The 288,358-nt window shown below is 43.7% G+C and overlaps 3 protein-coding genes across 7 annotated transcripts; 1 reads left to right on the top strand and 2 right to left on the bottom strand.

Moving 5' to 3' along the window:
- Nucleotides 1-2,189: 2,189 nt before the first annotated feature.
- Nucleotides 2,190-36,361, bottom strand: LOC136612469 (protein FAM169B-like). The gene is made up of 8 exons (XM_066592840.1): nt 36,267-36,361; nt 21,918-22,054; nt 18,545-18,644; nt 18,104-18,189; nt 14,318-14,495; nt 8,264-8,443; nt 5,716-5,840; nt 2,190-3,147 (listed from the first exon to the last, which is right to left on the bottom strand). The coding sequence occupies exons 1-8, from the start codon at nt 36,310-36,312 to the stop codon at nt 2,944-2,946; spliced, it is 1,056 nt and encodes a 351-aa protein (XP_066448937.1). The 5' UTR covers nt 36,313-36,361; the 3' UTR covers nt 2,190-2,943.
- Nucleotides 27,022-46,041, top strand: PGPEP1L (pyroglutamyl-peptidase I like). Of its 4 annotated transcripts, none has more exons than XM_066592842.1 (6): nt 27,022-27,118; nt 39,849-39,936; nt 41,212-41,264; nt 42,702-42,818; nt 43,496-43,722; nt 45,651-46,041. In XM_066592842.1, the coding sequence occupies exons 2-6, from the start codon at nt 39,894-39,896 to the stop codon at nt 45,817-45,819; spliced, it is 609 nt and encodes a 202-aa protein (XP_066448939.1). In that variant the 5' UTR covers nt 27,022-27,118; nt 39,849-39,893; the 3' UTR covers nt 45,820-46,041. The 4 variants fall into 4 exon arrangements, with proteins under 4 accessions (XP_066448939.1, XP_066448940.1, XP_066448938.1 ...); XM_066592843.1 differs by lacking the exon at nt 27,022-27,118 and adding an exon at nt 36,351-36,536; XM_066592841.1 differs by lacking the exon at nt 27,022-27,118 and adding an exon at nt 36,351-36,532.
- Nucleotides 46,042-62,766: 16,725 nt separating this feature from the next.
- On the bottom strand, nt 62,767-218,504 carry IGF1R (insulin like growth factor 1 receptor). Of its 2 annotated transcripts, none has more exons than XM_066592847.1 (21): nt 217,808-218,504; nt 188,039-188,590; nt 113,475-113,778; nt 111,301-111,443; nt 108,173-108,317; nt 101,727-101,941; nt 100,482-100,608; nt 100,107-100,345; nt 99,432-99,599; nt 97,887-98,094; nt 89,390-89,676; nt 88,423-88,562; nt 87,857-88,019; nt 86,835-86,940; nt 84,596-84,666; nt 80,050-80,279; nt 79,827-79,937; nt 70,523-70,682; nt 69,697-69,826; nt 69,432-69,566; nt 62,767-64,388 (listed from the first exon to the last, which is right to left on the bottom strand). In XM_066592847.1, exons 1-21 carry the CDS (start codon nt 217,917-217,919, stop codon nt 64,022-64,024), a joined length of 4,113 nt encoding a protein of 1,370 aa, XP_066448944.1. In that variant the 5' UTR covers nt 217,920-218,504; the 3' UTR covers nt 62,767-64,021. The 2 variants fall into 2 exon arrangements, with proteins under 2 accessions (XP_066448944.1, XP_066448943.1); XM_066592846.1 differs by having other exon boundaries at nt 111,301-111,446.
- Between the last annotated feature and the right edge of the window lie 69,854 nt (nt 218,505-288,358).

Genomic DNA, 288,358 nt, shown 5'->3' on the forward strand with positions numbered 1-288,358 from the left:
GTGGGCATGGTGGCTCTAGTACCCTGTTGTACCGCCTCTAACTTGGATACAAGATGTGATACGGGTGGGCATGGAGGCTCTAGTACCCTGTTGTACCACCCTTAGCTTGGATACAAGATGTGATACAGGTGGTAATGGAGGCTGTAGTAACCTGTTGTACCGCCTCTAGCTTGGACATAAGATGTAATACAGGCGGGCATGGAAGCATACAGATTCCATGTTGTATCCTGTAGCATATCGCTCCACATTTGTTGTAAGTGATCCTCCAAATCGTGCAAACCCATAGGCTGTCGAGGTTGGGGGTCTTAGATGGCGATAAATCTGGTGACCGAGCAGGCCACAGAGGGGTGGCAATGTTGTGGAGACATTCCTATGACCCCCTTGTGTGTTCGCCCAAGCATCATCCTGCTGAAAAATGCCGCTTGGAAGCCACCATGAGAGGAACACATGTTGCTGCAGGATGTTTTAAACATATCACTGAGCTGTTATTGTTCCCTGTACCACTAGGGGTGACAGACTGCCATATGCGATAACCCCCCAGATCATTACAGCAGCAGTGGCAACACAGCAAAGGCAAGGCGGAGTTGGTCAGCCCTAGGTCTCCAGATACGATCACTGCCATCGTCAGTGCCTAAACTAAACCTTGATTTGTCACTGGAGACAACCCATTTCTACTCCATAATGGCCCAGTTTTGTTGTTCATGTCACCACTGCAAACAGAGGTGACGGTGGGTTTTATAGGCCATACACGTAATAGGCACTGTGAGACCAAATGTTTTTCAGTCAAGCACTTTGAAATGGTTCTGACAGACAGAAGGGCCTGTAACGACGGTGCCACCTGTCTCTGAAGGGCGGACAGTGAAACAGTTGGAGCTGCTTTTTAGATGATCCTCTGTACTGGTGATCTGTTGAAGGCATCCTGAGCCTGATTGCCTTGTGTATGTGCCTTCATGCATCCACTGGTCCAAACGCCTCCTAACAGTCTGGCCAAAATGGCCCAGTATTCATCACTATGGCCCAGGAGGCGCACAATTCGTGAGCATCTCACATTTCAATAATGCGTCCCCTCTCAAGCTCTGTTAACTGGGTAAAATCTCTTTATGTTATAGAGGCGTCTAGTGGTCAACAAGCTCTACACAAGTGGAAAAAGAGGTCACTACACACAAGTAGCCTCAGAGCCTTTTTATAGGCCAAGAGTAGAGCGGTATTATTGTATCTTGATGCCACCAGGATGTACTGGTGGAGACAGCAGTGACCGGGCCGGTGACACCCCCTGTATCTAATTGGCTGCAGAGATGGCTCCCCTGCGGGTCCTGGCAGGCTAGTATTGACCTCCTGTCCTGGCTCGTGTGGCCGTGATGGAAGCTCCCCGCTGCTGGTGTAACTCTCCCTGGCCCTTCTCCGCTGCTGCTGCTCCCGCTCTGCGTTCCTGGCACACCTCCGCTGGTGGTGTCAATGTCCCCTTCTGTCCCGGCTACCCGGCCCTGATGGAAGGTCCCCGCTGGTGGTGTCACTGTCCACCGCTGTCCCGGCTCCCGGCCCTGATGGAAGGTCCCCACTAGTGGTGTCACTGTCCACGGCCCTTCCTCGCTGCGGCAGCAGCTCCCAGTGTGTGTGTGTGCTCTCGGTCTCTTCCTCGGCTGTAAACTTTGGTCCCCGCTGCTGATGTCTCTTCCCTGGCCCTTCCACTGTGCTGCTGCTGATGGCCGCTGTCCGTCTCCCTTCTCTCCGTAGCAGCAGCGGTGGTGGTGACCTGAGATCCACAGTATGCCACCGACTGTGGTGGCAGCAGGCACACAGACAGAGCATGTTGCATTTTCTGTATAGATTTTTGCCTGGCCCAGAGGGTTAGGGTTAGGGATTTTTTTGCTGTTAGGCTTAAATTATTATCTGTCAAAGCTTCCATGTTACAGCTGTAACATGGAAGTATTTACAACTAATGATGTAAGGCTAACAGGAAAACAATCCCTAACCCTAAGCCTCCGGGCCAGGCAAAAATGTATACACACTGTGCTGCTAGGACCTTAGACGTGTCAGCCAATCGTGAGCTAGGGGGTGACAGAGGCGTTCCTGCATCCAAGCCCTGTCAAACCCCTTGCTTCAGGTGGCATCAAGATACAATAATACCGGGTGGAGCCACATTTGGAACCTCAGGTGGCATGACCATTTATCTAATCACACCATGACACTAATGTCCATTAGCACTTTATTAGCTTCATTTGCAGAAAAAAGGGCCTCTGGGAGCTGTTTGCAGTACACAGCAGGTGGTCTGAGCTCTGCAATCAGCTCCATTGTGCAGAACACAGTGTGCGGTTTCTGTTATCTACTCTCCGGCTGAATGATGGATCTTAAGCTCACCTTAAAATCAACGTTCAGCTGAAGAGTGAACGATGGTAGCATTTACACACAACGATTATCGCTAATATGCCATCATTTGAACAAATTTTGAGCGATAATCGTTGCGTGTAAATGAGGATTTGCACAGTTGATTTTATCCTGAACTCCGAGGTCTCGGCTCTAATTCCCATACAAGGAAACTCCAATCATGAAACGGCAGGTGTCTATAATAAAGTGACCATTCAGTGTAAATGTCTAACAACTTTTCCCAAGTCCTATAAATATATTAAAATGAAAAATAGTTAATGTAGCATTTCATTTCATTCGAATGATACAGGTCAGGACCTATTAGCCAACAGTCCACATTGGGAAAAACAAGGCTTCTAGTAACTCCCTGCAGTTACACAATGATAACAATAGAGGGCAGAATGAATTTAAGTTTTGTCTTCCATAAACTTTCTTGTCTCAGATTTCATGTAATTGTCCTTCGTATTGTAATCAAAGTAGTCCAAACCCCCAACACAGCAAGGTGTATTTCATTACATCTCGTAGAGCCCTCTGTATTCAGAATGGTTGGTTGTCATTCATGGTCCACCCACTCTCCTATCAACATATTTTTCTTTGCTTTATTGCATAGACTTTCTCTGCCTGATTTTTCCTCTTCTTGTCGGGCTGCCGGGTTGAGCATCCAGTATTGCGGTCATCTTCGGCTGACATTGTATCTCCTCTGTCAGTATCACCGTGGCTCTCTAACGTGGGAACCTCTTTTTCTGGGTGCTCAGATAAAGAATTGCTCTGCGGAGGGATTATCTACAAACGAAGCATAATACACCACAGTATTTACTTGCAGCTACCATTCATGGAGTCAACATTTAATTGGATTCAGCATATAGGAACAGCAGCCTGGGTGGATCTTGAGATCCTTAAAAGTGAAGAAACTTGCACTATCTGCGCCTGCTGACAAGTGTTTAGATTTCTAAGCCACTTTTAGCAGTTCTGGCGGAGGCGATTGAAGTAGTAATGCTACAATATGCAGATAATGCAGTTCCTTCGATATCAGTGCTAACTGCATAGATACGTGCCTTAATCTCTGAAGTACCAGAATGTTCCTGTCAGGTGGTGGTTTTATGGCCCAGATTTTTTTCTTGGGCTGCCAAACTTATTTTTACTATGTTTTTTTTTTTTGTTCGTGACGCATTAGACTATTTTATAATACCTTTTTTTCACTTAAGTTCTTTTTCCTTCTTTCTTTTTACTAGTGGTAATGTATACAAATGTTTTTACATTTATAGCTTTTTTTTTTTTAAATCAAAATACTAAAAACCACCTGTCTGTGACTGAGTTACACATGATGAACCCACCGTCATGTGATCAGTCACTGGGGCTCTGAGCTCCGTCCTTGATCACATGACGGTGGCATCATCACTGGTACTTCATCCATGTGCACTCAAAGAGGGATTACAGACGGACTACATCCCCCACAAACCTCTGCGGCCTCAGTTGCTATGGATAAAGTAGTACTTAGTCTGGCAGTTTGTCACAGATCCTAAAACATGCAGAGCCTGACAGCAGCTGTGTGCTTACAGGGTCTGTGATGATGTCACTGTCATGTGATCAGCCACCGGTGTGGGAGGAGTTTGGGGTCACATGAGAGCTTGTGTGTGACGGGCATGTAGCAGAGCATGTATGTGACGTGTATGTAATAAAGGTGTGTGTAATGTGCATGTAGCAGAGCTGTATGTGTGTGTGACATGCATGTAGCAGAGCTGTATGTGTATGTGACATGCATGTAGCAGAACGGTGTGGGTGTGTGTGATGTGCATATAGCAGAGCTATGTCTGTGTCACATGCATGTAGCAGAGCTGTGTGTGTGACATGCATGTAGCAGAGCTGTGTGTGTGTGACATGCAGGTAGCAGAGCTGTGTGTAATGTGCAAGATGCAGAGCTGTGTGTGATGTGCAAGATGCAGAGTTGTGTGTGTGATGTGCAAGTAGCAGAGCTGTGTGTGTGATGTTCATGTAGTAGAGCTGTGTGACGTGCGTGTAGCAGAGCTAGCTGTGTGTGTGCCGTGTATATAGTGAGCTGTGTGTGTGATGTGCATGTAGCAGAGTGAGCTCTGTGTGTGACGTGCATGTAGGGGAGCTGTGTGTGTGACGTGCATGCAGCATAGCTGTGTGCATGTGACGTGCATGTAGCATACCTGTGGGTGTGTGACATGCATATAGCAGAGATGTTTGTGTGTGGTGTGCATGTAGCAGAGCTGTGTGTGTGGCGTGCATGTAGCAAAACTGTGTATGGCGTGCATGTAGCAGAGTTGTGTGTGACACGCATGTAGCAGAGTTGTGTGTGACACGCATGTAGCAGAGCTGTGTGTGACACGCATGTAGCAGAGCTGTGTGTGACACGCATGTAGCAGAGCTGTGTGTGACATGCATGTAGCAGAGCTGTGTGTGACACGCATGTAGCAGAGCTGTGGGTGTGTGACATGCATGTAGCAGAGCTGTGTGTGACGTGCATGAACCAGAGCTGTGTGTATAGCGTGTATGTAGCAGAGCTGTGTATGGCGTGCATGTAGCAGAGCTGTGTGTGTCATGCATGTAGCAGAGGTGTGTGTGTGATGTGCATGTAGCAGCGCTGTGTGTGTGTGATGTGAATGTAGCAGAGCTGTGTGTTTGACGTACACGTAGCAGAGCATTGCGTGTGTGAGACATTAATGTAGCAAAGTTCTGTGTGTATGATGTGCATGTAGCAGAGATGTGTGTGTGTGAAGTTCATATAGCAGAGCTAGGTGTGTGTGTGACATACATGTAGCAGAGTAGCTGTGTGTGTGTGACGTACATGTAGCAGAGCTGTGTGTGTGATGTGCATGTACCAGAGTCTGTGTATGACATGCATGTAACAGAGCTGTGTGTGACATCAATGTAGCATAGCTGTGTGTATGTGACTTGCATGTTGCTTAGCTGTGTGACATGCATGTCGCAGAGCTGTGGGTGTGTGACGTGCATGTCGCAGAGCTGTGGATGTGTGACGTACAACTAACAGAGCTGTGGGTGTGTGACGTGCATGTAGCAAAGCTGTGGGTATGTGACGTGTATCCCTTTCACTATATAATATTAGTAAGTGGCGCAAGAAACACTGGTACTGTAATTTCTTAAAAATAGCTAATCATTTAAAGAGTAATCAGAGATTGCAGATGGGTGTGAGCTATCAAAGAAGGCTTACACTAGCCATGTGTGGAGTGGGCTCAGCTTCCGATCCCATTCCATACAAACTCTGTGAACCCAGAACCTGTGTGTATATAAAAAGATAGCTAGCTAATATATATTACTCTTTTTTACTTCTAGCTATCATTTGATTACATTGATCATAAAACTTACCACTGGGGTCTCACCAAGCAGAATTTGTAGCCAAATATTAGTGCGCTGGCTCCATTCACCAGGAGGATCCACTTCCCAAAGGCGATCTTGTTCCTTCCCATTGTCTGTTAGAAATCTGCCACAGACTAAGAGTATAACAATATTATGCTCAATCCATGAGGAAGTCCATTTGTGAGGAGTCATGCTGCCTTATAATGTCTTAAGATTAACTCACTTTCTGTTTGAAACCTTGCTTTTTCAATATTAAGAAGCCTTCACAGCTGTGATAAAAAAAAAAAAATCGCACAATTTTCATGCAATGCGAGAGTGAGTGAAAACGCAGAATTATGAAACCAAAGATTTTCAATGGTTTCTTTCCCATTTGCAATGTTTTCACTCATGCAATGTTGCATGGAAAAAAAATTGCAGCATGTCCTATGTTTCTGCGATATCACCCATTGTTTTCAATAGGGTTGGTGGCAGCAGTACCAGCCCCATTGAAAGCAATTGGAGGACTCCACGATCCTCTGCCGCAGCTGTGACAGCCGTGGAGGGAAAAACCATTCATTTCCGGTGGGGGAAAACGCTTCATCCCTGGCAAGGGGAATCCCTTCAGCCACGACGGGGGTATCCCTTCATTCCCGTGGGGATGAAGGGATTCCCCATGAAGATGCAAGACTATTAGAGATGAGCGAATATACTCGTTTCGAGTAATTACTCGATCGAGCACCGCGATTTTCGAGTACTTCCGTACTCGGGTGAAAAGATTCGGGGGGGGCGCCGGGGGGTGGGGGGAGGTGTGGCGGAGCGGGGGGTAGCAGCGGGGAACAGGGGGGAGCCCTCTCTCTCTCCCTCTCCCCCCCCACTCCCCGCTGCAACCCCCCACTCACCCACGGCGCCCCCGAATCTTTTCGCCCGAGTACGGACTATTTTTCAATGAAAATACCTCGCATTCACAGGGCTTTCACATGGATAGTGGAAAGTGCGATATCGGGCTGTGATTCACATCCTCTACATCTAGAAGAAAGCAGGTTTCATCACCAACATAGAAGATGGTTCTTTACTGTAAGAGCAGTGAGACTGTGGAACTCTCTGCCTGGAGAACTGGTGATGGCAAAATCTACGGAGGATTTAAGAGAGGACTAAACGTCTTTCTAGAGCGCTTTGATATTACAGGATATAGACATTAGGTGACCAGCGGGTTTGTTGTTCCGGATCTTACATTTAGGTAGGAAATATCAAAGGTTGATCCAGGGATTATTCCGATTTCCATTATGGAGTCGGGAAGGAATTTTCTCCCTGAATGGACTTACTGGCTTCTGCCTCTTGGGGTTTTTTGCCTTCCTCTGGATCAACTAGGGGTTGAAACAGGCTGACCTAGATGGACACTGTCTTCATTCAGCCTAACATACTATGTTATTATTTTAGTGCGTTTTAGCGCAGCTCATTACCCATTGTCATGATGGGGTGCGTAAGAAAAAGGGCTGCGTTTGACAGCATTTTTTGAAACGCAGCGTTTTAACAACGGTTTGTGTGAGAGTGGCCTAACAACTTTATGAGCCAAGTTATATTTATGTTAAGTCATTGAAAAGCTATTGAAAGGGCAAAAACTGTGGCACAGAATATTCTCTTAACATATTAGGTGTCAAATTAATATAGATCTGGCGTATGCACCAGCAAACATCCTAATACATACTGTATGCTGAATGTATTCTCGATAGAGCCTCATGCACTATAGAGTCCCAGACTATTGGAAAATGCTGGGTCAGTATATGTTGTGTGTCAAGATACTTGGTTTTTGGGGATTGTTTTTTTTAACATTTATTATTTCATAGGGTGTAGTTTAAAAAATTAAATAAAAAATAAATCATTCACTTGTCATTCATTGGCTCGTTCACTTATCGTTTGGTTTAAATATCGATCGTTGAGTCCTTGTACAGTCAATGTATAAACAGGCTAACTCTGACATTATTCGCTCATCCAAATGATATATCGTTCGGTGTAAACTGACCCTTAGTTCCCTTTACTTAACAGTGAGCTGTTAAAAGGGTTGTCGAGTTATAAACTAATGATGGCCTAGCCTCAGGCTAGGTTATTAATAGTCAATCAACAGGGGTCCACTACTAGAGGCCCCCCACTGGTCAGATGTTCTCTGGGCCCATGTGCTTGTGCACTGAGTTTATTTCTGCAGGAAGCACACAGCTCCATTCCCACTGCAGTGGTCAGGCTTGGTATTGCGGGCCAAGTTCTCATTGAAATGAATGGGAACTTGGCCTGCAATACCAAGAAGACCACTGCAGTGGGAACAGAGCTGTTTATTTCTGGCAGAAATCATTTTCGTGCACAAGTGCACCAGCCCAGAGAACAGCTGACCAGTAGGAGTCCTGAATCCCTGCTGATCTAGGCTTAATAACTTATCCTTTGGATAGGCCATCAATAGTTTACAAGTGGACAACCCCTTCAATTAATTAAGTTGCCATTATTTCGCCAAACAAATAATATTATTGCATAATGACTGTACCATATCCACCCATGGTAACACCATGTTGCTACATTAGGCTTTTCTTACCATGATACATTTCTGGAGAAATAGGGGAGCTGATACCCAGGGCAACTTCTTGTACAAAAGTCTGACAAAAGTCTTGCAGCATTGCAATCCCCAAACCATGCCTCCGCCATTTCTTCCTCACAAAGATGGTGTCCAGCACCGGTAGCAAATAACAGTGACTGCTCCTGTCACACAGGCTGCCTAGTTCACAAGCAAACCAGTAACAAAGTAAAGTTAATGTGTGAACGACATAACAAATCATACACACTTCACAGTACAGACAAAAATCAAAGGGCAGAGCCGTGGGCACAGAGCCCGTATGGAGACGCAGAGTCCTGTAGTACGGAACTTTGACCTTTGTCAGGTTCTTAGCTAATTGCAAAGATCAAGCAGAAGATTGTGTCCCGTAATGGTTGGACCATTTTTCATTAATAACCTGCCTTACTCCACCTGTAGTGTACAGTCATTCACATAGGCCTGACTCAACCGTTGACTAGATGAGGAGAGCCATTGAGAGGAGGGCGTTCTAATTTAAAGGGTCTTGTCCTGATGACCAATAAATAGCCACAGAGTTGTCCAAAATCCATAGGCTATTTTATAATATCACAGAAGGGCTATTACCTGATATGAGCAGTTCAGATGCTCAGAAGGTAACCCTACAGTCTTCAGCACTGGGGTCATGGGTTACACTTCCAAAAAAGGAGCAAAGTTTATTAGTTTCGACATGAGTTTGCATGTTCTCATTATGATTGTAGGCTTTGTCTCCTGGCATGACAGGTTCCTCCCAAAAGTACCCAATGTAGGGATGCACAATCTACAGCCAAGAGGCCACATGCAGCCCGTGATACCATATGGACACAGAAAGGCTGGTCTGCATGTGGCTTCTTATATGTAGTTTCCACATCAGGGAGAAGAGGAGCAGCACACACTCAGAGGCAGAGATGGGTAAGTACTAATGGGGCACTCTGTAGCATCTGAGTCACCCATATATCAAGAAAATGGGGTTCCTTTACACCGTTTGGCACTCCATGAAGAATTCTATATGTTAGAGGTGGCTGCCTATCCATATGTAGTTTATGGGAGTTGTGAAATGCTAGGCTGCTAGGATAACACCCGTAATCTACAACAGATTGGTGTCAAAAATGACATTAGCGGAAGTCATCTGACCGCTACACCAAACAGTGGCTGCAAAGTCTCTGTTCTAAACTCCTGGCATCATGGCACCCAGGATTTGAGCGCTGCTGCCGAGAGAGTGTGGTGATGCTGCAGCCTCTGATTGGCTGCAGCAGTCACCTGACTTCTGCTGATATCATTTTTCACAACGATCACCACGCAAGCGGCAGAACAGCATCACTAGATCACCAAGGATGGGTAAGTACGGCTCTGTTTGTTATTTTAAGACAGTTTGTGCTATTGCTGAAATGTTGTCCGGCAACAGCACAACCCCTTTAATAGATGATAGTCCGGGAAGTGTAAGCTGTTCCTATTCCCAATCATTGTTATAAAGACCCGTATAAAGGGTCTAACATTGATATGAAGGAATGCTGCTATCCAATAGGTGGCGCTGCAGAGGTAGTAATTCCATCTTGCTTATTTGCATAAATTACCCAGAGGAGCTTGCATGGCCTTATGTCTCCTTATTCACCTTCTAGATATCCTCACACCCCTTTTGGTTTCTCTCCTTGGGGAGAAACTATGCCATTTACCTACCCACTCATCCCCTAGCTGTTGCCACACACTTTTTGGGTGCTCTCCTTAAGGAGACACGTCACCCCTCCTGACCTTGTTCCTATCAGACATTTGTAAGCATATAATTTTGATATGCCTTAAATATGCCTAAAAAAAAAGTTATACACTTTAGGTTTCATAGCGGCCCTTGGAAGTATTTAACTATGTGACCCTCAGAAAATTGTGCACACCTGCCCTTGTGTGTGTATAACTAGTAGAGCTAATGCCCACGGACAGATTATCGCTGCGGAATTCACGGCCAGACGCCAGCCACAAATATTGCAACAGTGCCCGTCCATAGACATGCTGTGTTAAAGATTCACCCCTGCCCACGAACGGAAATCAACTGCGATTTTACGCTTGCAGTGGAGAATCGCAGCATGTTCTATTCTATACAGAAAAATCGCACAGACGGCTTCCATTGCAGTCAATGGAAGCCGTCCGTCCAGCAATATTCCACACAGTGAGCACAGCGGACGTATCGTGGGAATCCGCGTCACAGCCCAGCGCTGGTGTGTCATGCCCTGCACTGCCCATGTGCGGATACATACAAACAGGTGAGGATACATACAGACAGGTGAGTATGGGGTCTCTGGGGGGCATGAAGCCGCAAGACTAGACTGCAAGCTGAGGACAGGCACTACAACTGCAGAATAAGCTGGTGATATATAAATAATGGGACAAAAGAAAATGAAATGGAAACTCGAAGAAACTAAAAAGGAACTTCCCCTTATATCTAACCCTGATTAATACAAGTTTCCATCTACGATTCAGTTGCAAAAGTACAATTTTATTTCCCCCGAATTGGTTCTTTTCAGTACTATAGCAGCCTGTTCACACATCCTAGGACTGGGTATGTATTGTGTAAAAATTATGATGATTGTAGGGGAAAAAAAAGGAAGAGAAGGAACCGTAATTAATCTATTAACACGAAGGTCGCCTTAATAAAAAAGTCAAGGATAGGGTTAAATGGGATGGATCTGGCTAGCGGGTCATGTTCTGTACGGTTGAACAAGTCAGCAGACTGAGTATATTGTCAAAACACACAGTGGATATTGTCACTTCGGTCTGATGAGACAGTCAACAGGAGGTAATTATTTCTGCTGCTTTAATGCTGGCCTTGGCACAGGGGAGGCCAGAGGAGACCTCGCTGCCAAAAAATGACCCTGTTTGTTAAAAACACTGACACCACCAAGAAAGAATGCAGCACAGGCAGCTCACAAACAATGTTTTGCAAGCTGACATCTCACTACAGGCTCAGGGTAAACATGTCATTACTGGACAACAGGGGTCACTTAAACATCATTAAGTACTGGCAATGTTCAATCACTTCCATCAGCTAAAGGGAAAGACCAGCAGATTTTTTTCCTGCAGACTTTCTAATTTGCAGCAATGTATTAATCAGCATATGGAGGCAGTGAGTCCTACCCATGCCATGCCTGTGATGTACTTACCCCATAAGAAGTATAAACTGCTACTACAGGGGCTTTGTTCAAAAAGCAATTCAGTGCATGTTTCCTAGAAAATGCCGCTGACTGTACTATGCTTTTAAAGCGTTACCCACTTTAGACTATCCCTTTAAGTTAGTGTGGTCCCCTAACAATAATGTGTGTACTATTGCTATAGCCCCTAACAATCAACTGTAATTAGTGTGGGAATACAGCAGCAAGTGTTCAATATGCAGCTTCATCATAGGGACAAAGGACAAAAAAAAGGGTAGCCTTGTCAGGGCAGGCGGGATGACAAAATGTGAACCTCACATTTATATTATATTAAATATACAAGGGGAAAATAGTAATTACACAATTCTTATTGAAAACAATGAGTTATCCATGTAATGCATGGACCAGATAGATAGACAAACACTCTTTGTTAGCACTAACTGTAGTCCTTTACTTCCTCCCTGCTGATGCAGGAAGAGAGAGTGGGAGAGAAAGAGCGAGAGGGATAGCTGAAATAGCTTGAATATGTTAAGAAAAAAATAAATTACAAGCTGGTTGTCTGTAGAGGAAACTTTAAAGGAAAGTCCGTCACTTATATTTAGTATGTGAAACTAATCCTAACATATGATGTGCCAACTACAGGTGAAAGTAATGGTACCTTTATCTTCTTCCATGCTGCCAAATAGAAAAATGTAATTTTCTGCACTTCCCATGGGGTATAAAGATCACTATCAGACTGTCTGATGAACAGTTTCACTGTCAAAGTAGTCCGGGCTGTCTACCCCTCTATACTTGCAAGCATGCCCTTCACTCTGATGATTCTTCACTTCTGGCTTAGGTGCATGTGTGTGACATTATTGAGGCTACGGAGACACGACCAGACATCATTGTTCATGTGCAGAAGTCAGAAGTGTAGCACCGGCACAGACAACTGGCATCTCCAGCCAGAGCTGGAGACATCAGTGCAAAAAGGGGAGAACCCAGACAATTATGGCAGTAGAACTGCCCATCAGATGGTTCCAGAGTCATTTGCACATTGCACAGGAAGCACAAAAAAATGAATTTTTCAAATTTGAAAGCATGGAGGAAGACAAAAAAGGTACAATTACTTTCATTTGTCGTTAGCACATCATATGTTCTGATGTGCCAACGACGTCCTTAAATAAAGTACAAAGTCAAGCAGGATGTAGGGTGGGAGTGAAGGAATGGCGGATGGGTAAAAATGGCAAATACTACCCCTTTTCACAACAGTCTGGCTATCGTTTACATTTTTAGTGGCATGGTGTAAATGCCCTAAAAGGTGCAGTTTTAGCATGTATGTCAAAACTGTGACTTTCTGGGGTCCAAAGAACAATAAACAATCCCCAACGTGTGTGTATGTATATATGAAAATGAAATTTAGAAGGTAGCCAGACTATTATGAAAAGACATAGTATAATGTTTACTAGTACACTTCTAGTGATACAGTGACTGCTGACCGGGCTGCATCTTCTCTGTATCTAAGAAAATGAGAACTAGTCCTGTTAGTGAATTAGAAAAAGGTATGTAACAAATGCTTAAAACAAAGCCTCTATAAAAGGTAGGTACTATTGTATCTTGTCTCCACCACCAGAAGTACAGATGGAGACCTAGTGATTGGCTGTATCTGCCCACTGTATGCCCACAAGCAAGTGATTGGTTGCCTTTAGAAAGGTCCTAGCAGCGTGCGCATTTAGTTTTGCCTTGGATGGAGGGTTAGGGTTAGTTTCAGTCTTAGGCTTACATTATTAGCTATAAATGTTTCTCATGTTACAGTGGGAAGCAGTAACATAGAAGTATTATCAGCTAATAATGTAGGCCTAACACTGAAACTAACTCTAACCATCCATCCCAGCCATAGCTTATTCCCTATGCTGCTAGGAGCTTGCCGCAACTCCTGTCCAGCACCACAGGAGCCGTGAGCGGAGAAAACAGACCAGGGTGGTGAGCACAGGTGCGGAGAAGAGAGCCTGGGGTGGGCGTGAGGACAGCAGCAGCTAGCAGCGCAGGACAAGCAAGCATGGAAGGGAGGTGCAGGGGGGGAGGAGCGACAGTAGCGGATAAGGGAGACTGTGGGGGCGAGGGGTTTGGACAGGGGCAGCTAGCAGCGTGGGACGAGCGAGCACAGAAGGGAGACGCGGTGGAAGGAGGGGTGACAGGAGCCATGAGTGGAGAACGGAGGCGCGGTGGTGGTAGAGTGAGTGACAGGAGCAGAGAAGGGAGATCAGGAGGGGAGGGGGGGGAGTGGCACGATTCTAGAGGCCGTGCGGATGACGGGAGTGCCAGGACTTAGACAGGAGCCACCCCTACAGCCAATCAGGAACGGGGGGCGTCACCCGGCTGTCAAGCAGCTGTACTCTTGTCGACACCCATCACTTCCGGTGTCGACAAGCTACAATAGTAGCCAAAAGGTAATGCACATGAACTCTTAATCTTTTACTGGAGGTCCGCTTTAATAACTAAGCAATATTACAATTTAATAGGGATACTGATCCTCAAGTGAAGAAAACCCAACAAGTAAACGACTAATAAAGCAGTTGAAGGGATTTATGAAAGAAGATATATAGTTCATGTCATTGACAAATATTAATTCTCATTTCCTCGAGGCAATTAAAGCCATATGACAATTAGCAACCAGAATCTACATTGCAATGTCAGAGATTCATTGAAAACGTGGTTCCAATTTCATATCGTTATGACAAAACCTGAAAACCTCTCTTCCTTCCTGCTTATACTTGTTTGGTATTTTTTAACCCTTTGTTTTATGGAATGTTTAAAAAAACAATACGAAATTGTAACTGTATACGCACAACACTTCAATTCTTGTGTACCATATTGGAATGGAAGGGCAATAAAATTCTGATAAAGTGACATTTTGGGCATTCACCTTTGTTTTTGTACGTGTAAAATGCCACAGCCTCTCCGTGGTGCCAGAAGATCTTGGCCAGCTCCCCTGCAGAGTGTGGAAGGAAGCAAACCCCATTTTCTGAATCACCGCTCTCCGTAAAGCCACAAACTAGGCAGTTGAGAACAAAGAGGACAATCCTTTCACCACATGTCTGAACCTGGGGAATGACAAACTTGATTACTCAAGGGAAGTACCGCTTTTCAAAGAATCACAAACTGCTGACAAGATCAGTTCTCAGTTTAGCTACATGAGTAATAAAGAGATCGATCTGTTCTCCAGGTCCTCCAGAAAACTGTGACATGATGCGAGAAAAATAACATTAGGAAACCCTAATTTGTCACAGCGAGTCGCAGCTAATCTGAGAGCACAGTGATTGCAAGGCTTAGAACAAATATGTCTGACACTATTGGGATTCTCCTATAAGAAAGTAATAACCTACAGCAGGATTTAACGTAACCCATTATGGTGTCCATGCAGGAACATCTAAAATACTATATACTAAGCAGCGTGAGCAGCTAGGAACTAATCTCCCTCATTGCTATGTCTTATAGCATTCACAAGGGCGGATTATTCGCAGTGGAAAAATCCATACTGTTCTGTATTTTGAGGAGGATCTGCAAAAAAACTTCACACCTTTAATTGAAGGGTAAAATCTGCCGTGGATCTGCATCCAAACCCAAAAATATATTTTGCTGATTTTGGTGCAGATCCCTCCCAAAATCCGAATTTGTGTGAATGCTCCCTAACGGTTCTTTTTGGAAATTTTTGATGCTTATTTTTATTAACCAAAGCGAGGAGTGGATTCAAAAGGAACATGAAATATAAAGGAGCATTTAGCCCGCTTAACCCTTTGCAATCCAATTTTGAATTGGGGGTTTGCTAGGGGGCTCTCTCTTTCTGCCATTATACAATGGCGCCATCTGCCAACTAGAGCCAGTACTGCCATATGGGACATTCTGGAGAGGCCCCCGGCAACAGAGCGCCTAGCAATATACAGTAAGAATACCCTGCCAGACGTCTTCCGACATTGGAGCTGCACAGGCTTTAATCAGAACGTCTGAAGACGTCAGACAGTGGATTGGAAAAGGTTAACACGGGCAATTTTTTCAATGGGGCCAGCGGCAGTATCATGAGTGCCATGTGAGGTTTCACATTGAAAATAATGGGAAACACTCTGCAATCCTTCCCCAAAGTGATACAAAAACACCTCTCATCCGCGTGAAAAATCGCATGTTGGCAAGAGCAATATTGGGCCATGATTCACAGTCTGATATCGCCCGTGTGAAGTTAGCCTTCTACTACTTCTTCCTGCTGGATCCACTTCTGGCTTTGGCTCAAAAAACTGCATCAATAAATGACCCTAAGGCTAGGCTAGCTGTGTGCGAGTTGCACCCTAGAGGCACAGATACATGGACACCGCACAGCGACATACATCGGCATGTCCTATTTGTTGCTGTGAAATGGACAGGAATAGGACATGCCATGATTTTTTCGTAAGGACCATTGGGCTATGTGAAAAAATGTCCATGTTTGTAACTCTATAGATTAGAATAGGGCTGTGTCCTATCCGTGGAATGACACAGACAGCACATGACCACAGCATATGCCAGTGTGCCTGTGCCGGAGGCCTAAGGGTCGCTTTGCACGTAGGTTTCTTGTAATGGTTTTTGGTGCAGTTTTTTGAGCCAAAGCCAAGAGTGCATACGAAAGAGATCGGAAATATACAGGACTTCTGATTTTCCTCCCTGTGGGATGAACTTCTGTCTTGGCTCAAATAAATTCAATCAAAAATTGCCACAAAAAACACGTGCAAAACAACCCTAAGGGTCTGTTCACACATGGTGGATTTGCTGCGGATTTTCTGCAGCAGCAAATCTGCCCCAAATGGCACAGAATTCACTCAATGAAGAGATGAAATCCGCAACAATCATCCTTAGGAAAATCCATATGTTGCATGCAAATCTTGTTGTGGATCTGTACCAAAATCTGCACCATATTTTCCACTGCAGAAAATATGCTACGTGTTAACATAACCGAACTCTGGAACCTGTTTCTGTAGTGGTTCTCATAGCAGGTTCTTGAGCCAAGTGTAAGAGTGGATCCATATACCCTCCGTGACAATTATTTATGTGACAAGGAAGGGGTTAACTTAGTATTCACAAAAAGGCTCTTCATAGCCAAGATGGGAGACCACTGCTACAGTTACCAGCTACCCTGCAGGTAACTATGAAAACAGCAGAGCGCTTCAGACCCATGCCGTTTCCATAGATCCCATTCAAGTGAATGGGAACTACGGAAAGAACGAAGCACAGTGCGCTACACGGTTTCCATGGCTCTTATTCACTTCCATAACTGAATGGCAATACCTTTTTAAAGGAGTTGTGACAAGACAGAAATTTTCAGTCTTCCTTCTATATTTTCCCTCTGTTTGGATCCATTCCTGTGTTTGGCTCAAAAAAACTGTTACAAAATCTGCATGTATGATCCAACCTAATAGCGCCATAGATCCACTAAGAGTGGGAGGGGAAGAGTGTGTGAGATGTGCGCACCAGGACACAATGAATAAAGTGTAACACGTCTGCACAAAATAGCTACAAGTAAATGGGGATATTCAGAATAGAAATTAATTTGCGAAATCCGCAATTGTAACCACCTCGGACAATACGCGGTAATCCAAGCCTATTGAAAAGATAGAAGTTTCGCATGTCCGCTCAGATGAGCGGATAGTAATTGCGACTTCTGCGGAGGGATTTAAAATCGCAGTATATTCTATTTTTGTGTGGAATCCGCATGGACGACCTCTACTGAAGTCAATGGAAGCCATCTAACCAGCAGCCCATCCACAATTGACATTGCGGATAGGCTCCAAGTACACGGGCATTGCTTGGCGATGGCGAGCGTCCGCGGTCATCTGCATTACAGAAATTACAGATACGCTGAATCGCCAGCTGGGGTCAGAGCCAAATTCTACTGCAGACTCCCACATGCGGAATCCAACTCGTTCGTGTGCATCCAGCTTTAGTTATGTTTAAATCACAAAATCAAGTCCCTCTCTTGGTACATGAATGTCTGAGCATCTGTTAGGAAGGCTTAACGACAAAGGGGGGCATTTACTATGTATTCTAAGCCAGAATATTGGCATAGAAAAGTTGCAAAATCTTGCACAAGTCTCGCTTGCGCAAACATTTTGCAAGTTTTCTTCCTCCTGCGTCAGCCCTGTGACTTTTACGAAAAGTTGGCTGGGCTTTTTGGTAGGGGGTGTGGCCTCTGCAGACTGACAGATATATGTACAAGTAACGCCATGAACTGGTGTAAATTAGGTCAGAAATGTTTGCCTGGTTGGGATCAGGCATGCATTTCAGTGACAGAGCATGGTGCAGCCGGGATGCGCTCAATGTAGAGATGAGCGAGTATACTCGTTAAGGCACGTTACTCGAGCGAGTAGTGCCTTAGCTGAGTATCTCCCCGCTCGTCTCTAAAGATTCGGGGGCTGGCAGGGGGAGGGGAGTGGCGGGGGAGAGCGAAGAGGAACGAAGGGAAGATCTCTCTCTCCCCCCCCACTCCCCGCCACAACTCACCTGTCACCCGCTCCGGCTCCCGAATCTTTAGAGACGAGCGAGGAGATACTCGGCTAATCACTACTCGCTCGAGTAATGTGCCTTAGCGAGTATACTCGCTCATCTCTAGCTCAATGCATGAAGCGGAATGAGCCTGTTTATGTATGCAGCGCACCATGCGCTGGAAGAAATTTTATTAAGCACTTACCTGTTTCAGACCTTGTTGGACTGGAATGCATGATTGCAAGAGTTCATCTACACCCCACCACTTGTCCTTCAAATACACGGCCAAAACTAGGATTGCACACACAAAAAAATAACACATTGAAGATTAAAAAAAGAAAAACACAATGCCCAAAAAATTTTTTTAATGGAAATTGTGTTACTGGAAGCCTCTGCTCCTAGCAGCTTAGTGGTTTTGGTAAAGTAAGCACACCATCGGTGATGGCCTATTCTTCAGTAGCAGGTGGATCACAATGCAGAGTGCTGCCTCTATGACGCTGCATCTACTACTTTGACTGACTCCATTCACAATGATGCTAAGACTTATCTTCACTACATTCTTCTATGGGGTCTTCAATGATGCCTATTCTCTTATATGCATAAAAAGGGTAATTATCCATACTAAATCATCAGAACTATTCCACACCTGAGTCTCTTTTCTTTGGGTTTACTAAGAGCAGCATTTTCTGAGAGTCCTCATCACGGTACAAAGGTGCATGAAGGACAGAGTTTCCATCTACTTTTATCTGCAAAAGGAACAGTGTTTCAATGAGTCTAATAAAGTTTTAAATATTACAGGGTTAATTTCATCCAGACGCTCAGTTTTAGGTGTAATTGGCACCGATCTCTCACTACAAGATCAAGGGTAGGGTACCGGTACAGTAAGTTTCTTTGCCGTAAAATGCATGTGGAGTTCCACTGATTAATCAGAAGGCACATGGACTCGTCATACTGTGTTTTTTCCAAAAATAAGACCTACACCTATAATAAGCCCTACCCTCATTTGTGGGAGGGTGGGGCTTGAAATATAGGCTCTACCCTGAAAATAGGCTTCAGCTACACTAAATTTAAAAAAAGCAATACATTATTTAGTACGCGCCGTCCGGGTCCCTCCCACTTGTCTACGGAGATCCAGCAGGCTTGCTTGCAGTCCTCAGCCGCCGACAGGAGTTCACTTGCTGGTAACGGGGTTCGTAAACCCTGTCTCCAGCAAGTGGTGGCTCTGATTGGTTCTAGGGCGCTGCGGCTGAGCCAATCAATGCAGCACTCGATGAACCAATGCATTGGCTGTAATTGGTTCTTCGAGCCCTGCATTGATTGGTTCTCAAGCGCCATAGCTCAGCTAATCAGAGCCATCACTTCCTGGAGGCAGAGTTTATGAACTCTGTTACCAGGAAGCGATCGTCTGTCGGCGGCTAAGGACTGCAAGCAAGCCTGCCGGCACTCCGGAGACCAGCGGGAGGGACAGCGCCTGCTAGGTGAGTATAATAAGACATCCCCTGAAAATAAGACCCTGTGACTCTTTTAGGGCAAAAAATTATATAAGACAGGGTCCTATTTTCAGGGAAACATGGTATTGTTTGTATCAATGAGTCCAGGTGCCGTTTGGCAATTAGCAAAGCTCTGCTTGCTTTTCCTTATAGCCCTATTGGAAACTTGCTGAAATGCAATTATTTTAATACCTAAGCTATCATCCATAGATGCTGCATAGTTTATGAGCTCTCATAAGCAGCTGCAGAGGTAGCTATCACAACTGGGTCCTCAATGCTTGGAAGGTCCATGAACCACACGGATAAATAAAAACGGTGGCATTAAAAACTGAATGGCTACACTAAATAAAGACACCTGCCCTTTCATCTTCCTGTATGAAAATTAGACATGTGACCCCAGACTGCAGCATAAAACAAAGTGAACAAAGTGTTCCATGGATCAATTTCAGTGTAAAACCACATTAGAATGGGAAAATCAAGTGATCTGATCAAGTCTGAATGAGGCCTGGTCATTGATAGTAGACTAATTGGGGGCAGCATTTGAAAAACTGGCGATCTTGTTGGGTTTTTTCGTGCCACAATGTTGAGAATATACCAAAAATGAAGGGAAAATATCCAGCAAAATGGAAACAGGCGGACATAAATAACTTGCCAACAGAAGGAATCAGAGGAGGATGTCAAGAATAATTGTGAGGAACAGGCGGTACGAAGTCAAGCACCTGTACTGGAATACAAGGCTGGTGCTCCAACTAATGTATCCAAATACACAACTTGTCACTCCTTAGGAGTTATATCCAATCAGTTCAAGTGCGATTGCGGTGTTAAAAACAGAAATACAAGACTCCAGTGTGCAAAAGAGCACAAACATTGCCTCCATCTAATCTACACCAAGTGCAAGAACCTCTTCTCTGTCTGCATAGGCCAATATTCCTACAGAACCATTTCAATTTCAATGTGCTACTAGATGGGGGTCTCAAAGAAGGTGGCAATTCAATATAAGTTGGTAGAATAAAGTAATGGTGAAATCATGAGAAATGCCCAATTATAGGTGGGTCAGCTTCTGCACTGGAGTCGAGAAGCATCAATCTATAAACTCTGTGCTCAATAGCACAGGTAAAAGCGCAGAACCCCTATAGCAGGAGCGTCAAACTCATTTGCACCGAGAGCCACATCAGTATGATGGCTGCCTTCAAAGGGACGTTCATACTACTCCTTAACATATTGTTAAATAACCTGAGACACCGTATCACAGACATTCGTCATCCAGTTCTAGAAAAGTAGTATTACAGCAGCACTCCTTCTTTAAATTGTATATACATACACATATGCGATATATACTGCCCGCCCTGCAATGGACAGGATCCATTTGTTTTCTGGCCAGACATCAGACACCGTTTTCCGGTGATCAGTGTGCCCACTTTTATCTCTAGTGCTGTAGTGAGGGGGGGGGGGGGGGGGAGAGATCTCCCCCCCCGTTCCTCCCTGCTCTCCCCCGCCGGCACCCGAATCTTTAGAGACGAGCGGGCAGGTACTCGAATAAGGCACTACTCGCTCGAGTAGTTTGCCTTAGCGAGTATGCTCGCTCATCTCTAGTGTTCACACATATAGGGGCTCCCAAACAGCCCCTTTCCCCCCTGACCTTCCTACCTTAGAGAATGCCTGGGTAGGGCTGCTAGAGCTGTGCCTGCACTTGAGAGGTGCTGAACAGAACGGTGCGGAGGTGCACCGGAGCTCAGAGTTCAAGATGGCACCCGCTTACCGTGCTGGCCACTCTGCCAAGCATGGGCCGTGTATTCCGTGGAAAGTGGGCAGCCAGTTCTTCTGCATCTGGACCTTGAGAGCCACATAATATAACGTGACGGGCCGGATTTGGGTTGACAAATGTGCCCTATGGGAAAGCTGCAGATGTATGTGGATAAAATATAGACGGTCTTGAAATCACAGAGTCTTACTGTGTCTTTATTTTACAGAATGGAATTGAAACATTTTCTTTTCCCAAAAACATCTCTGGAATGACAACTCCTGCTATGTTCTTACAGTTGGAGTCAGTGGAGGGCGCTCAAAGGAAATGCAAGTATATCCTCGGCCCTTACTGCTGGAAGCATGCAAAACAGCTGAGGATTCATAAGAATTTCTGCTCAGTTTAGGAAGAGCCTCTCGGCTGAAGGAGGTGAATATAGTTGAGGCATTGAAAATATGTGAGGGACGTGGGGGGACTCTAAAACAGGGAAGCAAAGCAAAAAAAAAACTAGGTTCAAACGGGGTCTCTGCCTGGAGATGTCGAGAGCGGGACAGTTTGGGTGGGCCTTTTTACTGGCAAACATGTTATTTTAAGGTTGCACAACTGGAAATTAGGTACACAGATCAGTAAGAGAAACAACATAAAAATGCAGGGAAGAAAATTCAGGCTGGAAGCCATAGTTACGTCTGAGCAGACATTATGAAGACCACTGGATGGCAATACAGTCTTTACGTACGGGCTCAACTCAAGCGAGATAATAACCGCATGCACTTATTCTACACACATACCTTCTCTCCGTCTGGGCAGGAAAACAATTCAGCAGAGGATCCATGATGCTGTCTTATATGCAGGTAGTGCTCGGCTGAACTCTCTAAGATACCTCGCAAATCTGACGACGTTACATTGTCAACGGGGGAGCAAGGTTCTACAAAATGACATCCTGTGTTAGAGACTGTATACAATTCAACATGGGATTTCTGTAAGAAAGCAGTAATTCTGAGAAGTAAAGAATGAAGAACCCCTGAGAAGGTTAAACAATTGCTGATGGATATAAGAAGTGACTTCAAGATTATTTTAGGCAGGCAGTACATTATCAAAAGACAGACTGTAGTCTATGAAAAGGTTCAGACGGTCAACAGCTGAAATTCCCTACATGAGGACTAGATGACTTTTCTTCTGAAGCAATACACTCGAATAATCATGTTATACACTGACATGCCAAAAGTCATGGGATAGCAGAATGTAAATTGATTTTGAAGCAGCGTTACTTCAGGTGATGGCTTGGGTATGCTCAGACCTGTACAAGCTGTGAGGTGTTATCTTGTGAGGTTGAACACTGGCCAGCCAGCATGCAACACTGGCTTATGTCAAGGCAACGTGAATGACTGGAGTCCGAATGAGTCACGATAGTGGATGCCAAATGGATGGGATATTTGATTTTTCAAAATTGTATGGGCATTTAACATCCCTCAATGCACAGTGTCACATGTATGTACTCAGAATACATCAAATAAGTCATTACCACCCACAGTGGACAGCACCATGGCCGCCCATGGGTGCTTAATAATTGTGACCAGCAGCATCTGGCTAGAATTGTTCAGGCAAACAGATAATGGACTCATATCCACAGTGCAGTGCAGTGTTCTTTAGCTTCCATGGCATATGGGATCAGAAGACACACCAGAGTGCCACTGTTATAACAATGGTACCGGACACAGTGCCTCACCTGGGCTCATGAGGTTGCTGACTGGACCCTAAAGGGCTGGCAACATGTGGTGCGGCCTGATTAGTCATGGTACCAATTGTTTCAGGTTGCTAGTAGGGTTCGTGCATGGAACATACCCCATGAAGCCATGAACCCCAGTTGCCAATAATGCACCATAATGCATTCATGCCATCGGGCCCAAGTAGTCCAAAACTAGTTTAAGGAGCACTCTGAAGAGTTCCTACAAATGATGTGGCTGGCACATTTGCCCGACAAGCTCAATGGAGCATTTATGGTATGTGGTGGGGAGGTACATATGCACCAATTATCACTCAAAGTTTGTTCAAAAGCTGTCTTTTGAGCGATAATCGTTGCATCTAAATGCGCGGCCATTGTGCACTGTTCGCTCATCGCTCATTTCTAGCCAGCTAGAAATCAGCGATGAGCCTTATCAGCACCGCACGCTGATATCTCAGTGGATGGTGCTGATAGCATTCTTTCAGCAGGTATACTGCTGGCAGTTCTTAGCAGGACACCAGCTGAAAGTGCTGAGAACAATGCAGCTGTTTGCATATTCTAAACAGCTGCATTGTTCTCTGAGCTATCAAGGCGGTATCCTGCTCCGCCTGCATAACTCTTAAGTAGTTAATTAGCTACTTAGAGTTATACAAAGATGATCACTCAAAACTGTCACTCAAACCGTCATTTGAGCAATCATCGCTCCGTGAAAATGGGCCTTTAGTTGGATTCTTAATTCGACATGATATATCACGGTGTGCCATTCTATCAGGGTGGTTTGAATTACTTTACAATGGATTTTATTGTGTTAAGATAAGAGAACAATAGCTTTATAATGCGTCAAGTTAACTTTCTGTGCAGTGCCATCACAATCAAGGTAAAATATGTTCAATCTGTACAAATACCAGGAAGCTGTAGGTGTCTATCCAGACGGCATATCTCAACATCCCTACAGATGTACTCCATCTACTAGTGGTATCAATGCCATGTTGAGTTGTGACTTCGCTGAGCTAGAGGAGGTCCTAAATGATATTAGTTCCAATCCCATGATTTTTGGCATATCAGTGAATTAGAGAATTTTTAAGTAAGCAATTCCTTCATCTATTCTGCACATGAATGTATATGTAAAAGAGACATATTGATTATCACTTGATGAAACAGTGAGTTAAAAGAATTTATTATAGGTTAATAAAAATAAAAGTCAATCCTTTATTTACTAAATGATTGATTGCTACTGTCCTACTTGATGCATGAAGCATTGTGAGAAGGAACTGCTGCTCCTATAATACACAGTTCTCTAGCTCAGCCGTATTTATACCACCTGAACAGTAGGCGACTTTCCATCATTTCATTTTTTGTGAATCCTCATAACGCTATATGAGGCACGGCCTCTTGTTTAATGTGCCTTCTCTAGCAATAGGATCAAGATTCTGCTCCACTCAGGGCTTATTCACATGGGCGATTTTCATATTCGCGTTTGCAACGGACTACACATGGATAACAAACCGACCCATTACAGTTAAGGTGGCAATGCAGACTTTAACAGACTGATGGGCCATATAGATTAAAACGGCATTTTCAATTACTTGGACGCTAGTCAACCTATTCAAGTCAGTGGGCGTTTCCGCTCTATTTTTCAAATTGCTACGAAAACAATCTCTTTTTTTTTCACGCAGGAATAAAAACAAATGACAAACAGAATAAAAAATGGACGAGCGCAACGCATACAAGGATGCAACACAGAGATACACAGGAATTAAAATCGGTCAAGTACTAAATATGGTGCATTTTACTACTTGACAAATTCACGCCCCCTTTTCTAGAAACTTTTCAAAAGTGCCTAGAAAGGCGCAATTATCGATTCTTTTTGGTACAAACTATTAAGAAATGTGTTTAAAAGATTGGCACAACTTATGCTGGAATTCTGACACAACTGGAATATAAAAGGGGTTTTCCAGGAAAATACTAAAATAAATAAAAATAAATCTCATTTGTGTAGTGCCAACTTATTTCGCAGTGCTTTCAAGTAATTTATTTATTACCCCCCAGCAAGCTGGGTACTCATTTTACCAACCTTGGAAGGATGGAAGGCTGAGTCAACCTTAAGCCGCCTACCTGAACCATGTGGGGATTGAACAACCTTCAGGTCGTGAGCGAGAACTTAGGACTACATTGCTGCTGCCTTAGCACTCTGCACCTCATGGGACTCGCTGCTACTACTACTCGCTACTGATGACTTAACCTCACGATAGTTGATCAGCTGGGGTCTGCTGCTTGGCACCCTAGCCAATCAGCTGCCCACTTTCAGCGCCATGATAGACAGGGGTCATAGTGGAAGCTGCTGCTGCTCCAACCTTTGTCTAGTGGTTGGTGCTTGTAACTGCAGGTGAAGCTACCTTTGATTTTAAAGGAGATCCCAGCCTGCAGTTACAAGCGACGGCCACTACACAGAGGTTGGAGTAGCAGTTTCTGCTCTGATCTCTGTGTATCACAGCATTGACAGTTGGCACCAATAAACCAGGGGCCCAAGCAGCGTAACCCAGCTGATGACCTATCCTGAGCATATGTCAACAATAGCATTTTCCTGCAAAATCCCTTTAAATCTACCCCATTATGTTTAAGGCTGCATGCATGTAGAATCGCGCAACGGAATCCGACCTTCGCAGCGGCATCCACGTGTACCTACTTTCTTTTTCTCTTCTCTGTACTGCGAATGATCCACATGGCGAGCGGTCAGACATGTACAATATAGATTTTTTTTAAAACTCATGCTTTTCCCGTGTCATCGCATAGCGATATTGCGGAGTCCGCAATCTTTCCACAATGTCAATTGTGGAAGGGCTGCGCATCAGACAGCTTCCACTGACTTCGATGGAAGCCGTCCGCGCGAAATCCGTGCAAAAATGGGGCATGCTGTGATTTTTCATCACCGCAATTGGTTTCCATTAGAAGCATGCTATGGACAGTATTTGCTGTGGAATCTGGAGGCGGACGCCCGCCCCGGATTCCACAGTGGAAATCCTCCCGTGTGCATGCAAACTTAGGCTGCACACGACCGGATTTGTATTGCAGAATCCGTGATGGACGATTGGCGGTATTCCACATCCATTACAAAAATAGAACATTCGCATGTCTGGGGTTCTGCATGCAGAATCCGACCGTTCATGAGCAGCCGGCCTTAATCACATTTTTTACTGCAATTATCACAAAACAGAAATGTGGCAAAAATGCTACTCCTGTGAAACAGCAACATTCTTGCTACAGTTTGGAAAATATCAAGGCAAAAACAGATAAAATCTTTGCCTGGAGGCGACTGCAGTGCGTGATCATCTTTGGGAAGCATTAGGTCTGATTCAGGTTTAGGCTTCTTCACTAACAGCAAACAGAGATGAGAATATGCAAATGGTGAGAAGTACAAACTATATTAGAACGTTTTAGAACTTTTCATGATACGATGAAAGGGAGCAGCATGGAGCAGGAGGAGTTAAGCATACTGATATAGAACTTTGTAGGAAAGGTTTCAGTAGAACTTGTCATTTATTGATCTACATATCTGTTCATACTAAGCTTAGTAGTCCAGTGGGCGGTCCTACTCAGTGATTGACAGTCTTCCTTCTATAAGTGTCCCTACAGACATAGCTGTCAATCACCGCCTACTGGACTCCTAAGCCAATAATTAGTTGATACCACATATAGATTAATAAATGACATGTATACTGAATCCGTTCCTACAAAACTATATCTCCGTGTGCTCAGCTCCTCCTGATCTACATCATGCTGCTTTCAGATCAGACTGTATGTACAACGCGCTAGGGTCCCTTTATTATACTGGAAAGCCTTTTTAATAATTCTGGATTATTAATGTCTCTAAAAGTGCTTTGGGACACTGAAAGGGTCTCCTGGAAAGTATGTAGCATTTTGTCCCTCCCTAATAATACAATGTAGCAAAGGAAAAAAAACTGCACCATACATACATTCAGGTACACGAAGGGTTAAAAGTAAAATAATTAGTAATTGAATGTGAAATATGGATGCAAATTAAAGACTTATGGTAACGGCACAGCAGATACCGTCTAACCACAAGGAGGGTAAATTTAGAAGCACTGCCCTGTGCGGAGGGAATTCTGGGCATTACTGAGTCCATCTTAAACAGACAAGAACTGGTAAACAACCCCCTCCCTCTCCCCATCCAGCAGAGCGAAGTCTGGAGGGTCCCGCTTGGATATCAGCTTCCTTCCATTTGTTTCTGCAGAATTCAGCTCCACCGTAAGGAATGTATTTATATTAAGGGATAGAAAATAAGTGAACCTGGCGTTAGATGTGTCTTATAACACAAGAGGAGCGCTTCCTGCAGCACTACGTTACTCTCATTAACCCCGTCACAATGCGTCGTGTCAATGACGGAGGGTAACAAGCAGCAAACGTGGCTGGGATCAACGGAAAACAAAACCACTAACTAGAAGAGAAAAAAAAAAAAAAAAAACTTTCCCAGAATTTACCAGGGTTACTATAAGGGAAGGGTCGCCACAAGCGCTTATGGGAAAGTTACACATTTTCAAAAAGTTGCATGCCATTTTTAAAAACAGCTTGCAGCTTCATCAGCAATCCAAATTGTATATATATTAAAAGTCATAATAAAGTTACATGTGCCATATTTCCACACACAGATATACCTGTTCTCAGCATATGACGACACAACATAAGCCTCGTGTGTATCTGATACAAGTTGCGATCAATATTCCAGAGCGATTTTTTAAAAATTGTAGTTTATCCTATTTTAGCACTCTGTCTACATGCTGCAGCCAGCCGGTTTACGTATGGTCACAGAGACTCTGCAGCATGTAATCAGACCCATACCAGGCAGATATAGTATATTTACCTGTCTTAAGGCTGCAGCGTACCAAGACAGGTAAATACAGGTTTTTGGTTTTTTTTACATAGCCAGGTTATTAAAAAAAAAAAATTATCGGAAGCTGTAAGGGTGAGTTTGCAGACAACGGATTTGCTGTTAAAATTTTCTGAAGAAATTTGCAGAAATACCAGCATTCCAATATCTGCACCAAATTGTGCATTTTGGTTTGTGGATTTGACCTTGTGGATCCAAACAACTGATTGCTTAAAATAAAAAAAGGGAGTATATTCCTCTTACCTATCGCTTGCTTCTCCAATGTGACATTGCCTGGGTTAACAGGGTGACCAGAGGCTGGCAAGAGAGCTCAAAACCGTTAGCACAGGAGCAGCAGGAGATAGGTAAGCCAAGTATACTCCCATCATTGGAACAGGGTGACCAGAGACAGACAAGAGAGCTCAAAATCATCGGCACAGGAGCATCGGGAGATAGGTAAGCCAAGTATACTCCCATCATTAGAACAGGGTGACCAGAGACAGACAAGAGAGCTCAAAACCGTCGGCACAGGAGTAGCAGGAGATAGGTAAGCCAAGTATACTCCCATCATTAGAACAGGGTGACCAGACACAGGCAAGAGAGCTCAAAACCATCGGCACAGGAGCAGCAAGAGATAGGTAAGCCAACTATACTCCCATCATTAGAACAGGGTGACCAGACACAGGCAAGAGAGCTCAAAACCATCGGCACAGGAGCAGCAGCAGATAGGAAAGCCAAGTATACGACCATCATTGGAACAGGGTGACCAGAGACCGAAAAGAGAGCTCAAAACCGTCGGCACAGGAGCAGCAGGAGATAGGTTAGCCAAGTATACTCCCATCATTAGAACAGGGTGACCAGACACAGGCAAGAGAGCTCAAAACCATCGGCACAGGAGCAGCATGAGATGGGTAAGGTGAGTATATTCCCATCATTGGAACAGGGTGACCAGAGACAGGCAAGAGAGCTCAAAACCATCAGCACAGGAGCAGCAGAAGTTCGAAAAGCCAAGTATACTCCCATCATTGGAACAGGGTGACCAGAGACAGGCAGGAGAGCTCAAAACCGTCGGCACAGGAGCAGCAAGAAATAGGTAAGGCGAGTATACTCCCATCATTAGAAAAGGGTGACCAGACACAGGCAAGAGAGCTCAAAACCATCGGCACAGGAGCAGCAAGAGATAGGTAAGGCGAGTATACTCCCAACATTAGAAAAGGGTGACCAGACACAGGCAAGAGAGCTCAAAACCATCGGCACAGGAGCAGCAAGAGATAGGTAAGGCAAGTATACTCCCATCATTGGAACAGGGTGACCAGAGACAGGCAAGAGAGCTCAAAACCATTGGCACAGGAGCAGCAGGAGATGGGTAAGCCAAGTATACTCCTTTATTAAATGGGTTACCAAGTTGTACAATTTCTGTAAATCCAGTCCACCAAGCAGTAAAATAACAGTAAAATAGTCATAATACTCCCCACTAAATTCCACAGCGCTGCTCCGGGTCTCTCCCTTAACATTACGTTTATATGCTACCCCAATCTGGTTATGGGATGTCAGTGACGCAGCAGCCAAAAAAAAAGTTCAGCGCTCAATCGTAAACTGGGTGGGACTGCAGCCGGCACAAAGACAGCCACGGAGGGCCAAGCAGCATCATGGGGCACAACGGGAGCGGAGAGACGTAAGTATATGCTGATTTGTCATTTTGCTGCATGGGGGGGATGGATTTACAGAAATTGTACAACTCGGAAAACCCATTTATATGATTACCTGCACCTGCGGAATTTGCTGCAAATCCTCCAGAAATCTGCAATAATAGGGTGGTTTGTACTACAACAGCCGGTCGTTACATTGCACAAAAATTACAAATCCCCGTCAAACTGTGCGCAGATACTTTGTCTCTGCCTCTTCCTGCCCCATCACCCTTTACTGCTTGCTGCTGTATAAACAGCGGTGAGAGATGGGGAGGAGCACTAATATCATGTTGTATGTTCAACATGGTGTGTGACTCAGCTGCGCGCAGCAATATCTAGGGTTCATGGACACGGTTGTATCATGCTTTTGTGCATGAGTGGATATTTAGATCCTGTAGAAAAACATCAAATAATAACTTCAAGGTTTCCTTCACACTTCTTGTAGTATTTTTTCTGGCTTAAAAAATACCCAGAATTTCATGCATTTGTGGTCATACATTTTTTAAGTCTATAGAAAAAACTCCCAAAAGAAAAAAAAAGCACTGTACCATCATCATTGAAAAAAAAAAAAAAGGCTATAGACCCAAAAAGGCACAAAAACCTAATGGCAGTAGTGCCTTTTAGGTTTCCCTATTGGCTTACAGCTAAATTGTGGCCTCAGCAAACATCAGGAAAAATACCACTGAAATCTATGTGTGAAGAAACCCTTAGGCCGCATGCACACGGCCGGGGCAGAGTCTGGCTGCGAGATCTCGCAGCGAAATCCAACCGTGTGCCGGCCAGTGACCGCCGTGTACCTGACTTGGATACACTGAGGATGTGCTGGCTTGCGCGCCTCTGCACATGCACAGTGCAGAGAATGATGCGCCGTCGATGAAGCGGATCCACGGCAATCCCAAAATTGACGTTTCGAAATCACCGTAGGATAGACAGCTTCCGTTGACTGCACTGGAAGCCATCCATGCGAGTTTCACACAAAAGTAGAGATGCTGCGATTCTTCCTCTGCGAGCAGAAATTGCAAGTGATTTCCGCTCATGTACATAGAAGAATCATTTTACATTGCACACTATGGACAGACATTGCTGCGGAATTCGCGGCAGGCTTCTAGCGGATGCACTGTGAGTTATCATTAAATTGATTTTGGGAGACGCAGATTGCATTTTTTCCCACACAGATCCACTATGGATCATCCACGCAGAAAAAATCTTCGGAAGCATTACATCTCTATAGCATGCTATGGGCAGTATTTGCTGCGGAATCCGGAGGTGGACACCCACTCTGGAACCCGCAATGCAAATCCGCCCGTGTGCAGGCGGCCTAACCATTGGCTGCCACTGGTGCGACGCATGTGGTTTACCACAGTGTGGGACCTACCCTTACATTGGTTTAGGCTGGGCTCAAATAAGCGGGTCGGATTCAGTTTGCGGATATCCGCAGCAGAAGACCTGTGCATGGTCGCGCTCAGTTTTCCGTGCGTATGACAGCGTATCGTCTTTGGGAAAGAACAAACACAAGCAAGGAATGACATCAGAAAGTAGCCCAACCCCCTGGAAGCTCCCTTCTATCACTCAGGTGACATTCCCTTGTGCTGTCGTGGTGAGAGCTGTCCTGAGAGCCTTCAGAACAGAATGCTGCTCTCCAGGTTTGGCTGGCTTATACTATTTATTTCGGAAGTAGTATAAACTATTCAAAAAAAACCCCAAAAAACACTTGAGCCGACTTCACAAGGGCGGACCGGAATCACGGGAGTTCCACAGCGGATTCCGGCTGTAAAGCCGACTGCTGACCCCGCGTAACTGAATTTTTTGTATTGCGTATGACTATGGCGGCTCGCCGTCGGTCATGCGCAAGTTTTTTTTTACTGTATTTCCCAATGTTAATTGCGTACAGGGGCCGCCCGCAAGGAACCCGCAGCAAAAAAAGAGCATGCTGCGATTTTTCCTTCGCTCGCGGAATACGCAATTTATATCCGAGAGTGTGAGCAGAAAAGCGACTTTGCATGCTTTTCAATGCCTGCGTTTTGCAGTGGATTCCGCAATTTGAATCCACTTGTGTGAAACCGGCCTTGTGTGAAGTAGAGGTTGCAGACAGCAGGCTGGATGGTGTGTTGCCCCCCAGACTGTCCTGTATTGTCTGCCCACAGATTCCTGCTTTCTTTATACCATTTGTTATATGGTCTTCTAGCAACGTGCGTACAAATCCGTGTCCATACACAATGTAATTACGTATGCACTGCGGATCGAACGCAGCCATAGAAATCAATGGAGCTCATCCGCGATACAATGGAGTTGCAGTTTTGCTTTCGCTCGCAGAATCCGCAATTCCTACCCACAAGTGTGAGCGAAACTTCGAAAGGGAATGCCTGCTTATTACCGCGTATCATAGGTGTTGACAGTGATGGTGGAATCCGCAATTCAAATCCCCAAGTGTAAGATCGGCCTTATTCATGTCCAGGCGTCATTTACAATTGTGATTGCTGATTAAAAGGGAACCTGTCATCAACTATAGGCACCATAAACTAAGTTATGGTTTAGGTCATGAGGAATCTGGGGAGCCTCCTTTCATACTCACTGGGCCTGAGGTGCCCCCCAGCTATATCAGTGTGTGCCCACCAACTTGACTCTTTTCAGAAGGCTCCCATTCATCTCTATGGAAGTGCGTATGCACAGCCTTCTAAAAAGTCAAGCTTGTTGGGCGCGCCGACTTGTCGGGGAACACCACAGTAATGGGGGATCAGAAGAGTTTGAAAAGAGGCTACCTGGACTCCTTGTCGCCTAAAACTTTAACTAGTTTTTGGCGCTTATAGTTGATGACAGATTCCCTTCTAATTAACGTATATATTGATCATACGGGTATTTATTCCATGATTGGAGCGCCAGGGTCTAGAGTAGAGATGAGCGAGCGTACTCACTAAGGCAAACTACTCGAGCGAGTAGTGCCTTATGAAAGTACCTGCCCGCTCGTCTCTAAAGAGTCGGGTGCCGGTGGGGAGCGGCGGGGGAGAGCGGGGAGGAAGGGAGGGGAAAGCTCTCTCTCACTCACCCCCCCTTCCCCCCGCTCCCCCCTGCTCACTCCCGAAACTCACCGCTCTCCCTCGCCGGCACCCGAATCTTTTGAGACGAGCGGGCAGGTACTCGCATAAGGCACTACTCGCTCGAGTAGATCTTGTCACACAGGTGTGAATGGAGCCTCAGCGTCAGCCTGGTCGAGTAATTACTCCAAACTGATATTTGTATTTTATACACCATCGCAGGAAACCCCTGACACTAGTCTGGCAAGCGCTTACAACACTGTGTGGGGTAATAAACACAAGAATGTAACCGCTCACAATATTAGTACTAAGAGCCTCGTGTCTACTAAACATCGTAATTAGCTGCGTATTGTTATGAACTCGTCATCTAGTAGACGGCAGTGCTGGCTGTAAATATGCAGCAACGTCACACTCCGAGGTTGGAATTTGGGGATTATAACGAGAACGGACTATGCTCACTTCTTCCTGCAGACAAAGGTTCTGCAGCAGCTGAGGTGTACATTTTGAAAGGTCATCTAAAATTCCAAAACCTAGTGACGTGTCAGCCGAACAGGCACAGAGCTCAGATAATTACTTCAGCCCTTTCATTTTAGCCATTGGTAAGAGTCTCCGCACCCGAACCTCACTGATCACAACTTACGACGCGTCGATAGGAAGTCAGTTTTTTTCCCCTCTTTTTTAAGTTTGGATACACTATAACCCCCCAAGAGCCAAAACTGTAAAAACTCTCCTAAAAATATAACTTTTTTAAAAATTATAGATTCTGTAAAAATATTTGGCGCAGAACTCAGTCGCCTTTAGTTCATTTTTAAACCCTTAGTGAAAATGAATTTTAGCCTTAAGAACCTGTAAATCATTTCCTCTCTTGCGCTCCAGCAGCCATAACTTTTTTTATTTTTCCTCAGTGTAGGTCTATGGAACTTCGTATTTTGTCGGACAAGTTCTAGTTTTTATAGGGACCAGTTTCAGGGACATATAATATATGGAATAACATTCATTTTATATTTTAACATTTTTCACCATTTTTTTATTGATTTATTTTCACAGCGTTCACCGTGTGGTACATATGTTAAGGCTGGGGTTACATGGGCGGATTCGTATTGTGGAATCCACGGATGATTCGTGGTAAAATACAGACATTGAACGGCATGCATTTTTGCTTTTTTGTTACACTCGCAGACACGAATTGTGCATTCCGCGAGCTGAAGAAAAATGGCAGCATGCTCTATTTTGCCACGAACTGCCTCCAGTGATGTCAATGGAGGTCATCTGACCCACAGCCCATTTGCAATTAACAGTGTGTCTGGGCTGCAGGTACCATTGTTAAGCGATGGCACAGGAAATACAAATGGACAAAAAAAAAACTGTACTGCGCATGACCGTCTGCGAGTCTCCGCAGTACAGTAATAGGAGGGTAACTGGCTGGGCTCACAGACGCTCAGCCTTATTGTATTATACAGGTTATTACGATTTTTTTTTAAGTTTAACAAAAATATCTGTTTTGGCATTTTCCTTTTTTCACCAAGTTTACCATGTTGGCTAAATAAAGTTATAATTAATAGTACAGGTTGTTACAGATGTGGCAGCACCAGTTAAGTCCATAAGTGAGCACCGCTCTCACACGGATGGATCGGATTCTGCATGTAGGAGCCTGCTGCAGAATCCGGCCCTGCCCCTGGACAGCAACCCCGCATACCTGTTTTTTCTTTACTGCGGATGACCGCAGACACTCGCCGTTGGTCATGCACAGTAAAGATTTTTTTTTTATTGTATTTCCTGCGCTGTCGCTAGGCGATCACGCAGGTACCTGTGACCTATCTGCAATGTCGTGCGTCGGTCGGCTTCCATTGACTTCAACCACTATATTAAACTTTTAGAACCCACGTCACTGCTTTTAGTTCATATGAGAAAAAAATGGATATTCACACTTTGGTCTATCTTACAGCTCACACCGGACAATGTGCATAAACTCTGTGCAGTTGGGCAGGGAGTCCGTACAGCACTCCACGTTAAGCCATTTTCACGTCGGCGGAGGTTCTCTCACAGATTCAGCTCAAAGTACCAGAAAAAATGCAGCGCTCTTTCTTCCGTCCAAAAGCCGGGCAGCTGGGTGCAAAAGGGGTTTACTCCATTCTAGTCAATGGTGTCTGCCCGGCGCTGTTCAGTTCCCTCCAGAGACTGAATGGAGCAGGAAACTGGAATCCCCAACGCAGATTTGAAACCACCCTTAGTGCTCATTCAAATAACCGTGATTTTGGGCACGTACTACGGTCGCGTGACACGCGGTTAATGGAGTCAATGAAAGTAAAGGGGTTTGCCATTGGTACACAGTCATCTTTACCCCCCCCCCTCCCCCCCCCCCCGATTGATGGCGAATTTGCGCTGCGGAAATTCCTCAGGAAACTCCATCCTGTGTGTTCACATCCTTGGGCAAATTTCCCACGGGTGAGTGCGATATCTGGCCATGAAACTCCACCCCATATCGCGCTCCCCAACATGTGATGTTTTTTGTGTTAAAACTGCCTCGCATCACTTAGGGGGAAGTAGCAATCCTCCGCCGCCACTAAGAGGATCGCAGCGTGTTTCCCATTGTTGTTAAAGGGTAAACCTCGCATCATATCGCACTTGTGTGCACCGCAGGTGGTGCCATGCTTTGGAAACAATGGGCGATGTGATGTGAGGGCACACCTAAAGATGGGCGTAACTAAAAATAAATGGCTCATGTGTGTGACCTGATTCAAAAGAATGGGTTCATATTCATGCGAAACCGGCCTTCGGTACGTGCAGACTTTGCAATCTTCACAGGACTTTGTTGTAGATTTTGGCGCAGATTTCCACCTTGGAAATTAATGAAATCCGAAGTGAAAATCCGCCGCTTTTCCACGAGAAAACACGTGAATTCGAAAATCTCTGGAATAACGAGACCGCTGCAGATTTTTCCCGCTGTGAGTGAATGACGTTTCTGAAAACCGCATTGACACTCACCGCACCGAGCGTTGTGGCAGAATTTCATCGTTACGCAGATAAAGTTCCACGATTTGTGCAGACACCTTTAGAATAAAGACGTGCGATGTCGGGAATGCATCCGTGATCCACGTTAGGCTCTGGTTTGACTGAACGATTCTCGTTTACACCAGTGATGTCATCGCCAGTTCGTTCGCTCTCGTGCAGTCCGTTTAGACACGCAGATTCAACGAGAATTATTTAGTGTTTCACATAAGCGAACGTGGAATGCTAAACAATTAGCGTTTAAACAAAACGAGGATCGTTCCGTGTAAAATGACCCCAAGCTCTGTATGTTTTTTTCTGAAAGCTGAAAAAGAAATGTGATTGATAACATACATGTCTAAGAACGTACAACTCCTCAGCGCTGTGCGGCCTACTAGCAGGACTGGCTCTATGCCAATGAACGGAAACAATTGGGAAGACTTACTAGAAACCTTCTATCACATTACAGCCGTTATGAAACATCATATATACACTAGCAGTTGCCCATGGCAACCAAATTTTCTACAATGGTTGTATAATCTCAGTGGTTGCTATGGGCAACGACCACACTGAATGCCTCTCCAGGTGTTGGAAAGTACTACAACTCCCAGCGTGCATTGCCTCTATAGAGCAGTGCTGCATTCCAGGTGTTGCCAAAAACTACAACTCCCAGCATGCATTGTAAGCTTGTTATGACATGTGGGGATCTGACACAGGAGGCCCAGTGACTGGCCGGCCGGGGCCCTCCAGCTGTGGCAGTAACACAAGTCCCAGCAGGAGAGCCATAGGCAGTCCTATGTACACAGCCCCTCACACTGTACCTCCCGCCCGCACAGCTCTGGGGCTCGTTCCGCTCAGCTGCTCCATCACATCCTGTTGTAGCCGCCTCCTCCTGTGACCCTCCCCGCTCAGCCAGAGCGGCCATAGGCCGGGCTAATCCCTGTGCAATGCGGGGAATGTCCTGCTGAGAGGGAGGCGGGGAGCAATGTACAGGGAGCGTGGGACTACAACTCTCAGCATTCCCACACAGGCTGTGCTGGGAGCTGGAGATTCCCAGGCAGCCGCTGCACGGAGTAGCGTTATAGACGTGGGTAGATATCTATCTATCTATATATATATATAAAATCTATTAGTATATAGAGCCTCATGGACGGTCAGTCAGGCCAGCAGCCCAGAATGGCGGCCGCTGACCTGCTGCTTAGCAGTAGAGGAATATGGCGGCCACGGACCTGCTTAGCAGTAGAGCGGTATAGCGGCGGACCTGCTACTTAGCAGTAGAGCAATATGGTGGCCGTGGAACTGCTGCTTAGCAGTAGAGCAGTATGGCGGCCGCGGACCTCCTCCTTAGCAGTAGAGAAGTATGGCGGCTGCGGACCTGCTGCTTTGCAGTAGAGCAATATGATGGCCGCAGACCTGCTGCTTAGCAGTAGAGCGGTATGGCGGCCGCAGACCTACAGTTTAGCAATAGAGCAATATGGTGGACGGTGACCTGCTGCTTAGCAGTAGAGCAGTATGGTGGCCGCGGACCTGCTGCTTAGCAGTAGAGAAGTATGGCGCCTGTGGACCTGCCACTTAGGAGTAGGGCAATATGGTGGCCGCGGACCTGCTGCTTGGCAGTACAGCAAGTATGGCGGCCATGGACCTGCTGCTTAGCAATAGAGCAATATGGTGGCCGTGGACCTGCTTAGCAGTAGAGCGGTATGGCGGCCACGGATCTCCTGCTTAGCAGTAGAGCAGTATGGCGGCAACGGTTCTCCTGCTCAACAGTAGAAAAGTATGGCGGCTGCGCACCTGCTGCTTAGCAATAGAGCAGTATGGTGGCCGGTTACCTGCTGCTTAGCAGTAGAGCAGTATGGTGGCCGCGGACCTGCTGCTTAGCAGTAGAGAAGTATGGTGGCCACGGACCTGCTGCTTAGCAGTAGAGCAGTATGGCGGCTGCAGACCTCCTGCTTAGCAGTAGAGCAGTATGGCGGCTGCGGACCTGCTGCTTAGCAATAGAGCAATATGGTGGCCGTGGACCTGCTTAGCAGTAGAGCGGTATGGCGGCCACGGATCTCCTGCTTAGCAGTAGAGCAGTATGGGGGCCACGGATCTCCTGCTTAGCAGCAAAGAAGTATGGCGGCTGCGCACCTGCTGCTTAGCAGCAAAGAAGTATGGCGGCTGCGCACCTGCTGCTTAGCAGTAGAGAAATATTGTGGCCGTGGACCAGCTGCTTAGCAGTACAGCAAGTATGGCGGCCATGGACCTGCTGCTTAGCAATAGAGCAATATGGTGGCCGTGGACCTGCTTAGCAGTAGAGCGGTATGGCGGCCACGGATCTCCTGCTTAGCAGTAGAGCAGTATGGGGGCCACGGATCTCCTGCTTAGCAGCAAAGAAGTATGGCGGCTGCGCACCTGCTGCTTAGCAGTAGAGCAATATTGTGGCCGTGGACCAGCTGCTTAGCAGTAGAGCAGTATGGCGGCCGCGGACCTGCTGCTTAGCAATAGAGCAATATGGTGGCCGTGGACCTGCTGCTTAGCAATAGAGCAATATGGTGGCCGTGGACCTGCTTAGCAGTAGAGCGGTATGGCGGCCACGGATCTCCTGCTTAGCAGTAGAGCAGTATGGCGGCCGCGGACCTGCTGCTTAGCAGCAGAGCAGTTTTCTGCTACCCACCAGTTACTATCCAGAGTAACCGTTGTGTGCAGCACAGACAGACGTATCCGGGCTGGGACTGAGTACAGTGTCAATAGGCAGTCTCCGGTATCTGGTGCCATGCTGACTGCAGGCCATCCTACAGTTATTGGAGGGAGTGTGGGGAACGATTCATAGAGAGAACACCAGCGAGGTGATCCCACAATTGGGTTCAAGTCTGCGTAATTAGGGGGTCGGAAAGTAGTTGGAAGTCTTGTCGGCTCTTCCAGCCGCTGTCGGACATTTCTAGCCGTGTGACGTTGCATTGTCTTACTGGAAGATCCCATCTGCCCCATGAAGACAAGCCATTTATCCGGGGGACGTGATCCGTGAGGAGGGACTCATAACCAGATTGGTGCGGAGTGCCGCCACGTGGAGAACGGCCCAGAGAACGCCATGCAAAAAAAAGTCCCCAGCTCATAATGCTGCCGCCGCCAGTATGTGTTCTTCCAGCGATGGTCGCCGGGTGTTTGTTCTCTGCTGATTCTCGCCAACGTCCATCCTTTCAGTGAAGCAGAAAGCATGACTCATCGGAGAAGGCAACTCTTTGCCAAGCAGCAGTGGCCACTTCCGATACGGCCGCGCACACTGAAGCCTTTTTCTCAGCTGCACCTTTGTTAGCAGCGGCCGTCCGTCTGCTTCAGAGCCCCATATACAGAAGGCTGCGCTGAACTGTTGTTTTAGACCCCTCCGGTCGCCGCCTGGTGCTCATAGTAAGCTGCTCCACTGTAGCGCATCAGTCGGCCCTCGCGCACCATCATAGCCGATGTTCACCTCTCACATCATTGGCACGTGGTGCGCCACGGTTTCTGCGTTGGCTATTCCCAATGATGCCATTTGCCCGCTCACAATACTTTCACCACAGCAACATGTGAACCGGTCACAAACTGCGCTGTTGGAGAAATACCGCCACCCTTGTCCGAGAGCCAATCAGCATCCCTATTAGTAACTCTGATCGCCCCTTTCACCTGCAATAAGAATGAATGATGTGTGAGCTGACAGCCTATCGCACACCTTACAGTGGATATAAAAGTCTATAAACGCCGCATATACGCAATGTAATCGCGTATGCTCAGCGTTTCGTATGCACACAGAGAATAATAGGGCTCTATCGCAAGTAATAAAATAGAACATGCGTTATTTTAAGCGCGTTTTATACGCAATATATATACACAAGTGTGAATGGATCAGTGTACTTTAACTTTATAAACCGTGTGTAAGACGCAGTGAAATTACGCTCGTGTGAGCCTGGCCAAATATGAATCATTTCGCATTGATTTCCACCTTCTATGTGACCCGTTATCTGTACAAATCCACTGAAAAACATCTTTTTGGGCGGAAAAATAAAAATAGCAAAATTAAAATGTGGTTGCATAAGTGTGAAGCCCCTGGTTTCCTTCCCATTAGCGGCATGCTTTATCTTTCTGCGATATTTTATTTTGAATCTCCCATGTTTCCCTATGGAGCCTACCTGTTTATGGCGTCTCCTAGCACCAACGATTTTCTGTTGATGCGATAAATTTTTAATATTAAAAACTCCTATTAACTTTCTCGCAATAAAGTCGTGGCCAGCAGCGACCTGGTGACGCTACCAAATCGCAGGAACAATTTTGCGATATCGCTGTCGCCCGTGTGAGAGATGCCTTAATAATACAATTACATGTTGTGATATACGGACTCTTGTAATTTTCTGAGATCCCAATTACTAAATCTCACTTTTGCATTGCAGGGTCTACCAGTTGGTGAATCAATCCCAGCGCACTGGGAATAGCTCATGGCTTCCAGTTCAAGTAGTCCCAGTCTCATTGTTGTTACTGGTAAGTACCTGGTAAAAAAAAAAAAAAGATCTAGGCGATCAGTAAAGTTCAGGACACGCATTAGCACCCAACAGCCGTCCCACGGACTACTGCCCAACTATCACTCTAGTTTAAGGGCTCTTTCACACGAGAGTGTATTGGCTGCGTTTTCACGGCTGGCTGATATACGCTACGCATCTGATACATTGGTTTCCAATGCATCAGTTCAGATGGACGTATTCCCGATACGTAAAAATGGCCGGCCAAGATAGTGCATACAGTGTGCATTCCGGCCGGCCGTCTTTATGCTAGAAGATAGTTCAAGAACGGCCGGAAGTATCTCCGGACAGAATACAGTGGGCGCTGCCATAGACTCCTATGGAAGCCTATGACAGCTCCCGGATAACGGAGGGAGTTTAGCAGCCTGACTGCTATATTCCCTTTCCCTTCTCTCCCCCTGTCCACCCCTTGTCGGCTGTCTGCAATGAAAGGGAACAGGAGCTAGTGTGCTAAAGTCCCATCCCTCTCCCTTGTCGGCAGTATAGACTGGAGCGGAGAGGGGGGGAGGGACTAGCGCTGCTAAAGTCCCGCTCCCTCCCCTTGTCATAAGCTGGCAAGCGGCAGAGAGGAGGTGGGAGTTTAAACTCCCACCCCCCGCCAATGGTATCCCATGGCTGCGGCATATATGTGCCTCGGGCATTAAAACGGGAGCTGCAGCCGTGACTTGTTCACGGCTGCCTCTCGTTCATGCAATTTACGGCTGCACTGTGCTATGATACGGCCAGACCAAAATCGTTGCACCTCTAGGAATAAAGCCTAAAGTACCGAAATGACAGTTGTTTAAATAAATGGCGCCTGCCCGCCACCATTTCCAGTAAACAGGAGTTGCTCAACCATTGAGTGGCTCCTCCTTACACAACCTGACAGTCACTTGGCTTTTAGTTCTGCTATAAACCAAGTCCAACAGGTGAACGATTTCCCGTTCAGTCACCTGTTGGCGGCTGCACGCACCCAGGAAGATGATCGCCCGAATTTGCTGTTTCCAGCAAGAATTCATAGATAATCGCCCCATGTAAAGGAGCCTTAGGTAGTAATATTTCCACTTGTAGGTTTATGTCTTCATTTCTGTTAGTGGGCATCCTGTCCTCTACAGGAATTTAGTCCCACTACTCACTTTAGTATTTCTTAATTTTCCAACACCTTTAAGTCGTGGAAACACAAACTAGTACAACCTCTGCCTATATTAACTATTGAATTAGTTGAGCTGAACTTTTGTTTTTGTTTGTTTATTGGAAGGTTTTGGTCCATTTGGAAGTTATTTTGTAAACTCAAGTTGGGAAGCAGTGAAGGTAATCGGCTTCAGCCAGAAGTAGTTTTGCTGTGTTCCTGTTTGACATCTGTAGACTATATTCACAAGAGATGCATGGTGTGTCCCATTTATAGGTCTTCTCTTCCATAAATCATGGGCAAACCAAAAAGCCTCATGCACCAGGCTGTATCACAGCTCCATATTGTAGATGAGCAGTAATTTCTTACCCATAGGGTGGCACACAGGGGTGTTCCTATAGCTCCATATATTTCAGGTTTCGTATGGTGGTTTCTAATTGTCAAGCATCCGGCTAATGGAACCCCCCAATCAGTTCATCATTGGGGAACCTGCAAAGTAAAAAGTGGTTGTCCAACACCTTTAGGGCTATTTCAGACGACCGTATATCGGCTCGGTTTTCACGCCGAGCTGATATACGGTGTCCTTGTCTACAGGGGGGAAGGGGGGGAATATACGGTGTCCTTGTCTACAGGGGGGGGGGGGGGGGGGGGGATGGAAGAGCCAGGAGCAGGAACTGAGCTCCCACCCCTCGCCACTATTTGCAATAGGAGGGGGCGAGACGGCGGAACTAAGTACCTTAGCCCCGCCCCTGTCCCACCCCTCCCATTGCAAATAGCAAGGGGCAGGAGCTCAGTTCCTGCTCCTGGCTCCCCCCCCCGCCCCCGCCCCGCAGACAAGGACACCATATATTGGCTCGGCGTGAAAACCGAACAGATATACGGTCGTCTAAATAAGCCCTTACCCTGCAGCCAGGGCTCCTATGGTTACCTGAGAGGAATATATACATACACATATATATATTCTCTCACATTTGCTTTGTGGATTCATTTTTTTTGTTCTGCATCGGTGCAGAAAAACGGAATTCAAGCTCAGACAGATTCAAGGGCTAAAAGTTTATGGCAGGGCTTGCCTGAGGTCAGATGGTGCCCTGTGCGAATTTCTTTTTTTTTTGTAATAAAAAATGTGAAACTGAGTAAAACTGCCTTTTAAAGGGAACCTGACATCTGCTTTAAGCACCGTAAACTAACAGTGCTACTAGGCAATGGTTTTTTAAAATTTTTTTAATGCTCACCCGCTCTGTAAATCCCAGGGTGCCCACCGCTGAAGTCTGTGCAGTGCACCATAGTAAATCCTTTCAGAGTCCCATGCACACATTCTCCCGTAGAGATTGTGCACGAGACAATATGAAGAGTCGGATTTTCATACACTGCAAGAACCTCAGGGGTGGGATTCACAGAGCAGGCGAGTATAAACAATACCTCGTCTCGTAGCACCATAAGTTAGTCTACGGTGCTTAAAGCAGAAGACAGGTTCCCTACAAGTCACATAAGAGTTCTAGGACCAGAATAGCAGCTCTGCTTCTGACTTTGTGCTTTTAGATTACCAAAGGCGTTTTATACTAACACTATATACCAAGTCCCTCCATTGTGTAGTGTAGTTCACCATTACCTTGTTGCAGGAGCTGGCAAAACTTGGCCTTGGTGACGACGTTCAACTCAAGATCTTGGAGCTTCCAGTAAAATACAGCGAGGTGGAAAAGAAGATGAAATGGATCTGGACAGAGCTGCAGCCACAGGTTAGGACCATCACATGCACTATGTTAGCACTTCGTAGATGGGAAGATGCAACAATACTTCTGCAGCACCACCTATTGGAAGGCCGCATTCCTGCAAGTCAATGTCAGACTTTTTAAACAAGCTTTATAACAATGACTGGGAATTGTAAGCCAAAAGCAGAATAACCATGCACAGTCATCTGTCTCACATTGACTTGCAGGAATGCTGCCTTCCAATAGGTGGCGCTGCAAAGGTATTATTTCATCTTTCATTTGCATATTTCCCAGAGGAGCATGGATGGCCACACCTTGTAGATGCTCTCCTTAAGGAGAAACAATACCCTTCCTGAGCACTTAGTAGGGCACACTTATCTATACTGTGGGGGTAAGACCGATACTTTACAAGTAAGCATGCGCTACATACGGTGCGATTTAAGCCCAACATTTCTTACAGGACAGCATGCTGTGCTATTCTCCCCTGTAAAACAAAAGCTAGATTTTGAATCTAAATTTCCCTTCTATACAATTATATAAAAGGTGCCAATAGAACAATGCCAGTTTTTGACCATCCTCAAACATTTTAAGACCATTTTATGTTTTTGTTTCATTTTGTGCCCAAATGCAACTTCTAAACAACCCGCTTTCACTGTGTTCATTTCCTGTTATTCTTTGCTGGCAAAAATGGCAAAACACACTAGCTGTCTGTGCATGTTGGAATGATGTCTTCATCCAAAGCAATTGCCCTGGAGCAATGCGGAAGAAACAAAGGCTACATGGAGAAAGACCTCAGCGGCGCTCACCCACAAGGAGGCTGCTGTTTACTGGAAGGACCGGAAAGAATAGAGTCTGCCGTTAATATGAAAAGCGTCTGCAAAAACATATCATGGCCAGGGGTTCATGTTATCCATTCCAGAGATGCTGGGAGGTAAAAGAAGTTCACATCAGTACTTTGACTGTGCCTGGAAAGAATAGCATAGGGAGTTTACAGCTGGGGGTATGTGTTAGTTATTTGACATCTAAGCATATTTTAAAGGGGTTATCCAGGATTAGATAAAAAATGTCTGTGGTGTTCGCAGAAACAGTGCCGTGTCTGACCACAGGCTATGTCTGGTATTGCAAATTAGATTCATTCACTTGAATAGCAGCGAGATACAATACTAAACGCAGACCATGGTCAAACCTGATGAAGTTTCAAAAAAAACAAAAAAACGCAATCTTTGTTTGGTTTTGGACAGACCCCTTTAAGTATGGAACGGGCCATAAACTACAGATTTCAGCCCTGTTTTCTGTATGTCCTATTATTCACAGTTGGGTGTCTTAAGACTGTCATCTTGTCTGACACCAGATGCAAAAATTATACATCGCCAACAACGGACAGAGCAATCCCTTCCTTGTTCTATGGTTTGTGCAGGGTTCTATTGAAGATGATTTTGTAGACATATATGCTATGCCGCACATCTCACCCAGCACAGATGAAACCACCCAACAACCTGAAAAGTCCAACGTGGCATTTCCTCATACACTAGTCTACCAAAGTAATTAGACATCTGAACAAGAATTAAAAGGATTTATGTACATATGTTTTTACTTAGGGGGGCTCCTCTGGCCCTAATGACATCAGATACTCTCCATGCCATACTTTCTATTAACGTCTAATACACTTCAGCTGGTATTTCCCTTTATTCATCCTGCAAACACCTGGCAAATTCTCTCAAAGACGTTCCAGTTTGTCCCAAAGATGTTCAAGAGGGTTCAGGTCAGGACTTCGTGAAGGCCGGTCTAGTCGTGGAACACTCACTCATACCCTCAAATCAATGTAAAATAGCACAGAATTTAGGACAAGTGCATTGTCTTGTTCTAAGTATTGCTGACCATTACACTATTATCTAGAATGTCAAAGTACACCTCCGTGTTCATGGTTCTTGCCCCTACAACCAGGGGGCCGAGACCATGCCATGTAAAACACTCCCAGATCATAATTGAACCTCCGCCGTGCATAACTGGTGGTGCAACAAACACATGAAAAAGGTGTTCCTCAAGTACATCCATCTGATTTGAAGATGGAGTAGTAGGATTCATCACTCCATAGAATGTTCTTCCATCGCTAAACTGTCCAATGACAATGCTCCTTGCATCATTGTAGTCGGGCCCATACATCGTTTTTGAGAGAACTGGCCAGATGTTTGCAGGATGAACGGAAGGAAATGCCAACTGAAGTGTATCAGAAAAGTAGAACGTATGCCATGGAGAGTATCTGATGTCATTCATCCATCTGGATTTGAAGATGGAGTAGCATGGTTCATGATTCAACAGAACGTTCTTGCATTGCTCAACTGAACAATGATGATGCTTCTTGGCACCATTGTAAATGGGCCAATGCATCTTGTTTGAGAGAACTTGCCAGATGTTCGTAGGATGAATGGAGGGAAATACCAGCTGAAATATAACAGACTTTAGTGAATGTATGCCATGGAGAGTATCTGATGTCATTGGGGCCAAAGAAGACCCCATCAGGTATTAACATATAAAAATATATACTATGATTTTTTGCTCAGTTGCCCAATGTATGTTTACCATCACAGTTCTTGCCATTAAGAAGTGGCAACAGTCAACAGCAAATTTTGATAACTTTTCAGCCATCTTAAATGTATACTATATGGCTAACTGACACTTTTCTAAAGAAAAGTGACAGAGAGCAACACACATTAAGCCTGTCCTTCTGTAGTATTCATCATATTCCCCAACTTGCCTGTATTATAAAGTACACGCTAGATTCTAATAGAACATATCTGGCATCTTTTTACTCTAGTAGAGTCCGTTATAAGTAAGATTTGCTAACGTGTCTCTCTATAGGTACCTCTGTGAATATGCCTACTACATGTCCCTCTACTACGGCTCTGGTAAAGCTGTGTTTATCCATGTGCCAGCATTGGGCAGGATCATAACAGCAGGACTACTGGGACAATCCTTGCAAATCATCATACAAGAGGTGTTAAGACAGCTCAACCAGCTATGTGCCTGATGAGAAAAGCTAAATGTCTGGGATATAATCAGTGTAATTATACCATTGTAGTACAACTCCATTCAGAAGAGCCTGAAGAGAAACCGTATAATTTACGGTTATATCCCCCAAATAAAGTCTAATAGTAGATGCTTAAGTCTTACCTTGAAATGGAGGAGGCCGTATGGGCTTACTTATACATAAAAACTCTTGCAAATAAATTGGCGCCGACCAGTCAATCCAGCCAAATCCATCTTCTTAGTACCCGTACATCTGGATGTTTCTACATTTTCTTGAGCTTGCATGATGAACATAAACTACTCATGGATGTGCCAATATCTGCTACACAGAGAAAAACTGCAAGACCTAAAGGTCCATTTACATGGGACGGGTTTTTGGGTAATCGATGCTAGACAGCTCTACTGCTGAGCTGTTACACAGGAGTATCGCTGGCATCGCCCACAGCGCTGCCGGCAGGGAGACGGAGCGGGCCGCAAAGTGTTCTTCCCCTGCCAGTCTCTATTCCCAGTAAGAGCTAGTTGTTCACAAGTGAATGACTATTGTTTACACTGAATGGCAAGTCATTCACTTGTCAGTCATTCTGGTTTCACACACTGTTTTTGGAAGGAACAAAAACGTTTTGGATTCAGTTTTTGAAAGGGAACATATCACCCAAATTTTACTCAATGGCCAGGAGGGGACGCATTGACTTGTACATATAGGTGTGTACCTTTCAGTTTTAGGGTATTCTCGGGTGCATCTCTATTCAGACAGCATACGAACGTCCTATCTATGTGTGGAACACTGAAATACGTGCTGCATTTTTTTTTCTGCTCGGACTTTTCAACGGAATAGAAAAAGCCCATGTGACTGACACCCATTCAAATGAACCGGAGCTATTCTCGTCTAATTTTCGGTCCAAAAATTGGACACAAACAACATCTGTGTGCACGTATCCTAATCATGCCTGTGAGGTTAGTGGGATGGCTACTGCAAAGTTGAAAAATGCAGGATTTTAGTTTTTGTTTTTTCTTTTTATAAATACAGATTTTGATAAAAAATAAATAAAAAAATCTTTAAAAACCTGTTTAACACAAAAATGTGATTTATATAATAGGTCATTTTCTGATGACACATTCCCTTTAAGGCAAAGTCAGAGGTGGATTCAAAGGTAATCAGCAATATAAGGCTAGTTTCACATGAGCGTTTTATCATGACCATCTAAAGCATTGGATTCCAATGCATCCGTTCAGATTGGCGATTTTCCGGCCTGTAAAATCAGCCGACCGGGAAAGATAGCGCTTTTACTCGGGACTGGAAGAGATAGGTCTTGTCCTATCTTTTGCAGGAATACGCTGGCCACTCCCATAGACTCCTGTGGGAGCCTATTAGAGACATCAGAAAAGGGAAGGGGGAGGGAGTTTAGCAGCGGTTCATGTTGCTTAAGTCCCTCCACCTGCCAGCAGCTCCCATAGGCTGGGGGGAGTTTAGTGCACTAGCTCTGCTAAACTCCCGCCACCTTCCTTTGCCAGCAAGGGGTGGAGAGGAGGAGGGACTTTAGCAGAGCTGAACTTTCTCCCCCCTGCCAATGGGATTCCAGACTGTGGCATACATACGCCACAGCCCGGCCGTCTGAATGGGCAAGAGAAACAAGAGATACAACCACGACTTTGTCACGGCTGCCTCTCGTTCATGCGCTTTTCGGACGTGATGTGGGCGGCCGAAAATCACAGTGCCTGTGTGAAAGAGCCCTAATGGAAGGCTTCTTCCTGCTGGATCCACTTTTGGCTTTGGATCAAAAAACAGCATTACAAAATGCAGCAATGTTTTCTAAAAATCGCTGTCAGATGCGAATGCCAAATATTGTAACATCCAGTGTCAGAAACTGCCTAATCAGAACTTTACTGAAGTGAACATTTTAAAACCTTACTGGAATAGAAGAAAACCTTTGTGATTCAATAAAGAGGACAATAAACAAAAAGAAAAAAATTAAAAGCCAGAGTGCACTTAAACCACTAAAAAAAAAAAGGGAGCGAAGAATCACTAAAAGCCTATAAAATGCAAAAAAATGTGATAAGTAAATAACAGCAGCAAAGGTGAAGACAAAAAGACTCCTTTCCAAAGAGTAAAACTAACCCTAAACTGTTCAACTATATAAATAGTAAAAAGACTTATACTAAGTGGGCCCTTTAATAAATATGTAGGAAAAATAGAGGGCGAAGAGGAGAAAGCAAACCTATTAAATAGTTTTTTTGCCAGTGTATTCACTGAGGAAAATGAAATGTCAGGTGATATGCAGAGTTATAAACGCTTCATTAAATGGCACTAGGCTAACCCAGGAAGTGCATAGTCGCCATAAAATGGTTAAAATAAGCAAATACATTTTCCAGGATGGCATACACCCCCAGGTTCTGAGGGAATTAAATATTAGAAACAATAGTTTGCCTATCACAGAACCTGAAAACTACAGGCCGGTAAGTCTAACTTCTAGTGTGGGAAAATGTTTGAAGGGTTTGTAAGAGATGCTACCCTGGAGGATCTCAAGGAAAATAGCTGTATAATTCCGTATCAGCATGGGTTTATGAGTGGGTCATTCCTGTCAAACCAATCTGATCAGCTTCTACAAGGAGGTAAGTTCTAGACTGGAGCGGAAAGAGTCATTGGATTTTGCGCATGTAGGCACACACATGCGCAAAAAAAACAGCTCGTCTGACCGAGCCCTAAAAGTGTTACTATGTAAAAGGTGCACTACCAGGTCAGATTCTGAATGGAAAAACAATATACAGCACGAACCTGGCAAAATGGTAATCAGTGAAGGAGAATTCTAAATAAATCATATTTTTGTGTTAAACATTTTTTTTAAAGAATTTTTGGTGAAAAATTTTTGGTCACAAACTGAAATAAATAAAATTATATATCATACCCTCCATTTTTCACACTGATCACACAACCTAAAGATACCTTTACATGGGTATACTGTTGGGCACAGAAGTGCCCAACAGTTACCCAAACAACTATACCTCCTGTGCTTTCACGCAACAGCCCAATGAATGGAGGTGGTGCGGGCCAGAGATCTCTTCCAGCTGCACATCTCCATTCACTGCGAATAAGCAGTTCATAGATGAATGACTGCAAGCTTACATAGTTCGATAGTTGCTTGGATCTTAGATGAGCTAAAAACAAAGTGAATTCAACAAGTGAGCAATTTCTCGCTCAATGTTCTGTTGGCTGTGTGGACACAGGCCGACTATCACCCCCCCCCCCCCAAAAAAAAAACAAAAAAACCCCACTTTTTCCAGAAACTATTCAGACGATAATCACCCCGTGTAAAAGTAGCTTAATAACAGGCTGATACTTACTGACCTGTAGTGAAAACTTTGCAACAGTCACCTCATTATGATCACGGCTACTGAAAGGTAACCACTCACATGGATAACTCAAGATCCATCATTCATATTTGGTGATAAGCTGTGGTTATCTACTCCCCTCTCTATATAATGACCTCTACACAGGTCACACGGCAGTCTCCCATACAAGTCAATGCGTCCCCTCCTGCCCATTGTGTGAATAGCCCATGAAGCTGCTGAGAAACATCTCTCATGAGGCTGTATCCACACGGGCTACAAAACACCACTCACGTGAAAAAACCCATTGGAAACCATGGGCTTCAGAGTGTAGCGATGTTTTATAACGAGATTTTGTAGCCCGTGTGGATATAGCCGGCCTGTTTCACATGGGCTACAAAAAACCCCCCCAAAAAACCGCAAGAATTCTGTAGTGATGCGACCGCTACAAAACGCATGTATGTGAAGTTTATGGTCTCCAATGGGGTCTTTCACATGAGATGTTTTGTAGCCTGAAAGAACCCATTGGACACCATGCATTTTGTAGCGATGTGACATCGCTACAAAGTCGTGTGATTTTGTACTCCATGTGAAACAGGACTAAATGCTGTTAAATGTAGCTCAAGAAAAATGCCCCCACCCCTTCCCCATGGTCATGTATAGACAACAGAATGAAAAATTCTGCAATCAGAAAATAAAAACAGATTAGAAAAATGGAGTAGGCTTCTCTATCTGGTTTTATTTAGTTAAAAAAAAAGGAAATTGGTGATATAGTCCCTTTTAGCAGCTCAAATGTAAGCCAGAGGACATCAGCGATTGGCGTCACTAGTTCTAATACGCAAACAAGGTTATTATGCGTTCTAAGGCTGCTATTACATGAGAGTAGTTAATGCTTGTGTAATAGCGCAAATTGCCGGGCTGCACCCGCACTTGCAAGTTCAGCCTGGCAATTGTCAGCAAGACTTGAACATTTGCGCAGACCGCTAGCCTAATGCTACTAATGTATTTACTTAATATAAGCAATTATTCAATAGGTTTATTTTACTGTCCTGAAAGGAAAACCCTAGAAACAAAATCAGGATTATACCAGAATTATTACTGAATCAGAACACATACACAATCAACCTAAGGCAACTTGTAAGTTTTCAGGTTGTCCAAAGTCAGATGGTTAAGAATTCTATTAAAAAGGTTCTATTCATTAGGTGGGTCTCCCAACAATTGAGTCCCATCATGACCAACTATGAATGGAGGAATCTGACAAATGTTCAATTCACCTGCAATACTGCCACATTGAATCATTACGGAGCTCCTATCAAAATCAATGGACTGTCTGTGTAATGCAGAGATGTACTGAGAGCTCCAGCGTGAGATGCCCTTCTATCCACCCCTTGCTCCAACTTTAGGGCTTATTCAGACAACCGTATATCGGCCGGATATTCACTCCCGACCGATATACGGTGTCCCTCTCTGCAGGGGGGAGGCTGGAAGAGCCGGGAGCAGTGCGCTGAGCTCCTGCCCCCTCTCCGCCCATCGCCACTATGTGCAATTAGAGGGGGCGGAGCTACATCCCGAACTTAGCTCTGCCCTGTCCCGCCCCCTCCCATTGCAAATAGTGCCGAGGGGGCGGGAGCTCAGTGCACTGCTCCCGGCTCTTCCACCCTCCTCCACCTGCAAAGAGGGACACTGTATATCGGTCGGGAGTGAAAACCCGGCCGATATACGGTCGTCTGAATAAGCCCTTAAGATGAAGATCTGGACCTTACCTGTATTCACTCAGATTTCCCTAATAGGGTTATTGAGAATGACACTCTAACCTAGACAATTCTTTAAAGGCAATATCCCACAAAACTAATCCCCACTGGTCAGCTGATAGTCGTTTAGTGTAAACACAGCCATGTTGACCAATGATAAGTCACTAGTTGTTCCGTTTCAGCTTACAAAAACAAAGTCTCTGGTTAATCAAGTGTCATTTGGTTTAAAGTCAGTTGTTTGAATAACTTTCAAACAAATCTGCATGGAGATCCCCTCTATGAAGGATCTCTTGGTGAACAACTATTGATGATCATCGCTTGGTGTATAAGCAAAGGAATGACTGTCCATGCTTCAACGACTTTCTGAGTGACGATTAGAGATGAGCGAGCGTACTCGGAAAAGCACTACTCGCTCGAGTAATTTGCTTTCTCCGAGTATCGCTGTGCTCGTCCCTGAAGATTCGGGTGCCGGCACGGAGCGGGGAGCTGCAGGGGAGAGCGGGGAGGAACGGAGGGGAGATCTTTCTCTCCCTCTCTCCCCTGCTCCCCGCTGCGACTCACCTGTCAGCCGCAGCGGCACCCGAATCTTCAGGGACGAGCACAGCGATACTCGGATAAAGCAAATTACTCGAGCGAGTAGTGCTTTTCCGAGTACGCTCGCTCATCTCTAGTGACGATCTTTACGATTGCTGCTCTGTGTAAAGTGATTGATGGGGTATAACCACTGGGTCCCCCTATCCACCACTAATCAGGAGAACAGCTTCTAGGAGGACCCTGAATGAATGGTGGAACAATCCATGCATCAGGACTGATAAACTGCTTGAACCCAGCTATCTCCAGCAGTCCCTTTGAAATGAATCCAATGGCAGTGCACATGCCTGAACGCCACACTATTCATTCAGGGACCTTCGGGATGCCCATTCTTGACATCAATAACGGTCTTAGTGGTCAGACCCCCACTGATCAGTTAGCTATCCCTTACGATATGGATAGGGAATAACAGGTTTGTAGGACTACCCCTTCAAAGCAGTCTCATCCTTGCTTCTGACAGCTGGATGATAACCAAGTACTCACTACTACAAGCTCCCATAGGTGCCACTTGGCTTCTAAACAACAAGCCTGTCTAGTTAGACTGTGGCATATACATCACTGCTTAACTAGGCAGATCTGCAGTGCAGGACACACACCGGTGAGTCCATAGTGGTTGTCAAACTTTTCCAAAAGCAGATGGGCGAACAGAATTTACAAACAAGGTGACAGAAATGGACAACTGAATGCAGGTTTTGTTTTTTTTGTGTGTGAAAAGGTTCCTAAATGCAGACGTACAAAACCAAAGAAAAATCAGACCATAATGCATACAGATTTATTTTATTTAACTTAACTCTTGTAGTACTGGAACTACTAGAAAAAAAAGCAGAGTAAGAGAATCTAAACTGCCTTAGGTTCAGCCATTCAAAATAGACAAAAGTTTCTTTTTTTTCCAATAATGTAAAGAATTCAGATTATATAGCAAGAACAGGAATAAATTCTTACAACAGAATATACAAAAACATGTTGAAAATTTTTCTTATCTACTGATTCATTTAATATAAACACAGGAATATTTTAAGAATAATTTACACACAGCATGTAATTTTAATGTAACAAATTGACCATGTTTTTTGATTTTTTTTGTTTTGCTTTTTCTTAACAAGAAAAATTGGAAAAGTTTTTTTTTTTAATCCATTTATATTATTTTTTTATTAGCAATGCATCAATTCCATAGAGTTTTTTTTTTTTTTTAAATGACCCAGAGGTAGTGATCATCTCTGGTCAGTTACTTTTCTTTCTGAAGCCTTACTGGATTGGAAAAGCAGAAAAATGGAACACACCGTTAACATTGAGGAAATCCGCTGAGAGAGGTTTGCTCAAGTTTGTCCTTTCGCGCAGAACAAGTTGATGCGTAAGGTGGCATCAAATTCGCTGGATCTTTATTCCGCCATTTGTAATGGTTTATTCCAAGCGGTAAAAATAAAAAAAAAGCCTGTTCAAACTAGATTATAGGTTCCTAGATATTTGAGCAACCAAAATCTCCAATTCTGCTGCCATCCAGTGAAGGCTGTTTTATCCATTGCGTTAACTGTAGTATACAGTAAAAGTGAAATGACCAGTATAGCTCTTCCCAATGTATCCCAATGCAACTAGAGGGTTATGTTTAAAAGAAAGAAAAAAAGGACTCTCTCTCTATATATATATATCCATCTCAATACTAATAGGGAGCAGAGGATACAGAACTGTTCAGTTATCACAATCCGTATAAAAAAAAGGGTTAAGTGTCCTTTTGGCATTTCATAAAGCTCAGAAACCAAAGACATTGTAGTGTGTATATGTAGATATCTATTATGTACATATTAGGACAGAAGCTGTGTAAAAGCAGGCAGGGATAGACATTCGATAATCTTGTCACTGTAGTAATGCAGCGAGACAAAGAGGAGTGTTATCTGTAAACCAGAATTTTAAATATTCTACCCGTAATCTACTGGACCTGGCAGACCCATCGAAGAATGCTAGTCAATAAATAGTAAATAATGCGAGATCACTTGAGCAAGACAAATGATGGAATAAGGTGCGGAGACTTGGAGTTTGGCACTAGTATATGGGAGGTGGTGCTTAAATAAGCATGAGTTAACCCCAAAGTAAGGGGTGGGAGAGGAAGAGCAGTGCCAACTGCTCCGAGCTGTTTTTCTGTAGGGCCCAGACCAGTTTGCACTTCCTTTCGCCCACACAGAAGTGTAAGAGCTCTCTTTCCAAGGCTAACAGAGGAACCTTAACTGATACTATGTGAAGAACAAATATTAATGCCGGACTAATATAATACTTGGCGACTACATCCAGTTCTAACCATGTTTAGTAGGATAGAACTGCCCTTGCAGTTACTTGTATTTTTGATATGTGTTGTGCTCCTATTTAAAGGGGTTGTCCAGTTGGAAATTCTTGTTGGTCAGCAAATGATAGATTAGCAGGGTTCCATCGCTTGGGACCCACACTGAGCATCCGCTCACAGGCCCTTGCACTCTTGTACTGATTTGATTTATGAAGAAAGCAGACAGCTCCGTCCGTACTGCAGTGGTCAAGTTTAGTATTGCAGGCTGAGTTATCATTGAAATGAATGGGAACTTTGCCTGCAATACCATGCCTGACCACTGCAGTAAGAGCGGATCTGCCTGCTTCCTGCAGAAATTAGCCAGGAAAATTGACTTCCCTGCCAATCTACTATTTATGACCTATGCTGAGGGTAGGCCATCAATAGTTTACAAGTTGACAACCCCTTTAAGCAAAACCAGTGTTTATCGTTTCTTCTATGGTGACAAAAATTAAAGAAGCTCACATAATTTTGATTAATTCCCAATGCCGAGTGGAGAATCTTAGACAAATCCTTAAAGATATATTGGTAAAAAAGGCTCGTGTCTAGTTATATTATTAGTTCAACCTATGTCAGTTAGCCATTTGCCAAGACAAATCAAATTAAATGCACCATTTAATGCATTTTACAAAGTAATGAAAGCAATAATGTTATGAGGCTTCTATTACTATAGTAAGCTAGTAATTCCATACATTGCCCCATCCTCATTTCTGTGTGTTCAATGATGTTCCTAATTTGGGGAGGGTGGGTGTGTGAAGCATCTAAGTGCCTTTTAAATAGAACGCTGAACCAAAAAAAAAAAGCAGGAAGATTAGAAAATGATAAAATAAAAAGAAATTAAAGTTCTGTATCTTCTGCTCCGCAGTCACACAAACTTGTCACTTGAGCATAAAAGGTGGATCAGTTTTGAACAATCACAACAATAAATGGATGCTAGACCTTAAATTATACTTCATTGAATGGGATATGGTTTAAAATTTGCTTCCTTAAAAGGGATTTTCCACTTTGCAAAATCTCTACTTATCAGAAGCGTCTCATAATAAGTTGACCAGAAATTGTCTTGGGATATCTGCCAATAGGTGTTCAATCTCCTTGCAGTGCTACCACGGGAGATACTAAGCATTCCACAGGGTCCATTCAAATCAGTGATCTTCCTATGTAACACAGGAGACGATACATGGGCCCTTCACAGAGACTCTTTGTAACTGATCTACAATCTGGCCAAGAAATGAAGATCCTGAATAAAGGAACCTCCCCTCCCATTACATAACTCAGAATTCCCTAATAAGGTATACAAACATGGGATTTCTAAACCCTTTTGAGGACCAAAGGACATATTTGTCCCATAGTTTGAAACGGCCCACAAAGTCAACTGAATCATTTAAGGCCCTGAAAGGGTTAAGCTCTTTGCTTTAAACCTTAGGCCTATGGTACATGGATGACTTCTAGTAGTACAACCCTGCCAAGACCAATTGCCTTTCTTTGAAGCTTTATTACACCATGGCTGACCTGTGCTTATGGGCCATCAAGAAAGTATATTCTTACCAAGGCAGATTGGTCCTCATACTCTTAGTAATCTGATCTTGCTACTAGAAAGCACCCACATATCTTACAAATGATGTTCTGTTAATTTGTGCTACAAAAATAAATCACTTACAGATATACAAGTCAGCCAAACAAACTTTGTAGGCATTGATAGAACAGAAACAAACGAATGAAGCCTCTAAGTAAACGGAAACCATTGCTATAAATGGTCTATATCATTTGGTGGCAATATACAAGGCACATGTACTTTAGTTACTGTGGAGAATAAATTCTTTAGTGCCACCTGTCCTGTTAAGATACCACTAGTACTGCTCACCTTTGGGGGGTAGGGGGATAAGTAGAACAGGGAAATTCTATGCTAGGAGATCCTTGCTTCCCCTAGCAGCAGGCGCTAGACAAGGGTCTTTCAGACCATTTGGTACCACTGATTTTAATGGAATCTGGTCATTAATTAGACAATTAGTCCATAGAAATGTTTTCAGAGCAGACTGTTGGGTTTAAAGTGTTTTACCAACCACAGTAAGTGATGGTATATGGATAGGACATTGCTTTCTGCTCGGTGGGGTTATTAATCAGTGGGTGATGTAGTGAGACAAAGGTAAGCACTGCATCCCCTTCTTTCTAGCAATCCGAGGCAGTCCCCAACAATCAGACCCTTACTCATCACAAATAGTACTAAAGTAATAAATAGTGATAATACATTACCCTGCTGTGCACTCAATGGAAGAGGAACAGTTCACGGGAAGGTAAATATCACCCAAATAATTGGGACCAATGGCAGTAATTACGGAATAGGGCAAAATCTATTTGTTTAACTCTGCCTACAAAAACTGCATGTCCATTACCTACATGCCTGCAAGTGACTTGGTAGCAGTATAACATGGATACAAAGAGAGGACATGAAATATCCACCTGAAAGTAACAATAACGTATCACTCTCTGGGCAAAACTAGACCCTTAAAGGGGTTGTCTCGCGCCGAAACGTTTTTTTTTTTTTTTCAATAGGCCCCCCCGTTCGGCGCGAGACAAACCCAAAGGATGGGTTAAAAAATATATATATATATTACTTACCCGAATCCCCGCTCTGCGACGACTTCTTTCTTCCTTCTCCAAGATGGCCGCCGGGATCTTCACCCACGATGCACCGCAGGTCTTCTCCCATGGTGCACCGTGGGCTCTGTGCGGTCCATTGCAGATTCCAGCCTCCTGATTGGCTGGAATCGGCACACGTGACGGGGCAGAGCTACGATGACGACGCGGGACCAGCTCTCCGGCACGAGCGGCCCCATTCACAAGGCAGAAGACCGGACTGCGCAAGCGCGTCTAAAAATGCCAGAAGACAGCGAATTTAGACGGATCCATGGCGACGGGGACGCTAGCAACGGAGCAGGTAAGTGAATAACTTCTGTATGGCTCATATTTAATGCACGATGTACATTACAAAGTGCATTAATATGGCCATACAGAAGTGTATAACCCCACTTGCTGCCGCGAGACAACCCCTTTAAACATGCATCAGCTGAACACAAAAAATCCACTGCAGCCTCAAGGACAACTGTTGGGCGCATGAGCACCCGTCATTCTTCCCAGCGAACAACGTTCCTGTGCTTTTACACACAGAGATAGTCGTTCAGTGAATGGAGGCGCACTGGAAATCTCTTCCGGCTGCCTACCTCCCACCACATTGAACAGGCAGTTGCTCAAAGAGTTAATGATTCCTGTTTACATTAAGCAAGAAGTCGCTTGCTAGCCACTTCATTTCAATGCGCTGAAACAAAGCGACTAATGAGCGATTTTCTCGCTCAGCGTCCTGGCAGCTGTGTGTACGCTGTACAATTATTTGAGAAAATCGCTGTTTCAAATGATTATTCAGGCAATTCTTGCCTCATGTAAAAGATACCTTTAGGGGGGGGGGAAATCTACTTACGATGAAATGTACTAATGAAATAAGCATTTTCTTACTCATCTTCATTAGGGATCTCTATTTGTAATCAGTCTGTTCAATTTTTGGAGCAGGAAAAAAATGGAATTCAAACAGATTAAGGATTTTTTCCATTGATTTCAGTTTGAAACAGTTCCATTAGGATTCCGGTTTTTTTTTTTTGGTAACAGAACAAATAGCGCTATTTGTGCAATTAAAAACAAAAAAAACCATAATGGAGCAGAATCAAGCTGAAAGCATTCTTTATTTTTTATTTTTATTGAAATCCCATTAAAATCAATGGGGGGGGGGGGGGGGGGGCTTAATTCCATCTGAATTACATTTTTCTGCTCCAAAGAAACAGACCGAAATCCCTAAAAGGCAGGCGTGGATGAGCCCTTACTAAGTGTATTGATACATGATGGATTTTATCTATACAAACCAGAGGCAGCAACTTTGTAGCCTGGAATTTGACTTATAAATTCAGTATAGTGTAAGTGACATTTTGCTTAACGTATCAACAGGACTTGTTCTGTTAGCAGTAGGAGCAATCATAAAGTAATGCGGCCTGAGGCATTTCATGCTAGATTCTTATACAACCACAAGTAACCTGCTGATTGATTTGTAAGATAAAATCTCTCCAGCTGCCGGGCTTTACTTTTAGATCGCTCCTGTTGCAAAAGTAGCAATTCTGCTATTAACACTGTATAGGAAATAGCAGCTCTGCAAAGTGCCTCCGTAGGTGACGGACTTTTGTTGACTGTCACCTCAAAGCAATTCCTGTCCTACTATTGGGAAATAAAGATCCCTAGTGCCCATAAGGAGGCGCCGAGCACGGAACTGGAGGTGTACACCCCAGTCCCAATCATTCCAGCAGGATACATGGTAGCAATTACACAAAGTGCCTAATGACTCTAGTGTCTAAAATGCTCCTGCATTTGGAGCGAAGGATTCCTAGCGAGACCATTTAGTGAAAGTCATTTTTTTTTCCTACTATGCATCCAATAATAAAGACATTTTTTTCTTTTTTTTTTTTTAAACATAACCCTCATAGTTTATTGGGATCTGAGGAGTTTAGCAGTATGTGCGACAGAGAGAGAGGGGGGTGAGGCAATCACCATGTCAAGAGGTTATCACCGTGTCAAGGAGGTGCCATCATTCTGAAATAATTTAGATGCAAAACCTGTAACATTAAGGAAATCAACCAACATCAAAAACTTCAATAAGTAACATATTACCCCTTCATTACAAAAGAAACCTGGGCAATCCGCCCTTTACTGCTCATACAGTCACTGACCAAGACAATATTTATACAGAAACCAATTACATTCGAAGTATTGCTAAAAACTTGGGATGCAATTTTTTTTTTCTTCTGTGTCCTTACCAGCTGACAATATGAGTAACTTGCATAGAAGATTCCCAGCTGTAAGGCCTTACCTAGAAAAAAGCAGCATATGTTCTACCAGAATGCTGTAAAAAGCTAGAGTGTCAAAGGCTGTCACTTTCTGGGGCTGGTTAACAAGAAAAAGAAAAGCAAAAAAGTTAAAGTGATGTATTTTGCCTCCATTTCAATAGAACAATGGATTGTAAAACCTAAAAGTATATAAAAGGCTGGTTGCATAACTGGGGGGTTCAGTTGCCCTTTGCGATAGTAGGAACTGATTCCAAAGGGATGAGAATGGCAAAATAATGCACTGGTACCTCTTTGGCATCTGTCCCTGGTTCTTTCATTGACTGAACCACCACCAGCGTATGAGCCCAGCCTAATACTTCTAGACTATTCCAAACTTCTGCAATGAGGTTGGTTTCTAGTGAAGAAATGAGCAGCATGTTGGTTGAGCGCAGAATAAACCTGCTTCAACCATAAGAAACCCTTCTACATTATATAGTATCACTTGTATGCAGAAATGAATGAACTCTGCCTATAGTATATACTGATACTTACGGTAGGTGAACCTCACCGAGCGACGACCGCGAAGGTCTGTATTTTTTTTTCTTCAGTGTATTAAGTCTAGAACTTTCTTACAAAAAGTGAAAACCTTTGAAGCTCCAGTAATTGAGCATCATGGCCATGTAATTCAGCTACAGCTGGAGCTGTGAATTTTTCCATCACTGACTAAAGAGATGGCTTTTATTATTATTTTTTTGGCTAGGAAAGAAGCATCCCCATAAAAGACCGGACTTCATATACGGTGGTTCCATCATGTAACCTTAAACAAGACATCTCTCAAAAACACTTATAATACCCCATGCACCCCAACACACCCCGGTAAATTGGAATGGTAGATCACCTCTCCCTCCTCTCTTTAACAGCATTTTGTTGCTTGAGTAGTGTATGAGGTTACCGGTTTTATGGTTTATTGTCAACTGCTGAAAAATGTGAGATGTACTTTTTTTGTCATTTTTATATAATATGTTTATATATAGATATTTACACATATAAAAAATAAAGAGTGAGGTAGATAAATGTTTGGGAAAAAAATATTGAAAACTGTCCCCTGTCATTTACCAAAAGAAAAAAAAAAAGAAAAAAAAAACACTCTCAATACATAAGAATGTGTTGGGGCATTTTTACAGTGACCAAAACCGATGAGAACAATAAATTAGAAAATTAAAAGAAAAAAAAAAATCCTACATAGAATACCTTCTTAGGTTTAGGGGCTGCACGATAAGAACAATAGACAGGATGAGATCTGATTCCATATGCTAATGGGAAGACATTCATGTTTATGCAGACACAATAACCTGTGAGTAATAAAACGGTTAGAAAGTAGAAAAACTCCTTCACCCAAGGCAAATATCAGAGGGCTTCACTAAACATGATGGGTGACCACGAAATATGCTGCAAGCCATAGAAACTATCCATGCATTAAGTGTACCGCTTATTTATAGGGACCCTGATAGAAATATTAGCGTGTTGCAATATGAGTGACTACATATCAATCCAGCAATAGGAGTATATAGAAGAACCCTCCTCATGAATTCCTATTCCCCATGTATATTTTTACAGCCCATCGGCAAATTAGTCGCACAGAAGTTAACATTTTCCCAACTTACCAGCTCTACTATAGGAGTTTTTTGGCTAAAGACAAAACATTAGTGATTTGCTCGTGACGCAATTGCCTATAGACAGTCTACTGGCAGCTACCAAGATAAATGTGTAAAACTCTACTCTTGTAGACAATATATTTGGGAACTACTTAGGATATCCCCGTGTTCTTTAGTCACGGTTCCCCAAACTTTAAGACTAAAGATTAACCCTTCCAGTTTTTATACTTTATTATGGTGCAAGATGATTACTTAGAAGACAGCAGTGCTTCTAGGGTGTTCTTTCCTGGAGAAGCATACGCCTTCTCCTTCCACTTGGGTCAAGCATGCCTGTATATAAAAGACCAGGCCTGCAGTAAATTGCCCATATGTAATCACTGTCTGACCAAGAGAGTGATGACCGAACCCCTAGTGAACCCCAAAAGTGAAGGCCCTGTATAGTGCCATATCCCCTTCAAAGTTTTCTCTGCATAGGACGTCCAGCATTCGGACCCCATTGATTAGAAAGTGATGGGCTATCCCGCTAGCAATAAGTGCAACCAACAGTAGTAGATCTCTTAGATGACCGGATATCAGATTACTTCTTATGGATACAGCACATATTCGCACCCTATATCACGTTCTATTTGAAAGATTGGTATTTTGGTCTAAATACGGACTAACGTCACATCTTTAAGCACAGCAAATGGCAATGCAAATGAATATGGTTGCTTGATCCTTTAAAACACCAAAGCTGCTTGTAGTATACATTTACCTATGTTTACCTTCCAAATGCAATAATACATATCTACAAGTAGTATTGCAATGGAAGAAGCGTTACCAGTAGTATTGTATTCCACTTCATCTATGTTGCATAAGACCCCACTGAATGACATAACACATAAATGCATTCTGTGTCTCGAATAAGAGCCATCACACTGCTCGGTACCAAGGTAAAGCACCCAAAACTAAATTGCAAGTAGTCAGATTGTAGAAATAAGTGCCTGTTTTTTACCTTTCCACCTTGAAACCTAACCGGACATGGCACTGCACAATAATGAATGTGCCAGAATATTTCTGTGTGGTGCTTACTAGAGATGAGCGAGCACGCTCGGTAAAGGCAGTTACTCGAGCGAGCATCACTCTTCTTGAGTAACTGCATACTCGTCCGAGCAAATGCGGGGGGGGGGGGGGGATGAGATCTCTCTCACTCCCCCCCACCGCCGCCCCCTGCATTTGCTCGGACGAGTATGCAGTTACTCGAGAAGAGCGATGCTCGCTCTAGTAACTGCCTTTACTGAGCATGCTCGCTCATCTCTAAAGCTTACAGTACCGGCAGAAAATATTGTTTCACTCACTGCTCAGTCTGATTTCTTTGGTGCTCTGGAAATACATAAGTGAATGGCTCTAGACAGCTGCAAATAGTTTGTGTAGTAGGACTTGGTAATGTGAGAATTAAAGGCGATGGCTATCTGCAAACTCTGAGGATAGTGGAGTGTGAGAACTGTATTACATGTCCAGCCCTTTGCATATATATCGGACAACATATCACAGGTAAGAAAGCCATCATATAGGTCAAGCCATTATTTCAGATGCATTGCCTGCGTTTTCCCATCTTGCCTGTAGATGCAATAAGGCACCACAAGGTGACATACTGCGCTTGAAGACAGCGACAAGTTACTTGGAATCAATTTAGTTTTAAAGAATTTGGTCTGTGTATCACATACGCTTTGTCCTTGGGATTGAAGGGTTTTTCAAAATGCTCCAAAAATACAAGTTGAGACTGAACGCGCGGAGCTGCAATCTAATAATCCACACAAACAACACATACAGGCAACAGATCCGGAAAGATGTAAGCAGTCCTGTAGCCACCAGCCAGTGAAGTGCTCTGCCAACTGGAGGTACAGGAACAAAAACAGAGAATTTGGTAAAGATGAAACTGTATGATTATTCTTTTTTTGTTTTTGTTTTTTTAACCTGAGTTTTTGTTTGACGCATTGCATTACGACAGAATGGTCGCTGTGTGAGGAAATAAGAGAGACATAGGACAAAAAGTTATACACTGTATCATAAGACACTTTTCTCGGCCCCTCCACCCTTCCCTAGACACCTGTAGGAAACATCTAATAAAAAGAAGAAAAAAAAACAACAACGTACACACAAAAAAAGGCATTAAACAAACAAATGGATAATACTACATGTTCATTTGTGGGAGGTGCACAATGTGAGGGGGTGGGGTGGGGGCGTTATGTGTTGAAGTGGCGCAGAAAAATGCAATGATCCAAAATCATCCCATCCCAGTAGATGGAAATTTCTAGCAAAGTGTGTGTGTGTATGTATATATATATATATATATATATATATATATATATATATATATATATATATATATATATATATATATATATATATATATATATATATATATATATATATATATATATATATATATATATGTGTGTGTGTGTGTGTGTGTATATATGTGTGTGTCTGTGTGCCCTGTGAAAAGAGAAGCGGCTTTGATAGCAACATGAGGAGATGAAAGAGTAGACCTGAAGGTGCATTTTTTTTTGTAAGTTTTTTTTTTTCTATCATATATTAAATACACAAAAGATAAAGAAAAAATAGCAGCCTTTTTCTGTACAGACATAGATGAATATCTGAACCATAAAAAAGTTATAAAAGGGACACAAAATGTGTATGTAAATGACGCTATGACCTCACATTGAACTGTAAGGACCTGTTTTTTTTGTTTTTTTTTTATAAATTCATTGCAAGAAAGAAAAAGAAAAAAAAAATACCCCTTTTCGCCCCCAACCCAAAAAAAAATAAAAATTTGTATATACGTATGAGGTGCAAGAAAGTAAGTTAAGAGATGTGGAGATGGCTGGCTGGGGTTTGCAGGAAAGTCACGTTCTAAGATTTCCAACACAAACAGAAACTCAAAATTTCACTTAAGATAAGCCTCCCCATCTGTTGTTTACCTGGATACACACAGCCTTCTATCCAATTTCATCGCTGTAGCCTCTGAAAAGCAGAGTCTTGCACTTTACTGTAAACCCCTGCCTGCGTTTTCTTTGTGATGTGATATTTTGCCAGTTTTCTCCAGAATGTACATTACACATATTTATATATTTACAGGATTATTCCACTTCCTACCTCATCACACGCAAAAAGCAAAAAAAAAAAAACTAAGAAAATGCTTAATTTAGATAGCAAGTTCCCCATTAGACAAAAATAAAAGAAGAGCGCATGGGTTTGTGATATGAAAAGGGACTTCATCCATCCACACTGTCCATGCTGTAACAAACAAAATAATCTATTTGGCAAAGACTGTCAGAATTAAATAAATTTCTGGGTTGCATTATGCTTTCGATTTCCTAGTCTTTCATAGAATGGGCCGAACGTAAAAAGAAAAACAAAAAACAAAAAAGTAGGTTTGTTTGCCTTGCTCTGGCCCAAAACTTGGTAGGAAAGAAGAAGTGCTTTCATCCTTGTTGTGTGAGAGCAGGAACCGGCTTACTGTGACACACAGTTAAGAGGGGGCACTGGCCTGACGTACCATGTCCTCCAAGTACACCAGTGCCAACTTGGTAGGCCGCTGAAGCCCGACCAGAAGAAAAAGTGGATTAGCGTTTGCACGGATACGGAGGGAGCCTCCCGCGTGTTTAGTCTTAGATGCACACGAGGGGCCTAGAACTTTTAAAAGTTTTCGTCAGACCTCAAACCTTGATCAGCAGGCTGAGGACTGGGGGAGAGGTAGTGCCCTCTCGTTCTTGCGCCCCCCGTTCATGTGTGCATATGGTTGCCTCTCGTCAAAGCTGGCCCTTAAGACAACTACACCTGGGCCGTTCTCAGCCTTGTGTCCCACGAGATGCTCAGATGTCTGCAGGGTACATGATGGATCCAATGGAATGCTCTCCATGTTCTCTGCCTCCAGGTCCAATTCCTCTGTGTCTGGAGGTTTGTTCTCCTCGCTGTAAAAAAACGAAACTTCTCTGAACGCTGGATCGATCTCGTCTTTAATGCTGCTGATTATTTCCAGGAATGAGGGCCTCATTTTAGGGTTGTATTGCCAGCATAGGCGCATCAACTCAAACCTAGGAGAGAAGAAAGGGAAAAAAAAAGACAAGACAAGAGATTAAAGGACATTGCAATATGACACAAAATGGGATTTTTGTGCATTTTACTATCAAAACTGAGAAACAGAAATACTCCATTTTCCCAGGTTATCAGTCATGTTAACCATCTTGTGTCTGGAACTAAGAAAACTGACTGCAGCTAGACCGTCTTTTGCCCTGTCTACATTAAGAATCAGAGATTGTTAAGAGTGTTGTCCCACTTCTAGATGTTTTACTGCAGGAAGCAGACAGCTCCATACATTGCACAGTGGCCCAGGTTAGTATTGCAGGTAGAGTCATATTGAATTGAATGCGAGTCCCATTCAATTGTCTTGCAGTACCAACCCAGGCCTCTGCGCAATGTATGGAGCTGTCTGCTGCAGCAAAACATCTAGCAGTGGGACAACCCTTTAAACACAGATCTCAGCCATTCACCAACTGGAAATCGAACAAATCAATAGGAAACGAACGCCTGTATTCCCTGCAAGACTCTGGTTTCAGAATAATCATCAATCCTGTAAACTGACAAATAGTCGGGGCAAGATTATCTCCTGTTTACTTGCATTTATTTCTAAATTTAGTGAACTGTCTAATGCAGGAGTAGCCCTTTAAGGACACATCCACAAAGAGAAAATCCGCAGAATTTACCTTCCCTGGGAAGTCACTATTATGGCCCTCTCTGCCTCATAAATAGAGACAGATGAGTGTTGGCCATTTATTACTCATTCCCAAAGCTAGATTCATACACGCAGTTTCTGGTGCAGTTGTTGATGCAGTATTTTGAGCCAAAGTCAGGAGTCAATCGAAAAAAAGAATAAAGGTAGAACATATCCTGTCTTCCATCTACTTGTGTTGCCTAAGAAACTAATGTGTAAATCCAAGCCTAATACTTCTATCATTCACAATTCCTATTCTCACTGTAGCAGCCTGACTGCAATGTGGTACTACAGGTGCAGCAGAGTTTGCGATTGAGTTTTAACGCTTTGCGATATCGCGTTAACCTTTACAAAGGCTTTTCTTAGGTCAAGGTGAAAATTAGCTTTTTCACGGCTCACAATAAGAATTTTTTGAGACAAGTTATGGCAAACAAGTTAAACTCTGCTACATCTGTATTTATAGTAGCCTACAAAAATATAACTGACCCCTTTATGGAAGAAGTACATATATGTAACACTCAACAATGCAGCACATGTTCTGGTTCCTGATGCAGCACACCCAGTCTATTCCCACCAAGGGCGCCTCTTCCTGTAATAGTTGCTCTTAAGCACAGGATCTCTCCTCTACCCTTGCGGCCCCTTCACGTGGGGTCCGTGCTGGGGAATCAGGTCTGAGCTGGGAAGCCAGACGTCTGACGTGCACACAGAACTCTGTCACTTGACGCTCCCCGAGCCATTCCGGACTGACCATGCTTCCAGCTCTTGCCATAAATGGGATGCTTTTTAATCCCCCTCTTCCCCTCCCGTGTGGATTTAATACCTTGTTTACTGAATCTCAAGGAGGAGCTGCCTCGTGCACGGAGGGAAGGAATCATGTGCTCACCAGCACACCAGAGCCCCATTTGGAGGATGGATATCTTTCTACCTCCGATGTGTTTACAAAAAAGCAAAACAGAAAAAGCTTGTACACAGGAAATCCAACGAACGGCGACTGCACATGTGGTCCAGAAGTAGAACAAGCATCGTGGCAATTCACTTCGCAATAGCTATGTGGTTCCACCACAACGGTAACAGCAAGGATTTGCAATCACATAGGGTTCTTGTTGACTGGGAGGGGGTCTACTGCCACCTTATAAAATAATAGCCCCTTCTATAGTCTATTAGATATTTTAGACTGCCATGACTGAAGGTGCTCTATACTCCATGCCGTCGGAAAGAAAGAGGCTCATATGCTGTTTTTGCAAATAGACCCTGTGTCAGGAGTCACACGTCTCAATAATACTAAAGGGCCTTTTACCTGAGCAGCATATGGACAATGGACAAGTTTAGAGGAGCATCGTTTGTCACTAAATTGTTGAGGATGGGTCCAAAAGGTCTCGTGTTATATTGGTTGGTGCTTTTAATTGGACAGGGGATGCCCCTTCGGAGCAGGATGTGCACCTTCTTTGAGAGTGCAGACTGAAGGCCCGAAGAAAGAGCAAGTCCTGTATTGAAATGCGTCCAATGAAAGGCATCAACCATCTACCGATGCTGTGGTTGCTCTGCCAAGCAGCGCCATGAATTCCCCTGCTTTTCTTTTGTTGCGTTGGATCTACTAAGGCGGTTTTCTGCTCATCCGTCCCGAGAGGCTGCAGCAACTGATAGGTATTATTAACAGTGATGTGCTGCCAACAACAACAGAACTATATGTTTCCGAGCGATTCCACCAATGATCAATACAGTAACACTGATTGTTCCGTGTAAATGGAGCTGATGAGCACCAGTCGGCGCTCGTTACTGGCAGAAAGTTTGCCAGTGTAAAAAAGGGTCCTTAGAATTTAGCGCAATGGGGTCTATTTGTTTGGAGAACTAGAAACAGCTACGTTACATTCCGACTTAGTGATGCAGGTCCGGCTGCTATAGAACTCAACTACTAATCACCTACCCATCGCTAATGTATTCCGTATAGGAGTGTAATGCAGCAAGCAAATTACCCATCCCGGACGTAATGTAAGCGAAAAGAAACTTGTCGCAACTGTGATTCATGACAAGCGATTCTCCGGATTAAGGACAAAGCGATGACCCCAACCATAGAATAAAGCGTAGCGAGGTTTTATGGGAATCCCCTAAAGGACAAGTTAGAAAGGCCTCCCCCATGTCTGGCCTCTTTAGAAACGTCCCATGATACTCATCTTTCAATTGCAGCGAGCACAAAAACAAACAAACATGTTTTGCAGGCGGCTCACACCACATCTGATAGTGAGCGATCACTGGAGCTCGTAGCAAAAGAAAATGCCCCGTCAGTAGATGGGAGGATGAACTGAAACAGTCATTTACAGAGTGCACAGACTATGATATCAATTATAGCAAGACTTCCCAGACTGTATTGATCCAGCGAGGGGCCAGGGCTTCTAATGCAAATAATCCAGCCACATAAAAGGCGTTCCACCATAACCCTAAACAGCAGATGCACTTCAACAGACACACGTGTGGGTGCGCATAATGCAGTGTTAGCCTCATTCCACACAAGCGCATTTTAACATGTCTGTAATATGAACATTGGTTTGATTTTCTACTGGGGAAATACAGATCAGTGTTTGCCCAATAGAAGGCGATACCAATTAATGCTAATATGGAGGCAAAAATAGACAAAAGTGGCGCATGATACTTTTTGAAACACGGATGTGAAAAATACAGCCATGTAAATAGATACATGGATTTATATTAGCTCTGTATGACGGCCTGTATGAGCTAATAATGAGTGAAATATGGTCCTGTGAAAGCGGTCTTATAGCATTATCTGCCTTCTCTTAACTACAGCATAGCCCACCTCAGGCACCGAGCCCGGGGGCTGCAAATGAGGACGCCGTAAGTTTCTTCACAAAGGAGCGGAAAATATGCTCATGATAACGGCTGTATGATATTGATAGTTTGTCAATTCAGATCGTGAGCTCAATCAAACCTGATCAAGTATCAGAACAGCATATAAAGCCAATATTCTAACTCTTGTGGTGCATCAGAAGGATTTCCGATGTGTACCTGGTGTACAAATATTGATGGGTACCAATTTATAGGCACTGGGAAATCACATAATATACAAGGGATCCAAGAGAAGAAGTGAATAGTGGCAGCATACGGGGAGATTTCATAAAAATGAAAAAAACTTTATTGCTTCATAACCAATCCATATAAAGTGGGGAAGCTACGTTTCGGCCCACAAGAAGCCTTTTTCAAGCTACTTTCTTTCTTCTGGATAGAATATACAAGGGAGTCAATTAAGAAAAAAATTGCAATTCGCACCGTTTACATTTTTTCTATTGGATGGCTCTGTATAGGCTATGCTCCTTTATACAGAAATAACAGGAAACACATTACATATACACATGGTAAAAGGTCAAGTTCCCTGGTGCAAGTACCGAGTCATGACAAACCCCTTGGGTAATGTCACATCGTGGCATTTTCCAGGCAGACCGTTTTTGTGGGGGTGTTTTGCAATTGCCTTCCCCAGTCATCTCTTTACCCCCCAGTAAGCTGGGTATTCGTTTTACCAACCTCGGAAGGATGGAAGGCTGAGTCAACCTTGAGCCGGCTACCTAAACCTGCAACCTTCAGGTCGTGAGTGAGCGCTTAAGACCACATTTCTGCGCCACACAAGGCTCATAAATAGAGATGAGCGAGTATTCTCACTAAGGCACATTACTCGAGCGAGTAGTGCCTTAGCCGAGTATCTCCCCGCTTGTCTCTAAAGATTCGGGGGGAGGAACGGAGGGGAGATCTCTCTCTCCCTCCCTTGGGTTGCATTCACAGAGTGCGATTTTGTAATAGTTTTTACATGCAACTTTACAGCCAAACCTAATAGTAGATTCTTGTGTGAGGAGAGCCCAACGCAGCGCTGCATTCTTCCGTTTCTCCCATGCAAAATGCATTCAAAATCTGTAGTGTGTGGCCAGGTCTTACCAATGTACTGATATATTACTTATGTTTATATAATTTTGGCGGAGAATACCAGAAACACAGGTCATTTAAAGCATGTGCACTGTAAATACGAAGTACTATATGTATAGCTGCTGCCACGAGAGGGCAGACCGTTGTATCTAAAGAGCAGCTGTAGCGCCTGTTCTATTAGCTGCGCTAATTTGTGCCCCTCCCAGGTATCTGCTGCATAAGAAATTGCAGACAACAAGAAATCGTACTGACCACCTGAAAGTTGCATAACTTTTCAGGGTAGTCTAATTAGATTTCCATGAGAAAACCCTTTAATAGCTGTACATATAATGCAGCTGCAATACTGACTATATACGTTATAAATATATGCTGATCCCTGGATGCCATCTCCTCAGTGAACCCTTTCTAACACCTGGAAATAAAGAAAGAAGAAGCGACATACAGCATATCTGGGCAGTTATCTGGCTTCTCTAGGAGACCTCCTTCCATGACAAACCGAAGGACCTGCTCATTGGACATGCCGTGGTACGGCTGCTCAGCTAGTGTAGCTATCTCCCATAACACGACACCAAATGACCTGCAGAGATGAGAGTGGAAGAAAGTAGAGAAGTTAGAATTAAAATTTTAGTGTGAATTTTAATTCAGATTTTTTTATGATTTCACTTCCAAGTCAAGCTACCGGGAATGTATGCAATACTTCTAATTACCAGACATCAGAGTGAGTGGTGAAGACACCGTCCTTGAGAGATTCTGGGGACATCCAGCGCACTGGAAGGAGGCCTTTTCCTCCCTTTCGATAATAATCTGTCTCATAAATGTCTCGGGTCATTCCGAAGTCTGGGGGGGAAAGAAGCAAATACAAAATTATGATTAAAAGGAACAAACAAAACCAATGTTCCCTAAGTGTTGAGGCAGGGAAGATAATAGGCTAAGAAGAAACAAGGACATACAAGTAATTAGTAGTCATCATCTATGACCTTTCACACAGGCCAAATATTGGGACAATTTCCTTATTTCCAAACAATTTCTAACAATAACTGAAAGACCCTTTGGTTGTCTTGATCTTAATTGAGGGGTCTGTACACAAGGAGAGTCCATACACAATGAGCACAGAGCAACCCAAGCCCAACTCTAGAAACATTATTTCCAGTTTTTGTAGTTCTACTTCTACATGGGACAATGGATTTACTTCAGAAAACATGTACTTAGAAGAGTCTTCCGACCTTTAGACTTGTGGATATTCCCACCTATCTCCAGAATTGATGTCCCCAGGCAGAGAATGAAATTAGGAGAGGCCATACATGTCCACAGCTCTCTGCATTCACTTCTATGGGAGTTATGGGAATAGAGGAGCATGGCTTGTGAAGGCCACCTCCATAGGCCATGGTCGGCTTTTTCCGTAATGGACACATATGTATAAAAATATGAACACTACATATCCACACGTCTCTTATGCGACCACATACAGTACAAGCAAACTACCCTGGTCTACCATTGCATTTCTTTTAGTAAAGGAGATTTATATAGGTTTACCTCCGATTTTGACTGTGAAATCTTCAGACACCATGCAGTTTCGGGCTGCTAGATCTCTGTGAACAAATTTATTTGCATTGAGATATGCCATCCCATCTGCAATTTCCCCTGCCATCTGGATCATCTTCTTCAAGGAAGGAGGCGGCTGCCCAGGGTTAGTCTGAAATGGAATAGAAGAGATGGCCAGGTATAAATATGTGCACACATCTCTGCTTTCTGGCATCATAATGAGAGGGTCTACAACAGGTTACACAAATTACTGCTGCTTGGGAAATAAACATCAGTTTCCAAAAATGAACGCGGAGGTCAGATAGTCTATCAATAATTAGCAGAAGAAGAATAGAGATGTGACTGAAATACCCAAAACGATAACTAGACAAACTTCCAGCCTCTTGGAACCACTTTCAGATACCCGAAACCCATAGTGATGGACATCAAATTAACTCAGTGGGTAGCACTGTTGCCTTCCAGTGCTGGGATCCTGGGCTCAAATCCCACCAAGGACAATATCTGTATGAAGTTTGTATATACTCCCTGTGTTTGAGTGAGTTTGCTCCAGGTACTTCAGTTTCCTCCCATATTTCAAAAACATACAGATTGGGGATTATCATCTATATTCACCTAGGTGAACAGAACCCAATCTCAAGTGATATAAAGTGCTGCGTAATATGCATGCCCTATATAAAAGGTGATCATTATTACATATCGAATATAAAAAATACATGGATACAAGTGCCCATCCAATATAACAGATGGATCTTCCTCTATGCTTATGCAGCCTTACAGAGCGCTAAAACTTTCAAATTGGCCCAGATGAAACATTGCTAAACTATGAGCACCTAGGAACAATCTATCCCAATCGTTAGGGGTATGTACAGTATTTTACATCTACCGTAATAATAGGAGAGCACATAAATCCACATGAATATTTTTCAAGGTAAAAGTCAGGAACACAATGTTCTCTCCTGTCTGCTTCCACCAAGTATCACTGTGGAAACACAGTATGCTGGAAGCTAAGCTGAACAGATTTGCTTATTACATTTGAACTTCTCAATTTTAAAGTACAACTAACACCTTATATCGTATACATAAAAAAAAATAAAAAATGGTATGGACCTTAGACGGGAGTGCTTTCATATACTGTAAATTAAAGTGTTGTCCAGTTCCAAACTAGTCAACAATAGTAGATTGGCGGGAGTCTGTCACCTGAAATCCCCGCAGAAGAGAAGTTCTGAGCCAGTGCACATACCCACTGAGCTGAAGTTCTCATTTACTTCATGGCCTGTAATACCAAGCTTGGCCACTGCAGTAGAAACAGAGCTGTCTACTTCCTTCACGAGTGCTCCTGCCCAGCAAACAGCTGATCAGCGGGGAAATCCTTGGTGTCAGAACCCCACGATCTACTATTGAGAACCTATCCAGACAACAAGATGGTTGTGTACTATTGAAGACTGGCAATCAATCGTTCACAACTGGACAACCCTTTTAAAGCAAGCCATGGGCATGAAATGTAATAGAGTTGGTCCTCCAACAGGACCCATGATAGTTAATGTTATAAAAAAAAATAGGAATAGAGATCTAGCAACGTTTAACTTGACTTCAATAACATTCTATGACGTTCCCTCCTCTAAAGCCATTGAAAAGTTATTGTTGTATTAACACAGCAAACGTAATTGAAAAGCTATTGAACTTACTAATAAACTGTGGTACAGGAGGTTATCATAACACGGTAAGAGTCCAGTTAAACTGTGCTACATCTGTATAAGCACAGACAAGAAATCATCAAATGCAAAAACAAAGAACGCCTCCGTCTACTACCTTTGCCCTATTGCATGTTAACTAGTTGTGGTTGGTATGTTTGTGAAAGAGTTAGGCAAGGAAGTAACAGTCCTAAAGGGCTTGTCAGCTTAAGGCTGGACACCCACTGGCGTTTTATTCTCTTTTGCGCTGCGAGAGCAAGTGAAAACACTTGCAGCACAAGAAAGACACCGGGATGAGGCCGGGATATCGCCAGTCTTTTCAATGGGGCCAGTAGCAGCAGCGCTAGTCCCATTGAAAAGATAGGTAGAATACCGCGGACTTCTGCCATAGCTATCACAGCTGTGGCAGGAGTTTCCTTCATCCCCGTGGAGACCGCGGGGATGAAGGAATCCTCTGTCACAGCTGTGGCAGAAGTGCAGCATGCCTTCCCATTGCTTTCAATGGGATTGGCACTGCTGCCGGTCCACTGAAAATAGTGGTTTGTGGCAAACCCCGCAGTATGATTTTCAGGGAAGGGCTTGAAATATAAGCCCTTCCCTGAAAATCATCATTAACTGGTAAAAAAAAAAAAAAAATTACTCACCTCTCCGCCGCTCGGACGCATCCTCCGGCTGGCTCCCCGATTTAAAAATCCCCGCCTACTGAAAGGGCTGTGCTGATTGGCTGAGCGCTAAGCCAATTATAGCTAGAGCTTAGCTATTCATTCATGAATAGCTAAGCACTAGCTGTAATTGGCTGAGCGCTCAGCCAATAGCTAAGCACTAGCTGTAATTGGCTGAGCACTCAGCCAATCAGCACAGCCCTTTCAGGAGGCGGGGATTTTTTTAATACCCGCCTGCTGAAAGTGCTGGACAGCAGTGTCGGGGAGCCAGCCGGAGGACGCGTCTGAGCAGCGGAGAGGTGAGTAAATCTTTTTTTTTACTTTTTTTAACCAGCTTTTGATGATTTTCAGGGAAGGGCTTATATTTCAAGCCTTTCCTCGAAAATCATACTGCGGGGTTTGCCACAAACCACAGCACTTTTTCCACAGCTGTCACAGCTGTGGCAGAGGATTCCTTCAAGCCTGCGGTATTCTCGCTATCTTTTCAATGGGGCTAGTGCTGCTGCCGCTGGCCCCATTAAAAAGACTGGCGATATCCCGGCGTCATCCCGGCTTTTTTCTCACGCTGCGGGACAAGTGTTTTTACTTGCTCTCGTAGCGCAAGAGAAAAAAAAAACGCCAGTTAGACAACCACTATCCATATGTCCTACTGGAGCAGCTCTTCCTCACTGAAGGGACAGACCGCCGATTTCAGTGGGTGGCTTCGCCCTTCAATCAACAGCAAAAACCAAACATTAAATAGTTGTCTTATTGTCCTTGGATAAAGCCTGTGGTCTTCTCTCTTGGTAACACTATGTACCCAAAGATAAAATATTGACCTCCATCATGTGTGCGAATGCAGCAGATCAAGGAGAGTCCATGCACAATGAAGACCCTGACACAAGCACAATCCAGAGCACAGCTTTTAGTTGCAAAGAGTTTAGAAAAGTGTTTGTAACTATTAATAATCCTGTCCGTTAACAATACATGCACTAAATCTGACCAGAGATAATAACCAGCATACAGTTTGTTGACAGGGTGCAATAAAATAATCAATATGTCGCCACTCCCCGCGGCTCTGTGTTACCGCAGCCTGTTCTCTGAACATATAGCATAGGAATTTCGAGTCCTGGTGACGGTAGGGTCACAAACAAATTACAGCCCTTGGAATGTGGAAGGTACTCTCTTGGGCACTGGAATGCAGATAGGCAGACTTAGTTTAGCTAATATTGCCCCTTAACCTTCTCACAATGGTACCTGGCACAGGGATGATTTATTGTCTGGGAATAGGTGACACAGGAATGTGGAGAATGAGCTGTCGGATTAGCTTTCAATAATCACCCTCTTCTAAATGAGCAAAGTCCACAGTTGAAATGTGTACATAGGCAGGTTACAAGAACCAAGCAAGATGCTTGACGGGGTACCCAAACTCAACTGGTCTCTGGGGGTGTCAAATCAATATACGTCAGACGCTGAGTAGTTTAAGGCTATATGGACTCCTTTTTTTTTAGTTTCATGTAAGTATTTAGATTGAAGACAATTTTTGCAATAGGGTTTAATTAAAAATGTTGCACTATTTGGCTCCTGCAGCTTCTACATATCCTTGTATATAGCAAACCTTCAGATGCAGAAAGGATCTCCCTTCTGACCAGTGTACTGGACTGACAGCTGGGTCTTCAGTCCTTTTCTCTCCTCTCCTGAACCTTCTTATCAGTAGATTTATAACCGCAAAGAAGATAAACTTTGTTGTTAAATCAGTTGATAAGAAGATTCAGGGGAGGAGAGAAAATCTCGCCCGGCAGTCCAGCACCTGCCAAATAGTGCAACATTTTAGATTAAACCCTAATGCAAAAGGGATTTTCAACCCAAAATACAATCATTTAAGAAAAAAAAATTGCCATTAAAAGGTGTCCATAGCCTTTAACTAGTTTCTGACTACCCATAGACTACAAATGTAGTCAGGGTGTGGTTTAATCTGAGTATTGACAGATTTTGACAATTTAGTTCTTGTGCCATTTTCGTGCTTAAAGAGGTTTTCCAGGCAAATGCTATTGATGACCTATCCTCAGAATAGGTCATCAATAGTTGATCACCAGGCATCTGGAGCTCAGGATCCTCAGCGATCAGCAGATCATCTGGCCAGCTGTCTGTGCATTAGGGCTGCAGCAGAAGTCGCAGAGGTGGCTTCATTCCCTTTCAAATCAATGGGAGTGAGGCTGCCTTTGAGACTACCTGCTCTGACGCCAAATGCAAAGCTAGAAGTGTAATAAGCAGCTTCGCTGCCAACCGATTTCCATGGGAGTGAAGCCGTCCCTGAGACTTCCTGCTCCAATCCCAATGCACTGAAAGGTGGCCAGATGATCAGCTGATTGCCGAGGATCCGTGGCAGAAGATCCCTGGCAATCAATGATGACCTATCTTGATGATTTCATTAATGGTATTTAAAATTAAAATTTTCCCAACTCAAAAACAGACTGCGGACAATTTCATGGGAGGCCAATTAGCCTATCGGTAGGTTTTTGCAGTATGGAGTAAACCTGATCAAAGAGAAACACTGTACAGTAAACTAATTCTGATTTTATAAATAGGAGATCTTTATTCCGGTAGATGAAGTGAACACCAGTCTCCCAAAACATGTTGCAGTACTCCTAGCATCATTAACAAACTAACTGCTAACGGAATAACTTGATTCCCTCCTGTTAATAAGATCACTGTCATTCATCACCAACTGGAGATAACCCTGTGCCGGTTGATGGAAGCAGAACCAGATGGCTTCTAATGCCTTTATGTCGGTCCAAGGTATAAACTAGGAAAAAAAATAAAAAATCCAGACACACTTGTGCAATTCCAAAGTTCTAAGACATTTGGGACCCAGACTATAACTCCAAGGTATTCACCCACTGGTTTTCAGCTTTTTAGCATTCCTGCACTGAACTCTCCTCCTCTCAAATATATCCTGAATGAAGCAGCCAGGTTCATCTTTCTATCCAACCACTTACACTGATGCCTCCTCTCTGTACCAGTCACTACACCGATGCCTCCTCTCTGTACCAGTCACTACACCGATGCCTCCTCTCTGTACCAGTCACTACACCGATGCCTCCTCTCTGTACCAGTCACTACACCGATGCCTCCTCTCTGTACCAGTCACTACACCGATGCCTCCTCTCTGTACCAGTCACTACACCGATGCCTCCTCTCTGTACCAGTCACTACACCGATGCCTCCCCCCTGTACCAGTCACTACAGTGATGCCTCCTCCCTGTACCAGTCACTACACTGATGCCTCCTCCCTGTACCAGTCACTACAGTGATGCCTCCTCCTTGTACCAGTCACTACAGTGATGCCTCCTCCTTGTACCAGTCACTACAGTGATGCCTCCTCCTTGTACCAGTCACTACAGTGATGCCTCCTCCTTGTACCAGTCACTACACCGATGCCTCCTCCTTGTACCAGTCACTACACCGATGCCTCCTCCTTGTACCAGTCACTACACCGATGCCTCCTCCCTGTACCAGTCACTACACCGATGCCTCCTCCCTGTACCAGTCACTACACCGATGCCTCCTCCCTGTACCAGTCACTACACCGATGCCTCCTCCCTGCACCAGTCACTACAGTGATGCTTCCTCCCTGTACCAGTCACTACAGTGATGCCTCCTCCCTACACCAGTCACTGCAGTGATGCTTCCTCCCTGTACCAGTCACTGCAGTGATGCCTCCTCCCTGTACCAGTCACTACAGTGATGCCTCCTCCCTGTACCAGTCACTACAGTGATGCCTCCTCCCTGTACCAGTCACTACAGTGATGCCTCCTCCCTGTACCAGTCACTACAGTGATGCCTCCTCCCTGTACCAGTCACTACAGTGATGCCTCCTCCCTGTACCAGTCACTACAGTGATGCCTCCTCCCTGTACCAGTCACTACAGTGATGCCTCCTCCCTGTACCAGTCACTACAGTGATGCCTCCTCCCTGTACCAGTCACTACAGTGATGCCTCCTCCCTGTACCAGTCACTACAGTGATGCCTCCTCCCTGTACCAGTCACTACAGTGATGCCTCCTCCCTGTACCAGTCACTACAGTGATGCCTCCTCCCTGTACCAGTCACTACAGTGATGCCCCCTCCCTGTACCAGTCACTACAGTGATGCCCCCTCCCTGCACCAGTCACTACACAGATGCCCCCTCCCTGCACCAGTCACTGCAGTGATGCCTCCTCCCTGTACCAGTCACTGCAGTGATGCCTCCTCCCTGTACCAGGCACTACAGTGATGCCTCCTCCCTGTACCAGGCACTACAGTGATGCCTCCTCCCTGTACCAGGCACTACAGTGATGCCTCCTCCCTGTACCAGGCACTACAGTGATGCCTCCTCCCTGTACCAGGCACTACAGTGATGCCTCCTCCCTGTACCAGGCACTACATCGGTTGTCAGTCACAATAGAATACAATTTAAAACTCCTCACTGTCATTCATAGAGCTCTCTACAATGCTGCACCTCCCTCATATCTGTCTACCACTCTACCAGTTTTCTCCGTTCTGCTAATGCTCCTAGACTAACATCCTTCATAATCTGAATCTCCCATTTCTGTTTTCAAGACTTTTCTCGAGCTGCACCAGTTCTCTGGAATGCGCTACCCTGACAATAAGGTTAATTGTCCACAGTGTTAAGCATGCCCTAAAAACACATTTATTTTGGTAAGCCTACCACATTCCCCAATCTAACTTGTGTTTACCCTTTCTACATTCTCCTTCATCCTACTGTATCCCCCACACTCTAGTCACCCTATTGCATTTCAAATCTGAATATAAAGATACCAGCTTGGAACTGGTTCATAACAGCTTATACTACCCTATCCAGAAAAAAAAAGCCTGGTCCATTGTATAGAACAAGCATTGTTACATCCTCTGTCACCCCTATTTCTTCATAGATTGTAAGCTTGCAAACATGGCCTTCATGCCATTATTTATGGTTTCTTATTGTTTACAGTGTCTGGATTTTGTCCGTACATGTACCCTTCGAGTTTTAAAGTGCTGTGGAATAAACTGGTGCTATATAAAAAGTTATCACCCCCAATTTAATAAGATGCTTGTTTTTTTTCGGTTGCGATCTTTTCGGCCATTCGAGTACTCTGTGACAGTGACTGGGAGAATATGCATACGATTCCCTGAATCCATTTGGTTGCTCCTGTCTGCTCATCGTAAGTATAAACCAGCTCAAAAGAGGCACTGGAGGCCGTGTCGGGAGATCAGACGCTTTAGTCCACATGACAACATACAGAAAAGGATGTTTCTGGGCAGTGAATTTATATTTCTAAACAACTAAGATAAAAAGTAACATCTTCCTTCATAGATGACTCTTGATTTCATTTCCTTTCCCAAAGAACACAGAAGCCTGTGCAACTTATTCCTCATCGGCAGCTGCTCTTCCCCCTTTCCTGTTTACTTCCACCTGCATCACTTAAATGTCAGCAAATAGCTGTGTTCCAGATGTAACAGGCCTGTGACCCCATAAACATGCTTTCAATCAATCAAGAAAGATTCCTCAGGAATGGTAAAATATACTGGAAAATAGAATGGGTTCATCCAGAAGTATCCAGTTCTGGAGCAAAATGCCAAGCAGAACGTTTCTCATGTTCAGGCCTCTTGTGTATAGCCATGTTCATGTTCACTGTACCTCCGCATTTCTAGGATTCCAAGTGGGAATGAACATAGGCATTTTATGTCAGATTGCATTGCTTCTAGGGAAGAATACACTTTCCTAACCGAAAGTAATTGGACATTCGAGGAAGAATCAAAAGTAGTATTAATTTCCATGTTTACACATTGGCCCTAATGACATGGGATACTGTCCGTGGCATACCTTCTAATAATGTCCATTCATCCTGAAAACATCTGGCAAGGACTCTCAAAGATGATGCATCGGCCCGTCTACAATGCTGCAAGGAGCGTCATCACTGGACAGTTCGGCAATGGAGGAACGTTCTATGGACTGATGAATCACACTAGTCCATCTTCAAACCAGATGGACATACCTGGGTGTGGAGGAAGCCTGGGGAACGCCCTTTGCCAGAGTATATTGTGCCAAGTGTAACGTATGGTGGAATTTATGTAATGGTCTGGGGAGGTTTTACGTGATATGGTCTCTGTCCATTGGTTGAAGTGACAAGAGGTGTACCTTGTCATTCTACATAATGATGTGCTGCTGATAATGTGGGAATACTCTGGGAATGGTCAGCAATACTTCCAACAGGACAACGTGCCTCGTCACAAATCCAAGGCTGCTTTATATTGGTTTGAGGATATGGATGCAATTTGATTGGACTGGCTGCACAGCATCCCAACCTGCACCCTACTGAACATCTTTGGGACAAACTGGAACTTCGGATCAGGGTATATGAACAGCGTCCATCTTCTTTGAGGAACTCGCCAGATGTTTCCAGGATGAATGGAGTGAAATACCAGATGAAGTGTATCAGACTTTAGTAGAACGTATGCCATGTAGAGTATCCCATGTCACTAGGGCCAAAGAAGCCTCAAAGTATAAACATGTGTAAATAACTACTACTTTTGATTCTTGCTCAGGTGCTCAATTACTTTTGGTAGGATTGTGTATTATGCCATGCAGCGGCACACAGATCCTGCTGTTGCGCAGCACAGGGATTTCATGTGCTGCTATACAGCCCCTGCCGTGTGAATGAGCATTAAAACTTACAAAGAACATTAGTGTCAACAGGTTCTAGTTTCCCAACTGCAAACAGACAGTCGGCTATATTACTTCATTCTATAAAATTTGACCTATCTACATAGGACGATTAAAGATTGGGTAAATGTGTAGGAAGAGGTGTGGCTCACTGACGCTACCGACGCTATTTTACTGTTTACGATCATAAAAACACAGAATCAGGCAGGGACATTCTTGCTGAATACTGCACTATGGTAGCATAGTTTTTCTACTGACCTCTGCATCTGGTCTTAAAGATCTCAAATAGCTTTTGAGGTCTCCTCGAGTCATTAACTCCATGATGACAAGAGTTGGTTGGCCTTGAGAGACAACGCCTAACAAACGCACCTAAGAAAGAAGAGAGAAAAAAACATAGTAAAATATGAGAACTTATTGGGTTCCCTGTCACATATCACTTTGGCAAATGGCACAACATGCAACAATGGTGGCGTCCACCTACCACATGGTGACAGTTGAATTCCTTCATCACCGAAGCTTCGTTTAAGAACTCAATCCTTTCCCTCATGCTGGCTGCCTCGTTCACAGTTTTTATCGCCACTCTGGTTTCTGCTTCGTCTTTCACCACCCCTTTCGCGATCCCTTCATACACCATCCCAAATGATCCCTGGCCCAGCTCACGGTTCATGGTTATTTTCTCCCGAGGCACTTCCCACTCATCAGGCACATACACTGTGATAAAAGAAAAGGCAACAAGAAATCAAACTCCAGCTTCGAAAGTAGATGATCTCTTCTGATACATTTTGTATACAAGCCACAAGTAATAGCTATTGTTTTCCACATGAGTGATCCAAAAGTCACCAGCATTTACAGAAGGCCCTATACCACAACACTCCAATCAGGAGATTAACATTCATTGCTCAGATAAGATGTTGTGGGTTTGGGCTCATGTCCATAGGTGTTTTTTCACCACGTATTACATGTACATTGCACAGATGTGTGATACGTGGTGAATGGAGGCAATGAAAGTCAATGGACTTTCATTCTGCAATGCATGTGTGTGTATAGGAAAGAGAGATAAATCGCAGCATGCTCTATTTCTGTGCGTATGATATCGCTTCATGGAGGTGAGATTCAAGAACCCTGTAACCGGAAAGTGATGCCGTGATGTGTGGGCGGCCGAGGACAGTGGGAACTGCATCGGGGCTCTGGAGAGCAGCAGGAAGGACCCGGACTGAGCCAGCTGGGTTTACGTATTCCTATTTTTTTATGTAATGTAACTAAAGCTCATTTTCAGGGTAGGGCTTATATTTCAAGCCTTCCTGAAAATCCTGAAAAATCAGGATAGGGCTTATTTTGGGGTGGGGCTTATTTTCGGGGAAACCGTAACATTCTGTTCTCACTTTGTCATTATGGTGTATTGAGTGCAGACTGATGGGGAACAACTTGAAGCTTTTATTTAATTAGTACAAGGCCACGACATAACAAAATATAAAAAAGTGACAGGGTCTGAAGACTTTCCGGACCAACTGTAACTAAAAGTAATTATTATTATTGATTATCGTGTGTGTATTTGAGAGGGAGAGATTAGATGCTACACAATATATTGATGATATATAAGCAATAAAGAATAATCATCAGGTGACAGGTCTACTTTAAGAGTGAGCGCTGATGTAAAACGTACGGTTTTCGCCATAGACGACGGTCAGGAGTCACAAGGAAGCTGTGGCGAGAATACATTTGCTTTCTGGGAAAAAGGCGGAAGGATAGAAAATGCCAATTCTGACCCAGAAGATTTAAGGGGATATGACAGAGGGAGGAGAGTAAATTCTTCAACAGATTAAAGCTCCCTGAGGCTCAGAGAAACCAAAACCCAGGTGGAAAGTAATTACGGGATAAAGAGAAAAAAAAACATTTTTGGAATACATTTTATGGATAATTAATATACACGTGAAGTTTTAGTCATACAGCTCCAGGGTCCGGGTACATCTGCTATGTCTGGTTATAGATACGGGCGCAACCAGGACAGTGCATCTAAGAGAGAACTCCTATGTATTTGCTGCAGTGTAAAGTCACTACGTTGCATCTGGCTACAATAGGCTTGTATGGCTTCTCTTGATTTCCTTTATAACATGCAGATATGCCGGAGTTTACAATGTGCATGTTACAATAGTGCATTTCTATTACACGTTAGGTCAATTTCAGATGACGTTAATACAGCACCCACATTTGGGCCCATATTAGGCTCCGTTCAGAGGATCCATCAGAGGATTCCGTCATGAATGCTGGAAAGAGCAGTGCAACATGCAGTGCTATTTTTTCCAGTAAAATGATAAACACCATGACGAAAACCCGATGTAATCCATGACAGTCAATGGTGTCCGTCGGGCCCTGTTCATGTCCGTCAAAATTCCCTCAAAGCCGTCTTGTGAGGGATAACCGTTGAGTCTAAATCCACAGACATTGTGCAGCTTTCGTGCACAATTCATTCCTCGCTCAATTCTAGTTTTCTTGAATTGAGCGAGGAACTCTTATCAGTGGTGCAGGCTGTTAACACAGTCGGCAGCGCTGATAAGATTCTTTCAGCTCGTGTCCCGCTGGTAATTCACAGCGGGACGCAGGCTGTAAGCACAGAGAACAATACAGCTGTTCCGCATAAGCAAACAGATGTATTGTTCGCCGAGTGATAGCGGCGGTGTGCTGCTCCGCCTGCTACTTAGCTACGCCTGCTACTTTGCTATTATAGACTATGCAAAGATGATCTCTCAAAGCTGTCACTCAAACTATTGTTTGAGCAACTTTTGAGCAATCATCTGTCAGTGTAAATGGGGCTTAAAGAGTTTGGATGCATAAGACAGATTTTGGGAGGAGAGGTAAAACTAAAAAAACGGAAAAATACGGATCAGTTTTTTTCCCATTGATTTCAATGGGTAAAAGAAAAGCAAACGGAAAGACTTTCCTATGTTTCCATTTCTGCAGGTAAAAGTAACGAAAACTCCGCCATACCTAACTGTTGACACAATTCACTCAGGCAAAAGGTGTTTCCCAGGCATCCTCCTCACCCATCTGATGTGAAGGTGGAATAGCGTGATTTGACACTCCATAAAGTGCTATTCCATTATTTAACTACCCAATGACAATGCTCCTCGCACCACTGTAGATGGGGCAGTACATCATGTTTGAGAGAACTCACAAGACACTTGCAGAATGAATGAAGGCAAATAGCAGCTGAAGTACATCAGACATTAGAAGAAAGTATGCCACGGAGGGTATCCAATGCCATTAGGGCCAAAAACGGCCCCACAAAGTATTAACATATGTAAATAAACACTACTTTTGATTCTTGCTCAGGTATCCAACAACATTTGGTAGGATAGTGTATCTTGAAGCATGAGGAAAGGAGGTGAAGCAGTGATGTGCAGCACTGCTAACACTACAGCTTACTACTCACTCTTGCCACTTTTTGCATTATAGGGTTAACCACTGCAAATATGAGAACTAGGTCAACAACCCCCCAACCACTTCATTTAAGGGCCACTCCAGTAAAAAGCAGTTTCCCTGCCCCCTCATCCAATTGCCTGTCACATTATGTAAGTCTCTCTTGTGTATTACAGTCAATTCCATGAAGTGCAACCCCCTATCTGATGCTTATCAGGCACCATCTTGAGGCTGAGATTTTTAACTTTCATTTTCACATCTATCCCATGATACATGAGCACAGCATTAGTTAAGGATAAACCATTCTGATTGCTGGGGGGAAAAGGTTACTTTTCATTACCCTCTATATTCACCTAAATAAGCTACAGCCCATAAGTTTACAGTCAGAAGGTTAAAGGGGTTGTCCCGCAAAAGCAAGTGAAGTTAAACACTTCTGTATGGCCATATGCATGCGCAGACGACCTGTGCGGCGCGAGCACGCCGGAGCGGCCCCATTCAACAGGACAGAAGAGCAGACTGCGCAAGCGCGTCTAATTGAGGCAGAAGAAGGCTTCGGTCAGCGCCATGGAGACGGGGACGCCAACACCGGGGTGGGGGGGTGGGGTGTAAGTATATAACTTCTGTATGGCCAATATTTAATGCATGATGTATATTACAAAGTGCATTTATATGGCCATACAGAAGTGTTTAACTTCACTTGCTTTTGTGGGACAACCCCCTTTAAGCTGTGATCTCCTCTATTATAGCTGTGTGACAGGAGTTGTGTGATCATCATCAGTAACTGTGACAGGGAAGCCTGTATTCTCTTGTAGGCAGTTTCTGTGGTAGATCAATGTAACAGCATTACACAAACTGAAAATCTGCCTAGAAAATGAATCCATAACCCCAAGTAGATCTGACCAAATGGGAAAAGAGACTGCAAGTTTCATACAGAAAGAAATAACTAACCAAGGTACCACTAGCTCATATATAATACTACATGATAAATCAATAAAACAAACTAAAAATTACCATAGAAGCCATATAATATTTCTTATAAAATAATAACTAGTTGTACCCTACATCTACCGGTCGCGATGCGTCTTGCTGGCTTGTGTAGTGCAATATCCACTGAGGCAATAGCCTGTGGCCTACTGCAATGGATCTAAATGACATGTTATAGCTCACAAGGTTGTTTTAATTAAACCTTTTTTTTGTTGAGGGCGACATTGTAGGGATGTTCTTGTTGTGGCTCTATTATCTTCCAGCTCAGTGACGCTATGAATTGTAGTCATCACATCTGTAAACCGGCTAACACCTTCATAAAACTAGGACATGCTGTAGGAACGTCTTGCCGTCTACAACTGCAAAATATTTTGGGATTGGTTCATCTCCAAGGTGAGGAGAGCAGGGAGCTTCTCGCCAGAACTTGCTCAGTTAATAAAACAAAGTTTTGGAATTTCCTCTCCGGCATTAAAGAAAAACAAAAGAAGCGGAGTCAATGTATATTTTATATGTGCCTGATGATGTCAGTAGGCTGCGTACAAAGCACTGTGGAATATGTAGCTGAGGCTGGTGACTATATTCGCTGTATCTGTTCATGGTTAAAATAAGAGTCTGGCGCAACTTACTTTCTGCAGCACTGAAGTATTCCGGGTTGACAGAGGCGTATAACACTCCATTTCCCAGACGTTCATTGTTTCTGCAAGGATAAACAGGTTATGAACCCATGTGGTCTATAGATAGACTTCGAAGACAGAAAACAAGATGGTGATCATCGATATTAGACCTAAGAGTTATGTCCACCTTCACAATCAATTTTTTTTCATTACCTCAACGCAACTAAAAAATTCAGCAACTTTACCATCGGTCTTAATTAAAAATGGCCTACCGTTTTAGTTCTACAGCCGCTATGCAGAGTTATGTGTCTCGGTGGTAACCGATGGCAAATAATCTGTGTGATCCGATTCTGCATTTCTATTCCCTTCTATCTGTCCTCTGCTTTTGGCTAATGGTATCTTTACACTGGGCTAATATTGCACAAATAATCTCTGGAAACAGTGATTTTGGCGACAGTCGTCCACCAACGGGCACTGAGTGAATAATCACAAAGTACTTGTTTGGTTTCAGCTCACAGAAATTAGGTGAATGGTGAGCGCATTCTTAATCAGTGCAATGAGGAGTCGTTGAATCTTTGAAGAACTGCCCGTTCAATGTGAATGGAGGCGGGCAGCTGGAAGAGATCTCCTGTGCTCTATGCCGCCATTCTTCATTCATGCTTTCACACAGGAGTGATAGTCCCCGGGACAGCTGTTGAGCGCCTATGCACCCAATGACAGTTGTCCCGTGTAAAGGTACCTTAACCTAACAAATCTACATTAGCCCATTGTGAGGGACAAATAAAAAAAGTATGAGACTGCACGATTACACTACACAGAACTGGCTTGATGTCTGTTATGCTCAGTTTGAATAGGAGTTCTAGAAACAAAACGATACAAATTTTTTACTAAATTTTACCTATCAGTAATTTTTTAAGACTAGAAAGAAAACAAAAAAAAACATCCATCCAGTTCTGCCTACTATTCTACAAGCCAGAGGAAGGCAAACGAAAACATGAAGTAAAAGCCACTTTTCCTCATTTTAGGTATAAAAAAAAAATAAAAAAAATTCTTCTTAACAACCCTTCTGAAGTAGTCAGTGACTATAACATGTAACATTATTACACGCAAGAAAGGTGTTTAGGCCTCTCTAACTCTTAGCGAATTCACCATTACCACATCCTCAGGCAGAGAGTTCCATAGTCTCACTGCTCTTACAGTAAAGAACCCCGTCTAGGTCGGTGTAGAAACCTTTTTTTCCTCTAGACCTACAGGAAGCCTATTGCAAAGTTGCTATATATTTTTTCATTGTAGATTTATTGCAAAACTGAAAACAAAAAAATTTGGTTGTGAAGGAGGACATAGACTTTAAAGCAGTTTAGAAGATATTGAGGAACAAGAGATCAATGACTATAACAAAAAAACAGTCATTCACACAAATATGGATTCAAAAGGGGAAAAAAAAGGCAAAAAAGGAGACTCTTCTAACGAGCATCTTTCAAATCCTACAGATACAACAGATGCACTTTTTGCAAAAATAAATAAATAATGACGGCTATAAAGGCAGAACTGATTTTTGCTTTCGCACCTTGAAATTGACACAACAGAATCAACTCTAGGCAGGTCCGGACACGTGCGTACTCTACCCAACACAACAAAGGTGGCCTTAGAGGACATCCTTCTACAAACAGCACTCGTCACAAAACAAGCGCCTCCTCTCCCTCGGTAGGAGCAACGATCACAAGATGACAAAGACAGACACAAAGTAAAACATTGTAACGGCTGAACAACGAACAAGAACCGGGAGGTCGTCGTCAGCTCACTCGCTCGGACAAACGAGAATCGGCCCGTGTAAAAGGGGCACAATTCCCTAAACCTCATGACTCAAGTGACAATTACATAAGTAAACAAAAATGAAAATATGGGATGATTTGGCACCAGGCTGCATGACACAATGTGATCAGATAGGAAATCTACTATCTAGCCTGGACAACATCGGAAAGTGTTGCCCATAACCACCATTAATGACCTCTGCTATTAATTTTTCCAATGAAATGTGATCTGAGTGGTTGCATGTGCTAATTGTCATATATGAAGCCCCCTATATAATCACTCTAACGACAACTTTTCTATTTGAAGGAAGTCCTAGAAAACACGTAGAGCTAAATGGACGTGTATATAAAAGGTTATGCAATGAGTGAAGTGATGTCCCTAGGAACACCACCAGAATAGTTCCCTTCGCTCTTACAACTCATCCTCACACGAGTCTTACCTCTTTTTTGTAACGTAGCAGGCGATGAGAGAGACTATCACAAGCAAAAACACCGTGGTCACGGGTAGAATCACAGCCAGGTGCAAGAGATTGTCAATTTCAATAACTGCAAAGGGAAGGAGAGAAAACAAATGGTCATGCAAGGCCTGTTCACATTACGTCAAGCCCTACATTAGCAGATGCACTGGGAAAAGCACCCATGTACATGCTGAATGTATCTATAGGGCTTCATTCACCGAACACAGGCCAGAAGAGCGTTCTTTTGGACTCCAGTGAGTAAGTGAGTGAGTAATTATGTATGTATGTATGTATGTATGTATGTATGTATGTATGTATGTATGTATGTATGTATGTCACATGTAACATGTCAGAGCCTTCTATCGGAGGTATGGTAACTACTCACAATACACAGTATATTTTTGATGAAAGGCTCTAAGTGGATGTAAACCGAGCCTCACGGAAGAGACTGGAAAGGACCCAGGAGAACGGTTTACATAACACCAAGAATAGGCCCTTCCCGCAGAGGAGGATGTACGTAGATTTATGCACTTGTCACTTTAACATATAGACAATGTATATAATTGTTACTTAAAATCAACCTGAAGGGACACGGTCAACGAAAGGACACCAAGGCCACACACAGTGCAGTCACCGTATGCACATTTTAAGCCAAACCAGCAACTGTGCCCAAGTGAAGAGTAGTATGGCTTTCTTTGACACTTCTCCATGTAGGACTAATTCCCAAACATGAACGCAGCACGCTGTGTGTTCCCAACGGTATAGACGTACGAGTCTCTATACTTACATCAGTGCCTATTGCTGTGGCTTTTAAGGGGAAGAGATAATTACTTGTTGTAAGAGAGCTGGTGGAGCAGATATTGTTTTTGGCACATGAAGATGTAAAAGTGGTAAGGACCATGCCACAAGCCGTCTCGTAGAGCATGAGATGCCTTGCTTTATGCTACATGATGTATACAATACAATATCCGTACCCACAGCAGATCTTCCGAGATGCTACTTACCTTTCTCCTTCACATAGAAGGACACCATCTCTGTGTAGGACCCATTCCCGGAGAGCGATATAGCCCGCACCTGTGCAGTGTAGTTGCCTGGGTTTAGTCTAGTAAGTCTGGCACCTCCCATCTTAATGTAGTCATGTCTGGAGACACATTCACTGCTGAGAGGCTGTAATGGAGAATAGACACAAGATTAGCAGTGCTCATGTAAATCAGAACGAATTTTCAACTAATAATGTGTTTTGCTTCTCCTTTTCCTTCATTATCTGGCTACAGACAGACGAAAAAGACACAACTGCAACTTGGCCCACCAGACTGCGTATCACATAAATCAGACTGTACTACGCTAAAGGAAAACTGTGAGAGGTTGACTGAAGATGAAGCCGATTTATTCAAAATTGGTTGGTCATGGTAGTCACAGGGTAGGAATCCATTACAATCTGATTCAATCATTGATTACATGCTACATAGCTACAGGCATAGTAGAAGAGGGCCCTGGAGAAAATGACTTCAACTCAGGCTGGGAGGTCTCAGATGACATTATTTGGTCTTCCTCTATGGGGACATCTTACCTCCCCCTGCTGTTTGTACTCAATATCATACATAAGGATGAGTCCATTGGGATTGGTGGGTTCCGGCCACTTCAAGACGATGACTGCATTATCATCGGATTCCTCAACGGTGATGGTTCCAGGTATGTTATCGGCACCAACTGAAAACACAAAAGCAAAATCCGGTGAATGCATTATTTTTATTTATTAAAGTACCTACAGTCCTACTCAACCAAGTATGGATCAACAGGATCACAAGCCAGGGCAGAACAATATTGTTGGCTAACTCAGCAGCTGAATCCCCTGTGTCACTACTAGCAACTTTAAGAAAAGTCTGTCCATGGACTGGACGGGGGAGTTACGTTACCTGCTATTGGTCTCCTGTGTTGTGGTCCCTCCAATCTGCCAGGCACTGGTTTTGATCATCCAATCATACAGCTACCTAACCCACACAGTGTATTGGGTAGTGTTAGATTACCGATGCACTACACCTGCTCTCTGATTGGCCAACGTTGCTCATATGATCAAAACAGGCCAAGCAGAGAGTAGCACATTAGATAGTTAGAAAGCAAAGCTCGGAATTGGAGGGTCAGAAGGATCATGACACAGAGGACCAATTGCAAGTAATATAACCCCCTTCTGACCAGAGGGTTGCTTTAAGCACAAATTACAAATTGATCAAAAGGAGGGAGGAATAATAAAATAAAACCCCACAATTCTGCGTGGAGTTACTATGTTCAGTCCATGCTTGTGTGGGTTAATGCCATACTGCGAAATTAGATTGTAGGCCCATTGTAGACAAGGACTGCTATAAGAGTGACGACAATGTGAGTACAGCACTGCAGAATATGTTGGTGCAATACAAACAAAAGAAACAAAGACCAATACAAAAAAAGTAAGCACTACACAACTGTTTGCAGACATCTATATTAGTGTGAATAGCATTCTTCAATCACAGGTTACTAGACAGTATTTTCTAAGAGCTCACCTGCAGGCATGGTTCGGGCAAACACAAAGTTAGAAGCACTGCAACCGAGCCTTTCTGCTTCATGGTTACAGCTATGGATATCGATACGGTACAAAGTGAATGGCAGTAAGTTTGAGATAACAGTTCTCTGGTATTTATGGTCAATCTTTGTCTCGAAGAATGGATACTCCATCTCCTTTGGTTCAGAGTCGGATGTATTAGAGAGGTCTTGTGTTGTGCCATTTTTGCTATAGCCAGCCAAACTTGCATTGCCAACAGCGAACACGTCACGACGTCTGCGATCGGGCCTAGCAAGTTGAACAAAAGAAGATCAGTAGAGTAGACGGAGGCCAGTTGAATAAGAGGAGTCCAACCCCCACCACCGATAATGGAAATCTTCTTAACCTGTACTCTGGCTCATTGCTGCTACTTGAGGAAACCAACCAGGAAAGAAATAAACTGGAGTTTCAGGGTATTAAGGTGGCCATACACCTTAGGGCTCATGCAAACCGGTGTATGCAATTTTGAGGCGTGAAGACGGCACTATTTTCATTGCAAATGTGGGTGAATTCAGTGCATTTTTGGTGCATAAGTAGTTTTTTTTTTTACAAGTGTTGCATCCGTATTCACTGTGTTTTTCATCCACGCACAAAAACGGCAGGCAGCCCCATTGATGCCACTATTGTTTTTACCCTGGCAACAGGAGTAAAAACCCAGTAATTATGCATACAACGGCGTAATTGCTGCTTTTTACGTGATCCAAATCGACTTTTATGGGCGATTCATGTTCCTGATGACCCGTCGGGTGTGTGAAAAAAATGCTCACCTGCATATCCCAATGCAAATTCATGACGTTTATGTTGCCCGTAAAAAAATAGATGTAATACAGATAGAGGGCTCAGTCACACGGGCGCATCCAGGCGCCGATGCGCCCATGTTACTGCACGAAAAAGACAGCCGCACTGCAGGTGCAGACGACTCTTCACACCGTCGGAAGAAAGAACACATGACCGGCAATGGAGCCAGTCATGTGTTCTTTCTTCCGGCGGTGTGGAAAGTCGTCCGCACCTGCGGTGTGGCCGTCTTATAGTGCAGGAACAAGGGCGCCGATGCGCCCGTGTGACTGAGCCCAGAAAAGACGCTCCATGTGCACCAGCCCTTAGACAGTTGAGTGTTGGACCAAAAGGTATTATTCCCAACCCCTCCCAAACAAATGCCTGCTCGGCGGAGTGTGCGTGCACATGCTTTCAATAGGTATAAGAGAATAAGTCACCACCAGACATCTCTGCTGGCAGCTCATCTCCAATGAGAACAAGAGGAACAGGAATGTTAAAATCCAGAATGCCCAAACCTCTTTTCCCCTGATATCAGCTGTTGGGAGAGATTTGGGACACCTCCATACACATTAGATGGCTGATATCGGTGGGACTGACCAATGTGTATGGCCAACTTTAGAACATAGTATCACAGATTAAACTACATAGCATTAGTCACTGAAAGCAAGAAGGATGTATAAAATATCAGAGATAAAGGGATCAGTGGTGTGACCCATGGGCTAATTAATCAGCCAAGCGTCTGGTTGCATGATGGTCTCCGGTTTCCCCGCCCCAACCCAGGGCAAGTGAGTTGGATTATGAAATTAACCACTGTTGATCTAATAAAGTGGTTTGAGATTACTTTGGACATATCAGGGACACAACCACTTTGTGTGTACGTCAGGTACATGGAGAAACAGAGCCCCCAGTCAGGTATGGCTAGGAGGCACAGTCTGCTCCTCCACCGCTTATGAGGGCAAATGAGGATCACTTGTCTACTTATATTCACTTCCTCTGCGATAACAATTTTGCCTTCTAAATCCGCAGGCAAGCCAAGGCAGGATGAATTCATGACATCCACCGTGTACATTCATCACACTGTTGTGTATGTTTTACACACTCCTCAAATAGACAGAATAGTCAAGGACCCCTCCCAAAATTGGGCAGGAAACGTAATCTAGTATTAACAGAGAACGTGTTGAGTGATGGATTAATTTATGTCTCTGCTTCACTCACTGCTTACAAACACTTAGTATCTAGCTGCCATTTACACTGGATTCGGTCACCTACTTTTAGCCCTACGAGCTAAGCTTATGGGCTAAAACTAGGTGAGCCGTTGGATCCAGGAATGAAAGGGTTATGTTTACCTCCCTCATCGTTACCCGGCGTGGGTGCTGAAAGCCGCCGCTCAGTGAATTGAGCAGCCCTACAAAGTAGTTCGCCCATTATAAAATTAGAAGGCTTCCAGTACTGAAACACCAGCGGAATGATAGCGGAGGCAAGTATAAAGGCCCTTGTACACGCAACAATTATCGCTCAAAATTTATTCAAACGGCCGAAAATGAACAATAATCGTTACATGTAAACACGGGCATCATGTAGTTTTCGTTTGAACGATGATTTTAAGGTTAAGTTAAAATCCATGGTTCAGCCACTGAGAGATAAAAAAAACACAATTATTTCTCAATAGACCGCACACTGTTCTCTCTATGGCATGTTTACGCTAGCTGGGAGAGAACAATGCAATCTGCCGGCAGCTGCGAGGAGAACAATGAAGCTGTTTACACAGCTGGGCATGTATTTAAAAACAAGCTGGGCTCTGCAAACAACTCTTGCAGGCATTTTTATATGCAAATGAAGATGATAAAGTGTTAATGGCCACTTTATACAAATAGATCGCTAAATCTTTAAGTTGTTTGAAAGATTGTCTTTGCGTGTAAAAGCTCCTTTAGGCTGACATTCCTGGACTCAGCATGTCACCTCCTGTTAGCCCATTAACTTAGCTTATAGGGCTATAGTAGGTAACAGATTCCCTTTAAGGGTCAATCTGAACCTAACAAGGTATCACATTTAAAGCATTTAGAGAATGTGACCGACTTTCGAAAAAGAGTTTACCCCAACTTTTAAAATTTTTGATTTGTTAGGACCTAATTGTAATTGAACAACATATTCTGAAGATGCAAATGCCACACACAGTGCAAATCAATGCTTCGTTGTTCACTATAAGATACACTGGGGCGAGTTTCATTGTATAATAAGAAGTTACTCAACTTTCTAATATACTTTCTGTAGAAAATCCTCACCGTGCTCAGGATCTCTGCTTGCATTAACTCAATAGAAACCTTCAGCGTTTACTTCCAGGGACTAAAAAAAAAAAAAATCTGTCCTGGTCACGTGATGATCAAGCGCCTTACAAGACCGCGCTGATAGCTGTGGTGGAAGGAGACATGCATCCAAGCTTTTTGGTTTTTTTAGTCCACTTGAAAGTAAATAACAAAATTTACATTGCATTGCTAAAAGCAGAACGCCCTTTTAAGAGGATCAAGACGGCACATAACTGCAGAGGTCATATATGCAGGGCATACGTAATGGGAAACAATCGTGCAAAAGGGGTTAATATGGAAAGGGATGCATTTCAGGTTATACAATAGAAATCGGGCCCTTCCATTGTTTTTCATCAACCCCCCTTTGGACAAACTTTTCTTCTCTCTGGGCTGCCTGAACTTGTCAGGTAGGATTATAGACAATCCCGCTTCACATTCCTCCTACAGCGGTATCTCGCTTCTCCTGCCTCTTGTGGAACATTTTTAAGCCAGTTTTAGGCCATCACGTTTTATACATATATTTGTGTCTAAGGCCCACGGAGTTCTGCTTGTGTAATGTTGAAAACTTTTACAGTGCGCCTACTGGGATTGGCCGATGTATGAAAGGGTTCTGCAGCTACACAAGGCACAGTTACAACATGGCGATTATGTAGGGAAAAAGCATTAACCTTGTTTCCCTCAACCCCAACAGTGGCTTGCGCAGGGAAAACGTGAGGTTTTAGCCTTTTTATGTAAATAAGCAAACATTTCCATTAATAGACAGTAGAGATGAGCGAGCGTACTCGGATAAGCGGTACTCGCTCGAGTAATTGGCTTTATCCGAGTACCGCTGTGCTCGGGGCTAAAGATTCGGGTGCCGCTGCGGCTGACAGGTGAGTCGCAGCGGGGAGCAGGGGAGAGCGGGCGGGAGAGAGGGAGAGAAAGATCTCCCCTCTGTTCCTCCCCGCTCTCCCCTGCAGCTCCCCGCTCCGTGCCGGCACCCGAATCTTTAGCCCCGAGCACAGCGGTACTCGGATAAAGCCAATTACTCGAGCGAGTACCGCTTATCCGAGTACGCTCGCTCATCTCTAATAGACAGCAAATATCTTATAAGTAGTGAAGAATAAAGCAACAGGGACATTGTGTAAATTTTGTAGTGCTCAACTGGAATCCATTGGTGTATTGGAGTATAAAACAAACCAAAAAGCCCTCATTTTTAAATCCCCGGACAAACCTGAGTTAGCAGAGGTGAAAGTTGTCGTCTCATCTAGAGAACACAGTTCCATATGCCCTTTTTGAGTATATAGACATCACTGGGGGTCCTCTCCTGCTGAGTACCTGCCTCTATGAGCCAGAACCAAGAGCCAGTAACTAGCAGCAGTTCTAAGGCCCCCTGTCCACGTCCATTGCGATATTCCACCGCGGAGGACAAGGGGGAAGCGCTGCCAGGTCTCAGCGGTGAGCCTACCTGACAGATAGGCTCACCACGGAGAATCATGGCAAACCGCGGCATGCTGCGATTTAGATCCCGCGAGCGGAGAATCGCTATGATTCTCCAATCGTGGATGCCGCGGCTGCGCTTCACACAGCGTGATCCACCGTCAGATTCACGCCCGTGGACATGCAGCCTTACTCCGGTGGACCCAGCCCCTTCATCTATCACACTATTATTGTGCAATATATGAGAAATACTTAACAAAAGCAATTAAGCTGCTTTCCCCATTTCAGCCACCAAAGGGTAAGAGCTTGTTCACACTGGTGCTAGCTCTAGCTAAAGAGTACCTGCACTTTCACTTCACAGTGCTTCTGCTCTGTCGTCCGTCTCCTTCTGGCAGCTGAAAACGGCCACATTTAGCACTGATATAGACTATACGGGGCCTTCTTCAGCTACCAGAAGGAGACGAACACGGACGACAGGTGCTTCAAAGTGAAAGTGCAGGTACCCCATAACCATTCCAGTTTCTCTGTTCTGTTTGAGGAGAAGAAACGGAATTAAAAAAGGAATAACACCTTTCTGTTTTCCCCCATTGATTTCAATTAACTTTTTTTCATTTATATTCCGTTACATTTCTGTTTGAAAAATGTAAATGAAATGGAATTAAAAGGAAATAGTTGTTTTTTTTTAAACCCACTGAGATCAATGTGGAAAACAGCAGAAACATTTAATTCCATTTTTATTGCCATTTCTCTGCTCCTCAAACGGAACCGAGAGACAGAAATGGTTAACGGAGGCCAATGCCGGTGAGTGAGAGCGCCAATACATACAGATAGATTTCACTATGGATGTGCTGCCGATAACTTCTTCCAATTTATTCCAATCGCTGCATTATCACTACAATTCCCATGTAGCGGCCAACGAGGGGCACATAAGCAGCTGCTAGCCACTTGCCCTGGCTGGTAAGGCATTTTCTGCAGGTCTCCAAAAACACAAGTGCTCTTATACAGAGGTTGTCAGGGTTGCGACAAAAACCCCCTAATTTATTCCCCTAACATTGGGAAAATGCTGCCAGCCATGCCGCGCTTTTATTGTGGACTTTGAATTAATGTCTCAATTAACTAGAGCAGCCATAGCGGTCACTATTATATCCAATGTAGCTGGAGGATGTCATTTTACAAGCAGAATTCGTTTTCCTGTGAATCATTTTGGAGTACATATACTCGACGGAAGAAGTTTTCATTACATTTTACTGGGGCTGGGGGCTGAAAAGGTTTTAGAAAAAACTGCAATTTTGCAGTTTTATAAAAAAAAAAAAAACATCATATTTGCCGTTTTCCTGCAATATATTTTTTACATGCAGTGTAATTTTATGGGTTGCTATAGCTACTGTGATATTAAATGTATAAAGTTTTTATTATGTTTTACTACTTTTACACAAAAAGATTTGTTTTTCTACTACTGCATTCCAAGACTCCATCCTAGATTTCTGTCAATGTAACTGTATGATGATTGCTTTTTTTTTGCAAGAATACTTCTTTCCAGTCGTAGAATTTGGGGTACATATGCATTTTTGATTACTTTTAATTGGTTTTTTTAAGTGGGTGAGATGAACAGAAAACAGTAATAAGGTACCTTCTTTACAACCGCGTTAGCAGACAGCGTAAATAACGTATCGGTTTTGCAGTTACAGATACTCTTTGGAATAATGAACACTCTGTAAGGCCATCAGATGAACAAATTGTAACACTAACAGTAAGGCTGAAAATAAAATGACATCTGTCTATCTAGTTCAGCCCATTACCACCTCCACTCAATATTGATCCAGGCAAAAGGAAAAACCCCCAATGAGGTAGAAGCCATTTTTTTTCCATCTACGGTAAAAAAAATTCCTTCCCAACCCTAAATCTGGCGATCATAATAATCCCTGGGTCACCGACCCATCTGAACAGTAATATAGTATGTACGTCCCGTGTAAATGGTTCTTCACAGTATGAAGTGAGAGCTGCGAGTATAATATATGGAGCTCCCAATTCATTCCGCTCTAACTCATAAGAATGAAATAAAGGGAGCACCATTCAATATTAAATGGGAGGTGAAGGTCCAGTGTCAAAACAACAACATAAATCATGCACACTCCAAAATAATATATAAACAAAACTTAAAAAGGACAACACTATTAAAAATCCTAAATTCCAAGAAAAGCAGACCCCCCCCCCCTAATCAATATAAATACATAATAGCCAATGCAAAAATAAGGTGTAAGCAGCGGCAAGAGATAATTATGCACAAAACATCAATATATAAGATAAAGCTTTGGCCCCTTACAAGTGATAGATCAGTATTACACATTGCCCACAACACACAAAGTATAATTGATCACAAAATATCCCCCATGCATACCGCTGCATACAGCAGATTTGTCAGGAATGTGAGCGGGGCGCCATAAATGGCAGCTGTGGGGTTTACTTCAGTCTGTTCAGATATGTAATAATAAAACGTTATGTAAACGTTGGATATTGTACCATACAAGGTGGGTCAATAACTCACAGATCTAGGCAACTAGTAGTTGTACCTTGTTGGATTGACCCATAAAGGTGGTAGTTATTGTTAATGGTCTTGGTACCCTCTTTTTTTGGATTGCCTTCAGTGCAGGTTTCTTACCGGTGTGTATTTTGGGATTGATTCTAAATGTATTATGGACATTGTACAATACAAGTCCGGACTTAAATCTAAGCCTCATTTGTGTAACTTGTGCACAATTACGCCCTGCCACTTTTTAGACCTTATTTTTGCATTACTTGCCATGTATTCGCTGACATCTTCAGTGGCATTTCCTTTTCTTGGATTTAGTGTTTTAAATATTCGTCTTCTTAAAGTGTTGTTTATACATTATTTTGGAGTAGGCATATCTTATACTGTCCAGGACTGGGCTGCAGCCGGAGCCAAGAGCGTCGGATGTAAAAGACGACCAAGGAAGTGGTACTCCGCTTTAGAAGCGGCTCCCCTCTACAGTCACAATGCTTCATTCCAATCCCCCTACTCCAAAGCCATGCTTGTTTAAAACTAGTTGAACAAGCACAGCTCAGGGGAAGCGGTCGGGGGTTTTATTAACAAATATTTTATTAATTTTCACAGTGGAAATAAAGTGCATTATAAACAAGCACAGAGATTCCGATACATACAGCGGTAGGGGTTTTAGTCGTTGCACAGGATTAGAAGAATCTGGCTGCTTTATTCCAGAAACAGCTCCACACCAGTCTGTGGTTTGTTTCTGACACTGCAATTCAGCTCCATTGAAGTGAATGGGCCGAGCTGCAATACCATATGCAACCTATGGACAGTTAAAGGGGTTGTCCCGCGGCAGCAAGTGGGTCTATACACTTCTGTATGGCCATATTAATGCACTTTGTAATGTACATTGTGCATTAATTATGAGCCATACAGAAGTTATCAAAAGTTATTCACTTACCTGTTCCATTGCTGGCGTCCTCGTCTCCATGGTTGCCGTCTAATTTTCGCCGTCCAATGGCCAAATTAGACGCGCTTGCGCAGTCCGGGTCTTCTTATCTTCTCAATGGGGCTCCGTGTAGCTCCGCCCCGTCACGTGCCGATTCCAGCCAATCAGGAGGCTGGAATCGGCAATGGACCGCACAGAAGCTCTGCGGTCCACGGAGGGAGAAGATGCCGGCGGCCATCATCACCGGGTAAGTAAGAAGTCACCGGAGCGCGGGGATTCAGGTAAGCGCTGTCCGGTGTTCTTTTTTAACCCCTGCATCGGGGTTGTCTCGCGTCGAACGGGGGGGAAGGTTGAAAAAAAAAAAAAACCCGTTTCGGCACGGGACAACCCCTTTAAAACTTTTTTTCTAGAAAGAAAGCTGCCATGGTCTTTGTAATCTTGGACAACCCCTTTAAGATTATAGTGAAGATGTGTAACTTCATTCGAAAGTCACAGTACCAATTACCTCGGTACAAAGATGGAGTTGTGCAGGAAGTTCTCAAACACCTTCCTGTACTCGGCTTCGTCCTTTTCAGCCTTTTTCTCGGCCTCCGTTTTAGGACAAGCACAGCAAGTTCCCTTATCATGTCCATCTCCTGAATCCTGCTTAGGTGGCTCATTTTCTTCCTCCATGTCAATGGTCCCATTAGCATATTTTCGACTAGGGACTTTCTCTGAAATGGAGAAACCAGTTAGAACCAGTAAAATAGTGATGACAAATAAACCTGTTCCTGACAGAAAAGGTCTTTCCCAAAACAGAGTGCACTGAAAACGGCAAGGCAAAACCCGAAACTGAAACTAAAGAACAACAAATGAATGCAAAAGGGTATCTAAGAAAAAATGGATTCTAGCACATTTAACCCTTTCCAATCCACTGTCTGACGTCTAGAGATATTCTGATTGAAGGCCGTACAGCTCCGATGTCGGAAGACGTCCGGCAGGGTATTCTTACTGTATATAACTGGCCTCTCTGTTGTCGGGGGCCTCTCCAGCATGTCCCATACCGCAGTACTGGCTCTAGCCAGCAGGTGGTGCCATTGTATAATGGCAGAAAGAGAAAGCCCCCTAGGAAACCCTGAATCCAAAATTGGATTGCAAAGGGTTAAATACACATTACATTTTGAAAAAAATTTCAGATCAAAGCTCAGCAAATACACCCACATGTGGGACCCTCTAACTTATTGGGAGAACGACAATCCGCTGACCCCCATTTGCTCCCTTCTATATACACTTTAACCAAAAAGTAATCCAGGCTTGTGTGCTTCCCTCCACTGAAGTCTATGGCAGTTACAGAAGCTCACATCTTTCCTAAGGCCACTCTCATACATGCCACTTTTTACCGCGACTAGCGCAGTGTCCTAAACGCCGTGCTTACCTTGGTACAACGCCACCATTGACTTCAACGGGGTGTGGCAGATATGCAATTTTCGAGTGCTGTCTGTTCTATTTTCCGCGTGTTTTAGCGCTTTTTTACGCACCTTATTACCCATCACAATGATGGGGTGCAGTAAATAGCGCTGTCAAACGCTGTGACACGTGTTTGAAAACGCCGCTCAAGATCGTGGTAAAAATGCCACGATCTTGAGTATGCGTGACACAGGCTTAGATATACCGTAAATGAGAATACCCTATAAATCAAAGTATCCTGAGCTTCACTAACTAAAAATCAGTCAAGGTGGTCACATGTATAGGGTTGTTGATGAGTCTTTTCAACGAGTTCGGTTAACTATTGTGCTATGTAAAAAAAAAAAAAATTTATATAAATATCTATATCTATATCTATATATATCTATCAGGCCTGGGAGGATTCTTCATACTAACAAGAAACCTCATCCATCTAAATGGCTTCTGCTGGGAGTTACGTAGCCACAGTCATAAAAGTAATGTTTAACAAAAAAAAAAAAAGTTACAAAGATATTTTAATATCTCTTTCTGTTCTATGGGATGTTAAATTGCAAACTGTGCTGTAAATGTTATATACATAGTAATAGCCTGGCATGAGGACAAGCACCTTTAGAGCAGTAGTTGTCTTGGTACAGGTAACTATCCTGAGGCTGTTGCTGCCAGCGCACGATGTAATAGGAGAGATTGCCATTTGGCAGAGAGGGAGGCTTCCACCTCACTATCAGCTGAAAGGATGAATTAGAGGCAGAGATGACATCCAGAGGAGTGGAGGGCACTGAAAGAAAAATGGACACATTAGTGGATGCAGACAACCCTCACTTCTTACTAGATTTCATTATCAGCCTTATTACATATGCTCAAAAGTTGGCAAAGACACACTAGATAGAAGTACTGTACGTTAATGGATGATCACACACACTAATATATGTATATACAGATAAGGGCGATGGAAGAATACCGCTACAGCGCCACCTATTGGAAGGCAGCATTCCTGCAAGTCAATGTTAGACTCTTGATACAAGCCTTGTAACAACTGGGAATTGAAAGTCAAGCCAGAAAACCATACACAGACAGCTGTTTCGGGGTGTTTGCCCCTCATCAGTGTGTAGTAGCTTGGCTAGCGAGAGGCCTGTGATGTGGGTCAGGAACGCTATAATTTCTCCTTAGGTAGAGCAGTGAGTGAGGAGACTTTTTCATGTTTAAAGACCAAGCAATGTACAGACCATCTTTCACATGTATTGCAAAAATATCAAAAGGCAAAATCAATTTCCCTTCCGATTACCTGCAGCGTCCGTACGCATGTAAACAATTTTGCTCTTGGCTCCATGAATCTGATGGTTTTCCAACATGGTCAAGGTGAGGGCTTTTACAAAGATTGCATAGGAAGTCCAGGGCTTCAGACCCTGCAAGAGAATCCCTGGGTTCTGATCCTTGTTTTCTGGCAGGTCCACATCCACCATGTTCCAACTGTTGGACCCACATGCATCCTGACCGTCATATTCTGTCACATTAGGAACAGGGCTGAAATGAGAAAAGGAGATCACCAAATAACAGGATTGGGGAAAAAGCCCTGTTAACTAATATCTTCAAAAGGGAAATGTGAAACTTTGGAAATTGGAAAGCTAAACTTTTCATCATGGAAGGGTTCGGGACTTACGCTTCTTTATAGTATACAGTGAAGCTGATGAGGTCTCTATAGTCCTTGGGCCGGTAACGCTCCCACGTCAACTTTATTCTGTTCTTACTTGTGCTGTTAGAGATGAAATTCAGAGTATAGGTCGCACCTGTGGAAACAAGGGACGTTCATTACAGAGCATTAATATATATGGTCAGCATTCACCTCGGCATCGAACGTGTTTCATGAAAGTAAGACCTACGCCAATGTTCGGGGGGGGGGGGGGGGGGGGGGCTTGAAATATAAGCCATAGCCCAAAAATAAACCCTAGCTACACTACATGAAAAAAAAAAAAAGCAGTGCTCGCCTAGCAGGTGCCATTTGGGTTTCTCCCGCTGCTCTCAGGTGTCCCTGCAGGCTTCTGTACAATTGTCAGCCGCTGAGAGAACACCTCTTGCTGGTAACGGGGTTTGAAAATCCCGCCTCCAGCAAGAGATTGCTCTGATTGGCTCTCAAAGGCTGCAGCTCAGCCAATCAGAGCCAGCGCTCGATGCACCAATCACAGCTGTTCACTGAACCGGACAGCGCCTGCTAGGTGAGTATAAGACACCCCCGACAATAAGACCCTGTGCCTCTTTTGGGGCAAAAATTCAAAAATTTATATAAGACAGGGTCTAATTTTTGGGGAAACACGGTACTTAAGCTTGTGGATATGCCTGGTACTGGAGCTCAGCCCTATTCCACTGAAGATAGGCCATCAATGATATAGTCCTGATAAACCCTGTAAATCACATTCCTTCCCTATACATATACACCTAACACATCCATTGATTATAACCAGCCTATGCCATTAGCCATGACCCCACACGTCGACAGAACCGGAATAATAGTAAAGGGTTTCCATTCATTAAAGTAAAGCTTTGATCTTCACAAATGTTGAGGAAAGAAAGCAAAAAGTCTGCAGAGTCGCTTTATACTCTTTACAGGCAATTTTGGTTTTTCACCTCACTGCTCAGTTTTTAAGTCCCTTTTTGTTTTTTTCTCCACTTCTGAAGATACTTACAAGCTCCACTCATGATTTCCTCTATATCGAATGACCTTAGGCCTTACTACTGTAATGACAGGAGAATGCTTCATCAAGCGTGAGTGCCGAAGAAACTATTATACCATCAGCAGAAGATTGGGAATAGTATAAAAGTACCGAGCCGTGGGTCACGGCCACAATTTAGACTATCCAGGTACAGCGGCCAGTTTAGTATTACTATATATATGAAATGTGGTACTTACAAGGAGCCATATCGCCATTATTACGGGTATTTATGTCCAGCTCAGACTGCCTTCCTCTGGTTCCTGTTGCGTTTTCCATATCATAGATCTCTTTCAAACAAAGCCTGGGGTTAAATGCAAAGTACATCTTGCCTTGTTTGATGGTGAGGTTGTGCTTCGACCAGTCCCACAGCTGCTGAAGGTTATTGTTGTCCAGAACATAAAATGAGTAAGACCTATGTAATACAAGGTGAAGAGTAGACACATGTAAATATGCAAAATAGTGGGGAATAAAGTTTTGCCAAAACCTTAAATAAAAAAAAATGTTATATATAACAAATAGACAGATTTAAAAAAAAAAAAAAAAAAAACACACAAAAAGGCGTTAAAGGGCATTAAAATACAGAGTGTGAAACTGGCCTCTGGCCTTTTCACGCGGGACGACGGACTGGCGCTTAAACGCCTGACAGATGCCCCAGCAATTTTCTTTCCTGTGCTTTCACACTAAAGCAAAAACATTAAAAAGGTACATTCACACATAGGGGAAACCTGAATTAGGATTGTGCCAAAATCCGCTCCATTGAAGTGGATTTTGATGCAGATCCACCGCAGACTTCACGCATTCCCTTGAAAGGATGAAACGTTAAAGCCCCCTGTCTACGGGCGTTGCGGTATCCAGCGGCGGAGCTCCGCCGCAGCAACCGCCGCCCGGGAGCCGAAGCTGCAGATGAATCTCCGCCGGTCAGCCTAATCTGATAGATAGGCTGACCGCGGAGAAGTAGGGCAATTCGCAGCATGCAGCGAATTGCCCGTCGCGAGCGGACAATCGTAATGCTTCTCCGCTCGTGGACACGGGGTCGGCGCTTTCCATAGCAATGCTATTGAAAGCTTCAGCCGGCGTGATTCGCCAGCGGTATCACAGCCGTGGACAGGGGGCCTAAGTGAATTTTGAGGCTGAGAAAATCTGCAGCATTTCCACTATGTGTGAACGTACCCCAAGGGCTTCTTCACACTGGCGATTGAAATATCACTGCGAGAAAGTCACAACTTTGCTCATGAGATGTCCGAGTCTCAGCAATGCTTTTTCTTGCAATAGACAATAGCAGTTTCTAATGTTAAAAACGATTTGCACAAAAATTGCAAGTTTGTGTGTTGCAATGCGATAAAAAGGAGGCTCAATAGGGAAACATGGGAGATATAGAGAAGAAAAAAAAAGGCAAAAAGATAGGACATGCTGCAATTTATTTAACGCCACATCGCATGAGTGAAAACATCGCAAATGGGAATGAAACCATTGAAAATCACTTACTCTCACATTGTGCGATTTTATCGCAAGTGTGAAAACCCCGTAAGAGCGTTCACACCAGGCGGTTTGGATATAATAAATACCACAATAGAACCTGCTTCATAATCTGTATTTTTTAAATCACAAACGCAGCAAAATCTCACTGTTTTGCGGATGCTGTGAACGCTCCTTAAGGCTCCTTTTCAACAATCCAAGTAAAAGGATTTGACTTTGGCTATAATGGGTAAAAAAATTCAATTCAAAGGTGTTGCCCAAAAAGAAATGAATTCCCTATCCACGGTATAGGTGTTAAGTGTCAAATCCTTGGGGGTCCAGCTGCTGGGACCCCCACTGATCATGCGAACACTGGTCCCCAATGCCCTGTTTGAATGGAGTTATGGTTGAGCATGTCTGCTGCAGCTCAACTGAACTCTATAGGACTGTACCCAACTACTTGGCAGCTCCTACAGGGTCGAACAGAACAAAAACAACCCTACTGGAAAGAAGAGGTTGTCTTTGTAACTCACGGCTGCGCTGAGTCGAGCAGAGAAAGCAATACTCTATATCTACTCTGCTCTGGCTAATACAGGAGGGTCCTAAATGTAGGACTCCTCTACAATAATTTGGAAATCCCTTTTCTTGAACGGGGTATTCATATCTTACCGTCGTGTCACTAGGATATGCTTTATTATCGGTGAGGGTTCATCCTCCAGGACCCCCACCAATACTCAGAATGAAGACACTAGTTAAACACTGTGTCCCCCTCTTGTTTTTTTCCCTACGGGGCAAGTTTCCTAGCCACCCGGCTCTTCATGGAATTGCAGAATAGGGCCGTGCTGCAATCCCCTAAACAGCGCACGCCTCACAAAGCTAAAAAACTACAAACTGTGTCGATGTAAATTGTAAACACACAAAAACATATTTCAGGCATATGCAAACTTTTTAGAAATGTGTCCTTGCTCTCCCCTCTCCCTTCAGCTGAAATGGTCAGTCAGGAGAGCTGGGAAAGAAGAGTTTGTCTTGGCTGAGGGATGTGTGAGAAATCTTTTCATGAAAGCTCCAAGTTCCGATTAGTAGACTTTTTAACCTGTGTGAACGTGCGGTATACTCTAAAAATACAACTATTCCAACAAAACACGTATCCGATGACTGGGCGCCACGTCCTCGCTAACCGGCAGGACTATCAGCATCTAGACAAGCTGAAGAAAATGTGTGGTGTCCATGCGCTGTAAAAGGGGCGGCCTGCTTTGTTATATTGGAACGTTTTACACTTTCAGATTTTAACACTCCTTTTTTCAAGATCTCTGCTTCCTGTAATTCAACAGAAACCTAATGGCTTGGGAATAAGGATTGCCATGGCTCATTCTAGTACGGCTAAAGTCGGATGTGATGATCACTAATAAAGGACAACCCGAGCCATCCCTCGTAGCCACAACAATGACAACTGCAAACTTGCACAAACACCCTTCATTGCATGATTTTCTGGTTAGGGCTCGCTCCCAGGAATGTTAGAAGTTCCGTTCAGAATCTCAGTCAATGAAAAAATGGACAAAATGGCATAGCATGCTGTGCTACTTGGTGCTGTAAAATGTTAGAGGCCCAGCCAGAAACTGAACGAGACCCCATTATAGTAAATGGGGTCCGTTTGGTGCTGCTTCGTTCCATCATATATGATTATTACATTAAGCTAATGGGTACAACTTTCCTGCTTCCATAATGGCTAAGAAACTAAGTTATGGTGCTGTTATGGTGAGTCGGGGGATGCCTTTTTAAATATTCAATTTGTGGGTGGCACGAAAATCTGACTCTTTTCAGACTACTGTGCGCACAGTCCCCTGTAGAAGTCCCTCCTGCAAAACAAGTCTCTCTCCCCCTCCCGAAAGGCATCTTTCCCCGACAAAGAAGGCCCCCCCCAAAAGAAGTCTGTCCCCCCCTCCACAAGAAGTCTGTCCCTACCCCTCCCCCTCCACAAGAAGTCTGTCCCCCCCTCCACAAGAAGTCTGTCCCCCCTCCACAAGAAGTCTGTCCCCCCCTCCACAAGAAGTCTGTCCCCCCTCCACAAGAAGTCTGTCCCCCCCTCCACAAGAAGTCTGTCCCCCCCTCCACAAGAAGTCTGTCCCTACCCCTCCCCCTCCACAAGAAGTCTGTCCCCCCCTCCACAAGAAGTCTGTCCCCCCCTCCACAAGAAGTCTGTCCCCCCTCCACAAGAAGTCTGTCCCCCCCTCCACAAGAAGTCTGTCCCCCCTCCACAAGAAGTCTGTCCCCCCCTCCACAAGAAGTCTGTCCCCCCCCTCCACAAGAAGTCTGCCCCCCCCCCTCCACAAGAAGTCTGCCCCCCCCCTCCACAAGAAGTCTGCCCCCCCCCTCCACAAGAAGTCTGCCCCCCCCCTCCACAAGAAGTCTGCCCCCCCCCTCCACAAGAAGTCTGCCCCCCCCTCCACAAGAAGTCTGCCCCCCCCTCCACAAGAAGTCTGCCCCCCCCCTCCACAAGAAGTCTGCCGTCCCCCCTCCACAAGAAGTCTGCCCCCCCCTCCACAAGAAGTCTGCCCCCCCCTCCACAAGAAGTCTGCCCCCCCCTCCACAAGAAGTCTGCCCCCCCCTCCACAAGAAGTCTGCCCCCCCCTCCACAAGAAGTCTGCCCCCCCCCTCCACAAGAAGTCTGTCCCCCCCCTCCACAAGAAGTCTGTCCCCCCCTCCACAAGAAGTCTGTCCCCCCCTCCACAAGAAGTCTGTCCCCCCCTCCACAAGAAGTCTGTCCCCCCCCTCCACAAGAAGTCTGCCCCCCCCCTCCACAAGAAGTCTGCCCCCCCCTCCACAAGAAGTCTGCCCCCCCCCTCCACAAGAAGTCTGTCCCCCCCTCCACAAGAAGTCTGTCCCCCCCTCCACAAGAAGTCTGCCCCCCCCCTCCACAAGAAGTCTGCCCCCCCCCTCCACAAGAAGTCTGCCCCCCCCTCCACAAGAAGTCTGCCCCCCCCCTCCACAAGAAGTCTGCCCCCCCTCCACAAGAAGTCTGTCCCCCCCTCCACAAGAAGTCTGTCCCCCCCTCCACAAGAAGTCTGTCCCCCCTCCACAAGAAGTCTGTCCCCCCTCCACAAGAAGTCTGTCCCCCCCTCCACAAGAAGTCTGTCCCCCCCCTCCACAAGAAGTCTGTCCCCCCCTCCACAAGAAGTCTGTCCCCCCCCTCCACAAGAAGTCTGTCCCCCCCTCCACAAGAAGTCTGTCCCCCCCTCCACAAGAAGTCTGTCCCCCCCTCCACAAGAAGTCTGTCCCCCCTCCACAAGAAGTCTGTCCCCCCCTCCACAAGAAGTCTGCCCCCCCCCCTCCACAAGAAGTCTGCCCGCCCCCTCCACAAGAAGTCTGCCCCCCCCTCCACAAGAAGTCTGCCCCCCCCTCCACAAGAAGTCTGCCCGCCCCCTCCACAAGAAGTCTGCCCCCCCCTCCACAAGAAGTCTGCCCCCCCCCCTCCACAAGAAGTCTGCCCCCCCCCTCCACAAGAAGTCTGTCCCCCCCTCCACAAGAAGTCTGTCCCCCCTCCACAAGAAGTCTGTCCCTACCCCCCCCCTCCACAAGAAGTCTGTCCCTACCCCTCCCCCTCCACAAGAAGTCTGCCCCCCCTCCACAAGAAGTCTGCCCCCCCTCCACAAGAAGTCTGTCCCCCCCTCCACAAGAAGTCTGTCCCCCCCTCCACAAGAAGTCTGTCCCCCCCCTCCACAAGAAGTCTGTCCCCCCCCTCCACAAGAAGTCTGTCCCCCCCTCCACAAGAAGTCTGTCCCCCCCTCCACAAGAAGTCTGTCCCCCCCTCCACAAGAAGTCTGTCCCCCCCTCCACAAGAAGTCTGTCCCCCCCTCCACAAGAAGTCTGTCCCCCCCTCCACAAGAAGTCTGTCCCCCCCTCCACAAGAAGTCTGTCCCTACCCCCCCCCTCCACAAGAAGTCTGTCCCCTCCCCCTCCACAAGAAGTCTCTCCCCTCCCCCTCCACAAGAAGTCTCTCCCCTCCCCCTCCACAAGAAGTCTCTCCCCTCCCCCTCCACAAGAAGTCTCTCCCCTCCCCCTCCCCCTCCACAAGAAGTCTCTCCCCTCCCCCTCCACAAGAAGTCTCTCCCCTCCCCCTCCACAAGAAGTCTCTCCCCTCCCCCTCCACAAGAAGTCTCTCCCCTACCCCTCCCAAGTCGTATCTCCTGCCCAAAGAAGTCTCTCCCCTTTTAAATAGTATGATCAAACATAGTGGAAATGCTGCAGATCCTTTGGTTTGGATTTCAGCAACTACAGTGCTCCCCCTCACCTCACAATTATTTGCAATGTCAGAACACCCCTTCACCCGGGGGCCTCTAGTGAGCACTGCGCCGCTGATCAAGTGATGCGAAAGTGGCATTCCTGCAGCACTTCTGCTACGTGAACATATCCTAAACGTGGGACACATTGGCATTAAGGCTTTTGGTTTTACAGAACCCACGATAAATTGAGTTTCTATTTATTTTTTAACGGAGTAGACGACCGCAGCATGATACGCCATCCTGACCATCAAGAGCCGATGCAAACCTGATTGAAAATATAACTCTAGAGCGAAGAAAGTTTTATTATTTCCAATCATTCAATAGGTAAAGCAAAAGAGCCTTCAGAAGGAGCATAAAATTCACACAACACATCCCATGGAAAACTAAAGCTGGAGTAATAAAAGAAACAAAGAACAAAACACTAGTAAAAACAATTCTGCTAAGTCTAAAAATCAGATCCAAATTGAAGCAGTTATTTTGCAAGCAAGGAACATTTTACGATCAGCTGAATTCTAAAAACTCCTCACACGTTAAGAGAAAAATCCTTTCCAAATAAAAAAAGAAGAAGGTTCGAGATGCCAGGAATTCACTGCACTTGAAATTTCACCCAGACGGGTCAGATAAACTGCGAGAGACGTGAATTTCCCAGGGATCTAAAAAATACTACATGCCCCTCGCCAAGGAGCCCCCGTTTCTCAGGCCTACTCTTCGTGTGTCAGAGAGAAGGAATAAGCTAGTGGAATATGTCCAAGGCCCGAAATGCCAGGGCAAGGAAGACGAAGCGGAGATCCGCCTAGCATGGGCCAAATACACCGTGGGCTTATATGAATGCAGAATGGAAGAAGTGCAGTAAAATCTGCTCTTCATAGACAGGCAACCAACCATCCTCAGATTAAAGGGCCACTCACCCATCTGTCTGGTTTTCTCCATTGATGTAACGTAGGCTTTTCAGGAACGAGAGGGACACCAATGCATGGGAGTGGCGGATTTTCACATATCCGGTCACAGTCTCAATCAGGCCAAGGAAATTCTCCAGCTCTGCGGCAATATTTTCTAAATCGAAAACAGACAAGCACATTAGTACATTACCAACTGGATACCTCCAAACATTGGAATCCCCTTTGTGGGGAACTATTAAAGCCTTGCTCCATTCAGCCTACAAGCCCATGGAAACACCCATTTTAGGGCATTTTTTGTATAATCTCCACTCCCTTGTGACAATCACATGAAAAAACGGAATAGTTGGACGGTATAGGGGATTGTTGTCTTCCGCCAAGCGGGTTTAAATGCCATCTACCCCCATAAGGCTGCTTTCACACTTGCGTTCGGGCTCAGTTTAAGGTTTCCTTCTCACTGCTCCGTTTTTTGCAGAAGAGAAACGGCAACCAAAAAGAAAAGGATTTTTTTTTGTGGCCCAACTTTTATAGGCAACTGAAAAGCTACGGCAATGTTCGCACGGGGCGGATTTGCTGTGGATTTTCTGTGCAAAACCTCCGCAAGGAAAATTTGCGACATTTATAGTAGCTGCAAAGTGGATGAGATTTTCAAGATCTCATTCACAGGCTGCGGGAAAAATCTGCACGAAACCGTGTGGAAATTGACCTCCGCAGCATATCAATTACAGCGCCAGATTTTTGGGGCAGATTCCACCTCTTCTAATAAGGGGTGAATTCAACATTAAAGTCTCCACTAAATGAGGAATTTGTGCTGCAGATTTGCGCAGCAAATTCCGCCTCGAGTAAACATAGCCTTAGGCATCTGCATGCGGAGCCGCTATCACAGATGCGGTCCAAAATCCTGGACAAAATAGAGCAGCATGTGTCCAGTAAGATGCTAAGCGACAGCAGCCCGAAAGAAACCCTCACAGTGCGCCACCATTCGTGCCAGTGCTGGATTCAGAATCTCCGAAATTTTCATTGTTCTGCTCCCATGACGGAACAACACAATGGAAATCCAAGCAGATGTGAACACAGCCAGCTCCGTTCTGAAATTAAACTCCTTTCTCCAATATTTTAGGCCAACTATGCAAACTTGCAGTTCACAACTCAAGGAAAATTTTGTGACAACCATTTGGAAGCCGCACTGGCGATCATACTGACTGCTACACAGATGTGCTAGAAACTAGAGAAACAGAATGGACAAGTCACAGGCTTACAAATAGCATCTTATTTTAGGTGTTAATGCTCTTTATTGGTGGATTGAAATGATCTTTGGGTTGTAATATAACAAGTCTTTATTATAATGTGTAAGGAATGGGCAAGGACATCAATACACATATACAAGATAAGGAGGGTGCAAAAGTAAAGCCAATTTCTTCATACAAGAATTGACATACAACAGCCAGAATGACATGAAAAGTAAAAAAAAAATCTTCAAGTTTGTATTGCACCTTACAGGTGCTTGATGTGGGCGCCATTGGGGGCACCAGACAACCTTAAACAACGCATCTCTGCTGCAGTGGAATAGATAACAGAGGATATGCCAGGACACATCTAGGAAGAACAGGACTACCAATTTGACATCTGCCGAGTCACCAACGGGGCGAACATCAAATATCTACAAGGTGCAATACAAACTTGAAGAGTTCTTTCTAACTTTTCATGTCATTCTGGTTGTTGTAGGTCAATTCACATATGACTAAATCAGCTTTACTTTTGCATCATTCCTTCTGGATGACCCTGTATTTACACCCTAATAACTATTAATAAAGTGTTTTTCCTATTCGATGTACAGTTTACACTGAATGAGGTGAAATATAACATAAAGCAGAAATACTCCAACAGTCCATTTGTTCATCTGGGCACAGGTTTTAATTCCTTAAAAAAAAAAAATTAGAATATCCGGCGAACATGTAGTAAAAGGAGCGTGCAATTCATCCGGTGCCAGACCAGTGTCAGAGAACTGACAGGTATGGCACTGGAGTGGGATGCTCTTAAGCTCCCATTCATAAGTTCTTCATGTATCTGCCTGGGTTTCCAAGAATACTCCACATGGGTGCCAGTAACAAGTCCTGAGCTTTCAGCAACCTCTCTCTTGGCACAACCGGCACTACTGGTTGCAGTCTCGGATTGCACGAGTTATCAGAGCTTCCCCCCTGTGAACGTTCCATCTGCTATTACTACACCGTGGTGCAGGCTTAGCAACGAGAACTTTGCAACTGAACGAGGAACGTGCAGCCAAAACAAGAGCCTGATTTTCAGCCAAAAGGTAACTGGTTAAATGAGGTGCGATAAAGGTGCAGGAACAAGGCTGCCTTTGTTTTATAGGCTATTAGCGATGTCCGACAAATATAAAACACATGTTTACGCTCTCTGTTATGGCAACAGTTTGCATAGGACGCATTACCATACTCCTTCCAGAGTTCGGATGGACGCAAACTTTTACAGAGTGTGACCCAAGGAGCAATCAGAAAAAAGGCCATTGGGGGGAAGAGATGAAGAATTAGTGTTAAGATGTAGCTTGCATATCGGAGTCGTAATTTAAAGCCTGTTGAATGGAGGCCCTTGGGTCAGAATCTGGAAGACGTTCCAAGTTCATCCGAAACGGAGGGTGAGGGGGTTGTTCTATGTGCATGGCAAGCATGAAGAGATTATCTTGCTGACACGGAGCTGGCTGACAGGCCGCCGTGAGCAGCTGTGCCGGGGAGGGCGGCAGGACGGCATCCAAAGTCATCACTGGACACTAGCTGTTTCCGCAGGTGTGAGATCCTACTGCTTTGTTATTCTGTGTATTGCAGCCAGCACATTCCAGCTGCCACCTGGGACGGAGCCCCGCGACCAACCACATGTAAACATAGACACCGGGGCTCCATAGGGTGACAGAATGCAGGTCCCATCCGAACCGAGGAGGAACCGTGAATGCGCTAAACTTTATGGAAAATTGGTAATCGAGTGCGACAACGCGTATGGCTTCTGATGGCTATTATAAAGTACCAAAAAGTTATTTTACTTGTGCATTACTATTTCAGAAATGCAAAATGTCACAGAATAAATAAGAGCCGAAGTAGTAAACGAAGTGACAAGTTCTGGATACTCACGGCCCTTGCGGATGTTGAGCAGCAGGTTTCCTCTCAGCACAGTGCACCCTTCCAACATCTGGGCTGACGTGACAGAGTCGATGGTTTTCTCCTCCGAGTAGCAGATTTTTGGACAGAGCCCATCGCAGGGACTGCAGAACATGCTGCTGGAGGAAAAGGGACAACCTCTTCAGATGCAAGTAGTAATCAGACAATAAAAAGTATCTAATAAGTTATTATGGAGGTAAATAAAACTACTGGATTCTCCTCTCTGCACTGGCAGCAGATCAGCCAAACGTCATTTACATGGGACGCTTAAATTGGCTTGGACTACAATCTTGCGGTGTAAATGGGCAGAACCAATGAGCTGCGTTCAATAAATTGATTGTAAAAGGCATTAATTTTTGCTTTTTTGTCATAAGACGTTATTACTTAAGCCGGTTTCAAACGGCTGAGAAAAATTGCATGAGAATTGGATCATTGTATTGAATGGAGTCATGTACATGAGGGGTGCACGTCCCAGCTTTCCGCGTTCCTCAGTAAAACACATTGCTCGGCCTGTGAGGTGCACGCGAGTGCGATGCAAGGTTTCCCATTGAAACCATTGGGTGACACTTGCTGATCCTCAGATGAGGCTGAAAGCCGTGACCAAGTATTGCAACTTTACTGAATTGATGGGTGCCGTTTTCGACACAGAAACGCCTCGCGAAAACTGATGTTGGCAATACCAGGCCGAGTTGTGCTCACCCATACGTAGGTAGCCTCAGAGTACGGGCACACAGGGTATTTCACCTTACCATATGAAGCGTTAAACAGTCACTATATAACCCAAGGGTGCAGTCTTGTTACACCTGCATATTAGGGCTCTTTCACACCTTCTTTAGGGCTTAGTCAGGGCTTTCCGTCTTTCTTTTCCGTTTTTGGAACAGAGAAAGGCCGGTTTCACGTCTGCGTCACAATCTTCACCTGGAGGTTCTGTTGCAGAGGCGTCTGAAAATACCGGGGGGAAAAAGTGCCGCAAGCAGCACGGCAGCTGGGCAGAAAGCGGATGGAGCCCATTGACTATAATAAAACCGTTTGGCTGCGGAGATTCCCCTTCTGCTCCCCTAACGGAGCAGGAAAGCAGAACCCCGAGCGCAGATGTGAAACCAGCCAAACAGAATTAAAACTGAACTAAAACTTTGTTTTTCTACCTATTGGTTACAATTGGTTTTCAAAAAAACCAGAAAGCTTTCAGTTTGCTTCCATTTGGTTGTGTTTCTAATGGAACTAATAGCGCAGTCTGCAGCGCTATCTGCTCCAATTGACAAAAGGAAAGCTAAAAGGAACGCAAACTGAAAAGCAGTTAAAGGCTGGATTCACACAGGGCGGATTTGCCGCAGTTCTGCCACAGCAGATCCGCCCGCGGCCGCTAATCTCGGGATTAGCCAGCCATGTGGACGAGATTTCTCAGAAACCTCGTCCACACGGGACGGCTAATCCGCTGCGGTTAATCCGTCTGAAACCGCGGCTGTGGCCGCCGCAGCTTCAAGAGAAGCAGCATGTCTATTTACTTTTTTTTGTTTGTTTATTTACGTCACAGCCGCGCTCTCCTCTATGGGAGCGCCGGCCGAAACGGAAAAGCATGCGGCCGAGCCGCGAGATTTTCGACGGGAATCCGCCCTGTGTGAACCCAGCCTAAAAATCAATGGGGGAGAGAAAAAAAAACAACTACAGTGTTTAAGGATGCTTTCACACCTGCGGAGGATTCCGCTTTCCTGCTCCATTTGGGGAAGCAGGAAAGGGGAATCCCTGCGTCCGAACAGCTCCGCCTCTAGACGGAACCGAGCAGCTTCAGGTGAACCACATTGACTATTCGATTTCTGCACAACCTTCTCTTCCGGTATGTTCAGCTGGATCTGCGGCGGAACCCCTGGCCGGAGGTTCTGACACAGATGTCAAACCACCCTAGTTCCATCTCTCTGCTCCAAAAAAGGAACAGAAAGCCTAAACAAGGGCTGAACCCTGGTGTGAACCAGCCCTTAAAAAGGCAAAAACACAAAACTAATCCATTAAAAATGGATGTAAATGGGGGGAAAAAACAAAAAAATTGATAGAACTTTCCAAGTGTCATTCATTCTAGATATCCCATGACATCTCAACAAAAGGGTTTTTAAAAATACAAATGCAACATCAAGAAAAACATTTTTGTTTACCTTCCATTGATGATGTAGCCAGAAGGACATTCATCGATACATTCACCATTGTGGATGATAAAGGGGTTTGCTCCAGTATACATGGTGTGCACGCTGGCACAGTGTTCCAAGGTAATACAGCGCCATCCCTCAAAGCTGTAGGTGTTCTCGGGGCAGCTGGGGATGCATCTGCCCTCGTAGTAGAAGTGTTGGCAGGCCACACAAGCACTGTCGTTGTTTGGGGCGGTGCAGCTTCCCAGGCACTCCGGATGGCAGCACTCGTTCTGGTCGGAGCACGCTAGCTTCCCGCACTCGCTGGGGCACACTGCAAAGACAAGAGCAACACATCAGAGACTCCAAAATGTTCTTCATTGGATATCTTATGTTCTAGTCCCTTATGTGACTACAGCAATTCTTGTACTGACATGAACGTACATTAGGTCATCTGGATCATATCATTATACTGTACATTAAAAACTATATATCGCTATGACCAGCTCCGGCACTATTACATGCTGCCTACAGAATGGACTGGACACACACAGACATATCACGGGGCCGCTACAGCAGTACTGAGCAGTGGAGATAAGATTTCAGTAGCTAAAAGACAGAAAATGGTGATTTACTGTAAGTTGCAGGCAGTATCTGTGCGTTTCTCCTTCCCGCCTCTCTGCTCTATACATTTCAATGAGCACGACGATTCATCACCCTCCTCAACTTCCTTTTCTGCCATCTCGAGTAACACACTCGACAGTACGCAGTGGACAGTAAGCTAGTAAGGGACTCCTATTGGCCAGCATTTGAGAGATTTTTCAGCACAAAAAAATGAAATTTTAGGTAAATAACAAATGGAAGCTTTGCTAGTTATCACACTGGCTATCATAAAAGCACTAAAAGTTTGAAATGTTAGTGATCATTTAGTTGGATTATACTAAATATTTATATTAATGAGGATGAGGGGTCAGACAGTGGCTTCTCTGCAGGAGCAAAAAGGATCAGGCATATTGAAATTCAATATGCTCGATCCCCCTTTCCTCAGGACATCTGCCATCGAAGGACAGTTGGGGAGGCCTCTCTATACACCAAATGGCTGGCCAAACTCACCAAAGGTCAGCAGATGGCATGTCTATGGCCTGTTTTAGGCACGTTATTGCCCCATGGCATTTACTGGTCAGCTGTTCATATATGAAATGCAGGCCGACTCTGTTGTATTACTTATCATACAATGACCGCTTCATTTATAAGGAAGAAAATAGGAGCGACGGGACAATTTGCAGTATATCGCCCTTTGTGAGGAAAGTCCACTACAAGAACTCTGACAATAGGTTTCACCCTCCTCTATATAGAGGGTCAACGGGACCTCTTGGTTGTGCTACATTAACCCTAGCAAAGCCATGACTTATTGTTTTCAGTAGAAGAGTGCGGAGACGTCTTGCATGCCTCACCTATACAAGTGTAACACTGGAGCAGTATAATGGCTTTTTAACTTTTGTCCCACATATGTTCACTAAGCAGCAGGAATGGAAAATCTACAGATTAACACAGATCTACTGTTGGACACATGGTTTGCATGAACACTGGAGCACATACTTCCTGCAGGCAAAGAGTGATCATACCTAATGAAGGCCAGATGAGAGCCTACAAATCCGAGGCATTACTGGGCCCAAACTGATATATATATATATATATATATATATAAATAAAACAACACACACATATATATATATATATTAGGCAGGAAATCTAGAAGAGAGGACAGGTGTATTGTCATTCATTCGCAGGCCTTCTGCATGCACCGACCAGCAATGTATCCCTGCTGATTGCTACACGACCGCTCTCTATTATGGCCACAACACCTATATCATCCAACAACCCTACGGCAATGGATTTCATTTATTCATTCTCGTGGCTGCAATATGCACGTTAAAATGTGACTTTTAAGCAGACCTTAAAACGATCCTCCGATCCTGGAGAAACAAAGATGGCTGCACGGCTTCCTCGACTACCTGGTGTACACTGTGTATTAGTATGCATCATTAGTCTAAGACCACTCTCACACGAGCGTACGTAAAAACGCTGTGTGGTACTGCATGCAGAGCTGCGCTATTCTGTGCATTTGCCTGCGTTTTTACTGTGTATTTTTGCGCAGTAAAATCGCGAACAAGCTGACGATATCCCAACTTTTTTTCCCCCTTCCGATGGCGTAGCGACCTGTAAAAAAAAAATGCACTATTACACGTGCAATTGCGTATTTACTGCATTTTTTTACACCCCTCCAATAATTTCAATTGGCGATTGATGTGTGAAATACGCACTAAAAAGACCAAAAATGGCACATGCTGCGTGGGGTTTTGCGCACGTAAAATACCCAGTGCAAAAACCCTCGTGCGAGAGGCCCCACTGAAATACATGGAGGTTTAATGCTCTGCAGCAAAACCCGCTCATGTCACGGTGGCCTAAGACACTATATGCTACTTTGATGCAGCCGGTTTACCCGTAACAGCAGCAAAGAAACAGCAAACAGATAAAAAACATTACAAAAATTCTAACTTATAATGGCGGGGAAGTGGGAATTAAAAAAAAAAAAAACTTAATAGAACTTTAAGTGAAGAGGAAGCATCCTCCAGAGATAAAGCAGACTATTTATCCTTCCAGGCACGAGAATCTGACTTGGACATAAAGGACATAAAACAAAAAGTCCACAACGCCGGCACCGTGCGCCTCCCGCTGGCATCTTGTACAGAGCGGCTCTGTCCCAGCACGTGGCTGACACGGACGCATCGATGGACATACATAAGTTTTGTCCTCTATTGTATTGTTTATGTCCATGTACAGAAATAAAGAGAACAAGGTTTTGTGGTCTGACACAGAACTAACGCTCCGGCCCCCTCCCCAATAGGAATCAAAGAACAATTAGCCATTAAGCCCCATTACAGTTGGCAATTATTGCCACAATCTGCTTTGCAATTTCCAAGTGATCAGAATGATAATTGTCCAGGATGAAGAAGAGCAGAGATCAGCGATAAAAACTCTTGTGTGACACTGATCCTTTCCAGGCGTGGCGCCATAAAAATTACTGGTGGGCAGATCATCTGGAGTGGGTTTTTTATGTGGATCTGCAGGAAATCCACACCAAATCAGCTTCACGCCCTAAAAACATTAATTTGGGACTCCCATTCTGATCCCCGGTGGGAGTGATGACCATCTCCGTACAGGCGCTCAAACTAGATAAATCATTTAAGGAAACCGTACAGCCTGATCTGACGATCAGGAAGGAAAACTGGATGTCTATGAGGATACAAATAATACTAATTACTGTTAATGATCCGACCACTACTCTCAGTGAAAAAGGCAAAAAATCATTGCCATCGACTTGAAAATATAAAGCGGTTAATTACCACATTAAAAACGACGGATGGGTAAATTAAATAACAATGATTATCTCGGGACAATAGCAGCTGTCAAGGGGTGGGGTGTAATAGGAAAAGAGTGAACCGTCAATTCTTGAAGAGGATATGCCGAAAAGAGAAAAAAAAATGGGCAAATTAAAAGGATCGGAGCATATTTCACAAAGGCCGTATTGTGATGTCTGGGTCAGAGCATCTCCTAGACAGCAAGTCTTGTAGGGTGTTCCACCTATGGTATGGTTAGTACATACCAATGCGGTCCACAGAAGGACAAACTATGAAGCAGACCAGTTCATCGGCCACCAAGGCATCGCAATATGAAGTGAAGGGATAGGTGTAAATACGCAGCGATTACGCAGAAAACCTGCAGGCGGTGTGAGTCCTGTTAGGTTTGATGTGCAGCCATTGGGCTTGATTCGGCCCGCAGACCCTGTGTTTGACGTGTGTTGTAGACCAAGTTCTCCATTCATGGCAGCGGTATTCCATTGAATGCCAAAGTTATGACTTGGCCTCCAAGTTCTCCAGACCTCAATCCCATCAAACGTCTGTGGGATGTGCTGTAAAAACAAGTCTCATCCATGGAGACTCCACCTCGGAACCTACAGGACCGGCTACCAATGTCTTGTTACTAGATACCACAGGAGGTCTTGTGAAGTCCATGCCATTATGGAACACAACCATTTGGTGATACGGGACTTCTGTTCTGCTGATCAGTGTTTATTGTACCATTCCGATTCGGAGGAGGAATTCGTAACCTCGATTTCTATATTGTGTTCACAACCGGGGAGGAAATCGCAAGCAGATTTCTTGCATGACTGCCATTCAAATGAATGAGCCGCCAGGTAGCAAATGGTCCTACCGAGTCCTCCAGACAAGAGCCACTCTTTGAAGTGGCTTTTCACTGTGGCTGATGGAGAGCAGTGCCAAGTGGCATATGGAAAGTGATTTTCCGAACAGAAAAAAGACCTATATGCTTGTAATAGATGCTGAATAGCTGTCACCCAAATAATTGTTGGCAAGAGCTATTGGCAGACCCCAACCCCCATGCATACTATTTCAACAGATGGGCATAAGAGTGTGCCAGACACGTCTGACGTTACTCAACTCCCATGGAAACGACGGACTTCTACCTGTCAGATCCTTATTTTACCAGACGTGACATTCGATTGGCAGATGACTCTAGGGAAAGTGATGCCATGTTCCAGGCCAAAAAAAATTAAATAAAAACTTTCTACTTTTTCTCACCCATTACTTGAGGATGGCCAATAGTTGAACCACCCATGGCCTCTCAGTTAAAAAAGATCATCATTATTGAAAGGTCAACCAGACACGAAAGCATCCAAACCCCCCGACCAACCAATGTCTTCAGTTTCACCATCCAACACTTGTGTAATGTGTAAGGCGCATCCGTTCCTGCTTGTATATACCTTATAAGCGTAAAAGTCCCTCTGCCCTTCTATGACTAACAAGTGAGGAATTGAGGGCGCTGAATATTCTATATTTATATCTCATCCTGACTGTGCTTATGGCCTATTTCCACTCCTGCTTACTGTACACAGAGCTATTTGAGGCATTGTACGCTGCCTGAACAGCGTAGATGGATTTCCTAACAAGGCAGGTCTGTGTCCCACAGGAACAAACCTCAAGCTGTCTGGTGCGGAGAGAGAGGGCCAAAATCAGAGGGGAGAGGCCCCCTGCCCCGCGGTTTTGGCAGTTATTCTGAAAACTGGTGTTGGTTACAAGTTTTGGGCAATTACACGCCTAGCTGGTGTTAGACATGTGTCAGTGCTCCTGACACAGTGGGCAAACTCATAGCAGTCGCTGGTTGGAAGCTTTGTGCAGGGAGGGTAATGGTAGCACACGCCACAGGATTTCACGTGTCTCGAAAGGCTCCCGAAGAACTGAAATGATTCTGTGTTCCCAGGATATGAACTTCTTACAGGGGGAATCATTGAAAAACCCAGAAAAACATGTTTTCAGCCAATACGATTTGCAAGTGGCCTGCAATACAACGTCAATAGGCTTCCCTTGAGCACGGCACGCGTCCTGGGCCTCGTGGACACGGCACTATTTTGGCTCCGTTTTATCCGCATGGAGCTTCTAGAATACTTACATATGCATGAGGTTTCATAGGAATGCATTTCTTCTAGGAACGGATGGCTTTGTACATAATGTCTGGTGGTGGGGTACATGGAGGTCATGCTGCTTTGTACTGGGGAGTCACGCAGACTTCACCCATGATACTGCGCCACGTGCCCTACTGTCATATAGATTGTTACATTTGCTAATTAAATTTGTGGCCAAACACCTCCAGAACAGCTAAATACTGTGCATTGTATATGGGCTGATCATCATATAACTGGTCAGCGCACTTTGAACAAACTTGATGGTAAATGTGATAATTAGCAAAAAAGCAAATCACTTTTTTTTTTACCTAAAAAGGATATTTTTGTACTGAAAAATTACCTTACAGTCTTGGGCACTGAGAAATTCCCTTCCTTCCGATTTACAGTTTACTGCCTGTTGTCAGGTGAAGGAGTAAAGTAGAAGTGTGGGTGATTAGGTGTGGGGAGTCTATGGAGAGGAAAGGAGTAATCAGCAGGTTCACACAGATGTGCTGCTGCTGCAGCTAACAGTGAGTGTTTACTGTCTCACAGCTACAAGTCACATGTATACTGCTCAGTACTGCTGTATAATGTCCTCTATGATGCTGTTACTTACGAGGGTGTACTACAAACAGATAAGGGAGCATGATTCTCTTGAACATGTGCACCGTATGGAAAACATGACAGCGGCTAATCTCCACCCACCAGCTCAAAGAGAACTGAGAATTTGAGATACAGCCTGCAAAAGGAGAAATCTGCTGAGAAACATAGGATATACAAGGTCTTATAATGACCAGAAATAGTTTTATTCAGCTAGTTCTGAAAACTTATCTGAACACGTGTACACACATAGTTTAGTCGAATAATTTTTCAAAAACATAGGTTATTTTATGGCACAGTGGAAAAACGGATATGACTGGTGATGTAGCACCTGACAGCAAGCTGATAGGATGTGCTGACTTCAAACAAAGTCTCTTCTCCTGTCAATCTATTCACAATTACATTTAGTAGAAAAAAGAGGTTCCCAGCAGCACAGCATATATCCTCACATAGAGCCAGGCAAAACAGTGTGCAAAAGCCAGTCAGGAAGCCTAAACCAGAGAGGCTCCAAGGGTGCAGTCAGGAATAAGGAAATAGTGACTGGCAGCATTCAGCAATGTAGAAAAATACAAGATTTATTTCCCCATTACAAAAATTACGGCAACGTTTCGGTCGTAATAGACCTTCCTCAAGCCAATTGGCTTGAGGAAGGTCTATTACGACCGAAACGTTGCCGTAATTTTTGTAATGGGGAAATAAATCTTGTATTTTTCTACATTGCTGAATGCTGCCAGTCACTATTTCCTTATTCCTGACTTCACAATTACATTTAGTTACACCCACTTCTGCGAAAGCTGGGCGAGATCAATAGGACTACTACACTAGCTTGCACAGGCATCATCACACAACTTTCCCAGAATTCGGAGGGCCAAAAGAACTCAATGTTTACACAGTAGTCAGCTTTCCAAGGAACAGACACAAATAGAGAAACTGCAAAAAAAGCAAAAAAGTAAGCACCTCCAACAAATTAATTTAAAGGGAATGTGCATGTAAGCCATTACTGCAACAAATACAGTAACAGAAACACGTGCCTCAGCTCTCATAGGGCTAATGCTCATGGACGGATTTCTGACGAGTTTCATGCGGCGTTATTCTAGAGTCATTAGGTTCTATTGAGCCTAATAGTTTTCTGCCTTGCAATGTTCACGCTGCGGAATTGTACCGCGGATTTCTGCAGCATGAAAGAAATTGTGTCATGTTCTATTTGCTGTGGCTGATTTGTAGTCAATGGAAGCCATCCGTCCCGCGATACGTCCGCTGTGAACACAGCGGAAGTATTGTGAGAATACGCGTCACTGCCCACTGATGGCACGTCATGCTCTACTCTGCACATGTGCGCTGGCTCGCCGGACGGGACTCTTGCGGTGGATCCGAAGAGGTGAGTATGGGGTCTTTGTGGCGATATTCCGCTGGTGGAGTCCCACGTGGCCGTGGACAGGAGGCCATACACATATCTTAATAAAATTGCACAACTGTTTACTCTAACCACATAAAAATACAAGGTTCTCAGTGCACGTTTTGATCAAATTGTGGGCTCAACTGCCACGTCTGGATGGCAGATGGGCCCACATGTTTTGATCAAAATGTGCGCCGAGAACTTTGCATTTTTAGGCAGGTAGCGTAAACAGTTGTGCAATTTTATTCGGATATTAAATGTGTATGAGAGCTGAGGCACGCGTTTCTGTTCCGACAAGTGGTGAGAAGAGGTCAACTCAACTTTTAATGGTGCTTTTTCGTGTGAGTGCGTTGGGGGGGGGGGGGTCTTTAAAAAATCTCACTGCTTGGGTTACATTGACTAGAAGTAAAGAATGGAACAACATATGGAGTTGACAGGTCCACTCTAATGGAATGCACAAAATGCAACAAACACTAGTAAATATTTCCTAAAAGGTTCTACCTGGCAAGTTAACAAAGGCAATCGGAGCCGTACAGAAATAATGGGGAAGGGTGTGCCGCCTGTTAAAACAATGACTCAAGATGTTTTCAAGGCTTAATTCCATACTCTAGGGTCACTTGAGGCAGCATACAGAGAAAGCGAGAAAAACAGCAACACAAGAACCACTGAATGACAACAGAAATCAAGACAGAACAGAGGGGTTATTCTGCAGCCTCCTTGGAAATCAAGGATTTGCTTTGCTCGGCTTCTACACCTCCTGCCTCCTTGTGCTGAACCTTCTGTGGGTGATGAGAAGGTCACTACCGATGCAGAAGCAAGCACAAAAGGTGGAACTGCTACGCCATAACCAGCGCAATCGATTTGTATCCATGATAATCCAGCCTGCTTGGAACCAGTCTGATGCTACATTATTGCACAATGCTATTTATTAAAATGCTAAATAGATGACGGAAGCAAAAAAGGTTAAGAGGAGCTGCCCAAACAAAGTCCTGCTAATATTTTATTTAAAAAAAGGGTCTTTGAATCATGAAAGCCAGAATTAAACAGGTTATGATGGGAAATTGCTTCACTTTTTGTTTGCATCAGTTTTGACACATTCTCCACAGACTGTAAATAAGCGAGCAGGTCAAAGTGGATGGATCCTAGAAACAAACAGCATCACTATTCTTTTGAGCCACCGACGCTTGCAAGAGTCCAATACATAATGCCGACAACCATGGTACTAGCAAAAGGAATTTTAAAAAATAAAATAAAAACAGGATTGGGACCCAATTTACTCAGGCCCAATGTGCACGGGCGGATGTGATTTGTGGGTGCGCACAATTCAAGCTGCCCATGGAGAAGCATTGGCGTCCACGCCTGAATTAGAGCATGCAGATTCCGCGAAAAGAGCAGGAATTTAAAAAAAAAATCAGTACTGTGCATGTCCGATGGCGAACCGTACGGACCATCAACAGTACAGATGGCCCGGAAGAATAGAGATCCATGCGGATGCAGCAGGGTCAGATTCCGCTGTGGGCTCCTGCGTGCAGAATCCGACCCACACGTGGACATGAGGCCTTAAGGCCAATGTCACGGGGGATTTGAATTGCGGACACCCGCGCGGACGATCCACAGTTCAAGCCGCCCGTAGGGTAACACAGGCGTCCGCACCTGAAATAAAGCATGCAGATTTGATTTACGGATCTTTGGGTGCAGAAATCAAATCCCAGCATGCTCTATTTCAGTGCGGTTCCGCTCGGACGGCTTTCATTGAAGTCAATGAATACTGTCTGATCCACGGCCAGTCCGCAGCCGACCCATGGATTGTGCGGGAAAGCAGGAGTTTAGATTTTTTTAAAAACGTGCACCAGCCGGCAATTCCACACATATCCGCAGTACAGGGGAAAAAAAAGAGACCCGGTCCTCGGCCGCAGGCAGGGTCAGATTCCACTGCGGGCTCCTGCATGCAGAATCCGACCCACCTGTGGACATGAGGCCTTAAAATGTATTCCGAAGTGAGCTAAGAAAGGATCCAAAGAAAAGAGGCAATTGGAAACCCTACATAGCACCAATTCACAGTAGGGGAGGCCAGATTAACACATTCTCAGGGTGTAAGCAGTGGTGCCGCAGCACAAACCATCGTTCAGTGGTCCTAAAAGGAACAGATCTAACCCAACCAAGCGTTCAGGGGAGGGCAGAGCGGAACTTGGGGATAAACTGGATGCTGCACGTCTATCTGCAGAGTGGTTGTTGTAACGAACACTCAGGGATCTTGATGGGAAGCTGAAGTGACTGACTTCTCGTAGGTTGAGCTAAGCCTCCTAAAGCAATTCATCCAGACTGAACTAGAATGCACCATCTCCCCATTAACTGCCACAAACAATCTCCACCAACTCATGTAGCAGCCCTGCGAGACACGTCGGCCTCCTGAAGGATAGGCGGTGAGGGCAGACCGGTATATATGTATAAGCTATAGTGGAAACCTACTGATTACATCCCCACTATATACAGGTGCAGGGTGTATTGTCATTCATTGCACAGTCTATTGAATCCATAATACACTGTGTAGTAGACGATAACAGAGACCCCTTACATACTCCAGCGATTCACCAATACAACCTCTGGATGGGGTTGACAACTTTTGCCAAATGTCTATAATTAAAAATTATCATAGAGGAGATGGGGGGCGTTTGTAGATTATTGTACGAGGGTTTCTCTGAAATTAATGCCCATTTAACGCTGGCACATGTCAAAAGCGGATGTTGGCGGTAAGGCAATAAAGTTTGAGCAGTTCTTCCACGCCAAGCGGCTGATCATCATTTCCAACGCACCGACGCATATGTTCAGCTCCTACCGACTTTCCTGGTCGTAATCCACTGATCTGCATGGATGAGCTGCTCTGTATTTCGCGATGCAATTGCTGCGCGTGGCCATCCGGGACATGTCGCTGTCGCCACTGTTGCATCGCGCCAGCCACCGCCTCACTGTCCTAACATCCTTTGCTTTCATATCAGACAGCGTTTTGTCAAACGCACAATAACAACACTTACCAGATATTGGTGAACAGGTTCCAACTCTACTGCCATACCGCCATCATCTGCTTCTGTCGTGGTGTGCCAGATAAGAGGCATTCGTTTCGAAGCAATCCTCATAATTAGCATTTCCGAGTAAATAGCGCAAATGTGTTCCTGCTGGTATGCTGAGCTATAGACATTAACAGTCACCTTTATCCTTAAGTGTGGCAGCCCGTGATTTGTGCCCAAATATTCGGGAGGTTTGCTGGCACTGGCATTACTAACAGTGGAGGAGAACAACCCTCGTGTCCTGCAAACTATTACAGAAATTTAAAGTGGTTTGTGCGAAAACATACAAAACCAGCCTTCTGATGACAGACACTCTTTATAAAGGAGCTCATAGTCAGTCCATGAATCACAGATTATACACTTGTAGAGGTTGTTCACACCTCATGCCACATCGGATCATGCCAGGAAACAGAAGCGGGTAAAGAAACTTGTCATTTACTAAAAAAGAAGATACTAAAGCCAGCTAGACTACGGCTCTGTTCACATCTGCGCCGTGGCTTCTGCTAGAATCAGAACCTACAGAGCAGTAGCGGATCTGCCGCACGCTGGCCTAGGAGATCCCTCAGGTTCTAACAAGTGGCATGTAGCGCTATTGGGGTAAGACGGCCACGGAGGCTCTTCATGTGAGGCGTGTTTACACATGCAGGGATTTCTTAAAGGGCTTGTTAAAATAACAAAAGTTGGGTTACTTACCCGCCCGAGGGATTTAGCGCGGACGGCTTGCAGCACTCTGGATCTTTGATGTGGGACGTATAGCACATGACTACTGCAGCCAATCAGAGGCTAGAATGGTCAGGTGCCGTTCTCCTGGCATCACCATGCCGCCAGGAGAAGGGCGCCTGACTGGTGCAGCGGTCAGGTGGTATCTGTTCCACAACAAAGACTGGGAGGACTGCGGGGCTGTAGTGCTGGAACGCCCAGGCAGGGGAGAGGTAAGTTTGAAATAATTGTTTAAACAGGCCTAAATTAATTTTTAGGAAGTGGCCTTGCCCCCGGACAACCCCTCTAAAGACGCAATGATAGTTTTTATGCCCTGTTCACATCTCCACGCTAGACTTTCCGTTTTCTTGTTTAGTCATGACAGCAGGGAGCGCCACCACTGACTTAACCCCTAAGGGCGCCTTCACACTGAAGAGGCAATCGTGCGAGACTTGTGCATGGCGAGAGGCACAAATCTTGCACAAATATGATACCTATTCTTTTGAATGGGTTCATTCATATCAGCGATGTTTTCCTGAATGGCACCACTATGCGATGGTGCATGTCCTATCTTTCTACAATATCACCCATTGTTCTCAATGGGGCCGGCGGCAGCAGCAGCGTCGACCCCATCGGGAACAATGGGAGATCCTCTGCCTGAGGAAGGGTCCTGACTGGATCCGAAAGCTCGCTATAACATCATGTATTTTGTTAGCCATTAAAAGGTATATCTACAAGGTTACTTGGTTTCTGTTACTGAGAACAATCTCATTATTTATCCCGCATGCTGAACCTAGTCAGAAAATTAACATTTTTCCCGAAGATATTTAAAAGGTAGTGCAGCGAATGAAACCATAAAAAAGCACTATAGAAACTTTAAATTGTCGCAATTGTACTGACCGATAGAATAATGTAATCTCATTTTTGCTGCAGTGTGAGACCTCTTTTAAGATGGCGGAATTGCGATTGGTTTTTTTCTTCATTTTACTCAATTTAGGATTTTTTGTAAAAGCTATTTCAGTACATTACAGGTTACATTGAATAGTACCGCTAAAAAATACAAGTCATCCTGCAAAAAACAATGAGCCCTCAGACAGCTAGGTTGATGGATAAATAAAATAAGGGAAAAAAATCATAACTTTTTACTTAACTGGGTTGGAAAAAATATGAGGGAGAGGGGGGGGTTGAGGGGGAAGGTGTCAAATTGGTCCGTCCATCCGGCTTCTGTCCTACATTGCGACACATTTTCCCAGACAATATAGCACAGCATACCGCACAATTTTGTCCAGGGTTTTGAGAAAGATCTGCATCAAGTACTGTAAACATCTAGTCGGTGTGCATGAAAGCACATTTGTGACGATACCATGAAAGAATGACAGCATGACCCAATGAGGATTTTGTGAGGTTTATTGCAGTCAATGCAGCGTAAAAATGCTACAAAAGTAAAAAAAAGATCTACAATCGCTAAACCTCAATTGCCATTTTCTTTAAAAAGCCACCCTAGGACACAAAACTGGTAAAAAATAAATAAAAAGCTATAAGGCCATTTCTGCGCCACATCACTACTTAGGCACGTAAACCTGAAGGTCAATTCAAGAAGGACGTTCTATATCTTCGGTCACATGCTCAACGCGCCTCTTCTCCGTGAAATGCAATGTAAAAATGTGCAGATATGGAGGCGCCGATACTACAGTATAGAATTCGACGGCTTGTGAAGCCTCAGGAATTAGGCAGCGCCACATCTGGATGAGGACGGGAAGCTACTACACTAGTGGGTTCTCATGGAAACGTTTCAAGGACTTCACAAGGTGAGAACAAAAATTCCCTTACACGTCTCGTGAAGAATATGGCCAGATATCCCAGCGCTGCAGAAAAACAAGAGGGAGAAGGGAGGGGGGGCTGACGTAGGGACAAAAGCACGCCGAAAACCGGCGGTGGGGATGAGAAAAGGAACAAGCTACATGAATGGAGTATTGTTAGTGAGTGCAGACGTGGGCATCAATGGATGAGGCTGGGAACGGCAACTCCTGGGCACAATGTGGCACCACGTGATGCGTGTTTAGGAGTCTGGAGTGAAATCACATGACTGGCCGTATTTTTCTCCAGACATGAAACGTCACAGACTCTGTCTGCACCAGAAACACGCAGTATGGCACAGGGCAGTCCTGCCATCGTACTACTTACCCACAACCTCTGCCATGTCACATGCCATCCTTGTTATTTTTGTGAGGTCAGAGGCAAAAAATGTTGGATTATTCACAAAGTCTACGTAGTGTTTACAAAGCTTTCTGCTAGCAGAGATGCCAAATGCTCTTGCCTGGCATGGAAGTGGGCAGCTGCAGCTCCTCTGCACCATTGTATTAAAGGGGCTCATTTACAGAGCACATACATATTTTGCGGGGCTGTACAGGGTGGGCATTACTTACAGTGTCCCAGATCAGGGCTTACCAAGACGAGCGTATTTAGACTACTTGTTCAGCGCTTTTTTTTTCTATATGTGTAATGTGCAGCAGATATGCAGGTAACATACGTATTTACTGCGCATTTTATACACCAGGCTATGAGAATGGTAGAGAGCCAGCGATTGCCGTGAGGGCACCGACATACGCAGTCATGTGTAGTGTGACTTTTGTCTTTTTTTTTTAGTTCCCGGCTCCGTCTCATAGCGGGGTTGTGTATCTATCATAGCCCAAACGTAATGTGTGCGTATGGACATCATGTGAATGTAGCTGGGGGGCGCCAGAATCACTTCTTGCTGCCCATCTCCATTCAGTGTGAACAGGCAGTCATTCATAGATGAACAACTGCCTGCTTACACTGAGAAGTTGCTCATTAGTTACTTTGTTTCAGTGAGATGATACAAAGCGACTAATGAGTGATTTCTCGCTAAGCACCGTCGGGTCCCTTTTATGTTTGGGTGATTTTTCACCACTAGTCGGCCCGTGTAAAGTACCAATGAGCTGTCCAAAGAGGCCGTGGCACTGCCATGAGCGCCACTAAATTTTTCCCGGCAAGTGACGTCACACGTATTGGTCGCATGGTCTGAGAGAAGCTCGGTCGTCTACAAGGGAATGGGACTGAACTGCTATTTTAGGCATAGCTGCTGTACATTGTATGCACTGAAGTGGCTGCAGCGCTCACCTGGGCACCGCTGCCACTTCAATCAGCCGATCGGCAGGGATCTCAAGCAGCGGACCCCTGCAGGTTAACTATTGATGAGCTTTCTTCAGCATAGGTCATCAAAAGTTTAGTCCTGGAAAACTTTAGTCTTTGGGGAAACCAATCAGCACCACTGAAGAATAGAGTAGGCATTGCCAGGTGCCCCGCGGAAACCAGTAGGCTGTGTAATGCCCATATATGTGGGGACCTCCAAAAAGGGAGACACTCTTATTGCCGTAGTTCACCTTGTTGCCATAGTGGGGGATCCCAGGCTGCGAACTCAGAAAGAGTTTTGTAAGTCTATCTCCTTTAATAGAGCTTATTCTTTACAAGTTCTTAGTCTTCCTGCAGGTGTAAAGACCTCTGAGAACCCGTCACCAGTTAGATAAGAACCGGTCCTAGTCATGTGATAAAAGTTTTGCATTTCTCTCGTTCTTGGTGAAAAAAAATAATTCCTGAACATCCCCTTTAAGGGGATCACAAAGAGAAAATGTTTGTTCTGGATAGCAGCCGTTATTATGAGGGGGAAGCCCCGCATAGTGTACTGGAGTAAATCACACTGTCACCCGGCATTAGAAAGTACTCTCTTATTGCACAGTACTTGGCCGGCACCGTCAGAAAGAAATACGCAGCCAAAGAAAGGTATTTTAAGGTTTCTACCAAAAGTGAAAGGCAGCCAGACAGTCACACTTTCCAAGTATCGAGGCCGGATGAGCGCACACTTTTGTAAGTTGTCAAATTTGCACTGATCCCCCACATCCCTTCTATACTCTGGAAAAAGAGTGATTAAATGGCTTTATTAATGATTAAACCCCTGGGAAGCCTTGATCTTCATTACTCCTGTACTGCAGGATTAGGAGTGACCGGCCCGCATCTGGTAGCTCCACAGACAGCAGCGGCTATTGGGCTGTAACTTGCCTATGTGACCGGTAGAAGAAGAGATACAAACCCAAGATCGCGCCCAACACCAAAGGACTGGCATCTACAAAATATGTGAAGGTACCGTTTCCCAATGCCTTGCTACCAACACGAATGTTTATTCACAGATCAGTAACAGACATGGTTGAAGTGTTTGGCTTCATGCCTGTGGTTACACGGCCGAACACTTGTTCAACAGACACCTATTCCTCCTGACCCCAAAAACACATGTGCGCTCAACCAACTATGCGGTATTCAGAATGGGATAGGGGAGTATGGCATTGCCAGACACCCATGGCGGCTTCTCTTCAACAACAAAAGGATCAAGCATAGCTACCAAACATGCACTATCCCTCCTTCCCCTGTCTGATGATGTTGGAGAGTCAGGAGGCCCCTGTATATATACACACACACACACACATCCCTACGCAATGTATATATGATCACAACCATACACAATGATCATCTGTCTCTGTCACTCAACACACATTTCCGTCCACGCCAGTGTTTGTCAAATGCGTTTTTTCCAGTCTTACTGTATGCAGTCCTAATCTTGGATACTGAGCCTCGTGATACAGCAAAAACATCCGCTACCCTTGTTACAGAGGCACCCACTGTACAGGCCCCAACAATTTGACCGGTAGCATTGTGAAATAGGATTGATAATCCCATGTAATTTAAGGCATGCATTTGTATGGCGTTTCCATATTTTTGTCCCCCCCCCATATGTTTTGGTTGACACCTCGCATCCAGGGGGTAATCACACGTTACACTAAGCATGATATCGGACCAACATTCACAGCCCAATATCGCACTCAACCGCTTGAAATTAGCCTTAATCTAATAGTGTCCAAACACCTTAAAAGGGGCTATCCCAAAATTGACTTCTCACCTACCCATAAATCGGACCACCAGTCCTGAGAACAAGTGTACCATCTCCCCATTTCTCCTCACTTTGGGGGTGGCTGAGATTCCAAAGTGAGGAGAAGATTGAATAGAGCGGCAGTAGAGCAACAAGCCCACAGTAAGGAGAAGGGAAACCAGAGCCCCCGTTCTTGGGATCGGTAGTGGCACTCCCACGGTCAGACTTTGATCACCTGTTCCATAGGTAAGTGAGAAAAAAGTCAATTCTGGGAAAATCCCTTTAAACTAAAACCTGTCAGGATCCACCAATGTTGTCTGATGATCTACTGTGTATGGGGGCTTTCCAATTCTTCACCCGGATCAGACATGTTTGATATCAACATGCCCAGTACTTTCCTGCCACGTGTTTATAAATCGCTGGGTGCGACGGTGGCGTAGGGTGCTTTTGCCCGGCAGATATGCCAACGACTATCACCCCTATGCTTTTATTATTTTTTAATATATCTCACCAGCGTAAGATGAAATAAGTATGGGGATAGGTGATGCTACCAGGCAAAAATCAGGATGTTCCCCTCAGCCCCAGACTGTCATCCTGTAGCTGGTCACACGGAGACCGCGGCGTCATCCATTGCAAGAGCGCGATAAGCACGGTCCTAGGATAAGGGAAGAATACAGAGACTACGCCAAGGATAGAAAGATGCAAGTGCTAAGTAGTGTGTGAGGTCTGCAGTGCAGCTCCGGATCCACTCCGCACTCCACCCCACGTCTTCTATTCCGCTCTGTCACTAATAATTTATGTTCCTTCTCCTGTATCACAAGCAATCTAATCCCTCGTACTGCCGGAACACCAATCCGATCCAGGACACCGCGGAGAGGAGAATATAGAGGTGGACTACACCGAATACATGTTTACATGGAGACAGAGCCACCACATCCTGCAGCACAGGCTTGGTGCAACATAAGGGGCTGCCCGATCCCCCCCAATTATGTAACACCCATCACAGTCAGAAAGGGCTTTCCTCTACGAAGGGGATTGCCAACCCAGTACCTTCCACATGACAAACCCGCTCTGAGACATGTTCTGGTGCTGATATAGCAGTGCGGGGGCTGCAGCAGGTTTATAAAAAGGGGGGGGCGAACGGCCGGGTGTGAACGCAGTCTGAGCGCAAGTTCACATCCGTTTTCATCCGTCCCATCGTGAGAGCAGCTAAACGGAAAGTAAACAATCAGTTTTTGTGCCCGCAGCGGTCGGCGGACGATCTGCAGCTCCAAAAGTTTTCAAAACGAACAACAGCGCAGACGCCCGGCAATTAGTATCCAAACGAATGGATGATTTTTTTTTATTTTTTTTTTTTAACCCCTTAGTACCAAAGCCGGTCTGCACCTTAATGACCATGTAATTTTTCATGGTCATATTCCCAGAGCCCGTCAGAATAGCCCCATGAAGCCTCGTCTTGGTGTATCTTACCGCATCATTTTGGGGTACATATAATATATTGTAGACCTTAAATCCCACCATTGTTTGGACTTCATTGTTACGGCGCTCAGAATAAATATCGCCATCACCTTATTCTCTCAGCAGGATTCCGGCGATACAGAGTTTGTACAGTTTTGTTTTGGTGTTTTTGTACACTTTTTTTAACGACTTGCTTCTGCGTCGCCGCATTCCGAGAGACACAACGTTGTTACTGCCCCTCTGACGGAGCTCTACGGGTTTCCTGCGGAATGAATTCTAGTCTTCCCATATCCCATTGGAATCCGTTTTTATTCCTTTTCTTTTTTTCTAGGACGCAAGTTTAACAAAAGCTGCGATTCTGACGGTTTAGCATTTTTGGTGGTGTTTCAAGGGGCAGTAAAAAAAAAGGTGCATTAATTCGGCAGTTCCGTAAGATAACGGCGATACCAGATTTATGCAGATTTTTTGCAACTTTTTCGCACAAGTTATCATTATGTTTTTGTTTCTTTTGAAATCGCCATATTCCCCGACCCCTAATATTTTTCTATTTTTGTTAACAATGCTGTGCGGGGGAGGGGGGGTCTTTTTGACAGAACGGGTTGTCTTTGTTAGATGGTACCGTTTGTTGATCCGTACGCCGGAGTGAACGGAGCTTGGGAGCACTTTTACATATAAACTAGTATTGCTTGTTTTGGTGTTTTTTTTTTAGGAACACCCGCCAAATCGTGCTAATTTTAGCAATAATCGCTGTGTGTAAACATGACCAACGACTGAACGATATTTCATTCGGTTTTCGCCTGCCGTCCCTTTTATGCGGACATAAAACTCATCGTTGAGCCATTCACAAGTCGTTGCCTGAGCGACCAACAATCGATGCGCGAATGATGAAAAACGTAAACGGTCGGTGGAATGATTTCTGCAAAGAACCCGAGTAGAAAGAATACCACAAACGTGAACCTGCCCTTCGCGGATATCATGTCATTCGCCGCCCTATAATGGGGTACGCGCACCATGGCTGATGTTCTGGAGGGGATCCATCATCGGCCATTACTCGCATACAACGCACTCGCATCACCTTCCCATGTATCAGCCATGTCGGCGGGGCACCCCTTTTTCCGTACATGGAATAACCGTACAGAGATTACTATAATGTGATCTGCAATACACCTAGGCGAGTCCAAACCCGTTTTAGGGGGGGGCGGGGTGGACGCGCTTCTGCAGTGGCCAGGCAGTGTGTGTGAACGTGAGGGGACTGTCACACACGGTGATTATGTGGGCCAGTATCGGCTCCTCCTCGCCACACCTGCCCTCATGTCTCACACAAACACAAGCAGCAGCCTGGGATTCGTTACTACCATATCTGCACGCTGCTTCGCTACGGACTGCCCCGTAGAATAACAAGCTCCAGCGACAACCAATAGGAAGAAGCGCAGTGGAAAAACAGGCGGGATCTCGGCCGCGACCAATGAGAAGGGAGGGGGCGGGGCCAGGTGATTGATCTGTTATTCAGAGCAGAAAGGAGTAAACAACGTTTTTATTATTGTGGAGGGGGGGAGGGCTTAACCCGCTCGGTGCCGGCCGGGCGCCTCACCCCGATCCCAGGGCGCCATGTCTGCGGCGCGGCGACCCGCCGTGTACAACCGGGAGGCCGTTACTGTACACATCCAACATGGCGGCACGGGACCTGCGGAGGTGCAGGCGGCACGAGTCCTACGTGGAGGCGCGTCTTGTAGTCATTCTGCATGGCTGCGTTCACACAAGGCTTTATCAAAAACCGCACAAGTTAAAGAAAAAAAAAAAAAAAAAACACTTTTTAAACCCCTTAAGTTCATTGCAGGGTCCAATGATGTCACAGAGGGAGCACGCTCCGTCTGTGAACCCCTTACATGCCGCCATCTACATGGATTGAGATATACAAAGGGTGAACAGCAGGGGGCGCTGTCCCGATGCACCCCCTCTGGCTACAGATGACATCTACGGCACGGGATCTCCTGATCTCCTGCTATCCATATGACGTAAGTGCTGCGGAATAAGCTGGCGCTATACAAATAACGATTATATTACGGCCTGTGGCGTTAAAGGGTTAAACCACATCGTTTTTATACGTCAAAACCGCCCCTACAAACTACGACACAAACGCGGCGTGTGAGCGCAGCCCGAGGCCTTGGGGGGCAGCAAAGCTTAGGAGATTTTCAAAATGTCATCCACACGCTGGGGGGGGAAAAATTGCGCAAAACCGTGCGGAAATCGCCATTCAGTAGAGGATCTAAATCCGCAGTATGTCAGTATTGGCGCGTGATACGCTGCGGATGAACGAGGGGGGAATTCTGCACCAAAATCTATGTTTAAGAAAAACGCGTAAAAAAAAGGCTTTGATGTCGCCTTTAAGCTGCGGATCCGAGGAGAACACCCCCCCCCCCCCCCCCCCCGAACTATTAAAAGTGGAGCGGGACCCCATAAGGACAAGCGGGACCCCATAAGGACAAGCGGGACCCCGTCCGGCTAGCATAAGCCGCCCTCCAGCTGCAGGGGAGTCTCGTTCTGAAGACCTCCTTCTCTTTCTGAGAATATTTCGGCAGATTCCATGGCGGATCACATGACCGCACGAGCGGAAGCCTTTACCACATGTGCCAACACTATAGAATCCGTCCCTTTGTGTTCCTACATTTCATGGGCTGACAGCAGCTGATCCATTGTATCCTCCTGTCACTGGATGGGTGAGCAAATATGCAAGGGCCCGCTAGAAGAAAACTAAAATCTGTGCTTGTAGCATGTGCCATATGTGCCCAAAACATGCCAGCACCAACAGACGGGAAACAACACAGGAAACGGAGGGAGAACTGGCAACATGAGCAAGTCACTGCCGATCTCCCCCAGTGCGAGCGCCCACAAGTGTGATCCCTCCACATCCTCAGCTATGCCACGCACCTGCCAGCATGGCAACAAATGTGTCACACAAGCAGCTACCCATAGCCGTGCCCAGCTGTCATTGTGCAACATGTAGCAAATAGCCCCCCTAGTCTTCAGCAGAACGTCTATACGGATTCCCACGCTGTCCGGGGTGCCCACAGAATCCATGGGTAGGACGGCTTCCATAGACTTCAATGAAAGCCGTCCGTGCGAGAACCGCACGAAAATACAGCATACTGTGATTTTTCCGTGTGCGTAGGAAAAAGCGCTTTTACGAAGCATGCTCCGCGCGGTATTTGCTGCGATGCAGACGCCGACCGCGGATTCCGCAATGCAAATCCATTTGCGTGCAGCCGGCCTAAGTATTACAATGAGCCGCTACAATTTTGTGCAAGTCAGAGCCATTGCCTGCTTTACTCCAGCCGTGAAAAGGTTAACCCAATAAAACCCACTTAAACTAATTAAACAGAGTTACTACTTAACAAACAGTTTCATGATCCGGCCACCTTCTCTCTGTTTAAACTCCATTGCTGGCCAAGTCTCTTATTTATCCAGGATTAATAAATGCCACTGTTTGCTATGGCAGGAGGCGCCCAATCTATTGCCACTTGGTGGAACAGAAATTGATTCCTGATTAATGTTTAATCAAAGCTAAACAGACCCATCTGCGAAGAACGCTCCTTCGCAATGCAGTCTGCGGGAATGTGTCAGCCCTTATCTCTTGGAGAGCTGAACTGCTCGGGGTTATCGGACTCGGTTCAACTCGCACAGCGGATCCAACACATCTGCACCGCCGGGGTCATCAAACGTGCTATGGGATCTGGAGACTTACTGCTCTTCCCAGAATCCCAAGCAAATGGGCAATACTGGGTTTATGAAAATGGGGGATGGGGTTTGTCTCACTTCTGTATGTAGGTCTATAATTTTATAAAGGGCATGGAAGTCCTGCGGAATACGTCCCCAATGATCGCAGAATACGTCCCCTATAACAAAGAGGCAATACACACTGCTTATCTAGTCGACTACTTTATGTGAGGGCTGCACTTGGTGACTGACTGTGCCTGAAGGTTAACGAGTCACCTGCATCACGCAGCGCGAACACCACAACCGCCAAACCTCCATTTATAGGACATGCTATAATCCGTCTATATCAGTCTCCAACATATTAGGACAGTACAAAAAAGACTATCAGCAGAGTAATCTTGTCACTTACTGGACGACTCCAGTCCTTTCCCCATTGCAGAATCCTGTCTGCTAGATGTCCCGACTACAAGATCGAATATTAGAAAATAAACCATTTAGGCTCCACTGACGTTCGGGACATTACTTCTGTTCTGAGCACCGCCATGAAGGATGTCACAGACCTGTTAGCAGGCGAATGGAAACAAATCCTAGAGTGCAATAAAGGCAATGCAGAAACCGCTAACACGAACAGACCTGTGGGGTGTTATTACACGTGAGTCATTAAAAGAGTCGTTCCACTTCTAGATGATTTGTTGCAGACAGCTCCGTAAATAGCGCAATGGCCTGGTTTGGTACTGCAGCACAGCTCCTCCTGAATTCAACGGGAGCTGTGCCTGCAATATCAACCCAGGCTGCTACTTTATGAACAGCGGTTTCTGCTTCATCTAACGACCATAGGGACAGCAGCGGCAGGAATCAGCTGATCGATGGGGATCTCAGCAGCAGGTCCCTGCCAGTCATCACTATCAAAAGCTAAAAAAAGCCCACAATACCCCTTTAACGCAGCCAAAACATTAGGCTATGGTCAGAAAAAGCCACCAATTTCTGTGGAACCAACCATTTAATTCAACCAGAGAATGAGGCCTGTTGAATTTAACATGCCTGATCGGTTCGATCTTAGGGGCTTATACACACAGGCGTATTTTGTGAGCCAAAACCAGGAGTGGAATGTGAAAAGAGAAAGTACAATGGAAAGTTTTGCATTTCTTCCGTATTTTGGACCCGCTCCTGGTTTTGGTACACAAAATACTGGGGAAATAAGCCCTAAGTAAGATATACAGGGTCTGGTAGACCCTTACTCCCCTCTCCCTATTGAGAATACACAAACTCTCAAGCAAAGCGCGTAGGGGGTTATCAGAAGGAACTGGTGTTGGCCAGCAACTGCCGGAGCTGTATGGCCACTTCTACCCTGCTGGTTTGTTTCTGAAATATAAACCGCACTGAAACCAGGGGGGCCAAATGTGGTTTTATTCCTCTGCCTCATAGACTCCAAATAGTGCAGCTCGATTAGTGTTCTATTCGGACTGCTCCTTGCCATTGCCGTGTGGCTAGGAGGAACAGTGGACTCAAGACTCCCATTCTAGTGATCAGTAGGGTTGCCACAGATTGTACATCAATCACCCATCCACGAGTAGTCAGCATTGGAAAAAAAAAAATATATATGTCCTATTGTCCAATAATCGGACGGGAATAGCTCATGTCAATGTGTGAAGTTCTGCACATCGGGCAGCGGATGGGTGGGAAACTTTCTTCAGTCGGTATGCATCTACCCTTATAAAATTACACTCCATAAGAAAACCCCACCAAAACACTTGTGTTACATTTTTATATGTAAAGTAAAAGGGGGGGAAAAAAACACATTCTAAATGCTAGAAAGAAAAGCCAAGTAAAGGAGACCTAAATCACTGAGCTTCTTAGAGGTTCAGCCTTGAAGGTGTCTGCTTGACTAGGAGTGGAAAGAAGCCGTTGATTTTGGGGATTGGGATCATTCCATAATGATGAAGAGAATATTAAAAAAATCGAGTCTGTGGCCGGCTTTAGACGTCTCCAACGTGAGCCTAGGTGGCGGCACCCGATAATGAGGAAGGCGGACTTCTATCTATGTTGTGTGACCGGCAGGGAGGGATCTTCATCTCCGTCCTTGTTTGTTCCGGAAGAATTTTCAGTAATCCACATAATGACAGGTTATGAAGAATTTCCTTCACATAGCTCCTTACCTGTTCCCACACACCTGGAGACCAACAAAACAGTTATTGTTGGCCCTGAACCTGAGAACAACAGGGATGGGAAAATCACACGGCCGTGTAACACTGGGAACAGAGCTGAGCCATTTGGCCTTAAAGTTAGATCTCAATTTTTTTTTCCCCAATTTTCCTGGATTTTAATATCATCTTTTGCCAAGCCATTCTTTAAATATGGGAATTGCATGCACAACAAATCCTTACCATATACTGATTATCAGAGTTGTATTGGAAAATGCTGATAATCAGAACTTATCCCAGCCCCTACGTACCGTCCTTTCCAGACCTGATTCCAATCCTCCCACACCTACATTGTGTTATCCACCCCCCACTCCATACAGTCATCCTCTCCACTCCTCATCCACTTTCCTTGTACAGTCATCCTCGCCACTCGTCTTCCTTTCCTCATCCATCCACCCCCTGTACCGCCATCCTCTCTACTACTCATCCACTCCCCAGTACCACCATGCTTTCCACTCCTCATCCATCCACCCCCCATACAGTCCTCCACTCCCCCGTACCACCATCCTCTCTGCTTCTCATCCACTCCCACCCCTCATTCACCTCCCCACTTCTTATCCATTCCCCACCACAGTCAACCTCTCCCGTTTTCAATTAACAGCACCCCCTTATAGTCATCCTCTCCACTCCTCATCCATCCACCTCTCCCCATACAGTTATTCTCTCCACATCAACCCTACGCCGTGCCAACATCCTCTCCACTCCCCCCGTACTGCCATCCTCTCTACTTCTTATCCACCCCCCCTCGTACTGCCATCCTCTCTACTGCTCATCCACTCCCACCACCATCATCCTCTCCACTCATCCAACCGCCATCCGCTCTACTCCCACCACCGTCATCCTTTCCACTCCTCATCCGCCCACCATATGGTCTCAGAAACATGTTGAATTAATCCGATACATCGTCCAGCCCTAATTGGGACCAATACTAACTGCTTGTCTGCCATATAAAACTAGGGTCGCTGACTCAGACCACACCAGGACTACTTGTCCACAAAACGACAACTGGTCAAACCCCCTGCCCCATATACATGCATTCTCTGCCAAGCGTACATGCGCTCTCAGTGAGGAGAGTGCAGTAGACTGCTGCAAGACACCTGTGGCATCTCTTTCATGATCAGCCACAATAAAACCCAGCATGCCGAAGTCAAACACAATCTGCCAGTGGGGCAAAGCAAGACCCCCATCATACACCTTGGACGATCAGCCAATCCTGCCCAAATTGGCAGATGTAACTGGCATTAAGATTACAGTTTAGTGTGCAATAGGTTAAAAGATTTGTCTAGACAGATACTACCGATGCCCAGTCCTCTTCCCTATCTTTCTTGGGCTTGGCATTCATTGTCTATCAAGAAGAGTAGAGTCCTTGCTTAAAGATCTGGGTAACCAATACTGCAAAAACAACATTGTGCCATTGTACATTGCTGAAGGGCTGAGAAAAGGTTAAGATGTCAAGCAACACCTTACCTCTACGGTTTTTGGTGCAGCAGGAAGAAGTAGAAGAAGTCCTTCCTTAATATTTCCCATTCCTTCTGAATCCTGCAGGAAAAACATACAATATTCCCAAAAAAACCGCTGTATGTGAAACTGTCCTTAAGGGCCATTTCCAGGAGACGATTATGGTGCAAAATTCATTCAATCGAACGAAAATGCATGATCAATGTTACGACTAAATGCAAAAATATCGTTTGCCATTTGTTTGGTTTTCGTTTGTCGCTCACTTTCAAACCAGCATAAAAATTAATCGCTGGATCGTTGACATCTAGTTGCGTGTAAATGCTCCTCACTCAGCGCTTCTCATAGAATGCAAAAAGTCAGCGGTGATTTGCATGTCTTAACGTTATGCACAAGCGCTGACAACCTTAGCGGTGGCGTCAGCGCTCGTGCAGTCATTTAGCCAACAGTCGTCCCGTGTAAACCCAGCAATGTGCATCAAGAGTGGAACCATAAAGGAATAGGTTTACACGCAGCCGATGTGCTGCTGATCTGCTGCAGATTTCACTGTTTCAAATTGAAATGAAGGGGTGAAATCTGCTGCAGATTTGCACCAAAATCCCATATGTTCACATGTAGCAGATACTGTCCATTTTCTGCAGCAGATCGGGGTCATTTTACAGTACTGTATGACGTGACATCCAAAAGTAGACAAACTTTAACACTCATCTATGTTTTTAGCAGCAGAGCAAAAAAAAAAGAAAAGTAAGAAAACAAGAATGAAAAGAAGCGAGAGAGTAAAAGGGAGGATTAAAAGCGGGTGAAGGGTAGGGAGACGTGCTGTAAGCAGCGTGGACTGCGCCTAGGTAACATTAGTAAAGGTTATGTGGGTGTGAGGGATGTAGTTTTCACCATGGCTGGGATTTGGGGTCTCTGGGCTGTGATTGGTGCCTAAAAGGTCCGATGCCTCCCACCCACCCCGCTGTTATTATTTGGCTATACGCAGTACTCTGTTAAGCATCCGATATCAAGTGAGACTGATTGGTCCGTGGTGACTTCATTGGTGTGTATGTTTCAGCTTCCCCCTCACAGGGACCTCTAGGACTCACACAGCCTCCAAGCCAAACCAATCCACAGGGCAGAGGCATCAAAAACACACCACCCACCAGAGCCTCACTGCCCACTGCACGGCCGGGAATACAGCTCATGCCAGGGATTGTTCACACCGGGACCCAAAATACACCCATGAGAGCTCTGCCCATGCCCCTGTAGGATCACACTATTCTTCCCTGCCACAAATACAAAGTATCATCAACAACAACCTAACTAGATGGTTACTTTGTCTGCAACAATACAGATGGAGCAAAGTTTTAACTTGCCGCAAGTTCTGTTCACATCAGCTGGAGATTCTGTTAACCGCCTCAAGCACTGATTTCCATGAAAACTCCGGGGTTAAAACAGCACAACATACTGCGCCATTTCCAGGAAAACGCCAGAAGGAAACTGAACGGATCCCATTATAGTCAATGTGGTCCGTCTGGTGGTTTTCCGTTACATCGATTCGGACAGTGGATTCCAGTTTCCTGCTCCCATGACGATAGGATGATGGAACGCACAACACTGATGTGAACACAAGCTGAAAGCGTTAAACTACGGCACGCAACGACAAAGGGCATTGAAAAGGCAAGGAAAAGTTAGGAAAACTTGACGCAACAAATGATCAGCGTAGGGTTAAATATTGCTACATCTGTATCACTCATGGTCACACGCACAACCCTAACAGATGATCTGTCACCAGCTGACGCCAAGTTTCATTGGGGTGTATCACCTGGGGAAGGTCAAATCCTAAAATAATCCCGTGTTAGGGTCATTTCATACTAAGGTTTTCGCCTTTCATCTAGCTGTTCCGTCGCGGCAGAAAAACGGAAAGAAAACATTTCTTCTTTCCTGCCCATAGAAATGTGCTGAAACTAAAGACCTTCAATTTCAAATTTCCATCTTCATTCCGTTTTTTTATGTTGGAACAAAAACACGGATGGCGGTTTTAAAAAAACAGGACTGGGAAAAAAAACCCGCAAAGTAATCCATTTTCATCAATTTCACTCCCATTTTGTATAGTTCTTTTTTTTGGTAAAACTGGATTTACTCGAAGAAAAAATAAAAGCTAGTGTGAACTCAGCCTATCAGCTCACTCACACAGGCGTATGGGGGCTGCGTATAACGCGCATAATACACAGTCCTGAACGCCCATTGATTTACTCAGATGGGTGTTTTTATTGTGTGTGCAAAAAAAAAAAAAAAACTGCGGCATGTCCTATTTTGCTGTGTAATACACCCATTATAGGCTGTGTGGGGTTAAAATGCACAGAAAATACCATGCGTATTTACGGTCTACTGCATATGCAAATGAAAAATATGCAGTTCCCGTATAACCGTGTGAGCGAGCCCTGAAGGTCCTTTTACACCAACCGAATTATTGGCCTGCCGTATAGATTGCTGATTGACATGCATATCGATCAGCGCTCATCTAATTGTCTGTTACATGGGCTGAGATTGGGTTTATGGGGCGAAATATTGCAGTTACAATCAATCGACTCCACAGGCTTCCCATTGGCACGATGATCTATAGACTTCAAGAAAGCAGTTTTCTACTTGCTGGAAGCAGCTGATCAGCTGACGAACAGAAGTCTGCTCTTTAATCAGTTGAACGTTTCCATTCTTACACGACTTGATTGTCAGGCGAAAGAACGTGCGGAGGAACGTGCGGGCCGTATAAACGGAGCTTCAGAGAAATTCCTCAGTAAGATTTACTATGAGCAAGAAAATGGCAAAAATGTAAATATTGCTTGATCTCTCATGCAAGTGCAGAAAGTAATCGATCAAAACGGATGAAGCTTGGAGGAGCAAACTAAAAAAAAATGACAAAAAAGAAGCAAAAATGTATTTCCTATGCAGTCACACACTAATATCCGCAATCTGCGGATCTGTAGGAACACTGGCCATGACTAGTTCACAGCCCGGAATATATTTAGGTCTGCCACCTCTTGCTTGCCCTTGTTTACACCGATGTATACATAGCCTTCATTTACCCGAAAATGAAATGCTAATAAGAGATTGAAAACAAGCTGCGCCTCGCGGAGCCGGCGCACGGCACACAATGAGAGCTGCCTACCGCTGCCTGAAAATATTTACTGAACCCTTCTTCTGGTGTTCGAATACCAAGGACAAGAAAACAATGAGTCTGTTTTGTACATGAGCAGAAATTTCCCATGAAACGAGTAGGGTACAACGAGCGAGAGCGGTTCCGCCAGTCTGAGTTTTCAAGGAGACAAATCCCGACAATGAGCTGAACTATGCTGACCTCAAATCAAAAAGATTCTCCGCTTGTGTCGGCTGAAAACATCACTGAAGCATCATGAGAGGTAGCAGAAGACATGTGGGATGTTCTGGATACAAGTGGCGGAGAAGGTATTCAACAAGGATGACTGTAGTCAAGGTGGCATTTAAAGGGGTTGTTTGGGATTAAAATATGACTAATAGCAATGAATGTACTAAAATAAAAATAAATAAAAAAATCAATAGTGACCTGGTCTACACTGGCTACCTGGTCTGGTCTGCTAGAGTTACGTGGTCTACACTGGCTACCTGGTCTACTAGAGTTACCTGGTCTACACTGGCTACCTGGTCTACTAGAGTTACCTGGTCTACACCGACTACTTTATTAGCGACCCCTGCTCTTTCATGCTTGGAGCTTCCCTGTATGGAAATGGGAGTGAACACGTTTTCTGTGGATCAGTTTCAGTATAAATCCACATTAAAACTAGAAAATCCAGCAATCTGAGTGACTTCAAATGAGGCCTGGTCATCGGTGCTAGACTAGATGGGGCCAGGATTTTAAAAAATGGATCTTAAGCAGTTTTCTCATGCAACGATGTGGAGAGTATACACAAAATGGTATGAAGGAGGAAAAACATCCAAAGAATAGGAACCTTGTGGACGTAAACACCATGTTCATGAAAGGGGTCAGGGGAGGATGTCAAGAATCATTCTGACAAACAGATCAAGCAAACTATAGGAAAATACAAATGCTGGTGCTCCAACTAATATCGGAGTGCACAGCTTGTTGTTCCTTAGCATGGATGGGCTATAACAACAGACAACCAGCTTGGGAGCCACTGCAATAACGTCAACCTCCAGTGGACAAGAAAGAGTAAAAATTGGATAGCTGAGCGGTGGGAAAACCTCACCTGGTCAGATGAATCCAGATTACTTTTGCATCATGCTGATAGGAGAGTCAGAATTTGTCACAAGCAGCATGAATTGATGAACCCTTCCTGTTAGCGGGTTCTAATCTACTGCCATCCAATCTGTAGCAACTGCAAGACGTTCTCTTGTCCGCATGGCCCAAAATTCCTGCACAAACCTTCCAACACCCAGTAGAATCTATCCCATGGCAAACTGCTGCAGCGCTGAAGGCCAAAAAAAAAAGGTCCAACGCGCTACAAGATCAGGGGTCTTTAATAAAGTGACCGTCAGTGCATATGTGCTTTGCTGGCCGCACAGAGGGGTTTAAGCATTACATGGTTCCCACTGAAATCAAATGGTTCCCTGTCTAAGCCCGATGACAGATGATCATAGTCCAGCCACATTTTTTCGGCCACAATAGGGACTAGTGTCCTGGACTGACCGATTCCTATGATCTTAGAGTTGATGTCAGGCCAGGACACAAACAATGTGGCCAGAAAACGCTTCTCCGTCACCGGCCGAATGCACAGACGGGCTAAGTCACACCAAGAGGGAGACGCCTCTCATAGCTGCTCTCCGCTCAACCTAATTGATGGAGATTAACGAGGCGTTCTCTTCTATTGAGAATGACATTCGAAAATAAAAATGCTGTAAGATAAACAACGCATTTAGATTAAGGAAACCTTGCTGTCTGTTCCTTAGCAGAAAGTTAGATGTATTCAACCCCTGGTCTTTAAAAGGGTTGCACCAGAATTACAAGTTATTCCACATCCCACCACTGAGACCCCCTCCGAGCCTGAGAATGGGGGTCCTGTGTCCGTTTTCTCGTCCCTGCCTCTTTCACCGCAGTGACGTCGCACTGAATGGAGCACAGGCTGAGCATGTGCCGCCAGCACTCCATTCATTTCAATGGGGGGACGGAAATATCCAAGCGCTTGCTGCAGGGCCATCTTAGACAGTCCCACTGAAATAGTAAGAAGCAGTAGTGTGCTTGCACAACTGTCACTCCGTTCAGTCTTCTCACTGTAGGGGACACAGAACCTCTGTTCTCAGGATCAGTAGGGGTCTCAACAGTGAGACCCTCACGATCAACTACTTATCCTCTATCCTGTGAATAGGGAATAACTGGTAATTCTGGTACAACCCCCTTTAAGAACAGATTCCGAACCTAGCTAAGCCTTCCTGGAAACACAAGTTCTAGGTTATAACTATTATAGTCCAACTTAAGATCCCCCCCTAATAGACACCTACCTGCCTGCAACAAGGTAGAAATATTTGAGATGTTGTACAAAGACATTCTCATGTGCAAGTCTCAATCCAATACAAACCATTTATGGTGAGATGTTGGCATGTCACCTCCTCAAGTCCTTGGGAGTTTAAAGATGGTAACTCTGTGATAGATACTTTAGCAAGAAAGTCCAATGTGTAAGCTTAATTAGTGTCCACCTCTAATGTTAAATTGGGGAAGGTGAAGGGAACGCTAGAACAAGATGTTCTGGCCTGCCATCGCCTTGTGCGTTTCAAGGACACTAGACTACGGGACAAGCACTTTCTTCATCAATAACACCATTAGAACTACTTGCCTAATCATTAATCGAGGCCTCGCTTCCTTCACGAGGAGATACTTCCACTAAATATAGAAAGATCACTCTGCAGGTATGTACGTCAGCAATCATGTGCACATACTACACACGACTATATACTAATGGCACCAACTGGAAACGCTATGCTGACAGCACACTGTAGATAAGAAAGGCATGCAAGTCAAAAGAAAGATTAGGGATCATGCTCCTTTAAAGGGGTTTACCGGTATAAAGCTGCTGTCGACCTAGTCTCAGGATAGGCCATCAATAACAGATCAGTGGGGATCAGTCACTGGTGAGAAGCTGCTGTGGACTGCTGGAATGTTCAGAACACCACTGGCTCAGCAGTGGCTGGATTTGGTATTGCAGCTCTTTCCCACTGAAGTGAACTGGAGAGAGCTGCAATACCAAATAAGGCCACTGCTGAACGGACAGCATTCTGAGCACTCTTCAGAATGTTATCAGTTGATCTACAAGGCTCTTGAATGGCAGACAAACCCCTCCCCCTAACACCTATCTAGAATTGATAGCTAAAGAAAAAAAAAAAAAAAAATCACCAAAAATTCTTTAAAATGTGTTTAACACAAAAATGTAATTTATATAATAGGTTGTTTTCTGATTATACATTGAATTTAAAGGGGCTGTCAAGAGTATAAATAATTTTTTAAAGAATGGGCCATGTGATAAAACAACAAAAGAAGCAGAACTTATCTCTTTCATCATCCACCTGGGAAACAGTAGAGTGAAGAGCCCACTGTAAGCACACACCGGAAGTCAAGTGACCACTGCAGCCAATCAAAGGCCACAGAGTAACCATTCCAAACTCCTGGCATCAAGGAGCCTAGAAGGTTAGCGTTGATGCCGAGAGAACGAGCAGTGAAGCTGCAGCCTCTGATTGGCTGACTTGATTTCCGGTCTAGATTGACGGCAGGTTCTTCACCGGAGCTGCTCTGCTGTTTCCTAGGAGTAGAGAAGTAAGTACTACTTGTGTTAGTTTATCACATGCCTGGCCATTTAAAACATTTTTTTCTATACTCTGACAACCCCTTTTAATAGTGGAACGCCGCCTTAAACGTAGTCTCAAGGAAACTGGCTGATTTTACGAAAAGGAGTCCACGTTTCATCTTCCCAGGGTGGTTTACGCAACGCAAGCTTAGGTTTCAATGGATAACAAAGCCACTTCTCTCTCCAAAAAACATTTAACAACACTGGGCCCTATGTGTCTTTAGTTAAAACCAAGTAGTCTTGTAGATATGAGTCCTTTTAATAGCTAACAAAAATACATGATGTTACAGCGAGCTTTCGAACCTCTCAGGGTCTTTCTTCGGGTATAATGACATTTGTGTTAGGGCAGACTGTGTGTAAAGAGCCTTGCACAAATCGTCAAAAGTGCATAAGTAGTGTGTCCGAACCATATCCTACAGCTAAAAGAATGGCGGCTACAACTTATCGGCCACGAAAGCTGGTGGAGCGTCCGTATTAAAAGACAACAACCACCGAGATCTAATGATTCTAGTTCTGGCGGGCTCGGGCATCCGAACAAACATCCGTCTGGTTCTTGCAGGAGGATCATTCTCCAAATCAGTTCTTCCCGCAGGTCCTTCCATGATCCTCACTTTGCAGTGCTGATTAATGAACTCTCGACATGCTTTGAAAATTGCAGCTAATGAGCGAACAGTCCAGACGTCTCTTCTACAACTACTCGAAGAGAAATAGCTCAGAAGGTTTCCCGGCGAGCAGCAGTTGTTTGGAGCTAAATGCATTAGAGATCACCAATTATAAACTGCACATTCCATGTAAACGGAGATCCCTGCACATCTCCACCGCGCAGGGCGAGATGCAGCAAAGTAAACAGCGTGCTACCCCTGACAACCAGCCAATTATAGCCATCATTAGTCTTCATCTCCCCCTATCGTTTTATCCCATTTATGGCCGAATACAAATTTGTTTCAACTTTCCAACCCACGTGCAGCTCCGCATCCAGCCCGAAGTCGTCATCTATGTGCCACCCGCATCAAGCGGCGTCTCTGTGGTCACACCCTTTTGTCCTGCCGGTCACAGCTGAAACTATCTTGCTTTAATAGAGCTCACACATGTCTTGGTTTTCCCGACGGAAATTTTTATCTTGGAACAATCTATTTTCTAAGAACTCAGACTGGAGTCTGGCTGAAAGATGTTTACTACAATCGGAATTTAACTATTAGGGATGCGTACAGACTTCAAAAGGCATCGTGGGCAGACAAAGGGCCCATACGCCCAAGGAAAGGGGGCCTGGCATCAGTGTGAAGCTCTTAAACTCCCAACACCATTAGACAATGATGTAATGCACATTTCCACAGTTAATTAGTTGGTCATCTTGGGCAATAAAGGTTTTTAAATTTCCCGAGTCGCAGGCACAATTACTAGTGAGCGGTCCAGCAGGCAGGCCGCAGAGCGTCTGGTGGGCTGTACATGGGTTAAGGTGGTACTAGCACAGACAGTCCGGCCAGCCCACCAGACTATCCAGCCTGCCCACTGGACCATTCACTGGTAATTTTGTCTGTGACGCGGGAAATTTAAAAACCTTATGGTATATGCCTAAGTACCACCTTTAATCTCTTAATGACACCTTTTTTTATTTTCTTGCCCGCTTTTCATTTTTGGCTTTTCCTCCCCACTTTCAAAAAATTGTAACTATTATTTATCCCTCAACGTAGATGTCTGAGGGCTTGTTTATTTAGCAGGATGAGTTGTGTTGGTACTGAAAAACACTTTAGAAATATGTAAAGTGGAGTGAAGTGGGGGAAAAAATGCAATTCAGACATTTTTTGTTTTCTAAAGGGGAGGGGGCTCGTTTTTTTGGCGTAAATTGCGGCAAAAATGACAACTTATTTTAGGAGTCAGTAAGATTATGATGATACCAAAATTTATAGTTTGCTTTTTTTTGCTGTACTAATTTTAAAAAAAAATAATAATAATTAAAGGTCTTTGGAAGGAAAGCCAATTACTTTCTGCTGCCTTGTTCTGCCTTTTACTGTTCATCGACCGTTGTGTGAAGGCTCGTTTTTTTGCGGGACATCCTGTAGTTTCTATTAATACCATTTTTGAGCACATAAAACTTGATAGCTTTTTAGTACATTTTTTCAGGGAGAGGGGAAGGGAGAGGGGAAGGGAGAGGGGAAGGGAGAGGGGAAGGGAGAGGGGAAGGGAGAGGGGAAGGGAGAGGGGAAGGGAGAGGGGAAGGGAGAGGGGAAGGGAGAGGGGAAGGGAGAGGGGAAGGGAGAGGGGAAGGGAGAGGGGAAGGGAGAGGGGAAGGGAGAGGGGAAGGGAGAGGGGAAGGGAGAGGGGAAGGGAGAGGGGAAGGGAGAGGGGAAGGGAGAGGGGAAGGGAGAGGGGAAGGGAGAGGGGAAGGGAGAGGGGAAGGGAGAGGGGAAGGGAGAGGGGAAGGGAGAGGGGAAGGGAGAGGGGAAGGGAGAGGGGAAGGGAGAGGGGAAGGGAGAGGGGAAGGGAGAGGGGAAGGGAGAGGGGAAGGGAGTCACCAAAAAAAGCGCAATACTGGCATGAGGTATTTTTTTTTATGGACACAGCGATACCAAACTTGCAAGCGATTGATCACTCCTAGGAGTATAATGCAATACCATAGTACTGCATTATTCCGCGTTCTAAAAAGCAGTCTATGAAGGCAATCAGCCATGGCAGGATCATTTTCCTTAATAAATAAATGACCAAGTTTAATATACTTGACTCATTTGTTTGATTTGGTTCTCTTCATCTGTGAAAATAGAATTGTAGTTTCAAGGAAGGATTCACAAACGTTTAAGCATCGCTGTATATCTAGTCTACACTGGAATTTGTACTCGCAGAGACGCATCCTAGTATTTGTTTAGCTATTTGTCTGTGTCACTTCTTGTACAGCTTCATTCAAATAACTGATGCTATACAAATAACGTACACATGGGAACTCCACCCTGCGAGAAGTATACTCCTCATCAGAGCAGCGGGAGTGCAGCTCAGGACAGCTCATCCAGATCCTCCTAATGTGCATATCTGTATAGCACAGCATTCATCTAATAACAGGAAATATCCCAGGAGCCAGGTAGTCTCTGCACTCAGAAGTTTGCATAGGCACACAATCTACAATAGCGCCGACTTAAAAGGGGTTGTCCTGGATTTTTAGGGCCCATTGACAAGGGTGTATAAGAGTTGCGCCCCAAAATCCTCAGGCGCAATTTGCAAGGGATAGCACAATGGACAGTGCATGTCCGATTCTGGTCCATGATACAATTCTTTATCCAGACAGACCATTGGTCAATGTGTAAATACATCTGTGTGTATAGCTTCCTTGGCTATAGCCAAATACACCTGTGTGAATAAGCCCTTACTACTGATGAGAAGTCCTGGCAACCCTTTTTCACACAAGCTGATTGGGCATGAGCATTCGTTTGCCCAATTACCGGTCTGTGTGAATGTGCCCAGGATTAGCCGTCAGTTTCAGCCGATCGGATCTTGTATGCAGGCATACAAATTGCTCACACATTGGCAACTCATTCCCCTGTGTGTATAGGGAGATGTGCTGCCAACAATGCAATCTGAACGGGGACGGAAAATCACATTAACATGCGGGACAAACCACTGACAACGGCAGGAATAAGCACCGATTGACACGCTGTATTGTTGATCAGCCCTTGTTACATGGGCAGAGAATCGGCATGTGCAACGACAAAACGAACAATATAACCTCCTTTTTATCGCATTGCAAATCACAAAACATGCGATATTTGTGTGATGCGATGCATTTTTGACATTAGAAACTCTTATTGACTTCCGCACTAAAAAATTGCCCATGTAAAGCTAGCCTCAGGAGGATGAGCTGTGATCTCCTCTATTATACCTGTGTGATCATCATCCGTGACAGGAGTGCCTGTGCCCCTCCATAGACAGTTTCTGTGATAGATCCATGTAACATGACCGCACAGATAAAAGCGTGTGACCCTATACACCGCACCACCGTCCTCTACAATCACTAGAAACACGCACGTAAATGAATTAACTTGCAGCTATTTCTGTGTTCAACTCTTCACTCCTAAAATAGTCGGCACGACGCTGAAATGAATGAGGAAGATGCAGTAAGTGCCAAATATCACAATGTCCGACCTCCAACAGAAATCCCACACAGACAGCTAATGTGGCAATGAATCAGTGGCACCGAGGTGGTGCCAGCTCTATTCTAGTAGAGCCAACATCTGCTGGCAGGAATGTCCCCCGCACAGTAAATCTGTGGGTACAATCAGTGTTTCCTGCAGCCCACCAGCTATATGCACCCACAAAGTGATTAGTCAGAAGCCAGACGCGAGGAAAATAACTCAATGCATGTTCAGGCAGACGCTGAGATCTACACTTAAATCCAGTTATAATGCTAGCACACACTTTGCTTGCCCTGATCTTAAAGGGGATGTCCGGGATTTTGCTCTTTTTCAATAGATGATGGTCAGGGGTCCACCGATCGGAACCTCTCCAATCAGTGGATTAACAGTGTCGTTGTGGAAAGCAGATTGCGCCGACCATGGCGCAGCAGCCTTGGATAGTAGCCTTGGTCAGTGCCATCTGCTTCCAGTATTTTCCATAGCGACAGCTGCAACGCTAATCAACTGATCGGAGAAGATCTAAGTGGCTCACCACCTTAATCGGCTATTGATGGCATACCCTGAGGCAGGGGTGTAACTATAGAGGGTGCAGGGGATGCTTTTGCACCCGGGCCTAGGAGCCTTAGGGGGCCCATAAGGCCTCTCTTCATATAGGGAGCCCAGTACTATGAATGAAGCATTATAGTTGGGGGCCCTATTACATGTTTTGCACTGGGACACAGAAGCTTCAAGTTACGCCTCTGTCCCAAGGACAGGTCATCAATAGAGAAAACAAAAAGTTGTGTACACGGAAAGGACGCCACTTTCACTGTTCACATTTGTGTTCAGGTATTTGTTTTACTATTCCGTCATGAGAACAGATTTGTCCTATAATGAAGGGTTAATAATAAAAAAAAAGAAAAAAGGTAGTCAATCTCCCCAAACAAACCAGCACAACATGCAGCGCCATTCAATCCGTGATTTTGTGCCGGAGGCTCTGAACCTCTGATGCGGATGTGAGCAGAGCCTAAAGGTGTTTTTTTTTTTATTTATTTATTTTTTTTAACTCGGATGGAATTATTGGCCACGATGCAGCAAAATTTGCAGCGCTACAAAAATTAGGCATGAAATTGGCTTAGATCTGCCTGCAATTCTGCATCAATATCCGTATTTAGCCGTGTAAGATTTTGGTGCGGCTTTCCGCAGCAGGAAGTTCTGCCCGTGTGAAAGAGCCCCAACGCTGCCTATAGTTCACTACCTAAACACTAGCTGGGGTCATACATTTCCAGAAACCTGCGACAATGTTGGAAACGCCTTCCCGCTGATGTGACGATCGCTCATACGCAGAGGTTACCATATTGTCTTATCAGTAATTAACAAGGTACAGCGAATCCGTATCTACTCTAGTCTCTTCCACTCCAACAGCTATCGATTAGCATGACATGTATGTGAATTATTAAGGGTGCACTTATTTTTTATTCAAGTAACTATGGTAACAAGGGGGAGATGGGGGATAATAGAGGTGTGCAGGTAATGTACGGCAGGTTTTCTGGGGACACTGGAGTGCTGTGCAGAGGAGGAAGGAGAATAGAGATATCAGCAGAACATGTACAATTATTCCCGCCATGCTGTGATTGTATGAACTGTACACAGTGTTACAGAATCGTGCTAGTATGGGAAAAAAAAGCTATTTTCCTCAACGCAGGGGGAAAAAAAAAAAAAGGCAAGAACAGCTGCCAGCAGCCAACAACTGAATTATATCCTTCCGACAATTAAACCCATCCCCCAGCCACCCACACACAGGATCTCCCTTGTTATATTCCAATATCTTGTTCCCCGAGCCACAAAAAAAAGTATCAGAACAAAGAGAAGGTAAGATCCTGGAATCTAAGACATCATCCTGGAAGGCCCAAGACATGCGGGAGGTCACAAGAGGAAGAATTCCACTTATTCAAGGAGTTGTGCCAAGATTGAAAGTTCTCCCCTCTTCACAGTACTGGGGTAACTATCCAATTAGTGGGGGTCCAACTGATGGGATAGTCACCGATCATGTTCTTTGTGATCGGTCTCATGTCCAGTCACTTCAATGGGACTGCCAGAGATGGCCAGGTGGGTGGCACGGTGGCTCAGTGGTTAGTACTGCTGCTTTGGGGTCCTGGGTTTAAGTATAAAAAGACAACATCCGCATGGAGTTTGTACGTTCGCCTCAGGTATGCTTGGGTTTTTCCTGATACTCCGGTTTCCCCCACGATATGCCAAAATCATGCAGATGGCTTAATTTAGAATCCTGGAGCCCCAATACCAACAGAACCCATAATAATAAGTGATGTAAAGTGAAGCGCTATATAAATCAAGGTGATTATTATTACTCCATTTTCTCTAGCAGTCCCAGCAGCACACATACTGGACCTCCACTCAATCCATTTGGGGCTCTTCAGGACCCCCCATTATTGTGATCTGTGTAGGACCCAGCAGTCGGACCACCACTGGTCCTGTAGTTGTCCCCGATCCTGTGGATAGGGAACCACTTTCAATCTTGGCAATTCCCTTAAAGTATTCCATTGTCCAGATGCTCCTAAAAAACTAGTGGCGACCTTTCTTCAAAAGCGACGGAGAGGTAGAAGAGGCTGAAGGACACCCTGTACTTGGCTCATGCTTGTGTCGGAGGCTGTACACGGGGTCCTGAGGCTTCGCAATGAGCTGCAAGTCTCTGTATGGCGCTCCATAATGCTGAGTGCTATGGAGGATGCCACCATTTTTTTCTGTGGTAGAAGACCACTGCGAGTCTAAAGTCGGAGGCATGTGGACGTGAAATAGAGCTGTATAGATGTCCACTATGGAGGTTGCATGGACCATATTACAGCCGTGTGCTCAAGGATTCATCTAAAACAGGCCAGATATCGTCCCCTTTATGTAGGCAGGATCAACCCGCATAGAGGGGGATATAACTGGTGCTTTCCAAAACCTCATCCACACAATATAAGTGGGCCTCATGTAATGTGGGTGCAGCATCAATGGCCTTCCCACTTTATGCCAGTATCAGGAAGCCTGTAAAACTATAGCAACATCTCATACGTCGTGCGGTAACCTGATATTTCACTGGAAAGTGCTTTCGTTCCCTATATTTAGCTTTAAAGAGGACGGTGACTTCTTAATATTCACTGAAACGCGTCTGTAGGACTGCTAGAAGGTGATCGTGTGACACACAGGAAGCATTGCCCACCTTGTGCCCCCTCTACAGCATATACAAGCTCTTACGCCCCCCACATACTCCACCGCCCACCCTCCCCCCCCTTAAATTCCAACAAACGGAGGTAAAAAAATCCCCCCTTACTCTGTGCCTCAGCTGCACGCCTCTCTGGGAGCTCCGGAGGGCCCTGTAGCAGCATGTTAAGAAAGAACAAGGGCCTCAAGAAAGGGGAAGAGCCGTCACCTCTCAGCAACCTCTACCGAAAAATACCAAAATACTACAAAACTCTGCAAGTGCCGTCAAAACACGTCTCTCCAGGCCGCCTCCGGGACTGCTTTACTACAGACAGGTGGAAGACAGATGAACAGCCGCCTTAGGATAGTCTGCACCCCCCGTATGTCCGAGTACCACAAGTAGTGTACAGGGTGCCCCGACCCCAAGATGAGCATCGCCTTACTAGTCTCTTCCTGCAATATTATATACCAATTGTTCCATACAATCCGTAATCGCCTGTGGATATACCAAAATATTCCGGCAACTCCGGGCGGTCGTCTCAGAGGCGTTTCTCAGTGATAAAGATGATCTGCAGCAGCTGGGACTCTGTTCTGTATAATATGCAACGCTGCCGATATAAGCTTCTTAAAAGGGATCTTAGGCCAGTTATGGTGTATCTACAAGATATGCCCTAAATGTCTGATAGTTGTGGGTCCCAAGCCTGAGACCTGAATCGCTCTGGTTCTGCAACTTCTTCCAACCTGGGGAGGCCGACTGACCATCACACACACACACACACACACACCACGGTCAAAAACTCGCTACGCTATACCGTTTCTGTAATTTTGGCCACAACTACATCTTGGATGCAGTAGCCACCTCATCAGATGGGACGGGCCCAGGACCCTCCATTCGTAAAAATGCAGTTCCCACCTCTAGAACCTGCACCTATCAGACATTTATGACATAACCTGTAGATGTGTCATAAGGGTCTGAGACTAGAATAACCTTTTAACCCCTTCTTAACCAAGGACGTCCTTGGTCACCAGGGTAGGTATCGAGCGGGCTTTGGTACTGAACGTGTTCCATATCTATGAGTGTCGGCTGTGTATTTTTTTATTCCAGCTTTTACCATTATTGACCTCTCTCTCAGGATGGGTCATAAATAGTTGATCGGCCAGCGGGGGTCTGTTGCTCTGGGTCCCAGCTAGATCTCTGGTTCACTGTCAGTGCAGCAAAGTCTGACGTCCTCATTGAGGTCGGAGCCGGAATTGTAATAGCAGGCATTGCTGCCACCGATTTCATTGAGGCCTTTGTATTATACTTCCGTCCCTGACCACTAAGGATGATGTCCGGCCCTCCTGAACTGATAGCAGGGCCTGACCACTGATTATGAGGTTGTCAGACCCTCCTGCATTGACGGCGGGTCCTGACCACTGATGATGATGTCCGACCCTCCTGCACCGACAGCGGGGCCTGACCACTGATTACGATAATGTCTCACCCTCCTGCACCGACAGCGGGCCCGAGAATCGGCTGATTGACAGGGATCCCGAACGGCAGACCCCAGCTGATCAACTATTGATGACCTATCTTGAGGATAGGTCAATCGAAAAAGTCTGGAATACCCCTTTAACATTGGCTTTAGACACAACTACCATAAAAGCAGAAGCTATGTATATCACCCAAAGAGAACACAAGCCGGGGAACAGAGCGGTATGGTGCACCATCAATACACGATAACTGGCTATTACTGCAAGTAGCATAAGTCTAATGTTAGAACGTGGCATCAGTTACTAAAACTAGCAAAAAAAAAACAAAAAACAACATAAAACAGGAAGATGAAACTTGGGTTTACAGTGAGGCTAACGCAGCTATAACCTGCGTTTGCAGTCCATCAAACTCACTGTGAAGGGTTAATACTTTAGAAAATCCTGGATATATTGTATATAAAACGAATATACAAAAAAAAGGTACAACAACTAATATTCTTGGATTGACTAGATGAAAAGTAATCTGCAGTCTCAAGACACAGAAGACCTGTAAAGAGTTAATACTACAAGAGGCTATGTGCGCACCGGGGAATCCTGTCCTGATAACACCTAGTAATACCGTAGCGGAGGATTTAGAAGACACTTTGGAAGGGTTAAACTGAGCTTTACCCCGTGTGAGTCACATAACATTGTCTGGGTAACACTTTGTAGTATTTGTGAAAGACCTGGTGCCACATGGCAGGTTGTAAAACGCGTTGATCTCTTCTGAACAGGTGTTCTGTCTAAAGCATTTGTTTTTTCTGGACAGCGATCATCATTTGTACCTTTCCAGGCCAAAGAAAACACTGACCTGCGAGAAAGCCAAGAGAGGTAATCATGTATTTAAAGGGACAGCCCACGCCAGGGCCATGACGTCCTGCCTCCAGTAACGCGGTTCATTTCTGCAAAAGTCCATATTATGTCTTTTACCTGTAAGCCAATCAATGACTTTTTGTCCCTGCTTGTTTGCTTTGAGATTTAGCATGTACCAAGAACAAGCTGTAGCCAGACAAGAAGGGACAGAGTGAAAAGGATTAAGAAAACATCACTTTAACTTTTGTAGCCGTACCTCCTAGGTAGGTATTAAAAGTCGGGGTTCCTCTCCGTACCTGAATATTGTGGCACTGAAAGTGGGTGCCCAATCAGCTGATTGTGAGGGTTCCAAGCAGCGGACCCCAGGATAGCTGGTTTTACTACTCAGAAAACCCCTTTAAATATAATATAGCTTGTCATAAAAAAAAAAAAATCACAGGCAAGTGAAAATTGCCACATGTGTACCATTTATATGACAGCTGGATGAAAAAGTTCCGAAGTGGATGATCTGAACATAATATTGAATGTTTTCTTTTACATATATGGCCTTAAATCTGAGGGCTATTTTCCAGTTTATCAGGTCAGGACTGTGCGTGAGAAGAGCTCACGTAGAAAGATTTACTGCAGAAATCCGTTTTATTTCTGCTGCCCTTGTCACCTGGACTCCGTGAATCACCTTGACTAGTATTTTCACTTGAACTTGAATGAACTGAGCATTAATGATGCCAAATTGTGTAGTAACTACTATATAGTCATGGAAAACTACACAATACCTGCTAGCCTTCTATAGATAAACAGCATATCTCACAGGCTTGTCATCCAATAGGACGTCCCTCCACGCCTGACATCACAGGCTTGTCGTCCAATAGGACATCTCACCACGCCTGACCACACAGGCTTGTCGTCCAATAGAAAGTCATGCTACACCTGTTATCACAGGCTTGTCTTCCGATAAGACGTCCCACTATGTCTCACATAACAGGCATGTCATCCGATAGGACATCCCACTACATCTGACATCACTGGCTTATTGTTCAACAGGATGTCCCACCACTCCTGACTACACAGGCTTGTCATCCAATAGGACGTCACGCTACACCTGACATCACAGGCTTGTCTTCCGATAGGACGTCCCATTACGTCTCACATAACAGGCATGTCGCCCGACAGGATATCCCACTACAACTGACAACACTGGCTTGTGATTCAGTAGGACGTCCGACTACATCTGACATCACTGGCTTGTTGTTCAATAGGATGTCCGGCCACACCTGACCACACAGCTTTGTCGTCCAATAGGTCATACCACCACACCTGGCCTCACAGGCTTGTCGTCCGATAGCACGTCCCACTACGTCTGACATCACTGGCTTGTCATCCAATTGGACGTCCCACTACATCTGACATCACTGGCTTGTTGTTTAATAGGACATCCTGCTATGCCTGACATCACAGGCTTGTTGTCCAATAGGACGTCCCACTACATCTGACATCACAGGCTTGTTGTCCAATAGGACGTCCCGCTACATCTGACATCACAGGCTTGTTGTCCAATAGGACGTCCCGCTATGTCTCACATCACAGGCTTGTAGTCCAATAGGACGTCCCGCTATGTCTCACATCACAGGCTTGTAGTCCAATAGGACGTCCCGCTACATCTGACATCAGAGGCTTGTAGTCCAATAGGACATCCCACTATGTCTCACATCACAGGCTTGTCCTAACCCATTTTCTAACATTATCTTATTATTTTACGTGACCTGGTAAGTCCCGACTGGTAACTTTTAATGGCTTCCATTAAGGACATAAATGTGATAGATGAAAGAAATAATTTCTCATCTTATGTATTGCAGCATCTGAAGTCATCAGCGCAGCAGGGACAATCAATCACAGATGAAAAAGAACAATTTCAGACAAACACAGCTCCACTCAGTATAATGACAGCAATTAAGAAAACCACTAACTATAGCTAAGGAGACAAACAATGACTTTGTTTGGGGTGCAGATCGCAGCATGCATTCTCGAGAAAAAGTACAAAGCAAATCAAAGACAGACCCCGGAAGCAGATTTGCAGCAGATTTGACGCCCCAAAAGGGTGAAATTTACTGCAGATCTGCAGCAAACCAGCTACGTGTGAACATACCCTAACACTGCACCCATGTACTTCATGGTGCACTACACGTAACATGTGACTGGCATCATATAGAAGCCTTACAGATACACATTCACACTATTAACTATCCCCCTACACGGATGATAGGTGCGACCCGATGAGTCCTCCTTCACAGAACACTGTGACCTGTCTGCATCCTGCCTGGAAATGGCATTTTAAAATTGCCCTTTTACAACCTGCCAATTTTCAACCTGAGATAATGAGCATTGACTGACCTAGCAAGTCGATCGGCGCTCATTTACATGGGTCGACAATTGCTGCTATGAGGATGAATGATTACTACATGGAGATGTACAGACCGGCGAACATTTTGTTGCTTACTAAAAAAGCAATGCTCAGCCAACGAGCAAGTAATTGTTCACCTATTGACTGATCTCAGTCCCTTTGACATGGCCTGACGATCAGGCGAACAAAGGTTTATGCCCAATAACTGGGCCGTGTAAGACTTTTTCCAAAATGTGATTGTTCTTGGTAAGAGAAACCAAGTAATCTTGTAGATATGATGCCTTTAAATGGCTAACAAAAATACATGATGTTATAGTGAGCTTTCAGACTTTTACTTTCAGTCCTTCATCAAGGCATAATGAAATGGATCCGAAGACGCATGCATATTTATACACACATACTTATAGCATTGCTTTAATAGAACCGTTGCTTTGTGCCACACGCATGAGACCTTAGGACTCATTCCCATCTGAGTCGGAGCTTCCATTGTAGATTTTTACCAAAATTACCAGAAAAAATTAGCGCAGCATGTACAGCATAAATAAGGGGTTCTTAACAATGCCTATGAAAGCCAGGGAACACATGACCGTATTTCAGCCCCCCAATACGGACGGACGTACATCGAAGCCTGACCCGAACTCTCGGCATCATAGAGCCATAGGAGACACATCCATATTACAGACGCAAAAACATGGCCGAAATGTGTGTTCCCGCCTTTTACTAAATTACATATTCCCTGTGGTCTAAAAAAATACTCCAAAAATGTTGAGAGAAGTAGTCTGCTAGAAAGTAGTTAGATTGTGGCGGTGTGGAGGACGACTCTCTCTAGCAAGTTGTTCTGCAAGGTAGAAGTACAAGGTGTTCTCTCAGAAGTGGTTTCACGTGAGGCGTGTATTTGCGACTGTCCCTATCTCTCCATCAGCACGTAGATAATGACTTGTGATTTTGGCATGGCCTCCCACAACAAGCACCTGTACAACCCCGCCCAATGCCCATTCATAATTTTTGTGTTTGCTAGATGACGCATTCCTTTCCTGTTGAGTAGAAATCATTGTGCAACACACGCACATGGATCTCTTTACCATACAAACACGGGCACAGTTGGCACCGGCTGCCAGGGTTCTTCGCTCAGCAGCGGTTATGTCACTTGCCTAGACGTTCGTCACCGGTGACCCACTTGCACCGTTGTGAACGTAACCAAGATGTGACGAGCGTCACCAACCAAACCGAGGAGTATTTGAGTAGCTACTACGCACTCTTCCAAAAAGCCCTGCACAAACAAACCATTTCATCCTCACAAGCGTGCGCTCCCTACCGTGAAAGGTGTGTTAACCTTTACAGGAACACAACCAGCACTCGCTGTTCCAGCGATTTTTTTACTTGGAGAGATGTAAATGTCAGTTTGTCCGTGACTAGAAAAGGCTCTTTAACCTTATCCCAAGCTGGCATATTAAATATGCCCATGAAAATGGCCATCTCTGTTACTGCGAGCGCCTTATAATGGGGATTAATCTATTACGTCATCCCACTAAGGTGCCTGGGTCACGTTACCTTATATACACAGGACGTAATAGTCGCAAGATAAGAAAGTTAAAGGGCCACTCCAAATCCGTTTGTGGGAAGGAGGCCTTAACTACCAGCAGGACGCGAGCTAAAAGAATCTGATTAGCGCTGCCGACTGTGATAACAGCCTGCACCGCTGATAAGAGTTCATTGCTCAATTCAAGAAATTGAGAATTGAACGATGAACAACTTGTGCACGAAAACTGTGCGATGTCCATACATTTAGATGTAGACAGGCATGGAGGCTCTAGTACCCTGTTGGGCCACCTCTAGCTTGGATACAATATGTAATATGGGCAGGCATGGAGGCTCTAGTACCCTGTTGAGCCACCTCTAGCTTGGATACAAGATGTAATATGGGCAGGCATGGTGGCTCTAGTACCCTGTTGTACCGCCTGTAGTTTGGATGTAAGATGTGATACAGGCAGGCATCGAGGCTCTAGTACCCTGTTGTACTCCCCTAGCTTGGATATAAGATGTGATACAGGCAGGCATGGAGGCTCTAGTACCCTGTTGTACCGCCTCTAGCTTGGATACAAGATGTGATACAGGTGGGCATGGAGGCTCTAGTACCTTGTTGGGCCACCTCTAGCTTGGATACAAGATGTAATATGGGCAGGCATGGAGGTTCTTTTACCCTGTTGGGCTACCTCTAGCTTGGATACAAGATTTGATACGGACAGGCATGGGGGCTCTAGTATCCTGTTGAGCCGCCTCTAGCTTGGATACAAGATGTGATACGGGCAGGCATGGGGGCTCTAGTATCCTGTTGAGCCGCCTCTAGCTTGGATACAAGATGTGATACGGACAGGCATGGGGCTCTAGTATCCTGTTGAGCCGCCTCTAGCTTGTATACAAGATGTGATACAGGTGGGCATGGAGGCTCTAGTACCCTGTTGAGCCGCCTCTAGCTTGGATGTAAGATGTTATACAGGCAGGCATGGAGGCATACAGGTTCTGTATGGTATCCCACAGCACACTGGTCCACATTTGCTGTAACTGTGCCTCTAGATCGTACAAACATGTAGTCTGTTAAAGTTGACATCCCAGATGATCCCATACATGTTATATTGGTAACGTAGTACGCTAGGCTGAAAAAAGACAAATGTGGATCCAGTTCAGCCTGTTTCCACCCACCCCCCACCCTTCCCTTGTTGATTCAGATAAACATATGAACAGCACTTTATGATAAAATAGGGATTGTTTATATTATAGTGCAGATAATGCAGCACTCACCTGGTGCATTGTGGGAAAACCCCTGTAGGATGAAAGCAACCAGCACCTTGTGTCCTGGTATGCTCGTCACAACGATCCCCGGCCAAAATCCAGGGCCACTAGAGAGACGTTTCGGAGAGGAAAGCACACTGTGTTCCAGAAGGCTTTACACAAGTAACGAAGTATAGGAAAAAATCTCCGCGCTCCTATGATCAGGGTTATAGTGGAAAATATCCCAATAGTCAAATGGTTATATAAACCATATTCTATTCAGATTGTTGCTAAACGTTTCGGCGCTGGCAAGCACCTTTCTCAAGAATGAAAAAAAAAAGGCGCTTGCCAACGCCGAAACGCATAACAATCTGAATAGAATATGGTTTATATAACCATTTGACTATTGGGATATTTTCCACTATAACCCTGATCATTGGAGCGCGGAGATTTTTTTTCCTATACTTCGTTACTTGTTGATTCAGAGGAAGGCAAACAAAAAAACAAAAAAAAAAACCCCAGTGAGGCAGAAGCCAATTTACCCTCACTCTGGGGGTAAAAAATTCCTTTTTCCAACTCCATAATGGCAGTCAGAGTCACCCCTGGACCAATATTTGAGATCAACAACCCATCTGGTTATTTAATGTATATATCCTGTAACGTCACGGTGTTCTAAAAAGACGTCTAGTCTGGTGATAGGTCTGGCAACCGGGCAGCCATTGAAGTGTGACAATATTTTGGGGACATTCCTGTGACCCCCTTGTGTGCGGCCAAGCATTATCCTGCTGGAACATGCTTCTTGGAAGCCGCCATGAGAGGAACACAGGAAGCTCCTAACATATCGCTGAGCTGTCATTGTCCCTCATACCACTACTAGGAGTGACTCTCCAGATCATCACACCAGCAGGGGGCAGTGTGTCACTCTGGACAACAAAACAGTTGGAGGTGCTTGTCAAATGGTCCTCTTTATGGGTGGTCTGTCGAAGGCATCCCAAGCCCTGTCGCCTAGTGTGTGTGCCCTCATGCATCCACTGGTTTTAACCCCTTTTAACAGTCTGGTCCTAACGGCCCAGTTGGTGGGCAATTCGTAGATGCAACCATCCAGCTTCTTGCATCCCAAGTATGCACCCGCACTTAACTGGGCGAAATCTCCTTGATTGTACCAGAGGCATCTAGTGGTCAATAAGCTAGCGGAAAAAGAGGTCACTACACACAAGTAGCCTCTGAAGTGTGGAACCATTTTTAGTGCCTCAGCTGGTTCATCTAATCACACCACAACTCTAGGTACTTACTGCATGCCGAGTTTTGCAGAAAACTGACAACTCCATGTAGGTGCTTGATGTTTTTGTACAATGAGTGTATATGAGGAACATCATGCGCAAGAGGAAAAGAATATTAAGACTGACATCTGAAATGCCAGCCTTGATACATTTCCCTCGAAATGTGTTGTCTTCCGAATACAGTTTTGAAGATCCTCCTGGTCATTTCCTAAACGTCTTCAGTCGCGCGTTCTAACAGAACATTTTGTGCCTTCTACAGTTTTACTAAATAGAATGAATACACAATGCTTTTTTGAGTGATTGGTTGGGGTGGTCAGGGAAGGGGGAAAACCCTGAAAAACTTATAATTGTATTTGTTATTAATTCTGAATAGAAAAAAAATACATAAAATAAAATAAATATATAGAAATTTGGTCTGAACAAACCCCTTGTACTACTTAACTTATAAATCAGCCACGAGAGCCAAATCCAACAGTACGCCACTCAGCGCTGAAATTCGATATTGTAATCTAATTCATTAAAAAAGGTAAAAAAAAAAAAAGAGGAAACAAAAAAACAGAATAAACCACTACATTGTAGATGGGGTAGCAAACCGTCTTGTGACCAGATGGGAGAATTCACTGACTTACTTAAGAATTCAGGGGTTTTCCAATCAAACAGGGACTTGGCTAGTCTGCATGTAAGACAGCCAGGTCTCCTTGGAATTAACCACATGACTCACAGAGTGCGATATTGACAGACGCCGATACATTTTCTTTCACCATAATGAAGATTTTCCTTAAAATCAACCTTACGAAATGGTAACATTGTAACTGAAAAAAATACATAAATAAAAATGAGCCTTTATGACATCATGAATATTTTTTTAGCACTTTTTTAATGTCTGCTGCCAACCATCGACACGGATGGATCCAGGTCACACACGACACATGTGAGAAGGTGTTTAGGATGCAGTGAGAGGTCAATGATTTATCCAGGAAAAAGTTCATTCGGAGATTTTTTTTCGTGGACACTTCAGGACATCCTGAACATTTCCTGTGATTACACGATTACAGCTTCGACATTCGTAAGCCAACATAGACAATAAAGAAATGGAAAAGAAGGTCTGACTAAAGGGATTTTGGCTAAAGAAAAAAAAAAAAAATCTAAAAAGCAAAAATATTTACACGGTGAATTTTACAGCTCCAGGAAACAGAACATCTGGCAGAGAGACGCTTGTGTTGGAGGGCTCCTTTTGGCAAGAGTACCTTAGGGAACGGTCACCTGTAACAGATTTCACGGTTTTCTTATCCAAGGCAAAGTGACCTTGAAACCTCTGAAAGGGTTAAAGCACATGTTGTGCACCGATATGCTACCAATTAAGGTGTTTTTCATTATTTGCAAAGTTCTCATTTCCGATGGCTTCCCAGCTGCTGTATTAGGTTGGGTTTCTCTACAGGGGACAGCCAGGTAAAGCCAATGTCCGCACGCACGTCTGAACACCTAAAACCCCTTTTTCCTTATGGCACAGTTAGAAGGTATAGTCACACATGTCCTAGTCATCTGCAATGGGGCTTACAGAAATCCACGTACTTGCCGGCCAAAATAAATCGCAATCACATGACTAGATCAGATTTTCAGTCGTAGAAATATCAGCAATCAATCTGCGCCACGTTAATATACCCCAACTAGAAGCTAATTTGTATTACACAACACGGAAGAGGAAAATTAAACGTTGCTTTCCAGGCAAAAGCTATTGATGACCTGTTCTCAGGACAGGTCATCAATAGTTAATCGCCGGGGACCCGCCGCTCAGGATCCCAGTCGATGAGCTGATCGCTCGGACCGCTGTCAGCAGAAGTGCCCTAGCTGGCTTCACGCTCATTGAAATCAATGGGAGCTTAAGCCGGCTATTACATTTTCGGCACGTCTGTCTTCTGCTTCAGCTCCCACTGATTTCAATTGGAGTGATGCCCTCTTTGCGGGATGGGCGATCAGTTGATCCAGAGCGGTGGGTCTCTGGCAGTCAAATATTGCTGACCTGCCCTCAGGATAGGTAATCAGCAATACTTTATGTCCAGAAAACCCTTTTCATGGAAACTGGTAGGAGCCTACAGGACGCTCTTCAGAGTTCTCAACAATGCCTAAATCCGGACAGAATCCACTGCAATTCCACATTTAATGTAATTTAAATAGCTTATTCCCGTAAAATACGGGAAAAATCAATGTGGATTCCGAATGGGATATAGCTTTTATAATCCGCAGAGTTTCCATGCTGAAAAGCTAAAGATTAGCTTCCGCGGTGCGGCTTCCACTGCAGCCCTTCATCAGAAACGGAGCCTCAGCCGTGGATTTCATTGAAAATAGATGGAGTAATTTGCTTTTTTGCAACGCCTCACCCGTGTGAACAGAACCTTGACACTATTAATGCAACTAATTCAAGCTCTGTATTTCCTTCCACGTGTTTTTGCCAAAAAAACAACTGGATCGCAGAGGGAAGACAGAAAACCCAAAAGGACAGGTTTTCCTTCTTCCCTCTTCTGGAATCATTTTTGGCAAATAAGGAATACAAAGTTCAAAGACTCTCCTGTAAACAAGTCGTTACACAGGAAGCACTCAACTCCAATGTAATCTATTATTATCAGGAAGACAAAAGGAGGGCGATGCCAGACAGGAACTGCCCCCCTCCCAGGATAAATCCCCAAATCAATTAGTTGCTATTGGCTGGTAGTATTATCTCCTCACCCTGTAGAGTAAAAAGTACCAAAACCCCGGTTATGTGATGTATCTTTAATGTTTGTACAGTGTTGCAAAATCAATTTGGAAAAGCTCCCACACGTCCTTGCAGCATTCCCAGACTGTCTCTATAGCAACCAAAAAAGGATGTAAATGAAGAATTAAAGCTGAACTCTTCCCTTCCTTCCCCTCACATATACATTGCACAGAAACGAGGCAGAATTACTGCAAAGCCCAACTGAGGGCTCATTCACCTGCAATCTCAGTCCATGAAAAACGGACCATCTTCACCGCAAGAATATGCGCACGTTGCGTGGGTTTTTAATGCATGTGCGCTCTTATTTTACGTCCGTATTGCATGCGTATTCACTGCGCAAACAAAAAAAAAAGGCAGCCAAATTAAGGTCACTTTTTTCCCTACGGGCAACATGCGTAAAAAGTGCAGTGAGTACGCACGCCACTGTGCATTTACTGCGGTTTTATGTAATCCAATAGATTTTAATGGCCAATTTTGGTCCATAAACACAGATGAAAATGGGACATAAGATTTACGTGATCGGTTGGTGAAAAGGAAAAAAAAAAACCGCTCATGTGAATATACCAATGGTGTTGTAGGTTGTCCGCATTACATCCGTAAAATATGGCTGTAATATGGACAAAAAATATGCCAGTGTGAATGGGCTCTTGGAAAACGGCTTCTAGACACCTCAATTAGACAATTCTCTTCTTCGTTCCATCATAACTGATGTATTATACACCACGGCTCTACTGCCAATTATCGAAGGCGTACTACAAAGGCCAGCAATCTGCCTGTATTACATCCATAAAAAAATGAATGTGATAAAGGACAAAAAAACATGCCAGTGTGAATGGGCCAAAAAACCAATAGAAAAATCTACTGAAAACCGTGCCCAGTTTAGTTTGGTTTTATGGCAGGTCTCCTCCACGTGGCAGCCGTTTACTGTGCCTTACCCTTACACCCGATGCTGCACAATATGGTAGATTCCCATAGATTACAGTGCTATGCATGCAGAAGGGGCTTGGAAAACCACATTTTGGGGTGGGGGAAAAAAAAAAAGTGTAAATTCAAGGCCGCTGCGCCAACACGTTGAAGGGTGGAATCTCCGGAAACCTGCATCAGAATCCGCATGTCAGGCTGCCTTCACACTTGCGAGAAAATCACGCGAGATTTATGCACAGATATCAGCCCCATTCTTTTGAATGGGTTCATTCACATTAGCGATGTTTTCCTGCATGGTACCCCGTGGTGATGCCATGCAGGAAACAAATCGCAGCATGTTCTATCTAGCTGCGAGTTCTCGCAGCGCAGCCCAATTGAAAGCAATGGCAGAAACTTTGTGATCCTCTGCCACCGCTGTGACAGCGGGGATTCCCTTCATCCCTGAGGTGATGCCAGCTGTTTTCACATGAAAACGCCTCGCATCCATGGGACTTTCATGGATGGCGAGGGCGATGTCAGACCACGAATCACTGTCCAATCTCGGCCACACCAGTGTGAAGGAGCCCCAAGACATCCAGCACACTAGAGGTTTTTTAGTCAGCGAGTAGTCTACTAAAGACGGAATACACATAGACAATGTATGGACCCATATTAGTCAATGTGGCAAAACATACTGGGGATTTTTTTCACACGGACTGCATGAAAAACGCATCGCATGAACTATTCTGATCCGTTTTACAGATGAGACTTACTCATTCACTCATTCATGTCAATGGCCATAGAAGAACGAAACAAAAAAAAAAAAAGGATATATGGACTGAATACGGATGGCACGCAGAACCGAACACCAGAAAATCTGTTTTTACGCGTACTTTTTTTTTTCTCTGCATGCACCTAGCCTAAAACAGGTTTATATAGCAGATCTGCCGCATCTAAACTCGCCCCACTGCTGCTCATAGACTTGCACTGGATAATGGAGAAGAGTAATCAACTTTGGCAAAACGAGACGTGGAGCAGCTTTTGCTCAGAAAAAGCATCTTAAAAAAATGGAATCCGGCATCTGAATGGCTGCTGTGAGCCACAGGCGAGTCGCGGCCCCAGCTGTAACACAAGCCGCTGAAAAACCTCATTTGCCATTTACAAATCATCATAGGAAAAATAAACTTGAACAGCACCAAAATGTTGCAGCATACAAGTTGCACTTCCCACTTATGTAGGGCATTTAGAGAAAAAAGTTATCTAGCCGGAGTTATGAGTGAAACAATAAAAAAGGAAAAAACAGACACAAGCAAAAGGTAAAAGTAGCCAAATAAGAAAAAAAAGCGGAGTACTGAGCAGCTGGAGGCTGAGGTGTCACAACAGGTAGAGGAGAGGATAATTGCTGTCAATCCTCATTAATCCCACCCCTTTCATGTGTCTTGCCAATGTATCCGTGATTTACATGTGCAAAACCTGCTCTACACCCGGGCCGCGCTCCCACGCACAACTCCAGTGAGCCTGTCACATCGGATACCACTTCAACCTTCCTATCTGCCTTTTTCGACATCGTTCTCAGGCGGAAAAAAAAATGAAAGCTGAAATGTGACGCCTTGTCGAATAACTCAAGTTCCCAGAGATGGTTTTGCATAAAAGAAACTCTGATATTTTGTTTCCTATAAATTATGAAGCACCCTGACATTAACAGGAGCCGAAAACAGGAACTCGGCGGGTCACATGGTTACATGTATTATCAATGCTGGCCGGCCGGCTCCTCTATGCCGACAGGGGTCAACGCTCTGGTGAACCACAAACAATCAAGTCCTTCACCAAAAACTAGGCTTATAGGCTCAAGCACCCAAGTCTTTGGCTTTTCCAATAAGGACTTCAATGTTGACTTACATTTCCAAAAAGAGTCCACCAAGCCAAATTCACGAGCACCAAACCCAAACAAGTACAAAGACAAGTACAAGGGTTTTTTGCCTAGATGGACATGGTCTTCCTTCAGCCTAACATACTCTGTTACTATGTTACAACAGCGTGGTAAATTCACATAGAGCATGACCACAGAGGATACGGGTGTAACATTAAGGGTACAGGCACACGGGCATATTAAAAGTTGCGCCTGAGATTCTAGGGTCCTGCGCGCATCGGATGGCACTCGGACATCCGGTCCATGTACTGAACACTGCCTATTGACATGTGCTATTTTCGTCTGGGGGAAAAAAAAAACCAAAAAACAAAATCGGACAATAGTACACGCCGCAATGTTTTTTTTACTCAGAGAAAAATCAGACTGAAAAAAAAAAAAAGCTATGTACATGTACCCCAAGGGTGTATTCACACGGGCGAGTTCCATCCAATTCAGAGACTGACCGAACTTGTGCAGGAAAAGAACCCATTCATTTGAATGGATTCATTCACACAAGCCATCTGAGTCTGAAAAAAAAACAAAAAAAAACGCTCCTTGTAATTTTTAGGGGTTTGTTTGTTTTGGGGTTTTTTTGGGGGGGGGCTGTGGCAGGGGAGTGAGGGTGATTCTTTAAGAATTGGCCATTATTTTCTATATGCACACATAGAAGATATCCCGCTCTGCTATCTCTGTAGCACATAATCATAAGCCATAGCATTGTAGAGGACCTTATACAGCAGTACTGAGCAGTGTAGATGTAAATCTAATACTGAAGTGAGATAAAACAGTTACTGCAGCAGTGTCTGCATTTCTCTGCTTCTTGCTTACTGCAGAGGCTTCTTCCTCCTCTGCTCCCTATAGACTTCTATGGGCAACAGGTGATCAATACTACGCACGCACACACACACTTCCTGTAATCCCAGTGTATTTTTTACTAGAGACAGACTTCACTTGACAGCAGGTGGACTGCAAATTAGAAGGATACAAGACCCCTAAGGGCCATAAAACCCTAATTTTAAGAAAAAGGATTTGCAGTTTTGCTAGTTACAACATTGGCTATCTCAAGCTAATTCAAAATGCAGTGCCTATTAAAGAGCTTGTGCACATCAATGCTCAGGGGTTCCGCTTTCATGCTTGGTTTAGGGAGTAGTAAGACAGCACCCCCTGGTCGAACACATCCGCCTTATGACGAAACCAAAAATAAAAACTAGCACTGACTATAATGGGGTCTATTCGATTTCTGCCCCAGGCTTTACAGGACAAAATAAAGCAGCATGCTGCGCCATTTCATCCTTCCTAGAATTTAGCAACGGACGTTCAAAATGGAACCTTATACGCTGGAATCTTACACACAGTGATATTTTACTAGAAAACATTGTAACATTCTAAACCCTTGTGCCCCTCCCTTATTATGTTGTTTCAAACACTGACGGATTGGATCAGAAAGTCAGATTTATTTTCCAATCAAATGAGTGGTTTTTGCCCAATTGCACATAGTAATTGTTGCCATGATCAGACATTTCCGGTTGGGCTCCTAGTGGTGGTGGTTGAGTACAACTGGGTTACATTGGTTGATCCTCCCCTTAAACTGAACCAAGTCTGGTAATCCGATCCGATTGTTCGTCTGAGCTCTGATGCAAAGTGCTACCATTCCTGATCACGCGGCGCTCCTGCGGTCCACGGTTTACATCCCATGTGTGGACACCATTTATGGAGGTTGGTAGTCATTAGGACCTGAATCTCAAGTTCTCTATCCGACCATTGCAAAAACTGCCCTGTGTAAACCCAGCCTTACCACGTCCTTCCTGCACACAGCAGTCTATGGAAGGTGTACCTAACCGGATGACGCTGCCGGGGCTCACACCTCACCGCTTTGAAGCCTTTGTTTCTCTTAATCCTTTGTCATTAGTTGCTCACAGAATGCTTATTAATAAGGTTTGTCTGAACTTGGCGAAAACGCTCACATGTAAACAGACCTCGTTGACATTGCATATTCCAGTGGCTAATATGTTAGAACAGGATAAGAAAGTTGGCAGCACTAGGAGGATCCGAAGGCCAGCGTCTTCCTCCAAAGATTAATAAAAATTTCATTCAGTCATTCCTAACACACTAAGTTGGATGAAAAAAAGAGGAAATTTTTTTCTAAGTTGGGAATATTACACATGTTCTAGAGGAGACACATTCAGGAGAGGGGAACAAGTGTAGGGAAAATAATACACACTATATATATATATATATATATATATATATATATATATATATATATATATATATATATATATATACACATATATATATATATATATATATATATATATATATACATATACATACATACATACACACACACACACACACACACACACACACACACATACATATAAAATTTCCCCTTTGTTTTTTTTCTGGAAAGGAAAAAGCCTGGACCCTAGACGGATACATTCAGGTACTGTTCAGACTAGAGAAAAACTTTCGTATTTGCTGTCTATACTTGATCACTTCTAGGTGGTGGATGCAATGGCACCAAGACAAAAGATGCCCATACATATTCGATCAACGCCAGCCAAACATGGTGATTTTTCTAGGGCCGACCGACCACCTAATGTGTTTGATGGTTTATCAACGCCTCCGACAGCAGATGTTGGGAATAAGAAGGATCGGGCATGTTGGAGCGCAACTTGTCCAATCCTTGTATTTTCACTGGAGATTTGCCAGCGCAAGAGGTGTCTAGCAGATTCTTGGTTCCCACTCTTTACTGAACTTCTGAAAGTTCATCCGAACCAAGTGTGCATGTACTGTATATGGGGGGGTCTGGAGGCAGCTTTTGGCTGAAAAAGTGTTCAACCCCCAGCTACCCAAGATGTATAGCCATGGCTTTTCACCAATAGTATTTCTTCCCCATCCAAAGGGTAGAGGGAAAATGTCTGATCGCTGGGAGTCCTGTTGCTGGGACCCTAGCGATCTGGACATCTGCTCATACCAAGTTCCCCATATGAATGGAGTGAGTGGTGGTGTGCATGCATGACCACTCCTCCATTCACTTCTATGGAATGAAGGAAGTTTGCCATGTGCACAATGATGTCGCTCAATCCCATTGAAGCGAATGCAGCGGTGGTCACACATGTGCAGTACTGGGGGTCACTGGGGGTCCCAACGATCAGACCTCTAGCAACCGGATACTGATGTCAATAGTGGGAAGACCCCTTTGGATTTTTGTAGATCAGATCAGGCATTTAACCCCCCTTGCAGTAATGATGCCCTATTCTTAGGATAGCTCATCAATACTTGATCGGCAGGACCCCTTGCGATCAGCTGACCTCAGCCTCCACACTCACTGCAGGGGCAGCCGAATGCTGACAGCTCCATTGGAGCCATCCGTATAATGGAAGGCTTCACTCCTATTGAAATGGACGGGAGCTATACCTTCTACTGCACTTCCAACTCTGACCTCAATGCGGACATCCAGCCCTGCTGCAGTGATTTTGGGGAGCCGAGATCAGTTGATCGCTTTGTGGGTCCCAAGCAGCGGACCCTCACCGATCAACTATTGGTGACATATCCTCAAGATACTTCTGCTGCAAAGCCTTTTTCTAAGTGCAAATGATGAAAAAAAGACTTTAATCACCTGTAATGCAGTCAGGTGACATTTTTGGCCAAAGTGTCGCCTTTTTCAAGCTTGGCCAAAACGTCGCTGCCTGTCTGCGTTATGGGTGAATAAAGTCTTTTTTCATCATTTGCACCTATTTATGCTGCCTGGCCTTTTTCTGTTTTGATACCTTTTTGGGAAAAAGTAGTTTGGATTTTTGGCTGGCTGCTGCATAGATACACCTGATCCAGCCCAATGAGGGCTTACAAAAAGAGCTGCTGGTACATATTTTTGTCTCTCTTATATCCTCAAGATAGGTCATCAATACTGGAACGGGTTAAATACCCAGAATACCCATTTAAGTCATTTACACAACACTAGAAAACTCCTAATAGTGGAGGTAACAGAAGAGCGCATTAGGGGTATACCACATACTTCACAACTAAGCTGCGAAGGCCAAAACCCCGCAGCCAGCCCTAGGACACGATGCAAGGTTTCCAATGCTGAAAGCTCGCCATCACTGAGATAAAGAATCCGAAGAAGTCAACGCGACAAAACGTACAAATTTTGAGATGCATTATCTTTACAGATAAAAGCCGTGTTTATCGATTAGGGGATCGCACATCGCGGTAGCGAGTCGAGCAGCCAAAACCATACAGCCAAAAGTTCCCACAACTTGCGGACTGCACTGAAATGTCCGGAAATTGATGCAGTCCACTTATTAGCTGTAATGAGAAGTACCTGCTACTACTTCCCCTCCTAGAGACAGCGCAGCTGTACACAGATAAGTGTTTTATGAATGAATTAGAGAAGAGATTGCCATCCGCAGCCTTCCAGGACTTCTGGATCTCACTAGATGCTAGGCCTCATTCATGTTCTTAAATTGATAATATTAACCTTGCTCGCTGAGATGCATTAAGAAAAGTCTGGATTCCCAGAACAAAATGTAATTAGCCGATGTCCATTCACTCCAGCTACAATGGGAAGAGACAGGATATGATTAGAGGTAATCAGGAGGCCATTTATATGGGCCGAGCAGATACTGTACATTCATTCATGGTGTGGTGTACCACCGCACTCTACTACAACAGAGAATGAAGACATCTCTCTGCATCCAAAAACCAAAAGACGTAACGACTTACTTTTATAGGTCGCCCATGATTTTGCTATATGTTCCCATTTTAAACAAAGGCCTTAGGTGAGGCAACATTGTTCCAGCCCCCCGTAGGGAACTGCCACCAATCATAATCCTTCCTGGTAGCTTCACCAAGGGTCAACTGATTATTCCCATTAATGGGCAAAAATCAGTGCATGAAATTTCTAACACAACCCTGCACAGATCTGCGTAAAATAGTGACCTGTCCCTACTTCACGCATCAGAAATTCCGCATGCAAATTTTGTCCATTGATAGAGCTAAATCCGCATGCAAATCCACAGCAAAATAGACAGCATAAATAAGTGACTTCGGGGAGGCTCACAAGAGCGTAATTTAATAGCGTCTTACACATGAAGAGGTCGATAAAAGTACATTGATTTTCATTGATCCATTCACACTTGCATATATACTTTACATATAATATGCATGTAAAAAAAGAACGCAGCATGTTCTATTGTACCGCCCTACTGTTCTCTATGGGTGCATAAAAACCGGTGCACATACACTATTGCATTGCGTATGTGCGGCATTTATACGTGTCGCTAAGCAGAGTAGGAAAATGAAGACAAAAAAAAACAACCCAGCGATATGCCGCTGGGTTGTACACATACACTACGGGTGTGTTCACGCGTGGCCGATTTGCTGCTTATTTTGTTGCAGATTTTGGTGCAAAACTGCAGCAGATTTCACCGCTTGAATTTGAATTGAAAGGATGCAATCTGCCGCAGATATGCGCCAAATCCGCTACACCAGGATGCACTCCAAGGATGTTCTCACATGTGGTGGGAAAAAAAAGTAAAAATCTACGGACACTAATGCATATTTACTGCAGATTTCGCTCTCTATACCCTTTGCGGTACATGCGGTGTTTTCTATGGTCTTTTCCAGCACATGTGAAAGTATTCTAGAACACTGCAGATTTTCCGCAACCAATTCGGCTATGGAAAAATCAGCAGAATTCCATGAACATCCCCTAAAGCTCCGAATATGTTCTGCACATCTGCAGGTCATTCATCCTACACGGCAGGGCAGGAGCTTACAGACCATTAAGGACATCCAGGGACCCATTTGACTTTCTTAGCGGCCAGACAATGGACGGCAATGGAAAACAAGTCAAGCTAAATTTTAGGTCCATTTTCTCACCTGGCATTTGTTTCACCTGGCAATGAATGAGGTACGGCGTACGCGCATACGTCAGTGTAACATACGCAAACTGTCCAACCCAATGGGCAAAAGTCATGTAGTAGCCGCAACACGAGAGAGAAGGCCCAGCACAACCACGTAACAGAAAAAGGATGCAAATGGTTAATAGTTCAAAGTTCCTTGTAACAGACCGAATGACACAGAAATGAGTCAGAATTTAGGGAAAATGAGGCCGGTACACTGCGGTAAGAACCTCAAAACAAACCAACATCCTCTGGGTGACTCACAAAAGTGAAAGGAATGACTCTACAGGCACAGGCGGCGTACAAAGGAAAGCCTTTGTTTGTACCTAGAACATGTTCTCACTGATCTCCCCGAGACCACGAGGACTGCGCAAATCAAAATTCACACAGAGACGAGTGTATGATGTGCAAGAAAACGCAACGGATATTGGGGAAAAAACATTAGAACTTTTTATACAAACTTAATATGACCTCACTCCTGGGCAAAAACAGCGCAACGATGGACAAAACGGGAAGGGGTACAGGGGCAATGAGAAACATGGGCCGCAGCGGTCACATCAGATTGGGCGATTACTTCTCCAAGAACCCACATGACTCCATTCTATCCCACATGTAGAAGACCTCATCTAACCAATGGTGGGGGGAAAAAAATAAATAAAATCGAAAGACGTGAAAACAGCAAGAGCAGATAACGCAACGTCAATGTGCCTATATGCTACAGGACAAAGAAGAGGACGGGGGGAGGCCAGGTCAAACTTCAAAGTGCAAGGGGGTAATAGGCCAACAAATACCAACCAAACACTTTGACGACACAAACGGATGGCCAGGTATTCAAGCAAATCTCATAACATGTTCTAAAAACGTAACCCCATCTGACAAAATGTGCAACTACTGTAACCAAAGAAATCGTTCCATTTTTCTCCCCCGAGTTCCTGATGGGGGATGTTTTTGGCAGATGAACCCCATGGCTTTTTCTTGAGCAATTAAGAAGGTTAGTAAATTCCCCTCTTCCCCCTCGTTAGAAGCATAGGTAAACTATTCGGAATTTCCATTTGCGTAAAACAATCTCAAGAGATCATTAAAGACAACGAGGAGGCTGTCAAGAACCCCTTTTACCCCAACGTCATTTTTGGGTATCTTTAGTCTGTAAACAGTTTTGCTGCCATTGGCTAGATGGCACGTCTCTATACCCGTGCCCTCTTCGTATTAAGTCTTGCAGAATCAATTTGATAAAAAGGCCTAAAATAACGGATTGAAAAAAAACGTAGATGCCGAATCTCCTGTATTTATCAGAGCGCTTCCCACCTTTGTTTTGGTCTACTGCCGCCTGCGCACTAGATAGGATTTCTCTCCACGCTTTTTTGGATGGCAGCGATGTCGGCATCACACAGACTATGCTCTGATGTTTCTGTACAAATGGGAAGTTTTTCTCTGCTGGCTTGCAAGTTATTTTAATCTTTGCTGTGCTGCGGGAGCCAAGCAGATGCTGCAGATTTTGGCCGGCTTCGGAATTCCATCTGATGCAACGCGGCAAACACCTCCAACGAGATCGGCGCGTGACATTCCAGCCCAGTGCAACCCCGTACTACCTCTATACATACAGAACAGGAGTATAGGCCGGCACCCGCAGCCATATAGGTTGGCATCCATGCAGAAATGTCTTCTTGACCGTGCATTCACACGGGCAGTTTTCATGCGCGCGTTCCGTCCGGTTTCTGGTATGGACGGGACTTGTTTATTCACATGAGCGATTTTTCTCTTGCAGCGGTGCAGGGAATCGCCCATCATTTCCTATTAAGAATAGCATTGCGCTCCCATAGAACTCTCATGTACATGCGTGTGTGATGAGATTTTTTTCGAAGAAAGTAGACAAGATTTCTGCGGACCCGCTGTAAATTACTAAGTGCCGCGACCCTTCTACTTCGCAGCAAAAAAAAAAACGTACGTGTAAATAAGACTCATTAACAACGGGGTCTATTTCAGTGCAAGTTTCGTGCGTCTCGCAGCACGAGAAACTCGCTCGTGTGAATGCACCCACTTTTACGCAGTATGGAATAAACCGCACGATGCATCGCAAATTCCAGGCGCTGACGTTTTTGATGTAGACTTGAAAATAGTGTAAAACCTGCCTGCAATTCCGCATCAAAATCCGCAGCTGGACCTGCGCATTTTGGCGTAGCATTCCGCAGTTGCGGCATAATTCCGTCCCGTCCGAACATTCTGGAAGTGAACCGCTAATGCCGTGCAGATGGAACGACAGACTATTTGGGGGGATTGATTCATTTCAGAAACATTACAGATGTACGACGGACGGGTGGCGCTACGAAGCGAGCTCCGTGTTTGGGATAGAGAGACCCCCGAGCACAGGATAAGAGCACGGCAGCACTATTTAAGCTTTCCCGGCGCGGAGTAATAATGCAGGGAACGGGTGTGAGTCAGTGGAAGGGAGACAACCCATCTGCTCGGCGTATCACACCCTGCCTGCAGTCTGGAGCTGTTTGGGCAAAGAATCTCGCTGCTTTGTTCACACACACATTCCTTTGGGATGACAAGCACTGCCCACTGGGTTTCTGAGGGTTGGGGCCTGTGGGTTTTTAGAACTCTACCCACCGCCCCCCACCCCCTCCGAAGTGACTCAGCTGACAAATATTCAGAGCCAATTACATATCACTTAACCCATTCTTCACCACAAAGCTATCAGCACAATCTTGATTCAACTGCCCAAATTCTTTGCACACGTCATAAGAGTTCAGCATCCAAGAACAGCAGTCAGGAAACTGCATGAAGAACAATTCCTCAGCACATGTGTTAGCAGATAGGTCCACTGATATACAGGCCCCGCAAGAATAGATGTACACCATAGAACCGTATCATCCGGATCACAATCCCGTTCCTGCTGCCTGTGTGCCCGTACGTTGTGATGCTCCACCAAACTGAGGAGGAATTCTGCAACAGCTAGGGAGCTGAAAACTCTTGTCCATCGCGGGTGGCGCGTTTGTTGTCAATTGTTCTACAGATCCTTAAAAGGGGTTTTCCAGGCGAATTTAACCTTGAACTGGCTACCTGAACCATGCGGAGATTAAAGCTCCAACCTTCAGGTCGTGAGCGAGAGCTTAGGACTTCACTCTGCGCCATACAAGTTAACAGTTGGGAAGGAGCCATTCAGAATCACCAGTGATTAGCCGATTGCCCCCTCCACTGTCATTGCAGCAGGGACGGATGTCGTCATCATCCGGGACAGACACGAAAGTGACAGATGCGGAATTGGAGGATCCAGCTCCCGTTGATGTCAATGGGAGCGAAGCCCTCTATGACGCTTCTGCCTCGGATCTTGATGACTATGTCCAGCCCTGCTGCAATGACAGTAGGCTGGACAGTCAGCTGATCTCCGGGGATCCCGGATTTGCCTGGAAAACCCCTAACTTGATTTTATCAGGTGTCCATATGTTGTCCAATGGCAGTTGGACCAGAGCCTCTCAAACGCAACTAGTTCACGTAGGAATATGTGCTGGAGGCCCAACCTGGTAAATCAAGTGATACCCTGTTTCCCCGAAAATAAGACGCATCTTATATTAATTTTTCTCCCAAATATGCGCTACGTCTTATTTTCGGGAGGTGTCTTATTTCACCGCAGCAAATCCGTCTGTGGCCGCTAGTCCCTCAATTGGCCAGCTTTGTGGACGAAATTACTCAGAAATCACGTCCACATGGGACAGCAAATCTGTCACGGCAAACTGGGAGAAGCCGGTGTTGTGGTGCGGATTCACCGGCCACAGAAACGGAAAAGCGTGCAGCCAGGTCGCCGTGGGTTTTGAAGCAGCGCTTTCCTGGCGGAAATCTCGCTGTTTATCGCTGTGGCCAAACTGCGAGATTTCCGCTGGAAATACGCTCTGTGAGAACCCAGCCTTAAGAATCACACAGGGTGCCTGACCCACACACAGAGCCATAAAATAAGGGCTGTAAAGTAACGTACCTGTCTGCAGACAGAAGGTCCTGGACCACTTGTAAGCAGGGATGGTATTGCAGCTTCCGGCCACCAGGGGGAGCTCATCACAGCAGACGTGTACAGCAGGAACAGAACGTACAGTATGGACTTTTCCAGCCAGCAAGGGGAGCTCACAACAGCACACTCGTACAGCACAGCAGGGACAGAATAACAGCAGACTGTCTGCAGATCTACCTATACATCTGGAGGTAGGAGACAACGGGGATGGCAGCAGGGGACAGGCCTCTTGACTTGCCTGCACACTTTACTATGCCTTACTATCGGGGGGTGCCTTATATTTGGGACTTCTAAAAATTTCAGGGGGTGCCTTATTTTCGGGGAAACACGGTACACTTCCTTTAAAGCTCCTTCACACAAAAGGATTTGTGCGTGCAAGATTTGCCAGCGCGTTATGCATAGAATAGAGTCCATTGATTTCAATAGGTTCATTCTCATCTATCTTTTTCCGCGCACATGGAAAGAATACAGAATGCTTCATTTTTGTGTGCATTTAGCCAGCAATGTCCCCATAGAAGTCTATGGGTGGTGCGAAAACTAGCGTTTTTTGCACATATGCCCTTGTGAAGGGGCCCTTAAAGAGGTAATCCAGTTGTATTACTTTGGTATTTCATGGACCCTTACACTGACTGCTAAATGCTGCATTACAGCCCCTTTAGCCCCCAATGTGTCGCCTTGCTACCTCTGTACACTCTCCTTGCAGTATACCACCATTTTTTCCTTCGTGCACATGGCCGTATTACAGCTCCACCTAACTTTAGGAGTTGTACAGACCTGTAATATAGCAGTCCTTGGCGCCACAGTGTAAAGCTCAATGCTTCGAATTTCATACAAAACTTTTTCCCCCACTAAAAGTAGAGAATATCTCCGTAACGCAGCAGCACCATATGGCGGCACATGAATGCTTAAGGCAAGTGCATTTAATGACTGAATCTTTCCACCCACATGCAGTTTAAAAAAAAAAAAAATACTGCCCCCCCTCCCTTCTCGTTCCCCCACACACACTTTTTCTAAGCCCAGTAATGAAAAGCTGGAGTTTACAGGCCCCGAGGCCAGGAGGCTGATTACGGAGCCTTCCAGGATATGGAGATGAATGGAGAACCTCCTAACTTCCTGCAGCACACGTCAAAGCAGGACATATAAAAGCACACAAACAAAGGTGTTGAAGAAAAGAGGCAGGCGCAGCGCCCCCCCACAACGCCCCGCACCCAGGTACCCGCTCTCCATAAACACTAATTAACAGCTTTACATTTCATTACATGGGTGACCTTCTTAAAGAAACAGTCCCACCATAGCGAACTAAGGGCTCGTGCACACCGACATACAACTTCGGTGCGTGTAAATCGCAGTTTTCACTGCATGTGTTTTGCGTATTTACTGTTTTTTGTTATTTTTTGAGGGGGGGGGGGGGGGGGGTAAACACACAAGTTGCTTCCGTATTCACTGCATTTTTTGTTATCCCGTGCAAGTTCTGTTCCTCCCACAAGTCGGATAGAACTCGTGCTGGAAAGCACAACTTTAGACTCCACTTACATCTCATTTTGCCCTATGTTGGCGGTATATGTATACGGCTGTATAAGATACCGCTGCAGAACATGCTTTCCTATACAACATGGGTACTTTCACCAATGAATTGGCTAATAAATCACACCCCCACAGTGCGATGGCTGTGATTGGTACTCGAGCGCTGCTCAGCCAATCAATGCCGTGCTGGGAGTACCAATCATAGCCATCACATTGGTACATCATTGATTGGTTCTCGAGTGCTGCTCAGCCAATCACAGCAATCATTCCCTGAAGGTGGGATTTATGAAGCCTGTAACCAGGAAGCGATCTTCTCTGGGCAGCTGAGGACTGCAAGAAGCACCTCGGAGTTTCGGACAGCAGCGGGAGGGACCCAGACCGAGCCTGCTAGGTAAGTATATTAAGCCATCCCCCAAAAATAAGACTTTTTCGCCTCTTTTGTGTCAAAAATTAATATAAGACAGGGTCTTCTTTTCGGGAAAACACGGTATGTACAAGAAGAAAATAACTTTGAAAGCCCAATTTTCAATAACCAATCCCTGCGCTTCTAGCAGGTATATCACCTTGTCGGGGATAAATGGGATCTATGGATATGTTCAGCGCACGCAGACTGACCACAGCGCAAAAACAAGATGTGAATTGACTGATCGGCATTTCCTATGCAATAACATAAATGAGCGCTTTATAACACCAGCCATCATGTCCGCACTGCTCAGAGATTCCGAATCAATGGCCAGCATGTTAGTCATTAACGACTCGCACATATATTGATATTTATTGCATGCCATATCGGAACGGCTCACGTTAGCGAGGGCTGTTCTCTTGCTGCCTTTGTACATGTCTCCAGGCAAGAAAAGCAATTCTGCCGATGATATAAAGACGTTAACTGTGAAGCACAGAACCGCTAGAAAGATATAAAAACACACAAAAACCAATCCAGCAGAAATACAACCGTCAATCCCCTTGTTGGCTGTAGCGAGAGCCGCTGTATAATACCGCCGCCTGCGGTCTGTGCTGCGTGAGGGGACAAAGATGGCCGATTGTGTGCCAACGGGCGACAACTGACCGCTTCATGCCGGACAAAAACTGATGCAGTGGGCGATAGGAGTCACGGCGCACCCGAAGGAGTGGACGCTGGGACGGATTTCAGGGATGATCTTAGAGAGGCGTGGGGAGCTGATGGCGTCCATATCTGCTATATAAAAACACTAAATCTGTTTGTTTGCGGCGTGTACAATTCCACAGCTCTGGTCCGATTTAAGTGACATTTTGCCTGAGCGCTCTTCAGCATCGGGCGACCAATACTGGCAGAATTAAAAATTGAAAACTCACTGATTTCCCCTGTAATTTTTGTTGCCCATAGCAACCAATCACAGCTCAGCTTTTATTTCTTTTACTTCTGAGGTAAAATAAAAGCTGCGCTGTGATTGGTTGCTATGGGCAACACATTTTCTTTCAGACAGCTTCTATAAGAGTGCGGTGCTCATTTTTGTGGTCCACTTTGTATATTCCAGGACCGCTGATCATAAAATCGCCGTGCAACGCCGGGTATATCCCCTAGCATGCTGTACAAAAAAAAAACTGACCGGTCGCCATATCTCAATACGGATGTACTATACTGAAATAACCAGAGCGTACTTGAACACTAAGGCATGGATGTGCTACACAAAATAGTATGGGGCACTGGTTCCCGGGGGCCCCAGAACATGGATTTCAATTTTGTATTGTGGCTGCATATTGCAGCATGATGCGATTTGCCGCGGGTTACACACGGCCGGCTTCCATTGAAGTCAATGGAAGCCGTCCGTTCTGCGGCCATTCCGCAATCAGCAGGAGCCGCGTCATCGCTATGGCGACCGTGGGTAACATTCGCAGCAGATAAGGCCACGTCATCACCATAACGACAGTGCGGCACCCACTGTACTGCGCTTGTGCCACCCGGTACATTGGCAGCACGGGAAAAGACGCCGGACAGGTAAGTAGGCCTGGCACCAAGTCGAACTCTGATGCGGGAATCCCACATGCGAAATCCGACCCGCCCGTGTGCTGGCAGCCACGCAGGGGTCACCGTCCGGGCACCTGGTCGAACTCCGCTGAAGGAATCCCGCATGTGGGGTCTGACTCGCCCAAATATAAACTCCATTTTTTTGAAAGGAGTCATACACATGAGCGATGTAGCCCAAGTCCCTGTGGGACCGCTGCTACGACTGAAGGAAGGAAAGTATACTCAACGTGGCCGCCTCCTGCTACAACACATGCAGGGAGCCGTCGCTGGACCGGTGGTCATTCCAGGGACTATCAACACGGACCGGGACATGAATCTCTTTGCAGATGACTTCCTGGATTATCTACCCCTATCAGAGCAGATACCGCTCTCCTGCAATCATATCAGCGGTCCCACGGGACTTAGAGAGACACAGGAAGCGGATTTCTGCCCCTCACATACCAGTCCTTAACTTTGCAATTGGGTTTTACTCTCTCATACACAAGGGGCACAGTACAAAATTGGATTCCATATTCCAGGGGTTTGTGCGCCATACCATCATGTAGCGCATCCGTGCTGTTCCTATTCAAGTACGCCATTGTTATTTCAGCATAGGACGCTAGTAATGAGCTATAGCGCCGGATTGGTAATTTTGCAGATCCCGAAATAAAACGTACACGTTTATGTTGGGTGTGGAGAAGAAAAAAAAAAGGGTAAAAGTAACAAGTAAACCTAAGTCACGCAAAACCAGTATTGGTTATTTGCTGTCATATTGTATAACATACGGTATGTATAGCTGCATGCCCACGGGGCGCCCAGTAAACGTGGCGTGGATTAGCAGGACTACACCTCATGTGTTTACTTGTCCTGTGCCAGCAATCACACCCCACAGAGAATAGCCCGTCACGTCCCGCTTGCTGGAGGAATCTTCTGTCTCTACGGATTGCTTCTGCATTGCTCCAATAAACTGCAATACGGGGAATTTTTTTTTAGAATTTCCCCTGAACCGGTATCACCGGCGCGTCTAAAAATAGTCACTGCAGCAAATCACAGACGCTGGCTGTACGTGCAGCCACTGAGACAGACCGCCAGCCGTCGCACAACTTTATTGTGGTGGTATTAATAGCCCTCCGATGTGACAATGAAGAATGTGCCGCAGCCACTACACCCCCCCTCACCTACCTGCAGCATGGAGGAGGGTGCCGGCCATTAACCCTCTCCCTTCCTCACCGGATAGGTGATAAATGTATGATTGTCTGACCATTAGGGATCACAAGACCAGCACACCCTTAATTCCCCATTACTAGACCATCAGCACCACTACATACATGAAGGGGTCTCAGGACTGTCGTTCTGGTGATCACTGCAGATCTGCAGCGAAAGCCATAAATTGTGAGTTTCTATAGTATTAAAAGCTTTTTAACTGCATTACAAGTAACAATACATGGGAAACCTCCATCCAGGCGGTGTTGCGCTATTTTTTTCCATATACCTACATTCCTAAGGCCCTTTTACACGGAACGATTATTCTTAAAATAGTAGTTGAATCCCGCAACAATTAACAGTTATCATGGCTGACAATGGCAGGATCGTTTACTTATTGTTTGTGCAGGCAGAAAAATAAGCAAGCGGTTGTTGCTCCCCATTCGTTGCATGTAGAAAGCGATCGTTCAGTGGCCCGCGAACCGTTCCCAGGAATTTTCAGGCTCCCTGACAGACGAACGAGGAGCTGAGCAAAAAAAGTTGAAACAATTAGTTGAACATGCAAACGGATGTCGCTTAGAAGCAAAACGACCCTTTTGCTCGTTCAAACGAGTAATTGCTCCGTGTAAAAGGTCCCCCAGGACTCTCTTACACGTACACTTTTTACCGCGGTGTTTTGAATAATTTGGTACATTGCTCCCATTGATTTCAATTGGGCCGTGCAGACCTGCGCTCAATTTTCGAGCGCTGTCTGCTCTATTTTGGCGCGTTTTCGCGCTTTTTAAAAACGCACCTCATCAACCATCACAATAATGATGTGCGTTAAAAAGCGCTGTCGAACGCAGTAACCAGCGTTCCAAAATGCTAATTAAAAAAAAAAAAAAAGCTGTTGACGCCGAGAGTGCGAGAGAAGCCTAAGGCGTACAGTGTATGTCGAGTCTGCACACCGTCCAAGTCTACAACTGGCTACACTGACAGCACATGGACCCAAAGGAGTTATAGAGCAAATTCACGTGTCAGATTTTTCACATAGCTTGCGTGAGAAAAAGAAACAAGCATACACTATTCTGATTCGATTTGTGGATGAGACTCGCCCATTCAAGTTAATAGGGATCAAAAGAGGGAATGAAAAAAGAAAGGGGGGGGGTGGGCGTACTTAGTTACTGCCTTTATTTAAAGAATCCGTTGCTACCCCCGTTTCCCCAAAAATAAGACTTACCCTGAAAATAAGCCCTACCCTGATTTTTCTGGATTTACGGGGAGGCTTGAACCAATCACAGCCATTGTATTATTCATCAAGCGCTGCATTGATTAGCTGAGCAGTCCAATCAGAGCCATCGCTTCCTGGAGGCGGGACTTATGAATCCCATAACCAGGAAGTGATCTTCTGTGGGCAGCCGAGGACTGCAAGAAGCGTGTAAGAGCTCTGGGAAGCAGCAGAAGGGACCTGGACCAAGCCTGCTAGTCAAGTTCAATAGGACATCCCCTGAAAATCAGACCTAGCTCCTCTTTTGGGACAAAAGTTAATATAACGCAGGGTCTTATTTTGGGGGAAACACGGTAAAAAGAATTGGGACCGATGCTTTTTTATGGATGCGAAAAATCGATAACAGACTGAAGAAAAAATTTTTTTTAAAAAAAAGGACCAGCAGATTGCACGTGGCACTGCACTCAGATAAAAAACATCAGGTTTTTTTTTCCAGACGTGTATTTCTTCCCCACTTCTGCTTTTGACCTAATTCCATATTTAACTGGGGTGCTTTGAGTTTGGTAAAAACTTACTGGGAGAACTGCGAATGTTTTTGCGGTAGTATTGATATGGTTGCTGTAAAAAAAAAAACAACTATTGCTGCATCAAAGAATGCAGTTTTTAATGCACCCCAACCGCCCTGATTAACCGTTTGGTATGCCGGTGCCAGGTCAACCAGATGATAAAACCTCACCTCCCTCCCCCCCCCACCTGTCCTCGGGAATCCCCCAGATGGGTTAAAATCCAACCTGTCAGGCTGTCATTTCCTCTGAGGGGGAATCGGCCGGCCCCTAAAACACATAATTCGTTCTCCAGGATAATTGTGTGTTTATGACACATAAGATGACAACATGCAGACGTGAGCAGAGGCAGAATGAGATTTACATATTTTCTCGTCTGGTTCTATCTGTTGTGACTGCTTTCGGTTACAGAAAAACACGACACACATCTAAAGCATTTGGGGAGGGGGCAGCGACTTTATTTTAATGAGCAGGAGCTGACACTTATATCCAGATACCAATCGCCGCATCAGATCCACTTTCACACCGCGGGATACTCTCTGCCAACATCACGCAAGTTGGCGGCTAATTCCAGTATTTTAGACTGCTGGTCTACAACCTCCAGCTGTTCACACTTGATGGGAAAAAGAAAAAACTAGTTAAAATTAGGCCAGGACTACAAGGCAACTTCGGTGCTGCGAAATCAAGTCTCAGAAAAGTTGCGGGGAAAAACAAAACAAAAATCTGAGTGACTTGTTAAAAACAGCGGGTCACAGGCAAGTCAGTCGGACGTAGCTTGCATCGCAGTCTATGAGGTTCTAATGGTGTGCAGGTTGAAATATTCAACAAAACCCAACAGTTTGGGATTTTTTAGCGACTGACGTGTTGTTTTAAAGGGGTTCTGTCACCAAAAGTTTATGAAGTTTGACTGGAGCTGAGGTCCGAGTCACGGAGGCGGGCAGCGCCAACCTCTCTTAGTCTATACACAAGAGGAGAGAGCCATCAGTCGGCATGATGAGGGTGGAGAGAACCTGGCATGGCCCGCCTCAGTGATTCAGCTCTTAGTCAACCCCCTTTAAAAGGAAACGGTCATCAACTATAAGCACCAAGTTTATGGGCTTATAGACAGGGCCGAGGCGTCCAGGGTATGTTTTTATACTTACTTGGCTTCCCGTTCCTTTGCCATCAGCCCTGGACAGCAATTGCCGGTCCACGTATCAGACTCATCTCCTTCCGAGGCTGACAGTGGGCGAACGGCGATTAGTGTATAAAATACACTCCTCGGTCTCTGTCCTATACACCCATAAATTTTGTATAAGGTGCTTCCAGGCGATGATACATTCCCTCCGAAATCGTAAAATGACCCTATTAACAATCTTAGATTGGTTTCATGATGGGAAGCCCTAGCCTAAAATTAGTTCATAGCTTCGAATTTATCGCATCATTTGGGTTCACGACAATCGAAACGCACACGCTTGTTGCACCGCGGTTCGTAAATACTTGAATTCTTCACGAGAACAATTTTGAGGATTTTATTTTTATTTATTTATTTTTTTTGCATGCAGCGCCTCCGTTATTCCTCCTGGAAATGTAGGAATAAATTGACACCTGGGAGTGCCATCCCTAAAGACACGTTACTACACGATCCACCCGATACAGCCAAACCACACCCACCCGTGACAGCAATTAGTACGGATGCAGTTTGGCGGCGCCATGCGTTTTCCCTCTCAAGGACACTCCCCAAAGACAAGGATCATGGTAGCACCCAGTTGTCAATTTATTTATACTTTTCCAGGTAAAATAGACAGAGGAACAATCACAGCGTTCTCAGAAATGTACAGTATGTACTCAGGAGAACTGATCGGTCCCCTTTAATTGGTTACTGCGGAAAGTACAAGCATTGCTTGTAACTGCAGTACCAGTAAAGAAACCCGGCTATCAGCGCTGACGTATAAAAAGAAGGCACAAGACCAATAATAAAAAATCCTGAACATTCGTGGCTACGGTTTTATTTTAGGATACATAATACGTATTCCCCCAAAACCGTGGTTTATTTTCGGAAAATAAGACCAGTAAGGTCAGAGACGATGAGACGGAGCGGCGATGCAGCCCCCCTTCCGAGAGACTAATTAAATCTTTCCCTGCAGCCACAATAAAAAAAAAAAAATTAGATTCTAAGAAACGTTTGGCAGAGGAACACACTGTTTTAAGAGCAGAGATAGAGGAGGGAGAGAGGAGGGAGAAAATTCATTCATTGCTAATATACAGCACAATTTAATCAACAACAAATGCTGGCAGCCAGCAGAGAAAATTTACTAATTAGCCACTGGCTGCAGGTCTTGGAAAATCTTCCCGTGTCTGGGAGGCGCCTGATCTCCGCCATTCTTTCTGCTTGTTCTACATACATTTTATGAGCAAAGGAGAATTTTTGGAATTCCAGAAAATATAGAAAAGAAAAAAAAAAGTTGGTAAACACGCCGAGGGCAGACCGGCAAAAGAACAACTTCACAACATCTGCATCTCCGAATCGGGTCAACAGAGAACAATTAGTGAAGGAGGGGAACATAAACGGTGGGGAGGGGTCTCCATGTACCTCTAGGGTGGAGAAAAAAAAACAAACCTGCCCAAAACAAAACCATAGGAAGACAACCTGCCGATATCATGGAGTACCGTGGGATTGGAACTCGGTGCAACTTGATCACACAGACCGCCTCTGTCGCACTTCTTGATCAGTTTGAGCCAAGACTCAATTGCTAGAAATTGTGTTAGAGGTTTTCCCGGAAAAAAGTTGTCCCCATCCACAATATAACCAACTGGTGAGGTCCAACCACTGGGATTCCCACCGACCATAAGAACAGGGGCCCCGATGGTCATCCATTCATACCAAGCAGTAGACTATCTCGAACAGCCCCAGTGAAATGACAAGAGCGGTAGTGCCACTCCATCATTCCAAAACAATCCGGATCCCAATTCTCCTGATGGGTGCGGTCCCCGGCAATCAGCCCACCACTAAACAGCAAGTTATCCCCCATCCTATTGATATGTTCTATTCATGGGACGACCCCTGTAATTTGGTTCCTGAGTGCAGATTAAGAGCCCATTCACACAGACATTTCCGTGTTTGTAACTGACTGAACAAGGACAGCACACAGACCTATGTAAGTAAATTGGACTAATCACCTGGATGTTTTTTCTTACATTGTGCAATGGTCCCCCCCAAAAAAAAATAAAAAATTTTGCAGCACTTCCTATTCTAAGACCAGAATCGCCCATGATAGTCTTTGGGGGTATGAAAATAAAATGCAGTGAACATGGATGTCACATGCATGTCCACCATTTGGGGTTTTTAGTTTTTTTAAAAGGTTTTTACGCATGCTGCCAGGAGACAATGAAAACAAACAATTGGGCCTTTTCGAAGGTTTTTTTGTGCATGTGAAATGAATAATGCATGCATGACACACGGATATAAGTGAAAAGCGCACATAGAATATACGCACAGTGAAGTTGGTCCTTTTTTTACCGACCCAACTTGCATACGCCACTGTGAATGAGCCCTTAGGAAGCAGGTGGGGCTGTGTGCCCACAAAAGTACCAGGCACAGTGCCCCTATGTTGATATGAAAACATATAAATGATAAGACCACTACTAACTACAACAACTCAGCTTGGGTACACATATGGGTACCATTTCACATCATGCTAGACAGAGCCACACAGATAAAAATCTATCAAAATTAAAAGGGGTTTTCCAAGGAAATACTATTGATGGCCTATCCTCGGGATAGGTCATCAATAGTTGATTGCTGGGTTCCCAAGCAGCGGCCCTCAGCTGATCAATAGCCTGCTGTAAGCACTGCAATACACGGGAGTTGGAGTCGAAGCTGCAGCTCCGACCCGTGTAGTGGCCAATGTTTGTAACTGCAGGCACAGCTCTCATTACAATCAATGGGAGCTGCACCTACACTAACAGCGGGCACTACATGGATTGGAATAGCAGCTTCCACTCCGACCCTTGTGTATTGTGGCACTATCAGCAGGCATCTGATTTAACTATCCATCCTGATGCCAACATTAGTATTTTCCTGGAAAATGCATTTAACAAAATTGAAAGATTGTTTGAAAATTCTTATAAAAACAAAGCATCATGGAAAAATGACAGCGGGTAACCTGACTGGAGATCAAACAATTACTGAAGTCACGTTACAGTGATACGTAAAGATCGACAATTAAATAGAATATACTCTAATGGGTTTGACCTGTGCATAAGCAGATTTTCTTGGCTTGCGTTTTTAAAGAAGGGTCAATAAATTCCAATTTTGTTATATTTTCAGACAAACCCTTGAAAGGGTCCAAGCAGATAAACACTATCGTGTAAACCACAGGAATTTACTCCTACAAGAAAGGAAATCCCCATCCAAACCAAAGCTTTCATCATCAAACCCCCTGAAAGCCAGATGGATTTCCCTTGGCATGGAGGTCGAAAGAGGATTATAAACCGGGTGAGGGTGCATTCACACGGACAAGAAAATACTTTGATGGGTATATTTACATGGCCGATTTTTCTCTCGCACCAATGGGGCAAGATGGCACAGAAAAATGGTAGCGTGTCCCATTTTCAGGCAGTGTCCATCCGCTCTGCAATGCGAATCACGCCCAAGCATGTCAGGCCCGACTTGCTGTTGGCCATGTGAATGCACCCTAAATGAGGCACAGTTCTTCTTCTTACCTTTCTGGCAATGATCTGCTGACCAGCAGCGAAACGTATAGTCGTTGTTAATGGTTGTCTTGGTACAAAGTGGCCTCTCCTCCATGACCCCCGGGCACATGTCACCGCACTCCTTCGGTGGCTTATTACCAACAATATAGTTGTTGTAGACGGCCTCCAGAACCAGCGACCAATCCACCGTAGAGAGGTAACACAAGTCAGAGTTCTTTTCAATCCGTATAGCACCACGAGTAATGTTCTTCAGGCTGTACAGCCCGATCTCCTTCAGGTCCGTCATCTCAAAAATGACCACGGCATAGTTATAGAAGAGATTGCGTCCACGGATGACTGTCAGATTAGGAAAGAGGTCACTGAGGCTTTCCAGGCCAGAAACCCGGAAAAGCAAAAGATAGTCCGTAATAACAGTAAGCTTGGGGAACCGCATGTTTCGGAAATCCTCAGCCTTGGCAGCAGAGATGAGCAGAATCTGGAGGTAGCCTTCAATCACAACACAGTCTTCTAACTGTTTAAGCTCCTGTACGTCATTACGAATGTCCATGCTGTTACTGCAAACTGCGGAGGGAAAAGAAAGAAATGTAATAAACTATACAACAGGGCTTCTATTAACATCTCACAAACTAGGCAAAGCTTCCATGGTTTTGGGCAACAGTAAAGGGTCTACAAGTCATTCATAAGTAAGACAGACCTACTAAGTATCTAATAATTGATACACTCTATAAATTGTCTTTCCTACCCATGAAATTGTTCCTAAATTTTACCGTCTGGAAGAAGCAACTATAAATACTCCAAAGGGCCTTTAAAAAGTTGACCGCCGGCTACTCTGGGGAATTGCACCATTTTTCTTCCCACTACCATGGACATCTGTATTCTGAATGGATTATGGGGGTGTTCACACATTGGATTTTGTAGCAGATTTCACCCATTTAATTGAATTCAAACAGAAGCGTTAAAATCGGCAGCAGATCCGCACTGAAATCTGGGGGGAAAAAAAACAGTAGCAAATCAGTGACCCTAAAGGGATCTTCCGGGATCAAGACATTGATGCCCCATCCCAAGGATAATCATCAATATCAGATCAGTTGGAGCTGCCATTCGAGATGCCCGCTAATCAGCTGCCTAAAGTGGCCACTGCGCCGTAAACCAAGCACAGCGCTTTAGATTATAGAATAGTCGTGACTGGTATGGCAGCTCAACTCCATTCACTTGAGTTGGACCGAGATGTTCGTTGGTCACATGGCCTAAGAGCATGACATTACAGGACCGAGAAGAGGTCGCAGCGCTCAAGTGAGCGGCACAGTCTCTTCAAACAGATCATCGGGGTTCTGTGCTGTGGACAACCACCAATCTACTATCGAAGACCTAATGATGATGGTATGATCGAATCTCATAACAGCATCATCCAATGGCTAAAGTTGTACATGCACATTAGAGAGTCCATGATCAAATATGTATTGGGGCAGCCCTCTCAGATGTTGGGGGTAAAAAAATAAAAAAATAAAAAAATTTAAAAAAAATAAAATCAAGAATGTTGGATTTCAGCATGCTAAACTTCTGTTCCCTTGGAAAATAAGGGTACTTTTACACGGGCCAAATATTCACCAGAGTAATTGCTCAAAAGAGATTACAGGCGAACGTAAGTATGGGATCTGTAAAGGGCAAGTGAGTGAGAATCGCCCTCTTGTTGAGTCACTTGGTTTTCAGAGAAGCAAAAAAACAGGAGACTCTGAATGTAGGAGGGTGGCTAGAAGAGTTCTCCAGCGCACTCCGCCTCCGCTCGGTGACAATATCGCTCCTGTGTAAGGGCTTTTGGGCACTTAAGTGTCTGAAAGTTATCCCACGTAAAAGTACCCTAAGCCACTGCCAATACGAACTCAGCTGAGCATGCATGCACATGTATGGGGGCACTCAGTAGGAATAGTAGCTGTCAGACAGAAAAAAATGGAAATGAGCGTGCATGCAACGCAGCCGCACGTTTATGCTGGAGTCAGGAGAGAAGTTTGCTGAAGGAGTCCTCAGTATATGGCTTGCTACAGGCTGTGCACAGATTACTAGGAGAGCCTTCACTGCATGTACATATGGCTGTACAATCAGATTATGCCACACGAAGCCCAGGCATATTTACATATAAACTCATTTTCTACAGCCAGGACCAAAACTCATAAAAGTAGATTGGAGACCGCTTTTGTTTCTTTACTTTGCTCTTAAGGAAACCAATCACATCGGAAATGCAGTCCAAATGGTGGCCAACACGTTATAAAGCATGAGGAGAAGAGCAGAATGAGATACATATTTATGGAAAAAGATTCGATCAAACTACTAATCTATTCATGTAAACCCCAGATTGTATTGGCTTAGGAGTCCAGTGGGCGGTTCTATCAGTGATGGCAGCCTTCCTTGTATCAGTGTGCATACAGAGATGGCCAGTCACTGAGGACCGCCCTCTGGACTCTCATATCAGTGACTGCAGACTTTCTTGGGTCACTCTGCATACAGAAACAGCAACGAATCACTTGGAATCGTATATATAATATACGGTACACACACAGACATTTATCTGTCCGTCTCATTTTGCTATAAAGCAGTGTGCCTGCATGCAGTGGCCCAGATCATCATCCTGGTCCCCTCCATAAATGCCATACATGTTTGTCCTATGTCGATGCACTTTGCAAAGCTTGTCCTGTCATATCCAGTGTGTGTGTTGTTGCACAGCTGCGGAGCTTGAGAGGTTAACTAATAAAATCATTGCCTGCAAGTAGATGTATCAGTTTGTCATGTCATGTGGTGTGAGTGAAGGTATATATAGGAGTGATTGAGAGCGAGAAAGGAGTCCATCTTCAGGAGCAGAGTGTGCTAACACAGAGCTGCATGGAAGCACCTTCAGCTTCCATGTAGGTGAAGGTGGAGGAAGAGGACAGATATCCCATTGCAAGTGAAGTATGGATGTGAATGGAGTGAGACCAACCATCAGAGAAAGGGAGCAACCCAAACTAGTTCTATATAGAGGAACCTATCGTACAGGTACTGGTTCATATGACAGGCTTTTCCTGTGCGGCCGTCCAAAGTCCGGATCACTGCACAGAGGTATGCTGATACACACACACGCCTGCTATGCGGGGTGATATTTGTATAAGTCTTACTGTCAATAATTGTCTGCCAGAGTGTCCTCTACCCCCTTCCTCCTCTGGAGTGCTCCCAGTACAGGAGCGGTACCATACAGAGAACGTGGACTGTAGGACCGTATTCATCTTCCCTTACCTCTGAGCTATAGCCTGCTGGCATTGAAAGTGAATTGTACCTGCCTTACGTTGAATACCTGTTTTGTAAAGTTAAATCTTTAAGTAAAGTTATACCAGGCCTCAACCGTTCCTGGGGACCCGAGGTACAATACACAAGTGTCTGTGTTCTTTTCTCCGCTGCGTAGCATACCGGTGTGTGGGAACGGTGGCATCACGAGTGATAAGTACTACTACCACCATCAATACGTTAATTGGCACTTCCAATCTTAGGGGTGTCCAAGGTGGCCTGCAATCCTGCTCTGGTCTTGGCTATGTGATGTCCCTCAGGGACCAGCGCCTGGTAAGTGCCGCCGTGTCAAGCCAACACTTATCCCTCCCAGCTCTGCACAGTAGTCAAGTGTCCGGGGTCATCCCTCTGGGTGGTTGCATGCACAATGGATTGTACTTTCAATTACAAATGGAATGGGCGAACTACAATACCCAGAGAGGTTATCAAAATTGGAGTTATTTAGTTTAGAAAAAAAGACGGCTGAACTAATAACTATGTATTAGGCCATAAATCGGGGGACAATACAGAGATTTCTCCCACGGTCAGTTTATACTCAGGACAAGGGGGCATCCTCTACATCTAGAGGAAAGAAGATTTCTACACTGACATAGAAGGGGGTTCTTTACTGTAAGAGCAGTGAGACTGTGGAACGCTCTGCCTGAGGATAAAAGAGTTTAAGAGGGGCCTGGACAGCTTTATTGAGTGTAATAATATAAACATACTATATTGCATCGCACATACTCCAAGCTGCTAGGGTTTCGCTGGCCTGGAAGTCCCTTGCAATACCCTTACCAACTTCCTCTGGATCAACATTGTGGGGGGGGGGGGGGAATAGGCTGAACTAGAGGGACATATATGTTTTCTTAGCCTAACATACTGCATTACTATGTTTGCTTATTCCAATCCTGATTTTTTATTTAAAAAAAAAAAAAAAAAAAAAAAAGAGAAAAAAAAGCCATTAGCACTGCTTGTACTCTAATCCCTCTCTAGCCATCCAATAATCATGACTTGCAATAGATAATACAAGACACATTTTTACTCTGAGAAAAATAAAAATCAATGCAAAACTGCCAACACTAAACCTTAATGTCAGACAATTCAGTTGTAGTCAACCAAACAGTATAGATATTGATCTTTGCATGGGGCCAGAGAAACTAGTTATTACGATCAGCATCTCAGTTCATTCAATCAGCTTTTTTTTCTTCACATCCTTATACAAAGCTGATTATATATAAACACTTCTAGACTCGTGGGAGCCAGGACGCCTAATACTAGTATGTATTACAATCCAATTATACCTATATAATCAACTTCATAAAAAGGGCATGGGCCTGTACTTACTCTGCGGTAATAGACATGCAGCCAATAGTAACATTAGGGTTCGGATCCTCCTAAATAGAAGCGGTCATCTGGGCATGTTCACACACGGCAGATTCACTGCATGCATTTCTACAACCCGAAGAAACGGCGTGAGATTGTTTCTGCTGCATGTGGATAGATTTCTACAAACTTCATTCAGGTGAAATAGTTGCAGAAATTTTTGCAGCAAATTTGCTGTGTGTGAAGCTGCATTTATGTTACAATTTCAGTATTATTTCTGTGGTGCTTTTTTTGTCAAAATTCCTTATGCTCTTTTTTTCTGTTATTTCTGCATTTTTCAAGATCAAAAAAAAAAAAAAAAAATATGGCTACCTGCGCGCGGTGCGGAAATTCCATGGCGGGATTTGCCGCAGAATTTTCGCCCATGGAAGCTGCTGTAGGATTGCGTTAGAGGACACAATCCTAGGCAGATGGTCGCGATTCGTCCACTCGAAATCACACGCAGAAAACAAATCATGGCGTGCTCTATTTCTGTGCGGGTCACTCCCCAACCGCCGGCTCTGCTCTGGGCATGCACCGGCTGGACGCCAGCCAGCATGTCAGAGAGCCGGACCCTGCAGGGGCTCGGGTCCCGCTGCGAGATTTTCCCTCAGCAAGCGGAAGATCACAATCGTTTTCCACTCGTGAACATGGAAAAGCGATTTTCCATAGCATGTCTATGGGCAGCATTTGTTGCATGCAGTGAATGCCCGCTCCAGATTCCGCAAGGCAAAGCCGCCCGTGTGCATTGTGTTTTAGCACGGTCTCACACAACCGTATGCGCAAAACCCTGTATGGGCACATGGAAAAACCCTTAAACAATTGATGTAGAGCCCTCCAACACAGCATGATTATCGATCAGTTTATCGCCAGATCCTGCAAAACCAAATGCTTAATTAGTTGTATTTTGTAAACACGGCCAATGACAGACAAATGATAGTTTATTTGCTTATTAATTAGGCTGGGTTTGCACAAGGCGGATTTGCCAGGGAAATTCCGCCTGGAAACTCGCTGCGGCAAATCCGCCCGCGGCCGCTAATCCCGGGTTTAGCCAGCCATGTAAATCACGTCCACACAGGACAATGAATCAGTCACGGCAAAGCCGGCGTTGCAGCGCGGATTCCCTGGCCACAGCATGTTCATTTTTTATTTCCGTTGCGGCCAGTGTGCGGCCAAGCCGCTCCAAAACCCATAGCTAAGTGCGCCAGGTTTTGAAGCAGCACTTTCCCGGCGGAAATCTCACGGTTTTTCGCTGTGGCCAAATCGCGAGATTTCCGACGGGATTCTGACATGTGAGAGCCCAGCCTTATGGTTCAGCTTATGCAGACAAGAATCAGGATCGGCCCGTGTAAACAGGCAATCATTTATGCATGTTGGACTGCCTGTTTACTGTAAATGGAGGCGGGCGGCTGGAAGAGATCCCCGCCTCCATTCACTGAACAATTGCTCCTATGTGAAAGCACAGCAGCCATCATCATTTGGATGACTGTCAGGCACTTCAGCACCCAACAATCGCCCCGTGTAAAAGGTCCCTGAATATTGATCAGTTTGTACTTTTACTGTTGATAGGTCCATCGTTAGATTTTACTAAATAGTCGCTGTCTGAACCTTCTCCTCCCTCTTTCGCACCGCAGGAGAGGGTCGTAAAGGTATGTTCACATGGCAGGATCCAATGTGGATTTTTGCAAACAGATTCCACCTTAAAGCAGAGATCTGCAGATCAACCAAGTATTTTTGCCACAGATCCACATGTAGATTAAGCCCATGTCTATAGGCAAAAGCCAGGTACAGAATTTCCCATGTAGATTCCATACAGATCCACATAATAAAAAGGTACATATAGTCTATAGGCAGACTACCAAAGACTCTTGTCACTTCTTCATGCAGAATCTGCATTAAGAAATTCTACATTAGGATTTGCCTGTTGGAGAGCAACTAAATCTGTTTGCGGATCCGCTACACTACATTTAAATAACCGTGAAATCTACATTTGAGGCAGAATCCACATGGTCAGATTTAAAGGCCCATTTACACTGAAAGATGAATCGCACAAATGACAGTTTGAGTGATCATCTTTGCATAAATCTATGTAGCTAATTAGCTACTTAGAGTTAATGGAGGCAGCTCTTTTGTATATGCAAACAGCTGCATTGTTCTCAGAGCTGCCAGCTGGTGTCCCGGTGAGAACTGCCAGCGTGATACCAGCTGAAAGAATACCGTCAGCATGCCGCGCTGATAAGAGTCATCGGTGATTTCTAGCTTGCTAGAAATCACCGATGAACGAATAGTGCACAAACAGTGTACCATGGCTGTGCGTTTAGAAGGAAGTTTTTAAGGCGAATTTTGAGCGATAATCCTTGTGTCTAAATGGGCCTTAAAGGGGTTGTCCCGTGAAAGCAAGTGGGGTAAAGCACTTCTGTATGGCCATATTAATGCACTTTGTAATATACATCGTGCATTAAATATTGGCCATACAGAAGTTATACACTTCTGTATGGCCCCATTCAACAGAACAGAAGAGGAGAGTGCGCAAGCGCGTCTAATGGAAGGAGAAGAAGGCTTCGGTCGGCGCCATTGAGACGGGGACGCCAGCACCGGAGGGGGTAAGTGTATAACTTCTGTATGGCCAATATTTAATGCACGATGTAGATTACAAAGTGCATTAATACGGCCATACAGAAGTGCTTTACCCCACTTGCTTTCACGGGACAACCCCTTTAAGGCAGCTATCACACAAGCGCTTTCCTGATTATTGCAATTAGCGATATTACATGAGCGTTAATGGCGTGTAATAGTAATAATGGCCAGCTTGGACCAGCCCAGCAATTGTCGGGAAAACAAAAAAGTGCTAGTGGTAGCAACTAGTCCTTGTGTAATAGCAGATAAGGCCGTTCACAGACAAGCAGCGTTAAGCTCATGTAATAGCAATAATTGCCAGGTTGTACCTATGCTTGCAGGTTCAGCACAGCAATTGTCGGGAATATGCGAGCAGCCATTACTAATGCTAGTATAATAGCACCCCAGCATGGCCATTATTATGCAGGTGCTAGCCAGCTTTCTCAGATTTTGGTTGTGCCCAGATTTCACTATTAGGAGAAGGAAATAAAAATAAATAAATAAAAAAAAAAAAGTTTTTTCACAGTGAATGCATTTTAAAACGATTCTGACTTCGGGGACGTATAAAAACTCCGGGCAACCTCCAACAAGAAGGAGCTTGGCAGAAGCAGAACGAAATGGGTTTGCAAAATCAAAACATGTCCTTAGTGGCTGCAAAGTGGCTAGAAGAAAGGGTTATTTTGTGCAGGTTGGCAGGGAAGGTGTTAATACAATGCATTAGCACAACACACAACGGGGCAGCCTACCAACTTCCTACAAAAACACACTTTTTCCTGCACGCTTTACAAAAGCAGCTTTATCCCGATTGCTCGCACTCGCGGCAGACAGTGTGGATTACACAACTGCTAGCTTTTTTTTGTGCCCCTAGGTAATTTTTTTTCTCTCTCTGCCTCTCTAAATGCAGCTGCTTTAAATTCTCTAATTTGGTTTCTGGTGATTTCTATCGCCGAGAACAATAACATTTTGTATTCAGGTACAATAGATTCACCTCTAATCTGAATCGCACATCAGAGACTTATGTGGCCAAAGAGACATTTACAAAAGCTACAAATTCTTGAAATATCAGGGATTTGGAAGAAAGAAGCAAATTACGGTGAAGGCATATGGGGGAGTCAAGATAATCCTGTAGAGGAGATAAGATCCTTCAGCCCACCCTAGCAGAAATCATTTATCAGCTTATCGGTGCTGGACAAATCCCAGGAGCCAGCGTGCCTAGAAATCTGCTGCCCGTGTGCCTCAATTTTGGGGCTGCTGCCACATCCATACAAGTTTTTACTGTTTGGCCACTAAATAGTCAAACTGGCTCCTAGAGTACGGTCAAACAGTTCAATAGGCGGCACTCACCGAATCCTTTTATTCCAAAATCAGGGCTAGGGAGGAAGTGCAATGACAGTTCTGCGTGGCAACCACACATCCGCATGGTTGCCACTGGACAGCCCGCGGTGCTCATCTGTGTCCAGCCAGTGTACTTGCAGAGCGTTGCCTATACCTTTTTTGACTCCTGGAGATGGCCAACATGTTTGTAAGGGTACAATCCCACCCACCATCTGCTTTACCTTTGGGGGCGGCTATGGAGCAACCAAAAGCTCCAACTCTGTGCAGCTTACAAATGATTACCAGCTTTTCATTGTTAACGGTCGCACGTTTTTAGGCAAAGTGCATGGCCATTAACAATCAATCGCGGCGCATTTGTGAGACGTGCAGACGTTGAGCTTTTGGTCAGCTGCACAGCGGACAATCCTTGGGAGCTTACCCTAAAGGCCCTTTTACACGAAAAATAATCTTTTAAAGGACTGAAGGATTGAAAGATTTAGCGATCCATTTGCATAAGGTGTTAATGGCCATTAACACTTTATTATCTTCATTTGCACGTAAAAGGACCTCCATGAGTAGTTTGCAGAGCCCAGCTTGTGTTTAAACACACGCCCAACTGCGCAAACAGCTGCCGACACATTCCATTGTTCTCCTTGCTGCTGCCAGCAGATTGCACGGTTCTCCTCGCAACTAGTGTAAACATGCCGCAGGGAGAACATCCTGCAGTCTATTGAAAGATGAGTGAAATACATTCAAACGGAATGCGTATGCTCAGTCTGTCAGCGGCTGAACGACGAATTTTAAGTTCAAAGAAAACTGCACGACGCCCGCGTTTGCATGTCACGGTTATCGCTCATTTGAGTGATAATTGTTGCGTGTAAAAGGGCCTTAATACGGGCCAATTATTACAATTTGCAAGATTCTGATTAACTTTGTGTAATAATTGATCAATTACCAAAAACCGTTAAACATCACTGATTTTATCTGAGCATGTCCAATAAAAGGATTGTGCCGCCATTGGTCATACGCAACGGTTTTGGCATTATGAGGGCAGTACCATTAAATGTGGATTTTCCACTGAAACAAATTCGCAGCCTTTGCGCTACACATGAACATATCCCAGGAAGTAGGTTTACAAGTAGCAGAAAATGTTGCGGCATTTCCACAAAAAAGACACAAGAGTCAAAATCCACACCCGATTTCAGAAGATATGGCGCTCCCCTTCACCCTGAACTCTTTGCGCTTCCTTCACGTGGCAGCTTCTAGTGATCACAGAGTGGCGGGTCAGGTGATGTGGAAGTGGCCCTCAGCGCATTGCTCTTACTAGGGGCCACCAGGTGAAGGAAACACGAAGACTTTGGAGGTGAGAGGGAGCACGGTATTTTCTGAAATCAGTTGTCTTTTTCGGCAATGCTGCAGATTTTGCAGCTGAGTTTTCGTGTAAACATACCCTAAGGGAGCTTTTACATGGGATGACTGTCAAGCGCTTAGACACGTGACGGCAGCCCCAATGACTATCAGTCCCGTGCTTTCACACAGAAGCAGCGATTGGTGGCGTGCCGAAGATCTCGTACAACCGCCCGTCTCCATTCACTGCAAACAGGAGGTCCTTGATAGATTAACACCTGCCTGTTTACACGGAGCAAACAGTCGCTTCATTTCAGTGAGCTGAAACAAAGATTAGCAACTAATGAGCGGTTTCTGTCAGGTCCTACTTTTACACGGAATGCCCACTGGCAGACACCTCTGGTGGTGGCTCATCTTCCCCCCTTATGCAATAACAACTATATCACATGTCTACAGCCAGCTTAACCCCTGAGCAAGATCAAAATCCTACATAGTATGAACAAAAACCAACTGGAAACGGAGAAGTTCGTACCTTAAAAATGTCACATCAGCCATTTATCTCAACTGTACGCAGTATAAGCAAAAATGGGCTCATGTTATCCTAAGTGACCGTTTGTCATATTTTATAATCATTTGTAATTCTCATTAATATGACCACCTTGGGTTTTACAAACGATTGAACAGATTTTCATCAACTGAATTATTTTTTTTTTGTTCAGTATGTAACTAGTCCACCAGTACATATGTCAGCTAGCGTGCTTTCCTGAAAATAAAACCCTGTCTTATAATAATTTTCGCTTTAAGAGAGGCACAGGGTCATTCAATGCGATGACTGTGATTGGCTCATTGAGCGCCTCAGTGATTGGCTGAGCCGTGGTGCTTGATAATCAATCAGAGCAGTCGCCTGCTGGGGTTTACAAACCACGTTACCAGCAAGCGATGTTCTGCCGGCAGCTGAGAACTGTATGGAAGCCTGCCAGAACTATAGAGACCAGTGGGAAGGACCAGGTCAGCGCCTGCAAGGTTTTTTTTTTTTTCCTGTGTAGTGTAGCTAGGGCTTATTTTCGGTGTAGCGCTTATATTTCAAGCCTCTTTCCCTGAAAAATAGGGTAGGGCTTATTTTAGGGGTAGTTCTTATTTTCAGGGAAGCACTGTAGTATTACCTTCGTTATTCCTTTCGATCCGAAATTCCTCCTCCTCAGGTGATCTCAATTCAGCCCAGCTCAGATTTACTTGGGTTTATGCATTCTCTGTGTGGTGCACCATACCATACAGGCTCTATTGAGGGGCCACATACTATTACAGTTACTGGTGATCATTAGAGGCTCCTATCACATAGTTATAATGAAGGAGATGATAGTTAATACTGACTGTATACCGTATTTTTTTCGGACTATTAACTGCAGTTTTTAACAGTTTAAAAAAAAAAGAAACACTTGCTAAAAGTGTACACATCTTATATTCCAAAGTCAGGAGGGTCTGGCAGTGCCAGGTTCCCCTGATCGCTTTCTTAATGATGGGGAAAGAGTGCTGATAATGCTCTCTGCAGCTGCACACTTTTCTCTCCTGTCAACACTGATCAGTGTTAGGCAGGGAAAAGCATTTAGAGGGGGACTTGCCTACGGGAGAAAAAGACTTACTTTCCACAGATCCTCACAACTTCTGCCAACTAGGGTATACAGAGCAGGCAACAGGAAAGAGTGGAAAGACTCTGATGTGAAGGCCCTTTCTGACATGATCACATGACCAGTGCCTGGGAGTAAACATCAAGAAGACACCAGCTGAAAGCTGCGATTTGTTTTTATAGCAGAGCCATGTGCGTCATTGAACTGTGTATTTATGTGATGCGATTGTAGCAGAGCTGTGTGTGCACACATAGTTGGCAAAAAATCAAGACTCAATTTAAAGGGTACCTACCATGGCGTTCATGTTGCCAAAACTACACACAGCATGAACTCATGACAGGTGCGTACACCACGGGCACGTATGTTCTACTCCAAAATACTGTGGTGTTTTAGAATAAACATACTTTGAAGATCCACCTGGAATGAAGCTCAGAGTCATGGAGAGGGTTTTGTGCTGGTCTACCCCCACCCTGATCCCCTAGTGACAGCTGGGTTAAACTGTCATTTTAGATGATGTGGACAGGAGAGACCAGCGTGCCCCTATCCCCATGACTCCAAGCTGCGTTGCAAGCGGATTTTCAAAGTATGTTTATTCTGATACTCTACAGCATTTCAGAATAGAACATACGTGCCAACAAATGTACATACCTGCCCTGAATTCATGATGTCTGTAGTTCGGGCAACATTAACTTAGCGAAAGGTTTCCTTTAACAGGAAGGAACTGTTGGCTATCATCACCCTCAAAGAAAGGAGGTGCTATTCTAGGCAGTACCCCCTCCACTTCCTTAGACCACCAGTGAACTTTGAATCAGAAGGAAATATTTTTTTCCCATACCTGGGGTGCATCTTATAGTCCGTAAAACATGACACTGCTAGTCTACAGCTTATTCAGAGGAATAAAGCTAGTAATGGCAGTGTGCTCCCTGCAGGCAGAGATGGTACAGTCTCTAACTGTTCATGTGATGTTGCGCTGATGCATCATGGGATTAATGGCACAGAATAGTGAAAGAGAAAGCAGGGACAAATCCCAATGTCAAGCCAAAAGGCGGCACCACATGGAAGTGACTGCGATATAAAAAGAGGAGACCTGTAGAGTGTGACAGACCTTCAGGAGCATGCCCAGTGCGCTGCAGATGAACACGTTGGCATCAGAGGGTTTGCATTTATATGTCCATCTTCACAGTCTCAGACATGTATGTAAGCAATGGGCTAGGTTACTGCAGGGCATATATTCCTAATTATAAGCACATCCACGGCTTAGGTCAGCCACCAAGGAGCTCATTGCATCCAATATAGCTCTGACACTTCATACTACGGCAGGCATCTGGGACATAATGATAATGTTACACTGTAACAAGGCTTCTACTCTAAACCGTAAACATCCAACTTCTGGATGAGGCCGCAATATATGTAATAGCGGCAGACCTAGAAAGACAAATCCTTTGTGAATACATGATCATCGGGGGTGACAGACAGAATGGGATACGGATGAGCTTAGATTTCGACAACATCTAGGAGTGCAGACAAAAGCAGGATAAAACGAGGCTTACATCCCGTTTCTCCGGCTCCGCCATCCACTGCTTTAAAGGAGCAACTGGAGTGGGTGGCATATTATGACAGATAAACCTTTCCTCAGCTGTGATAATAATATTTAAGCTGTTTTCTGCAAGTAGCTGTCGGTACGTACGGAGGAAGACAGGAAATTGCACGCAATTGTACATAGAAAATACCTGTCTACCTTCCCTCTATGATACCGGCTGCAAGAGGAGACTTGGCTGGTGATTGGGGTGCATGTAGACCGGCGACGGACACGGCCGGTCACGTGGTGATACATACACCCATCTTCATACCACTATGGGTTGCCCATAAGGTCTCCTAGATCTGGCCATCATTGCTGGAGTACTAAACAAGGGCGGTAAGACATTTCAGCAATACACCAAGGTTGTTCTGCACACATCTTCAAGTTTCTTAAAGGGGTATTCTCATCTTAGACATAGATATGCCATAAAAGTGTCCAATAGGCATGGGTGCCATGCCTATCTCCAGAGAAGGGGTCTCTAGATCCCTGCCCCAGCTGGTAAGCTGGCCACCACCTTCAGGTGGAGAATGAATGAAGAGGAATCACAACAGTCGAACACATCTTAGACATAGATATGCCATAAAAGTGTCTGATAGGCGTGGCACCCATGCCTATCTCCAGAAAAGGGGTACCTAGATCCCAGTCACAGCTGTTTAGCTGGCCACCGCCTTCAGGTGGAGAATGAAGAGGAATCACAAGAACAGTCGAACACATTGTGGTGGGACCCGCATTGCGATGCAAGTGCACGCATAAGATAGAACATGCCACGATTTGTTTCCCGCATAGCATCGCATCGTGGTGCCATGGGGGAAAAGATCGCTCACGTATTTGACGTTTATATTTGTTCGTCTCGCAGCGCACAAATCCTGCGCAATTTCATCAAAAGCTATACTAACAAATAGTGAGGATTTTGCCGCAGAGTGGCAGCATGCATGATTGGCCACCACAACCCACAGGATCATACAGGTCCCTTGTTTTCATGATCGGTGGGGTGCCCCAGTGATCAGAAACCACCAATCAGATAGTTATTCGATATCTTGTTGATATTAAATATTAAAGGGGTTATCCCCAAATTTTATTTTTTTACCTATACCAGTTGCTTAAAGTCTCTAGTTGGGGGGGGGGGGGGGGGGGGTCATTATCGAGACCCCAAATCGATCCTGAGAATGGGGAACCTACGCCTCTGTTTTGTCCTCACTGCACCCACACAGAGAGGAGAGTGAATAAGGCGGCAGTTGAGCATGCACGATGCTGCTCCATTCATCTTCAATGGGACTGCCAGAGATGGCCGAGTGCTTGTAGTTGGCGATTTCTGTCAGCCCCATTGAAATGAATGCATGGTAACGTGCAAGTGTGACTGCCATGCCAATCAATCTCCATGCAGATGGATGCAGCGAGCCCGCAGTAAGACGTAGAGGGGGCACGAGCTCTCCGTTCTCAGGATTCTTATAAGGAAGCACAAATAGAAGAAACACAAACACACCAAAACTTTTGAAAACAAAAAGTTTTGCAGTGCATTGTATAGCGCTACAATCACATCCTGTGTACGACTTGTCTCTACTACGGTCGCACTTAGCAACAATCGGACGAGAAACTTCTATTTAGGGCAACTCAAAAGCTTAAATAATTTCTAACTCCGATCATTAGGATTTTTTTCCCATAGGAAATCACAGCTAAATAAACTGCCCTCCTCACATACCAGGAGACATTTTCCCATGACTGACGAGCACTGTGTTAATTTTATGATGTGCCATGCTTTTAACAACACATCACATCCGTAACCACATTTGCAGTTGCATCTAAAATATATTATTGAGTCACGGATTGTACCGGACTTATGGCGAATATTCTCCATAGGGCATGTATGTGTAGAAAGCAGAGTAAATAAGGACTCCGGCGTTGCCAGTAAGCAAGTCCCCCCACTCCAGCGGAGGGTGACCTCAGGCTTAAGTCACAGGAAGTTCTGCCCATTCTTTCCCTCTGCTTCTTCAATGGAGGCTTTTATGTAAAGGGGCCAATCAGATTGCAACCATAACAAATCCAGAGTGCAGTCTATGAATGAGGGTGGGGGGTGGATCATGAAGGGGGGTCAGTACAGTCCTTTCTTCCAGACCCCGTAAGGAATGCCAAGAATTCCAGGATTTTGCATTATTTTCTGAGTGCGGGGAGGAAGAGGATGGCTGAGGAAATAACCCTTTACCTCCAAGGCTTTCTGTTGAAAAGCACTTTGTCTTTGTCAAATCCGACAATGCAGAACAATAAATGTTAGCAAACCGGAAGAAAAGCGTCAGCGTTTAACCATCTGTTCTAATGAATTCCAAGCAAACCTCTAAACACAAGGACGCAGCGACGAGAGGACAGATTAGAAATTGTTCGAGGGAAATTATGAATGAAATGCGAATACTGCCGTACGGAATCTGTACGACTCGCGTCATGTGACCGGAACGCTATATAGCATGTATACCTTTATCAGTATATGTTCTATACAACGATACGCTTTCACTAGCAGACATAGTCCCTGCGCGAATGCTGTCCAATTCTGAGATGGACAGAACTCGCACGGAAAGAAGAACCCATTCACTTGATTAGGTTCATTCACACAAGCGATTTATCACCCGGACAAATAGTCTGAATTGGAGGGGACAAAAAAAAAAAAAAAAGAATCACAGAATGTCCTATTTTTAAATGGTTCTTGTTCAAGAATTGCCCATTATTTTCCAGGAGAACGTTCCAAAAAATGCGATCCGTTTTTAAAGCATTTAATTGTTGGAACCACATGCGTTTTTTTTCACATCTGTAACAAATGGATGCAAGTCTGATGCAAATCACGTTTTACTGCAAAGAAAAAAAAACAAAAAAAACACTGCATATACACATGAAAATTGCAGTGAAATCGCAGGTTAAACTGTTTTTCACTGACCATTTTACCTGCAAACCCACTGTGATGTTCATGCATGTACAATGTGTTTTTATGATAAAAGATCACAATTTGCGTAAGATTTCCGTGTGTTTCTAAAAAAAAAAAAAAAAAAAAAAAAAAAAAAAACATTTGCATGTGATTCTTACAGTAAAATGCATTAAAAATGGATCGCACTTCCATGCAAATTGCACAGCATACAATGCATTTTTAAAACACTCTTGAAAATAACGGGTAATCGTCGAATACGAATTGCTCAAAAATAAGACCTGTAGCGATTGCTCAAACTAAAGAATAAGAATGTGAATTAACCAAAATCAAATAAACAGGTTATTTTTCCAGTGCGAGTTCTGTCCATCTCAGAATTTGATAGAACTCACGCAAAAAAAAAAAAAAACGCCTGTGCAAATACACCCCCAGAATAGTAGACAAAGCAGACATTAGAGAAGCATTTCCTGGATCCTGGTCAGGGGATCTCCAGAATACAAGGCAAACTGATTTTAACCGACTCAGAGGCATGGCAAAGCAATTTTTCAGGTGTTCGCCATGGTAATAAGGATGAGAATCACAACTAAAGAAGAAAAAAAAAACACAACAACTCCTACAGAACACACAAATAAGAGCACAAGCAGTCACAGTATGGAGGAAGGTGAAGAACATTCCAGCAGAGCGTGGATCGCGTCGCTCTGTGCTCATATCAAGCAAGAACATGACGTCACGATTAGAGAACTTTTTGAATTCTCATGGCCATAAAAAAAAAAAAAAAAATGTATGTACTATTGGGAGATAAACAGGATATTCCCGAAAGAGATCCCAATCCTTAAAAGTCTCTTCAACCTAAAAAGAGAACTAAAAGGGGCTGTCCAAGAGTTTAACAGGTGGCCATAGACATTTGATAAGGGTAGGTGGTGCAACAAATGACAGTCCAGTGAACAACCGTTTCAGCCGGACACATTGTAATCCATATTGGCCGTTACAGTCCTTCAATTGTCATTGGTCGACTGAAATAAATGTATTAAATTTCACCCTATGAACGATTGCTTTAGTTTAAATCATCCAGTTTCATCAACTAAATTGAAAAAAGTCGGACTAGTGTCAAAAAATATACTAAAACAAACAAAAAAAAAAAAACAACACACACAACTATCCTAATAAATTCCAACTGCTCCCATGGTCCCGGCCAAACATGGTATGATGGCTGAGGCCAATGATCGGCTGCAGTAATCATGTAGATGCATTGAACATCATTGCTCCTTCCTGGAGACTAAAGACATGGGAGGGGGACTTCCGGGGCATTGGCGCTTGAGCAACGAGGGATTTAACAGGTGAGTGATATTCTTTTGCTGCAGGTAGGGTCACATCTTAAAAGAGACCATCAACTACTTTGGGCCCACACTAAGTCCAGGGATGTGAGTTCTATACTTCCCTTCCTTACTGTTCCCCCACCATCAGCTCTCAAGCCCACCGCTGCAATGCATCTACATGGCGCACGCTGTGTAGTCCTCTCATTCTATACATGTGCATGTAGTCCTCAGTGTTCAGCGGCGGCAGTTAGTGCTGAAACTGCAGGGAAGGCAAGTCTAAAACGTCATCCCCGAACTCAGTGGGTCAGTAACTTTGAGCCCATAAGCTTGGCAGTCCCTTTAAACCCCAAGACAACCCCTCTAAATACATCTGTTTTGCAGCGTTCTACTGACAACACCGCTCTGCTATCTTCACACCCAATCACCCTAGTAGCTAAAAATACTATAACTATCTGTACACGCAACAAACACCGTGGCACCAGCCCCGCCGAGGGGACTCAGCTGTGGAACAGCTGACACGATTTGTTCTACAGCAAGTAAGATTTCAGATAGTTTTTGCAGCAGGTGATTTATTACGGATGACCGTTTCTATATGTAGTGATCCCAACGCATAAAAAATTATACTTAATCACTTTTCAGAAAAATAGGACCTAATACTGTGAGATTTTGTGACGTGCCCTTGGGAAATGGGGTTTGTTTACACACATCAGGCTGCCAAGTCCCTGGTGGTCCTTCAGATCCTCCTCCATGCATCAGTCCATGTGTAAGCGATAGGGAGATTACATTGTGAGCAAGAACTGATGTGAATGGTGACAATTTCTGTACAACACTGCAGAATGTGCTGGTGCTATATAAAACGGGGGGGGGGGGGGGGGATATCAAAAAGTCTGGAAAGGCATACTTTCTTAAAGGGAATCGGTCACCATGCGGCCCGAGCCATGCGTAGCTTATTGATCCAGTGTAGGTTGTATTCTGAAACTTTCAGAAAAACTATGTTTTGAAGTTTGACTCTGGAAAGAAGATACGAGCCACTCCAGCCTCTGCTTAACCGCAGCATGTAGATTGTCCGCTCATTTCCCCTTTTGTGTAAGGGAGAAAGCTGTCAATCTACAGGGAGGGAAAAGCCGGCGCGTCTTGTCTCCATGACTCAGCAGGTTTGTTCCTGAGTCAAACTTCAAAGTATTCCATCTCTGAAATGTTACGGAGCTCAGAATAAACCATACACAGGGGCAATTGGCACAACTATCCCAGATTCCCATTCATCCCATGGTTTGGGCAGCATGACCCTAGTGACAGATTCCCTTAAAGGTGATCATACATGGACAGAAGTGGCTTGCTGGTTGAATAAACAGTTGATACAGCCATATTAGTCCAATACATATACTGGCCATTACAGTTGGTCAAACTGCCTGTGTGTTCAATGATACTGGGCGACGGACGGACCACCGATCTTTATGGGAACATTCTTTCAAAAAGGGATCATTCGCGGATAAAAATATATATATATATATTAGGACGAAAATCTCCAGTGAGGTTGACCAATCTGCAGATGATGGCGGCGGGTCTTCTGTTGGCTACACAATCATTCGTTTAGGCAATCAAAAATGAGTCAAATTGGTCTCTGGACTGGTTGTACTCGCTCCTAAAGCACAAGATCACCAGGCTTATGCCCAGGCCAGTCATTTAAGAAAACAATCCCCTATATATGTAGATTCAGATTTCCTCTCGTACATCGTCTGCCTATTCTTACTCTTGCCCTATTATTCTCGCTCAAACAGGATGCCCCCTATTGCCCCCCTTCTTCAGAAACAGTCTGTAGAAATCCTGCAGAAAATATCAGATCGGCGGTTGATCTGTATAAGTTTTAGCTTAGGATCATTTGAAGGGTGGGATTTAGTCAATGGGGCGGGTCTTCATATTTGAGCCCACTGTGGACAGGGGAGATCTCTTTAAAGAAAATTCCCAGTTTTAATTGTAATAGGAAAAAATAATAATGCAGGGTTTTTATGTTTTTGTTTTTTTTGGCGTGTTCCTCTAAAGTGTGTATTCACGCGAGCGATTTTCCCATGTGAGCTGACCGCTTCCAAGATGGACAAACCTCAAACAGGAAAATAACTCATTCATTATGATGGGTTAATTCACAAGTGACTTTTTTCTCGGACCAATAGTCTCAAGTTAGAAAAAAAAATTCACTCCATCTCCTATTTTTGTTGCGGTTCTGCTTCCAGAATTACCCATTATTTTCTATGGGAGCGTGAAAAATAAATTTCAAAATCGGATGCCATGCATTTTTTAATGCAAGCATGATGTGTGTTTAATGCAGGTTTAAAAAAAAACAAAAAAACAAGTGCAGAACAGAAAAAAACGCACCTAAAAACAAGTGTCGAAACGAAAATCGCACGTTCCTATGTTATTATAGTCTAAAGCAGATCTAAGAAGGGGGCTCTGTTGGTAGCGCTGGACATGAGCGATATCATCTTTGGGCTGAACTGCAAAATACATTGATGCTATATAAGCAACAGCTAATCTATCAATAGTATCAAAAATACATCAATTAGGAAAAACAAAAATAAAAGAATAAAAAAAATAAATAAGATGTAGCGCCTCCGTCCGATTTGTGAAAGAAGAAAATACATAAACGTGTTATTTTTCATTTGCTGCGCCTTTTCTGTGTGAATAGCAATGATCTAGCTTTCCTAGAAATAAATGGCGACCACCGATCCCCCTTGTAGGATTGTCCCTTTACCTCCCCCCATTCCCGCTGTGGGGGCACATTACTAACTTTCCCCTAGAAAAAATTTTTTTTTTATCCAAACCAAAACGATCACAATATCTTCAAAAAAAATCATTTTAGGACAAACGGTCCTTACTAGGAAACTCCCAGCAATCGAGTTGTGGAAATAACACGGATGTCAATAATGCAGCATATCCCCGCAGTACATGCGGCCAGACAAGTGCTAGGACAAGGCAGCGAGCCAAGAGATCTGGAGATAAAATCTGAGGAGCACCCCTGCCACAACATCCTTGGGTGGAGGGTCTGATAGGATAAAGCAGACCAACACAAAGATGGCTTATAAAGGTGACCCTCGGGCCAGATCTAAAGACACATCTGCAGTATCTTCAAAGCCCACACCTCCTGTTAGGGGGGGAAACTGCCACGATTCTGAAGAACACGCCGGAGATGATAAAGGGTTCTTTGCTAACCGAAACACGAGTCCGATCCGACATTAGGATCCAATATAATATACCTAAAAACTTCTCAAATAAATGTTATGCAGCTCCAAAAACAGCCAAAAAAAAAGGGAAAGCTGGAAACAATACTGCAGATAAGGTCTGCGCTCCCTCTTGGAGCGCGTGAAGCATTGCAGAGCACAGCTGGCGTGAAGCGTAGACTGGAGTCTGGGAGGAATCTGCTATTGTGTAGAAGAAGTTATAGAAGAAATATTTCTCAAATCGAGGCAATTTCCTCTGCTAGACGGCAAGGGCACGAGCGGGACAGCCACCTCTTTCCTGGCAACCAGAAGGAGGACCCTTTTTTTTTCAATTGAGCAGAATAAAAATAGGATAGGCATTCTTCATTAAGAGTCACGTGAGATTCTTCTTAGTCTCTGTGTTTAAGTGGCCTCATTGAGAGAACACGTGGTGCTACAAACGCAGATACAACCAAGATGATTAACCTCCTAGCTGGTCTGCTGCAGCTGAAAACAAGCCTGCAAGAAGCATCGTTACACGGTCCTCAAGTCACAAAAGGGGGAAAAATACCAAGAGCAGAAGAGTTACTGTACAGCACAAAGCCCGCTGACCAAGGAATGGCCAAGAATGCAAACAACATACGGAGGAGGCCAACCTGACTCACTCAACAACAACTGGAGGTGGTAGAAGAGACGGGCTACAGGGTCTGATGCAGAACAGAGGATCATGAACAAAAGGTTACACGGCGACCGGAGTTTGGATCATCCGTAAAAATAGTACACCGGGGTGGACACATGACTGAAGGGAGCTAGCATGAGATCTGTGATGCCAGGAAATGATACTTGCCATAGACCTTGATAGAAGAACCACCCAAAAAGTTGGAAGAGGCTGTCGGAGATAACAAAATTTGGTACTTGTCGGTTATCTGTCACCACTTTCTGGAGTCGACCCATTTGATGCTATCTTGCAGGCTATTGCCGCGTTTATACCGCCTGAATAATATTATAAATATTTAGGTTTTTTTAGAGAAATAAAGAGTTTTAGCCTCATGTGCGCAGAGTGTATAGTCTAAGCTCTCGCTCACGACCTGAAGGTTGCAGGTTCAATCCCCACAAGTAGCTAGATCAAGGTCGACTTAGCCTTCCATCCTTCAGAGGTCGGTAAAATGAGTAACCAACTTGGTGGGGGGTAATAAATAAACTTGAAAGCGGTGCGGATTAAGTTGGTGCTATACAAACAAGATTTTTATTTCATTTCAATAAGCAGTGGGTTTTTTTGTTGTGTTTTTTTTTTTTTTACGTATATGGATTGGAGAAACATTTGTGAAACTGAATTGAAAAAGTGGTGACAGATAACCCAAAATTTTTAACAGGGCAGGAAATGGTAAAAAAAAAAAAGTAATATGGATATACAAGCTAAGCTATAGTTGCCCGTCCTATCCCTACGGGTCTAACATGATTGCAGTTGTGATATGTCCGTATACACATATAAATGCTGAAGCTAATAACTGGCGGTCACGTGCCGTACATTGCTGAGGCCAGCGATTGCCCACAGCGGTCACTTATATAAACAGACATGTCACCACTGCAGTCATGTAAACAAAGCCAGGCGGGAAGGACCAGAGTGACGGCACTGGATCAAATAACGGATTATACTTTATTGCCATTTTGTTTTACTTTCATTTGAAATTATGCTTTAGCTCAGAAACCCCTTTAAAAGACCAATTCAATTTTTAGGTTTTTTTTGTTCTGTTTTTGTTTGTTTATTTTTTTTACATACACTGACCGCCGGACCCTCTGCCTAATATAAACATCTGATGATAGTTAATCGCATATTAAACACAAGACCTACTATTACAACTTCCATATTAATGGCTGTAACATAAAAATCTATTTCAAAAATTAGAAACAAAAACTACAATATATAGAATAAACGTAGGGGAAACAAATGGTTGGAGATGCAATCCCTTTTCTTAAAGGGGCACGAGACGTATTTCTAGAAGTCTTGTACCTCTAAGAAAAGGGATTGCGCCGACAGCCACTTTTTTGCTACATTTATTCTATGTATTTGCACGTCCTCCTGGGAATGTGCGACATTTTCTGGACTGGCTGCACCTCTCAGACTCATCAGGGATCAATTAAGCTCACTTCCATATATAGACTTAAGGGAGGAGAAGAGAAAATAAAATTACCAAAACATCGGTTTATAGACTCTAAAACTTATGTCTCATCTTTCAAAAACTACAATATGACTTTCCATTGTGTCCAAAGGCAATCACATCCATTTTCAAAATTGACTCCCCATAAAGACTAGTGAATTACTGTAAAAGTGTTAGCTATACCATGGCAGAAAAACAGAACGAACCATAAATACCAACAGCCGCTATTATCTCCATTTAGGTCAATGGCCAGCTCCAACCTATTTGACCACAATCTAATACACAATGCGGCTATGATCAGAATTCATACATAGATACTCCATAAACCTAAGATCTGCAGATAAAATAGAGATGATGGGTAAGGGCTCATTCACACCAGCGGTTCCCCTCTATTTAGGCTACATTCCGTTTTTGCAGCAGAGATAACGAATTAAAAACAGAATTAACCGTTCCGTTCCCCCCCACTGATTTCAATGGGATTTTAAAAAAGTGAAAATCAGACAGAAAGCTTTCACAGTCTTCTTCCATTCGGTTTCCCTTTTTTAAAAAGGAACAATAACGCTCTAGACTGCGCTATTTGTTCTGTTTAAAAAAGCGAACCCGAAAAGGAACGGAAGCAAAGTGAAAGCTTTCCGTCTGCGTCTCATTTTTTTTTAAAGCCAAATTGAAATCAATGGGGGAAAACTGTTAATCCTTTTCTGTATCACTGCTCCAAAAATGGAACAGAGAGATGGAAAGCCTGAAAGGAGGCAACATGCTGGTGTGAATGAGCCCTTAGACAATCGAACACCATTGAAGAACACTACAGTTATGCTGCTCCTACACATCAGATAAGGTAGAGATTGTTGGTGGACCCTACGGAGCACCCAACAATAGATGTTGGGAAAACGAGGATCCAATATACCTGATCCTTTTTTTTCTATTACACTATAAGACACCAAAAGTAACTGGTAGTGAACCTTCTCTTCTGCCCCAACAAACAAGCCTATGGTTTATAGAGGGGTCAGGGTATCAGCGGTTGGTTGAACACTGATCGGGTAACTAATATGTAGAACCAGATTTACCCTCTAAGGGTTTGTGTGTTTTTTTTAAGTTCATTCTGGTTCAGAGAATTAAGAAAATCTACAGTTTTTTGTGAAATTTTCCTTTCTTGCTCGCTTCTATTCTAGCCCGCCACATCAATTGGTAACATTCTTTAAGGCAAATAACCAGTTTCCGAAAGACAATCAGTCGATGACATTTATGCTACAATTGGCCGTCCAACAACTGCATGAGTTTTGGTGCATCTGACGATCCCATGTACGTATGGTTGTAAAGGTTTGGTTTGTGGTTGGCCATCTTTCAGCTCACAAAAATGGTCTAAAGTCAACTGTAGTTACGCATGTGGCATGTCATAGTGGTCTTACAATCAGAGCTGAAGAGAAGTCTATAGCAGTATAGCCATACGAAAGAAATAATGATACATTCAGATATGTTGTAATTGTATGACAATCATTTTTAGAAATACCGGGGCTGTTAATTGATTGAAAAATGGTGCACAATTAATAACTACGCTATTTTTAAATCACCGTAAAATTTAAGTTACTCGTAATCCCTACGATGCTTTCAAATGGACTTCACCAGAAAAATGAGAAAAATGTTAATTTTAAGACTTCACTCACATATTAGCATCCCCTAACATCTCAGCATCATGAAATCCAGATTTTATGGACAAACTTCCCCGGTTCTAGTGGTTTTTGTTAATCTGGTGCAGATTACATAGGATTTTGGTGTTTTTTAGGGCGAGTTTTTTTTTTTACTACAAACAAAGCCAAATAGCAAAACAAAACCAATAAATATTTTCACAGTGCAAAAAACATAAAAAACAAAAACGATACACATAACAAAAGAGTAATAAAGTGTTTCTAGAGTGAAGTTGTCATACAAAGTCAAAGACTTGACCATATCGACTGACAATCGTTGCCTTAAAATGGTGTAAAGGACCATGGAGAACGGACATAATACAATAGCTATTGATGGGGGTCTTCCAAATGAAAATTAAAAAGTAATTTCCCAGCAATTTAGCATCTCTGCATATGGCCAAAGCAAACTGAACACCAGAAAAGCCAATAACAGACTTCACAAGAACAAAGCAAATACTTCATTAGAGCAAAATAAATCCACTCATGTTAAGATGTCAGAAAAAGGTGGAAACAAAACAAAAAAAAGAATAGACCGCAATATATTTCTTTCATTGACAATCTTTGATTTGTTCAGATCTGTCTGATAAGGAGCAGAATTGTCTCATTCACAAGTCCTTAGGTCTTCATTCAATTTATTCAAGACAAAAGATTACAATTCTCTATTTCTGTGCTCAATGCCAGAGAGAATCCTAAAACGAGCAAGTCATTACCAATTTTACAGTACTTCTGCCCCACATGAATCTCTAAGCCATTTCACTGATCTCAATGGAATTGACTTCATTTTATATAGTCCTAGAAGACTACTCTACCAATGGCATACATAATCAGCATAGAAACTAATCCCTAGTACAATGTTCTTCTTTATAGAGTAGTCAAACTGGGCTTGTTCCTCACCCTCATGTACCTTAGATATTCATTTGTTATAGAGGAACTGGTTACTAAAAAAAATGGAATATAAAAGCAAAAAAAAAAAGAAAAAAGCAGAAAGGCATAACACAACAAAAAATGGTTTATGGATGCTTTGTTCTAGCTAAATATTACTATATTATACATGAAACTGTATGTAACCCAGTTTTTAGTAACCAGTTTCTCTATGACAAGTGAATATCTAAAATACATACATAGTACAATTAAGTATTTTTAGAAGCTTCAAGAAAGAAAAAAAGTGGCCATCTCCATATTTCCTAAAACTGGCAAAGATGTAAAAAGAAAACATAGTAGAGAGAAGCAAATTTCTCTTTTTGGGTACATAAGTTACAGCCTTTTAAATCCGTCACTATTTAGTCAGAAGATAATATTTTAGGCAATACACAGCAAATTCAGCCATTCAGGCAAATCAAATGTAACAACAACAATTACCTGTATCTGGGATAAACCAACTCTACAGACACCAAAGATCCTCCTTTACAATGATATACTGCAATTTTCTAAACATACAAGTTATGATTACAAGAGTAGAAATGTGACCAACAACAATGTATCGATGGGGGAAAAGGCTTCTATTGTCTGTAGACAACATAATAAAACAGATCATAGTGGAAGGAATTAATAGAAAGGCTTTAAAAGAATAAAAACAGGAAACTTGATTGAAAATTAAAAGCTAATTAACAAAAGAAAATATAAAAACAACCAAAACGAAAACCCAGAAGCAAATATGTCGAAAGATACTCAAGTCTAAAATGTTTACCAGCAAAGGAATATTCTCAATCCCTACATCAGGAGTGAAAAGCTGAAGGTTTAGGAGCCGGCACATGCTCCAAGTAAGTGATTAAAAGACAGTGTATATATATATATATATATATATATATATATATATATATATATATATATATATATATTAGTGATGAAAGCTGAAGAAACAAAAATGAAAACCCCATTTAATAATAATTATCTTTATAGAACGACAACATCCTACCGCAGTGCCTATATTATATCAGTGACTGTCCCTTCCTCATTCTCACAAGCATCTCAATGGCGTGGCTTACATAGATGCATGATAATTATCAGATGTGAACAATAGAATGATGCGAGTCTACAGAAAGTTACGTTACATAAAACAAAGTAAATGATCAAGCAATGGAAGAGTCAAAAAAAGCTCTATCTATCGGATAACACAAAAGAAATGGACTATCGGCGCTCTATAAAGATCATATCTACTAATCTATATCATCATCTTTTAAATGACCATTTCTTATTTTGTGTGACCATTTCTCGAGCCATGTACTAAACATCTATAGGTTCCAGAAATGGAAAAGTGGTCTTGTTTAACAGCTCAGTCTGACATGATTTTGTACTTCCAGACCTGAACTAGTAACAATGTTTCCAATCTTCTATGTTATGAAAATATGTATATACAACATATCAACCATTTGGTCTCCACCTGTTGAGCCTGTGAACTATATGGAAACACTATCAAATAGAAATCTGGTTCAGCCTGTAGAGTGCTGAAAACCAATTCTAAGCTATGCACCACCCCACTCCTTGCCCCTTGGAGAACTAGTTAAAGCTTGTAAACAAGGAGGTAGTAAGTGCGTAGTACAGGGTAAGCCAGGACCACCGGTCGCATGCCACTCCCCCCTATGATGAAAGCATCAGGTCTCAAACACAAAGGATCTTTATAAATCAAACCAAAAAGAAGACCCAGGATAAAAAATCCTTCCAGCAAACACATGGGATATGACATTTAGTGCATCAATATCCCCATATAATATCAAAAAGCAATATTCATTTGGTCGCATGTTATTTTTATTGGTAACAGGCGATAAGGTTTCCTTTATTTCGAAGACCGACGATGGTTAACGTGACCCCCCAAACAAAGCCCCGTCTGTAGGAGATCTATGCCGAGATGCTTCATTTCCTATACGACTAAAAATAACAGGCAGCAGAAGGGGGATAAAAAAAAAACAAAAAAAACACAATTAACCCCTCAGCTGCCATGCACTTCACCGTAAACACACAGGTAACATTTCTAAGCGTCTATGAAGAGTAAACATGGGAAAGCAACCATATCAGTCTAATCCCCAGACACAAGGCTGAAACCAGAACGCTGGCACTCTGTCACAGTTAATCCACGACTACTGTATATAGTACGGGCCTGTCTTTCACCCTCCCTGACAAATAATAGCGCAGCCATTGTATACAGTGGAGACTTCTGTTCCATGTTGACAGAGCTCTTGAGGAGTGTAGTAATATAGAAACTATGAATGGCCGACGCAGCTGGGGCAGTGAAGAACGGCGTATTATTACATCACATACATATAGAAGAACGACAACAGAAAAATCTGCAGGATCGTGGAGTCGGTACATCGGAAACACCTTTTGGGAGAAAATGTATCAAAATGAGAATATAGAATATACATTAATTTGATTGATACAATAAGTTGCTAAATTATTCTGCATGAGCCATTTAGGAAGACGTCAGAGCTGGAACCAAAGTCGGAAGTTTGGCTAACCAACTCCACAGGCCTGTTGTAAGGATGGGGCGGGGGTGTTCTCGGCTCAAAAGCTTACACTCCAAGTATATACAGTTCCATATGTATCATCTTTGTATTTATGGTCCATCTACATCTATAGGGCAGATGTAGACGATTATTCACATCCAAGCATCCAACATTTTGGCAACTTGGAAGCAATCGTATGAAGACATCTCACACACACACGCACAGATATTTCTTGCAAACAGAGCAAAAAAAAAAGTCAATTTTTTTTTTTTATTGTCCCAAATTTTCAGTCCACGGTTGTTGATAAGGACTCGCAGCCATCAATAATATTTAATAAGGTCAGTAAGCGTTATGATGAATGCAATGGATGTCAGTTAGTCTGAAACAATCTGATCCCTACCATCGGCATCACCGCCATGATTGATCTGTATTCTAATGGATTGCAACAAATTTAGACCGATCCCATTGACTTATAAAAGGGGTCGTCAGGTTACAAGAACTGGAAACGGTGAAAACCGCACCGCTGACCAATCTATTCTACATACTGGGACTCATACTTGTCTTTTAGCGAATACGGCCGGTCTCAGACAAGTATATAGTAATACGTCCGTGTTATAGACGACATTACAACTGTATGTCATCGGTAGATTTAGGATTTTCTACTGAGCAAATACTGATCCGTATTTGCCCAACAGAAAATAGCAAAACAGAGGTAAAAAAGGCAAAAAAATAGGTCATACTGCGTTTTTTTTAAAAAAAAAAACAGCAATAAAAACTAGCCATGTGAATAGATACATAGATTTATATTAGCTCCGGTCTGCAAAACACGGACCAAATACGGAGCTAACGTATGCTTGTCTGAAAGCGGCCTTCTACACGAGACCATATACACAAACATATGCTACACGCTATAAACACACCCATGTGTTACTGCATGACTGGCCGGAGTCTAGAAGAGAGCCCGCATGGCCATACCTGATCCAGCCACAAAGGCCAGCAGCGTAACCATCCAATTAGACAAGTAGGGCAACTGATCTGGCAGTGTATGCCCACCTAACGTACAGTGCCCCCCGCACGCCAGTCAGATTGGGGTAAATCACACAGGTATGACCAGCTCTTTACAGCCCGACAACATGATGACCCCCACTCATATTCCACCAGCCCACCCCACAGGTAACAGAATAATACATCAAGTCAACAAGAACTATTTTATTACAAATCAAGTCCCTTTCGTCGGTCGTCCCATCCAATGCCACTACAGTCAGCAGCGGCTGATAACAGGGAACAACAGAACGAACCTTACTGCACAGTAAGATCAGACAAGACTGCATTTCGTGCCCCTTTAAGGACAAGTATGAGGTTATCGGACAGCAGGGATCCATGTGTTATTATAGCAACATCTATGTTGTAGAGACAAAACTAAACATCTGCAGACGCCGGCGATTAGCTAATAGCCTATAACATCCGAGGAGAGTCAGATCAGGCCGGTATATATATATATACTCCGCAGGGCGGGATACAAGCAGTAAACAAGCTCTTAGATAGATTACATACTGACTCATCACCTACATAACGATCCCTACACTACACATATGTGGCGGCTATCACATGTAAACAGATGGACCGCTGACCTGGATGGAGAACGTCTACACGTTGGTTGGGTGGCACCCTGGCACGACTACAGCACCATGTAGGCATCACACCTATACAGAGCAATTGGCATGCTACATTGTATCACATTTTGGTACCCGCCGTGGCAGGTAATCAGGCGGATTTATCATTTTGGTGATAGGATTAATTGTAACCCACTGTGTGCCAGCGGGCACATTATGGGCATCTATACCCTCTGTGCCCAGGTGGGGTATAACATAGTCTCATGCTGGGTGTAGTAGTCCCCCCACCACTGGACCTGCTTCTCCACGTGTACGAGGAGGACATCATCATCACTCACCTTTCCCACCCAGGGGCCCCAGGCACTGGCCCGGGCACAGCAGCAGCAGGAGGAGCAGGGGGACCCCCGACAGCCAGGCCGGAGCCCCCCATCCCGATCCGGCCTTCATCATCTCCTCGGAAGAGTCGTCTCCGATCACATCCACAGCAGCCCCAAAGCGCCCGGGAGAAAGATGGCGGCCGGAGCCCACACACACTGACCCGATCTCTGGAGTCCGTGCACCGTGACCTTGCCCGCTTCCCCCCTGGTCTCTGGCTCAGCCCCGGGATGACCCGAGCTGGGGAGGTTATGACCCCAGATCCCTCGCCTGTTGCTGGAAGGGGCGCAGTCACGTGACGCCCGCGGGTGTCCCCGGTGTGTCTAGTAGTAGTAGTAGTAATAGTAGTGGAGATGAGAGCGAGGGCTCCGGGTCAGCAGCAGCAGCAGCCGCGCCGCCGCCGCAGGGACAGGCAGCAGACACCCGCAGTGTACGGCAGCTCCGAGTCCTCAGCCTCCATGTCACCCGCCTCACTCCCGGAGCTCAGCCCGCAGGAGGCCGCTGCGGGACCAATGAATGGGGAGCCGCCGTCGGCCCCTCACTGCCGGCCGCTGAAGGTCAGAGCAGACGTGCTGGACGGTGAGCGGCGGGCGATCAGTCAGCGAGCGGGCTCCGTGTGCGGCGGCGGGTGTCCGGCGCTCTCATTGTGTGATCCCTCTCTCTGCCTCTATGTGACGTTAATGCTGTAAACAAGAGGCTGAGACGCCGCACACTCACAGACACACATACACACCGGGCGGCCTGCAAAACCCGGACTGGAGGAGGCGGCGGGCACAACAACAACCACTGCTGCTCTGTCTGCTAGGGCTGCCGGGAAGACGACACAGAATGCTACACATATACAGGATACTACACATATACAGAATACTACACATATACAGGATACTACATATATACAGAATGCTACACATATACAGGATGCTACACATATACAGGATACTACACATATACAGAATGCTACACATATACAGAATACTACACATATACAGGATACTACATATATACATAATGCTACACATATACAGGATACTACACATATACAGAATACTACACATATACAGGATACTACACATATACAGGATACTACATATATACAGGATACTACACATATACAGAATACTACATATATACAGAATGCTACACATATACAGAATGCTACACATATACAGGATACTACACATATACAGAATACTACACATATACAGAATACTACACATATACAGGATACTACACATATACAGGATACTACACATAAACAGGATACTACATATATACAGAATACTACACATATACAGAATGCTACACATATACAGAATACTACATATATACAGAATACTACACATATACAGAATGCTACACATATACAGGATGCTACACATATACAGGATACTACATATATACAGGATACTACACATATACAGAATACTACATATATACAGAATGCTACACATATACAGAATGCTACACATATACAGGATACTACACATATACAGAATACTACACATATACAGAATACTACACATATACAGAATACTACACATATACAGGATACTACACATATACAGGATACTACACATATACAGAATACTACACATATACAGAATGCTACACACATACAGAATACTACATATATACAGGATACTACATATATACAGGATACTACACATATACAGAATGCTACACGTATACAGAATGCTACACATATACAGGATACTACATATATACAGGATACTACATATATACAGAATGCTATACATATACAGGATACTACATATATACAGGATACTACACATATACAGAATGCTACATGTATACAGAATGCTACACATATACAGAATGCTACACATATACAGGATACTACACATATACAGGATACTACTTATATACAGAATGCTACACATATACAGGATACTACATATATACAGAATGCTACACATATACGGGATACTACACATACAGAATGCTACACATATACAGAATGCTACACATATACAGGATACTACATATATACAGAATGCTATACAGAATACTACACACATACAGAATACTACATATATACATAATGCTACACATATACAGGATACTACATATATACATAATGCTACACATATACAGAATGCTACACATATACAGAATGCTACACATATACAGAATGCTACATATATACAGAATGCTATCCATATACAGGATACTACATATATACAGAATGCTACACATATACAGGATACTACACATATACAGGATACTACATATATACAGAATGCTACACATATACAGGATACTACACATATACAGGATACTACACATATACAGAATGCTATACATATACAGGATACTACATATATACAGAATGCTACACATATACAGGATACAACATATATACAGAATGCTACACATATACAGGATACTACATATATACAGAATGCTATACATATACAGGATACTACATATATACAGAATGCTACACATATACAGGATACTACATATATACAGAATGCTACACATATACAGAATACTACACATATACAGAATGCTACACATATACAGAATGCTACATATATACAGAATGCTACACATATACAGGATACTACACATATACAGGATACTACATATATACAGGATACTACATATATACAGAATGCTACACATATACAGGATACTACATATATACAGAATGCTATACATATACAGAATGCTACACATATACAGGATACTACACATATACAGGATACTACACATATACAGGATACTACATATATACAGAATGCTACACATATACAGGATGCTACATATATACAGAATGCTATACATATACAGGATACTACATATATACAGAATGCTACACATATACAGGATACTACACATATACAGGATACTACATATATACAGGATACTACATATATACAGAATGCTACACATATACAGGATACTACATATATACAGAATGCTACACATATACAGAATGCTATACAGAATACTACACACATACAGAATACTACATATATACATAATGCTACACATATACAGAATACTACACATATACAGGATACTACATATATACAGGATACTACATATATACAGAATGCTACACATATACAGGATACTACATATATACAGAATACTACACATATACAGGATACTACACAGAATGCTACACATATACAGGATACTACACATATACAGAATGCTACACATATACAGAATGCTACACATATACAGGATACTACACATATACAGGATACTACATATATACAGAATGCTACACATATACAGGATACTACATATATACAGAATGCTACACATATACGGGATACTACACATACAGAATGCTACACATATACAGAATGCTACACATATACAGGATACTACATATATACAGAATGCTATACAGAATACTACACACATACAGAATACTACATATATACATAATGCTGCACATATACAGGATACTACATATATACATAATGCTACACATATACAGAATACTACGCATATACAGAATGCTACATATATACAGAATGCTACACATATACAGAATGCTACACATATACAGGATACTACATATATACAAAATACTACATATATACAGAATGCTATACAGAATACTACATATATACAGAATGCTATACATATACATAATGCTATACAGAATACTAAACATATATACAGAATACTACACATATACAGGATACTATACACAATGCTACAAATATACGGAATACTACACAGAATGCTACACATATACAGGATACTATATATATACAGAATGCTACACATATACAGAATGCTATACAGAATACTATACAGAATACTACATATATACTGAATGCTATACATATACATAATGCTATACAGAATACTAAACATATACAGAATACTACACATATACAGGATACTATACACAATGCTACAAATATACGGAATACTACACAGAATGCTACACATATACAGGATACTACATAAATACAGAATGCTACACATATACAGGATACCACATATATACAGAATGCTACATGTATACAGGATACTACACATATACAGAATACTACATATATACAGAATGCTACACATATACAGGATACTACATATATACATAATGCTACACATATACTGAATACTACACATATACAGCATACTACATATATACAGAATGCTACACATATACAGGATACTACACATATACAGGATACTACACATATACAGAATACTACATATATACAGAATGCTACACATATACAGAATACTACACATATACAGAATGCTACATATATACAGAATGCTACACAGAATGCTACACATATACAGGATACTACACATATACAGGATACTACATATATACAAAATACTACATATATACAGAATGCTATACAGAATACTACATATATACAGAATGCTATACATATACATAATGCTATACAGAATACTAAACATATATACAGAATACTACACATATACAGGATACTACATATATACATAATGCTACACATATACAGAATACTACACATATACAGAATACTACATATATACAGAATGCTACACATATACAGGATACTACACATATACAGAATACTACATATATACATAATGCTACACATATACAGAATGCTACATATATACAGAATGCTACACAGAATGCTACACATATACAGGATACTACACATATACAGGATACTACATATATACAAAATACTACATATATACAGAATGCTATACAGAATACTACATATATACAAAATGCTATACATATACATAATGCTATACAGAATACTAAACATATATACAGAATACTACACATATACAGGATACTATACACAATGCTACAAATATACGGAATACTACACAGAATGCTACACATATACAGGATACTATATATTTACAGAATGCTACACATATACAGAATGCTATACAGAATACTACATATATACAGAATGCTATACATATACATAATGCTATACACAATACTAAACATATATACAGAATACTACACATATACAGGATACTATACACAATGCTACAAATATACGGAATACTACACAGAATGCTACACATATACAGGATACTACATAAATACAGAATGCTACACATATGCAGGATACTACATATATACAGAATGCTACACATATACAGGATACTACACATTTACAGAATGCTACACATATACAGAATGCTACACATATACAGGATACTACACATATACAGGATACTACATATATACAGAATACTACACATATACACAATACTATACATATACAGAATACTACACATATATATAATGCTATACAGAATACTATACATATACAGAATACTACACATATACATAATGCTATACAGAATACTATACATATACAGAATACTACATATATACATAATGCTACACATATACAGAATACTACACATATACAGAATACTACATATATACAAAATGCTACATGTATACAGAATGCTACACAGAATACTACATATATACATAATGCTACAGATATACAGAATACTACACATATACAGAATACTACATATATACAAAATGCTACACGTATACAGAATACTACACAGAATACTACATATATACATAATGCTACACATATACAGAATACTACACATATACAGAATACTACACATATACAGAATACTACATATATACAGAATGCTACACATACACAGAATACTACATATATACAGAATACTACATATATAAAGAATACTACACATATACAGGATACTACATATATACAGAATGCTACACATATACAGGATACTACATATATACAGAATGCTACACATATACAGAATGCTACACATATACGGAATGCTATACAGAATACTACATATATACAGATTGCTATAAATATACAGAATACTACATATATACAGGATACTACACATATACAGAATACTACACATAAACAGGATACTACACATATACAGAATACTACACATATACAGAATGCTACACATATACAGAATACTACACATGTACAGAATACTACACATATACAAAATGCTGTACAGAATACTACACATGTACGGAATACTACATATATACAGAATACTACATATATACATAATGCTACACACAATACTACACAATGCTACACATATACAGAATACTACTAAGAATAATACACATATATACAGAATACTACTAAGAATACTACACAATGCTACACATATACAGAATACTACACATGTACATAATATTACATATATGCAGAATACTACACATGTACATAATACTACATATAAACAGTATACTATACACAATGCTCTACACATACAGAATACTACACAGAATGCTGCACATATACATGACACTACACAGAATACTACGCGTATACAGAATACTACACATAATACTACACATATACAGAATGCTACACAGAATACTATACAGAATACTCCACAATGCTACACATATACAGAATACTACACATGTATACAGAATACTACACAGAATGCTACACATATACAGAATACAACACATATACAGAATGCTACGCAGAATACTATACAGAATACTCCACAATGCTACACATATACAGAATAATACACATATATATAGAATACTACACAGAATGCTACACATATACAGAATACTACACATATACAGAATTCTACACAGGATGCTACACATATATACAGAATACTACATATACAGAATAATACACAGAATGCTACACCGAATACTACACATGTACATGATACTACATATATGCAGAATACTATACACAATGCTAAACATATACAGAATACTTCTCAGAATGCTACACATATACATGACACTACACAGAATGCTTCACATATACAGAATACTACACATGTACAGAATACTACATGTATACTATACACAATGCTACACATATACAGAATACTACACAGAATACTATACAGAATACTCCACAATGCTACACATATACAGAATACTACACACATACAGAATACTGCACATGTACAGAATACTTCACATGTACATAATACTGCACATATACAGAATACTACACATAATGCTATACATTTACAGAATACTGCACATCTACAGAATACTGCACATGTACATAATACTACACATAATGCTATACATTTACAGAATACTACATATATACATAATGCTACACAGAATACTACACAATGCTACACACATAAAGAATACTACACAGAATGCTACACCGAATACTACACATATATACAGAATACTACTAAGAATACTACACAATGCTACACATATACAGAATACTACACATGTACATAATACTACATATATACAGAATACTATACACAATGCTCTACACATACAGAATACTACACAGAATGCTGCACATATACAGAATACTACATATATACAGTATACTATACACAATGCTACACATATACAGAATACTACACAGAATACTCCACAATGCTACACATATACAGAATAATACACATATATACAGAATACTACACAGAATGCTATACATATACAGAATACTACACAGAATGCTATACAGAATACTACACATATACAGAATACTACACATACAGAAAATATTATACAGAATACTACACATGTATACAGAATACTACACCGAATGCTGCATCTATACGGAATACTACACGTATACAGAGTGCTACACAGAATACTATACAGAATAATACACATATATACAGAATACTACACAGAATGCTACACATATACAGAATACTACACATATAAGGAATACTGCACAGAATGCTATACAAAATACTACATATATAGAGAATACTACATAGAATGCTATACATATACAGAATAATACCCAGAATGCTACACCGAATGCTACACATGTACATAATACTACATATATGCAGAATACTATACACAATACTACACATGTACAGAATACTAGACAGAATGTTACACATATACAGAATACTTCATATATTTAGAATACTACACAGAATGCTACACAGACTACTACACATACATAATACTGCAATACAGAATACTATACACAATGCTACACATATACAGAATACTACACAGAATGCTACATATTTAGAGAATATTATATCAAATGCTACACATATACAGAATACTACATATGTACAGAATACTATACAGAATGCTCCGCATATACAGAATACTATACAGAATGCAACACATTTACAGAATACTACATATATACAAAATACTATACAGAATGCTACAAATATACAGAATTCTATATCGAATGCTAAACATTAACAGAATACTACGCCTATACAAAATACTGCACAGAATACTACACATATACAGAATGCTATACGTATATGCATAATATACAAAATACTACACATTTACATAATACCACACAGAATGCTATACAGAATACTACACGGAATGCTACACATATACAGAATACTAGACATATACAGAGTACTACACAGAATACTAGACATATACAGAATGCTATACAGAATACTACACTTATACAGAATACTACACAGAATACTACACATATACAGAATACTATGCAGAAGACTGCACATATACAGTATACTACCCAGAATGCTACACATATACAGAATACTACATAGAATGCTACACGTATACAGAATACTACACAGAATGCTACATGTATACAGAATACTACACAGAATGCTATACAGAATTCTACACATATATAGAATAATAAACATATACATAATACTAAATGTAATACTGCACATTAACAGAATACTATACATAATACTACACATATACAGAATACTACACATGTATAGAATGCTACATGTAATACTACACATATACATAATTCTACATGTAATACTGCACATATGGAGAATACTATACATAATACTACACATGCACATAATACTACAGATAATCCTACACATAATGCTACATGTAATGCAACACATGTACATAACACATATACAAACTACTATACATGTACATAAAACTACACACAGTTCTATACATAATACTACATATATATATATAATATTATACAGAATACTACACATGTGCATAATACTACAAATATACAGAATACTACACATAATACTACACATATACATAATACTACATAGAATACCACATATATACATAGTACTACACATATACAGATTACTACAGATAATACTACACATATACAAAATACTGCACATGTACATAATTCTGTACATATATAGGATACTACACATATACATAATACTATACATAATACTGCATGTATACATAATACTGCACATATACAGGATGCTATACGTATACATAATACTACACGTATACAGAATCCTACACATGAACATAATACTTCCCATATACATAATACTGTACGTAATACTACACAAATACATAGTACTAAGCATAATACTACACATATATAGAATACTACACATAATATCACATATAATACTACACCTAATAATACAAATACACGTAACACTGCACATAATACTATACTATTCATATACATAATACATCTAATAATACACATAATATTACACATGTAAACAATACTACAGATAATACTGCACATACACATAATACTGCAGATAATGCTACAAAAAAGGCTCTCCATGCAACAATACTACAGATAACACTACAACACATATACATAATACTACACCTAATACACATATGCATAGCTATACACTTAATACTATATATAATGCTACACTTTCAACAATACAATAGATATTACACATAACGTTAATAATACACATAATACTATACATGTACATAATATGATACCAAATAATACACATGAACGTGACATTGCACATAATACTGCACAACTACACATATAGATAATACTATGCCTGTTAGTAAACAAATACATAATACCACACCTGATTCTACACATAATGCTACACATGCAAACAATATTACAGATAATACTATACAAATACACAATACTTCACCTGATACTACAAATACAGGTAATGCTGCATATATTATACATAACAATACACCTTATACTACACTAAATATTTCACATGCAAACATAATACTACACATATGCATAATGCTACACATAATACTACATTTATATTTAATACTATAGCTAATGCTACACATACATGTTACATTGCACAGAATACTATACATAATACTATTCATAATGCTACACATGCAAACAATACTACACCTGATACTACACATACATGTAATACTACACATGCAAACAATACTACAGTAATATTACACATATACAGAAAACTATATGAAAAAGTACATATATACTTAATACCACACCTAATACTACACATACATTTAATACTAAACATAATACTATATATAATGCTACACATGCAAACAATAATGCAAAATAATACCACACATATAGAGAATACTACATGTAATTGTACACATATACATAATACTACACCTAATGCTACACATACATGTAACACTATGCATAATACTACATATACAAATATTACCACATGCAGTTCTACCCATAAACATGATACAAAACGTAATACTACACAATACTGTACATTATGCTACACCTACAAATAATACTACTGACATACATAATACTACACATCGTATTACACATAATGCTTCACCTACAAATAAAACTGCAGGTAATACTACGCATAACACTTCACCTACACATAATACTACATATATAAATTATACTATACATAATGCTATATGTAATAACACATATAATACATCACATACACATAATATTCATAATGCTGCACATACAAGTAATACTACACATAATACCACACATGCACATAATGCTACACATATACATAATTCAGCACAATGCTACACATACACATAATACTACATATTATAATATAAAGAATACCACACACATAATATTATACATAGTACTACACAAATAATACTGTACATAATGCTAGACATAATACTATATGTAATCACGTTCATAATACAACATATAACGCTAAACATATACAGTACATAACAGAATAGTGAATATATATATAATACTATGCATAATATTGCACATTCCAATAACTCTACACTTTAAGCTATACATAGTACCACACATACACGTAAATATATACATAGTACTATACAGATAATACTATACACAATACCACACATAATACTATAAATAGTACTAAACATAATGCTACACATACAATTAATACTACACATTATAATCTAAATAATAGCACACACATAACACTATACATAGTACTACACAAATATTACTATACATAATACTGCACATAGTACTATATATAATTACATTCATAATACAACACATACACTTACTGTTACAGAATACTACACATAAAACTATACATAATGCTACACATACAAGTAATACTAGACATAATGCTACACATAATACTACATATAATACTATGCATAATATCCACATAAACTACACAAATGTAATACTACACTTAATGCTACGCATATACATAACAGTACTTTACTATATAATACTATATAATGCTACACATACAAATAATACTATACATAATACCACGCACACAAATAATACCAGACCTAATGCTACACATACTACTACACATAATACTATACATAATACCACACATACACATAATATTATACATAATAGTACACACACAAATAATACTGGACCTAATGCTACACATACTACTACATATAATACTATACATAATACCACACATACACATAATATTATACATAATAGTACACACACAAATAATACTGGACCTAATGCTACACATACTACTACATATAATACTATACATAATACCACACATATGCCTAATACTATATATTATACTGCCACTGCATTACTACTACTATACTATACATACTGCAGCCACTCCTACAACTATACTATCCCTCATACCATTACTTCTGCACTACTATGTATTATGGACTGTGACTTCCACTGAACTACGAACATCCAGATCTCAGTAAATTTCTGGATGGTCCATAAAAGTAGTAGATTTCCTTTTCCAGGGTTCCTGAATAAAATGGTAAATGTCTGTGATTTTGTGAAGCTGGAGGCGTTTGTACGGATGGCTGTGATTGTAGTTATCAGCATTTTACAGGTGCCAGTGAATTATGCTGATGTGTTCATATCATGTTCTGGTCTGTAGACCCGTGTCACTTATAATCTTTATGATTTATTGTACTTTTACAATTTGTCCATGAAAATATTGTCTCCCTGTGATTTATTTTTTTCTCTAAACTGAGTTAAAAAAAATAAAAAATAATTGGGTTGCCAGCCATGCTGCCACGACCGTGTGTCAGTGCTACATCCCAGGTTTCTGTCCTGGGTTTCCATCTGGATCACTGGAAACGGCATCCAGACACATCCATGGACTTTCTATAGTCGGACACCATACTGACCGGTTTACATTCCCTTTGTAGCAGACAGAATAGCATAGTTGGCTAATACTACACCATCCTTACTACTACAGCTGCTGCTCTGCTACACACATCTATGTGCCACATTATTGCTAATAAAGCTGCTGTTCGACTACTAGAGTAAGCACTGATAATTCCAACAGTCATCATAGTAAAAGATAGTTCTTATCCATAATAGTCCTAATAATCACAGATCCAATAATAGGCTTAATCCATAGAAAATCTAATAATAAAATAGCCCTCATGATAGTCCACATTCTTTAATAACAGACAAAATAATAAACCGGTCCATAAGTGCTGTAGATCTGTAACCGACCATATTATATTCCATGTATTCCAGTATAGTCCCATTACACAAGTGTTTTAATAGTACCGTGTATCCCCAAAAATAAGACAGTGTCTTATATTAATTTTTGTTCAAAAAGGTTTAACTTTTTACATGTATAGCTGCCTGGACGCTATTTAAATTGACTTTTTAAATTAACTGTTAGGGCTTAATTTTGGAGTAGGGCTTATATTTCAAGCATCCTCAAAAAGCCTGAAAAATCATTTTGCACCCTCAAAAATTCTGGAAAATCGTACTATGTCTTATTTTCACGGTATGTTTTATTTTCAGGGAAACAGGGTAATAATAGCCTTAATCCATAAAATCCATAGCAATGTTAATAATTCTGACCCTTATTAAATTAATCGACCTTTCTAATAGTAACACTAATATGTCATAGTCCTAATAATAAAACTATTCTACAGGTTAAAATATTAGAAAAGCTTTGTCTATAGTACTCTTAATAATAATAAGCTGAAGTAAAGATAGTCCCAGTATAGGGCAAACCTAGGAATTTGAAAAAAGTCCTTAATGATATTCCTAATTATATCAGTTCCTCTAACATACCGTTTCCCTCAAAATAAGACCAACCCTGAAAATAAGCCCTAGCATGAATTTTCAGGATTTTAGAGGATGCAGCATGATTTTTCAGGATTTTTGAGGTTGCTTGAAATATAAGCCCTACTCCAAAAATACACCCAAGTTACAGGTAATAAAAAAAGTCAATTTAAATAGTGCCTAGGCAGCTATACATGTAAAAAAGTAAAAGCTTTTGGATCAAAAATTAATATGTCTTTTTGGGGGGGAAACAGGGTAATAAGATTTTTCCTAAGATTAATGATACTGGTCTGGATTCTAAATACTCACACTTATAACAATTCCAATTCTTAAAAGTAATACCACCCTTCTATAATAACTAGAGATGAGCGAACGTACTCGTTTAGGGCGATTTCGCACTCGAGCACCGCTTTTTTCGAGTAACTGACTACTCGGACGAAAAGATTCGGGGGGCGCCGGGGGGGCGGTGTGGTGGAGTGGGGGGTAGCAGTGGGGAACAGGGGGGAGCTCTTTCTCTCTCTCCCCCCCCACTTCCCTCTGCAACCCCCCGCTCACCCCCGGCGCCCCCCCGAATCTTTTCGCCCGAGTAGTCAGTTACTCGAAAGAAGCGGTGCTCGATTGAGAAATCGCCCTAAACAGGTACGTTCGCTCATCTCTAATAATAACCCTTTAATAATAATCCTCATCAATAGACCTCATCAAAGTAAATCCTAATCCATAGCAATCTTTCTAACAATAGTCCCCATGAAATTACCAGCCTAATTTGTAATAGTTTTGCTAATTAGGGTCCAAATCCATAATGGTCATAGTAATAGAACTACTGTGGAGTATTTTATGTATTATAATACTCATAGTCCTCATTTATAATGAAGTTAAACCGTTTGTTCTAGTTATGATCCCAACCTCTAATTGTGGTAATTAAAATTCTCCATTGTAAATGTTCTAATAGTCGTCCTGATCTTTCAAAGACATAACAAAAACTAAGACTAATGGGAGTTTATTCATGTAGTTTGCACATAATACCTGCTAGTCGCAGGCCGACATACTTGTTAGCGCATTTTGTGGGAATATTTTCTATTACTTCATCCTGTAGTATAAAAGTTTACAGCACTGTGCAAAAGTTTTAGGCAGGTGTGGAAAAAATGCTACAAAGTAAAGCCCCATTTACATGGGACGAATGTTGGGGAAACGATGCCCGACACTCGTCCCTGTGTCTCCGCGCTCCCATGCTCCTGCACGGGAGTTAGCAGAGCAGGCTGGTTCACGGAGCGGCCAGCAGGGGGGCGGGGCAGTGCAGAAGATTTCCCTTCTCTTGCTCCCCCGCCCCTTTCCATTGAGATAACACGGCCGCCGTTCACTACCGAACGGCGGCTGTTTAAGGGGAATGATGAGCTTCATCGCTGATCATTTTTGCTGCATGAAAGATCAGCATTGAAGCTCATCGTTGAGTTTAAACAGACGCCGTTCAGTAACTCCTGCACTGCCCTGCCCCCCTGATGGCCGCTCCCGTGACCCAGCCAGCTCTGCTAGCTCCCGTGCAGGAGCAGGGGAGTGCGGAGACACAGGGACCAGTGTCGGGCATTGTTTGCCCCACACTCATCCTGTGTAAATGGGGCTTAAGAATGCTTTCAAAAATAGAAGTGTTAATGGTCTTTTGGTTAATTAACAAAATGCAAAGTGAATGAAGAAAAGAGAAATGTAAAGCAAATCAATATTTGCTGTGACCGTCCTTTGCTTTCAAAACAGTATCAATTCTACTAGATACATCTGCACACAGTTTTTGAAGGGAGGTGGTTCCAAACATCTTGGAGAACTAACCACAGATCTTCTGTGCATTTAGGCTTAAACCCCATTTACACGTTCAAAATTTGCTCTAAAGACAGTTTGAGTGACAGTTTTGAGCGATCATTTTGCATAGCTACTAATGGGCACTAATGCCTACTAGTAGCTTATTAGCTTCATTTGCATTTAAATCAAACTCGCTTCACCGTATGCAGATAACAGCGTATGCTCTATTATCTGCATACAGTTCCATTGTTCTCCCGCGGGACAGCAGCTGAAAATAATATTATCAGCACTCCGCGAAGAATCACAGTGTGCTGTGCCTGCTATTAGCTGGCCGGCTGAACGATGGTTTTGATGCTGAACTAAAAATCATAGTTTTTCCGAAAAATTAACGATGGTAGCATTTACACACAACAATTGTTGCTCAAAAGACCTTGTTTGAACGAATTGTGAGCAATAATCATTGTGTGTAAATGGGCCTTTACTCAACTACTTCTGTGTCTTCATGCAATTCCAGACAGACTGGATGATGTTGAAAGCAGAGCTTTGTGGGGCCATATCATCACTTCCAGGACTCTGTTCTTCCTTATGCTGAAGATCGTTCTTCATGACATTGGATTTATGCTTGGGGTCATTGTCCTGCTGCAGAATAAATATGCAGTCTATCAGACGCATTCTTTTTTTGAAGAAAAGTCTTAGTCGGCAATATTTCTCCACACCTGCCTAAAACTTTTACACAGTACTGTATATTGTCAATTACATACCAATATCCTCCCAGCTCCAACCTACTCAAGCGTGCAAGGGGAACATTAGCATTATTTCTGGATTCTTGCTGAACATTCCTATAATTTCCAGCGCATGCCGTTTGAACATCTCAATTCCAGCTATATCTGGCACAGCCATTATTATGGTCATTGCTAGGAATAGTAGGCGCTAAGCATTACACATTCCTGCGTCTTTAGTAAACATTTCTAATCTGCGTCCTACTTTAAATACATTTCTAATTTCTACCACATACAGTATTGACTTAGTAATTGTTACTATATCCGGACTAAATATTGTATTCCATTCATCCTTTCTACTACACTATATACACCCACATAATTCCTTCATACTTCCCTATCAGTGTAATCCCACCTGTTGTACATCCATTATAGACATTACAATGCCAACATCATTCTTCAATATCACAATTCTAGCCTCATTGTGGCTCTTGATTATTTTCGATCTCAACGTTTTGATGTTTTCTACATCCAATTCTAATATTCTAATTCTTAACTCCTACCTAATCTTCCCATAATATAATCTTAAATATAGTCCTTTTTTATAGCAGTTCTTAAAGCTATGGTGACATCCAATATAAGCATTATGATAGAAATGATGTCCATTTTGAACTATACAGTTTCACATTCCTGACATATTGTGTCATTGTATCTATTTTAGTTGATTATATTTTTTAACAGAGGTTGTGGTCCTAAATGGGAGACATGGGACTCTGTGAAAATATACAAAAATAGAGGGTGGAAAGTCTTTATTTTTTTTACATTCGGGAAATTTGGCTCTGCAAGGGCTCAGTCAGACGAGCGTTTTTTCCCCACTTCTATAGATTCAAAAAAACCCGGCTCTATTAGAACCAATGCTTTCCAATAAAGGCGGACACATGTCCATTTTTTACAAGCGAATTAAATTCGCTGCAGAAAAAGATAGGGCAGCGTTGTGCGATCACACAATCCTAGAATTCGCACATATAGAGCGGCCCTATTGAAAGCAATGGGAGAGCATCGCTATCCCCTGCTACAGCAGTGACAGCTGCAGAAGGGGATTCCTTGATGCTGTCACATCCAGGTGTTTCACCTTGTTGGCAATGGGGTCAGCAGCAGCAATTCCGGCCCCATTGAAAACATAGGCAGAAGATGCGTTCCTTTGCCACAGCTGTGTTCAGTGATGATGGGATGAAAGAATCTCCTCCCACAGCTGTGGCAGAGGACAGAGATGCTATCCCATTGCTTTTAATGGGTCTGGCGCTGCTGCCACCCCATTGAAAGCAATGGGATGAAGGCAACCCCTGCAGTGATGGTTTTCAAAAGGGAAGGGAAGAGGGCTTGAAATATAAGCCCTACCCCAAAAATCATGCCTAGCTGCAGAAAGAAAAAAAAATGTTTACTCACCTAGAAGCGCTGCCGTCCCCAGCAGTCTTCTTCTGTATTTCTGATGCCCGGGGATTAAAAAATTCCTGCCTCCAAAAGGTGCTGCCTCTGATTGGCTGAGTGCTGTGGCCAATCAGAGGCAGCGCTTAGCTGTCATTCAGATCATCGCTGCAGGGGTTGCCTTCATCCCATTGATTTCTATGGGCCGGCAGGGAGAATATGCGCTCCTCTGACACAGCTGTGACAGCTGTGGCAGGGGATTCCTTCATCCCTGCAGCGAGTCCTCTCCTCAGTGAACACTGTGACAGGTGAAACAATATGGTGAAACCCCTGGATGTCACAGCTGCAGCAGGGGATAGCTGAGAGCTGCCCCTGATTGGTCCTTGTGCTCAGCCAATCAGAGGCAGCACTCACTCACCCATTCATGAATGGGTGAGTGAGAGCTGCCTCTGATTGGTGAGGGCTGTGACCAATCAGAGGCAGCCCATTCAGCAGGCGGGGATTTTAAATCCCCGCCTGCTGAATACTACACAGAGCAGTTCAGGAGAACTGCCGGCCGGCCGTGGCTGAACTCCGTCTGCAGGGACAAGGTGAGTATAATTTTTTTTTTTACACATTTTTGGATGGTTTTCAGGCAAGGGCTTATATTTTTAAGCCCTTCCCGAAAATTCATCCTGCGCTCGCCGGCAGCCCATTGCTGTATTGCCGGCTCCATTGAATTCAATGGGCGAACATCATTCTTCTCTGCCACAGCTGTTACAGCTGTGGCAGAGGAGAATGATCTTTATAGTATATGTTCTCAATGGGGTCGGCGCTGCTGCCGCCGGCCCCATTGAGCACATATATAGAACACAAGGAATCGCAGAACGCAGATAGGCGCGATCTGCGATTCCTCATGTCCTATAATTTATCGGACATCCGCATAAAAAGCGGCCATGTGACCGATCCCATTGCGAAGCAATGGCTCTATATATGCGCAGATCGCATGAGCATCCGCAAATCGCGGCAAAAACCGGTCGTCTGACCGAGGCCTGAGCCCTAATTGGGAATTTACCCATTAGTCGAATTTCATTTTCACAGATTCACTCATCTCTAGGCTTCAATATATCCAGCCTTCTCTCTACATTTGAAATGTGTAAACAGGTAATCCCATCAGGGTGAATTGTGTTCATATACCCTATTAGGAGTTAATCCCAGAATCACTTATCTACAGGATAGCAGATAAATGCCTGAATGGTGGTGGTCCCACCACTGGAAGCCCACCGATCACAAGAACAAGAGTATCATGTTTTCGTTTCTTCCTCACTGCATCCACTGAAGTGTAAAGGAGCCTGAATGGAGTTTGCTGGTCCATTCAACTCTCTAGGATATTGAAAAGAAATGAAATGTAATTGTTTTCCCTAATAGAAACCACGTAATCTTGTAGATATGATGCCTTTTAGTGGCTAACAAAAATACATGATGTTATAGCCAGCTTTCCAGCCTACTTAGGAAAAACCCTAAATAGATTTGAAAGCTCACAATAACATCATGTATTTTTGTTAGCCATTAAAAGGTATCATATCTACAAGATTACTTTGTTGCTGTTACAGAGAACAATCACAATTTGCTCTACTGGCTAACACCTACCAAACTTCCTACTTTTGAAAAGAAACTAAGTACAGCGTTTGGCAATTTATGGTTTCCCAATAGAGTTGAGTGGAGGGGCAATGTGTATGATCAGCTGCTGCTCCATTGAAGCTCCTCCTCACTGAGGGGATGCAATAAAGAGGAAAAAGGGACACAAGACCCCCAGACCACCTATTCTGGCATAGATGATAAATCTTGATTCCAGGGAAAAGTCTTTAAGGCATATAAACTTACTAGAGGGGGTTTCAGGACCCCCTCTATTAGCCACTGCGAAGAGCTGCTAATTAACAGCTGCTGTCAGTCTGGTGCATTTGGGTCATTTAATGTATTTCTTCTCACTTAGGCTCCTTTTAGACAAGCTGATTCTCATTTGACTGAACGAGTGACGTCACCGCTAACTCATTCGCACTTGTGCAGCCTGTTTAGACAGGTAGATACATCGTTGGCTCTTTGAAAAAGGCAATCCTTCAGAATTGTTCTGTATAAGCGAATAGAGGGACTGAATGATTGCTGTTTAAACCAAATGATAAGCGAACGAGACAACAACAATTTTTATGCCTGCTTAAAATGAATGAAAAGCAAACGATTCTCGCTCGTCATTCAGTCGTGGGCTCTCATTTAGGCCAAACAATTATCGTTCACTTCAAAATTATCAGGTGTCTGCAACCTTTCCTGGAAAAGGCAGTTGTTTGCCAAATACTCATGGTGATTGGCTGATTTCTGCAGCAGCTTATATACTGAAGGGGTTGCCTGTAATGAGACAATGCCTTTAATCATTGAAGTTCCCAATAAGTCTTAAAGTTACAGCTGTCCAAAAAATCAAGGAAAATACCCTCACATATCACAACTTTTTCCCTTACAGGGGTATTCCAGGCACAGACTAACAATTTAAAATCTAATGTACATCATCACACTAAGTCATTTTGTAATAGGTCCACTGTACCCGGTCTAGCTACTTCTTTCATTTCCTCTCTATGTCACGTGACCCTACGACCAAAAAATATCTTTACTTCCTTTGACATCTTATCTGCGTTTGCCACTTCCTTCCCTGTCCATAACCTCCAACATCCTGTAAGCAGTGCATGATGGGAGGAGAGTGTAAGGAGAATTTAAATGCTAACCAAGGAGAAGACAATCTCAGATCTCGTGTAGAAGTCTGGGCCCCCCTAGGAGAAATACAAATCACACCAGCCTTGTTGCGGTATCAAATGATTTCTAATGTATTCAAAGTTGTATGTGGTTTATATACCATAAATGACATCACAGGAAAAGTATATACCTCCAAGATTACTAAGAATACATGATAGGGTACAACTAAAATGTTTACCATAAGTTCACACCTTTAGGCCTTAGTCACACGGGCGTTTTTTCACGCGATTTGCGCATCGCATGACGGATGCGCATGCGCAAATCGCGTGACCGGCGCCGAAAAATCGGCCGAAAATCTGCTCCTAGCCGCGTTTCATTAGAAACGGGCCGGAGCTGTCCAGCGCATTGCATTCAATGGAGCCGGCAATACAGCCGGCTCCATTGAATGCAAGCGCTGCGGGCGAGTGTGGGATGAATTGTCGGAAAGGGGTTAAATATATAACCCCTTCCCTGCAATGCATCCTGAAAAGTGAAAAGATAAAAAAAATGTATGTAGTTACCTGCTCCCGGCAGCCTGAGATCCCCGCGGCCGTCCTGCAGTGGGTGTGAAGGGGGTGTGACTCAGGCTTGCCCCTGATTGGCTCAGCGCTGAGCCAATCAGAGGCAAGTCTCAGTCACACCCATTCATGAATTCATGAATGGGTGTGACTGAGATCAGCCTCTGATTGGCTCAGGCTGAGCCAATCAGGGGCAAGCCTGAGTCACACCCCCTTCACACCCACTGCAGGACGGCGCGGGGATCTCAGGCTGCCGAGAGCAGGTGAGTACATCCTTTTTTTTTTATTTTTTCACTTTTCAGGATGCATTGCAGGGAAGGGGTTATATATTTAACCCCTTCCCGACAATTCATCCCGCGCACGCCGGCAGCCCATTGCTTTCAATGGAGTCGGCTGTATTGCCGGCTCCATTGAATTCAATGGGCAAACATCGTTCTTCTCTGCCACAGCTGTTCCAGCTGTAGCAGAGAAGAATGATTTGTCTTCTATATGTTCTCAATGGGGTCGGCGCTGCTGCCGCCGGCCCCATTGAGCGCATATAGAGAAGAGAACAAGAATCGCAGATCGCAGATAGGTGCGATCTGCGATTTCTGTTCTCTAATTTATCGGACGAGCGCATAAAAAGCGCTCATGTGTCCGATACCATTGCAAAGCAATGGTTTTAAAAAATTGCCGGACGCATGCGCATGCGCAAATCGCGGCAATAAACGCCCGTGTGACTGAGCCCTTAAGGTGTAACTATAACATACAATGAAACCATTATGAATTCAGTGAAAAGGAATACAAGGGAGGCAGTCTGAGAGACTATCTTATCTTCTGTCTGTCTTTATCCCATACCACTCAGTGGTATATAGAAAAGGTTTTCTTAACAGAGAGGAGTGGAAGCACTGTGCTGTATTGTTCATGAGCAGTTCAGAGTGCTGAAAGTTCCTGTCTGTCTTCAGCAGGCTCTCTGGCACCGAGTGGGAGGGAGGTTGGAGCTGGTAAGTTGTAGGACCTGTGAGCTGTGGGTGAAGCTACAGGGCTGGCCATTCAACAAGCTCTATGAATGGCAGAAGTTGTAAGTAACAGTCTGCTGTTGTGTTTACAGTGGAAGCAATGTATGTAAACACAGTGGCAGATGAGTGGCTGCAAGAGAAGAAGAAGAGGGTCTGGAGCAGCAGATAAAAGGTACAAGTTGCCGCTACTTAGCTGGACCTCCTAGAATTCCTAATTATCAGAATTTCCATTTTGTGCCAGAAAAGCCCTTTGAGTCATTTGTACAATTTGTCCATTACAGGGAATACGAACAATGTCACAATAATGATGTCACTATTGCCAGTTGTCATTGTTCTGTACCTACTGTACAATGAGATTGCTCCATGTTTGTCAGTTTGTAGTCTATACATAACAGGATGATATCCTGTGAATACAGTCAGTACTTTGCTGTCTTTGGTCAGACTCATTTTACTTTTTAATTTAGTGTTTTTTAAAAAAAGTGAGCTCAAAACTCCAATGTGGCCTCCAAAACATAGGTAAAATGATGTCACCTGAAATAGCTCACTACACCCAGAGTGACACTGTGATATAATGTGGTAAACAACATCGTTTATGTTGCCATTCTATTTTACATAAACAGAAGACCTTTTCATCATTAATAAGCTGAGATGAATACCCAATTAAATCTTTTTTCAATTGCAGTTCAGACTATGTAATTTACCTTATCCAATGCCCATGTAATTTGCAATATATAAGCCACACAATCAAGCCATTATATAATAGAATGAATAAACACAGAGCAGACATAATTAATAGAGATGAGTGAGCACGCTCGTTTAAGGCTGATGCTCGATCGAGTATCGGTCTTGTCGAGTAACTGATTACTAGACTGAGCACCATGCGGAGGGGGGGCGGCGGGGTGAAGCGGGGGGGAGAGAGAGATCTCTCTCACTCTCCCCCCCCGCTTACCCCTGCCCCCCCCCCCCCCCCCGAATGGTGCTTGGTCAAATAATCAGTTACTCAACAAGACCGATACTCGATCGAGCATCAGCCTTAAACGAGCGTGCTCGCTAATTTCTAATAATTAACAAATGTACACTATGCAGTCTGTCACATCATTTTTATATACCCCACAATTCTGATCCAAAATCCCGATCAAACAGATTCCAGATAGATTCCAAAAACTAAGACAAAGGGAATCCTTTTCAATGTCTAGATTAAATACTCTATTCCCCAATGGACTTAACAAATAAATGAAAACTACTTGATATAATAAAAAGTGGACGCCAAACAATACAAAAAAATGTGATCTTTTAGTTTATTATTGCCATTAAAATTATATATCTTTTTCCTCTTCCCCCCCTTTTTTTCTACTACATTCCACTCCATTTATTTGTTTTAAATTAAACACTATATATATATCCCATTACATCAGAAGCTCTGTTTTTCCCGCTCATATTAACTATTTAAATGGTCTTTATTCTCCTGCTCTTGTGGCCTGACAAAGAAGTTTGTTCATCTTTGTAACACATAGCCCTAATGAAAATCATTCCTGATCCGTTCTGGCTCCATTTATCAAAGGCAGCAGCCCCGCTGATACTCTGATTCTATTAGACATTTTCCATTAGATATAGTGGACCCGACTCTCGTGGTCCCGATTGGAGAAAGGTTGTAGCTGTCCCAATGTATCCTTTGTTTAGCGATATTCTAGTAGCGCAACAAGGTGAGTACATCTGCTTAAAATATTTATTTCCATAATTTGTTAATGTCCACGCTATGGAAGCATTTTTCTTTTCTTACCTATTTTCAGATTGTGGTACAATGGTACTTAACTGTATTCATTTTTACCTTTTAGTGACCTAATGGACTTATTGGGATATAGTTTGCTTAGAACATTATAATAGAAACCATTTATCTTTTTAATGTAAAAAATGACGGTTGCCCAGACAATACTTAAGAACATGTATAGAGATCTGTAGTGCAAATGTATTTTTGTATTTAATACATAAATAGAACTATATATATCTATATATATCTATATGTATATATATAACTATATATATATATATATGTATGTATTTTTGTACAAATGTTGTATCAGAGCGACAAACCAGATTGAAAACATCGTTTCTGGCTAGATCTGAGAAATGCTGCAAAATAGAAGAAGGGGTTTATATTAGTAGCATTATTGTTGCACAGGGCTATGAAACTGCCTACAGTGCATTATTGCAACACTCCAGGCTACATTGCATATTAATTGTTTTCTATCCACCTTCATAAAAAAAATATTTGCCACTAAACTGGAGCTCCCATATCTACCTACATTACGTTTTATCCATATTAGCTAGTCAGTATATAATTAATCCTGAAATGATCTAAATGGTTTTTCCAACCTCTTAAAATCATTCTCATAAGCTATACATGAGTTAACATAATAAATAATGATTTTTTTTCACCTATGATATTCTTCTCCCACTCCCCTGCCATCAGTATGGCGGTTGTCTAATGTCTTTGTTTACAATGCCGCAGTAATGACGTGTTGCTTATGTTATCAGAGCAGCCACAATGCATACTTCTCAACTGTTCTGAAGTCATTTCTGATAACCAAAGGGTGTCCAATCCTTCTGCAGAAAGAAAATCAGCAGCATGCCACCCCACCCAAACTAGGGCAAGTCCATTTGATGTACTTACGGTGCTCGCAATGTTGGGCTCCAGACCAAATTCAGCCCACTTTCAAACAGTAGATAGAAACCGCAGCACTCCGTTTTTGCAAAAGAATCCAAAAACCTTATTCATCGACTTACTCAAAGAATTGAGTCTCTTCCAAGTTGATTCGGTGAATAAAGATTTTGGATTCGTTTGCTAAAAAAGGAGTACTGTTGTTTCTATATTCTCTCCGGCGGCATCATCGCATGGGAAACAAAGCATTAAACAGTGCATTTTTAAATCAGTGGACTGCCTGTGTAATACATAGAGGTGGCAAGTTCTCCGTAGCAAGAGATACTCATTGTAGCTACTTAGTCCACATTGGGAATTTACATCTATTAACTCAGATTATGGTTTCAGGATTTTTATGATTTCTTGACACTCTTTTGTCTCCTTGTAATGTTTCTACTATTAATTGTTGTTTTTGCTATGCGCTATTATTTGCTTTAATTTTTTTAAAAACTTTAAGAAAAAAAGATTTTAAAAGAACAAAGAATGATTTCTGTATTGTTTTCTAAACCAAACGAGACCCTAAATTTGCTCCCTATGCTTTAAGTCAGTTTGAGATATTTCTTATGTTATCCTTAGGATTTTCTGGTCACTGTGTGCCATATAAATTTCAATTATTAAAAATATCATATGTGTCAGCAATATACTACACGTTCCTCATACATCCCGAGACAGACTAAAAATTGACATGCGAAAGCCTTGCAAAATTACTAGAATAACTGCTATGCTTAATTTAGGCTTTCTACAGAACAGATAGCACTGATGTCTGGGTTATATGCAGTTGATTGCACTGAATGTTGAGTGTTTGTGCTATCACTTCTTATCAGGCTACTAGACCTCTTAAAATCCTACAGAAAAAGATCCTATGTATATATGTGGTGAGATTATAATCCAGTGATTAACGTGTGAATATTTGCCCTCTGTAATCCAGAGTATACACTTTGTTATCAGTTTGTCCTAACTTTTTGGAAATATTGCAAGTATTTATTTTTCCACCTGCTGTGGAACAATATTATTGGCATGTGTGATATGAAGGGGTATTCCCATCGTATTAAGTTATAACATATCCACAAGATAGACCATAAATGTGTCATATGCATAGCCAACTCTGCACTCTCCAAAAGTTGATGCAAGACTTTTTATTCACAAAACTATTTCACTAGGACTGGGTAATTTGGCCAAAAACTAAAATCTCAATTTTTTTTCAATCTCTTCTTAATTTTTTTTATTTTGTCTAATTTTTCTCTCTTTTTTGTTGCTAAACAAGCTAAAATTTTAAAAATACTAAGATAGACCATAAACGTGAAGACCAAAAATACAAAGACGTCTGTTTTTTTCATAAAGGAATCACATACACAACAATTCCTGAATACATACTGATCAGAATGGAATGGGACAGTTATCATAATCAGTACTTATCAAGGAATTGATGTGCATGTGATTCCCTTATGTAAAAGAATCAGGTGCAAGGTTTGGTTATATACATATGAAGGATGGGATTCCAAACCCTGCAGTCATTCCAGACTCCCAAATACTAAGCACACACCCCATCACAGCTTCCATATGCCCTCTTCTCCCCTCATTACAGCCTCCATATACTGTCCTCTCCCTAATTATCACAGCCCTGCTCCCCGCTGTCCTGCACACCCCAATTCTCTCCAGCCTGATATTAGCCCCACCCATAGGGCGCAGGGCTAATCTAAAGTTTAGAATTCTGATAAAAGTTAGAATTGGGTTTCAGCAAAATGACAATCAAATACATTTGTTTGGTTCTCTTTATCTGCTATTGTAGTTTTAGGTCAAATATAAGCAAAGGGTTCACAAACTTTTAAGCACCACTATAGATAAAAAAATAAAGTTTTCTATCCCACAACATCTACTATATTTATGCATTATATCATTTACAGTTTTGATTTTGTTGGTACAGTCCCAGCGAACCTCTTCTTGCAAATCCACAATATAATCAGGAGGTGTCAACATTGCTGAAAACGGTTGGCAAAAATGACATTGGGTTTCGGTTGTATATGTTCCATGAGCACCATCGATCTTGGTACAGAGCATTGCCCGTGTTGTTTTAAAATCTTTATCATGAGCAAAATCCACATTGCAGTAAAGAGCAGAAACAAGATCAAAGTATAGAAGTGAAGGAAAGGAGGAAAGTAGGCAAACAAGGCAAGCGGATGTCACCTCAAGCTATTAACTGAATTTTCATTCAAGATTCGGTACATGGGATCTTGAGAAACTAGTTGTTTTTTCTGTTTAGTATATTTATTTTGCACCCTTGGGCAAAGTGAGGGCACCTGCCTACCTCAAGACTAGGTTGAATTACAATAAGGACCCTTTTAGACAGAACGATAACCGTTCAGTGTAAATACGGCAACGATTGATCGAAAAACGATAATTTGTTCACTTCTCATTCGCCCATCATTTTATGCAGCCATAAAAATAATTGTTCGCTCGTTCACGAATCGCTGCGTGTGAACAGCGATAGTTCAGTCATTCCCATTCACTGGTACAGTGAATGATTACACAATGTAGTCAACAAAATTTTAAAGAGTTATCTATAGGTATAAAGATGTCGATCAATTGTTTGCCCGTGCGAACAATTTCCTGCCCAGTGTAAAAAAAAGCCTAATTCTGGGTGACTCTGATGTTAGTGATTGGGGTTTCTTTCACCTTCAGACCTCAAATACTGTATATCATCAGGTCATGGTTTAACCATATCCCATAAAGAGGAGATGCTTTTTGGCAACTCCTAATGTACCGACCTTAAAGGGGTTGTCCCGCAGCAGCAAGTGGGTCTATACACTTCTGTATGGCCATATTAATGCACTTTGTAATGTACATTGTGCATTAATTATGAGCCATACAGAAGTTATAAGAAGTTTTTCACTTACCTGCTCCGTTGCTGGCGTCCTCGTTTCCATGGAGCCGACTAATTTTCGCCGTCTAATGGCCAAATTAGCCGCGCTTGCGCAGTCCCGGTCTTCTTCTTTTTTCAATGGGGCTGCTCGTGCTGGATGCCGACTCCGTGTAGCTCCGCCCCGTCACGTGCCGATTCCAGCCAATCAGGAGGCTGGAATCGGCAATGGACCGCACAGAAGCCCTGCGGTCCACCGAGTGAGAAGATCCCCGCGGCCATCTTCATCAGGTAAGTAAGAAGTCACCGGAGCGCGGGGATTCAGGTAAGCGCTGTGCAGTTTTTTTTTTAAGTCCCTGCATCGGGGTTGTCTCGCGCCGAACGGGGGGGGGGGGGGGGTTTGAAAAAAAAACAAAAACATTTCGGCGCGGGACAACCCCTTTAATGATATCGTCTATGCAGTTCTAAGGAAATTCTGAAATCTTGGCCTCTTGGGAAGTACTTCAGAACTTGGGTTTGGTAGCACTGCACAAGATCATGAAATTGCATGTTGTATCCTCCATGCAACGACATCTTTTAAAGCTAAATAGGCTGATTGGGACTAACAGTTCCAGTTTCCTGTAGCCACCACCTCATAGGATTTGTTCCATGAGGCTGTCAATTGTTTTTATAACTACTTCATCACTGACAGTCTTATCTGTACAAGAATCAAAATCCAAAAATAGACAGCACTCCCAAAATAATGGGAATGCAAGAACAGATTTGCCTTGTCATGTCTTACCGATGCTGGATTGAAGCCACAGGTGTAGTAGCCGAGCCGGTCACCGGAGAGCAGTCAGAATTTCCGGCAGTCGTTATGGGGAAGTCACACTATGCAGAACAAATGGGATGAGACGGAAGCGTAGTCAAATGGAAGCCAAATGTCAAGAGCAGGAGGTATCAGTATGCTTGTAGAGGAGCAGGAGGAAGAGGAGCTTGATCAAGGTGGTAGAGAACAATAATCACAAAGCAGCCAGGCTTTTATAAGAGATTCTATCAAGGCAAGAGGGGGGGCCAGGAACAGAAAGCAGGAGCTAGATAACTTGGATCAGGGAACAAGGCTGAGAGTCATGTGGATTTTGATGCAAAATTGCAGGCTGATTTAAAGGGGTTGTCCCGCGAAACAAAGTGGGGTTATACACTTCTGTATGGCCATATTAATGCACTTTGTAATGTACATTGTGCATTAATTATGAGCCATACAGAAGTTATTCACTTACCTGTTCCGTTGCTAGCGTCCCCGTCTCCATGGTGCCGTCTAATCTTCAGCGTCTAATCGCCCGATTAGACGCGCTTGCGCATTCCGGTCTTCTCCCTTCTGAATGGGGCCGCTCGTGCCAGAGAGCGGCTCCTTGTAGCTCCGCCCCGTCACGTGTGCCGATTCCAGCCAATCAGGAGGCTGAAATCGGCAATGGACCGCACAGAAGCCCTGCGGTCCACCGAGGGTGAAGATCCCGGCGGCCATCTTCACAAGGTAAGTAAGAAGTCACCGGAGCGCGGGGATTCGGGTAAGTACTACCCGTTTTTTTTTTTTTTATCCCTGCATCGGGTTTGTCTTGCGCCGAACGGGGGGGCTATTGGAAAAAAAAAACAACCCGTTTCGGCGCGGGACAACCCCTTTAAGTCATTTTAATTCTACATCAAAATCCACATGGAGAACATTGGTGCAGAATCTGAGTGCAGAATGCAGAATAAGTTTTCCCATCTGAAAGCACCTTAAAGAGGTTTTCCAGCTTTGCAATGGAGACTGTGCGTGCAGTACAACACCCGGCCACTGCACAATGTAGGGGTATCTGCTTCCTGCTCCATTCGGGGTAACAGCTGGCCTGGCAGACAGTTGATAGTCCATGTTCCCAAGCAGTGGACCCCCACCGATCAGCTATTGATGACCTATCCTTTTAAGAGCTGGAAAACCACTTTAATACATAATCTCCATGTTCTAAGGCTTAGAAAAATAACTACACATTACACTGGCATTCTACAAGACAGTGATTTGTGCTGTCAATGTTATGCCATACCACACTGATATAAATACACGTACAGCACCACATCACATCTACAAGAAATATAAAACCAGGAGGAGCTATTCACTTACAGGTCAAGAGGGCAAACACTGTAGGCTGCCAATGTCTTCTCAATATCCATCCCTCTATCTATCTATCTCATCTATCTATCTATCTATCTATCTATCTATCTATCTATCTATCTATCTATCATATATTTTATATGGACATTAAATATATCATAAATAGATGCCAAGGGATATCCTATACACAAAACACTTTAGTTTTGACCTGCTGCACTGGGCCACTCTTGGTAGAACTCTTAGTAGTACGAGTCAAGCTTCAGTTTATTGGCTTCTTCAGTACAGTTAGTCCCCGACTTGCGAACAGGTTCCGTTCCGGGAGCCCGTTCGCAAGTCCGTTTTATTCACAAGTCGAACAAATGGTTGTATGAAGGGGATCGCGGGTGGATCCCGCTCCATACAACGTCGGGTGCCGGCTGTTCTTACAGCGGACACCCGGCGGCAGCAGTTCCGACGAGCCGTGGCGCTTGTCGGAACTGTTAACACTTTAAATACCACTCTGACAGCGGTATTTAAAGTGTTAACAGTTCTGACGAGCGGCGCGGCTCGTCGGAACTGCTGCCGCTGGGTGCCCGCTGTAAGAAACAGCCGGTACCCGACGTTCAGGGGGCCCGTACAGCGTCCCATGATGAGATCGCGGGACGCTGTGTGGTTGCTAGGCAGCCGGGGACCTCCTGAAAGGCCCCAGGGCTGCCTATGCAGAGTGCCTATCAAGCGCACGGCTTGCTAGGCGCTTTGCATAGACAGCCCTAGGGCCTTTCAGAAGGCCCCCGGCTGCCTAGCAACCGCGATGTGACCGGACAGGCTTCTATCAGGCTTGATAGAAGCCTGCCCGGTCCCTGCACAGTATGATGTAATGCCATAGCATTACATCATACTGTGCTGTACAGATAGTTCGTATCTAGCGAAATTCGTAAGTCGAATGTTCGCAAGTCGGGGACTATCTGTACAGTTTGATCTTAGTATTTTGAATACTCCATTGGAGGCTAGAAGTCATTTCTGTTTACTACTTACCAACTAATCTGTTTGATGTTCTTATCAAATGTGTGTTTTAGTTACTTGGCACAAGTTGAGCTTGTGAATGGTATATATAATCATGACCGGGCTACTAGTGTATCCTCAGGAGGTCATGTTCTCGGGGTTTTCTAAGGCTATGTTGACCAGTTGCAGCCATATTGCTTTTTGCGACAATGCTGCAATAAAAAAGTGATATGACTGCAGCATGGAAACACAGTCTCAGGGCTCATTCGCATGGCCGTATTGCGAATTTCGGTCCGTGAATATGCAGCATATTCACAGACCAAAATGCGCCGATTCATTGCATATTTTAGCCCATCTGTGGTCTTTTTTGCACAAATGTTAAAAAAAGCAATAAACCTTACTGATTTCCTTGCATAGATAAACAGCGAATACCAACGTTTCCTTCGTGTTTACTGGGTGTACGCAAGCCTATTGATTTCCATAAGATATTTTTTTTATTACAGAGAAAAAATATAAAATCAAAAGTTCATAGAGAACGGCCAGATACTTAGGCCTCATGTCCACGGGCAAATTATGAATTAGGATCCGCAGCGGATCACCTGCACGGGGATCGCACCCCATAGGGATGCATTGACCACCCGCGGGTAGATAAATACCCGCGGATGGTCAATAAAAGTGATTTTAAAAACATGGAGCATGAAAAAAAATGGACCATGCTCCATTTTCGTGCGGGTCTCCCGCGGGGACGGCTCCCGCAGGCTTCTGTTGAAGCCTATGGAAGCCGTCCGGATCCGCGGGAGACCAAAATCCGAATATACTCACCTGCTCCGGATCTTCCCTTCTTCACGGCTTCATCTTCTCTCCGCCGGGCCGATGAAAGAAGATCCGGCCGCGACGGAGAGAAGATGAAGCCGCGACGAAGGGAAGATCCGGAGCGTGCCAGAAGTGAGTTAATTCTTATTTTAAGAGCTCCATGGAGAATCCGTAGCAGGCCTGATTTTCCCCGTGGACATGAGGCCTAAGTGGTACAAGATGGCAGATAGCTGCATCCTCTCAACATGCAGGCGGCTAAACTGCCTAATGAGGGAGCCAATTACACCTGTGGAGGACACTGATGAGCCAGCCACTCATATAACCTCCTATATAGAGGGGGGTGGCTGCTTGGTGTATACTCCTGCACAGAGTAGATACAAAGTGCCAGACCTTCTGATACTTGTAGAGCACTATGCAGACCAGCAACCTATTAATGATGCCATAATAGTTCGGCGGGTTGCCCTGCACCTCAATAAGTGAATCACATTGGTACTGCCACCCTGGGCTCCCCCTGGCACTCATAAGCCACACTGCATGTAATGATACATAATAAATGCGAGGTATTAGTTGGATTTTGGCCAAAAACCTTAGCTAACAAGCCAATCGTCAAGGCTCCTCGCGTTTTGTGAGTACCTACACTAATATCAATGTATCACAGAGAGAAAAATATAAAATCAGTCACTGAAAACGTCCACATACTTACTGATACAAGAGGGCAGATAGCTGCATTCTCTCAACATGCAGGCGGCTAAACTGCCAAATGAGGGAGCCTCATGCAGGATGCAGCTATCTGCCCTCTTGTATCAGTAAGTATCTGGCCGTTCTCTGTGACCATAACTAGAGATGAGCGAACGTACTCGTCCGAGCTTGATACTCGTTCGAGTATTAGCGTGTTCGAGATGCTCGTTACTAGAGGCGAGCACCACGCGATGTTCGAGTAACTTTCACTTTCATCTCTGAGACGTTAGCACGCTTTTCTGGCCAATAGAAAGACAGGGAAGGCATTACAACTTCCCCCTGCGACGTTCAGGCCCTATACCACCCCCCTGCAGTGAGTGGCTGGCGAGATCAGGTGTCACCCGAGTATATAAATCGGCCCCTCCCGCGGCTCGCCACAGATGCATTCTGACAGAGATCAGGGAAAGTGCTGCTGATGCCGGAGCTGCTATAGGGAGAGCGTTAGGAGTCATTTTAGGCTTCAAGAACCCCAACGGTCCTTCTTAGGGCCACATCTGACCGTGTGCAGTACTGTTGAGGCTGCTTTTAGCAGTGTTGCACTTTTTTTTTTTTTTGTATATCGGCCGTGCAGAGCATTGCGTCCGCAGTCTGCAGTCATTGTACAGAGTATAGGGCCAGTACTGGTGAGGCAGGGAAAGAGATATTCAGGCTATATAGGCAGTGGGCTTTTTCCAAAAAATTGGGGAAAAATACTATATTTGGGCTGCCTGTGACCGTCTTCAGTTTACTGCGTGTCAGCTGGGGGTAGTAGTCCTAATTAATACGCAGCTAAGCGTTACAGCAGGCTTGTGCAAAATTGTTTCCTGGATCTGCTGTCTCTGTTACATCAGCGCCGTCATCCCGCCAGAGGGAAAGAGTATACATAATATTATACGCTGCCTACAGTATCTATCTGCTGGGGGTAGTAGTCCTAATTAATACGCAGCTAAGCGTTACAGCAGGCTTGCGCAAAATTGTTTCCTGGATCTGCTGTCTCTGTTACATTAGCGCCGTCATCCCGCCAGAGGGAAACAGTATACATAATATTATACGCTGCCTACAGTATCTATCTGCTGGGGGTAGTAGTCCTAATTAATACGCAGCTAAGCGTTACAGCAGGCTGGCGCAAAATTGTTTCCTAGATCTGCTGTCTCTGTTACATCAGCGCCGTCATCCTGCCAGAGGGAAACAGTATACATAATATTATACGCTGCCTACAGTATCTATCTGCTGGGGGTAGTAGTCCTAATTAATACGCAGCTAAGCGTTACAGCAAGCTGGCGCAAAATTGTTTCCTGGATCTGCTGTCTCTGTTACATCAGCGCCGTCATCCCGCCAGAGGGAAACAGTATACATAATATTATACGCTGCCTACGGTATCTATCTGCTGGGGGTAGTAGTCCTAATTAATACGCAGCTAAGCGTTACAGCAGGCTGGCGCAAAATTATTTCCTGGATCTGCTGTGCGTTCCGTAAGGGAAGTCAACTTCCAACCACAGGCCAATAAGCGGCACATTTAATTACAGCGTTCTGTTTCTGCACTACTGGTAATACAGCATGCTGAGGGGTAGGGGTAGGCCTTGAGGACGTGGACGCGGAGGCCCAAGTCAGGGTGTGGGCACAGGCCGAGCTCCTGATCCAGGTGTATCGCAGCCGACTGCTGCGGGATTAGGAGAGAGGCACGTTTCTGGCGTCCCCACATTCATCTCACAATTAATGGGTCCACGCGGTAGACCTTTATTAGAAAATGAGCAGTGTGAGCAGGTCCTGTCGTGGATGGCAGAAAGTGCATCCAGCAATCTATTGACCACCCAGAATTCTGCGCCGTCCACTGCTGCAACTCTGAATCCTCTGGCTGCTGCTCCTCCTTCTTCCCAGCCTCCTCACTCCATTACAATGACACATTCTGAAGAGCAGGCAGACTCCCAGGAACTCTTCTCGGGCCCCTGCCCAGAATGGGCAGCAATGGTTCCGAATCCTCTCCCACTGGAGGAGTTTGTCGTGACCGATGCCCAACCTTTGGAAAGTTCCCGGGGTCCGCGGGATGAGGCTGGGGACTTCCGGCAACTGTCTCAAGGGCTTTCAGTGGGTGAGGAGGACGATGACGATGAGACACAGTTGTCTATCACTCAGGTAGTAGTAATTGGAGTAAGTCCGAGGGAGCAGCGCACAGAGGATTCGGAAGAAGAGCAGCAGGACGATGAGGTGACTGACCCCACCTGGTGTGCAACGCTTACTCAGGAGGACAGGTCTTCAGAGGGGGAGTCAAGGGCATCAGCAGGGCAGGTTGCAAGAGGCAGTGCGGTGGCCAGGGGTAGAGGCAGGGCCAGACCGAATAATCCACCAAGTGTTTCCCAAAGCGCCCCCTCGCGCCATGCCACCCTGCAGAGGCCGAGGTGCTCAAAGGTCTGGCAGTTTTTCACTGAGAGTGCAGACGACCGACGAACAGTGGTGTGCAACCTTTGCCACGCCAAAATCAGCCGGGGAGCCACCACCACCAGCCTCACCACCACCAGCATGCGCAGACATATGATGGCCAAGCACCCCACAAGGTGGGACGAAGGCCGTTCACCGCTTCCGGTTTGCACCGCTGCCTCTCCCCCTGTGCCCCAACCTGCCACTGAGATCCAACCCCCCTCTTAGGACACAGGCACTACCGTCTCCTGGCCTGCACCCACACCCTCACCTCCGCTGTGCTCGGCCCCATCCACCAATGTCTCTCAGCACACCGTCCAGCCGTCGCTAGCGCAAGTGTTGGAGCGCAAGCGCAAGTACGCCTCCACGCACCCGCACGCTCAAGCGTTAAACATGCACATAGCCAAATTTATCAGCCTGGAGATGCTGCCGTGTAGGGTTGTGGAAAAGGAGCCTTTCAAAGGTATGATGGCGGCGGCCCCGCGCTACTCAGTTCCCAGTCGCCACTACTTTTCCCGATGTGCCGTCCCAGCCCTGCACGACCACGTCTCCCGCAACATTGTACGCGCCCTCACCAACGCGGTTACTGGCAAGGTCCACTTAACAACGGACACGTGGACAAGCACAGGCGGGCAGGGCCACTATATCTCCCTGACGGCACATTGGGTGAATTTAGTGGAGGCTGGGACAGAGTCAGAGCCTGGGACCGCTCACGTCCTACCCACCCCCAGAATTGCGGGCCCCAGCTCGGTGGTGGTATCTGCGGCGGTGTATGCTTCCTCCACTAAACCACCCTCCTCCTCCTCCGCAACCTCTGTCTCGCAATCAAGATGTGTCAGCAGCAGCACGTCGCCAGCAGTCGGTGTCGCGCGGCATGGCAGCACAGCGGTGGGCAAGTGTCAACAGGCCGTGCTGAAACTACTTAGCTTAGAGAAGAGGCACACGGCCCACGAACTGCTGCAGGGTCTGACAGAGCAGACCGACCGCTGGCTTGCGTCGCTGAGCCTCCACCCGGGCAAGGTCGTGTGTGACAACGGCCGTAACCGGGTGGCGGCTCTGCAGCTCGGCAGCCTCACGCACGTGCCATGCCTGGTCCACGTCTTTAATTTGGTGGTTCAGCGCTTTATGAAACGCTACCCATGCTTGTCAGACCTGCTCGGAAAGGTGCGCCGGCTCTGTGCACATTTCCGCAAGTCACACACAAACGCTACCACCCTGTGCACCCTGTAACATCGGTTTCATCTACCAGTGCACCGACTGCTGTGCGACGTGCCCACATGGTGGAACTCTACGCTCCACATGTTGGCCAGGCTCTATGAGCAGCGTAGAGCTATAGTGGAATACCAACTCCAACATGGGCAGCGTAGTGGGAGTCAGCCTCCTCAATTCTTTACAGAAGAGTGGGCCTGGTTGGCAGACATCTGCCAGGTCCTTGGAAACTTTGAGGAGTCTACCCAGATGGTGAGCGGCAATGCTGCAATCATTAGCGTCACCATTCCTCTGCTATGCCTCTTGAGAAGTTCCCTGCAAAGCATAAAGGCAGACGCTTTGCGCTCGGAAACAGAGGCGGGGGAAGACAGTATGTCGCTGGATAGTCAGAGCACCCTCCTGTCTATATCTCAGCGCGTTGAGGAGGAGGAGGAGGAGCATGAGGAGGATGAGGAGGAGGGGGAAGAGACAGCTTGGCCCACTGCTGAGGGTACCCATGCTGCTGGCCTATCATCCTTTCAGCGTGTATGGCCTGAGGAGGAGGAGGAGGAGGATCCTGAAAGTGATCTTCCTAGTGAGGACAGCCATGTGTTCCGTACAGGTACCCTGGCACACATGGCTGACTTCATGTTAGGATGCCTTTCTTGTGACCCTCGCATTACACGCATTCTGGCCACTACGGAGTACTGGGTGTACACACTGCTCGACCCACGGTATAAGGAGAACCTTTCCACTCTCATACCCGAAGAGGAAAGGGGTTCGAGAGTGATGCTATACCACAGGACCCTGGAGGACAAACTGATGGTAAAATTCCCATCCGACAGCACTAGTGGCTGAAGGCGCAGTTCCGAGGGCCAGGTAGCAGGGGAGGCGCAGAGATCAGGCAGCATGTACAGAACAGGCAGGGGAACACTCTCTAACGCCTTTGACAGCTTTCTGGCTCCCCAGCAAGACTGTGTCACCGCTCCCCAGTCAAAGCTGAGTCGGCGGGAGCACTGTAAAAGGATGGTGAGGGAGTACGTAGCCGATCGCACGGCCGTCCTCCGTGACGCCTCTGCCCCCTACAACTACTGGGTGTCGAAGCTGGACATGTGGCCTGAGCTCGCGCTGTATGCCCTGGAGGTGCTTGCTTGTCCTGCGGCTAGTGTCTTGTCAGAGAGGGTGTTTAGTGCGGCTTGGGGAATCATCACAGATAAGCGTACCCGCCTGTCAACCGACAGTGCCGACAGGCTTACACTCATCAAGATGAACAAAGCCTGGATTTCCCCAGACTTCTCTTCTCCACCAGCGGACAGCAGCGATACCTAAACAATACGTAGGCTGCACCCGCGGATGGAAGCATCGTTCTCTATCACCATCAAAAACGTGGACCTTTTAGCTTCACCAATCTGTGTATAATATTCATCCTCCTCCTCCTGCTCCTCCTCCTGAAACCTGATGTAATCATGCCGAACGGGCAATTTTTCTTTGGCCCACAAGGCTCAGTCATATAATTTTTGTAAACAATTTTTAGACGTTTCAATGCTCATTAAAGCGTTGAAACTTGCACCTGAACCAATGTTTATTTTAACTGGGCTGCCTCCAGGCCTAGTTACAAATTAAGCCACATTAACCAAAGCGATTAATGGGTTTCACCTGCCCTCTTGGTTGGGCATGGGCAATTTTTCTGACGTACATTAGTACTGTTGGTACACCAATTTTGTGGGGCCCTCGCCTACAGTGTAATCCAATAAATTTTTTGCCCACCTGCATTAAAGCTGACGTTACATCAGCTGTGATGGGTACTGCAATGGGATACATTTATGTACAGCCGGTGTGTTCCAGGGAGCCACCCATGCTGTCGGTCCACACGGAGTTGTAACTGCATGTGTCCACTTCTAAAGAACCCCAGTCTGACTGGGGCATGCAGTGTGGGCCGAAGCCCACCTGCATTAAACATGACATTACCTCAGCTGTGATGGGCAATGCAATGGGATATATTTATGTACCGTCGGTGGCTTCCTGGCACCCACCCATGCTGTCGGTCCACACGGAGTTGTAACTGCATGTGTCCACTTCTAAAGAACCCCTGTCTGACTGGGGCATGCAGTGTGGGCCGAAGCCCACCTGCATTTATTCGGACGTTACCTCAGCTGTGATGGGCACTGCAATGGGATACATTTATGTACAGCTGGTGGGTTCCAGGGAGCCACCCATGCTGTGGGTGCACACGGAATTCCCATTGCGGAGTTGTACCTGCCTGTGACTATTTATAAAAAACCGCGGTCTGACTGGGGCATGCAGACACCTTGACAGAATGAATAGTGTGTGGCACATAGGTTCCCCATTGCTTTGCCCACGTGTGCAGCTCCTGATGGCGGTGGCACAGGATTATATTTCTCATTGCTTCTGTACAGCATTGTGGGCTATCGCCCCACCCCTTTTAAAGAGGGTCACTGCCTAGCCGTGCCAACCCTCTGCAGTGTGTGCCTGTGGTTCCTCCTCATGGCAGACGCACTTATAAATAGACATGAGGGTGGTGTGGCATGAGGGCAGCTGAAGGCTGCGCAGGGACAGTTTGGTGTGCGCTGTGGACACTGGGTCGTGCGGGGGGGGGGGGGGGGGGTTGGGCAGCATGTAACCCAGGAGAAGTGGCAGCGGAGTGTCATGCAGGCAGTAATTGTGCTTTGTTGGAGGTAGTGTGGTGCTTAGCTAAGATATGCATTGCTAATGAGGGCTTTTCAGAAGTAAAAGTTGTTGGGAGGGGGGGGGGCACTCTTGCCACTATTGTGGCTTAATAGTGGGACCTGGGAACTTGAGATGCAGCCCAACATGTAGCCCCTCGCCTGCCCTATCCGTTGCTGTGTCGTTCCCATCACTTTCTTGAATTGCCCAGATTTTCACAAATGGAAACCTTAGCGAGCATCGGCGATATACAAAAATGCTTGGGTCGCCCATTGACTTTAATGGGGTTCGTTACTCGAAACGAACCCTCGAGCATCGCGAAAATTTCGTCCCGAGTAACGAGCACCCGAGCATTTTGGTGCTCGCTCATCTCTAACCATGACATATTTTGGTGCATAATTTGGTGCATAATACCAAAATAGGACATGCTGCATTTTTTTCACACAAACAACAACCATGTGAAACCTACACAGCTGTGAATGAACTCATTGAAGTAATGGGTTTTTATTCACTGTGTAATATGCATCATAAATACATCCATATACTACAGATGTGATATAATAATTGTCAGTGCACCAGCAATTGCCACAGGTATACTCTCTATAGGGTATCCTTAAATCATGACAACTGCAGCTGAACCAACTAGATAGGCACGCCCTGTAGACCACTGTTCAAAAGGTCCCCATCATATTAGGGTGCAACTTCCCCGCATGATTTCTATGTGTTGCGTGATGGGATACTTTCGCGTGCATTCACATGAAATGCGCAAGTGCTGTGATGCATTTTTTCACAAAACACATCACATTCGCATAAAAATTGCAGCTTTGCAAGCACAACATGTGGGACAGATATTGGACTTGCCTGCAACTTACTCGTATAAATGCACCCTTAATAAAATATTGCTGAACCTGCTAATTTCATTGGAAGTAGCTGACTCTTGTACATCAAGGAGGGCCTCCCAAGTCTCCCATAACAGATGATAACGAGAGTAAAAAAGATAGGGCATGTTGAAATTCAACATCTGTTCCTTTTGTTGTCCCTGGAGATAAGCCTCTTCCAGAGGTGTCTGGCAGCAGCTTACTCCCTTCTGCCATGGGAAATACAATAATTCTTGGCTGAGCTGAGTCGGGATAAATAAGTGTCTGTTAACAGCCAATGATGGCGTATGAGCCCTTCAAAGCGACCCACAGAGCTGGAGAAGCAAAGATGGTAGCAGCCCAGCTCTGACTACCTGATGCATGTTGATTATTATAATATAGGAGTATTTTCTCCCATATTGCAGATGTGAATTCAGATCCATAATAGGCATGTCCTACCGATGCCAAACTTAAATATCAGTGTTGCCCATTTCCATTTTTCAGAGTCCATTGATTTCCTTGAATCTTGGAGTCCTGCACCCTGCTGCTGGTCACAGTGTTAAATGATTTGCCTTTTAGTATTACCAATTCTTTGTAACCGAGTTCTCTGTAAATGTAATAAACGTGTAATTTCCCCAGAGCTTTCCCATGTTTAGGAGAAAACACTATATAAACAAAGGGAAGCTTAGTGTTGACATTTGCATACGCTTGCTTGCACAGTGAAAGCAGAAATGTATGAGCAGGTAAAACAGTGTAATGGGATTTACTGTTATCTAGTGATAACACCTGGCCGGCCACATTATATACCTGACAGCCAAATGCTCCGTCATCCAGCTGCTTAAGGGTCTTTTACATGGACCAATGATCGCCAACCAGTTTTTCTATGAATATTCGTTCACCCAGTCATTGAACTGTGTAAATAGGGCAGCAATCAGATGACAAACGAGCAAACACTCATTTGTTGGCTGATCTCATTTTTTTTGTTGCCATATCTGGCTTATAATAAGCTGTCTAAAAGGACCAAAGTTCTCCTAATTCCATCATAAACATGTATACTTGGCTAATAATAAGAATCTTTATTTATGTAGTGCCAACATATTACAAGACGGGCAACAGAAACAAAACTACGGTTGCATGTAGTAATCAACTGGTGGAAACAGTAGGGGTGAGGGTCCTGCTCCAACGAGCTGACATACTACAGATCAGAGGCGTAACTTGAAGCTCCTGTGCCCCAATGCAAAACCTGTAACAGGGCCCCCAACTGTAATGCTTTATTCATAGTACTGGGCTCCCTACATGGAGAAGAGAGGCCTTATTGCCCCCCTGAGGCTCCTGGGCCTGGGTGCAACCACATCCCCTGCACCCTCTATAGTTACGCCCCTGCTACAGATATTATTACTATATTATATGCAAATTTATTTCAATGTGAAGAAGGGAATAAGCTGTTCTAGCAGCCTGCTTCTAGAGCAGTTGTTAGAGTCCCGGGCTGCATTATTGCTGGCATATTCCAACCATCAAACAGTGTCAATGTGCATGGCATAATACTAGATGGAATATTTGGTCCACATGTATGCTACATCTATATGGCAGCTTTCGACTTGACATGTTGCGTAGCTAAAGACTGCATCTGAATGCAAGTGAATGGGATTTCTTGCAATTGATTAATGTATGTGTGCAGATATGAAGGATGAAGACAACTTCATCAAGCTACTGTGATAGTTGGTTACTTGAGAACATCCAAAAACAGACAGCTTTATTGTGTCTTTATGAAACTGAATATAGTAGTACATGTGTGGTAGTTGGAACTAATATTGTAAGGTTCACTGAGACAGGGATTGATATAAGTAAATACATACAGCTCGATGTAATGTCAGCAATCTTAAAGCTCGATTTTTTTTTAAATTCCTGTTCTCTATCCCTTAAAATAATAAAATATTGTATACTCACCTCTCCCGGCTCTCTGCAGCTTCAGTGCTGTGGCTTCATTCTCCGCACAGAGTCTATGTTGGCATGCTGCAGTCAGCCTGTTTATAGGATGTCACAAGCTGCTGTAGCCAATCACAGACTTCAGCAGTTGAATGCTGAGGTCTGTGATTGGCTGAAGCAGCCTGTAACTCCCCATACACAGACTTGCTGCAACCTGCAAACACAGCGTCATAAGGGAGAGCAGAGGATATGGCGACGCCTGAGCTGCAGGGACCCAGGAGAGGTGAGTATACGACCTTTAATTATTTTTAGGCATAGGGGGCAAGAATCTATGGCATATCCACAGGATAAAAGCGAATGTGCAGTGCATTAAACATCATAGCACAGCGAGCTACACTGTTTCGGTATTTCAAAAGTTATGAAAACAGAGTCGCTCACTGCTACATGGATTCCATAACTCCATTCACTTCTATGAACAGACAGTTCAGGTGAGATGGAAAGACCCCTTTAAACTGAAGGAAGTGAATGCCTGGTCATTGCCTCAATGATTTTTTGGTCTCCATACCAGACAGCACTAGTCCAACTTATGGCTGGAAACATACATGCAGTCTCTGATGCAGATTTTTTCTAGTCATACATAGGAGTGAATACAAAAGACAAGAAACGTATCGTTCTTTCCTTTATTTATACGTCAATCACTATTCATTTTTCTCATTTATACTTTTCCTTTCTTCATGATTTACTCTTGGTTTCCGAAAAGAAAAACAACCCAGCAACAGTGCGATTGATGCCAGCACAAAAATGTTTCTTTTATTTTTTCATTTTATTAACTCTAGCCTCTCTTAAAGGGTGATTTTGCACACTGTGTTTTAAGTCATATTTTTCCTGTCCGTTTTTGTCACTTTTTTAGGCAAAAAACATTGCGGCCAAATATTTGCTGCAAGTCCATTGTAAAAACCGCTGGTCCTATCACCCGGGCTGCTGGGGTACGGCGCAGGTGAGTCTTGGTCCTTGTGACCTCCCCCTAGCCGCCGGGGTAATTGGATGCTGGCTCCGGGCGCGCAGTCCTCTGCTTAGGGGGCGGCGCCTGGGTAATCGGGATGCAATAAAGTAGAAGAACCGGCAGCATTCAAAGGTGATATTCAATAAAACTTCAAACCTTTAATGTTCCATACTTAAAAGATCCGGCAATGTTTCAACCTAGAATGGTCTTTGTCAAGGCTTTCTAGGTTGAAACGTTGCCGGATCTTTTAAGTATGGAACATTAAAGGTTTGACGTTTTATTGAATATCACCTTTGAATGCTGCCGGTTCTTCTACTTTATTGCTTTCATATTGGGCTTTGGTTCATTGACCCTTTTCTGGCTGTGCATTCTCTTTCCTCCCCACTCCAGTTAGAGTTTGTTTACATTTGTGTAGTGCTGCTGGACTTTTTCACTTACAAGTGGGTAATCGGGATGCGGCTGATGCCGTCCCCGTTGCCATGACACCCTGATTGGCATACTCTGCACTCGCTGCTGGATGTCTGGGTCTCTGTACTCGCTGCCTTATGTCTGGGTCTTGCTGCTGTCAGGCTCCCCGCCCCAGTCAGCTACTGGGGCAGGAGTTCTGACAGCATTTAAACTGCTCAGTTCCTTATGAAGATTGCCATTGTTTGCCTTGTCTTCAGCTGCACCCGCATACTTTCTTATTTGATTACCTACTTTGACTCGCTGCTTGGACTTGACTACGATTTGCCTGACCCTTCTGTACTGCCTTCCTTCTCGTAGCTGACCCGGATAGCCAGACCTGCCTTTGTGTCGTTTGTTTCTGTGTTTGTCTGTAAGTCTGACTCCAGCCCCGTGTCCCTAGTCCGGCTAGGGAATGTCACCCAGTTGTCACCCTAGGGCTTAGCCTAGGGGGGCAATAGGTAGGGACAGGGGTTGCGGTCGGATTTCAGGGACTTCCAAATACCCGGACTCCAGTTCCCTGACAAGTACCTTCACTTTCCCCTTCGGAGCACTTCTGCTCTGTTGGCCATTTTTGGCTTCTTCCAGCAGCTAAAGATGGCCCATATAGTGCTTATATATATATACAGTAGCATATGGGCTGTTCTTCAGCTGCCAGAAGGAACTGAAAATGGCCGATGGAGCAGAAGTGTTCTGAAGGTGAAAGGTACTTTTTAAATGCACTAAAAGGGCTCAGTCAGACAGGCGTTTTTTGCTGTGCATGTTTTTTGCACCTGCGATTCACATCTATATAGAACCAATGCTTTTCAATGGTAGCGGTCACATGTCCGATTTTTACATGCGCATGAAATTCGCAACCTACGAAAGATAGAACAGATGGATGTCAATGGATGTGGTCACGTGATTTTTTTTACGCATGCAGTGCTATTTTTTTTCATGCGTGAATAAACGCATGTAAAAAACGCCCGTCTGACTGAGCCCAAACAGTGCACTTTTTTGAGCCTTTTTTTTTTACTAGTCATTCCTTGTAAAAAATTTGTAAGCAAAAAAACATACAAGTAAACACTTGTAAAAATCCACGCATTTCTCAGAATTTTTTTTCCAAGACCCAAAAAACTGTGACAAAACAGAGTGTGCATCAAACCTTAACACACATATTTCTATCTCAGCTTTTTAAACCACATGTAAAAAAGGCAATGAGTTTTAAGCAGTTTTGGTTGTAGTTTTAATTTTGTACATTCGTTTTTTAGTGTCCTGTAGAGAAGCCTATGGTAAACACAAGCAAAAGCTCCACACCTCAAACGAGCTGCTTTATGAATGAAAAAGTCACAAACCCCCAAAATGCAGCAAAAACACAAAAAATCAAACATTATGTATATAGCTTTTAACTGCTAACTTCAAAGTAACATCTACTCGCATCATTTGTGAACAAGAAAGTACTGCCTACAGGAATAACGCATCAAAGATGCCCATCAAGGTGAAGCCAGCCTCTAAAGTACTTTTACATTTGTCGTAGATGCTGTAAAGTTACACTCTGCTCAGACCTCAATTCTTGATTTTGACATATAATTACATATTCTGGCCACTGACTGCCATTAAAATAAAAAGCTTTGTTTTTTGGGATCGCCATGTATTAAAAAACGATAACTGACAATATATTTCAACATATTGCTCAAGCGCATGCCAAAAAGGACAGGTCCATCATATTCTATGGACAGGTTCAAGGTATAGCCAAAGGTGCTCAAAGTGAGGTGTGAACACTTGATATGTTCGAAGGAGCCTTTACAGGATATTTACTACAGAATATAAAGGGGCCACGTCAATATATGTCAATACACAACATATTACATATATTTATGCATTTTAGTATTCCAAATCTTCACTTTCACAAAAAAATGTTGGCCGCAGACTCAATATGAAATCTCAGGAAAACATTGACTACCAATAAATTTCATAAGGAAAATTCATGAGCAATGTTTGCCATTTGTGCCATTTCTAGTGTTTATATGTGACCTTTAAAGACCCAGCTGCACAAAGGACAGATAGGCAGGTGGAAACCGCAAAGTGAAGGTCATTTGTCACTCCTTCACATGAAGTCCAGCGCATTATACAAGCACAAAAATGCTATTGTTTTCTCTTGGGTTTCTTTTCCTTTTTTTTAGCTGGTGGGAAGCTTAAGCTTCACTAGGTCTCAGGAATATGTAACTCCTAGGATGCATGGAAAGAAGAGAAGTTTTTAATGTGATATAATATTGAGTGTAAATAAAATTACAGACAGGAGGCAGCACATGTACACTGGAATGAATAGACAGTACAGGGTAAAAGTTTTAGGCAGGTGTTGAAAAAATGCTGCAAAGTAAGATTTTTTTCAAAAATGAACGCATCTGATTGACAACAGGACAACAACCCCAAAAAGCCAATGTCATTAAGAACTAGCTTCAGCAAAAAGGAGAACAGGGAGTTCTGGAAGTGATGATATGACCCCACAGAGCTCTGATCTCAACATCATCCAGTCTGTCTGGGATTACATGAAGAGACAGAAGGATTTGAGCAAGCCTACATCTACAGAAGACCTGTGGTTAGTTCTTCAAGATGATCGGAACAACCTTCTTGCCAAGTTCCTTTAAAACCTGTATGCAAATATATCTAAAAGAATTGATGCTGTTTTGAAGACAAAGGGCGGTCGCAACGAATATTGATTTGGGTTTTTCCCTCTTTTGTTCATTCACTAATTGACAAACATAAACTATTTGGAAGCTTTCCACAACAAAACACCTCTATTAGAAGACAAACATCTTAACCTTTTGCCTTGAAGACTGCCGCTCTAGAAGACTATTTTTCACTGCAATCTTAGATGATCATGATAGATAGACGGATAGATATGAGATAGATAGATAGATAGATAGATAGATAGATAGATAGATAGATAGATAGATAGATAGATATGAGATAGATAGATAGATATATGGATATATATGAGATAGATAGATAGATAAATATGAGATAGATAGATATGAGATAGATAGAAAATATGTACAAGGATAAGTCATGTGATAATATTTATAATGTTTATAAGCAGCCAAGTGCCCATCCAAAACACATTTGTAACTACAATTATTTTCGAACATGCCTGATCATTGGATCAACAGTCAATATGTTTAGTTCACATTGACTGATAATGATTAGGCAAACCGTGTCCCATTCTAATTTAATGGCTTTGATGAACTGCTCCTGTTCGTACAAAGCATATCATTAGATCATCGTTGATCATTGTTTTTGCAAAATCCTTACATTTCTAGCATCTTAAGCTACAAAGTAGATTGCATAACTTCTTACAAAATTGATTAGATGTGCTGTGATAGTGTAGATTAGTAGAAATATTTTTTTTTCAGTTGCAAACTGCCAATTGGGTTATATTCACATGACACAGATCAGTTGCAAACATTTCTGCCACTGAAAATCTGTTCCATCCCTCTGACTGGGACTGTTTCAGTCTCCAACACATTTGCCACATGTGAATTTATGAATGGTGTTTGTAAAACTCTATCAACACGCTGCAGGAAACCCTTATACAGATACAAGCAAGAGATTTACAGTTGGAGACAGTTCTGCAACAAATCTGCCATATGTTGCCATATACTCATGATCCCCCAATATGTATCTATTGGGGGATGTATGTTTATACAGTAGACCATGTATTATTTTAGACAGCTACCTTTCTTAATCTGATTTTAACATAATCCAACACAATGTTTTATTGTATCAGATAGTGTGCAAAAATTAATCTAGCGACAATTAAAAATAAATCTAATTAACCAAAAATGATAAATCTACATGTGAAAATACAGTCAATTGGACGTTTCTTCTGAGCTTCGTTTATGCTGTTTTTCCTACACATGCTACATTAATATGCCTGTAAATTTTCTAAGTTTCTCTTATTTTTACAAGTATCTTCCATATATTTACATAGAGAATGATATGCTAGTTATAAACAGCTGAAAAACAGAAAGGGAAGTTCTTCATGCACATAAGTGTTTTATAAAGTGAATGTTTAATTCCGCTACATTTTACAAGCTGTTTTACTGCAGACATAATAGAGATAATACTGCTTTGTAAACAGTGACATTTACAGACACCACAATTCTTTTTATACGTTTTCATATCTTCTTATTTAAATATACAGCATTTTCTGGTAGATTTCTGATGCCATTAGCCTAGTGATTAGTATGGGACATCCTGTAGATTTTTAATAGAAATGTTGGATTCCTTTACTTCTTTCCATGAGTTTATGTAATCAGGAAATGAGTCCTCTACACACAATTACATCCCATCCTAGGAGAGCATAGAGTGGCACTTCGTCTCTCCAGTTGTACTTTAAAAGGCACAGTGCAAATTCTGCATTAAGGGGGGTTTCACACACAAGTTTTTGTTACTAGAAAAAAGTTAGAGTTTTGTGGCAAGTTTTCATGTAGTTTTTGAAATAATGTTGCAGGAAGCAGAAGTCCATCCTCTATATTTCTCATATATTTTTTTTAATCTACTTCTGCCTTTGGCTGAAAAATGCATGAAAAACTGCCAAAAAAACGGTAGCTTTAAAAAAAACAAAAAAAAAAACAAGTAAGAAAAACTAAAAAAATGCGTGCTAAACCACAATAGACAGCGAATCGAACTCATTGATTTCAATGGGTTCGTGCAAAAAATATGTAGAATGCTCTATTTTCCTGTGCATTTGCGCATGAAAATAGCATATGGAGCTAATTAATTTATTTGCCCATTTCAATGAATAGGAGCATTGTTGTTTGTTTTTTTGCTTTGGCAGATGTGCACAATTTGCGCATGCAAAAAGTACAGTAAAACATGCACATGCGTGTGCAAATACGCAATGCCCATTCTGTAAATACGCAGCCCAAATGTGTGAGTAAATGTGCTTATGCCCGTGTGACACCGGCGAAAGCCAAGGCTTTCAAAATCCAATGTAACCCCTCAGGTGCATTCACACATATGGATTTAGTGCAGATTTTCCGTAGTGAAGAAATCCATAACACGGCTGTGGATCCACAGCAGATTTTACACCATCGGGGCTTACCCACATGGGCGCGTTTTCAATGGGTTCATTCTTGCTTTCGCAATGGAAGCAACGGGAACTAACCAGGCTGCACAGCCTTTTAAACCCTGGCGCAGGGGTGTCCGACAGACAGTAAGCACAGTTAACAGCACAAATAGTGCAACCCTCACAGTGCATACAGTCATGTTCGCCCGAGCATATCTGAGCTCAATTAAAGGAGCCCTCAGGGTTGCTTCAGATACGTGTATGCACAAATATACTCACCTCAACACAACGTATTTGTGCAGTGAACAATGTTGATGATGTTGATTTGCACGCATGTACTTTTTTGCGCATGCAGTGCCTGTCCATATGCACATGTGATACCCCCAGACCTGGATTTAAAAGGCTATTTAGTCGAATGAGATCCAGATGTGTTCTTTTCCCCAGAGTTCTACACATGTTCTATGGGGCTCTTTAGTTTGCAAATACGCAGGAAACTAGAGCAGAAAATGAGAACAAACCCATTCAAATCAATGGGTTGTATCCTCTGTGTTTTGCGCACCCAAATTTTGCATTCAAAAAACACACGCAAATACGTCCGTCTGTAGGACTGAAGTCAGCTGCGGATTGGCATCACAATCTGTAGCTAATTTTTCCATTTCAGAAAGCCTGTCCCAAATTCGCTACCTGTGAATACACCCTTCAAGTGTTATCATTAGATTGTAGAGTCCTAGCTAAGCTTTCTTTCAGCCAGGCAAATATTCAGTTTGCTGCTCTAGCCTTATATCCAAATACCCTGTGCATGCCAGAGTGGTTGTCCCACCCAGGATCCAGCACCCAGGACACATGCCCCGCCAGTCCTCCCTGGCTATTCCTTGGTTAGAATAGTCCTGTTTTGAAAAGAGTAATGCTGGTAATTACATTTTATTGTGGAATTGTTATATGTACATTTCTCTAATTCAATCTTTAAAGGGACTTAAACTATCCGCTATTACAAGCACCATGCTTAACCCATTGTCATATGACCGAACCTTCCACGTTCCACTAATTCTGGAAAAAAGGGAAAAGCCACGGAGATTTTCTTACATATTTATACTTGTCTTTAAAAATCGGTGAGAGAATGAAATTTGTGAAGCAAGCGAAGTCACAAATGCCTCCGGGTCCATTTTCTTAGCGGCAGACACAATACGAGCTAAGAGTTAAATGTCCCTGTTTGACTGCCAAATCCTTTTTGTTGTAAACTTACGGTAAGCCATTAAATGCAGAAGCATGTGTGAGGTGTTGAATCTGAATTCACAAGTAGGTTGGTTCAGTTCCAGCTCTCTGTAAACTGTGTACTGTGTGTTTTTCTTATCTCTTATCGTCCTCTGCCTACTTATTGAGTACTAATAACTGGGTTATAATAACACAAGTAGAATGAATGTCATTTGTACATTATTAAATCATTACATATTCCATGCCGGTAGCAAAAGTCAACACTATGAAAAATAGATGGTTTTACGCCAGTTATGGATTACAATATAAGTGGATGGGGATCCCCTGGTGTTGGCTTATTCTTCAATTTCTATTTAGGTGTCATTATTTCTGCTTCTAGGAAAGCTGGATGACCCCGATTATACCGCTCACATTCACCAAGCTTTCTTACTGTCTTGATTGATAACTCTGCTTGTTTATAGCCAGAGCTTTAACAAGGGAGCATTTTCTATGTCTAGAGGATAGGTTTTTGCACCTACGTTGAAAGCAGTTCTTGCATGCCCCTTAGGTGTATAAGCTGGGGGCATTTGACTAGTTCCTTGTAAGAGGTTGAAGAATAGGGGTTAATAATGGCCACTATCTGTGTTGTTTATGACCAACCTATTGGTCGTGGGACATGTGATGGGGAAAGAAGTTAACAGTCCATAAAGCCAACAGCCTGGACATTCCTCTTCATTTTTGAATTATCGTCCATCCAGGCTGATCGAAGAGCTTGATTTGTGACTCTCCCACCAGTCTCCTTTTAAGCAAATCTCGAAATGTTATGCAGTTGTTTAACTTGTATTACTATTTGGAATATTGCTTTATTTCATTGGTGTAGAAATATCACAGCCGTGGAGTCATTAGCAGAGTCACCAAGATGATACTCTAAACCAGTATGTACGTAGAAAAGAGGGGGCCCCATAGCAAAGATCAAAATGGGCTCCTTATTACGGTGCTGTATTTTGGCACCCAGGACAGAAGGGTCTGTTGTTTGTCCGCACCCCGCCTTTTCATGACCCGTAAGGGCTCATTCATACCAGCCTAAATACACTGTGTATTACGCACAAAGTTTTTGCGCACTTAATACACAGTGAATAGAACTCATTGATTTCAATAGGTTTGTTCACTTGCGCGTATTTTTTCACGCAATTTGCGATCGCGTGAAGAAATATGAGGCATGTCTTATCGTGGCACTTAATATGCACTGTAGAAGCTCACTGTGGAAACCTGTGTATTAGCTGCATATTCACGCACAAAATCAATGCGATTGTTTTTTACGCATGTTTTTATGTGTATTTATGAAAGTAAAAAGACTGTTGATAGGCAGAAAAACGCAAAGCAGCAGCATATTTCGGTCTGTGAATATGCTGTGCATTCATGCACTAAAATACACATACGCCCGTGTGAACGCACCCTAGGACATTTCTCAATCCCCTTGATTCTGAGCAATTCAGGTCCTCTGGAGACGTGGGTCCTGCACTGGTTTCAGCCACCCAGTAGAAAAGGGGATGTGACTAAAATGCTGGGCCACCTCTCTCTAGGGCCCCCATAGTAGCCACATGATCTGCCTTTATGGTATATACACGCTTGCATTAAACACATGCCTGCTGCAGGAACGGTGTTTGAGTTGAAGGATATGCACAGTCCTTTCTGGCAAAAATGTAATTTCTGTGCCACACACTTTAAGGCCTCCTTCACACGGCCGTATGCATTTATATATCGCCCGTAGACGCCGCACAATCGCATGAATGAAGAATTGCCATGATCGAGTCCCAATTTTTATTTGCATATTTTCATCCAATCACACAGGCCGCTACTGCGTATCGGCAAAAAAGAAATATGCAGAAGAGTTGAAAACCATCAATTGCTGTAAGATGCTCGGAATGACCAATAATGCTTAAATCGGGGCAGTTGTGTACTTGTCCCAGTGTTGTACATTGGGTAACTCCCTCCCGCCCCCTTTTTTCCAATTAACACTGAGGTTTATGGAAGCTTGCTGCTTATTTTGGCAAAAGATAGAACAATCATTCATTTGCATAAATACATTGGAATCCAATGCCTCGGATGGTCGCGATTTTTGGTCGTTTTTTTTTAGGCGGCTAAATACCTGCGTAAATACGGTTGTGTGAATAAGGCCTAAATGGAATCTGTCACCTACTTTTAGCCCTGTAAGCAAAGCTTATGGACTGAAACTAGGTAACCTGTAGAGTCCAGGAATGTAAGTGTTATACATACCTCCTCCGTCATTCCTCTCGATGGAAGCTGGCGCTTAATACATTGAGTATCCCGCTAAGTAGTCCGCCCGTTCTAATTTTATAATAGATGGACTGCTTAGCAGTGCCGCTTATTGCATTGAGCAGTGTCTTCCAGGGCTAACACTGGGGTAACTAACGATGGGGGAGGTAAGTATAGCACATCCCCAAACTCCATGGGTCACCTACTTTCAGCCCATAAACTAAAAGTAGGTGACAGAGTCTCTTTAAGTTAAGTTTGTGTTAAGGCATTTATTTCATAGTCACTTCAGGCTCATTAGATGTGACTCCAGTAGAAGGTTCGGGTATAAAGATGAGCGAGCGTACTCGTTAAGGCAAAATACTAGAGCGAGTATTGCCATTTTTGAGTACATGCCCGCTTGTGCCAAAAGTTTCCGGGGCCAGCGGGGGGCGGCAGAGACGAGCGGGGAGGAACGGGGGGAGATCTGTCTCCCCCCTGCTCCCACATACTAACTCCCACAACTGACCGCTCACCCCCGCCGGCCCCCGAATCTTTTATCACGATCAGGCATGTACTCAAAAATGGCAATACTCGCTCGAGTATTTTGCCTTAACGAGTACGCTCGCTCATCTCTATTCGGGTACTGAAAGTCATTCGGTAAGAGCAGTGAAACAACAGACCTCTCTATCTTCAGAAGTGTTGAAGGTGAATTTGCTAGAAGAATTCAAAAGGGGCCTGGACGCCTTTCTTGAGTGCAACAATGCTACATGTTATAGTCACTGATTACTTCAGAAGGGTCGTTGATCCGGGGATTACTCTGATTGCCAGATTTGGAGTCGGAAAGGAATTTCTACTTCATGAGGGCGGTTTGCCTTCCTCTGGATCAACATTGCAGGATAACAGCCTGAATTGGATGGACATATGCCTTTTTAAGTCTTCCAAAGTATTTTACTATGCAGCAAATGGCAGATCAATTTAGGAGTCTGGGAAAGCAGGGTGCCAACTGTGTGGGTACGGTACTAGCATCCATATAGGTTGTCATGCTGTTATGTTGTGTGTAAATATATGGTATTGCTATGAGTTACGTAGCTCTATACCTTAAATGCGATTAACAGAATAGACTTTCTGTTCTGTCTCCTTTGGTGCGTTCCAGATGATGTGTGAATGAAGTAGTTGGACCGACGGCTTCAATTTACATGGTCTAAGCTGCAGCACCGTAGGGGTATGAGCAATAATGAGTTATAGTCAGGAATGGTCTGCCCTATTACACTTGTATCAGAAATATAAGTAAAGTTAATTTCCATTATAATCTCTTCCCTTCCAAACACTTCAGGGATTTTCTTCTCCACATTCTTACATTCCCAGTCAGAATTCTCACCCAAACAAAAATTGTTTTCCTCTGATTTGGCTAGTTGGAGGGTTTTTTTCCCCCTTGGCAGGTAATTCCGGGCACTCCCTTCGCTCACTGCCACCACCCAAATGCAAGTGCTCACAAACAGACAGTTTAACCTCTCTGTGCTTCTTACTCATACAGGCTTTCAGCTGCAATTGTATGCATGGAAGGTGGCATCTCTTTGTGCCACTCTTGCTGGCGCCTTCCTCACATTTAAATATGAACACACCCTAGCAGTAATCTGCAGATATAATTACTATATTCATTCATCTCCCTTCCCAGACAGTGTGGTCATACAAACACAACCATTTATGGATTCGCTCAACATCCTTATTCAGACAAAACGAAAGGTGTGTTTACTCTTGCACACACAAACCAGTTCATACACCGCAGAGCCACTTAATGGCGTGTTACTGATTTCAGCATGTTTAACCTCTCTTTAACCCCTGCTCTTCTAGAAGGGAAACAAAGCCGCCTTGACACAACTGCAGACATCTGTACACAGACACGACTATTTATGAACTGCATATTGTGTCTCGGAAGGGCATTCCACAATTTCATACAGAAGACAGTGTTAATAGTTACCTTAAAGTGATACTTCACCTTTAATAAACACTGCGACACATTTATCGGAGACCGGTCTTTTACACACCGGTCTTAGATAAGTGACGATGGACTATAGGTGCGTTTAGATGGAACGATTATCATTCCGAAAAAGTGAATCTTTCAGCTTAAACGTGAGCCAATGATGAACAAGAATCTGGCACTTCTAGTTCGGTTCCAGCCGGCATAAGAATCATCGTCGGCTCGTTGGCTTCTCGTGGTTAAACACTGGTCGTTCTGTGTTTTACATAGGAATGTGAAATGCTGAACGAGAAGTTCACGATTTCCAACCATGACTCAACAGTGGTCTGCATGAGTGTGAACGAGCTGGTGATGATGTCATCGTGACGTCATCATGACAATCGTGAACTTCTCGTGCGGTGTAAAAGGGCCATAAGATGCACTAAATGTAATAAGAGACGCATGCCTCTTGGGCCGGGCATGCACCATTTGCAGAAATCTATGGCAGGTAAAACCTGCTGTAAATTTGCGCTATTATTTATGACAGTTTCTGGCATAAGGTATAATGAATTTGACAAGCTATGAGCAGCCGCACCCCCTCCCTCCAAGTGTCGGGAGGGGCATAAAAAGCAGTGGGACTTCAGGTGTGAAGGCATTTGTGATTTTCCCCCACTTTCTTTACCTGTGTTTCTTTTCGACAATTTTTAAGTATATTAGCAGTATAGAAACAAATTTTCTGTTGCTTGAAACTTTTACCTGGAAACTGCCACCAAGCTGCTGTTGATGGATCTGGAAGTACACTCATTACACAGTGATGGACTGTTTTGCATGGGCTGTTGGTTCAAATGACTCAACCCATCCCTCAGCTTGGCTCTATCACACAGGACTGAGGCTGCTTTTCCACTTAGCTCTTGTAGTGCATTTCCATGACATTTCTGCAGCGTTTTCGATCTGCATATTAACCATGTGCTTCACCTGCAGAAGCCGTGTGACTGAAAGACGCATCACAAAGCTGAGTTTTCAGACAATGTTTTTGTGTACAGTTAACATGCAAATGAAAAATGCTGCTGAAATGCCATAAAAACACCATATAGATTCACTACACGTGCCGAATGGAAAACTGGCTTAATAATACTAGGTAATTAAAGTTTTCCAGGACTCAACTATTGATGACCTCAATAGCAGATCAGTGGGGTCCCATATCACCAACTCCACTGATGAGTTGCCCTAGTGCCCAGCGATGGTATGCTGGACATACATAACTAAAAACATTGTGCATGTTATTCAGGTTATCCTATCCTAGAATGTCTGCAGGCATTGTGAACACTGGCGTAACTATAGAGGATGCAGGGGATGCGGTTGCACCCATACCCAGGCGCCTTATAGGGCCCATAAGGCCTCTCTTCTCCAGTACTATGAATAAAGAATTATAGTTGGGGGCCCTGTTACAGGTTTTGCATTGGGGCCTGGGAGCTTCAAGCTATGTCTCTGCATTAAGGGTTTAATAGAAGGACCCCAAGATAAACTTTTGCACCCAGGCCCGTGAGCCTTTAGCTATGCCCCTGGTTGTGAATATAACTCTCACACTCCCATTTCTGTGCCTGATATATTAAAAGCATTATGTTACACTTAAATGTTTAAATCAAGCTTTTTAAACAGATTTTTAACTAATTTTTGGTGATTTTTTTTACATCAATTTATAGTATAAAATCCTGAAATCTTGCAGTTTTCACTCTGACAACTTCCTGTTCTGTAGCTAAAACTTTTCAGGAGTCATTTCATTATCATCACAGACAGGAATACAATGAAAAGTAACATCTATAATTCAGTTACATAGGATCCACCACTTACAATAGGGGAATGTAATTAAAACAATTACGTTTGCAGGCTGTGTGGCCCATGTTAGGTAGAACTTCAATAAAGTTGTAACTTTGGAGGTAAACATGTTGATATAATAGAAAAAGGCATTTAAGAGGACTTGTAGAGTCAACATGTTTTTTCTTGGTTTAAAATAAAAGCATGCAGTGTTTACACCTTACCGCTGGAGCCGATCACTGGCCGCAGCAGTCATGGTTCGTAGCTACTGGTATCACTGCTCCAGACAGCCATTGATAGCAGCTATCATGTGCCAGTACAGCACATCATTGTTCCAGTGACGTAAGCAGAAACTGTCAGAGGGCCATGCAACTCTTGGCACTGAAACAAGAGTAGGTGCCTATGTAGTTTGTTCTTCTATGCCATTAGCAGCCACAGTTGTGAATGTACATTTTCTCTCACCATTCTTGCTGAGTGAGTGAGCTTTTCCTAGTCTGATGTCAGAGCTGTGTCCCGCGCTCAATGCCAATAAGATGACTACTCCTTGCTGCTCCCCCTACCCTCTCCCAGAGTGTGGACCCCCCAAATGCCCTGGAGATATTTTTTCATGATTATTTATATTTAAGCAGTTACCATTGGACTTCATTTGGGTCATCTCTTCGAGTTTCTAGTGGACTTGATTTGGATCATGCACCTTTTCTAGTTATGTGGCTGGTACTGTGTGGTACCATTGTTTGTGTTATTTGAACTTCCTTGGTATTATTCCTGGATGTAGTTCTTCACAGCAGAGATGCAGGCAGTCAGCAGAGCCTACTAAGAAGTTGGGAAGTGATGAGCGATTAGTGGAATAATTGGTTTGTGTTGGTACTGGGCCGATTTCACAAACATCATTGTGAATCAGTATGGTCTATGCCGACTTCCGTTAACCCTTTCCAATCCACTGTCTGACGTCTGAAGACACTCTGATTGAAGGCTGTACAGCCCCGATGTCGGAAGACGTCCGTCAGGGTATTCTTACTGTATATTACTGGCCGCCCAATTGTTGGGGGCCTTTCTAGCATGTCCCATACCGCAGTACTGGCTCTAGCCAGCAGATGGCGCCATTGTATAATGGCAGAAAGAGAAAGCCCCCTAGGAAACCCTGAATCCAAAATTGGATTGCAAAGAGTTAAAGTCAATGGGAGTAAAATTTTGAAGAAGCAGCAGTTGCACCACCACCAGCAGCAACAACAGCACCTTGAGGGCAGAATGTGCCCCTTGTGGAAACATGGGAGCTGTAGCTTTATATTTCCATATTTTTCATTTTGGGGGAAGTAGGAGGAGGAACCACAGCAGAGGAAGGAGAGCAGCAGCAAAAGCACCACCACCACTGGCAGCACCTTAAGGCACAGTGTGGTCCTTGATATAAATCTATGCTCAGTCATATGTGAGTAAAAATTGCCAGCTTGCTAACTAATCAGTGGAATCTGCCATAGGGGGCAGTAGTCAGGTGAAATCCATGCCTGGTTAATTCTTATAAACCTCAAGTAATCCACATTGTCTGGTGAATGCCTCTGTCAGTTTTAGTACACCCTGCTGTGCTGAACACCCTTTCTGACAGCACACTAGCAGCCAGGCAGGCAAGCACCTCTAAAGTGTATTGTGCAAGCTCCGGCCAATCGTCAAGCTTAGACACCCAGAAGTCCAAGGGGCCAACGCCATGCCTGAGTACATCCACACAGGAGCTGACATACTCTTGGACCATCATGGAGAAGTGTTGCTAGCAAAAAAACAATCACATCACAGACTTATGAAATTAGGATTCACATAAAAAATTGCTTTATTTTATTTGGCAATAGAGGTTCCACATATAGACAAAAATATAATGTTCCACCTTAAGGCTGAGTTCACACAGGGCGGATTTGCCGTGGAAATCCCATCCGTAATTTTGCCATGGCAAATCCGCCTGTGACCGTTAATCCCGGGATTAGCCAGCCATGTGGACAAGATTTTTCAGAAATCTCGTCCACACGGGACGGCGAATCCATCGTGGCAAAGCCGGCGTTGTGGTGCGGATTCGCCGGCCGCAGCATGTCTATTCTTTCTTTTTTTTTCGCTGCGGCCGTGCTCTCCTCTATGGGAGCGCCGGCCGCAATGGAAAAGCGTTGCGGCCAAGCCGCTTCAAAACCCGTGGCTAAGTGCCATGGGTTTTAAAGCAGCACTTTCCTGGTGGAAATCTCTCGTTTTTTTGCTGCGGCCAAACCGTGAGGTTTCCGCCAGGATACGCCAAGTGGGAGCCCAGCCTTAGAGAGAGCTGTAGCAAGTTTTGGACTCTATCATGCTTTAACAAGTTACAAATAAAACATAATAATAAACGTATAAATGAATAATATACAGAGTGTACATATCAATGAAATCATTGAAATACAACAGTCTCAGTGACCACATATCAGTATTCTAGAATGGAAACTGTACAATACGATAAGATATCAATTCCTTGGAGTCCACATCCATCCATCTCTCTGGGAGCTTGCTGGTGGTATCCGCTGCATGTTGTTTCACAGCGTTTAACAAAGAATGACTACAGTTATTACATCACCTAGATTCATCTAATTTGCAGATATCTACAGCATCAGGATATAAAGCCCTGACTCTCCACTCAACCACTTACAATATTAGGGAGTCCAGAGCTTGAGCATGAAGCTATGCAGAGGGTAGGAAAGAGAGGCGAAAGGAGGGCCAGAAAGAGTAAGAGAGCAACAAAGATAAATAAAATTTAGGAAAAATTACAATGTATCACGCTGGGTGTATCTGCTGCTGATTTGGCATGACAAAATCCACTATGTGTCAATACACCCTTAGGGTTTAAGTGGATGGCCATGTTTTCGGAACGTTTTGTGGGCATGAAAAAAACTTGATGAATCAAATCCATTGATTTCAATGGTTTTGTTTTCACGATCGCATTTCTCGCGCGTTATTCCTCTGCGCAAGAAAAGATAGGCATTGCCCTATCTTCCTCGCACGTATCTCTTAGGTTTTGCCCTATCTTTCTGCTTCTTCTTTTTTTTTTACATGCGCAATAGCACAAAGCATGAACTGCAAAAAATAAGAGACTTTTGACTGGTTCATGCGCAAATAGCAGCGTAGCAGCGAGCGTATTTGTGCTTGCACTCGTCTGTCGAAGCCCTTAAGCTGCACTGTGGGAATCTGTTAGACACGTGTGAATAACACAAACAATATTTAACATGAAACTTGTCAGTGATCTCAAAGAGATCAACAAAAGATGTGAAGAGAAGAGCTGTTTTGCATGAGGGCCGTGCCATGGGTTACTTACCATCTAACCATTTACAAACATACAAAACCCAATGAAATGTTCTTGTTTGCTTGAAAAATGTTACTAACAGGTAGCTTATTATAGAGCTCTAATATGTAGCATATGGATTTGTATTAGGTCGGCTGTCCACGGGCGATGCGGTATCCCGCGGCGAATCTCCGCCGGTCAGCACTATCTAATAGATAGGCTGACCGCAGAGAATCGGGGCAATTCGCAGCATGCTGCGAATTACCCTCCGCGAGCGGAGAATCGCAATGATTTTACGCTCGTGGACAGGTGCCGGCGCTTTCCATAGCAAAGCGTTGGCTGGCGTGACTTGCCGGCGGTTTACCGTCGGCAAATAAACAGCCGTGGACAGGGGGCCTTAGGGCTGTCGTAGAGGTGCACGGGGTCTTTCCGCCACGTCCTTTTGTCTGGTTCATTATGAAAAAAATGGCATGTTGCATTGAACACTGTATGGAGGAATTCTCAATGCTTCTAGGGGAGAATATCTCCATATAATGCCCAACAGAACCGGTATGGCAGTGCACAATGGCTGTACAGTCTTTTAGGATTTTATCATGTTTACTAATTTGCCAAAATATGCATTTATTTGAGGACAAACATTTTTTTTGCAACTTTTTTAGTATTTTTGGGCAGAACAATGACCATATGCATTTTTAAGCTCAGCCTATTGCAGCTAAAAATCACGTAAAAGAAGAATAGCAGTGATCAAGTCCCGATCTAAATTAGCATTTTCTCATCCTTTCACACGGGCGGCGTCATAGCAAAAAAATATGAAATCCTCGCAATGACTTCTAATGCTTAAAAAGAGGCAGCTGTAATCTTTTTCCAGCGTTGGACTCAGCTAAACTCCCTGCCCCTCCCTTTTTTTGCAGCTCAAATAGAAACCTATGGGAGCCTCCAGTGTATCTCGTCAAAAGTTAGGCCAAGACCTATCTTATCACGCAGCGTATAAAATCAGTCGCTGTTTTCGATCGCCGATGTCCTGCTTTTCCAGATCCTAAAAATTGCTCACCCGAATGAATACATTAGAGTGGAATGTTTCAGGTGGTCGCGATTTGACGTGTCGTATAAATAAAACTTTTTTGATGCGTCGTTTGAATATGGGCATGTGCCTCAGGGGTGTATGTGCATTTGCACCACATATTTGCACAATGAGCATTGTGTATGTGCATGTTTTACTGTAATTTTTGTGCGCGCAAATCTTGGTCCTATTCATTAAAATGGTCAATTAGTGTAATTAGTTTAGTAGGTGCTCTTTTCCCTGTGCAAATGCACAGGAAAATGGAGCATGCTGCGTGTTTTCTTGGACGAACATCATTTTTAGTGCGTAATATGCTGCGCAAATACGTTTGTGGGAATCTTACCTGAGATAAAACACCATCTTAGTTTAAAAAAAAGCAAAAAAACAATAACACTTTCAGGCTACTTGATTTTGTTTTGCTTAGAGGAAATAGGACTTAAATTCCTCAGTATTAGAATTTGTGGATGGATGAAAACATTTCCAACAGCATTGATGTAATCTAAGTTGTTACTGGCCCAGCCCTGTAAATTCTTTCTAAATTACATTTATGCCTTTTACACACTATTTCGCCACCATATTATGAGGATATGGACTAGGGAGCTTCGTCACCACTACTGCAAAGGACTAAAATGGAAGCTTTTTAAATAATGTGATCCTTGATTTTTTTCTCAGGTTTTCTTAAAGGGGTTATATCAGAATAACTTGCTGATCGATGGGAAGGGGGGGCTAAGACTTCCACCAATCCCAAGAACGGGGTTCCTGTGTAGCCCTCTGTCTGTCACTACTGGCTTACTGTACCCCCTGTAGTGAGAGGAAGACTGAATGGAGTGCTGGTTATGTGCTGCCACTCCATTAATTTTCAATGGGACTGCCGGAGATAGCCAAGCGGCAAGAGATCAGGTATTTCTTTGAGCCTCATTGAAATGAATGGAGTGGTGGATGTGCATACTTTTCCGGCTCTCCATTCATTCTGATGTCACTGAATGACAGCTGAGAGCTGCCTTTGATTGGTCCCTGTGCTCAGCCAATCAGAGGCAGCACTCACCCATTCATGAATTCATGAATGGGTGAGTGAGTGCTGCCTCTGATTGGCTGAGTGCTGGGACCAATCAGAGGCAGCTCTCAACTATCATTCAATAGCTGAGAGCTGCCTCTGATTAGTCACAGTGCTCAGCCAATCAGAGACAGCCCATTCAGCAGGCGGGGATTTTGAATCCCCGCCTGCTGAATACTCCTCACAGCAGTGCAGGAGAAGAGCCAGCTGGACATGGCTGAGCCCCGGCAGGTAAAGAAAGAAGAGTATAGATTTTTTTTTTATTTCTATCAACATTTTTTTTTGTTTTTCAGGGAAGGGCTTATATTTAAAGCCCTTTCCTGAAAAACAAATACAGAATGCCGGCAGCTGGATCCCCTACCACAGCTGTCATCTGTGACAGCTGTGGTGGGGAATTCTTTATTCCCTGCAGGGATGAAGAATTCCTTTGCTGCATCTGTCACAGATGTGGCAGGTGCAGCAGAGAATTCTTTTTCCTCGTGGGGATGAAGGAAACATCTGCCGCAGAGGTGTTCTTCATCCCCGCGGGGACATGGCAGCGGCGGACAGGTAAGTATTTTATTTTTTTTTACACTAAAATTCTTATTTTCAGGGAAGAGCTTATATGTAAAGCTCTTCCCTGAAAAAAACAATTCAGGGGTGCCGGCAGACCATTGTCTTCAATGGAACTGCCAGCAGCAGCCGTGGCTCCATTGAAGAAAATGTGTGCATTCCCTATGGTGCACGCATGTCCTATCTTTACAGGCACGCACCTGTAAAACACGGGCATGTGAACACACCATAGGGAATGCATTGTTTCTAATAGAAGCGTGTTTTTGTGCGTACGTATGCACGCACAAAAACACGCTCATGTGAAGCTACCCTAAGTGTGCTCTTCATTCGTTTGGCTGCCTACACACTCTTAACGTTTAACCTTATTAAATATATGCAGCATCATTACCCTCATTTTTTGTTTTGGAGTTACCTCTTGCTTAATTTGTTTTCTCTACATGTTCATCTTTCATTGTAGTTTATGTATTCTTTGCCCTTATCTGTCTGTCTTCATGACTATAACTCTGCACGGATACGGCTATTCTTCATGTTTTATATACTTTTGCTCAGAATGATCTAGAGTTTTTTTGGTTTTTTTCATTACCCATTCTTAGCTTTTTATCGTTATTTTTATTTATAATGGAATAGGGTGGCTTGTTGAGATCTCATATGTTTTCCTATTTCACTCCTGCTGTCTTGCATTAGTTTTAGATTTATGCCCCCGTTTGGATTCTTTTCTTCCTCCTATCATGTTCTGATCATCTTTTAATCTGATATTTATGTTTTACCCTTCCTATTAGACATTCTATGTTAATCATGTGACCTTTTGAATGTTCAGCTAATCATGTTACTTTTCAAATGCCTGGGCAGGTGACAAGACACAATCACATGACCGCATGATGTCACCTTCATCCCGCGCTCTTTTAAGTTGGTGTTATGCATTCTTCAATAAAGGCTAGATGAAGGCAACGGTAAGGCGCTGAAACATGTTGTCCCCCAGCTTCTCTCTCCTGCCCTGTGTCCAAGTGTACCTGATGCCCGTTCTTTTTCCTATACTCCATTGACTGTTATTACGGTGGTTCAAGAACGCCTCCCCATTGCCTATTTTCCAACTTCCCTGGTACCAATATTCACTCACATTGCTTACTTTTTCGTCTGCTGTGTTACACTATGGAGTGCTGCTTTTATTTATATAGTGCATACTTACATGAGTTTATTTATGTTAGATTTTTATTCTAGGTTAGATGCAGAAAAAAACTATTGCAACATTTTTATTTACATAATTTACAGATGACCTTAAATAATGTGTTTATTGTACTGTACGGATTGTTATAGTTACAGAGAAACCAAACATGTCTACATTATTTACAGTTTTGTGATTTTAATTAATAAACTGTATTTTAAAAGTGTCTATTGTCATTGTTTTTTGTTCTTTAGTAACTTTACAGAGAAAATGTAGCTTTTACATTCTTCCTGTTTTTCCCACCTATAAGGTACTAGCATAAATGTTTGCCTTGTAGTTTGTAAACCGTCGCGGGCAGGTCCTCCCTCACTCTGTATCAATTTGTTATTTAGTAGATGTTTATTGTTATTTAGTAGATGTTTGTTGTTCCTGTTGTTTTATATATGTAATTTATTTACACCCGTGCTTTCATATGTGCCGTTCCCTGGAATTAACGATGCTTTAAAATAGATAATAATACCAGTATGTTTTGCCTGTAAAGTTTAGTCAGACATATTTTGGTCTCGGTATAACAGTACTTATCTCCACAATGGTTTGGGGTCTCAACACCAAAAATTATTTATAATTCAAGCTGTAACTCTGGAACACTAGAAAATATAGGGGATGGACAAAAATATGGAAAGACCAGACCGTACAAAGTGCATGAGATTTTAACCATCAGCACTGAGCTGCAACTTTGACCCCTGCTTGGCTGACAGCTTTTCTGCCAAATTTGTGTTTACTTCACCTCTTACCCTGCTCTGGGTGGTTTGGGGAGCCAGCTGGTAACAGCAGCTGAGTGGTTCAAACCTCTGACCAATGGAACCTTGATATCATCTGTCACATATTACCTCCACTTAAGTGACATGGGATTATAAATCATATTTCAATAGGACATGTACAAATCAATTTTAAGGCATGCATTTCATACAGTGTTTCCATATTTTTGTCCACCCTCTGCAGGTGAAGCAGAGTATTTCCAAGGTTGCTCAAGTTTAGTGACAGTTAATTACGTTTTATGACAGACACCCTGATTACAGCAGTAGATTACTTACTTGTTTTTTTCAAAAAAATCACTGTTTATCAGATGCAGTGAGAGAAGAATGCTGAATCATAGTACTAATGAACATTAGGCTCCTCCTGCCCTCCTGCGGCCGATTGACAGCTTTCTCGCTATAGTAAGTTATTTCCCTATCCACATATACAGCAAAATGACACATTTTTATTAGTAGCAATGCACTAATTCAGAATGTGACATGAAATAAAATAGAACCCCATGGACTACCACTCTATAGCTATATAAATCCTATAAACAATGCTAGGCATTGCCTCTGTATATTTTATAATCTTCCCTGCAATGAAATGCAAATTATGATTGAAAGAGTTCTGGGCAAATAGGAAATCATGTGTAGGTTATGTGTCATGTTGTGGGCTAAATAGTGGCACAAAGCTAGTAGAGACAAACAGCACTCTGCCTGAGAGACGTTTACAAGCAGAATTTGCACTGGAAGTAGGAACATCTTATAGAATTTTCTAGCATCTGTCTATTTTATAGGGAAAAAGGTAGTGAAAAGTTCTCTTTAAATTAATCTAATGTGAATGAATACTGCAGTACTTTAGAAAAAAGGATTTAAAATGTAAATTCAGACTATGTATGTGGGACATAATACTGACGGAACTACAGCCTCTTCTATGCTTAAAAAATCTGTGAAGATGCAGATGACATTTTCCTCTTTTCCTCTCTTTATGTAGGAAGTATGCCTCACCACACAAGATCGACCAAAATTGGAAAACTGCGCAAAGGCAGGGGATAGTAAAAAGAACTGTTACCTCTTTAATCCCAGCACCTCTGCACCAACATTTCTTCTCCACTGCTCCCCACTACTCTTGGTTTACAGGGCTGCAGTGGTGATTTCACATCAACAACATGTGACAGCTGCAGCCAATCACTGATAGTACATTAAGCCCCATTTACACCAGCCGATGATCACTAAAAAAAAATAGCTAATCAGCAACAGTTTTAGCGATAATCGGTGCGTCTAAATGTGCACCCATCATGCGCTTTTCGGGCACTGCTAGCTGATCGTTAAATTCAATCCGACCTAAAAATCGTCAGTCAGCCTTATCAGGAGTTCTCCTCTGGGAGTGCTGATAGCATTGTTTCCCCGTGGAGAACAAAGGATGTGAGCACAGATAATAACCTCGGGCTATTAACCGCATTCAGCTAAGGCTTCATTTGCACACTTAATTGCTATTAAGTAGCTGAGTAGCTACTTAATACTTTATGCAAAATGATCTCTCAAAGCTGTCACTCAAACTGTCGTTTGAGCGATCATCAGCCCGTGACATTTCTTCGATCCCAACCAAGTGTTGTCAATGTTTCTTTAATCCTGGCCACTAGAGCACACTGTCAAACAGCTGAGCACCTGCTCGGCCCAATGCAATGCTTATTCCACAGCTCCATAAAAACATGGCCCTTAACAGCTGGTATACAATGGCATATTGATAGTCATTAAGGGGTTAAATTGCGATTGGGGAATAGATCCCAGCCGGCTCAAGATTGATTCATCCTTTTGAGGTTGGTAAAATGAGTACCCAGCCTGGTTTGGTGGGGGATAATAAATAAATAAAAAAATACCTCAAAAAGTTGCGGAATAAGTTGGCGCTATACAAAAAACAAGATTTATTTTTTTGTTTTTCTGTTCCGCGGGAGCAAATATTGCACATGTTGAAATGCATCATGGTGGATCCTTCTTTCCGCATGTATCTGCCATCAGGAGAGAGCCAAGAAACCTTCAAACCTTCCCGCTGAAATCTGTAGCTTTGGCTGACTTCTACCTAATGTGTATGGTTAGATAATAACAATTACCGATGCTTTGCCACAACACTTATGGTCTAAAGACCCATTGTCATTAAACTAAAGGTCTACCCAGAAGTCGTCTACGTCCTAGGTGGACACTGCCTTTCATACGGCAGCGAACCAGAACAAAGTAAAAAATGCAGGGTAGAAATGTTGGCAGACTAATTCCAGCAGATGAGAGATGTTATATTCGTGGTTAATGGGTCAGGAATATATTTGCAGAATTTCTGCATCACATTGTTCGGCCTTTCTTTCCATCCTAACGTTCTTCTGGTTGTTAAGAGACAGACGCCCCTGTGCATCCAGCAACTGAAAGAGCACTTTTAAAATAGCTGTTGACCATGGTCTCTGAACTCACTCAGATATTCCAGCCCTCAGTCACATTTTAATTTTATCGAGAGGGCTGCAACTGCTCCAGAGGGCCTCTCGGAGGGGACGAAAACAACACAACTATGTTCTTTGCTTTTGCTTTGCTTCCCCACACGACAAACTAGACTTTATTTTGGCTTCTGTGAAACGTTGTAGCAGAGACTGACCTCTTGAGCAGACACTCTGTGAATATCACAAGCCCTCCTGGTTATTAGGGTCTCTGATTATTTACTGTAATATATTTGCCACTTGCTGATATATTGTTCCACTCGTGAGTTGCAGATAACCCTACAGTTTGGAGACAACATTCCGATCCAAGAATATAGTTTGGGTGCATGAAGCTTTCATAGACCAACCACACAGCGCCTGTCTCCTGGGAGCAGACTTGAGGATTCAGTAGAGCATTTTATCTGCTTTTCAGAATGTGTTTCTTCATATAAGTATCCAGACTGCACTGTAAAGGCCACAGTGACATTTGAAATATCAGATTAAAGGCTCAATACATCTAAACAACTGAGCATTTACAGACATCGAGTGCCCTGGTGTTATATCTTTTCTTGTTCTCTAACCATTGTCATGGTGTTGAACGATCATTTCATTCTAAGAGGGCAAGAAAATATTCATAGCAATCCGACTCGAGGGATTTTCTTTATGTTAGGAAATATATTTTCTTTAATGTGGATTTAAGCAGAAGCTTTTTATTCCGGAGAACATTTAACAGCACACTGCAATATAGTGAGTGAGATTCTGCAAGTCAATGCCTAGTATATCAGAAACAATCACATGCGATTTTCACATATCCGTATTTATTTGGAATTAACATGCAACAGGACATTATAATCAGGGTGGGAGGACAAAAGGGGCAATTTACTAGAGGTCTCCAATACTTCAGGCCTTGAAAACCTAGTTGTGTGCAAAACACTTTGAACAGCAAGAAATGAGAGTTTAAAAACTTCCAGCAATATAACATGTCTATGTAACAAGTTCAAGATATGACGCCTTTTATGGAATGGTTTTGAACAAGGTCAGTTAAAAAAAAGCTAAACTTTACTGATTGACAAAGAAAGCCATGGCAATAACATACAATAGTGTTATTTGGACACAAGGGGATAGGTTACTAATGATCAATGAACACTATAGCTCAGTCTGTACCCTATGAATAAGAAGCACTTAATGCTATGCACACACTTTTGGAAACACACAATCAATTTACAGTTTACCCTGACCAGGGGTGGGTAGATCATCAGATACTTTTGGAGGTGAGAGCATCCTCCTAAGCAACTTATGTCCCATTTAGATGGGACTGCATGAGCGCTGATGTCACCACTAAGGTTGTTAGCGCTCGTGCACAGTGTTTAAACAGGCAGATCACTGCTGGATTGCTCTTTCCCACTCTCTCTCTCTCTCATGCCCAGCTGCAGGTCAGCTCTGCTGTAGCTCTCACTGGCTGACTGAGTCTGTCTCCTTCCTGCACTCACTGAAACTGCTGAGCCACACAGAGTCCAAGAACAGGATCTCTCTTCAGCCAATCAGTGTGCAGTTCAGGTCTTGTCAGTCCATAGCAACAGAAGTCAGAGTGAACAAAGTCATGTGATCGCTCTCTAAAGGGCCTGGTAGGAACATTTGTATATATATATATATATATATATATATATATATATATGCATTTAACCTCTTACACCTACAGAATTTGTGATAAGTGACGTAATCATGCAGCTCTAATTAGTTTTTAGAATTAAGGGCAAGACTTTCTTCTCGTATGAAGATATGATGCCACATCTGGCTGGGTTACTAGCTAGAATAAATCTATTATTATTGCTATTATTATTATGACCACATATCGAGTATGGGATTAGACTCCACATTTTAAATAAGGATATAGGTGAGCGGAGGAGCGTTTAAAGGTGGGCACCCCAGATTAGCCCTGACCCTAGTCTTGTCAGCACTGCATCTAGCTCCTGCTCACTGTCTGTACTCAGACCAGCGACAGAGGAAGAAGTCTCCAAATTGCTCTTCTCTGCTCGCCACACCACCTGCGCTAGCGACCCCCTCCCCTCACACCTCCTCCGTTCCTTCTCCCCAGTGGTCATCTCCCATCTCACCAGTATTATCAACCTCTCTCTGACCTCGGGCATCTTTCCCTCTTCTTTCAAACACGCCATCATATCCCCACTGCTAAAGAAGCCGACTCTGGACGCGACTGATGCTGCCAACTACCGACCCATCTCAAACCTCCCCTTCATCTCCAAACTACTAGAACGGCTGGTTTACTCCCGCCTTGTAAGCTACCTATCAGAGCACTCTCTCCTAGACCCCCTACAGTCTGGCTTTCGACCTCAACACTCGACAGAAACTGCCCTTACAAGGGTATCCAATGACCTACTGACAGCCAAATCGAGGGGCGATTACTCCCTACTGATCCTCCTCGACCTCTCCGCAGCATTTGACACTGTTGACCACAAACTCCTCCTCAGTTTGCTACGCACCATTGGCCTAAAGGACACTGCCCTCTCCTGGTTCTCTTCCTACCTATCTGACCGCTCTTTCAGTGTCTCCTTTGCTGGCTCTACCTCCCCTCCTCTTCCCCTTGCAGTTGGGGTCCCCCAGGGCTCTGTCCTCGGCCCCCTTCTTTTCTCTATCTACACAGCCCCTATTGGACAAACCATCAGGAGATTTGGCCTCCAATACCACCTCTATGCTGATGACACCCAGCTATACACCTCTTCCCGTGACATCTCTGCACCTTTCCTCCAAAATATCACTAACTGTCTGTCCGCTGTCTCTAACACCATGTCCTCTCTCTACCTAAAACTAAACCTCTCTAAAACTGACCTGCTGGTATTTCCACCCTCCACTAACCGACCTCCTCCTGACATCTCCATCTCAGTGTGTGGCGCCACCATAACTCCTAGACAACATGCCCGCTGCCTTGGGGTCATATTTGACTCTGATCTCTCTTTTACCCCCTACATCCAAACTCTGGCCAGAACATGTCAGCTGCACCTCAAGAACATCGCAAGAATCCGCTCTTTTCTCACTCTAGACATGCTAAAAACGCTTACTGTTGCCCTCATCCACTCCCGGCTCGATTATTGCAACTCGTTGCTGATCGGCCTTCCCTTCACCAGACTCTACCCTCTTCAATCCATCCTGAATGGGGCAGCCAGGCTCATCTTCCTGTCCAGCCGCTACTCGGATGCCTCTGCCCTGTGCCAGTCACTGCACTGGCTGCCCGTTAAATACAGAATTCAATTTAAACTCGCCACCTTCATCCACAAAGCCCTCCACAGTGCAGCGCCCCCCTATATTGCCTCCCTCATCTCAATCTATCAACCAGCCCGGGCTCTCCGCTCTGCTAACAAAACCAGACTGAGCGCCCCTTTAATTCGAACTTCTCATTCCCGCCTCCAAGACTTCTCCAGAGCAGCAGCGGTCCTCTGGAACGCACTACCAAAGGCTACCCGAGCAATCCAGGACTCGCAGAACTTCAGGCGTGCTCTAAAAACGCACCTCTTCAGGGAGGCATACCGAATTCCCTAAACAAACCCCTCTGTACTCCACCTGATAACATGCTCCCTGACCTACTGACTGCAATCCCTGCTAGCCATCATAAACCGCTCCTGCAGTCATACTGTTTCTGCCGTCACACGGCTAAATGTCTGACCATTGTCTATGTGTATAACATCGCTCAGTCTCCACCTCGCCATACCGTGCACATCTCCAGCCCCTTTACCTTCTGTATCACCCCATTACTTGTAGTATGTAAGCTCGTTGGAGCAGGACCCTCACCCCTATTGTTTCCATCAATTGATTACTATGTAACCATGGTTCTGTAATGTTTGTACTTGTGTCTTTCTGTATTCCCCCTGTCTATGTAAGCGCTGCGGAATATGATGGCGCTATACAAATAAAGATTATTATTATTATTATTATTAGTATATCAGAAACAATCACATGCGATTTTCACATATCCGTATTTATTTGGAATTAACATGCAACAGGACATTATAATCAGGGTGGGAGGACAAAAGGGGCAATTTACTAGAGGTCTCCAATACTTCAGGCCTTGAAAACCTAGTTGTGTGCAAAACACTTTGAACAGCAAGAAATGAGAGTTTAAAAACTTCCAGCAATATAACATGTCTATGTAACAAGTTCAAGATATGACGCTTTTTATGGAATGGTTTTGAACAAGGTCAGTTAAAAAAAAGCTAAACTTTACTGATTGACAAAGAAAGCCATGGCAATAACATACAATAGTGTTATTTGGACACAAGGGGATAGGTTACTAATGATCAATGAACACTATAGCTCAGTCTGTACCCTATGAATAAGAAGCACTTAATGCTATGCACACACTTTTGGAAACACACAATCAATTTACAGTTTACCCTGACCAGGGGTGGGTAGATCAACAGATACTTTTGGAGGTGAGAGCATCCTCCTAAGCAACTTATGTCCCATTTAGATGGGACTGCATGAGCGCTGATGTCACCACTAAGGTTGTTAGCGCTCGTGCACAGTGTTTAAACAGGCAGATCACTGCTGGATTGCTCTTTCCCACTCTCTCTCTCTCTCTCATGCCCAGCTGCAGGTCAGCTCTGCTGCAGCTCTCACTGGCTGACTGAGTCTGTCTCTTTCCTGCACTCACTGAAACGGCTGAGCCACACAGAGTCCAAGAACAGGATCTCTCTTCAGCCAATCAGTGTGCAGTTCAGGTCTTGTCAGTCCATAGCAACAGAAGTCAGAGTGAACAAAGTCATGTGATCGCTCTCTAAAGGGCCTGGTAGGAACATTTGTATATATATATATATATATATATATATATATATATATATATATATGCATTTAACCTCTTACACCTACAGAATTTGTTCATTAAGGGCAAGACTTTCTTCTCGTATGAAGATATGATGCCACATCTGGCTGGGTTACTAGCTAGAATAAATCTATTATTATTGCTATTATTATTATGACCACATATTGAGTATGGGATTAGACTCCACATTTTAAATAAGGATATAGGTGAGCGGAGGAGCGTTTAAAGGTGGGCAACTAGATTATTCAATGGGATGGGTGGTCTCTCTTATAGTGAGGCTAGAATAAACAGGCTTGTTTAGCTTGGAAAAGAGACGTCTTTGAAGAGATCTCATTTACATGGATAAATATATGTATGGTCTGTCTCATATTTATTTACTCCATGGAGTATACAAAACACCTAGATTCCTGTTTAACACTGGAATGCGTGAAATGCCTTTATGCAATAAATGTAAGGCTAATTGTGCAGACTTAATACACATGCTGTGGACCTGTCTTGACTTAGTTTTGTAAAGGAGCGACAGACTTAACCCTTTCCAATCCACTGTCTGACGTCTGAAGACATTAGGATTTAAGGCTGTACAGCTCCGATGTTGGAGACGTCCGTCGGGGTTCCCTTACTGTAAATTGCCAGCATCTCTGCTGTCAGAGCCTATCCAACATGTCACTTCATGCAGTACTGGCTTTAGCCAGCAGATAGCGCCGTTGTATAAAGGCAGGAAAAGAGTAAGCCCCCTAGGAAAACCAGCATACAAATTGGATTGGAAAGGGTTAAAGGAGTTTTCTTGGCAAATACTATTGATGATGTATCCTCAGGATAGATTCACTAGTTGATCGCCAGGGATCCACTGCTTAGTGCTGTTAGTGCAGCGGGGCTGGATGTCAATCCTGAGCAGTGGATCCCCTGTGATCAACTATTGATGACCTATCGTGGGAATACATCATCAATA

The sequence above is a fragment of the Eleutherodactylus coqui genome, chromosome 2 (assembly GCF_035609145.1).
Source record: "Eleutherodactylus coqui strain aEleCoq1 chromosome 2, aEleCoq1.hap1, whole genome shotgun sequence".
Taxonomy (NCBI): Eukaryota; Metazoa; Chordata; class Amphibia; order Anura; family Eleutherodactylidae; genus Eleutherodactylus; species Eleutherodactylus coqui.

What these genes read in the sequence shown, in the direction of transcription:
- LOC136612469 (XM_066592840.1), bottom strand. Translation starts at nt 36,312, where the DNA reads ATGGAGCAGCTGAGCGGAACGAGCCCCAGAGCTGTGCGGGCGGGAG. An exon ending in CAGAGCTGTGCGGGCGGGAG is followed by an intron (nt 22,055 to 36,266) that starts GTACAGTGTGAG and finishes GTCATTTTGTAG; the next exon opens with AACCTTGCTCCCCCGTTGAC. An exon ending in CCCAAAGAAAAGAGACTCAG is followed by an intron (nt 18,190 to 18,544) that starts GTGTGGAATAGT and finishes GTGCAATCCTAG; the next exon opens with TTTTGGCCGTGTATTTGAAG.
- PGPEP1L (XM_066592842.1), top strand. Translation starts at nt 39,894, where the DNA reads ATGGCTTCCAGTTCAAGTAGTCCCAGTCTCATTGTTGTTACTG. An exon ending in CAGTCTCATTGTTGTTACTG is followed by an intron (nt 39,937 to 41,211) that starts GTAAGTACCTGG and finishes GTTTATTGGAAG; the next exon opens with GTTTTGGTCCATTTGGAAGT. An exon ending in GGACAGAGCTGCAGCCACAG is followed by an intron (nt 42,819 to 43,495) that starts GTTAGGACCATC and finishes AAAACACACTAG; the next exon opens with CTGTCTGTGCATGTTGGAAT.
- IGF1R (XM_066592846.1), bottom strand. Translation starts at nt 217,919, where the DNA reads ATGATGAAGGCCGGATCGGGATGGGGGGCTCCGGCCTGGCTGTCGGGG. An exon ending in GGAGAAAACCAGACAGATGG is followed by an intron (nt 101,942 to 108,172) that starts GTGAGTGGCCCT and finishes TGTATTACATAG; the next exon opens with GTCTTACTCATTTTATGTTC. An exon ending in AGTACAAACAGCAGGGGGAG is followed by an intron (nt 88,020 to 88,422) that starts GTAAGATGTCCC and finishes TCTCCATTACAG; the next exon opens with CCTCTCAGCAGTGAATGTGT.